Source organism: Pantherophis guttatus, chromosome 2 (genome assembly GCF_059756535.1).
Source record: "Pantherophis guttatus breed Tessera chromosome 2, ASM5975653v1, whole genome shotgun sequence".
Lineage (NCBI taxonomy): Eukaryota > Metazoa > Chordata > Lepidosauria > Squamata > Colubridae > Pantherophis > Pantherophis guttatus.
The window spans coordinates 102,038,418-102,262,039 of record NC_142064.1 but is presented as its reverse complement, the minus strand read 5'-3'; the positions used below and the strand labels follow the sequence as shown (position 1 = coordinate 102,262,039).

The following is a 223,622-nucleotide window of genomic DNA, read 5'->3' as shown; positions in this document are numbered from 1 at the left end:
CATCTGCCCACACTGCCAAAAATACCAAAACCTGGTTCAATGACCATGGGATTACTGTGCTTGATTGGCCAGCAAACTCGCCTGACCTGAATGCCCCATAGAGAATGTATGGGGCATTGCCAAGAGAAAGATGAGAGACATGAGACCGAACAATGCAGAAGAGCTGAAGGCCGCTATTGAAGCATCCTGGTCTTCCATAACACCTCAGCAGTGCCACAGGCTGATAGCATCCATGCCACACCGCATTGAGGCAGTAACTGATGCAAAAGGGGCCCAAACCAAGTACTGAGTACATATGCATGCTTATACTTTTCAGAGGTCCGATGTTGTTCTATGTACAATCTTTGTTTTATTGATTTCATGTAATATTCTAATTTTCTGAGATTGTGAATTTGGGATTTTCATGAACTGTAAGCCATAATCATCAAAATTATGACAAATCAAGGCTTGAACTATCTCGCTTTGCATGTAATGAGTCTATCTCATATATTAGTTTCACCTTTTAAGTTGCATTACTGAAATAAATGAACTTTTGCACGATATTCTAATTTTTCGAGTTTCATCTGTACACTACTCCCAACAGTTTCCTTTCTGATCTTACAAATGATGTTAACCATTCCTCTTTAAAACCTGACTTTCCTCCCAGACTGGCTGACCTTGAGAACGCTGGGTAGAATTGGATCTTGCTCAAATTTGAGTAGACAACTTCAGAAAACTACAAGACTGTAGGGAAGAGAGGGGAGTCATTATCTCCTTAGAAGCCAATGTGAATCCATTTTCCTGTTGCTGCTACGTGAACTATATGTAGTGATAACTCTATGCCACACTGGTGAGGACACATTTGGAATACTGTGTCCAGTTCAGTCACCCCATAAAAAAGAGATGATGAGGCCCTAGAAAGTGCTGAGAAGAGCAATAAGGATGCTAGGTGGTCTAGACCAGGGGTCTCCAACCTTGCAACTTTAAGACATGGACTTCAGCTTTGCTGGCTGAGGAACTCTGGGAGTTGAAGTCCACAAGTCTTAAAGTTGCCAAGGTTGGAGACCCCTGGTCTAGACTTAAATTCTATGAAGAACGAGTAAAGGGAACTAGGTATGTTTAGCTTAACAAAGAAGACTAAGGGGAGACGTGATAGCAAGACGGGCTGTCAATTTATTCTCCATAGCACCAGAGGATAAGGCAAGCAGTGGAAGCTTGTCAGGGAAATCCAACCTGGAAATATGGAGGAATATCCTGACAGAACTATTTAGTAGTGGAACAGTTTGCTTCCTGGAGTTGTGGCTGCTCCTTCACTTGAGATTTTCAATAAATTTGTCCAAAAGAGTGCGAGGATTCCTGCCTTGGGCAGGGGTTGGACTAGAAGACCTCCAAGGTCCCTTCCAACCCTCTTATCCTAGTCCAAGTAGTCACTGAGAGCCGAGCTTACCTTTTTAAACAGAAAAAAGGGGGGGGGAGGAAAAGACCTTCAGGATAAAATAGACTGCACCAAAAAAGTCAGTAAAGCAGTGGCAATTTTTTAAAAAATTACCCGTTCAGATCAGATAATAACATAAATCATACACTTCCGCTGCAGGGGAAATTGGAATGATTACAGTAGATAAAATGAAAAGGCTCTCTTTCTACTGGGTAGTGCTTAACCAACTCAATCTTCAGTACTAGTGGCTATAGGAAAATGACTTTCTCAACCAGCTGTTTCAAATAATGTAATCTGATGATATACCACAAGAGGGTAGTGTGGTGATAGAAAAAACTCCCAAGGAATATGGAATTATGGTATCTTGTGGGCTAAGGGGTGGGGTTTCTGTACTTTTGGAGCTGTAATACAAAAAGATAGGGAATCAGTGGGAAATCCACCAAATCAGTGGCTCTGCAGAGAAAATCAATGCTTTACATTTTTATTTTCAATATTTATAATCTGCCCCAATTCTAACAGAATCTGGGTGAGTACCAATATACAGGTAGTCCTCGATTTACAACCATAACTGAGCCCAACGTTTATGTTGCTAAGCAAAACAGTTGTTTAAGTGAGTTTTGCTTCATTTTATGGCTTTTCTAGCTACAGTTGTTAAATGAATCACTGCAAATTGTTGAGTTAGTAACACAGTTAAGTGAATCTGGTTTCACTGACTCTCCAAAAATATGGTAAAAAGGGATCACATGATTCCGGGACATTGCAATTGTCATAAATACATGCTAGTTGCCAAGTGACCGGATTTTGGTCTCGTGACCGTGGGGATGCTGCAATGGTCATAAGGATGAAAACAGTCATAAGTCAGTTTTTCAGCACCATTGTAACTTTGAACAGTCACTAAATGAATGGTTATAAATCGAGGAACTACCTGTAGCCTGAATATTGTTGCAAAGCATTTTTCTGATCCCTACATTCCCCTAGCCCATTTTAATCCAAGTATCTTTTGATTTTTCCTTGCCTTTCAAACTCATGCAGGAAACTAAATGGTTTCAGAATAAATACAGTGATCTTTTATTTTTAATATTACACATTACCTGGTATGTCTCAGGATTGCCTGAAATATAGCCTATATCAGGGGTGAAATGCTACCGGTTTGAGCCGGTTCACCTGAACCAGTAGTAAAAAAATGTAAAAAAAACCCTTCTGAACTGTTTTTTTTAACTTTTTGAAGCATTTTTAACTACTGGTTCCGGAGAAAAAAAAGTTCTGATGATCAGCTGAGCAAGGCAGGATCATCGGAACTTTTTTAAAAAACTTTTTTAAAGCATTTTTTTAACTACCTATTCGCCCGAACCGCTAGTAAAAAAAATGCTTTAAAAAGGTTTTAAAAAGGTTCCCAAGATCACAGCTGTGCTGCGCAATCATTTTTTAAATTTTTTTAAAGCATTTTTTTACTACCAGTTCAGGTGAATACTTTTAAAAAAGTTTTTTAAAAAAGGTTCCGATTATCACGCGGCACAGCTGTGATCTTGGGAACCTTTTTTTTACTTTTTTAAAGCATTTTTTACTACCTATTTGCCTGAACCAGTAGTAAAAAAATGCTTTAAAAAAGTTTTTAAAAAGGTTCCCAAGATCATGCACCACAGCTGATTTCACTTAACTTCCCAAGCCGCCTTTTGATGCATACTGCGCATGCGCACGCAACGTGTTTGGTGTGAACTGCGCATGCACACAAAACAGTATGTGCTTGGCGTGCAGCGCGCATGCACAGCCAGCAAATGGTAGTAAACAGGTTCAGATTTCACCACTGGCCTATATCCATATAACAATTCCACCTGGTGGTGAATGTATGCTGATTTCAGTTCACTAGTTCCATGTTCACTAGCTCCATGTTCACTAGCTCCATACATATCTGGAGGGGGAGGAAGAACAACCTTAAAAATCCAAAAAGTGGCAGACTTAGAAAGTGAAAGGCACAAATGTTTGTATTTAGCCAATGATAGATTTGTTACTTGTCTACGACCTCATACGGATCCCTCCCTGACTCACATACTTATCCAAGAGCCCTCATGGAATCTGTTTCAAATTCTAGTTAATGTTTATTTAGAAAATTTATATAGTCACCTACTTGCCCACAGTGACTCTAGGCAGTTTACAAACAATAAAAATACAATATATAAAAAAAATAAACAAAAACAATAACCACCCACCCATCCACTCTCAGCTGCAACACACAAGTCAAATAAGCCAGTTGATGGCTCCATCCCACTCTGAGTTCCCCAGGTCCACCGGCAAAACCAAATCTTCAGGGCCTTACAAAGGAGTGTCAAAATGGGGGGGTGGCAGTCTAATTTTTGAAGGGACGATATCCCAAAGAGAAAGATCCATCATGGAGTATGTCCTTCTTCTGGGTCCTACCTACCTACACGACCCGTAACATTCCTTGCCTCCCTGCTCTAGTGGGTTGGGTGGATATGACTGGCAAGAGATGGTCCCAAGCCATGAAGGACTTTAAAGGTGGCAAGTAGCACCTTGAATTGCACCCAGAAGCAAACTGGCAACCAATGCAGTTCCCGCAGGAGAGGTGATACATGTGCACACTGAGGTCTGCACAAAACCATGTAGGCTGCTGCATATTGAACAACCTGGAGCTTCCAGATGCTTTTCAAGGGTAGCCCCATGTAGCGGAATGAGTTGCAATAGTCAAGACAGGTGGTGACTAGGGCATGAATTACCATGAGTACGGAATTTTTGGTTTGGAAAGGGCATAACTAGTGCACAACCCACAGTTGCGCATAGGGCTCCTGGCCATGACTATATTAAAATCTATGCTATATTAAGATATATTAATATATTAAATAGATATATTGAGCAAGTGAAAGGAGGCACATACCAAACAAATATCTGGTTTATTTACAGAGTAAAGCAACCCAATCTATTATTTACAGAGTGTAATTGCCAAAAGGCTGGTGAATAAACAGATAGCTGTTGAGCTTGTGGTTCCCAGTTGTAAATGGAACATGGTCAGCTTTGATCTGATTAAGTTTCAAACAAACAGTAGGAAGAAACTGGATTAGAAAGCTTAAGCTTTGGAAGCAATGCTTATTGAAAAGCACTGTATTCAGCCTCTGGGTCCAATAAGTGGAATGGCCCAAAGCGAAAGTACATGGTTTGCCAGCTCCAGATCCATACTAAGCTTTGTACCACCTAGTAAGGGGTACATTATAGAAAATGGGAAGGACTAGGCCCTCTTAGGAGAGGTCTAGGGAATGCAAGCAGGTGTTTTAGTTTATAGACTAAAGAAGAAGGCACTTTCCACTTTCCACAGCCTCAAAAACAGCAGAGATCTACCTAGTAGTTGTGCTGAAAGATGGGGAAGTTTAGGAGGTAACGAAGGAATCAAGGCAATAAATTGGTGGCTGAGAACAATCTGCACAATTACAGTGGGTGCAAAATTTTACATGCAAATGAAATAAACATCTAAGAGGCCTACGATAATTTAAAATAATATATGAAAGGGACCAAGGGACAAGAGAGAATGAAGTGATGAAAGGAGAAAGTGCCAGCTGGGTTTTTCCATGCAATGACCAAAATGTGTTGGACAGCTCTCTACAATTCTGTAAACCTCTAGACAAAATTGTTATTAGCAAGGACAAATTGATCACTGCGAATGGAGCCAATGATGGTTACTTTTTCTTCAAAGAGCCTTTAGGTTTCTTTTCTTTCCCAGATGGCCATGGTTTTTGACCCTTCTCTTCCTTTTTCCCTTTCATGTTGTCTAAATTCTCATACAGGGTTGGTTCCTCCCTTTGCCTGTATAAGGAGAAAAAGAGCAAAAGATGACAAACAAGGTTCATAGATAATGTTGAATCATCATTGGGCTTATTATGTGCATGAGCCTCATGCGACTTTTCATACTCCTCTCCTTCTTGCTTTAAGGAAAAACATAGTTGCTTTCTGTTTATCAGATGACCCACAAGAAAGCAACAATTAAATATTGGCTTTCAATCCAGTTTGGCTTGGGATGTTGTTATTGTTGTGGTTTTTTTGCAACTCACATTTAATCAGTTTGCATAAATAGACCAAATATGATTTGATTTACATGAAAAAATAAGGAAGTTATTCACTAAGAAGAGTGGGTCGAGATGGGGTGGAAAGGAATAAATGAGAGTCTATAGATCCAGAGTGTGGCCTCAAATTATATTTGAACTATTCAAATTCTGAGAACATGTGGCAGCTTATTTAAATCCAGTTTTGTGCCCATTCAGTAGATAGCTGTACCTATTAGTCAAAGCGAGGTGCTTTCTGCTATTTTGAAATGTGATGGCTTCTTCATACATAGAGCAGGTTATGTAGCATTTTAAAAAATAACCTTTCAATGCAGCACATATATGGCACAAAGTCATATTATTGGACTGGACTTTGCACATCAATCATTTGCTTTCACATATACACAGGATCAAGTTTCAGAATTCTTTCAATTCATCAGATTGCCAAGTTGTTGTTAAAATAGCATCAGCAAAGAAGACGCTTCAAAGATGACCTGTTAAATACTTCATAGTCTTAGAGGTTCTGTTAACATTTAGCTGAAAGTGATTTTCCTGCAACTTTCATTAATCGGCTTTAATGAAATTAAATTTTAGAGCAACAAGTGACACGTAATCTCTATTGTGTGTGACAAGAAACATGATGTAGACTGCCATCATGACTCCCTTTCATTTTTTCCCCCCTCTAAGCTAAATCTTTCAACTTATCTCTTAGGACATTGTTTCTCAAGTTTTCATTCATATAGATATTTGTTTTCAATCATAGTACCCCCCAAAAAGAGAGAATGTTTTGAAGAGTGGTACACACACAACAAGTTTAGGATGTTGTTACGTATGTCACTGATAGAGACCAGGAAAATATCCATTATTTTCTTAATTTCTTCTATCCAGTTTAAATTCAACATTCCTGAACATTTTTTAAGACATGAAACTTGCATATAGTTTAGAGTTTGCTCCAGGAAAGAATGGTGTTAACTATCTAAAATCTACCACTTTCAGAACATTGGATTGTCTTCATAAATATCATTGCTTGCTTTGAACAAGCAAGTAAAATCTTACCTGGAAGATTTTCTAGAAATCTTTGGATGTGAAGTCTTCTGGGCAAGTGGGTAGGTGATATTCCCATACTCTGATTCATTTAGTCTTCCTTTCGGAGACTGCAGCAGGGAGAAAATGAGTAAAAGTAAAGCTAGAGCCGGTGTGTGTGAGGGAGTGTATTTGTTGTTCACTGAGCACTCTCTTACTGTATGGAAGGCAAGGAGCTGAAACTGCCAAATGTGAACAGAAGGAAGCTGAAGTCTCCCCGCACAACCAAAACAAACACCCGCTCTCCCACTATCCATTCTTCTTTTTCCATTCTCCAGTCTGTGAAGGAATTTGAAATCTCTCCTTTGCTGTGACTCAGACTGGCAAGTCTCTTGGTCAAGATCCACTGATTACTGCAGAGCTAGTGAAGATGACAAGGACTCAGCCAATGAGGATAAATCAGCTTGGTTCTCTAACAAGTGTCTCTAACGTGGCTGCTAGAAGATGAATGTGCCATAGCTATTGTCCCTTTGCTAGGGTACAATCTGCTTCTCTAGAGGAAAATACAATCACCACCCAAAGTAACAGAATGGCATTTGCATGCCTCCTTCAATCCACTACCTGCATAATGTCCCGCTTCTTTTTGGTGACCTCTATAAATTGGCATATGGCCATATAGATGAACTTGTACTGAGCTTCAGTCTGCACCATTCCTGAGCGCTGCGACCGGACCATTTGAATGGCCTTTGGAATATCTATGTCACAATCCAGTCCTGGGACACAATGAGAAAGAGAAAAGAGGAATAGGAAAACAGGTTAAAACATGCAGGACCCATTGGGTGTAGTGGTTAAGGTACTGGCCCAGAAACCAGGAGACGGGGACTTCTAGCACCACCTTAGACATGAAAACTGGCTAGATGATTTGGGGCCAGTCACTCACACTCCTGCTTCACAGAGTTGTTTTGGGGAAAATAGGAGGAAGTATGTTCGCAGGCCTTGAGTTACTTATGAAGTAATAAAGGTGGGATAAAAATCTAATAAATAAGTAAAATATTTACACAGAAGCACTACAGTAGTTTCTTCAGATGAAGTACACATGTTCAGAATTTCTAGGCTGTTTTTCTGAAGCATTTAAGGTAATTTGTAAACCACTAAATATGAAAGGATAAGTTTATTTAATAAAAGATTTAATTACTAATTAAGTCATAACAACAATCCAGCAACATTTAAACCCTTTTAAATCCCACTGATTATACTTGCAAAAATGACCTGTTTATGTTCATTACCAGATGTAAACAGGATTAAAGATACCTGTAGCAGCCTCCTTAAAGTCTGTAGAATTTCAACCTTGATAGACTAAATATTTACTTGATCAGGGTTTAAGTTTCAATGGATCTGTCCACATGCAGAGTTTGGCTCTAAATGCCTAGAAATGACAATCACCAGAAAGGTAGATGTAGCAACTTCCCTGTCATAGCTAATTAATGGTTTTTCTCTACTTCATCCTAATGTGCTCTGCACGTTAAGAGAGAGAAAAGAGAGAGGGAGGGAGGGGGGAGGGAAGGAGGGAGAGAGAGAGAGAGAGAGAGAGAGAGAGAGAGCCTTAAGTGATTCTTGGCTCTCCCTATATGGTGTTTCCTCCCTTTTTCTCATAGTATATCAAAGGTTTGCAGGTCACTAGTGGGAAGCACAAATGGAAGCTTCAGCCAATCCAAGGTCAGATACCCAAACTGGTCTCACCTTTAGTGGAAATCATATCCACAGTCATATCAATGACAATGATGGTCCCAGTGCGACCAATCCCAGCACTGTGGAAAAAAGAAGAAATGGGGATTATGGGCATTGGAGTGCATTCTGGGCACAAAATAGGCACATTTCAATATGATTATGTCACCAGAGAATTGCCAAAAGTTGGACTCGACTTAATGGATATCATTTATTTATTTATTTGTTCAACTTGTATGCCGCCTTTCTCCAAAGACTCAAGGCGGCTTGAGTCATCTTCGTCATCATCATTATCATCCTAATGACCCTACTCCTAACCTTAACATAGCTTTTAAAACTAATACTGTGCTTAACGTAGTTATTTTAAGTGGCATACAATTATATCTGTCATGGTGATGTCAGATATTTTACTTTTTTTTCCTTCTTAAAATCTGTTTTATTCATAAATTCTTCATGTTTTTTGTTAACATCTTCATCTTCTGTTTGTTGATCTTAAAACTGGCTAATGCACCAATGTTTAGTTTTCCCGTTAATCTTTCAATTCCATTAAAGGATTTGCCAAAACCAACATCAAATCATCTTCAAAACCCCTTAACTTTTAAGTCTCTTTTTAAATCTTTATTCCCACAATTCTCTTATCTTGTTTTATATTTAGCTCAGGAATTCTAGGAGTTGAAGTCCACAAGTCATAAAAGGACCATCATTCCCCACCCTTGCTTTAAGTCAGTGGTTCTCAACCTGTGGGTCGGGACCCCTTTGGGGGTCAAATGACCCTTTCACAGGGGTCGCCTAAGATCATCGGAAGACTTATTTTCGATGGTTTTAGGAATAATTTTATGGTTGGGGGTCACCACAACATGAGGAACTGTATTAAAGGGTCGCGGCATTAGGAAGGTTGAGAACCACTGCTTTAAGTATTCTTTTATAATTTTCTTCCAGAGAGATTTCATTCACTTTATACAAGTTAGAAAAACATTGATGAAATGCTTTTTGCTTGGCCACTCTGTCCATTAGTACAGTATCTCCCTCTTGGAGTTTCAATGTTATTCCATTTCTCTTTCTTTTACTAATTTATATGCCAACCATTTCCCTGATTTGTTTGCAAACTCAAAAGTTTTTTTGCTTTTCATTTTTATTCCAATTTCTCTTGCTATTAGCATAGATAACTATAATTGTAAAAGCTTAATTTGTTAGGATTTTTTTCCTAGACTTTTTAAAAATTCTTTTCTGTTTATCTCATCCAAAATAGTTTGTGTTTTCTTTTGCCTCTTTTTTTTGAATTCATTATTATGTTGTAAGAAATGACCTCTGATAAAAGGTTTTGCTTCCAGTGAAGGTACTTAAATCAGTTATCTTTGTTAAATTATTTTCACAAAATTATTTAATTTCTTTTTACAGTCCTCCACTATTGTTTCTTTCTGAACAACATTTACATCTGTCTCCAGCTTGGATGCTGGAGTAGAATGGAAGGGACCTTGGAGGTCTTCAAGTCCAGCCCCCTGCTCAAGTAGGAGACCCTAAACCATTTCAGACAAGTGACTGTCCAGTCTCTTCTTAAAACCTCCAGTGATTAACAGTTGAGACTCTAGAAAGAGCGCAGAGAAGAGCAACAAAGATGATTAGGGAACTGGAGGCTAAAACATATGATGAATGGTTGCAGGTACCAGGTATGTGCAGACTAATGAAGAGAAGGATTAGGGGTGACGTGATAGTAATGTTCAAATATTTGAGGGACTGTCACAGGGGGGGGTCAACTATTCTCCAAAGCACCTGGGGGCAAGACAAGAAGCAATGGATGGAAGCTTATCAAATAGAGATCTAACCTAGAACTAAGGAGAAATTTCCTGACAGTGAGAACAATTACTCAGTGGAACAGCTTGCATCCAGTTTGCTCCATCACTAGAGGTTTTAAAGAACAGCCATTTGTCTGAAATGGTATAGGCAGGTCTCCTGCTTGAGAAGGGGGTTGGTCTAGAAGGCCTCCAAGATCCCTTGCAATTCTGTTATTATGTCATTTATGATTTTGATGATTAGCCAAGATAGATTACAGAGAGAAGAGAGATATGTATGTTGTAGCTTTAGAGAAAGTGGTAAATTTATAATTATACTTGTAGCTGTTATAAAGATCTGAAGTCATTTCTTTGTATCTTTTTTCTTTATTTTTTCTTTTTATTTACTTTTTCCCTTTCTTGCACTTTTAGCTTTTTCTTTGATTTCTTTTTGCTTTACTTTTATTAGTTTGTATTGATTCGTATCATCTTTTTAGAAAAAGATAAAAACTTTTAAAAAGAAGATAATCTTTAAACATGGTCGGTTTTGCTGGATACCAGATAAATAAAATTCTCAGTAGCATGTAGAGTTTTCTTTGTGGTATATTTCACAATACGCCCTCATTAGCAGAAGATCACTCACCTGCAGTGCACTATGATGGGTCCAGCTCTTGGGACACTCTCCTGCATCCGATTGAGTTCATCAAGGAAGTTAAGAATCCCTCCAGGCTCACTGGGCACTCCATGGTCTGGCCAGCTCAGGTATTGGTAATGCCAGATGTCTCTCACAGCCTCACCCTAATAGAATAGAATAGAATAACAGAGTTGGAAGGGACCTTGGAGGTCTTCTAGTCCAACCCCCTGCTTAGGCAGGAAACCCGACACCAGTTCAGACTAATATATGAATACAAAACCACACCCTCATGTCTGCTGTTTTTCCTTCTATTCTATGCTGTTTCTGCTCTTCCGTCGTGCTTGCAGAAACTAATAAACACACCCACAAAGCTCCCGATATTGACAGTAGAAGATTAGTTTTCTTTTTCTGCCAGCCAGCCAGCCAGAAACTTCAGGAGGACAAAGAATGCTTCCCCTGCCCAAAGTCCCATTAAGGAACAGATGTTCCAGCCCTTGGTACATTTGGCCTCCATGCATTGGGCTTCGTAATGGCTTATTCATTGCCATTAACCATGGGTTCATCTAATATTGTATCTCAGATGTTGTACCAGGTTCTGTGTTAAAGCTTTGGACCAAAGAAAGTGCCAAAGAGCAAATAAATTAAAAAGGGTATCTTGAGATCCACTTTCCCAAAAAATCTGGCAGAATATTCCTGCAAAAGGACAGTGCTTGCAATCTTGATGAAGTTGTTCTAAAGTGTTCTGAATGAAGCACACTTTTTAAAAACAACACTAGAAGATGCAAGGAAGAGGAATAAATGTTTCTTCTCCTTCTTTTAAACACCCAGCTGGGATTTGTAACACTGAAAAATGGATCCTGTATTAAGTTGGAGGTGGAACCAAGGGGAAAAAATAATTTTCACCCTGCTACCTTGTATTGTTCACTTGCATGCACAGATCAATTTTGCTTCATTTTTTTTCCTGACTTTTAAAATAGTAGTTCTCTATTTTTCTGAAATGATATTCTTTATTTTCAAGGAAAATATTTAAACAGTTTTAAAAATATAGTTACAGGACTTTTCATCACAAATATCATGCAGCTCATTAAGTGTGAAATGTTGGGTTTTTGATGCTCCCTGAAACTATTGTTTTATTGCAGACATTTCATTACCTGGGTAGGTAATATCATTAATGAGAGAGGGAGAGGGTTTGCTGGTTCTTTATATACAGCAGGTTTCCTTCTTAACGGCTCCTTCATTAGAGTATTGTTTCTGATGGTTTCCTGCTTCTCTGGGTGTTGGCTGCTGGAGGGGATGTGTTCTAGCTTTGCTGGCTGGGGAATTCTGGGAGTTTATTTATTTATTTATTTATTGCGATTTATATGCCGCCTTTCTCCCTAGGGACTCAAGGCGGCTTACAAAATGACAACTTCAATACAAATCACAATACAATACAAAATTAAAATCAATAAACCAGTTAAAAAATGATTTAAAATTATACCAGTGTACCCCCAAACGGATCAGTTTAATTGGCGGAAGAGCCACGTCTTCAGCTCGCGGCGGAAGGAAAGAAGGTCGGGGGCTGTCCTGAGCTCAGTGGGCAATCCATTCCAGAGGGTCGGGGCTCCCACAGAGAACGCCCTCCCCCTGAGGGTCGTCAGCCGACATTGTTTGGCCGACGGCACCCTGAGGAGGCCGACTCTGTGAGAGCGCACGGCACGATGGGAGAACGGCTGGAGATGGTTCTGCAAGTACCTCAGGCCTAAGCCATGAAGGGCTGAAGTCCTCCAGGCTTAAAGTTGCCAAGGTTGGAAATCCCTGGTCTAGACTGAACTGCCATCCCTCTACCGTGTTGTCTCTCCCAGTTTGTGAGGTGAGAAATGCAAAACTCCACTTCTTTTCATTGCCTGTTTCTGCACTTACCCACACCTTTAGGTTAGCCCTGTCCACTTGATTTCCATCTGCTTCTTTATGCATCCAAATGAATCCACAAAATGAGCAGATTCAGTCAGCAATGTCTGAAGAACGCATGCTTTTTTTTAGACCTTTAAACTTTCATGTTCTCTTCCCTCTTCTCTTTAATATAATTCTCCAATGAGGAAAAGCAGGACCCTTGGGCCCAGTGATGCTGTTTGGAGTTCTACTCCCATTGTCCAACTGGACTAAAAGGAATGATGCCTCCCATCAGAACAGAGGGGTTTCTTTTTTCCCTTTGTGGCGGTGTTCTTTTTTATTGAAAAGTTACTAAGGTTGGGAGAGAGATGAGACATGGAAGTATTATTTTTCCTCCTCGGGAGTGACTGCATTACTTTCACATCCATCTCAGCATATGATATGGCAGTGGATGGCATCTTATGCTGTAGACTAGCGGTCACCAACTGGTGGTCCGCAGACCACTGGTGGTCTGTGAGAAAATTTTGGTGGTCCGCAGAAAAATTATTTGCATTTTTTATATTGCACTAAATCAGGGGTCCTCCAACTATGGCCCCTGGGACAGATACGTGCAATGAACATTTGTGTTACTGCAGAGAGACACCCCTCAGGGTCTTTGTGTGTGGGTCAGAGGGGGACAGAAATTCCGACTTGAGGTCTGCTTCGGCCTCCTGGTGCAGGACTTTGGGCGAAGGCTGGAGGGAAGCGAAGCTGGTGGCAAAGAGTCGGGGGGCCTTGTTCCAATGGGATTGCATCATGGCCTGAAACTGGCTGACCATCTCAGACCTCTGAGCCTCCAGGTGCCTGTACCTGGCCTTGCACTCCCGCAGGTCTTCCCTCTGCTTGGAAAGCCTATGCTCGTAGTCCTCAGTGAGGGCTTCTACTGAGCCTCCTTCTCAGTCAGATCCAATTTGAACTGAGCTGTTTTGCCAACTCTTTCTTGTGGTGTCTGCTTAGCTTCAATAACTGCTTCCTGTTGGGGCCCTAAGGAGCCCGGGCAGGGAGGCGAGGAGTGGCTGGGAGGGGAGGGGTGAGTAGAGTTGGACACACCCACCCAGTCACATGACCACCTAGCCACTCCCACCCAGCTGGTCATTAGGCAGATCATATTAGTGGTCCGTGGGATTTAAAATTATGAATTTAGTGGTCCCGAAGGTCCGAAAGGTTGATGACCCCTGCTGTAGACAAACTAATTCTGTCACTGGGGTTTGAAGCAGTGGTGAAATGCTACCAGTTCGCACTGGTTCAGGTGAACCGGTAGTGATAAAAACGCTACTGATAAAAAAGCTACCAGTTCCTCTGAACCGGTATTTCCAATGATCAGCTGTGCCACGCGATTTAAAATCACTAGAAAGCAGGAAATCCTGCTTTCTAGGGAATCTAAATCGTGTGGCACAGCTGATCCCCCCTTGCTGTTTTACTTACCTTCCCAAGCCTCCTTTTGGTGTGTAGTGTGCATGCACGCGCATGTGCGCTTGGTTTGCAGTGTGCATGCGCGGCCAGCGAACCAGTGGCAAACCAGTTCAGATTTCACCACTGGTTTGAAGAGAAAAAGGTGGCTTCCCAGGAGATGCTGCTTCTGCCCAAAATGAAGCCTTTTCATCCCCCAGTTGAGCTAAGAGTTCTTCCAGATGACCTATTAGGGATGTGGATATGGCTTCCTGTGCTATGTCTATGCTCTTCTGAGCTGCTGTCTACATTAGAATACACCATAACCAAAACCCTAGCAAATATTTGTCAGTATATTTGGCCCTTGCAAACAGGTGCGGGAGGGAAGGAAACAAACCTCTAGGAAAGATTGCACTGAGATGCCAAACACCATTGAGAATGAATGCTTTCAATCAATGGCTGGAAGGAGATCAAGCGGTGTCCATTCAGCCAAGATCTTTTGTGTGTAATCATCATCAAAAGGACTCCTATTCAGACTAGTTCAAAGGATGGACACACCAAACTTGGGGGAAAAAGAGTATTATACCTCTGTCTCCTTTTCATTTGTTAGTTCCCACTAAGGTTTGGAGTCAAAGTTGGATGCATGAGGAAAATATTCGAAGGCTTCAGGTACTCACATTATTGATTGGTGAAAGCCGAAGTTGTCGGAGTTTATAGTCTATCGCCTCACGATCTCCAATATTTTCCACAATATAAGGCCCATACTCTTTGCTGCTTCCTACTTCTGGCCAGTAGGGAACACATTTATTCTATTAGGAAACCAGAAAAAGATAAGGCAGAGGGACTGAAAGAGCACCATTGGAACGTTAGTTAAATTTAGACCTTCGTTAAAAGCAATTAAACAAGTTTACAGGTTTCTCCTTAAGTGCAACTTTGAAGCAATTTTTAGGGCAGCTGAAGTGATTTTAGTGGAAGTCCAATTCAATGTTAAGGGAAGAATTATGATGAAGCATATCTCTGTGCTGTTTGGTCCTCTCCCTGAATTTCTCTCATTGGTACAGATTGTTTATGCTGAGCTCATATCTTGGAGATTAGCAACCTCCCTCCCTCTCTCTCTCTCTCTCTCTCTCTCTCTCTCTCTCTCTCTCTCTCTCTCTCTCTCTCTCTCTCTCTCTCTCTCTTTCTCTATCTATCTGTCTTATCTATCTATCTATCTATCTATCTATCTATCTATCTATCTATCTATCCATCTATCAATCCATCGATCCAGCCATCCATCTCTTTCTATTTATCTTTCATCTATCTATTATCTATTTATCATCTGTCTGTCTGTCTACTTACCCGTCCTTTCTCCACCTCCCGAGTGGTCATCACAATGATGCGTGAATTTTCTTGCCATACCATCTGCCAGAAATCATTAATGGTGGCTTCCAGGCAACCTTGGCTGGCAATATAGGTTTTACTGCATTCCTCTGGACTGAACAGCTCATTCTGCCAAGAAATAAAGAGATGAGATTAAAAAAACCTCAAGAAATAAATTCCCACCCCTTCTTTTCTCCAGATATTACAGAGTAAACTAATCCTCACCTTGATGTAGTTGGCATTGATATAATCAGACCCAGGAATATTCACATCTCTGTCTTGAAGAATAACTCTGGAGTGGTCAACTGGAAGATAAGACAAGCAACGTCACTGAAGAATCACACAATTTGTGAAAGGGACTTTAGTAAATTTTCTAGATACAAATGGCAGGAGACAGTTTTTATTTCCTATGACCCATCTGAAGCACCTGAAAACACAATGCTGAAATTCTTATTTCCAAAATAGCACTGGCAAATACTCTGACCTCAATAACACTACTTAATTGGAATGCAAGGCTTTGTTATTCAGTTCCTCTACTTCTTTCTTTTTAAGGAGATTCTAACATCCTGCAGAAAAGACCAGAGGTAATGTGCCTTTCCTTCTCCATCCAGGGAAGGAGAGAGAATAGGGGAAAAAAGCCCTCAGCAGGCAGCCTGTGGCAGTGAGCAAAAAGAACAGCAGTTCAACAAAGCTGATATACCAAACATACCCATTGTAGCCACAGTACCCTGATGACTTCACAGCTGAAGGGATGGGGAGGAAAGGGGAGAACCATAGTCCTGGGAAGGAGAGACTGGCAGGAGTTACTCTCACGAGAAATAGGTTATTCACCAATGCCACGGAAGAAACCCAAAGAGCTTGAATTGCATTATTGCTCCTCCCTCTCTCGTTTTAGTCACATTCCATTACTTTCTCACATTTATCTTAACTTGTTAGTTTGTTTTAGATTTTAATATATAAAGGTAAAGGTTCCCCTCGCACATATGTGCTAGTTATTCCCGACTCTAGGGAGTGGTGCTCATCTCCATTTCAAAGCCGAAGAGCCAGCGCTGTCCAAAGACGTCTCCGTGGTCATGTGGCCGGCATGACTAAACACCAAAGTTGCACGGAACGCTGTTACCTTCCCACCAAAGGTGGTCTCTATTTTTCTACTTTCATTTTTTACGTGCTTTCCCTATTTTAATATATAGTCTTGTTTTAATCATTTAAAGGTATTTGCCAGTTTTATATTATTTTATTCTGATATGGAGCATTTTTTCATTCTCAAGTAAAATTTTATAAAAATAAATAAATAATTTTGCTAGTTGCTCAAACTGAAAAAGTTTTCCTTTAAATGTTTGGGCATCCAAACTGGAAGAAAATTAATTTGACTATCCATCAGGAGAAAAGTTAGTTCATAAGGCAATATATCTATGAAAGGTTGTGCAACATGCAATAAAGTGCTAACCAGACTTTTGCTTCCATGCTGTATATTTTTATGGATTTTTTTGTTTTGAAAAGCAGAGACAGACTTGTAATATTTCAACCGCAGAAGAAGTATTTACATCGTAGTTATCTGATTGTATTACATGCATAGGCTAAGCAAAGTTGAACACCAAACTCACAGGGCAAGATATTCTTATAGCGGTTCTTGATCTTATTTTCTGGTCTTTGACCCTCGTGTCGATCATACAAGTTCTTCGTTTCTTGTTTCTGCAGGCTCTGAAGGAAGAAATGAAGATAAGTTTTAGTAATGCAGCTGGCAGCTGAAGAAAAGAGGCACATCTATATTTTAAAAAGAGATGGGGAAAAATAAATCTTCAAATGTTTAAATTGTTCAATTAATGGATGTGTTGTATTTCACAATTACTATATGACTATTGATTACGTCCCTGTTGGCTAAGGCTACCTCACATCAAGAAAGTATGAGGACTGATGCTTTCTATGATAAAGAAATGAATTTCTGCTTGAGACATCATTGGTCTGAGTCCTATTTCTTAGGTATTCCGGGTAAGGAAATTCTGGCTTTCAGATGTTGCTGAATTACAGCTCCCAATAGCCATCTTCATTGGGGCTCTTAGAGGTTCCAGAAATAATGTATATATTTTGGGATTGCAGCATTGAATTCTGAGGCTAAAACATGAGGAATAGTTCACTGCAGAAAACTCTACTCACATCAAATTCCTCCCAGAAACCACCTTTGTTTGCCTCTTCTGCTTGACTCCTCCTTTTGAGCATTTCCACTCTGTTTTCAATGTCAGCTGCATTCACTCGAGTGGCATTGAAAGGCTTGGAGAGGGGGATGGGGGGATGAAATGAAGAAAGAAAAGGAAAAATGGAATGTTGAGACAGAGAGTAAGAGCACCAAGGTGCCCATGGATATTTCCCTTATCAATTTCACTAGTCACTGGTCAGATGCCTACTCCAACCTAATGTTGTTTATCTTTTCTTAAATTTATAAAACAAATAAATACTAAGAAACTTAGTATTAAGGTTATAGGGTTATAAGCAAAGCAGGTTATAGGCAAAGCATTAGCTTCTGCAATGAGTTATATTTCCAAGAATATCTCTGAAGCCTGCAGATGGTTTGTAACTTTCTTAGAAACTAAGTATGATCCATATTTGCAACCAACCCCCGAACTTTGTTTGCAAATGTGATAAATGTGCAGACAGACTAAGATTGCAAGGACCACTGGATAACAAAGGCAGATAAAGAGAGTTGCAGGGATCAATCACTTTTCCCAATCTGACTTTGGGAAAATGGACATTTTATAGTTGGACATACCATATGAATTTTGTTTCAAATTTGATAACAAAATACTTGGGGGAAATTGTAGGTTTATACCTTACATGTCACTCTAAGTATAATCTTAGTCATGTTTTATTGAATAAGTTACTATGAGCTCATAAATCCTACTAAACTATAAGCCACAATGACTGATTGTGTAGAACTTGCAAAACCAAAACCAAACTAATCACATAGTCATCTTATTTTTGTGCAAATCTAACTTATTTCTCTGTACAGGATGTTAAGACTAATTATTAAAGCAAAACTAGAGTCTGAGAAAAGCAGTTGATGAATGAAAAGTATCAAAGACATGAAGTTAAGATTTATGGATGTATCTGATGCTAAATTTCAGTAGTGGTTTAGAATTCATTAATTTACCTTGTATATGCGCACCTTATTAGCACAATTGGCTGTGTGATTATCATGAATAGATTGTCTTTAATTTGAGAATAATATTGTTGATACTAATAATATTACATTTACAGGTACACATAAATAATACAGTAAGCACACATAATACAGTACACAACGCACACATAATACATTACAGATACACCCACATAATACATGATAATGTCTGAATTTACATATCTATATCACCTTCTATAAACTGTATTGGACAACATAATGAAATTTACCTTTTGAACAATTCAGAGATAAGTCTGATAAGTAATAGTTTATTTACCTGTCTCAAATATACATAATATCCAGATGCCTCCTCAATTCCTGTCTTCTTAAAATGTTCCACTAAGTCAGTCAAACTGAGGAATCTTGCTGTACCCCCAATTGTGTACTGCCCTTTCTAGAAAAAATGAGAAAACAAAAAGCATTATTATTCCAGTCCCTCATATATGTAGGTGCCTTAGTGTCTATGTATACACACACTTAATCTTGTTCCTATATTTTATTTTTTACTGAGCTATTATCTTTTCAATCCTGTGGAAAGCTAATCATCACAACTTTAATTAAAGCAATTAAATATTTTATTCACATTTTATCTCTGTTTTTTTTTTAAAAAAAATTTGATTTATATGCCGCCCTTCTCCAGAGACTCAGGGCGGCTTACAATGTGCTCAGCAATAGCCTTCATCCTTTTGTATATTTATACAAAGTCAGCTTATTGCCCCCACAACTGGGTCCTCAATTTACCTACCTTAGAAAGGATGGAAGGCTGAGTCAACCTTGAGCCTTGGCGAGATTCGAACCTGCAGTAATTGCAGGCAGCTGGTCTTAATAACCAGCTTAATAACAAGGTGCCTTAGACCACTGTACTACCAAGGCTCTTTTATCAATCATGTGATCATCTCTTTATGCAAATGTATTTTTAGGCAAAATAGTGGATAATTAAAATGTTGGTCTCTTCTTAAGATTATGTTTTGTTTTATTGTATTGGGGAGGGGCTTCTGCAAAGCATTCCAAAGGGAAACCAAAGACTTGGTACAGCAGCTCCAAAGGGCATCCATCCAGGCAAAGGTAGCTGTGGATACATTATTGATAATCTCATAAATTCCATATAACCTCTGAACAATCATGTATGCCTTCTACAAGGCACAGCTACTTTAATATTTCCATTTTGAGGATGAGGTCTTTGCTCCTACAAATTGACTCTTCACAGAGTCCTTTTCAATGTTTTTAATAGCTCTTGAAGTTTCTGACTCCTCCCTTGTTCGTTCTTCTTTTGCGTGATTTTTAATGTTTTGTTGATGGGCACCTCTAGCAGGGCAAGCTCTTAAATATCCCTGTAAGATGAAACCACAGGGACACAAGTGGTAAAGTCCCTGCTTCTCCCATCCCTGCTACTAAGTAAAGCCTAATGTAGACTAATGAAGACCAATCCCTAAGCAAAGGGACAACTTCCTTCCCTTTGAGGCTAAATAAAAAGGGAAACCTCTTCATGGATTATTGCCTGAAGATGAAACTCAAATACTTTGGCCACCTAATGAGGAGGAAGGACTCACTGGAGAAGAGCCTAATGCTGGGAATGATTGAGGGCAAAAGAAGAAGGAGACGACAAAGAATGAGGTGGCTGGATGGAATCACTGAAGCAGAAGGCGTGAATTTAAATGGACTCCGGGCAGTGGTGGGATTCAAGTAATTTAAGAACCAGTTCTCTGCCCTAATGATTTCTTCCAACAACCGGGTTGCCAAACTGCTCAGAAAGTTAACAGCCGGTTCTCCTGAAGTGGTGCGAACTGGCTGAATCCCACCACTGACTCCGGGGGATGGTAGAGGACAGGAAGGCCTGGAGGAACGTTGTCCATGGGGTCACGATGGGTCGGACACGACTTCGTGACTAACAACAATAACAAAAAAGGGAAAAGACATCAGGAAGCTTTCATTCTTTGAATCGCCTCAGGAGCAGCAGTTAGCTGCTGGGAAGGAAAAGAAGGAATCCTAAACCCAGTACAGGCTGTGATGTGAAATTTTCCAGGGCCCATATATAATCTAACCCTGATTTCTACTATATGGGCAATGGATATTAGACTGAAGTACTAAGTGAGGGTTGCTTTTATATTGTGTGCTCAAGGCAAAGAGCCAGTTTCTTTCCAAGCTATTCTTCCTTAGGACCTAATTTTCATTCATATTGTTCCCTTGTTTATCCAATGTCTCCTGAGATTTAATCCAACCTAAACCAAATACACATCAATGTTTTCTTTTCTAGAAAACAATGCGCTTGTATTTTCCTAATAAATGCTTGATATTATTCAAAAGATTCATTTTTTGAGTTACACCAGAATTTTAAACTGATATAGTAGTATGATTCAGGAGACCTAGAGGATTGCAAGAATTGTTTATCCCTTTTTCTCCAGACACTACAGAAAAATAATAATGAAAGATTTCAGGATTCTTTCTTGTCTCCTGTGTTACTTAACATCTATATGAAACCACTAAGAAGGATTCTTTGCAAGTCTGGAGCTAGTTGTCATTATTAATATATCTAAGGGGCTGCCACAAAGAAGAGAGGTCATTCTATTTTTCAAAGCACCTGAAGGCAGGATAAGAAGCAATGGATGGAAACTAATCAAGGAGAGAACCAACCTAAAACTAAGGGGAAATTCCTGACAGTTAGAACAATTAATTAGTGGAGGGACTTGCCTCCAGAAGTTGTGGAAGCTCCATCACTGGAGGTTTTTAAGAAGAGATTGGACAGCCATTTGTTCGGAATGCTTGAGCAGGTGGTTGGACTAGAACAGGGGTGGGCAAATGTGGCTCTTTCACAACCTGTGGACTTCAACTCCCAGAATTCCTGAGCCAGCTGTCTCAGGCTGTCTCAGGAATTCTGGGAGTTGAAGTCCACAGGTTGTAAAAAAGCCGCATTTGCCCACCCCTGGACTAGAAGAAGTCCAAGACTCTGTCATTCTAATACTTAATTCCTTTTCTGTGATTTTGGGGGGTTATGTCTCCAGATTACAATGAACAGGGAATTTGACATACACAGGACTGAGGTGTTAATGATTCTAGGAGCTACATTTTAGAATCAGGGGGAAAATGCCTATTTTGGATTTCATTGCACTCATACTTAATGGCAGTCTGGGGAAACTTGAATATGCAAATGATATTGGACATCCCCACAAAATCAATTAACAATGAGCACTTTTTATCAGCTTGGCTGATAAATCAACGTGCCTCTCTACCTGGAGGTGAGAAACTAGGCTTCTAAATTCTCTAAGTAGAGATTAAGTATAATTAATGAACAGTTAAAATTATTACTTTCTCTTTAATAGTTGTCTCTTCTGGGACACTAAACATTGTATTTAGAGGGCTCTTAAGGGCAGATCCTCCCTAATAGTTCACAGAGTATATAGTAGATTGAGATAACAGGATCTTCAGTCTGGCAAGATTTCATCTGTAAGTGTTAAGTAATAACAATCTCAGCTTGGAAGAATGTCATTCTTGGTTTTGAGCCTGACAATAATGAAGTATTTCTAGAGAAGTGAAATCTCCAGGTTTCACCAGACATTTTAGACTTTTAACCTCTTTCTCAAGATCTCCAGATGAATAAGTAGAAACTCCGCTGTGGGGGCGGTATCAAAAAAAGAAGCCATGTTATGCTTAGGCTGTGAGGCTGACTGTGTACTGCAGAGTCAATGGCTTCCATCTGAGCACAGATGAACCCAGAGACACAGTCAAGCTCTTCTCTTGATCTATCAGAGATTAGTCTCTCCCTTGACTAAGGACATGTTACATTCCATCTCTACTTCATCAGATCCACATCTTGGTGCACATGATGCCACTCGTACCTCTGAGGTTCCAGCTCCTAAATCTCAAGAGACTTGACTACAGCTACCTTTGTCATCTACTATGGCCAAACAAGGTTCTTTTAGGAACTTGATTCCCTTTTTGTTTGAAGTGCAACTAACCTTTCATTGGTAAAGATACCGAACGTATGGATACAAATGTGAAATATTACAGATCAATTGATAATCAACTGTTAAGAGTCATGAAATTTCCAATTGGATTGTCATCTGGAACCACATAAGGTGAAAATGAGAAAATGATTTGTATATCATCTTACAGGTAATAAAGTCCTCTCTATCTCCTCCTTTACCTTCTCTCCCACCTTCTCACCTCACACATAATCTTGATATGGGTAACTTTGAGTCGTTCCTGGCTGTGGGCTCCAGTAACATCAGTCCTAGGTTTAGGCTGGTCAGTCAGGACAGACAGCACAAAATCACCAGGCTTGCTAAGGCTCTCACGCACTAAGAAAGTCCATGGTGCAGTCTTGGCTTGGAGTAAAGCCTCAGCTGCTGGACCAGAAAGATGTCCATGGTACCATCTGAGAAAGAAGAGGGGAGAAATAAATAACCAATTTGTAGAGTAGCTACAAAATAAAAGTGACTGGAATGTAATTAGACTAATGGAAAATTTGGATCATTACCAAGAAGGGACAGAGAGGAAAAACAATTATTAAAAAAGCTACATGAATCAGCATAAAGATATTAAGTTTTGTTTTTGCTTTATGTAAACAGTGAAACAAATCTAGCCATAATTCTTATTTGTACTGATTATTTTCCGCCCTGATAGGATAAACGTGCATGCATAGATTTTAAAATATTAATAAGGGCCAATTTTGTTTTTGTTCTATGTATGTTATTGTCTGCTTTACCATTTAGCATTCAGTAAATTCATCCTAACATTTTTTACTCAAATCTCAGTAAATTAAAAAAAATGAAAAACAGCCTGACTGTGAAAAAGCAGAAAAAAACTTTTATTACGGGAAAAGGAATCAAGACAGCAAGTGTTAAGGACATCATAAACTACGTGGAGAAAATAAAACAATGTGATTTACCCAAAGTTAATTTGTTAATGTAGGTAATATAGGTAATGGCAGGAAAATCAGCTCAGTTTAACAGTGAGGAAAAAGCTCTCTAATGGGATTTGCCACCATTTTGTACAGCAGTATAGCTAGACCTTGACTTGTAACCATAATTGAACCCAAAATTTCTATTACTAAGCAAGGCAATTGTTAAGTGAGTTTCACCCATTTTAACAACCCTTTTTGCCACAGTAGTTAAGCAAATCTCCGTAGTTGCCAATTAAATCATGTGGTCATTAAGTGAATCTGGCTTCCCCCTTATTGACTTTGCTTGTCAGAAGCCATCTGGAAAGGTTACAAATGGTGAACACATGATCCTGGGACTATGTACCTGTCATAAATACAGGCCACTTGCCAAGAGCCTGAATTTTGATTGTGTGACCACGGGGGATGCTGCAACAGATGTAAGTGTGAAAACTGGTCAGGAGCCCCTTTTTTCAGTACCGTTGTAACTTTTAATGGTCACTAAATGAATGGTTGTAAGTTGAGGACTACCAGTATTGTACCTCAGTATCTCAGTGTTTTTCAGAAACCTGGATCTAGAACTACCCAGATGGGCTACAAAAATTAATCAAAAACCTTAACAGAATTAAATCTTAATTTTTTAAAATAAAAGTTAAACTTTCAGTTGTAATAGTGAAAATTATTTCAAAGGCAGTAGCAAAAGGTACTAAGGCACAACTTTTTAAACATTTAGTCAGCATATAGGAAGCAATGTTCTAGCAATTTCCTACCCAATATCTCACTAGCTCTTAGCACAACAGTGTGAGATCAATCCCTTCCCTTGATGTGGATGAGCTGCTGATGCCAGCATTCCCAAAACCATGTTTACCAAGTCTACGCAAAAGTAACCAAGAAAACTTGTTCATACAAAACCTTGCCAGGTGAACAGGCAAGACTTTGCTCAATGAAATAACCCCACGAACGTATTTGGGGGGCAGGCAGCCAGGGTGTTCCATTCCCAAGTCAAATGTCCTCCATGTCTTCCTTTCCTGGGTCTCTGGAAATATCACAGGTGAAACTTATAATGGCATGGCTGTTAATCTCCTCTCAGTTATAAATTTAGTTATCATGACACAGTAGCTTGTGGGAGGAGTGGGAGGAGAAAATCCCAATGCAGGGGTGAAATGCTCCTGGTGATGGTGATGGGTGGTTCGGAGAACTGCTAGCAAAAATCCCTGCCCCCCCCACCCTGCCCAGCTGAGCCGTGCAATCATCAGAGGCTTTTTTTTTTTACTTTTAAAAGCATTTTTTCTACAACCTCTTCGGCCAAAAAAATGCTTTTAAAAGTAAAAAAAAAAAGCCTCTGATGATCTTGCGGCTCAGCTGGGATCGTCAGAGGCTTTTAAAAGCATTTTTTCTACAACCTCTTCGGCCGAAGAGGTTGTAGAAAAAAATGCTTTTAAAAGCTTCTGACGATCCTAGCTGAGCCGCAAGATCATCAGAGGCTTTTAAAAGCATTTTTTTCTGCAACCTCTTCAGTCAAAGAGGTTGTAGAAAAAAATGCTTTTAAAAGTAAAAAAAAAAGTTGGCCATGCTCACCCACTCACATTACCCCACCACCAAGCCATGCCCACGGAACCGGTAGTAACAAATTTTACATTTCACCACTGCCCCAATGTCACCTTGTTGTGTTCTTCTGCCTATACAGACGTGCTGCAAACAGAGTTTTATTACTTCATCTATGACATTAGATTTCCATTTGGTCAGTTACCAGAAGCTTTAGTTGGTCAGACCAAATCCTAAAATTTACAACCCTTTTTATATTTCCCGTAAGTTCATTTAGTGTTAACGCATACCCGACTGTAAATTACATAAACATTCCCTGAGCATGAAATGCATCTGTAAAATGAAAATGTTGGATCTTTCTCTGAAATTAAAGTGCTTAGGAATTTATTTAATGAGCCCCAATGAATTACACACCAACTTGGCACCAAAAAGAAAACAAATGTGAATTTTGTCATTCTGTTGCACACTCCATGATTAATAGGGCTTTTTCAGATGACATTGACCCTTTGGAATGAAGGGGAAAAAATCAAAATTCCTCTCAGTGAATCTTGTCTCAAGCCTGAATATACTATATTTTTTATTGTATGTATGTTTGTATATGTTAGCCCTATATTCCTTCAAAAATACATAGCAAAATAATTATTCCTTGTTAAAGAATTATATGTAGGAAATATAAAGAGTGTGAGGATTTTGTATCTATAGTTAGTAATTAGACTACATCAAAAGAGTAAATTTTTTGAACTTCAAAATTTGAACATTATTTTGAAATGAAATTAGAAGATTAATATTTATATACTGTAACTCCATTTCCACTGAGGCATTGTTTTGTTAAACACTTTTTGACTTTCTTGGCTTTCTTACTGCAAATCTATAAATTTGAATCAGTTGCCTCAAAGTGAATCAAAAGGTTACAAACCCAAAATCAGATTAAGATATAGCATCATTGATTGACAAAAAGATGAGGAAAAATCTTCTTATGGAGGGGACTTTTTTCTTGTATTACTGTACTTACACAAATTATGATAGTCCTTGATTTACAATTATAATGGAGACTGGCCATTTATCTGATTTTAAGACTTTTTTTTGTGGCAGTTATTAAGCAAACGCTGTGGTTGTTAAGCTGACCCATTGTTTACTATGGGACATTTTTGCTGAAAACCAAAAGCAAACAATGTATTTTCAGCAAAAATGTTGTAAATCATGATCATCAGGCCCTGGGACATTGCAAATGGCCATAAACGTAGCCCAGTTGCTGAATACCTGAAATGCAGTCATGTTACTAGGGGAGAAGAGAGGGGGAGATGGCTGTCAGAAGTTCAGAACCATGCCATAAGTACCTTTTGGAGTGTCTGTCATAACTTTGAATGGTCATTAAGCAATAGGTCATAAGTCAAGGACTATGTGTACCACTTATTAATTTATTACATTAATACATCACCCAATTCCATTACATCTCTAGGTGGTTTACAATTGAAAGTGATTTAAAACATTGCAATATAAACAATGCAGGAAGCAGATATCTGGGGAAATTGCAGAAATCCGTTTTATGCAGGAACCCTGATGGTGCAGTGGTTAGATGCAATATTACATGCTAACTCTGCCCACAACCTGAAGTTCAATCCTGATCAGCTCAAGGTTGACTCAGCCTTCCATCTTTCTGAGGTCAGTAAAATGAGGACCCAGATTGTTGGGGGCAATATGCTGACATTGTAAAAACAGCCCAGAGAAGGCTGTAAAGCACTATGGAATAGTGTATAAATCTAAGTGCTATTGCTATAAATCTCAAGGGGTCTACCACCCACTATGGCATGAGTCTTGGGGGGGAAACCCTGATTTTTAAGGCATTGCTTAAATAAGATCAGAGTGAAAGTGGTGTCATACATGGTAGCTAAACTGCTCATCAGTGCAAGATACAGAAATGACAGGATGCTTATTCTGAAAATCTACCCTGGTGGCCAACTGTTTAATTTAAAGTACTAATCTTTAAAGGCTGACATAAGATACAATGGAAAGGGCCATTTCTCTTGTTATGAACTAGTTGAGCTGTTCAGATGTGTAAGAGAAGCTAATTTGAAGATTCCTCTCCTCTTCTGGGCATATTTATCTGGCACATGAAAGAAGGATTTCTCCTAAGTTGCTCCCAAGCATTGTAATGTGCTGTTTGGGCTCACTTTCTTGGCATTCAGAAAATCTGTCAATGAAATCAAACAACTTTGCAATTCTGTACAAAAGCCTAAAGTAGTCTTTTTCCTGCTGATTCAGAAATTTAATATAAGTAACCATGTTCTCTCATCCTGGAAAAAGAAATGAAAGATGATATGTGGCATTGTAATGTGCCATTTGGGTTCACTTTCTTGGTATTTAGAAAATCTGTCAATGAAATCATACAACTTTGGACAGTCTTAGAGTTGAAGAAAGCTAGGGTTAAATTTGGGTGCTGAGTATGACCATCAAACAGACATGAACTTTATTCTTCTCCCACTTAAATGTGGGGTTAACAAGAGAACTTTCACCTCTACCTACTGATAAACATCATTCACAGTAGGCATTGGGGGAAGATTAAATACCTGCCCACCATGTTAGTGGCAGAAAAATATTTTAGTATTGGAAGAGAATAAATGTATCCATGTACATTAAAAGAAATGGAAAGAGGAAGTTATACATCCTTCAGTTCAGTTGTAAATCATCCTGCAAAATGATTTGTTACTACTGCTCATTGATATATGTCCGGTAGGTCAGAAACAGTAAATGCATCTCGGATTGGATATGTTCTAATATGTATCAATGCAAGCTAAAATTTGGTTCAGTTGTCTTTCATATAGAAGACCATTGACAGAGCAATATAAGCTTTCATATTTATTTTTGCCTATTATTTTACTTTTGTTTTTGGTTTATAAATAAATTAAATAATTGTATTCTTTGCTACAGCTTTAAGCTTTATGTTGTCCTGGGTAAGTACACACTGTTCATTTTTTTTATGATACACCAACTGGTACATAGAACCATAGAGCTGCAAAAAAAAAAAAAACCTGAATCAGCCAGAAGTACAGGTGTTCATGAAACACAGAAGTGACTTCTGTCACCGTATTAGAAAAATAATATTCTTAATTCATTTACTTATCCCCAAAGCAATCTCAACTAGTTTAAATAGGCTTTTGGTCACATTAAAAAAAAAAGTACTTCAGTACAGTGTGTTACCATATTCACCCACATTTAGTTACTTTCTGATTTACAGGTAGTTAATTGCCTGAGTGATTTCTTTCTGTAAAACACACACACACACACACAGAGTGAACTGTTGCTTTTGAACAAACTGGCTGTGCTGATTTAGCCAGCACATTAAAATCTGATGCTGATCTAAAAAAATATGTGACCCAGCATACAAGAACTCTGTACAGTCCTGTCTTAATTCACAGACCTAGCATCCATCATTAAAAGTAGACAGTTCATAATATGAAAATTAATTCCATACAGATAAAACATAATCTAAAATGCTAAAGAGAAAAAAAAACCAATAGCAGTATAAACTGAAGTAAAGCCAGGGAGCAGGGAAAGAACAGATGTAGAAAGTAAGAAGCATCAAATGAATCTCAGTTAAGAGGGCACATCTCAAATTCAGTCAGGACCAGGGCATCTGGGATAGTGTGGCAGTGAGAAGAAGGAGGAAGCTTTATGCGTGAGACATCCTGCTGGGGTCCCAACTGCAGTTGCATTAATACTTCACAGCCATAACTAGCCCAAGGCTCTCAACTGTGCATTCATGACCAAAATAAGAGTTGAATTTCTCAGATCAAAGCTCATACCTGCTATGTGGGACCTATGTTTGTCAGGTCAATGCTGAATTTTGCTGAGCCTTCAGCTGCGCTCTCTCTCTATATATAATGTTATTAATTTTATTTCTTAATAAAATTAAGTCACTTGGTGCCACCTAAAACCTGAAGCCATTCATTCCCCCGATTACAGAATTCCACCTAAAATTTCTTCATCTGGAAAAATACTTGCAAGAAAACAAATACTTTGTTTAATTTTACTTTGTTTTCTTGAAATAGCCTTCTAGGAGATGAGCTAAAATCTTGAAATGGGGTTTTCTCAACAGCATTTTTTTGAATCCATTATTGGTGTTTTATTTTTCTTCCAGATTTTAAATAATAGTAAGTCATTATTATTTAGCACAGTAAGGCATGCACTTTTCTGATTACATAAATAATATCACATTCTGATAAAGCTATTAAATGTAGCTTTTATTGTATTTTTTCCAAAACAAAATGTTAAAACTTGGAGGCAAAACAAAAAATTGCACAAAAATGTCTGTCTCCTGAATGGACCCTCTTCAATCAATACTGAAACTGTTTCCACAGATCATCTCAGACCCTGAAATTGTGGAACTCACAAGAGTAATGGGGCAGTCTCATTTGTCTAATTGCTAATTGTCTAATTCTCTATATTAAGATCCCTTTCTTTATCTTATACATGGAGCATATTTTTACTTCAGCAATTGCACTTGTTGTGCTAGAGAGGTACTATTTTATATGACCTATCAAATAAGGCCTATTTCACGTATTGTGTGTCTTATTCTCAATTTGCGTAAGAGAATCTTACATCATTAATTTTTAAATTGCACAATGCATTTTACAAAGTAATTTGTCAACTGCCAACACATATCTTGATTAATTAGATATCAAATATACTAATGAAACATTTGCTTTTAATCTTTTAGTTGTGGTGTATTATTACAATAGAGAATGAAAAACAGATTTCAATATACTTTCTTGATTGTTCTAAAGTAACTGCTCCCCAGTTTAAATTATATTGTTGTTGTTATTATTATCATGCAATTATTCCACTCTTTTCAAAGACCCTATAAGAAATGTTGAAATCTATAAATAAAGACATAGTTAAATACTGTTCTTAAACTGTTATCCCAACTGTGGTCATTTCTGCAGCATGTTGACCTGGAAAGGCTCGAGATGCTTCAGTCAGTCCACAATATGACATCTACAATTTTACAGGCTCTAAAAGATCAGGACTTTATAACTGCTCTTATTCATGACATATTGATTACCAGTTTGCTTATGTATATCGTCAAAGGTACTAAGCAACCTTCAATTTACTTAAAGATTAGCTGTTCCTGAAAAGCTCTGCCTATTCTGTATAAAAAGCTGGAAAGCTTCTATTCAAGCTAGTCTGATATCCATTCAAAGTGAATCTTCTTGATAACTGCTCACTTCTACTGCAGAAGACTTCCTCTGGTTCTTAACGTCACAGTGTCATCCAGTTTTATTTAGATCATTTTCTAATTGATTCTGAGTCCAACTTTTCTGGACTCGGGTTCAGCTGCTGCATATGTTATGTTTAATATTGGTTTTAAGGAACAGGTTTATTTTTAAATGCTGCTTTGAATTATTTTTGTTAGTAGTTTTGAATATTTTCAGCTGATATCACTAAGCTGCAGTATGATATGAGTAACAGCATTTATGTAAGCTACAGCATTTTAATGGCTGCTATTTTATTCTGGCATGATTCTTATACAATGATGAAATCAGTTTTGATTTCTAAATACAGAGTCCTTGGGCTGGATCAGAGCAGGAAGCAAAACAATCTGAGCCAAGGCAAAATGCAGGAGTCATGAAATTGGGAGAGGTTCTCAGAGAGGTTATGTTTACTAGCTTAAACTACTGGAATATGACAAACTAGAGTCACATTGTAATGTTTGCCACTTTCTGAGGAAAAAGTAATTGTTATGGGTGGAGATTTACAATTAACATTTTGAGTTTACATCCATTATTTTAATTAACTTTCCAAAGAAACAGTAGAGCAAGTCAGTGATTATCATATTGTTTAAATTTTTCACTTCTACAGTTAGGAGATGGAGTGTATTCTTATATATTATAGGTATCTATAGTATTAAGTATTAAGTATTAAGAGAATAGTTCCTCATAGCCTGCCTATTTACGTATTTGTTCTTCATTTGTTTGTATTCTGCCTTTATTATTTTACAAATAACTCAGGTTGGTGAACATATCCAACATACCTTCCTCCTCTTATTTTCCCCACTAAACCAAACTGGCTCTCAAATTATGCTATTATAAGAAAATCATATCATTAGCAGATTGACAGATTAGATCAATCCTTTATAGATTTATTAATAACCCTGGTAGCCTAACCAGAGTTTGATAAATGGTCATTTAATGCACTCATCAAGCTACACATTCAACTCACTGGTCTGTAGTTCATGTACGCCTGATTAGGGTCAAATTAAATAAATTTTGTTGAAGAGAATAATACAATAAATGCAATCACTAAAGTTTTTATTAGTGATTAGTTAATTTTAGAGATCACACTGCTTTTGTTTTAGAATCTTTTCTTTAAAATAAGAGGAGGGAATCTGTGCTCTTGCAGAAGAGGCTAAACTACATGTCCCAGCAACCTCAACCAGCAATGAGGAGGGAAAATGGAAGGTATATTTTGACAACTACCTCCATTCCAAAAGATGTTCCAAAATTTAGGACGGCTGGGTGGCAAATGAACAAAGCTATCATTTGCTAAGTGAGCCTCTTTCCCTCTCAGAGAGGAAAGAGTTAAGCTCAGTGGACCAAGCTGAGGGGAAGCCACGTGATGGAAAATCTTGGGTGGTTGGTGGGGAGGGAGGCTGAGTTTTCGTAAGAGCCTGGAGGACAGAACTTTCCAACCGCAAGGGAGGAAGCAGCAGGCTCCCTGGCCAACTGCTGCCTTTGGATGTGAGCAGGCCTGCACGCAGAGACCTAGAGAGGATAAATAGACTGATTCTTTTCAAGGGAACAGCAGTTTGCTCTGGAACAGGACAAACCCAGCTCTGTCTCATGAATGGCTTAACATACCATAGAACACAGAATCACAGGGCTGGAACTGTCCATGACCAACATGAACAAAAGCCGCCCATTTTAATACAATTTCCAGATGAGTGGCAGTAAGAAAACAAAGAGTCATAGGGCATCATAATGACAAACACATTTCCACAAAAGTTATGCCATCATAAGGCTTACAAGCATGCAACAAAAGAAGAAACATGAAATAAACCTGCGAAAATAAAAAGTTTGACCCTGGACAAATGATTTGCTTGATTACCTGCTTCTTATCGACACCACAATCTTTGCATCTTAACAATGTGCCAAAAATAACAAATCAGTGAAACAAAAGAAACCTGGTTTCTAAATATAAGTCACATCAAAATTGAAACTTCATCACATGACAAAATGTAGTATGTGCTCTATAACCTACTGTCTTAGGGAATCTCTCAGTTTAAGAAAGCTTGAAAAGTAAAAGGGGAACAATGCTGAGAGGAAAGTTAATCATTCATTAGATCCTATACTAAAAGAAGAAAGGACATATAAGCATACATTATATAGGTCACAGGGGTCTCCAACCTTGGCAATTTTAAGACTTGTGGACTTCAACTCCCAGAATTCCTCAACCAGTAAAGCTGGCTGAGGAATTCTGGGAGTTGAAGTCCACAAGTCTTAAAATTGCCAAGGTTGGAGACCCCTGATATAGGACACATTTATTTATATACTTCTAAATAAAGGTTAGCTTTTTTCAGGTGTTATTGAAAGGAACTACACTGTACCTCCATTCAGAAATACTCAGGATCTGTGGAGTCTTTCCACTTGAGTGAATATCTTGATTTTCCCGAGCCCTCCTGACATGGACAAAAAGCAGGCACTGAGAGAAGTCCTGCCCCACAGAAGTCCATAAGGAAGACCAGGGAAAGCATACTGGACTAGGACTCCTCCCTACATGAATAAAACCATCCTGTTTGTAAGAGGGCCTGAAGAGGTTTTCTACTTAAGCAATGGTGCAGTTCATTTGTAGGTGTGACTGAAATGAACGCACAGTGGTATGCCCTGATGGATATGGATATATATTATTTAAAGTATAATCTGTTGCTGGATAACTGGGACATAGACCTTTTTCGGATTGTGGAAGCTTCCAGAACAGATCCAGAGTCATTAATAATGAGGGAGAGTAGAGTTATATGGAAAATGAAGAAAAATAGCTGCAGCCAAAGATGACAGTATCAGAGAAAATTTTAGACAACCTTTTGGCTCAGCATCCCACAACTGTATGGCAACAAAAGCCAGGAATAAGAGGCCCTGATTGCCCACATAGGGCTAATTACTTTTTGGGACTCCATGTCTCTTTTCTTCTTTTCCTTTTGAGAATTCCCTTAAATTGCCCTGTTAGTTCATACTAATTTCTTCCTTTTTCTTTCCTTTTAATAAATCAACCATTTCCAGTATCTTTAAAATTCTCATTAGCATTTCTTCTTTATTATTTTTATATTTTTAATTTTTATTTAGAATTTCACTTCCTGAAGCTGTTTTTTGCAGGTACGTTTAAATTTTTTTAAAAAGAATCTCTGCACTATTTGTATGCATAATGGCTTATGCAGACGTAGTAACTTTTCCAGACAGTTCAATGCTATGCATTCCCTACTGAATATGCACCAGGGGTTATTTCTGCATAGAGAAGCAGCAATTATTTTATGAGCAATATTTAAGTGACCCATTCTTGCAAGATTCACCATATGCTTAGGCTTAAAATCTTTCAATCCAAAAACTGAATATCTCTATATTTCAAACTATGCAATAAATGATTGCTTTTTCTTCTCAGGAGTCTCAGGACAGTACTAGGTACAACTTGATATGGCCTTGTAAATATCTGCCACCTCTTCCTGGAGTCCATTAAACTTTTCAACTAAAAGGCAAATGCATGACTAGAATAGGGGATGCATACATGTGTGTGCATACACAGCCAGAGTGTTTGGCTTTATTTAACATCTTGTCTGAGAAAGACCTCCCTAAGAAGGTCTCATTCAAGCTGAGATGTAGATGTTAGTTCTTTTCATGATCTTAAATGTTGGCAGAATTTTTAACACTTTTTAATTATATTCTTACCTGCTTTGTGTTCTTTTTAAGTATAAATATAGAGAATAAAAGTATTTTAGACCAATAAGGGCTTGCTCGTCATACAAATTTTGGAGTAACACAATGTTCTTTCATGTGCTTCAGATAAATGAATCTTTGTAGAGTCAAAAGCATTTAGACTATCATCCAGAAAACCCTATAGGATCTAAGGAATCATGGAAGGAACCTAAGAGATCAAGTCCAGTCCCCACACACTGCAGCATTCACCATCCCTCCTAGATAACTATTCAGACAATAATTACACATAATGCACGATTATATCTACGGTATATAGATCCACAGCAGAGATATATATGTACAAATGATAAAAGACATAAATATAAAGTGTGAGCACCCCTCAACTGAGACTCAATGTGGAAAGGAATGTCAAGATGGGTATTCAGCTATAGGTAGAAGCAGGTGTGCTTTCCTCATACCTTTCTGTTGTGGGATCAGAGCAGTTGAGTGGGTACCTCAAGTCAATGATGGTTCCATCTTTATCTTGCAGGGATCCCTGCTGCTGTGTATAATATTCCACCAATTCTGATAAAGTAGCAAATTTCTCTCCTCCATAGAGATCATAATAATCTCCAGTATTCTGGATACGGATGTGAGTTACCTCATCACCAACCCTAAAAGAGAGAGGCAGAAGCTTCTCATCAGATGATCAGAAAGGGAAGAGCAAAAGAGAAATTATCTTCACTATTTCTCCTGGTAGGAATTCTAGACTGAAATAAGGGATCTCGAGGAATTGGATGGATTACTTGGTGTTTGCTCTCACCAGAGATTATCATCCACCCCACAACATATGAATTGAATATAAGTCTTTTATTCAAACTGGAGAATTAGGATTAGAATGAAGCTGGAACCAGTGATTGTATTTGTACCATGGAGTTTAGGATGCTGGGATTTGAGGTTGTTTTTATTTGAAGAGGGGAGGGTATTGACTTTCTTCAGTTTTTACTTCTGTTTTTGTAAGCCGCAGGAATTGTGACACATAAGAAGGGTGGCCATATTTATCTCTCAAATAAATAAATAAGACTGAATTTTGCAGAAAGCTAGCTAAAAAGATAGTACATTTGGCTCCCCGTGGCATTTCCTCAGCTGTCAATTCACCTGATTTTTCATGCTTTCTATGTTAAGACAGGCAGATGTAATGGCATTAGAAGTGGCACTGATATTGTTACTTACTTCAAAATGTTTAAGCAGGACTTATTATTCAGAGGATGGTTTATTGTATAAGATTAATACGCAAGTTAGTGGAAATTCCAATTTGAAAGAAAGGAAGAAATGAAGTTGCTTTACTTAAATGGAGGCCAGTTGAAAATTAACATGGGAGTCAGAAGCTGTGGAAGGAAGTCCCTGTGGGAAGGCTTGAACCCAGTCTTTCTGTTCCAATGTCTGATGACTTCCCCAAACCATGGACATTTTTTTAAAAGAGTACTGTACCACTAGCCTAGGGAGCTACTTGTTTTGTTTGGAGGTCTGTTCCCAGAAAAGTCAGTATTATGCCATCAGCAGATTTATTTCAGAGAAAGTTGTAGGGAGACTTAGTCTTTGAATTTACCACCAAGTCTCTCTTCCAACTCCACCCCCCCCAGCCCCTCAAAAAAGACAAAAGGCTTTGGGAAAAAACCCAGAAAAAGAATTCAACTTCAAGTTTGTGGAAAGTTATAAGTTTCACAACAGCCATCTTCACTTGCAGTCTCTCTATTCCTCCTTTTCTTTTTCCACTCTGGCCTTCAATTCCAATGTGTCTTGGGATTTTCTAGATATTATTTATTATTATTCATTTAAATGAATCATAGCAGCCCTCTCCCATAGACTTTTAACGATTAACCATGGGAACCATCTTATTATGATATGGCCTCCATTTATTACAGAGGGGAAAATATTTCGGTATATACCGACATGGTATACTTTTAGAGAATAAAGATTGAAAAGGTGGAAGATAATGTGTGTCTCAAGGGGAACAATAGAATATTATCAAAGGATTGGAAAAGGGAGGGGGGCAATTACCTGACCGAAAGGGAAAAGTCCCCCTTGTTCTTCCGGCTGGGCCGAGCCAGAAAGCTGCCATGAATTCCTCGTGCTTTGAGTAAGGCCTCAGCATCTATGCCACTCAGGTCACGATGAAACCACCTGCTTGGTGGAAGGAAGAGAGAAAAGTAAAAAAGAAGGACATCATAAGTGGAGGGATACGGGGTATACTGTGTAGGTGTGATCCTACATAGAGCTCATAAGACAGATGCCTCCCCTATCTACCACAATTCAGAAAGTAGACATTGGTTTTCCTTCCCTCTCTCCCCTGCCCCAACAGCACTGACTCCCACTAGAATGTTCATAATTTAGAATTAACAACAAATAAATGAGACTCAACCAGTACAGATCAACCAAAGTAGACTGACCCTTCAGTTCATCTGGAACACAGCGCTTTCAGATGCAGTCAGTTTGCACGTTCAATGCTTGGCCATTAAGCATTGTTTGTTTGTTTATTAAATTATTTATTCATTCAATTTCTATAGCTGCCCAATTCAACCAAATGACTCCAGACAGCTTACAATTCTAAAATTCTAAAACAATTTCAACAATTTAAAAGACATGAAAACAATAAAAACAGCCATAAAATATAGTGGCAAGTAATCAAATCATCTCTATGGAGAGAGACAGGGTCATCAACTTTCTAACTGAGCAGAAGGGAAACACATCTGTAGCTAGTGAAGCTGTTCCTCCACTAATAACAAGTAGTAGAAGAAGCTCTACTTGCTACATTTCTGCTAGATCCTAAAGATTCAGCAGCAGTTGCTAGTTAGGCAGTGATGCTTGAAGACGTAGCCTCTACTCCCAAATCCATACAGCCAGAGGCAACACAATGATCTGTTCCAGCAACTGTCTCCTATACTGTCTCTTATGTATCACACACATGCTCCCAGAGAAATTGTCCCTCCCAGTTCAAGGAAAAGTTTCAAGACCTGCTTAGAAAGAAAACATTAACCTGTAATAGTCAATCCTAAATTTTTCCTTACCTCATTATTTCCCAGGTGACCAGTGGCAGAATCAAAAAATCCAGTTAAGAAAACAATTGAAAAATTAACTGAAGACGTTTCTTTTACAACGAGAATAAAAGCAAATGAGTGTTTGATGTCTCAATCAGACTTTCCAGATGTGAATTCTCCTTTTTTGACTCTACCCATCTACCTTATGCGTGTCTGCTGCCCATCACACATTCATAGACTGCTCCATGATCAGTCCGTGTTGGTAGGTATGGGCAAAAAGAACTGAGGCAAACAGGCAGTTCCAAGTTGCTGAGCACTAATACAGGAACAGGAAGCATATTTAACATCGTTGTTCTTCACTGCAAGTTGCAATGTGTGCACTTCTGCTTCTGCTTTTGGGTCCTTTTTCTCCTTCTGTCCTATCTTCCCTGCTCACAACTATTTCTGTCTTTCTTCCTTTTGGGGGGGAGGGAGAAAGAATTCACAATAAATGAGTGTGCGACAGTCCATTTAAGTATCACTACAGGAGAATCAAGACCAGTACTAAATGCAACATAATTAAAGGCAATTATATCCCAAGAGTATGTAATCAATAAATATAAAAGACTTTGGGGAATTCAAGCCTGCAACAGTGAAAAAAAGCTTTAAACATTTCAGGTTCTATTTTCTTTATGTTACTGTGTACTTCTTGCTTCCATTGGAAATCTCTTTACCAAACTGCATTATTTTTCCTCATTCAACCGAATGAGGTAGAATTCATAGAAAGGTTCCCACAAAGACGCAGCCTATAGCTATATCATGCAACAGTAATACCTTTTCCCACAATCAAGAAACTGTCTACTAGATCTGGTCCAATTTAAGTTCAGCAAAGGTGTTTTTCCCTTGATATTAATATAAAATATCATTTTGTTAGACCATCTCCTTCTTTCCATTTGGGTACTTGAATGCTCACAGCTCCTTGTTTCATGACAGAAGAAAGTTTTAATTGCTTATTTCTTCACAAAGAAGAAATGTTTTTCTGTAAAAATGAAACAAAAGTAAAAGGGAAAAAATAAATTTGCTTTTTTGAACCTCCTTGCCTAGAAGGGAGCTGCCTAGAATAAGACTTTGAGCCAAATATCCAGCAATTTTAATATATCTTTAGGCAAGGTCTTGATTGCACAACTTAAGTAAATACTAAATAATGAACTCCACTTGAAGCTGTAGAATAAAATTCATACATAGAAAAAGAGGGAAAAGCATGCTCTTATAAAAAAACCTGTCCACAGTATACCATAAAACTCAAATACAGGATTTGCAAATATTAAAATTTTATTTTAAGGTGTGCATACATGTGTTTTGGTTATGCCAACCACTTTCACATAATTTGCCTGCTTTCTGGTTACATAGACTCTTCAATATGGACAGTTTTTTAAAAAGGAGGAAATAATGTTGCTAGAATAAGATGACATGTTAAAATAGTTAATCCTTTTTTTTACTATTATTGTTTTCATCTGAAGACTTAAAAATATTTTTGTTGAACATCAAAGCCTGGGGATTGTACTTTAAACTTTGATCCTAACAGAGATAATATTTAACTCCACTAGCAGATATTTTTGGCAGTGATAATAAAGCAGCGCAAATTCTGATGGCTAACTGCAAGATATAATAACTCCATAGTGTGCAGCTGCTTTTCTGATTTGTGTTTATGCTAATGGCAGCTTGTGTGAGTCTGGTCCTGATCATGATGATCACATACAGGTGAAGGAAGCTTAAATTCTTAGTCCAGTCATTTGTTTTTCAAATTGACCTAGAGATGTTTTCTTTAAAGATTCCATTAATGGCTGTAGATATAAAAAAAACTATATCAAAGAGTGGGAGGTTTGGTTTCCTGTCCCCACCCTATGTGCTGTAGATCCCCTCCACACATTTACACAAATGAAAATAATAATCAGTCGTGCAACTGCTGACTAAATACATAGCAAAGCTTGTTGATTATCTAATCCCCCCCACCCCACACCTCATCTCCCAGTGGCATTCCCAGGATTTCTTGCATTGCTCTTGGGAAAGCGGGGAATGCAATGCTCTCAGCCATGGATTCTAGCAGAGCTCTAAAATACTGCAACAAGTGCTTGTGGATCGCACTTTTTTTTTTTTACCAAAACAAAATATTTGGATCAGCCCAGGTCAAACCATTGCAGGAAACCTAGGGAGGAGCTGTATGTTCCCTGCCTTAGCCCTGCATTGCTCTTTTGCAGAGTGACACTTGATTGGGAAATTTGGAGAGGGAAAGAGGGGGAAGAAGAGTTTAGTTCATTTGCTACTCTTACATTTGTCTTTCCCCAGCTGAAATTTAACACTCAATGGTAAAGATAAAACAAGAATGGAAAGGACTGCATGGCACTGCATATGATTATTACTCCAGTTGGCTGTGGCAGCACTGGAAAGCTCCAACATAATACAAGGTCTTTCCTAGCTTTTCATTGAACTAAAGACAGGATTTTCCAGTGTTTGGGGCCTGAGACTTCTAAGCGCACTGGCAAAAAGGACTACGGTGTGAGTTTTCCCACTCAGAGAAGATGGCTGCCTATAAACCGGTTACCACAATGCTCTTTACCACATTACACCCACTGAGGATGCTCAGCTCACTATCAACAAGTGAACATTCACCTGGCAAAAGCAGAGAGCCCACAGCACTAGGCTTGATTTTCTAGGAAGCTTCTGAGGGCCTTTAGGTTCCAGAGAATTTTCGGAACTAAAAACATTGCCAGAGATTGGTGCTTTGCTCAACAGTGTCTTTAAATAAATTAGTGTTTTGATGTAAAGAATGAAGCAGGTTCTCTTGGCAGGCATCAAGAGATGCTGCTCTGCATTTTCAGCTATCAGGTAGGGAAAGCCATCTGAAAGCAACTCTGACTAAGCCCATCTGACCTTCAAGATGCAGTTCTTCAAAATTTCTGTATCCCTTCACACATTCTGTCTCCTGTGGAAAAATCTATTCTTCAGCTTGCCTAGGGCCAAAAGAACAGGGACTGCTGGGTAAGACATACCTACATGATGGAGTCTTGCCTAAGGAAGCCTGGTAAGACAAGGTAGCAGTGGATTTTCTGGAAGGAAGGAAAACAAGAGAGAACAGACAGCAGATGCAAGGATCCATAGACGAATATGCAAATCATTCTGTAACTATTTATTATTTATCTTGGTGCTTTTAAAAGTTAACAATATTACAATCAATTGATTTGGTTGCCTTATAAATGAAAACATTGAAAGTGCTATTAGATTAAGTTACACACATCTTAGTCTTTGATATCTTGACTATACTACTAAACAGCATTGTTATGACGGTTTCTACATTTAATTACATCACAAAATGTCCCTATTCTTCTAAAACATCAAGATACAATAAACCCATTTTAGTTACACTTAATCTTCACCTTTATCACCATTCTTTTAATTGACTTTTTAATATTACTAATTAATTATTTCCTAATAGTTCCTTTTACAGTGCAGTCCTTTTAAATAATGAATGAAACTACTGGTAAAAATCAGCTTTATATCCTGAAATTGTCCTGATCACATTGCCAGCCCCATCATTCTGTACTTATGCTGATGCAAAATTAAGCCTTCATGCATTCAGTGGGCTTACCTCCAGAAAGGTAGTCCGTATCATTTATATTAGTATTAACTACAACAGCTGGCCTACTATATTGCAATGCCACTAGCTATTAAGGGGAAAATGAACACCTACATTTGCCCATTTGCGTGTCAACACCAGTTGGAGAAAGAACTGTGTACATCCTTAGTTCTTGCTAACTACAGACATGATAAAAACAGAAGCCCATATTGAACAAACCTTCACTGCTGCGTTCTTATTACACTGAAGCAGAAGAGGCCGAGACCTGAAAGTTACCTGGCGGAGCGAGAAGTCTCTGCCTTAGTGAAAAGGTGTGGTGGAAGGAAGCTGGATTCAAAAAGCTGCTCCCAATACAAAAGACTTCATTCTTTCCCCTGCTAAATGTCTCCCTGAGCTGGAGTTAATAAACACCCAGGAGGTTACAGGGAGAGGAAGAGGCTGAACCTGAGACAAGCAGCAGGTAACCAAGGGAGGGGCCGTTTGCTGTCTCCGCCCCATTGACCTATTGGGAGGCCCTCCCTGGGTAGATCTGAGAAGCTGGAAAAAAACCCGTTCATCCCTGAGCCAGTTGCGAAGAACTAGGTGGCTTTGCCCTCCTCAAAACAGCAGCTTTGACACTTTTTAAACTCTTCTGACTTTCACTGTTTTCACTTCATTGTAGATGTACTCATGTATTTATAAACTCATCTACTAACTTTGGCTCACTAACTTACTTACAATAGGAAGTAAGTTTCTTTCCATTAAACTATTTTTTGTCTCTTGGCATATAGGAATGTGTCCAGAGCTGTATTGCCTTCTTAAACTATAGGCAGAATGGCATTCTTTTTCTACTTAATTATAATTGTGTGCAGTCTTCTGAGCAGAGTCTTCTGAGCAGTTATGAATCCATCTTCTTTTGTACTCTAAGGTTAGAGAAACAACCTTCGTTCTACGAAAAGCATACAGAATACTTTTTAAAATACTTTGAATGGAATTTTTACTGTTATTCCTCACCATTTCACAGGACCAAGCACTTAATGCTATCCTAAATGCAGTCAGCAATGTCTGTTCTCTTAGTTTTCAATTTAGAGAGATGTTGGAAAAAGCTCAATAGAGCCCTCTAGCAATGTGAGCCGCCTAGTGCAGACAAAAATGATATACTGTAGATACTCAGGGATAAACCCATCCATGGATAAGCCAAACCAAATTTGGGAGTGCATTTTTGAACCAAAATCTCTCAGTTTATTGGTTGGTATATACAGTAATTGGAATTATGGATTAATAATTAGGGATTATCTGTAGCATTGCTCAGAACTTTTTTAGGTAACAGACAACACAGTGCAATTTCTTATGATGAGTGGATATCCCAAATTTAATGCCCCCCAATCTCATGAAGTTTTGTGGTTCACAAGTTTGGGCTACTTCAGGAGATTCAACTATTTAATTAAAACAAAAAAAGGCACCATCCTAGATGATGTATTGCTAACGTTTCGGCTCATAACAGAGTTCTCAATTTTCTAAGTAAATGAAATTTTTGTTACGATTGAATGAGTAGTTATGATCGGCCACTCCTCTCTCCCTCAGTCTTGCTCCACAGAAGCCTATCCTATCCTATCCCACTTCTCCCCCTTAGTCTTGCCCCACAGAAGCCTATCCTACCTTATCCCCCTTCTCTCCCTCAGGCTTGCCCCACAGAAGCCTCCCCTATCCTATCCTCTTCTCTCCCTTAGCCTTGCCCCACAGAAGCCTCCCCTATCATATCCCCTGCTTGCTGCTATGAAAGTAAAACTGAAACTCCTCTCCTCTGCTTGTGTTTTGCATTTGGAACATATTTCTTTTCAGGTGAGGAGGGGGAGTAGAACTCCTTAGCATCAGAGCATATTAATAATAATATAGGAAATACTAATGCTCTGATGGTCGTTTTGAAAAATCCTTTCTTAGTGAGCAGCTAGAAGCCAAGAGGAACATATGTGGCAAATTTCATGTTTGTAGGCTTTACGGTTCTGGAGATTTTGTGATGATACATGAGTGGTATTTCGCTTTTATATATATGGATTCACTATGAATTTAGACATCATGAGAAAACATAATCTGACTGTGGTTTTCATTCCACCTTCCATGTTTTATGACTATTTATTTATTTATTTATTGGTTTGATTTATATGCCGCCCTTTTCCGGAGACTCAGGGCGGCTTACAATGCGTTAAGCAATAGCCTTCATACTTTTGTATATACCTGCTTAGTAAGGCTTTTTGCCCCCCCCCCCCCACTAAGCGGTGTTCTATTTTATACAAAGTCAGCTTATTGCCCCCACAAACCGGGTCCTCATTTTACCTACCTCAAAAGGATGGAAGGCTGAGTCAACCTTGAGCCTGGTGAGATTTGAACTTGCAGTAATTGCAGGCAGCTGGTGTTACTTAACAGTGCTTTAGTCTGCTGCGCTACCAAGGTTCTTGATGTGTGACTAAAATTTGTTTATTTATAAACTCACCCAATTGTGGCTTATTGAATAAATTGTGGCTAAACAATATCAATTATATAGTAATTATTACCAGGTTGGACAGTTTTAGAAGGGATCTGAGCAATCAGGGATATCTAACTACATAGGGCCCAAAAAAGTCAAATTGTGACAGTGCACTAAAGCTGCATCTTTTCTACACACATGACAGCACCCCCCCCCCCAAAGGTAGGGCTTCAATTGCACAGTTGCAGCCACCATCCTGGCACTCCCACTCAATGAACATGAACAGTGACTATTCTCTCTAAGCAACATCCCTCTCAGAACGCTGGCTGGGGAATTCTGGGAGAGAAGCCTAAGCATCTTAAAGTTGCCAAGGCTGAGAACATTGTTTTTAAAATTGTCAGTAGGGACAGTGATACTGTTATCCTCCAGCATCTGGTTGGTTGATTGTATAAGACAATTAAGCCAACCATTACAGTGGTGATGGGTTTTTATTTTGCTCACTCTCTGGAGTCGGGGGTGGGTGGGTGGGGTGTTTCTTAGTCTGCTTAGGTCAATGGCTGTGGTAAATGTAATCCTCTCCATTGTCTTTTTCTCAGTGTGAATACACCTTCACTGGCTACCCAGCCCTTCTTCACCTGCATTTTTACATGTGAATGTTTAATGATGCAATAACAAGCATCCCTGGCTGCCCTATTGTCTACTCATCCAGCAAGGTTAGTATCATCTTGGCAGTGAAAATGAGTCTCCAATCCTGTGATCTCAAGATTATGGCTACTTCCAAGCATTTGCTTCAGCAGTAGCTGATGCAGCTGTATTTTATTTATTTATTATTTATTAATTTAATTTGTATACCGCCCTTCTCCCAGAAGGGACTCAGGGCGGTGAACAGCCAAAATTAAAAATACATACAATACAAAAGTTAAGATAATTAAGAAGAATTAAATCATTGGCTTCCCAATTTAAAACCCCCAAGTCTATAAAATTTTAAAAATCCCAATTAAGAACCATTTAGGCTAGGCCAGCTTGGTGAAATAAATAAATCTTCAGGGCCTTACGGAAGGTCCGGAGGTCCGGGATCAGTCGTATTCCAGGAGGCAGCTCATTCCACAGGGCGGGTGCCCCCACAGAGAAGGCTCTCCCCCTGGGGGCTGCCAGCCGACATTGCCTGACCGACGGCACCCTGAGGAGGCCCTCTCTGTGAGAGCGTATTGGCCGGTGGGAGGTTATCAGTAGCAGCAGGCGGTCTCGCAAATATCCTGGCCCTAAGCCATGGAGCGCTTTAAAGATGAGAACCAATACCTTAAAGCGCACCCGGAAGACCACTGGGAGCCAATGCAGCTCGCTCGCAGGAGAGGTGTTACATGGGAGCGCCACGTCGCTCCCATAATTACCCACGCGGCCGCATTCTGCACCAGCTGGAGCCTCTGGGTGCTCCTCAAGGGGAGCCCCATGTAGAGAGCGTTGCAGTAGTCCAGGCGTGACGTGACGAGGGCATGAGTGACCGTGCACAAGGACTCCCGATCCAGAAAGGGGCGCAACTGGCGTATAAAGAAATAGTGTTATACAAAGATCTTTTTTTGGTCCCTTGGATTCAATGTTGACTCCTAGCAACTGCCTGGACTAGCCCCTTTAATTTTCTTGACAAGATTTCAGAAGTAGTATGCTGTTGCCTTCTTCCCAGGGATAAGAAAGAATGAATGGCCCACCTGTTTTCATGGTTTAGGTGGGACTACCACCATGGTCACCCAGAGTTTCTAGCCTGGTGCCTTATTATTTATTGCAATTAAAATATCTCTGTTCAGGGTACAAACCCCAGCAAAGCAGCTTATTATTAAAAACAAAACAAAAATGAAAAAGAGGTAATTTCAAAATTCTTTCTCCAGAACAACTGCTGACCAATTGACTCTCTGAGAGAGACCCATCTGAAACAAATTCAGTTACTCTTTCCTCCTCCCTCCCTCCCCCTTTCAAACTTTCTACTTATAGACCAAGGTATTGATTGGGTTTATTAATTTTTTAAATCCTACCTTTATTACTTTATAAGTAAGTTAAGGCAGCAAACATATAATACTTCCTCCTCCTCTTTCCCCCTCAAGAACAGCCCTGAAGAGAGTTGGGCTGAGCGAGTGACTAGCCCCAAGACACCCAGCCAGATTTCATGCCTAAGGCAGGGCTAGAACACAGAATCTGCTGGTTTCTAGGCCACCACCTTCACCACAACACCAGACTTGCTCTCTGTTCTTTCCTCCTGGAGCTCAAGGTGATTACAGAACATTACTTCTTCTGATGATTACTTTATAAAAAAAAAAACTGTGAGAGGTGGGCATGAGAGTACACTTACCAATAAATTTGCAAAGAGAAATTGTTAGCCTGTGTTTTTTACAGAAGATTTTTTAAAATTTTCTACCTGCCCAGCCTGGCAATTAGCTTTCTAACTAGAATGATAAAATGTTTAAATAAAATGCTACTATGAAATACGAGTGAATAGACTTAAGATCCGACATTCATTCAAATATATTTTAGTAAGCAGAACTTGAAAAAGCTGGCACAGAAACTGAGTCAGAAATATGACGGGGCATATTTACAAGAAGTTTTTATTCATAAGCACAAAAAAATATTAAGGACTATAGAAAAAAGTCAAAACACCTCTTCCATGATAACGAAAGAAAACAATGCCCAAGTTCCAGCCAAGTTAAGACTGATGTGGAAACAAAAAAAATAATACAGATCCCACCACAGGCTGCCTGCTTCATGATGTGGCAACTGCACCTCCTGCCCCAGCTCCATGGGGAGGTAGAGTCATTGGAGGCAGAAACATAGACTTCAGCTTCCCAGACATGCTTGCAATTTCAGGATCCTGAGACTCGTATGATTTTATTAATCTGGCAAACTTTAAGACTCCTAGAAAAGGAAAAAAAAACAGTATTGTTAAGACAATTCTTATACCATACCGCTTCTCTGTGGACTGTGTAATACAATCCAGGATGGGTAACTTTCTTCAAGAGCTACATTAATTTTCCCTATCATGGATATATTATCTTTTTCATTCATGAAAAGAAAAAATGGAAACGCTTTCTTCCCCTTTTGCTACTAATTTTCTTGACTTGATCATGGAGAGTCCAGTGCAGGGAGGAAATTCAAAATTTTTCCCTACTGGTTCTGTGGGCGTGGCTTAGAGGGCATGGCAGGGGAAGGATACTACAAAATACCTCCCCACTCTAGGGGTGGTATTTGCCAGTTCTCCGAACTACTCAAAATTTCCGCTACCGGTTCTCCAGAACATATCAGAACCTGCTGAATTTCAACCCTGGTCCAGGGGTACAAAAAAATGAGTCTGTGGTGTGTGTGTGTATGTATGTATGTATTTGTATACAACCCAGAGTCTCTCTCTGAGAGAGATGAGCAGGTTCTAAATTTGATAAATATAAATAAAGGTTCCCTTCCCTGGCTCAGATCATTGGGTGTGCTAGATAACCAACCAGGCACAACAGCTAAATCAGCCTCTCCCTGCTGCTGCCAATTAATTCAGTCACGAACTTACCTTCCCCATCATTACTGAAACCATAAGCTTTGATCACATCCTGTTGTATCTGGGTAGCCACAGGAAGCAGGAACTGAAGCATCTTCCCCATGTCATTGCAGGCATTGTCCCTGGCTTCCTCCAGGCGCTGAGCATTTTCCGGAGATCCAAATGCCTTGATCACTTCCGCCAAAACCACTAAAAAGGAAAAAAAATGTTGTACTGTATTACAATTCCCACCAGTTGAAGTCTGTGAACCTTTGTAAAAGCAGCTTGTTTCTCTCCCTAAGAAGTACAATACTTGAATTGTATTTGAATGAAATTGCCTTTGCATTTCATTCTCCTTTGAGCAAACAGTCAACTTGAGACAGCCAGGGATGGTCTAAAGCAGTGTTCAAACTTAGGAACTTTTAAGATATTTGGACTTCAACTTCCAGAATTCCCCAGACAGGATGCTGATTGGGGAATTCTGGGAGTTGGAGTCCACCTACCTTACAGGTCATTTTCTCCTTGAAGCATGTGCTAAGCATCCAGCTAGCATCCTGCCCCTATTGTGCCAATATCACAGTACAGTATTAAGGACAAGCATTGCTGGGGAATCTAGAAGATGCTCTAGATCTGTGATGGCGAACCTATGGCATGCGGAGCCATCTCTGCAGGCACACGAGCCGTCGCCCTAGGTCAGCTCCACCGCGCATACGCCTCCCACTGGCCAGCTGATTTTGGGGGATCTGCCCTGCATGCGGAAGATGTGTGAGCATGTGCAGGGGGTCGCACACACATGCGCGGGGGCAGGGGTGTGTAGCGTGCCCCTCCTGCGCCCCATTTTTGGCCCCAGGAGGCTTCAGGGAGGCCTACTAGGTCCAAAACAGGCCGCAGGGGCTGCAGCGCGCCTTCCCTGCCCCATTTTGGGCCTAGCAGGCCTCCCTGAAGCCTCCTGGGACCAAAAACAGGGCGGGGGGGTGTCACACACACTTGTGCAGGGGGGAGGGGGAGTGTGGGGGGTCATGCGCATATTCACAGGGGGGCAGGGCATGGGGGCATTGCATTATGGGTGTGGACACACACGTGTGCAAAAGTTAGCCATCACTGCTATAGATTATTGGGAGGAAATTGGCCATAATGTGGTTCACAGAAAATACCTTGTGGGGTGGGCCAAAATGATGAAGACATTAAAAAAAGTTCTGTTTTCACTTTTCTAAAAAAAAAAAAACCTAACTATTTTCAAAAATGTGCAGCTAAAGAGATAATGTATCCTTCCATCATCCTCCTTAAGTCTTAAAACAAGACTTTAATCCGTCCTGTCCAGGCCTAGCAACAAGGTCAATTGTTACATGCAAATAATAATAGGTTGAGTATTCTAAGCTTCACTATGAAGCTCAGAGTCACTATGCAAGATAGACAGCTATATAAATGTGAGAGCGATGGAAAGACAAATTTATAAAAGATCTTTAGGACCAAAAATCCTGGTTGATTGTTCACTAAAAATACTCTCCTTTAATTCAAGCAGAAACAGTTATCTCACAAACTCGTTTTTGAAAGGAAGAAAAAAGGTTCTATAATTCCTTTGGAAAAATGTAGCTGGCAATCAGCTATTTCTCAGACTGTAGGCAGAACTCCAGGATGTGGGTCCTGGAGGATCACAATTTTTAAAAACCTGATTACAGGCAGAGGAAGAGCTCAAGACTCTGATCCTCTCTTTCTCTGCACAAGCCACACAGGGGGGAGTTGTGCTACTCAAAACTAGAACCCCTGATTTCTAGATTTAAACCTTAAGTATTGAAATGGCCTATATCTCTTGCCCAACTTCCAATGAAATCATTCCCTTTTATTGTCACGCAAATCTCCTTTGACAGTATGATGGACCCCCACGATCTACTGTGGATCCCATTCCTAAGAGGTCCGTAAAGGGGGCTTGCACAAGCGCACCAGCGTGTTCACCGTCCGTCCTACTGTCCCCCTTTATTTGTATTCATTTCCCTCGTTCATGTTCACGTCCATGTTTATATTCATCCTGTACATGTCTGACAAACTAATAAATAAGTAAACAAAAAAACCCCACAAATAAATAAATTTTCCATCCGCCTCCTTAGCTTGCCTGCTGTATTTCTGATTGGCAGGGCCCTCTTCTCTCTTGCCGTTTGACCGGGACCAGGATGCAGCGCCCCCCCCCCCCGAGCACCGAGGCAGAAAGGACAGAGGCAGAAAAACCTGGGCCAGAGGTTTTGGGGGGGCGGGGCGGAGTGTGGGGGGGGGGGAAGGAGACGGTGTTTTGGAGGAGAACAAAGCTCTGTCGCCAGGCAGGAAAGCCCCCCCTGCTGTTGCATCACCAGGTCTCCCTGCAGCCCCTTTGCATGCTCACGTTCCCTCGAAACCTGCTCCGAGTTGCCGCCTCACCTTTGGCCTGCTCCGCACTTAAGGAAACCGGCGGGGCCTGAGCCGAAGCAGCCGGGGGGCGCTGCAGACTTGACATGCGGTGAGCCGATGTTGCGGGGAAAGAGAAGCAGAGGCTTTAACGGCGGGACGGGCGGCGCCCTCCTTTCGCGCTGCCGGCTGGCAAGTGCTGCTGCTCCAGCGGAGGCCGGCAGAGAGAGGCACCCCCTCCTCCTCCTCCTCCTCCTCCTCCTCCTCGCCCTTGTCTTGCAAAGAGACTCGGCAGCCCTCCAGGACCCTCCTCTCCTAGGCTTAGGAACCCGCCTCTCCGCTTTCCCATTTCCGGGCTGCAAAGCAGACGGGAGGCCGACGCGCTCGGCTTTGCTGTCTCCACTCGCCGAAGGAAGCTCGGCTCCTACGGCTGGATCCGAACAGGAGATGGTCGGCTGGTTGGCCTTTCTTGGGCTGTATTTACACACAACACACTGCATTATCATCTCGTGGGCTCTGTGGAAGTAATCCGGTTGCTCGAGTTTGCATAAAATAAGCCACTTCCCTTTAGTCTGGTTATTGCGAAAACACCCCCGAATAAACGGGTGGGCTGTAGCATTGTAATGGATTATAAATTAGGAAATTCTTTGTACGCGTTATTCATAAAATTACGTTTAGGACTCCTGGTAGTTTGTTTTTTTTTTTAAACGGAGGCAAATTGCATTAGGCCTATTATGCAAGGCTATTGTACAGATAATTAAACTGCTACACCAAAAATAATTACTTCTGCTTTGACCTCATCAATATTGCAGCTTCCAAGTCGTCACCTTCGAGTCGAGATCGACACTTCCGTCCCTTTTCTTGGCATCAATCGGAAGCGGCTGCCCACGAGAGCGTTAACCTACTTCCCCTTCTACGGCACTGCAATTCCGAGCAGATCCACCGTCCACGTAACAACGAAGCGCAGCCCTTTCGCGCTGCCTAGGAAACCGAACAGATCGCCAACAGCTCCTTTGGAAAGCAGACTCAAATTCTTTACGGGGGCCCAGCCGGGACAAAGAAAAGCTGACAGCAAAAAGCACTTCGCAGCCTTTTAATTTCTTACATAGATACATATCTTACTTTGACGAAATTTGGGAGGCTCTCCGCCACAGCAGAAAGCCTTCTAGACAAATACAAAAAGAGCTGAAGTCACTGAGATGGAAGGGCGCGCGGCATTCACCCACGGAGAATAGAACACGTTTCAGGTGTTGGTGAATAAAATATGAATGCGCATTCTATCCCATCGCTGGCAGTATAAAAGCAATTATATAAAAAAAGAAGGCCCCACCGTATTTCCTGCGGGAATTATGTATTTATTCCTTAAAATTTAAGCTTTGGGCACGGTAAAAGCCGTATGCTAAAGAGATCGCTTTTTATTGGCCAGAGTTTTAAGACCGCGCCCTGCCAATGACGAAACGGGGGGGGGGAAGCGAGAGCCGGAAAAGGGGTTCCGAACTTTGAAACGGCCGGAAGGAGTTGCAGTTCGGCTTTTCCCGTGAGGAAGCCGAGCTGCTCCGGCCATATCGTTCCCCTTTTTTGGTGTCTTAAGTCAAGCGAAGCGGAGAAAGGATGGGAAAACAGCGAAATCATTTTTGGGGATCTAGGTTGAGGTTTTTGAATGGGCTCTTCACGCTAGGGAATTTCTATACAAGTATGCTGTAGTGTGTGCAGTTTTATATACACGCCCCGTTTCTTCAGTGTCTAATCCTCTAAGCCCGAGGACCTGCCCTATGAAGGCAGGTGGCACAAAGTATCAGGTTGATTTCATGCCATCTCTTGCTTTGCCCAGAGATGCCTTTATCAGTTTGCCACTTGTGGGCAATTGTGCCCACTCGCAGTTGCATACTTACTCCACTTGAAGGACCTTTGACATATTCTCCTAGCTCAGGCCTGCTAATAAAGCGCGTCTTTAAACTAGGGAGGAAGTACATCTTCAACAAAAGCTACTTGCATTCCAAAGAATGTGATTCGGGCCAAGCATCTTAAAGACATTCTGAGATTAAAGGTAATTAAGTATGGCCTCATCCCTTTAATCTCGTGCCCTTTTTCTCTGCTAGCAGCCGAGAAAATGTCCAGTGCCACTGTCTTTCCCCAATTCTTGCTGATTTTTCATTACCAACTTAAAGACCATGCTAAAGTGATCAGTAATTCACAAATCTCATTGTTGGGGATATGGTTGTTAAAAGGTACTATTGGGGGAAGAGGGGAGCTAGTAATTCCTATTTATCATTTCTGGTGCTTCATTCCGTCACCAGGGCAAGGATTTTTCTACATGATGGAAGAGTGTCCCATCCACATAAATCAATGCTCAGGATGCCATGAACAGGAGCCCACAAGTCAAACCTGCGTACAGCTGACCAAGTCATGCTCTCATATGTGCATTTCTCTACTATACAGACTGAAGAGAATGAATCCTTGATAAACTCACAAGGTGTTGCAATTATCCAAGGTGCTAATTTCAATAACTCCATGCAATTGCCAACACAAGGACCCTACGGAGCTGCAAAAATAGTGGGAAAAGATATTATATTCCACTCCAGCAGAGAATAATAAATCCTGTTTTCAAGGTATCTTTTTTCATTTCCCTGCTTTGCAATAAACTAGCAGGGAATGTAATTTTAAAATCTTGATTACTTGATAATAATAGCCCCATGGCATGCAGAAAAAGCAAACATTAAAACATTTTGGAAGGCTTTTTTTTTTTTTTGGCTACTTGGCTGGTTTTGTTCTTTAAGAGCTGCATTTATATATAAATTAGTTGTGTGTGTGTGTTCGCGCGCGTGCATCTGCACACCCATGTGTGTGCTGGGTGGAACTGGTTGTGTAGGGAGATTCTTCTCCCATAATTGACTTTCTTTTAATGTTCTTATGTAAATATATATATATGAGGACAGATCAAGATATACAACTGTGGAATTAAGACACACACATGGGGAGATCAAGGATTCACAAATTGCTACGCAAAACTGCCACGTCTAACGGGATGTGCATGAGTACATCGACTGGAATGGGTGAAGGGAAAAGGAGCAGTTGCCATCAGAGACAATTTCAACCATGCTTTGCACTGTGTGGCCATATTAATCTCCCTCACTAATGAAATGAGAGGGAAACACACTGCTGTTGTTCCACAGTATTTTCCAGAATCATCAAAGTTCCCTCAAGGCATGGATAAAAAGGCAGCTGCTCTCTTGAAACCATCTTGTGGTGCTATGCACCTCTTAACTTGGCCCAGTCTTTCAAGGGTTGAAGAGGAACGTGATAATGCCTTCTTGAAAGTCTGACAATGCAATGTTCCTCAAAACCATCTAGTTGTCAAGGTACAAAAAAGGGAGGCCCCATTTAGCCCCATTATGCTTTTAGTGACATCCACCTTAGGGCTAGAGAGTGGTGGTGGAGGGACATGGCAGGGAGAAAAGGAATGCATGATAATTCATACCTTTTCTTACTGAAACAAGGGAATGTCGAGCCATTTGTCCAAAATCCTTTTTTGATCTTTCATATTTTCCCTTGTACTAACCCTTCTCCCTCCCACCACAGTTGTTTGGATTTGTTGAATGATTTAGGAAATTGTGTCACTAGGTAGCTTCTCCCTCATCCAGAGTTTGATGAGTTGATTTTCCTCTCCAAGAAGAAGTAGCAACAAAGGATAATGACATCATTGTGGGGAATGGGGTCCATTTAAAGGGGCTTGTCACTTTCTTTTTTCAGGTGACTGTAAAAACAAGAAAGGAGGGAGGGAAAAGAGTGAACACAACATCATTAAGTTATATAGTTAAAAAATAAATCTCTACGTAATATAATGGACTATGTAATAATGGTGTTGAGAAAACAATAAATGACAAACCCACAAAAACAAAAAAGGTTTGCTTGCAAAGCAAATTAAATAACAGATAAACTATTCTGATCCTAAGATAGTATTCCCATAAATACCTGGATGAACAGGCATATCTTCAACTGTGGCCTGAAATAAGATAGTGTAAAAATCAGTCCAATACCTATTGGGGGAGAGTTAGTTGCCATCCATTCTACCAGCCTTAGTTGTGCCCCAAACCTGCAACTTTTAGTTCTTTCTTCTTCCTGCAGCAGCAACTGCCATAGAAAATAAAACAGTCTTGGCCTCACAAGTATTGGGAGGGCCCTTAAAGGAAAGGGAAAGACTGATAGTCATTTGGAGTCAGTCCTTGTCAATTTAATTTCTGGTTGGTTGGTTTTCTTTACCCCTGAAAAGATTCTCAGAGTAGCTTACAAACTACAGTTGCAATAAGTGTAAAATCATTAAAATACTACAATATTTCAATTGATGAATTTACCCCCTGATAAAGCCCTGAAGTTAGCTTACAAAACAAATCCAAATAAAAACCTAAATAGCATAACAATAATAAAGCAACAAAAGAAAACAAATTGAAATAGCTACAAGGTGTTTTTTTAAAGAAACTTAAATACTTTTGAGAACGTCTTTGTTGCCCAAAAGGCAGCAATAAAATATTAGAATAGGGGTGAAGAACCAGTGGCTCCCCAGATATTCTGAACTACAGAAACCAGCATTCTTCATTATTAACTGTGATGGCAGATACGTTGGAAACTGTAGTTCAGCGGCAAAGTTCCCCATCTCTACACCTGCCCAAAAATGACGTTCCAACATAACTGGAACATCTGGCAGTCATCTAACCTCTGCAAACAGATATATGAAGAAAGAGTTCAAAAGATGATCTTCACCAAATGTTAGGTGAGTATAAGACAAATGTACTCTTCTATATCTGTCTTCTCCCTTCCGGTGCTTTCCAGAAACATTGAACTATATGATCAAAGACTGCCTAGGAATTGTGCCCAACATAACTGGTGGGCACAAGTTAAAGCTTTGAAAGTCAGATCAGCTTCCTGAATGGTGCTAGGAAACAATCTAAAAGCCACTGCAGCTCTGTTAACACTAGCTCAATATCATCATGGAAATCAGAATCGGTTTTCAATTCCATGATTACAGTCCACATTCAATGAAGTTACTATTTACTTCTCATATTGTGCAATGGATTGCCTTCTTTTTGAGAAGAAGCAGAGCACAGCTTTACAAACCGATTCTGAATAATAACCACCAACCAATCAACCAATGCAAGTATCTACTGAGAAAGAAATATCATAATGCAACAATATTCCAGATTTCTATTTTTCAAAAGTTCTCTTGCAGCAAATTCACATGAATTCATCTGCCAAGAAATAACAGCACTTTGCAGATAATCATAAAGAATGTCTAGGTTACTTGCGTAATAAGGGTCATTTTTCATGCAATAATAAGATATGGAAACTTTGGATAGGAGATAATATTCTAGCTCTCTTTCAGAGAAGCTTCTTCACTATTACCAGTCTGATCAAGGAGAACCAAATAAGTTTCCAGGAATCTTTTACATTCAAAATTTTATCTCTCTCCAAATTAAGGCAAAGATAGGAAGTTGTATTTAAAACCACTTTCTGAATTACCAATTCCTGGTCTGAACTGACTATTTTCACCCTGTGAAAAGCAACATAATGTGTGCACATCTTAAAATGCTAGTTTACCTGTAGTAATCCTCTTGTGTGGGAAGTGGCACCCCATGCAGAGGGTGATGGGCATGCAACCACTGCTGCTGTTCCAGGGCCAAGCGCTGCAGCTCTGCTGACTGTGCATGCATGGCTTGGAGCTGGTGTGCTGCAGACATTGGGGCAGACAGAGAGCCAGGCAGGTCTCTGTAGGGGGCAGCTGCAGACAAAAGCAGAAAAGACAACAATAAATTGCGACTGGTTCCAACATGGACCCAATTCAGGGGTCGTGGGATCATTGCTTAGCAAAACACAATATAAAGAAGAATTGCAGATTTCTTTACCTTCCATAGGGCAAAGAAGAATAAATGTCAGTATTGGATAATTTTCACAAAGAAAAGACACATGTAGAAGTTTTCTTTTGTGTATCACTCCAAGGCAAAAGATGCTCTGCTGTTCTCTTTGCAGTTGAGCCTATTTTTTATCTTTCCTCAAGTCTACATCTAGATTCCAGTCCGGACCTGGAGAATATCCTTCTTGAATATTGCTCACCAGTCCTACACCATAGGCTCACAATTTTAAATGCATTTATTTCATTATTTTAATAAATATTTGAATGTTAATACAGGTGAAAAACCAGTTCTGCTGTCAGTTAGCTTTCCATTTGTGAATCAGCATAAGTTTACAACAACTTAATTCTTGGAAAGTAATTTGGGGAAAATACTACCTACTTTTCTCTTGTATTTCTAGACATCAACTCAGTTTATTTATGGAATTACCTGCCTCTGATTATTTCTGCCTGTCCCATCAGATCTGACAAGGCAGGCACAGTCTATCCCTTCAGTTAAACAATATTATTTACTGAGAATTAGGAAACCTCCGTTCTGTTCTTGGCATCTGTCTTATGGATCAGACAACCCCCCCCCCCGTCCCCCGAAATGCACACTCCTGACTCCCTGCCCCATTTCTGGAAATCCTTAAAGATCTGGATTTTTCTAAGGCACTAAGACGTGAGACCTTAAGAGTAGAGCTCAATATCTATAGTAGGATTGGATAATCATTTTTAGGAGACTCTACTTTGTTGTTTATTTCTTGCTTCTGTTTTGTGTACTGAGCTGTATAATCTGTTTAAAAATAAACAGGTAGCAGACTTATTTTAAAAGTCAGATAATTCATGAAGAATATATCTGAGAACACCAGTCCTAAGGTATTCCTCCTTATCATTCCTTCTGTTCCAGATTTGGGCACCCACCCATTTTCTCAATCCATTCTCTCTACTGCTATTCCTGTTGATCAAAAGGTTGGCAGTTCAGTGGTTCGAATCCCTAGTGCCGTGTAACAGGGTGAGCTCCCGTTACTTGTCCCAGCTTCTGCCAACCTAGCAGTTCGAAAGCACGTAAAAAAATGCAAGTAGAAAAAATAGGGACCACATTTGGTGGGAACAACTAGCACATATGTGTGAGGGGAACCTTTACCTTTATTCCTTTCCCCCACCCAACGTTTCTAGATGCCTTTCTGTTTTGGTTGATGTCATATTTTCCCCACTCCTTAAAGTTCTTACCAAAAAGCTGGTGGCGCAGCACTTCGTTTTCATGGAGTGGGTGAGGCAGAAGTGGATTAGGTATAGTGCCCGCTGGGTAGGGTATTCTGGTGAGATGTGACCCAGAAGCCAGTGGATCAATAAGGGGGTGAACAGAGGCAGAAGCTGCAGAGGAGAGATTAGTTTTTAGGTACACAAGGAAGAATGGGGGGAACAATACTACATACTGTATGTGTAGGATATAAGGAATTTGAATACACTTTAGCCTAGTTCCTTGTATTCGGATTAATTATATTTAGTATTATATAACATCCTTTCTGTAATCTTACAATATAGTATGAAAATACAGTTTTCTATATAAAAGGCCAATTCAAAAAGAACAGTGGCTTACCTTGCAGTCAGACAATTCAAGCTTGAGGTAAGGCCAGTCTTTTGTTTGTGCAAATACTCATATTAATACTTATATGTAAATATTCAACAGCTTACCTCATTTGCTTATTGATTTAGATGTAGCATATAGTCCTAATCCTGATTTCATCAAAAGTAGAAAAGGATGGAAGGTAGAGGGAGGGAGGGAGGAAGGAAGGGGAAGGCAGGGACCTTGAAAGCTTTCTTGAGGTACTCAGAATTCAGTTTTAGTTATCAATCTTAGGTTACAAATACAGAGATCATAATTAATTCACTGACATTTCTGAGTGATAGGTCTAACACAGTTGCTGAGACTTAATTCTCACTGACATAAGCAAACTTGCAGCTGAACTCTTAAGAAGAAAAAGTGTTACATGACTAAAAGACCCTCCACCCAGCAACATTTAATGTAAGCTGAAAATGAGCACATCAAGGAGAATGGTTGAAACCCAGAGTTCTCCCTGCCATATTAGTTTTCCCTTGCACACGAATCCCGTGTTCAGTCTTTCTACTGAAAGTGTCCAATCAGGTGAGGTTCCAAAGACATTCTAGTGATAATTCAACCGTTCCAAAGAGACATTTGAAATCTACTTCCAGACCATGCTGGAGGCTAAGGAATCTTACCTGCATGGATAGCGTCCTGTTGGTGGAGATGGAGGTGGGAGTGGATGTGGGAGTGCTGGTGATGATGGGGGGTCACGTTGAGCATCTGCAGCCGAGCCAAAGGGTCGTTGCTCAGAGCAGCCACTCTTTCAGCATGCTGTCGTTCAGCTGCTAATCGCTCAGCATAAGACATGTCAGGGCGCAAAGCCGGGCCAGCCGCCAGGGCTAGCCGTTCTCGCTCCAGATGGCCCAGCCCTGGATGGAAGGGAAAAGCAGGGTGGAGGCCTGGACCTGCCTGGAGAGCCAGCCCACCATGCCTTGGGAAAGGATCCATTGCAGCACTGGGCACGGCATGGAGCTGCTCCAACTCGGCTGGTTTAACTTCAAAGCCAGGCTTAAGACGCTCACGCAGGTCACGATCCCTGAGATCTCGTTCACGGGCTTCCCGTTCTCGCAATTCTCTCTCCCGCGTGGCTGGGTCGCTGCTGTAGATGGCTGGCACATTGTAACCAAGCAATCCTGGATCAACTGCACCCAACGGGACATAGAAGGGGTGATTCCGGTTGCTCGGAGACATGACATGAGGCCGGGCATACTCGCTGAGGGTGCGAAGGGCTGGCGTGTCAGGACCCAGATATGGTGGGACAGTCGCTACAGCGCTGCCTTGCTCAAAAGATGGGCGATGAGGAACAGGGCCAAGAGATGGACAATCTACTGCTCGGCCCTCTTGGGCAACTTTCTGCAAGAGAAGTGTAGGTCATTTAGCGAGACGTGTTCTGCCTGCCAAGGATATTTTGTGATATGTGTCAGCGCATCTACCTTCTGACAAACTTGGCAGTTAATAAACATGGGTTGCATACTCAACTCTAACTGGCAGCAGCTCTTTGAAAACCTCTGGCAGGGATATATCTGATTCTGCAATTCTATTATCCTTTCAGAGGGGAAGCCAAGAATCAAAGGAGGAGTTTCTGCATGTAGTTGGCATTTACTTACCACGCTTCGTTCCAGTTCCCTTTCTTTCTCCCTTTCCCGTTCTTTCTCTCGCTCCCGTTCTCTTTCTCGCTCTTTCTCTTCCCTGGCCTTCTGTTCAGCCTCTCTCCGCACTTTCTCAACAAGATCAGCTCGTTTCTTGGCCAGTTTAGAGCCATCCAGGGGCACAAAGTAGAGATCAGTCCGTGAACAAGAATTAAAGCCACGATCCAGATGTTTGTTGAACCTGGGTGAGAAAGAAACCTGAATATCTCAGCCTCCATATGAACTCATCCTTGGTAAACTCAAATTCTTCAAGAAAAACAGTACAAGATTATTTGATCTGCAAGAATTACAAACATTAGGCCAAATGACACAACAATTTTAATTTTGCATTGCTTATTCTACTTCTATTCCTTGTGAGCGGCACAGTGGCCTAGAGGTGAAAACACTCGCCTCTCACTTGGAAGGTTGAGAGTTCAATCCTAGGCACCAGATGTTTCTCTATCAGGACGCAAAGAGAAAATATCTGCTGCGAATTCTGTGTAGGCATCAGGAAGGGCATCCGGCCATAAACATTCAGCTCCATTCAGTTGCCCCAACTCCACCCCGATAAAAGGGATTAAAGGGTCGTTAAAAGAAAAATTCTGCTTCTGTTTCTTGAATAGAGAGGTAAAATGCAGAAGCCATACAAAGCACTATGGCTTAGAAGAGTCCATCAGAAGTTCTTTTTCAACAGCAATTCTAATTTTTGAGATTTTAATAAGCTGTCATATGCAAAGCTTTTAGAAATGGGTGATGTATGAATCAATTGATTAAATATACATAGCCATGGGGCAATGGAGGAACTCTGTCCCTATAGGAATATTCCAAGCCCACTTGCTGACTTTTCGGGTTTTATTAAAGAAACCTTCTACATCATCATTCTCTTCTGCTGAATTCTGCAAATTCAATTGGTCAAAGAAGGAATTCCTTGCTCCCAACCCCTTGATCTCCCTTCCCCACCCTCTCCATTTCCTTGTGTTCCTTACCTGGCTGATTGGCTGGCATGACTTGGGACATCCACCACTTTGGGAGCTGGGGAAGGACTCCGTATTGGAGGCATTGGGCTATCAGGGGGCTCAAATTCCTCTGAAGGCTCTTGCTTGATTTGTGCAGCACTGAGTGGCAGGGGAGGCAAGGGTGGGGCAGGGGCAGCCATACTTCCAGAGGCAGGAGGGACAATGGGGGCTGGTGAGGAGGCCTTGTAGCCACCCGCTGCCGGAGAAGAGCTTAATCTGTATCCTGGGGGCGTGGCTACACGGAAGGAAGATGCCGAGGATGCAGGAGGAGAGCCTGGCTTGTATGGGGCTGGCGGCTGGAAAGTAGGAGATGGAGAAGCCGTGCGCTTCCCATAAGGGGCTGTCGTTGGGGCTCCAACTGGAGGCGATGCTGTCTTATACGGAGCTGTAGAAGAAGAGGCCATTGTGGTTATGACAGTGGAGAGGGTAACTGAAGCAGAAGTGACAGGGGGTCCAGCCCCATGGGCAGGTGAAGGGGGAGGGGGAGGAGGAAAGGCATAGGTGGCTGTGCTCTGCCCTTGAGGGTGGCTACAGAGTCCAGAGTATGTCCCCTGGGATGAGGAAGAGGAAGAGGAGGAGGAAGAAGAGGAGGAAGAGGAGGAGGAAGAGGAAGAAGAAGATGCAGAAGGAGCCTGACTGTATGTAGCATGGCTATGGGGTGGATAGAGGCGTAGCCCATAGGCAGCATGAGGAGGGTGATGTGGACCTGGTTCTAACGGGTGGGAATAACTACTAGATGTCTGGGGTGTGGCAACTGCTGCTGGAGAGAGACCAGCACCATTGCTGTGGTTGTGATGGTGCTGCTGCTGCTGCTGCTGCTGCTGCTGCTGCTGGTGATGAGTGGACTGACCAGGAAAGGAGGCAGGAGGATGAGAGTTAGTGTTCCCTAGTGGGCGGCTGTAGGGTGGTGGGCCTTGACTCCATACAGGCTGGGAAGGCATGGAGGGCTGAGTGTACTTGGGCGGCTGGCTGGATACAGAGAGGCTGCTGGGTGGTGGAAAGGAGTGGCCATATGATGAACTGTAACTGGGTAATGCCTGGGAAGGGGGAGGAAGGGGATACTGAGCAGAAGAGCTGGGGGGTGGGGGAGGAGGGGGGGCATAGGGATAACGAGAAGGGACGGGTGACTTATCCTGCCCTATTGCATGGGGCGATGAAAGATGTCCACTTAATGCTTGCCCCACCAACCCTGGTGAGCTGGAGGTCACAGTCATGTTATTTAGAGGGCGCAGAGCTGGAGGCGGAGGCAGATTGGCTAGCACGTGTGGGAAAGTCGCAGCAGCAGAAGGAATTATTGATGGGGAATTGTTTGGAGGCGTCTTCTGAGGAGGCAAGCCACCTGCCACAGAGGCTAGTGAAATAGGAGTAGTTGGAGGTGGGTTGTGCTTAGTACCGAGGGACTGCTCACGCACGCTTGGTGTTGGAATCCCCACTCCTGCACTCACAACTTTGGGTCCCAGTTGGACCACATTAGCATTGGGGTACAGAGAAGCATGCATTGTGCAGGACGAAGAGGACGAAGAAGAGGGGGAGGAGGATGAGTTGGTGGAAGGAGTGGGAACTGGCGGGGCTTGGCCCTGCGCCTGGAAAATCCTTGAGGCCTGGGTTTCAATTTGAGATTGGTAGCCACTTGGGGGCCCCTGAGGATGAACCTCCCCTGATAAGCTGAAGTTGGATTCTGGGGGACGTGCAAGGCCCTCTGGCAGGGGAGCTGGTGAGGGGCTCTGGGGAAAGAGTGGGGGGTGATGATAAGAGCGGGCGGGTCCTTGTGAAAGCACAGATGAGGAATCAGAATCATTCTCCACACTGCCAGGGCTGTAGACACTGGGAGAGGTGCTTCGATTATCTTGGTCAATGTCTCGTGGATCACTGCTTGTCTCATCGTTGAAGCTATGGCCATCTAGGCTGTCCACGTCTGAAGGAGATTGTGGCCTTGGCAGCTCCTAGGATTTAAGAAAAACAATGAATACTCAGCAGACACTCTTTCAGGGATATTAAAAGAGACCTTGCCAGGTAAACTGTGGAGCTATGTTAAAAGAAGAATTGCAGTTTGGTATTGGAAATGTTGCCTCATTTGTGTGTGAATAATCAGCTATCTTAACAAGCAATGGAAAATACAACCACAACTGTCAGATATCATGATAGAGCAGAGGTGAATTCTTAATAGATTAATAGATTTGGAAGGGACCTTCTAGTCCCTTCCACAGCTCAACCCCCTTCTCAAGTAGAAAACCCTCACCATTTCAGACAAATAGCCATCCAATTTCTTCTTTAAAACTTCCAGTGATGGAGCATCCACAACTTCTGGAAGTAAATTGTTTCACTGATTACCAGTAATTGTTCTGTCAGGAAATTTCTCCTTTGTTCTAGGTTGGTTCTTGGCTACATGAGTTTAGGAAAACAATAATTCTGAGGATGTTTGGAGCTGAGCCATCTTAAGGAAGAAAAGTTGTAGGAAAAACCTACTTCTGTTTTAGTTTTCTTTGCAGCATTGGTATCCTCTCCTTCACTCTCTGAAATCTCCTCTGATCGACTTTGCTTGCTTCCTTTAGGTGCCATTGATTCCTCCACACGACCTTTCTGCAAGACAAATGGACAGGGGAAGGGACATATTGCAGAGCAAAAAAAAGTAAATATCATTTATTCAAAGTATACATGTTAAATGTTCTGTTTAGCTACAGAAAATGTAATATTATTCACAAGCAAGCAAGGTTAATTGAAACTATTTCCTGTATTGGTCACATAGGCGATTCCATTATCGCACAAATAATGTAGTGGCCGAGAAAGTATCAGACTGCTAAGCACCCAATTTAGGGCAGATTTAGGGCAGATTAGGACAACTGATGGTGGAGGTTATGTAGGTTAACAAATAAACAATATTTGCCTTAAAGAGGCAGGACCTTCAAACTCTAATAAAAGTTTTTGCAAACAGCTGAAAATTCTACCTTGGTAGTTTGTCGTGATTTCTCAGCTTTGCCATCACTGCTGGAAGTACTGACACCACCAGGAGACGCTCGACCCCGGGTTCTGAGCTCCTCTCGGGGCCCCGGAGTCTCCTTCTTTCGACCACTCCGCATTGACATCTTTTGAGAAAACACACAATTATTTATTTCAGGTTTTTACATCTCCTTCCAATTCTTTCCTGTCTCCTGGCTTGAACTTTTGTTTCTTCTCAGTTTGGATTTTCATTATGTGTAAGGCTATTAAAAATATCTCAGTATGCTAAATATTAAGTTTACTAAGGTATTGTTTGCATTTATTTATGTTTATTGTTTTGTTGTCTTGTTTTTTTATGTCTGTGTGTTGTCTTCTTTTTTATAAATGTAAATAAAGATTATTTTTTTAAAAAAAATATCTCAGTATCTGGATTCATCAATCTCATTGTCTATAATGATTTTGTCTTTACAGGTATTTGTCTAAAGTATTGCTTGCCGGGTGAGGCAAGTGAAAGACTTCAGATTAAGCATTTTTAATAGCAAAATACTGTACATTTCATGTAGTATACATTTAAAATAAAAATAACAATGGAATTTTGTAGCTCCGGGTGTATTAAAAATTGCAAACTGTCTTACAAACAACCACTTCTTCTCTTTACATTCTTTCTACTCCATTCAGTGTAGGAGAACAATTTTGTGTCATACATTTTTTTTCCTCTGCCTTAGTGAAATACAACAAGTGATCTGCTAAATTAAGTATGGATGATTACCATCCATGTACAGTTATTTCCTGGTTATGCTGTCTTTGTAAAACTGCAAAACCAGTATGTTAGGTACTTAGTACCACAACTGATAGGCTTGGAAGTTTAAGTTGTATAGGTTAGTTTAAAGTAACAAAAAGGACAAATTATCTTAGATCAGGGGTGTCAAATTCAAGGCCCAGGGGCTGGATCCGGGCCACGGGGTACTTAGATCTGGCCCACGGGGCCACCCTAGAAACAGCAAAGGACCAGCCTGCAGTCCTTCTGTCAGTGAAAATGGGCTCCCGAGCTCCGTTTTCGGCTGCCGCAGCCTCCTACAACCCTCTGCCAGTGAAAATGGAGCTCGCGAGGGCGGCGTGTGCCACAGGCACCAACAGGAGTGATGTCGAGATGGCCACACCCGCCCTGGCTATCCCCCCACCCCCCGAGGTCAAACACAACCCTGATATGGCCCTCAATGAAATCGAGTTTGACAACCCTGTCTTAGATTGTCAATTTTAATCAGATTTAAATTGTTGATTATTATTAAAGGTCTGGTTTTGATCCTGTGTGGTTCATGAAACTTGCTCATGGCAGAAAAACTTTCCTATTCCTGCTCTTCTACCTTGCAGAATCTAACAATACCTGTCTATGAATGTTCTAGGTCACAGGTGTCAAACCCACCATGTCACGTTGCCATCACATGACATTTCACGACATTTTTCCCCTTCGTGGAGCTGGGGTGGACATGGCCTGCATGTGACGCATCCAGCCCATGGGCCACCAGTTTAACACCCCTGTTCTAGGTGTACCATAAGGGAGGTCCTCAAACCTGGCCAATCCATTAATTCCACAATTTTTGGCTGAATTTTTGGCAGTCAAGAGATCAAATGGCAAGATTTTCAAAAATATTTGAGGATGATTAAAGCATCCATTCATCAATTGGTGGAAGCCAATGTTTGTTAATTGAATAGACGTGGTAGAAATTTAAGGACATATTACTTTCATTTTGAGGGTAATTTTGGTTCAGGTTTATTAATACAAGATGAAAGGAATAAGAATTTTTTTTTAAAAAATATTTCCCTCTAGGAGTGATTAATAATTCTTTTTATGGAATAGCTAAGTAACATTACTTTATACTGAACTTTGTGGAGTGTGTCTTTCGTTATATTAAATTTGCCGTTATTGTAGAACTTCAAAGATGAATTATTACTTAAATCAAAATTTTGTAACTACAGTATAAATAAAATAGTAGTTTTATTTTCTTACTACTTTTCTATTGCTATTCTCAAGATGACAGAGTCAGGACACTTTAATATTTATTTCCATCTGAACTCCATAAATAACTCAGAATCAAATATAAATATATTAATCCACAAAACCTTGAAACTTTTCTTCACTTGGAAAAACTCATGCACTATGTTTTCATGACAGAACCACAGCAATCCACACCCCAGCCCCTCTACTCTATCAGATACAGGTAGTCCTTGATTTATAACAGTTCATTTAATGACCATTCAAAGTTACAATGGCACTGAAAAAAGTGACTTATGACCGTTTTTCACATGACTGTTGCAGCGTCCCCATGGTCACATGATTAAAATTCAGATGCTTGGAACTGATTCATATTTATGACGGTTGCAGTGTTCTGGGGTCATGTGATCACCTTTTGCCACCTTCTGACATGCAAAGTCAATGGGGAAGCCAGATTCACGTAACAACTGTGTTACTAACTTAACAACTACAGTGATTTACTTAACAACTGTGGCAAGAAAGGTCATATCATGGGGGCAAAATTCACTTAACTGTCTCACTAAGCAACAAAAATTGTGAGCTCATTTGTGGTCGTTAAGTCGAGGACTACCTGTACTCATGAATGAAATGTTCACACTTCAATAGCTCCCCTATTATTTAAATTTAGGAATCACAAGACATTCCTAAAGATTGCCAACACTTCTATACAGATAGTCCTCAACTTACGACTACAATTGAGACCAAAATTTATATTGCTATGTGAAAAATTTGTTGAGTGAAGTCATTTTACGACTTTTCTTGCCACATTTGTTAAATGAATCACTGCAGTTGTTAAATTAGTAACATGGTTGTTAAGTGAATCGGGTTTCCCCACTGACTTTGCTTCTTAGAAATTTGCAAAAGGGATTACATGACCCTGGGACACTGTAACCGTCATAAATATGAATCAGTTGTCTAGCATCCAAATGTAAATCATGTGACTATGGGGATGTTGTAGTGGTCATAAATGTGAAAAATGGTTGTAAATTACTTTTTTAATGCTGTTGTAACTTCAAGTGGTCACTAAGCAAACTGTTGTAAGTCGAGGACTATCTGTATAATGCTTCTGTTGTTTTCTAAATGTATTCTCCCTCAGTGTTGACAGCAGCAGCTACCTGGTCTAACACCAGGTTCTTTTATTTTCTTAATAAAATTAAGCTCTTTTTATTCTTTTTATTCTTATTGTATATTCTTATTTTTATTTCATCCTACTTACAGAATCTTTATTCTGTCGAGTCTTCATTCTTTTGGGTGTAGGGTCCCCATTCTCCTTCGTCCGGGTGGATGAAAACATTAACTTTTGTACCTTTTCCCACTCCGCTATTCCTTGAGGGACTGAGGTAAGAGCCTCAAAGAATTGCACTCCTCAGAAAAAATAATCAGCAAGAAACTTTATCCAGGTATGCAATGAGTTCCTGGCAATTTCTAAAACAGAATTTGGAGAAAAAGATAAAAAGTTAGAAAATGTTATATGAATTAGAGCTAAAGGTTTTCTTTAAATAAAACTATTTAAAACTTAAAAGTGCATGTTAGATGGCATACTAAAGGTTCTCTCTGAAAAATCACCAATTTACATATTTCTACAATAATGGAGAAAAACCAGAAAATTATTTATTTAGAATTCATTTTCTCCAGAACTGATAACATTATTAATGGCTTAAAATACCGAGAGATGCTGACACTTTAATTATGATTGTTTCTGCATGTTTATTTTGCAGCTTTTACTATAATAGCTATTTGCGGTCTAATTATATTGTCTTGTTCAATATCATTCTGAATATAGAATTTCAATACAAAGTAGTTTTAACATTTGTTTAATCCATGTTACATACAACCTTGTAAATTCCTAAATAACCTTGACTCCATCAACAGACACCATGTTAGTGCTTTGACAGAGAAAATAGAACATGGAATGTAAGAACCATATGGTCGGAAGAGATCTTGGAGTCTTTCAGTCCAATCCACTGCTCAAACAGAAGATCCTATATCAATCCAGACAAACAACTTTCCAATCTCTTCTTGAAAACCTCCAGTGATGGAGGATCTACAACTCCGAAGGCAAGCTATTCCACTGCTTAATTGTTCTCACTATCAGGAAATTTCTCCTTAGTTCTAGGTTGGAACTCTAGGTTGGAACTCTCTTTAATGATCTTCCACCCGTTACTCCTGCCCTAGATTAGATTGACCTCCTCTTCTCTGTGACAGTCCCTCAACTACTGGACAACTGCTATCACCCCTTGTCCTTCTCTCTGTTAGACTAAACATACCTAGTTCCCTTAGCCATTTGTCATATGGTTTAGCCTGGGACCCCTTATTATCTTTGTTGCTCTTCTCTGCACTCTTTCTAAGGTCTCAACATCTTTTTCATATCATCCAGACCAGAACTGGATACAAGTGTGGCCTCACTAGTGCAATATAAATATTAATCTGGTTACAACTTTATGGACATTCAAATTGTCCACATGTATCTCAAAAAAAGAAATGAAGCTTTTGTAACCATTTGCAGGATCTCGGCTTGCACAAACTACGGCCTTTCATGCCTCTTTTCAGCCTCTTTTATCTAATCTTTCATGCCTCTTTCAGCCTCTTTTATTTAATCTTATTTTAATCTCTTAATCTGAGATTAATTTAATCAGTTAAGCACCATTTTGCGTGGCATATTACTTATGAGAAGTGCTGCCTATGTGGCTTGGATCAAGTCCACCTATAGCAATGAAGCTATTTAAAGTGAGGCTTGTGTTCACATGGCTTAAGTTGATCCAGGTATTACTTCACACCTTCAGCTTTCTTGGCAACAATGACAGTGCTCTAATAATGTTGTATTACTGAATGAAGAATTGTGGGACATTTGGACCTATTTTTGAAACTTCAGTTGACCTTATATTAGTCAGTTACCTCAATATTTTTACTGTCAGCCAAAGAGTATCGGCTAGTGAGGACTAGAATATAGGCTTTTTCCACAGTGGCCCCTGCTCTGTGGAACATCCTCCCTTCAGAGATTAGAATGGCCCCAAACCTATTAGCCTTTCATAAGGCATTAACATCCTAGCTATGTTGCTGGGATGCTGAATGTGTCAAGGGCCCCATTTCCTGGCTATATTGTTAACTGGCTAAGTATCTCAGCTGTTATATATATTTATTTTGGATGTTCCTATTGTTTGTATTGTTTCAAAATGTTTTTAGTATTTTGATTGTAACATATTTTTTGAATTGTAAGCCACCCAGAGTCATTGACTAAGATAGGGGGAGGGAGGGAGGGAGGGAGGGAGGGAGGGAGAGAGAGAGAGAGAGATTAGATAGATAGATAGATAGATAGATATAGATAGATAGATAGATAGATAGATAGATAGAAAGAAAGAAAGAAAGAAAGAAAGAAAGAAAGAAAGAAAGAAAGAAAAAGAGAGAGAGAGAGTTGGGCTTTCTTTCCCAGTGCCAATGTAGTTTGTGCTGGGATTTCATGCGACTTGGAAAATATCAAATTTAGCCGTTTAACTATGAGATCATGCACAAAAGAAAGAAGATTTACAGTACCCAAGTGGAAACTCTATTCTCTTTGAGGATGCATAATTTATATATTTGACTAAAATTGACTTTTCCTACTTGGTACAACAGCTTAAAAATCTGCATTTTTACAATGACAAAGAAAATAAGCTAAAGAAGGAAGTAACTACGAGTGGAAAAACACATAAAACTCTATCTAATTAGATTTTGTTGAGGTTGAAGACTAAAGGATCAAGACCAAGGTTTCTACTTTTGGTTTTTAAAGGAGGCTTGAATGAAGACAGAGGTAATATAAAACTGTCCAGGATGTAATTTCTAAGCACAAAAAGACTCAGAAATTAGGATGTTTGTGCAAGACAATGATAATACTTATATAGAGGTTGATTGTTTTCCAACAAAGTCTTGAATATAACAAGTTCAATTAGGTATACATTGTAACCTATTTGTAAAAGAGTAATAGTGTCAACAAAGGATAGCTAAAATGGAGAAAATATGGAATGGGAAATTCTGAAAACAAATGCTAATATTATAGAGAAACCACAATTCTGCTGAACTCTGTAGATGCAGGGCAAAATTCTAGTAACATTAACCCCTATGGAAGCAATAATTTTATTAGGCCAATGGAAATTTCACACAAAGTGGCAAGCTTTCAACTGGCAATATATTTTTCCTGGCACAATGTTAAAAGTCCAGATAACAGTCATATCAGATGAAAAATCTGTAGTTTAAAACCACATATTATATTCAATATTTCTTCAAGCAATCCAATAATTACTCTATATCATAAAATACAGATTAAAATACAGAATTTATGGACCTAATTACTGACTCTTGTATTCTCGTGTGAATTTTGGAACAGACATTTCTATCTCCCTCTTTTTTAAAAAAAATCTGATAACACAATTAAGGAAACAGAGGGCTCATCAGTAGAATCCTGAAAATTATTATTTTTTGGGAAGAAATCATTTTAAAAGTGGAATATTGCTCATTTAAGTATGAAACTTTTATTATTGAGCCTCAATATTTACAAACTAAGAGATCTGCAAATAACCCAATAGAAAAGGGTATTATACAATAAGAAATTCTCCTGTACAAGGCTCACTGGAATCAAACAAGCACAATAGTTCTCCTTTTAATATAGCTTGCACCAAAAAAATTCCAACTGAACTGAACACACAAGCATGTTCTAATATCAACTGCCTGAAAAAAGTCCTAGGAGATTTAAAATAGAAGGATAGCACAAATTTATTCCATTAAAAATTAATCTGATGGTGCTATCCTATGCCCACTTTTTAATTTACTATTTCTAGCCTATCTGTCTTCTCACACGGCCCTTTGAAGGAAACACCACCAAACTCAATTACATTTAAGTAAACATGTATAGGCCTATGCATTAAGAATGATTCACTTACACCAGGCAAAACATTAAGAGATGAAAATAAATACAGACTGTACACAACAGCATGCTACCTGTAGCACTCAGTGAAAAAATGTGGACAGCTAAGCATTTCATGCTCTTTCCCACTCCAAACTTTCTTTTTTCAGACTAAAATATGCACCCTCAAAAATTCAACACAAGATTAGAACAAAGCAAGAAAGATGGCATAAGGTTTCATTTCTGATGTTAATTTTATTTCGTATAACTTAAAAAACACATTTTCATCCTAACATGTTCTATTTGTTTAAGCTTTCCAGTCAAATTCTCTTGTTAATTTTTTCATATGGAGTATTATACTACTGTGTAAAATTGTAGGCACTTGTATATACTTATGTAGGAACCTTTGTTTCTAAACAGTATCTCAGTAATAATGATGCATGCTAGAATATATGCAAATACTGGGCTGGTGTGCTCTCCTGCCTTTGAAATGCTTCTCCATGTTATGCAACACCATTTCAGTGCAAACGTGGTTGGCATGGCAGAAAAAAATAAGCATTAACATATGATAGTCTTCTAACTTTAGTAGCCATAATGTAGAATATCCCCGAAACAAGATTTATCTGTGCCACAAATTCATTTGGAAGGTTATTTATGACAAGGAATGGATATGATAATAGTGATCTATCTTTGAGATAGTACCAATCTGTCAGGATTATAAAGACAGTATACAGTAAGTAAAAACTCTGAGCGCTCTAAACCAGTACAGACAGTCCTCAATTTACCACATTTCATTTAGTGACTAAAGTTACAACGGGATGGAAAAAAGTGTCTTATGACAGCATCCTATGGTCACATGATCAAAATTCAGATGCTTGGCAACTGATTCATATTTATGATGGATGTGGTGTCTTAGGGTCATGTGATTAGCTTTCTGATTTCATGTGACTTTCTGACAAACAAAGTCAATGGGGAAGTCAGATTCACTTAACAACCGTGTTACTAACAATTGCAATGGTTCACTTAACAACAGTGGCAAAAAAAATGGTAAATGGGGCACAACTCACTTAACAAATGTTTTACTTATCAACGTAAATTTTGAGCTCAACTGTGGTCGTAAGTCGAGGACTATGTGTAAAATCTTTATCAAGTCAAATTCAACTTCCAGGAATGTCCAAAGTAATTTTCCTTGCAATAATCTGAAATGGAATTTTTATTTTTATTTTTTTACTGCCAAGATAATCTATGAATTTAAGGTTTCCTGGTGATCTCCTGTTCAAGTACTAGCCATGTCTAATCCTGCTTTGAAATTGGCCAAGATAGTTTGAAAAGAATATTAATATTTTATTATTTTAGTAATAATTTCTAATTGTCAAACTTCTCTTATTCTGTAAGTCCTATTTTAACGCTAAATATCAAAACTGCTTCAGTATTAGTTCTAGATACACTTCAATGCTTTAAATCCATGAAAACTAATCTGAATTGAATTTTACCTTTTAATAGCAAATTCATTATAGTTGTAATTACATGCCTGAAGTCCCAAGAATCCCTGACATTACTGATACAAGACAATATTAGTGTCTCAGGGTTAAATTGTGGGATCCTTGGTGTTGTCTGTGTTTGGTTGCTTATCTGCAGATGTTTCATTATCAAACTAGGTAACATCATCAGTGCTAGCAGTGAATTATAATGAAATATCTGCAAGAAAAATGGTCCAGGAAACCTTTACAACAGGAACAGAAAACTATTTCAAGACAATGTGCCTAGGATTTATGCCTCCACGATTATGGGATACCACTGCAGAAATTCTCTGGTGGACATAGGTTAGGGCAGGCATCATGAGCCATAGAAACCAGAATGTGTATAAGGAGCCAACACAGATCAGATAGCACAGATGGGTTTCATATCACAATTCAATACAGAGTCATTACATTAGAGTAGCTGATTAAATATAATCAATATGGAAACAGTTAATATAGTAGGATTTGAAGGCTTAATTTGAAAACATGTAGTTGCTGCCTTCACACTTGTGTTAATCCAAACATGTCATTTTAAATATCCATACAGGATGTTATAGCACTGCTATCCATATGTACAATATGTGTACTTTCTGAGACCAAAATTGCAGGACAATGACAGAGCTGAGTTTATAAATGTGAACCACCATATTTTCTTGAAAGCAAGGGCGGTATTATTGCAAAATTGGGGTCCAATAGTGAAAATATTTTTTTTGCTGGAAACAAAGAGTTGTGGGCAGTGGTGAAATCCTCCGCGGTTTGTCATCAGTTCGGAGCCCGTGCATGCAGGTGCATGCCAAACGCACGCTGCATGGGCGCACATGCACAGTGAGTGCCAAACGCACGCATGTGCATGTGGTGTGCACCAAATGCATGCTGCGCATGTGCACATACACAGTGTGCACCAAACGCACACTTTGTGTGGAAAAAGGACGCTTAACAAGGTAAGTAGAACAGCGAGGGGAGGGAAACAGCTATGCTGCGCTATTTAGATTCGCTAGAAAGCAGGATTTCCTGCTTTCTAGTGAATATAAATCACGCGGCACAGCTGATGTCGGAAATACCAGTTCGGATCAACCAGTAGCTGTTTTTTTTACTACCGGTTCACTGAACAGGTAGCTTTTATCATTACCAGTTCGCCAAACCGGCAGCTTTTATCACTACCACTTCGCCTGAACTGGTGCAAACCGGTAGGATTTCACCACTGGTTGTGGGGAAGCTAAACTACACGTCTCCATTTGTTCTAGTATGGAGACAAACTGATTCTTATTTGGGGGTGGTTTGCCTAAAGACATACTGGGCTTAGCAAAAAGATTTGGGACAATGAAGGTACCGGATAACCAAGATCAAAATGGCACCCTTTGTGACCCAACAAATCACTTTGCCATATTTTGGACTCTAGTTCCCATACTTGCAGACAAGCAGCAGAAAAAGCCACATTCAGTTTAGTGGTTCTCTAGCGGTTAGAGAAGTCCTCACTAAACTGAAAGCCAAGAGCTCTGGAGAAGAACTGGTTATTAAAATTATTCTCAGGGTAAGGTATTTGGTGTTTGATAAAGGGAGATCCCATGCAGTCCATCATGAAGTACAATTTCTGGATTCTTATATTTTCTTCGTGCCATTCAATCCCAAAGATTAACAAAACATTTTCAAGGGTCTGCAGGATTGGCCACACTCTGACTAGACAGTTTGAATATGTGTAAAGGTAATTTCTAGATTATTTTAGGAATGGAAATTCAAATACAGTGTTCATTCATCCTAAACTTAAGTCTAAATTATTTAGTTCAGTGTACCTTTTCCACATAGAGTAAAATACATACTATCTAAATGATTTATATTTCTTTCACCTCAAGAATTATACCAACCTCCTCTTGTATTTAGCTCTGTTCCAATTTCCTCTGCATTTTTTGCTTAAAATTTGTTTATTATATATTTCAAAGTCTATCTGAAATAAACTGAAATTCCAATTATTGTCTGTGTCATGATGTTCATTGGGTGACCTTGAGGAAGTAACTGTTCTCCTTAATCTACATTACATGATCGTTTAGAGAATAAAATTACATATTTGGCTTTCAGCTCAATATGTAATAAGTAATGTTACTACATCAGTTTTATACCTAATTTATAAATTGTATGCAATACTATTTTTAGAATGGCTTTCAGACTGTTAATTTAAATACTACTGGTATGATTTTCATATTGTTTTATGGGATGTCTTAAGAGTTCCAAGGGGTCTTTTAAGATAAAATATTAAGAAGAAATAAATAATAATGCCACAATAATACCCCTTTTCCTTCCAAATAGCATCATGCCATACATAATAAAGATACTTAGAAGAAAAAATTACAAATCTGAGGCAAAAGCATTTCTTTAGCAATTAAAAAAAATAGAGAACACTAAAAAACATCACTAGTCTTAAAATCTAAAGCAAAATAAATATTATTATTTATATAATTATTTCTAAGTCAACTGTTGTGGAATTCTTTTCCCAAAACGAAATGAACCTCTGAAATAATCAGAAATGAATTGGAATAATCAGAATAAAATAATAATATGCTAGTGGCCAATATGTATTGAAAAGTCTCCTGGGGCCTCCATTAAGTTTTGCCTTGTCTGGAATAATTTTTCTTGTGTTAATGTTTTTAAATACAGGGGTACCTTGAATGCTAAAAACATTATGACTCGATGGAAGTCTCAGATGATGATTAGCATTTTTTAGCAATGAAGTATTTTTTAATTAAGGCATTAACATTTTTAGATATAATGCTGCTGCACATTTAAGACTGCATTATAGTAAAAGCATAACTTTCATATGCACTAGGAAACAAAAAAAATGTGTGACTCACTTTATTGCGATATTCAGTTTATTGGGGTGGGTTGGAACCAAACACACAATATCTATAACAGTAACAGAATTGGAAGGAACTTTGGAGGTCATCTAGTCTAACCCCCTGCTCACGCAGGAGACCTGTACTAGAGATTCGAACAGCCAACCTTTCTGATCGACAAGCTCAGTGTCTTAGCCACTGAGCCACCTAATCATCTCTGAGGCATGCCTGTATTAAACCAGAGCATTCACTGCCTACCCTGAATAAGGACAATAATATTCTTAGTCTGATATTCATAATATAAAGTCTTCACTTATATATGGCACTGATTTACCTGCAGTCGTTTATTCTAGGGCCTCAGATAAGTAGGTTCCTTATTCCAGATTGTGTCCCACTGTTTAAACTACTACAAAGATAGACTGACTGAGCTGTAATATACATAAAACACAGTTTGACACAAATGTGGCAGTGCTCTTCCTACAATAGCCAAGTGTGCTGAGATCTGTCTTACTAATTCAAATTTCATGGCTGAGCATAAATAAAAAAAACCTCTCCCTATTTACGATCCTGTAATCCTTTAATTTGGGGTAGAGTCTGGGCGACTGGATGGAGCTGAACATTTGGTGGTCACAAAGAAAAAATACCTGCTGCAAACTCTGTGTGGCATCAGGAAGGGCTGAGCATAAATGGCACCTCAAAATCCTTCAACCTATTTGGGGACAATTAAAAGCAACATTTCAGCAAATGTCACTAGGAGAGAGAGAAATTATCCAACAAAGTAGGACCTAACTGCAAAAAACTTTTTTTCACTGTCTTCTGTCAACTATTTGGTATTCTTGATCTTCCACTATTTCTTCAGAACTTGTGTTTTTCTTGGATGAAGAGGGGGAGTGGCCAACAGTCACACAAATAAAATAAAATATTTATAGGAAATTCAGCAAACTTGCCTTTTTTCTAGACACTAAGAAAAAGAAACTTTTTTTACACTTTTCTCCCCAAATCAATAACCCTGCAGGAGTAGGGTAGGCTGACAACATACAACTCACTCAAAAGCATCAAGTTAGTTTTCATGGTTAAGGAATCTCTGAGGTACCCGCTCAACAATTTTATGATTATCCAACACTAACTTCTATAAACATTTCAGTTCATTTATACAGAAAACGTTCTTCAAGAAGTATGCTATGGCATACTTCTAAACATGCATACTTCCAAAATTGCTACAAAATCAAGGCACACTCTTCTTCATTCTTATTTCTTAAAGTGCTTTTGGAGCACCAATGAACAATAGAAACTACTCAGTGACAAGACATATGGGAGGGAAAAAAATCTTTATTCATGAAGAACCTGAAATGAAGAAAAAATCCAGTTGGTCATCTTATCAAAGCCTTTGTTCTGCAGAGAAATATTCGAGCACAGCCAACATTTCTGTTCTTGAATAAACCTCAGAAAGGAAACCGTAAGCAACTGCTTGATAACCCTAGTTTTCTTACTCTAAATCAGAAAATCCAATATAAAATGTAGATCATCATATATAGCAGTGGATAAACTATGTTTGGCATATCACAAATTGTTAGACCATTTCAGATAAAACAGACCGCAATCCATTCAATTGCTATTGCTGCACAATGTTTTGAGATTTTTCTTCCCATTGGTGGCTCTATGATCTCACTACCCAAGAGCACCTCTAGTGGTATCAGAAGGGATCATAAGAGGCAACCAATGAAAAGGAAACCAATCCAACCCTGTGCTGTTTGGAGGAAATTTCCTTAAATAAAAAATTGGGATCAACCAGGATCCATCTAAGTCATTTGCATATACAGAGCAGAAAATCCTTACAGTAGTCTCTTTCAATAACACTATCTCTTGCACTTTCTCTTGGAAGATCTCTTGCACATATCCCACTGAAAGAGCACAGTAAAATTCTTATTTTGGATCCAAAATTCACTTATCTTTACCTTTACTTCACAACATGTCTACAGTTTAGCTTAGTTTCACCCCTTTGGTAGTTGTTCCCAATTGTGAAAAGTCTAATTTCTCTTAGTCCTTTATTCCAGTTTGTTTACTCCTCTGTCATATAACATCAACACAGCAATAAATCCATACACTTATATCCCTCAATTCTATGAGGAACCACTGAAATTCCAAGGATCCAGACCACCATTAAGGAAGGGTAAAGAGATTTACTTTGGGAGATTAAGTTCAAACTATTATCAAAGAGCACCAAACAATCCATAATTATTATATTTTTATTCACTAATATTCAGTAATGAGCATCATTTGGATTTCCTGCTTAAAACACCAAAACATATTTTGTTAATTCTATTTCTTCCCTTGTTTTCCTTTAATTTTTCCCAAATCCCTGTTTTTTCTCTCTACTATTCTCTAAATTTTACTGTAACATGGAAGTTTTTATCAGAAAGGCAGAAGAGCAACAAGAAAATACATAAAGAGAAACAGATCATAAAGCAGATTTGACCACCATGCACAATGCATTCTATCTAGACATACTTACACATAGCAAAAATGATACAATATACAACCATTTTAAAGACGGACATACCAACTGACAGATATAACCTAGTAGATTTACTCTCCAGATTACCCCACTCAGGTTTGTTAAAAGTATTCTTATTTTATCTGGCAAATGAAGGAGCTCAAGGAACCAGGGGTGGAGACACTGACTTCTTCTGAAGCAATGTGGATTCTTCCTTGTGGTTTTGTGGAGGTGACCTTTCTAAAAGTCAGTAGACAATGGGAATCATCACATCAGTCTACCCAGGATGGTACTTTTTGGTTGTATAGTTTATTAAAGAAAAGTATAGACTCAGAGCCAGGAAACTTGGAGTTCAAATTTAACCTCAGCCATTCATTCATTCATGAAACAATCTTTACCTTTTAATGTAATAGGCAATTTAAAATTAAACTGGCCTGCTTCTCTGGGCTGCAACTAAACATGCTATATAATACGCTAAGTAATCATGCTAAGTATTCAGAGTTGAGAAGACATCTGCTAGGCTTTTGAAAGACATATGAAAAGGAAAGAAACAGTTAAAAAAATAGCTTGAGAGAGAAGTGGATACACTTTGATTCTAGTCAGTGTCTCTTCTATGAAACAAGAAACCTTTCTGGAAGAGAGACTGAGAGGCCACCCAACCCTCATTCAAAGGAAACCTCCTTCTTAGAGAATATGCATTGGGTCACTTCTATTTCATCTTCATCTATTTCATATTTCTCTTCAAGTTCCATGAAGCCTGTGAGATTTGTAAGCTATCAGACCTCCCTTTTCTCCTGCCATCTATGAATGGGGCTGTTAGACCAAAATCTTTAGAAAAGGTATTCTAAGGGTCAGATTCCTGGTCCTACGGAACTACATGGCCTCCAAGAGCACTGAGGGCTTCAGACATCTGACACGTTTATAGCACCGAGCAGGTTCTACAGAGCCAGGAGTTTCTCTTGACTGTTCTAGTAAACAGATGGAAGGTGACTTGTTTTGTGAGGCCCACGATAGGTTGGGGTGGACTTGTTCTGCAGGGCTCCCTAGAGTTGGCCACCTCTGTTTTAGGAAGCTGTTCTTCTCGGATTTTCCAAGATCTCCCGTGTCTTCCGCAGAGCGCTCTATGTGGACAAGGAGGTCGTATTTCTCCCAGATACAGGGAGAGATTTGCGCGAGTGTCGCCGTGCGAATGCCTTTATAGGACGACCTGAAGAGGGTCAAACCTTCTCACCGGTGCGTCGTTTTAACTAAGCCCACTTCATCCAGCTTTCTGACAGCCCCCTTGCCTTCTTCTGGCTCCCCTTCACCTAATCCTCGTACAGAGATGGAGAACAGATCTCCGTCCCTCCCCCCCGCCCCCCCTCGAGCAGAGAATGGATACCGAGCAGGCGAAGGAGAAGACACTAGGAGTTGCACTTACCGGGCTCCGGAAGGGAGATCGAATGAAGGGAGGAATGAAGAAGAAGAAGTGGAGGAGAGACTCAGAGAGCCAGCTGTGGCAACCAGCAACTCCTCCTTCTTTTCCTCCTCCTCCTCTTCCTTCTTCTCCCCGGGACTTCAAAGATCGGGGAGCGGGAAAAGAGAACCGCGCTCCAAGCGGTGTCTGTCAGGCGGCGTCCCCCCAGTGCCCCCGGGTTCAGGCGCCGCCGCCCGTGCCTGTGCGCTCGCCCATCGCAGCGCCCTCCCGCCGCCTGCCGCCTTGGCCGCCTCCCATTTCCGAAGAGCTCAGGACGCACAAGCGGCCCCCACCCCTCTCCTCCCCCGCCTCTCTCCTGCCAACAACGCCCCCCGCGCAAGAGCGCATCGATTACACCGGGCGACGGCGCTGGCCAGAATATCTTGGCTCTTTAAAGGAAAATGGTGGGGAGGCCACAGAAACCCGGACACATTATACAACGCCTTTCAGAAGGCGAAGGGGAGGGGGGGGGACTGTTGGTGAACAAGGCGGCCTAAAGGCACGGCGGAGCAATGGAGGCGAAAGGAAAAATGAACCCTCCCCGCCGCCCCAGGCCATCGCCTCCACGGAATTCTCCTCGCGCACGGTGCTGTAGCGGGTGTGTTTTGCAGGCCCCGTTGTAATTCGCACGTATTTACTTGGGAATCGCCTCCCTTCCTGTTAATGTATTTATCACCAAATCTCTCGAGGCTGTGTAAAAATCGGAGCTGCGCGAGCTCTCGCCCCCTAGACCTTCTCTTTCCAATAATAATGGTTGTTTTTGTTATCGCCCCCTCTTCTCCGGTGCAGTCGCCGAAATCGGGGAGGCGGGTATTTAAAGAGAATCTACGTAGGCCCTTAAAATGTCTGAGAACAAGAAAGGACTGGCAAGGAACGCAAGCTAAAAATGGGGGAAGAATATTAATTCGTCTACGGCGAGTTTCAGCCACTCGGAAAATGCTGCGGTCTGGACGGAGGTCCCTGTCTTCCTCGCCAGCCCCTACCACTTCGCTCTCCCCTTTCTCTTTCCAGCTTTCCTCCAATTTCTTCTCCCCTCCCAATCCCCAGTACAAAGGAATGGGAGATGCCTGGAGCTTTTTTTGGCAAGGCAAGACTCAGGAGCAACAGAATCTGGGAGGAAAAAATTAAAAAAGGGAAGAGACGGATTGGATCCCGTAGGAACTGGATTCATGAGCAAATTCGTGATTTTTAAAAAAACTCCGGGCAAAGAGAGGAAACAACGAACAACGTAGCCTTTGTTGAAATAACTATGGCTGGCACAAAAGTGTGAAGAGACTGGATACCTTGAACTAATTCAGCTACTAATTTAGAATGCATTTTTGTATCTCCTTTGATCCCAGTAACTATTAAGACTTGATGGTAATAGTTCTTAAATGTGCCAAAAGAGTGTGGACAGTTTTACACTGGCAAGCACTTCCACAGGCACATTTAATTAACTTGCTTTCAGCATTAGTTGACTTCGTTACCTTAAGTGAAAATTAAACTTTCTTTTCCCCCTGAGTTTTTGGGATTACAATCACTTCCTCTTGTTCCTTGCAAAAAGTATACTATCTGAAAACAAATGGATGCTTTCATGAAAGAAAGGCCCAACTACCTCCATCTTCACCTCTTCTTGGGGCAGCATTTCCCAAACCTGGCTGTTTTTTCCCTGTGCAAAGAGACTCATTGGAGCAGAAATGGATTCCTCTATTCTGTGGCAAAATTCTGCTAATCAGAGACATGGATATTTCATGAGGAAGTCAGCATCACAGGAAAGAATGGTCATCTGTAGCAGTAATCCTACTTATGTATCAACATGGTTTTAGTTATTATATCAGATTTATGGTCAATGCCTGTAAGAAAGTTTTGATTTAATAATTTACAATGTCCGTTAGTGTGGAGTAAGAGAAAAATAATTACATTTACAAAGAACTGGCACTAGTTGGTCCGCTGTTCTGATTCTTTAATTCATAAAGTCTGAATTAAGAAATTTGTCCCCATCCTTCAGCCATTTCAGTCAATTACATGGCACTTCAAGTGCAGGCACAACTCTAGGTGACTCGGAACTGTAAATAATTACAATTAAAACAATAAAGCTCTCCCCCAATGATAATAAAAATCAAATTAGTAAACATCTACATTAGTAACAACAACATGACCATTTAGTATTGTATATATATAACATTACAAGCAATGAGTTCTACACAGTAAATATCAATAATGATCACATTTCACTTGACAGCCATAAAAAAAGAGCTAGCAGGGGAAAGTGATATTTTTGACAAGGTGAATGATAAAAAGAAGTAGCTGTGAAAAATATTTTCAGGAGGAGGATTTGGCACAACAAATAATTAATAAATATAACATTTATTTTCCAAAAACATGACCACCTATAAAAGTCAGCATAAGAAGGTAGAAGTTTTCTTAAGTATGGCATAACGAATGCAATTAATTAAGGGGAAATGGGTTATATTTTAGGTTATAATTAGTGAAGAAGGGACATAAAACATGACATTAATGGAAAACCAGCGAATCTTAAGGCTGTCAACTAGATTGAAAAAAATCCTTGTTCTTTTGGGGAAGAAAAACCTGGACCTTCATTAGAACTTCAAAGAACAACCATAGTGTTTCCAATTTAAACTGGAAAGGGAGTCGGTTTCTGGCACTTGTTGCTTGCTATTTCTATCACCACTGACAGCACTACAGGTTTTCCATTTTTTCTATTGACAAGGAATTTAGCATGGCTATAACTTTTAATAGTTTTACTACTGTTCTTATTTTCTGGAACTCAAATAAGTGCTACATATATCTCTCAGTGATCTTGGGATCAGTATCATGTGGCTGTAGTTCCTATGGCTATTGATGCAGAACACTGCAGATACCTACCATATGTCATCTTTGTCATTTTGCCTTCTATTCCATTCTGGCCCTGGCAACATTAAGTGCCATGATGTTGTTATTATAGATGGGCTAATAATAATAGCATGTTCTCTATTGGCTATCCTCCTCCTTCAGGATTCTGCCACCATCAGGCCAGAAAGGGAGTGCCAAAAGCAGTGACATTCTCTTGCAATATTAATCAAGAATGGAGCTTCTTCATTTTACTTCCTCTGTTTCAGCCTGTGCCCCCATGCCTGCATCTATCAGCTCAACTATTTGTGAATATTGGTTTACCCTCTTTCAGAAGAATGCCACTCATATTCAGAAATGGTCTGATTGATATATTATTGTCACAGAGTAGTTTGTGAGGAGCATATGGACAGCCACCTCCTTCTGCTTTATGTTCTATCTTAGCACCTTTCACCAACAGACAACTTGACAGGAGACTAGACAAGCTGTTCCTAAGACCCCTGTAGTTGTCTTACTGAGAACCAACTTATATCAGGACAGTGGTTGGTGGTTGATCTTTTCCACCAGCAAGCAAACTTGGTGGGCAGGAGAAAAATGCCAGGGCCTTTCCTTGGTCCACATTAAGTAAGGACAGTATTTGTCAGCCTCACTACTATGGCAAAATAATGCTATTTTTACAATAGCCCTGGGAATAAGAATTAAATCCCATTTCACAAATAAGAGAATTAAGGCTGATACTACCTGTCATGCACATTTGTACCTTACTTGCACCTAAAAACAAGACAAACATGCTCTACGAAGTCCCTTTTTTCTGCCATGTGCCCATGAGATGCTATCTTCATCTCACTCCCCAACTTGTATATAAATTCTCATTAGCTGTTCCAGCATTAAACTGGTAGTTCCCCCTCAAACTGGCAGCAAGCCACAATACTTCCAAGGTGTGCAAAATCTGATGCAGTTTGTTGTTAGCAACCGAGCTCCGATCAGCCAAGTCAAAACATATTCCCTCCCCTCCAGTCCTTGGGTTATAATGTTTTGGAAGTTGGACGGTCTGTCTCTCAGAGCCCATATTTCAGTTGTCCAGTGGATCTCAGTAGGTAACAGGTTGGAAAGCAATGATGTCTCTCACTGTATCCATTACTTCCTGTACCTCAGGATCAGCTTACCTCTCAGCCCGAGTAGTGCAGGTTGGGAAGAACCACTCTTCCATGAATAACCTATTATACTAGGCAGGCCAAACACTGTAGTTTTATTTGAAAGTGCTGCACAAATGTTCAAAATGAATTCTGAGTCATGTAAATCAAATATTGTGATGTATACATATATTAATATGTGTTTACAATCTATCTCAATCCATAAATTTTATAACTGCTAAATTATGAACAGTGGTTGTAGTGTAGGTGGTAAACTAAAACCCTTTCCCCATAGCTCAGTTAAAATGCTATTTACCTGTACTTGATCTGGCAGAATCTGTTCTCTTTGTAAAATGTCCTATCCGCTTCTCATCTTATTCTGCCCTTATTCTGCTCTATCTTTGCTTGCCATTGGAGAAAATCCTGATATGGATATGCAGTCCGTTTTAAGTAAAACTATTCCCTAAATCCTCAGCCTTTACCCCTGTTCACTTTGCTGAATATCACTAGCTGACAGGAAACCATCTCCCAACCTCAGCACTTTTGACATACGGCTAGTATTTTCTGTAACTCTCTAGTGATAATCTGGAATTTTGCAGCCCAAATTTGCTAGCCCCATTCAAACGGGCTATACATATAGAAAAATGAAATGGTAGAATCTCAGTTTGAGATAGTGGATTGTGTTCCAACTGAGATAGCATTGCAATTATTGAATGCTATTGCAGTTAACCAATATAATCAAAGAGATATTTTGGGAAGTAAAATAAATGACATATCCCAGGAAAAACAACTTGCTTTTTGCTTTCCTTTGTGAAATTTACTTAATATGTTATTACAATTTGAATGGATGCAATTGAAACTTCAAAATTCAGCCATTTCAGAATGATGTACATTTAGCTAGAGATAAAATGGAAATAGTTGTATCTATTTGTACCATTGTAATTTTTCACATATACAGTATATTTATATTATATGTATATAATATATACATAATCATTATTTCCATGCAAGAAATGCGCTTTAAATTCCTCTCATATTCTTGTAGGGTAGTATTTGTCCTGTTGCAATTTACATTAAACTGGATCATAATAAAGCATAGTAGGTTGCAACCTAGTATGGAAACTATTTTGTATCATTTATATCACTATCTGAGTCCATGCATCCTAAGATTTCTGATGGTCAAAAGGTCCACAGTCTCTTCTCCTCTACTTAAAACCTAAAATTAAATATATGTTAGGTACAAAACTGCTTGTCAAACCCCATATAGGGCTTTTCATGATTATCTCTTTTAGACAACAGATGTACAATTGTTAGTTATTTGTTGTGCCAAATTGTAACATCCTCCTCCAGAAAGAAATTCTGATAGCTATTTTTTTCTTGTCATTCACCTTTAATACATAAGTGGTTTTGACACTGCCTTTTTCAGGAATGTTTTCTCAATTTCCCAATGTAATTGATAGCTTTCAGATTTGCTGGTCATCCAAGGACTAATCAGATCTGACACCCCTTAGCTTTTCCAAGATCAGCTGAGGTCAGCAAGGTGGAATACCTGCTGTGACACAGTAAGAATATCAACCAATCAAAATATAGGACACCAAATATAGTACCTACTCCAGAATGGGGGCTTAGGAAGTGTAGTGCAAGTAACCTGTAAAAAAGTGCATGTGATGGTTAATAACAACCTTAGTACAGTACATGATCTTAATTTATTTTATGGATACTGTGATTTTTGCAGATGAGATTTTGTAGCCCTATTTCAAGTATTGAAAGCAATGAGAATACACTCAATCCAGGGCTATGGAGAAGTATTTCACCTTGAAGAAGCACACTACAGGACTTCCACCAGTTGAAAAGCATCACCGAGACACATAATTCTGCTTCAATCAGTCAAGTTTTCTCAGGATCAGTAGTTTCTGCACACCAAATGCATACAAGTACCTGCTGGCAAGTGAAATGGTTGTTCACTCATTAGAAGAAGGCACCAATTGATACAGCAAAGAAGTGCTCTGCTTGAATGTTTTCAAAGGACGCATCTTTTCCAAGAATTGTATGGTTGTACTGCTTTTCATAACCTAGTATTACATGAATAATATTGAACATTATGGTAGACTGCATTCCCTAAAAAATGTTGAAGCCAACTTGTTGGAGTATGTAGAGGTAGAACTTCACACTGTTACTCTTTTTCAAATCTCAAGTATTTGTTTATCATACAAATTTGTATGGCCAACATACAGAGTTTACTCTGGGCAGCAGCCTTACAACATCAAAAAGTATTTTTGATTTGAATTTAAATAATACTCTCCCTGCGCTCATATACTTTCTCAGAAATATATTTCACAGAAATGCATGAACCTGAAGATTTTTCCAAAGATGGTTACACTGTTCTAGACAAAAAACTCCCATCAATCTGAGGGATGCTCTGAGGGAGCTGCCTTGTCATGCATTTCTTCTATCCTTGAGTTAGCTGAAAAGCATACTCACATAAATTACATAGCATCAACAGCCAAATTCTACTGTACCCCGACAAGTCTTGAGGATAACCCTGTCCTTACATCTTAAATGGGGAGTTTCCCTTCATGTTTTTATTATTGTTGTTCACTTACCTCCCATTGAGTATCACCTGTCAGCAGGAAAATCAACTCAAAACCTTTTTAACACATTGTGGAGTCAGCTGGGTTAAACTGGTGCTCTGGAGAGAGGGTTTAAACCATTATTGAAGTCCGGAAATAGTATGTGTCTGCGGCCAATCAACCAGGGTCTTTTTAAACGTTGCTGAAGGAACATTAGACCCATTTGCTTAGTGTGCTAATGTCTTCTGGAAGAATGTTAAATATATATCCAAAAAAAAATCCCAATATACAGATTTGCAGAGGGACATAGAATGAAGTGAAAGAATTTGGGGATCTGTCTCTCTTTTCATTCTACAACTATTTTCCGTGCATGTGACTTCTAGGTTGGGCTATTTTTGCACAAGGTATTACAACTCTTTCAGAAGATCACTAGGCATGGTTCAGAAATAGATCAGTTGCAGTAATTGGTTGAAAAGTAGAGGGATCATTAGAAGTAGCAGATGTGCTACCTCTGATTTGAACCTTGGCTGTGGCTCTGACCTGGGCTAAAAGAAACAGGCAGAATTCTAATTAGAATTAAGCTCAACACTCATATTTCCCAAATCAGAACTGCTACAAGGGAATGGCAGTGTTTGTAGCAAGTAGCCACAGTTGGCAGCACCCAAAAATAGTCCATGGAGTTCACAAAATGATGTTGCCCTAGGCCAAATGGCCTCTTCCCACCAAATAAAATCAATAGAAAATATGGCCACATGATACCCCACCATCACCCGCATTGGCACAGACCATGGAAAATCTGCAATGCCCTCATCTAAGATAGAACCAGCAACAAACAACTAGCAGAATGTAGCATTCTTTCCTGTTTTAAATTGATTGAAATGTTAGCCTTAAAAATAAAGTCAGGTCTTGTATTTTTTCCAAATGCCATTACACAATCTGATGATACTAAGGCTATCATATCTGAGCTGCAAAAATCTGAACATTCAATAAATGGCTTCAAAGAGATATAGAAATTTTTACCTCCATTCTGTGGTCATCTAGATGACTGAAGTCTATGTATAGTAGTGCTACTTAAGACAAGTTGGAGGTTACAAAGGAAGGCACGGAAAGTACTTGGATACCTGTGTGTTTAATGTGCTTGAAAGAATTACAGAGAATATCTAGTCAACAAATTGCCCTTGCTTACAATCTTGTCAATAGATGGATTTGAATTGGGATAGATCACTATCAGATCAATGTTGGCTCCCTGTTTGTAAATCGGATGGGGATGAAAAACAAAGAACTAGGCTTGTGCCTACCCAAAATGAACCAGTTCCCAACTACAGATAGGGATTTTCAGCCAATTGTTTAGCTACCATTCAAAGTTACGACACTGCTGAAAAAAGTGGTTTATAACCAATTCTCATACTTATGACAATTGCAGCATCCCTGTGGTCATCTAATTGCAATTTAAGCATTTGGTAAGCGACAGATATTTATGATGGTTCAGCCACATGATTCCCATTTGCAAATTTCCCAGCTGCCTTCTGGAAAGCAAAGTCAATGGGGAAACAGGCAGGAGGTTGCAAATCATGATCAGGTGATACTTAATGAAGGTTGTAAAATTAGGTGTGGACATGTGAGGTCTCACAATGATCATGCTGCTTAACAACAAATGTTCTGGTCCCAGCTGTGGTAATAAGTCAAGAACTGAGGTAGTCCTTGATTTATGACAAGTGAGCCCTAAATTTTTGTTGCTAGGCGAGACTGTTGTTAAATGAGTTTTGCCCCATTTTACCAATTGTTAAGTTATTAACATGCAGTTGACACTGCAGTTGTTAGATTAGTAGGATGGCTGTTAAGTGAATCTAGCTTCCCCCTTAGCTTTGCTTGTTAGAAGATCAAAAAAGATACTGGTAATTATATAACCTCAGGAAACTGCAGCCATCATAAATATGAACCAGTTGCCAAGCATCCAAATTTGAAATTAAATATGAAAAATACTCATAATTTTTTTTCAGTGCCATTCTAACTTCAAATGGTCACTAAATGAACTGTTGTAAGTCTACCTGTATCTGTAATAGCTAACATGCATGTAATAAATGAATTACATGTAAAGCATACAACATAGTTTAAAAAGGTTGTGCTTCTCTTTCAGTGGAGCGTTACTCCAATAGAATATAAGCCTAGGTATGAGTAACACTTACTGTGTGTTCAGTGTATGTTTAGTAAGTATGCCACTATTTGCATCTTCACTTTAGGTTAGGATTTAGCAACTGTGATTTCCTTTGCCATATCTTTCCTTCTGTAACACATCTCCTAGCCACTGCCCAAATCTGCCCTGGTAACTGCTTTTCTCTACCGTTGTTCTCGTGTCATCCCTAGCTCACAGATGAGGCAAATAAAAGTTTCCCAGTTTTCAAATAGTGTTTTCCACTTATCCCAACATAATCTTGGCCACTGATATAATTTGGCTTCACTTAACAGTATAGCTGCTGATACAGTCAAGGTTGGGATCAGCCCAGTTATTGCCACTTTAGGATCAATTGGCCTGCTCTGGTTGCTGGAACTGCCCTTCCAGAATTACCTGGCATGGGCTGCAGGAGAAACCTACACTCCGCGTCCATTGTGGCATCGGATTGCATAAATCTAATCAAAATGAAATTAAACTTAATTTCAATTGTATCTTTTAGATCTTACATGCTCTTTTTATAAAAAAAACAAATTTAAACTCTTTTGAGAGAGCCTTCACACCTGTGTTTAAAGAACAGGACTACATCTGTGCTGCAGAGAAGGTTCATTTAAAAAGTCTGGTTTTGCCATATGTGTGTTGCAAGTTCTGTCACCATTGCAGGTATATTTCAATTTTTTTGCTGCACCTGCCAACAAGGGGATTTACCAGCTGGCATGTTTACTTTTTTCATAATTTTAAGGAAAGTTGGGCAGTACCATTTTACATATTCTATTCTGCGCCAAGGGCTACAGCCACAAATTCAGATCTGAACTCCTTGATTATTTGTCACTTGCAGCACGAGGCAAAGATGGAGTTTTGCTTGTTGTGTTAACTTTGTGCTTCACTCTGCAATAGAAAAGTGCTTTATCCATGCTCAGAAATCGACCGACTGTTTATAGACATGGCGGAGTTGTATTGAATGGGAGCATTGAAGCTGCTTCCTACTGCTCCACCCATCTGGTTAGTTGGGCAACTTCATAGTGGCTCAATATATACTTGCACAACCACATACTTCTGTCCATGTTACATACATAGATTGCTTGGTGGTCAGGCAGGAGGGGAAACAAAGTCAAGGAAACCAAACTTTCCTTAACCTGGCCTGCAACATATTCATAAGGACAGCATCCTTCACAGGTCCCACTATTTTTGTATCTTAGGCCCTATGTAGCACAGGAGGCAGCACAATTTATGCAGAAATACTTTTCTGCTAGCTCAAAGATGATGGACAGCATATTATCATGGCGATAGATAGGCACTAAGTGGCTCCATTTTGCCCCTAATGTCAACTATAGAAACAAAAGGACATTGAAGTGTAGAATAAAGTATGTGATACCCAAATTAAAAATATTAGAAGAACAAGTTGTTCTCAAATCCCTTCTTTAAATGAAAGATATGGCCAAGATTTATGTGTAACTTCATTTTGGGGATGCATAAAAACAAATACACGTGAATTGATTTTTAGCTGCAGTCTACCCACAGCAATGCTTCAAGTACTGATGTGAGTCATGTTGGAGTCAACTTTCTTTTCAGGGGAGAGAGTGCCCCCTACTGAGTCACCTGCTCCACAGCCTGCCATCCTGCACATGTTCTCCCCATGGCTCCCATCTAATCGCTTAGTTGTACAGCACCTTCCATGCAAACAGGTCAGGACTCCATGCCTGGTCTTTGGTTTAACCAGCCTGCGACTAATCAACATGCAGAGCCTTGCCTGAAGGATTACACAAACTGCACACACTTCAATTGCTTTCTCTCTCCACTCCCCCCCCTTACTTTGCTTCTCTCCATCTTTCCCTCCTGGAGCCTGTCCCATCCCCCCTTTTTTCCTGGTTACCAAGCAACGGCACAAAGGGAAAGAACTAGTGTGGAGGCCAAGAGAGGGCCCTGAGCCCTTGCAAGAATGGAAGAGAATGTAATATAACCCAATTGGAGCCTCCTCCAGCAAAGCAAGCACAGAATTTTTGAGAGCAGAACCTATTGAAAGTTGAAATGTGGAAGGGGGGGGTCTGTTGGGGAAAGAAGAACACCCAGTAATCATGTTACACAAAGGGCAGCCAGGCCAAGTAGCCTAAATTCTGTAGCAGAAAATAACAAGAAGTAGCACCTACTAAATTAGAATGAAAGTAACATAGGTGACAGCACAAAAGCTTGGTTTATGGAATGGTGGCTGGCCATGCATTTTAGCTTGTGATTGAAAACTCTGGTGTATGTCTTCTGTGTAATTCTTTCCCCCTTAGAACAGCGGTAACCATTGCCACGTTGAATTTATATGTGGAGGGGTGGGGGAGTTATCTTCAGTAAAATCACTTAGTCATGCTCCAGCATTGCACATTTTTTTTAATTTCATCCCACTCTATCTGAGATCCTTTAACAAGAAATGCATAATATAATACTACTTATTAACCCAAGCACATCTGAACATGTACAGGGTGCATTTACTCATCACTGAATAAACTATCAACATGCTAACATTAATGAGAAGATCCTTTTATAATTGGATGCCATGATTCTTTTTTCTAGGATTACAAACTACAGAAATATACTACATAGATGCAATGTTTGAAAGCGAACAGAATAATTCTGCTTTGAACTTTGTGGAGCCATATCTTCTCTCCTTCAAGCCTGGGCCAAACACAGTAAATTATCAGAGGTACCACAGATATTTCCTACAAGAAAACAGACAAAAGTTGCAGGGTCTTCTGTTGTTTACTTCAGGTTCTCATAACTAAGGCTTACTAAATCTTGATGCAATTTAAATGCAGACTTTATGCCCACTCCCCCAGAAACTTCTTCCACATAAATCTCAGTGAAATCAATGGGAGTTTTAAAACTAATGAATATATCTGTAGAACATCCTGGGCATCATCCCAATATAAAATTTATCTTTGCCACAATCAGTTCCAATATGATATCTCAGTCTCATGTGAAGTTTTGCTGTAGTGTGAATGTTGCCGTGCATGAGTGAATACTCTTGCTCTTTTGGTGGTAGATACAATATTGCCAGATACTTTTAAAATTATATTATTAAAACTCTATACATATTATTTAAATGTTAGCTGAAAGTAAGGGGCTGATTCATTTCTACTCTTTCTTTTAATAACATTGGGTGGTTACCCAAGCACTGCACAGCTGAGTAAAAAGCCAGCCATCTTGGTCTCGCTCATGAGCTTAAAAAATAAAAATAAAAGTTTATAAACTGGGTCTGGAAAGGCGTTGCCAATGATAACATACTATTCTGTTATTGCTCTTCTATGCAGCCATGCTCTATATCTGTTTTGTAAAAACAACTGGATGTTTTGGCTAGAAGAATATATACTGTAGCATTTTCCCAGAAACAAGTGAGAGCTGGCAATAAGCTGCTGCAGTGAAAGTGTTAACTTGAGAAAAAAGGGCTACATTTTGCAAAAGCAACAATCATTATGAGGCTGGTGGGGAGAGGATTTAAGAAGTCCAGTCTCAGAAAGAGACTAGGATGTTCCCATATGATAAGCTCTATAAGCACTGGTAGTTATGACTACTTGTGGACATTCTGTGTTCCTAGATGATGCTTTCATGGTACTCTGCTCATTCACAGAGTTTAAAGGGTGAGGAAGGATTCAAGTTATTTTGTCTTCTGCCCATAACCATGATGGCAAACCTATGGCACACATGCCGCAGGTGGCATGCACAGCCCTCCCTGTGGGCACGCGAGCCATCGCCCCAGCTCCGTTCCACCACACATGTGTGCATCTCCCGCCAGCCAGCTGATTTTTGGGTCTCTGCTGCGCATGTGCAAGGCGCATGCGAGAGATGCACGTGCATGCACAGGGGCAGCATGGAGGTCACGTGTGCATGTGCAGGCGGTGCATGAGCGGGGGGTCATGCGCGCATTGCATTATGGGTTAGAACTACAGAGAGGCCTACAAGGCCCAAAACGTGGCGCGGGGGGAGCGCAGGGGGTCATGGGGGTGTCACACACACACTGCATTATGGGTGCGGCCACACGGGCGCTTTCGGCATGCAACAACAAAGTTAGCCATCACTGGCCTATAACTATTACTCTAAGTCTTCCTACTGTTTTTATTCTTTCTTTTGCACTGGTATCCCCCATCCATTTATTAGGAAAAGATGGAATAGCTAAACAACATACTTTGCTGTTGGGACCCACCCTTCATTTCCATATGCTCTATCTCATGTTAATCAGTGAAACAAAGTGGTTCCATTTGGACTTTTGGGTTAAAGCTCCAAAAGAGGATAGAAACACCTCACACCCTATGCATGTGAGGAACGTGTGTAAAAGGAAGTTCATAAAGCCCCACAGAGTAGCTTTGTCCCCGTCACCACACCAGGTGGCCACATACCCTGCTGTCTCTACAGTTTTGCATAAAGGCCAACATATGTAGAAAATCATCTACAGAGAGGGTGGTACAGAATTTCTCAAGGGAAGAGAAAGCAGAAAGATATGCCTGACAAACATGTTGATGCCAGAAACTAATGTCATAACTCTCTAAATGTGAGCTTACATTGTATTGATGTCCACCCTACTTCTCCATTTTCTGCTTCTGTTGGGAAAATAGTGCTATCCCTCAACTCTTAATATTTCATATTTGAGAAACTATGACTCCCTGTTAAAAATTATATTCATCCATCAGAAGAAAGTAGTCACATTATGAGCTTCAAAAGGAGACTTCTAGTCACTGAACCCTGTTGTCCCTTTTTGTTGTTGTTGTTAGTTGCGAAGTTGTGTCTGACCCATCACGACTCCATGGACAATGTTCCTCCAGGCCTTCCTGTCCTCTACCATCCCCCGGAGTCCATTTAAACTCACGCTGACTGCTTCAGTGACTCCATCCAGCCACCTTATTCTCTGCCATCCCTTTCTTCTTTTGCCCTCAATCAGTTTGTCCCTTTTAAAATTTTAAATTCTATGAATTGGGACCTTCATTTCTACTGAGGGAAAACAAGATCAGCCTGCGAGTAAAAAATACTACTCATGAGAAAGACTGAATAGAAGAAATTATCCCACTTATACTTATTAAATTATTGTATTTTTAATAATTAAATCAAGCAATTAAAATGTATAATAATTTAATTGTTGATGTATTAAATTAAAGCCAGGCATCAGTATCCACAGCAGTGGCAGTTTCAGATATAAAAGGCAAAATAAAAATCTCATCCAAAACAAAGCTTCACTATATTTGGTGGAAAAAAGAGCTGTTATTGTCATTTCCTTGATTTCAGCCCTCATTATCAATATACTGGAATGCCTAGTACCCATTTCATCATGGTTTAGAAAACTAGTATATAGGTAATCCTCAAGTTACCACCACAACTGAGCCCAAAATTTATGTTGCTAAGTGAAACATTTGTTAAGTGATTTTTATGCCATTTTACGCCATTTCTTGCCACAGTTGTTAAGTAAATCATTGCATTTGTTAATTTAGTAACATGGCTGTTAAGTGAATCTGGCTTCCCCATTGACTTCTCTTGTCCGAAGGTCACAAAAGGTGATCACATGACACTGGGACACAGCAACCACCATAAATATGAACCAGTTGCCAAGCATCTGAATTTTGATTACATGACCATGGGGATGCTGCAACGGTCGTGTGAAAAATGGTCATAAGTCACTTTTTTCAGTGCCGTTGTAACCTTGAACATCACTAAATGAACTGTTGTAAGTCAAGGACTACCTGTACTTACCAAGTTTAAAAGCAGGAGATCAAGACTGAACATGGGCAACAACAAAAAAAGACAATATCTAGAATAATCATTAGCACATTTTCATCCATATCCACTTCCCCATAAGCAGCTGACAATATACAAAGAAAAAAATAAAAATAAACAAGTTGCATTGTACATTTGGACTGGGCAAGCTTATAACTCCAATATTCTAAACACCTGCTTGATTCGAAGTTGATAAAACCTGGGGAAAAATCTTCATATTTCCAGAATGAAAATGTTTGAATAAACAAAAAGCAAAATGAAACAACCCTGGCCATTTATTTATTTATTTACAGCAATGGCAAGCAAGATAAAAAGCAAACAGGCACATTGACCAAATATAACAAAAGTAGTTTATCAGTTATAATATGAAATGTCAAGGCTTCAAAGAAAAAAAAGGGAGAAGTGATTAGATAAAATAAATATGACAAAACAAAACATAAAATAGAAATAAAGAGAAGTAACTGAAATAAAATGATTCTGTGTTGGGAGGAAGAGAAACTTTATTTCCTACCTTCGGATCAGAACGCCACTATCACCAATAGAGTTGCCACATTTTTATCTCCAGAGATTTCTGTAAGAAGGCATACATTTCTTAATCTTGGAGTTCTGACAATTTCAATTATTTAATTTAAAAAAAAAAGACTTTTAACTTTTTTAGGTGTATGACTGATAAAATGCTTTTGTTGTCTTTAGTCAATGCTTCTATGTTTTTATTTTGCTGATTGTTGATTACAAATGAAGAAATCCTCACTTACTTTTGCCTTAATGACCATTTGTTTAGTGACTGTTTGAAGTTATGACAGCACTGAAAAAGATGATTTATGACTGGTCCTCACACTTACAACCATTGCAGCATCTCCGCATTCACATCTGAGGCATTTGGCAACCATTGCACATTTATGAGTCATGGCTTCCCATGGTCATGTGATCACTATTTGCGACCTTACCAACAAAGCAAAGTCAAATGGGAAAGCTAACAGGAGCAGCAAGTTATGGTCACATGGTATCTTGCTTAATAAACATGAATGACTACACTTAATGACTACAACTGGAACTACCAGAACTGCCATTGCTAAATGGGACAGTCATGTGACATTTCGCTTAAAAATTAATTTGCTTAGCCAGAGGTGGTAGTTTAATTAGGATTATTAACTGAGGATAAAAATATAAGACTTTTACACTGCAATACCGGTAGTTACTCAGCCACAGCAGCAGAATCAACATAATATCAAATATATCACAAAGGGTCTGTCAATCAACAGGTGTCCAATAAAAAGCCAGCCACAAAGACCATGCCAGGAATAAAACGAGGCCTAGAACAAGTGTGCATAAAATCAAAATATTTTATCTTGAATTTGGAACAAAAACCGTTAGTTCTAGAATTGCTGCCAGGCTGTTTTGGGCCAGTCATAGTTTAGCAATACTAAATGCTGGACAGTTCCTTGAAGGGAATTATCAGCCCTTCAAGGTAGGCCAGGTCAAGAAACAAAACTGCAGGGATTCAATTTTATTTGAAATTTATTTGTTTTATTATTTTAGGGTATATAACAGAATCTTGAAAGCCTGTCCAAGTTTTCCTCTGTCCCATCTTATACTAAACAAAATCAAGGCAGGGTTGTTTTGAGTTTCTTTCTTATGGTTCCTTCTGTCTCTACATGGTACACTCTATTGTCCAAATCTCTCATATCTTCCCCCGTTTCAAATTCCTAGTTTACAAGAATATCTGGGAGTACCATATCTTGGACTAAAAATATTCCAGATGTTGTACGTTTATAATTATTTCCTCTCACCCCCTTCAGCAGTTCCTAAAATGCCCAGCCTCTCTGGACCACCCATCTCCATCTTTCCAGCAATTTTGATTTTTTTAACTACTGTCACTGACAGTGCAACGTATCCCAGTATCTCATTGCCCTAGCCCTGATTTCCCAGAGTATTCAGTTCCTCTCCCCTGCCTCCCCTCAGTTATAAATTTTCTTTTTTTTTTTACCCTGCATCCTCCACCCAAAATCATTTTTGCACACTTGATTCTATGCATGGACTAAAACAGTGAAACTTTCATGTTCTGAGTTGACCACAGCCCATCCAGAATTAGCTGTTTCATGCACAGAACTCTTTGTACATGGAACACCTTGCATATCCCTAAGTCCCAGCAATCTCTGACTTTAAGTCTACTCCAGTCAAGCACAATGACAGGAGAGCGCCATCAAGCATAACTGGTGCATGATGGCGCCAGCAACTGCCTGATTTTGCAGCACTTTCTACAGACATTATTTCTCTCTTTGGGGCCTCATTTCTCCAGCAACTCATGGGAGTATTCCTGTTTTGCTTTAAATGGGAAGGTTTTCTGCTGTTTGGTCCAATGGGCAGTTTTGTCCTATTTTTTCTCCAACCCTCTGCATCTCCCCTGGCCCTCTCTGCCTGATTTAACAAGGAAAACCAGGAGTATAAATCCTGCCTTCTCTTGCTGAAATGAACTGGGAAAGATAATTTAAATTGTAGAATAGAAAATAGGGGAAGGGAATCTTCTTTATTTGCCTCTAACAAAAAATAAATGTGATTTTTTAAAAAAACTGAATAACATTAAAGATGAAATGAGTTTTGGACAGAGAAGAGTTTTGACCATCTTTTGTACTTTATCAGATTCCTTCACAATCACAGGCAGTATTTTTTAATGGTAATTTTATTAAACATGACATTTATAATAAAAAACTAAGGCAAACTAAAATAAATTAAAGAAAAAACAAGAAAAAACAGTAGGTATAGAAAAAATAGAAAAGATGAAATAAGGATATAGTAAAAAAAAAAAAGAGAGAGAGAAGAAATATATAAAGACATTAACTTCCCCCTTCATCACCAATATAAACAATTTCAGTAATTTATCAATCTCACTTAAGATAGATAAATTATTGTCATTTTTTTTTTACTGTGAGCACATTGGCCCACATTAAAAATGAATTTCTGTTGCCTGCTCTCAAGAGAAAGTGTATATCTACCAAAACACATACATACAATATATACCTGCACCATACATACCAGTGGTGGGTTCCTCCCGGTTCCGCCGAGCCGGTAGCGGTGACGATATGACATCACCAAACTGGTTCTGCCGCCCCCCAGGAAGAGTCTGGCCTGATGATCACCGTCCAGTCCGGTGACTCCCGAGGCGGAGGGGCTTTCCGGGCTTGCCGATGGGCACGCCGGTCAGTCAGCGCTCAGGTGGGGGGACTGCAGGGCGATCAGAGCAGAGGGGAAGGGGAGGCCTCTGGTGACCGTCACCATAGAGTGGGAAGCATACTCCCAGAGCGACCGCTGCCCTGGCTGGGGTTTGGAAGCCGCACAGAGTTTGGGGGAGAGAAAGAAAGACTTCTGCTGCTTCTGCTGTTGGCTGCATACAAGGAAAGCAGCAGAAGCAGCAAAAGTCTTTCTTTCTCTCCCCCAAATTCTGCCTCTGTGGCTTCCAAACCCCAGCCAGGGCAGCGGCCGCTCTGGGAGTGTCCTTCCCACTCTATGGTGATGGCTGGAGCTGGACCCTGCAGGGAGAGCTGGCCCAAGCAGTGGCTTGCACACGAGTGCTGGTGGTGGCTGCTGGCGGCATTGGCTACGAGCTCAAGGACCTGGTGCTCACCGGCTTCGCCCACATTGATGTGGTGAGGCCTGGGAGGCACTCGCGCAGCTTGGTGCCTTCGGGCCGCTCACGTTCTACACACACACCCCATGGGAGGGAAGCGGCTTGATGGTGGCACGCGAAGGGAGCCTCTCTCTGCTGACTCCTGGCTGTGAGTGCGCAGGCTGCCCAGGGCCTCCTGCACCCCTGAAATAATAAGACCCTCCGGTAATAAGGCCAAGCCCTTATTTCAGGGTTCAAAAGAATATAAGATCCTGTCTTATTTTCGGGGAAACACCATATACACACACATTCTGAATACATAGTAGGAAGAGGAAACTAACACATTTGGCAGTCTACATAGAGGAAGATCAGCTAGACATAATGTGGCCCCTTCTTATGGTCTCCACAAAACCTCTGTGTGTGTGTGTGTGTGTGTGTGTGTGTGTGTGTGTGTGTGCGTGCTCACTCAGATGTTGCAACAAAAGCAACTTCTGAACACATAACTTCACAATTAAGCTTCCTTTAAGCACTTTAAAGATATGTCAGTTTTGCTCATGAAGAAAATGAATATGAATGTGGACTCTGGCTTTGCTTTCTGCATTGATCTCCATAAGAAGACAGTGACAGCAATGAAATGCCTCATAATCCATGAGGTTTAGTTTCCTATATACTGAAATCCCTGAGTTTTTTTTATTTCTAGCTATGTTGGAAAGCTTTACAGATAAAGTTTTTTTTGGAAAGCTTTACAGATACAGATTGTTGTAATAATCACATATAACATATACATGAAGATGTTTATTATGAAAACAACATAGTAGTGACAGAACTAATTCATTCAATACTGCTGTCCTATCTATGTAGAATTACTTAGTTTTAACATTCCTGAAAGAGAATTTAGCTGTTTATGAAGGAATTTTAAGATAATTCCACATGGTTGGTCCTAAAGATGCTTCCAGGCAAAGGGCTCTTACTTATGGAGTTATTCCTTCATTTCCTCATTGAAAATTGAAAATGGTAGGAAAGTGAAGTGGAGTTAAAAATGGAAGGCAATGATATCTGACCTGATGTAAAGTAGCAAGGCAATCTGGAATGGGAAAGAAGGCAGGGCAATTGCTTTTCTGGAAGCAGCCATAGATAGTGAAACTTTTGAAGTATTTTGCCCTTACTTCAGCATGGCATTGACTTTAAGCTATGGGATGAATGCCAAGGTAATTCAACGTTTACACAAAGAAAAGCACCCATGTAAATTAAAAAGGATTCCAAATGTTATTATCATACACTGATTTATTCTTCTACTGAAGCTCACTGAGAGAGGAAGGCATTCTGAAGGACATTGACAGCTCACCATTTCAATTAATCTCAAATTAGCTGCCTTAAAATTGAGATTTCATTTTGTGACCATTACTACATAACACTATAAACCCAACCCATGATTAATTTGAAGGCCTTGTCCTAAAATGTCCATCTTGTTCAAAATAATTCTGTCCATTCTGTCAGATGGTCAGTGAGGCTTTGCTTAATGTCTTGTCCCTCTCAAGTAAGAGAGGCATCAGTTAGATGTTTTCTATGGAACTGATTCTGATACTGTGGAATATGTTGCCTCTTGGAGATAAGCTCCCTTGTTGCTGATTTTAAAGGAGACTTAAATGAGATGGTCATACCAATAATAATTTAATTAATTTAATTTAATTAATTAAATTTACATGCCGCCCCTCTCCGAAGACTCAGGGCGGCTCACAATACATTTTAAAAAATAATTATAAAAAAACATTGAAAAATTAAAAACATTAAAAACATTAAAAACTCATTCACTCCATTCATGGCCAGATCTCGCCAGATCACAAGAGCGAGATCAAGGGCCCCAGGCCTGCCGGAAAAGCCAGGTCTTCACCGCTTTTCAGAAGGCCTATGGTGGGGATGGTCCGGACCTCAGGAGGTAACTGGTTCCAGAGAGCTGGGGCAGCCTCAGAGAAGTCCCTCCCCCGCGGGCCCGCCAGCCGGCATTGTTTAGCTGACGGGACCCGGAGGAGACCAACTCCGTGGGATCTTACCGGTCGCTGGGAGCTATGCGGCAGAAGGCAGTCTCGAAGATAATGGCAATGAGTGCACTGTTGGAAGACCTGAAGGACCGAGTTGGAGACAAATCCTCCCAGATAACATCTATGTAGTCACTAAAAGTTTACACCAACCTTAATCACCTGATGGTTCTGATGCCTAATGAGTGGGAGGGGGTCCTATTTAGTTAGCATTATGGTAATTATGCATCGTAGAGATCCTTTTATATGAAATTACTCTGCACATTGCTAGAATCATTAAATTAGGATATTTAATTTTTTAAAGTAATAATCTTTTAGAAAAGAAAATGAGTTGTGATGTCATTACACATTTCTCTGTACAATATTTAGTTTGTCCTTACATTAAGAATAGAAGTTATATTCCAATTACTTCATGTCAGCACCTATGATGATATGACCAAAAACTTAATTTTATACAAAAAGTAAACTTCATGACAAAAAGGCAAAACGTATCTATAATAGCATAATGAACTCCCTGATAAAAGCAGATTGAAATCTACTGTGACATGTCTAACAACAGAGTCAACAAAAAAATAGAAATTCATTAAAACACATGTATCATTCTGATGAGTTCTATTCTTGCCCATCATTAAAAAAATATATAAAGTATATATTTTCTTAGGTTACTTTCCAAGTTGCAACATAACCTTTTGAGATTAATAGTACATTTAGTGCATATTATTAAGAAATGTATAAGTTGAACTGGTAGAAAATAAGAAATTGAAAAAATGCCATAATCTGGCAAAAAATATCAAGAATCATGGTCACGTGACCACAGAATGCCATGACTGGCCGCAAATGTGACTATCAGGAAGGCAATAAAACCATTTATAATGGCCAGAGGGGTGCTTTATGGGCCATAAAGCACCCATTCCATGGTTGTCGTAAGTGTAAAAAGTCATTAAATTGAGGACTACCATAGCACATTTTAGAATTAAGACAAACCCGCAATGTGAGGTATACTTTGTCTCCAAATCAGCATATAATTCAGCGAGAAATGTTTCTGTGCAATGAAGGACAATCTTTAGCTCAAAGGTATTAATACAAGGGAGCATTCTGCTAGGATGTACATTTTACATTATTCAAAAGTAACCAATGTAACCTGGTCAGATATACACTGTCACCAATCAATTTATCAGCAGTCAAATGCTGTGAAAAAAATAATGTCCACTACATAGATTATCTAGTAAAATCATTATCTTCTCCAGCTAGAGGACATATATTGTATTCTACAATCACATTGCCAATGGGAAGTGACCTAGTTCAGCTAATAGGCACCTAATAATCTACAAGGACAATTCAGTTCAGCCCAAGCAATTTAAAACATGTTAAAATATTTGCGTTAGCAAATGTTCAGAATTTGGTTCTACAGTATTGAAAATCCTGATGCCAACTCCATTATTATTGATGGGATTGGCAACCCTTATACAGGAGTATGATCTTAAATATCTGTGTATTAATATCAGCACATCCATCAGTGTTTGTAACAGAATTACAGGTATTATTGGTGTCACATTAATATTATGCTGGCATAGCTTTTTCAAATCTCTGCTTCTGTGGGATCACTGTCACGTCCCTTAGCTGCTGCATGAACATGCCTTGGCAACCATTTTCATGCAACATATCTACACAATGTAGGCCTCATAAAGCTGCTGTAGCTAAGGCAGCTTATAGTCATCTTTATCTGTTCAGTTTTAAAATATCATTTTCCTTCCTTGACAAAATGTTTGCCATGGACAGTGCTAGCAGAATTAATCAACAGTGTTAATGCAATCAAAACCTAGGATCTGTCCACATTAGGCTACTGTGGCTATTGCTTATGTTCCTTCTGCTAGGTTCTACCATTCATCATTATTCCTCTCTGTGGTACTAGACAGACCATATAGCTGGCTTCCTCAGAGTGTCCCAATAGCATTTTCCAAATATTCTTCCAAATATTACCAGGGCTCCTTATTTACCTAGGTTTAAGCTATTCTGCTACCAATCAGAGCACTACTATGTAATTTTTTTTAACCACTTCTGCCACATGAAGATTTGCGTAGACTGGCTATTTAGGGTACATGTGTGTATGTATGCATGTTATCTTTAGTTTGGGATGGTGTGGTGGCAGAAACTATTGCTAAATGTCCTAACCATGGCCACTTACTGCCCACGTTGCTATTCTTTGCAGCACTAGTTGGAGACAGAGCATGCTTGTTATCAATCATTTCCCCACTTCATTGCACACATTCCTTCTGTATCTATAACATGTCAATCAAGCTATTTGTGGACTTGAGTTTGGTGCTCTTTCAAAAGAGCATCAGAATAGTATACTAACAGGTCATAGATGCAGAGCATCTCCATACCTGCAACCTGTTAATCAGTCACTTTTACAGGGGTTAAAACTGGTGAAAATATAGCTGTGCCCTGAGCTAATTGGTTACTAATTTCTTGCAGTGGCAAGTTTCCAATTAAAAAAGTACATGGGAAAGTAGCAAATTCTTTGACTTTAATGCTTTGTACCCAGATCATGAGATCTGGATGAATGCTCAAACATTTCAGACCTTTCATGTTTTCCTTTATTAATATTCTGTTTTCAACAAATAAAGGATGAAATGTTTCAGTCCTTTTAAGTTAGAGAAAAGCATAATTGGAGATAAGGAAACTATGTTTATCAAATTATGGCATAAATTATTTTCATTTCATTATAAAAGAATCTCCAATTAAACTGACTGACAATAAATACATTGTAGGACAATTTAAACAACAATTTTCACACACAATGCTTTATGTTAACATTTAGGAACTTTATCAACCGTACTTCCTTCCTTCATCCCATTCATTCATTCATTCATTCAATTTAAAATCTGTTTTTCAGTATAAAATCAACCCAGTTTGAGAGCAGCTTTAACTTCATATAACAGTGAAGCCAAATAAAATGTTTCAGATTAAAACCATAAAATAACACAACAATATCCAAATAAAGAGGTGGAACACAGTAACATAGGTGAAGTAAAATATTTGGAGAAAACAAATAGATTTTCAATTAATACTAAAAGTTTACAAAATTAGAAATCATATGCCATCCAGAGCTTTGGGGATTCAAGTGAATTCCCATCCATCCTTCTACCCTACTGCAATGGGAGTGGGGGGGAAAGTGTAGATCAATTTCTGGCTATGAAAATAGTATCAACTGGACCATGGTCTGAAATATAGTCTTGATAAAGTGTTGGCATGAGAAGGATTGAACCTCACAAGGACTAGATGTGTTCACAATGTGTTGGGCCAAAGCACGGCAAACTTGGTTAGGACTTAAATTGAATCTAAAATTTAAAAATTAAAATTAAAACCATGAAATAAGGTGTTGGAGACTACAAAAAGTATGAGTGTTGCTGAAATTGAGTCACTCAGATAAAATAAAAAAGATCATTAGATGATTATGACTATGGCCTTTATTGTCACAATACAAATGCTCAAGAGTATATGGGAAAGAACCATGGTAAAAGTGAACTCTTAATTTCTTCTTCTTCTATCTAATCATGTCCAATTCTTGGTGGCTGCCTGGACAAGTCCCTCTAATTTTGTCAGCAAAGGTTTTTCAAAAGTGGTTTGTCATTGTCGCCTTCCTAGGGCTTAGAGAAAGTAACTGGCCCTAGATCACCCAGCTGGCTTTGTACCTAAGATGGGACTAGGCCTCACAGCCTTCCAGTTCCTAGCCTGATATACATTCCGGCTCAAAAATCCATATAAAATTGGCAATGTTTTACAGAATATAAGTTGAACTACATGAAAGGACAAATATAAGCAATATTATTGGTGCCCACTATCACCTTCCAGCTTAGGACAAAATGTTTGCCTTCCTTTCGCAGAAGCAAGAAATAATAGTGAGGGGAAACTTAACTACCTACTGGGTAACAAGCTCTACATAATTCCTGATTTCTCTTATTGTTAATTTTCTCTTTAAGAGGGTACTGATAGTTATTGCTTGACTTACAACTATTCATTTAGCAACTGGTCAAAGTTCAAAGTTATAACAGCATTGAAATAAGTGACTTACAACCAATCTTTATATATATTGTAGCCATAAGTCAGCTGGGTGAGTTTGGGTCATTCATTCCCACTCAGCCCACCCCACCCCACCCCACAGGATAATTGTTGTGGGGGGAAAGGAAAAGGAAGATGTGCTGGATATGTTCATAGTCTTGAGTTATTTGTAAAAAATAATAAAGGCAGGCTAATGAATAAATAAAGAACTAGCAGTTGTGATTTAACATCTGGTAAAACCTGTTTGATAATGTAAGATTCAACAAAAGGGGCAGCACCAGGCTTGCCAACAACTTTCAAATTGCTAACTGGTATAGTAGCTGATGCAATCCAATAGCACCTAGTTGAAAACAAACTGTTTCCACCTGAACTGAAAGGAACTTCCAAACAGTAGAGGTACAAAAGATCAGCTCCTAACTGACAAAATGATTTTGGGTTTACTCTGGTTTTTCTTCAGATTGTATAACTGACAAAATGATTTTGGAAAACTGTATGAGAAGGATGGCCAACTTGAATATAGCTTGGATTGATTACAAGAAGGCATTTAACTTCCTGCCACAAGATTGCATAATCAAGTGCCTAGGAATAACAGGCATCAGTAGAAACATCAAAGCTTTGTGCAAATATCAATGGCACAATGGAAGACTCCATTGCTGGTCAACGGACTGTGAGAGGTTAATATCAAGAGAGGAATCTTTCAGGGAGACTCATTATCTCCACTACTGTTTATCATTGCAAATTCTTCTGTCAACCATACTGAAAACTCAGGCCATGGCTATCAAATGTCAAAATCCTCTTCCAAGCTATCCTACCTCCTTTACATAAATGATCTGAAACTCTATGGGAAAACACCATATGAAATAGAATCACTTCTCAGCCTGTCTGTATATACAGCCAAGAGATGCAATGGACTGGACACATGTGCCATCCTTACCATTAACAAGGGAAAATAGTGAAAACAGAAAGAATCAAGATGCCCTACGGAAATAATATCAAGAGCCTGGATAAAGAGACTGGATGAAGACTATAAACACCTAGGCATCCTTCAGGCTAACAACATCAAGCATACTGAAATCAAGAAGATTAGAAGTGAATACTTTATGAGAGTGAAGATCTTAAACTCTAAACTCAATGGAGAAAATACCATCAAAGCAATTAACATCTGGAATAGTGGACTGAATTCAAATAAAACTAAAAGCCATAGACATGATGACCATAAAATAAATCAATGAATCATGCTCTTCATCCAGGCAGCAATGTTGACAGACTCTACTTACCAAGGAAAATAGGTGGGCAAGGAATGTTGCAAGTGTACCAGACAGTTGAAGAAGAGAAAAGAGTATTGGAAGAATATCTGAAGGACAATGAAGAAGATGCACTGAAGCTAGTATACTATGAAGGCTTATTGAATACTAGAGGCTTCAAACTGGAAAGTACTGGAAAGCCGAAATGTTCTTGTATGAAATACTAAAGGAAGAATAGAAAAGAGACATGGTAAGAAAAAGCATTACATGATGAGTACATAAAAAACAAGGCAAAAGCAGATAATAAGATCTGTCAATGGCTAAGAGCAGGAAGGTTGAAGAAAGCAACAGAGGGGCTAATTCTGGTACACAACACCAAGCCTTAAGAACAAATGCATACAAAGCCAGAATTGAGAAGACAGCAACAGGCAGCAAATGTCACCTCTGCAAAGAAGCTGACGAAACAGTGGACCTCCTAGTTAGCTGCTGAAAGGTCACACAAACTTACTATAAAATGGCATGACCAAGTAGCAACAATGGCACAACGGAATATCTGCAAGAAATACCATTTGTCTGCCAGCAAGGATTGATGGAATCACAAAATAGCAAAGTAATAGAAAATGAAGGTAGAAAATGACCTTTTGATGTCATGTTCATAGCATTAACTTAACAATTTAACTTTAAATATTAATTTAATTAATGTAATGTTTAATTTATTTATAGACTGCTTTTATTATTTTTACAAATAACTCAGTTATAAAGTTATAGTTGTTATATTAGCATCTGTGAGGCCCTGAAAAAAAACATACATGGAATGACTTTAATCCACAGAAAAACTTGAGGCCCTTCAGATGTTTGGGCTATCATCCTTTACTCTAATTTATTGTACATTAACTGTGTAATAATGACTAAAACATTTAATTTATATATATTTTTCTATGTATGTGTGTTTGCATGTATGCATAAATACTTACACATCAGCAATGTTTGTAAAGTGGAATTAACATTAAAACCAGACGCCGCTAGATCTGGAGCAAATGATTGTAGAAAAATATAGGAATAATGTTAATTATTTAAAACTCTCCAGGTTACAGGAAGTGTCTAAAAGCCATACCTAAATATTTATCAATGCTGTTTTAAACAAGCTCTGAATAGTAATATGCATGCTATCAAAATTGCTTATGTCAGAATACCTGCATTAAAAATAGAACACATTCCTCTATAACCAGGATGCATTTCATCTTCCTGTTTACATACCATATGATAAATCTGCAGTTATTGAAGAAAATGACCCACTCAGGGACCTAATTCCAAATAAAAGTACTTTTAGTTTATCTGTACACATGCCAGACTGAGACACAATAGTTCTGAAGACATGCTGAAACAACTTTCAAAGAGACAATCTCATGATATATGCACATATATTAATACTGTCCCAGCGCTGACTGTGATCAAACAGCTTTTGCAGAGTTTGAGACAATCCAAAAGCTTCAAAAATTATAAAAAACTAAAACAGGATGAGCATCACATCACAAGTATAATTTCTCTTGCAGTATTCAAATCACTCCCAACCTTTCTCTTTCTCCTTCACATTTCCAAAGGCACCACAAAAATCTTTAGGAGATAAAAGAGTTTTCAAGAGGAAAAGCAGGGTCAGGGAGCACTTGCATTTTCTGGTACATGCAATTACCTCTTTTTTATTATTATTATTATTATTATTATCTGCTCTGATCAAGCAGAGCTAACAACATATTTATTTAGCCTTCTATAACAACCTACCAAACCTATTTAACCAAGGGGACAGCGAGAGAAGAGAAAATACTGTACAAGAGAAAATCTATTGATATTGCAGAAAATAATCTTATTTTGAACTACTTGGAATTGCCCCACATATCCCTTTGTTGCCTTTTGCTACTTACAAGAACCTCTGTTGCAAAAATAATTGCCTCCAAAACTGTTCTAAAAATTGTCACATATATCATACCACAACAGCAACAAGCATTATTTCCCCTTCAATCCTATGTATGGATTGTTTGGACTTGTTACCTCACCTCAGTTTAGTTTCTTTCAAAACGACAGCCATTTAGAAGTGCTTGAAACTGTTCAGATTTGGCCTAAGGCCCTAAATGCGGGCAATCCTCTCTAGGACAATATTCAAACCCACCCACCCCAGACGCCCCCCACCCCACCCTTGCTTTATTTTCAGGTTTGTCAATTACAAAGCAATCCATTTATTAACTCTTTCACCTTTTTTATTAGGTCACGTTTAAGATCTTGTGCTTACATGCCTCTGCCCTCTAGTGGAAGGTATAGGGTCCCTTGCTTTCTGCCACGACGTTTCCTCATTTCCTTACCTGTTGAACGGTTCACATTTTGAAGCGAGAAGACTGAGACAGAAATAAAATGGAGTTTTAGACAATGTTCTCTGAACTACAGCTCCCAGAATGCTCCTTGTTATTATCCTTTGTGACACCTTATAAAACAGAGCAGAATTGCCCACTGGGCAATATTAGTTCAAAAATGAGCCAATAACATCTTTGTGTCTGCAATTTCTTAGGGCTAAGGGCTGTCGTGGGGAGGGGGGGGCATGCCAAAACTTGGGTGGGGCAATGGCAAAGAAGTTAGCAGGAATTTAATTTAATTTCAACTTAATCATAGTTAAATTAAATACAGTTGGTATCATTACTCCCCACATATTTAATGATGTCTCTGTTCTGTCACATTATACCATACGATTTGGCAGCAATGTCTGGAAGATTTCTGAGGATTATGCTCAAGGATTTGCACTGAGAACAGGAGCTACAAGTTGGGCATCTGTGCCTGCCATAAATCCAGGTGACTTGAGAATCTGGGGTCTAGCGATGTGGAAAAATAAATAGGGCTGGGGATTACAGCACAATGAAAATGCCACACATCGTGACCGATAGTACTATGGGCTTTGCGCTGATTTTAAAGTGCAGAGAAATAAACATTTCATCCAACCCATTATACAAATTATAGAAAACATTGTTTTTGCTAGTGTCTTCTTAGTTCTCCACAGCTTCCCGAGCACTCATTTTTCTGAAACACTGTTACATTATTTTCTATATCCACTGAAATATAGATGATGGAGGCATGGAAGAGTAGAGCAGGAAACAGAAATTTTGACTATACAGGATTGAGGAAGATTAAGCAGATAAAACTCTGATATAGATTGATTTAAAAGCAACAAGATGTTTGTTCAGTGGATTTTAATAATTGAATTATAAATATACTCTGTAATTCAACCTTCCCAAAGACAGTATTTCAAATGGAAAGGTCTGTTATGTATAGAAAATGTGTTCAAAATATGCAGCTCATTTCAACACCAAAGAAAACCCTGCTGGCTCAGATTAAGGAAACATCAAATTTAACATTTGCTGACCATTCCAATGTTATGTATGTTGTCCAACTTTAGTGATTTACACATGCAACACTAATATTCTGAATATGGAATCTGAACACTTGCATCCAACACTCTTAGTGTACATAGCACCTAATTAGATAATTCTGATTTTCTGCACAGAATGTTGTTGATGGATCAGTATCAATATATATTCAAGGATGGAGAAGGCAACTGTAATGCAAAATTATTAATGTTTTTGAAGTATTTATTAGGCATTTTAAAGAAGGTATTAATAAAAGCCTCTTCTAGTAACATTGTCAATAGGGTTAATAAAATGTACTAGAATATGGTCAGCATTGTCTAAAAATTTAATAAGTAAGTTGCCCGTATCAATGATTCCTTTCTCAAAAAAAATTATCATAAAATATAATTTTAAAAAATATTTACAAAAGTAAAATTCAGCACTTACACAAAGAGATTAACAATAGAAAGACATATGAGATTATGTGTAAGATTAATTTAAGTATATATATAAATTTGTAATCTTGAAAAATCCAGTCATCTATAATCCATATAATCCATAATAAAACCAAAAGAATGTTTATTCAGACAAGAGTAATCCATTTGGAAATTATTATTAATATAGGTTGACTAGATTTGGTTAAATGACACTGTGTGATATTTTTTTCTCAAGGTGCAGTTTCCCATACAATACCTGAATGTCACAGATCCAATAAAAGATAATTTTTAATTCTTTGAAGTTTTGCAATATTATTTAACAACTAATAGTAAGAACTGTTTTTATTTTTTTATATCCTATTCCCATCTGTTTATACATTAGATAATGTAGCCAAGAAACCGACAGCAGGATTCATTGTGAAAGATTTGGAGGTAATTGTCCTAATCTTTTCAAATTCTTTCATCAAAGGACAAGGAATCAGAGATTGTAGCATTTCTCTGTATTTATAAACCTCCCTAAAGCATCTAGAAAATTACAATTTATATCCTGTAATTGTAATGAAATATAATGTTATCTATGGATAGCTTGATGGGTTTGTCTTCGATTCCACTTGGCCTTGACCTAAAGGGTTCATTCCATATTTCCCAGACTGTAATCCCGGAGCCTGGCTTCGCATCTTATTTGAACCTCTTCCCAGTTCCTGATCTTCATTTGCAAGTATTTGCAGATTTTCATTCCCTTCCTATATAGATGGTTCCAACCTTCCTTTCCATTCTGTTGTGGTGCTGGGACCCAAATTTTAGTTTCTGTGTGTTCAACTGCCTATTGTTCAATATATTGCCTATACTTCTGTTGGCAAAAAATAAGTAAGGTTCTTATCTATACTTTGGAGCAACAGTTTTCAAATCTGTAGTCAGTCTAGAAATAGAATATGTTCAACTCAACAAAGGCAGTTTTTTAAAAGAAGTGTCTTCTCACTAAAATATAATAAATGTGGCTTACCAATATCAGATCAAACACATTGGCTATTGGTCTTTTCTATTCCTTACGAATAATCATATCCACAAAAGTGACAGAATTGCAAGCTATTCTGGGTAAAAGAGATCTTGAAAAAATTGCAAGGCCAGCTTTGTTCCTAAGCAACAACTCTCGGTTTAAGAGTCTCTTGGAGAGAAGACATTTTGAGGAATCTTTCATTTATCTCTTTCTGCAGATTGCTTGGTAGTTGCTTAAAGATACATTAAAAGGGTCATACTGAATGATGCAGATTAACAAAATGTTTTCACAATTAATAATGCTTCTATTTTAAAAATTGAGTCAAATTAAAGTTAGTGTTGGGCAGAAAAGTTCTGCATATTTTTCTAGAATGATAAAAATTAAAATGTTTTCACGTTTAACAAAGCTATTTTAAAAATACATGTACAGCTAAATTAGATTTAACGTTGGGCAAAAAAGTTCTGCATATTTTCTACCAATTTTCATTCAATCTGATGGAAAACTTTCTTCAGAAATCAGTTCCAAGAAGAGAAATTGAGTGAAATGCTTATGCTGGAGTGTGTCTTCTTCCATTTATCAGATCATATCTCTGCAGGATGTGTCCTCTACTTCCCTCTGTGTGTAATCATCTGTCCAGCAGTTTGAGTTTCTCTAGCTTGATTCACTTTAGTTAATTCCATGGAGACAATATCACTGGAGATCTTCCCCAGGGCTCTTTCCAATTGGGACATATGGGCTTCCAAGGAATGGTAAGGCAACTTAAAGTGATTGCACCACCATATACCATACACCATCTGCCATTTCCAAAAATGAAGTTCAAAGCCACCAAGAAAAAATTGAAATATAATCTCAAATCCCTAAAGATGTTGAGAGCTCTGGAAGTACTAAAAAAAAGAGACCATTTCTTGGTTTCCTGGAGCCACCATCTTTTAAAATTATGGCCTGTTGTTAAGGTATTTTAAGGGAAGGACTAAAAATTTTAAATATATTTTAAGGCAAGGACATTCTGGATTTAATGCTGGATTTTGTCTTGGCTACAGTCAAAATAGCCATAATTTGTAATTCTGAAGGGCAGTATTGAAGTACACTCATAGAAATATTTAAAGCAAATTTGTGATCTGCTCCCAAACACTTTGCACTTGATTTGAGCTCTGGGCTTTTAGTGGCATTGAGTGATAAAGATCAATAGCTCAGAAATGGACTTTTTCTTTTAATAATTCCAATTCTCTCAACTTCCTTAGGCTATATTTATCCCTCAAGGTCTCAAGGCCTTGTGATATAAACCATATTATAAGAATTTAGCCTTACATAAGAACATAAGCAGGACCCAGCTGGATCAGCCCCCTGGCCCATCTAGTCCATCAATTTGTTATCAGAATGGTCAACCACATTCATAAGGAAGCCTACTAGTCTCCCAGCAGGAGGCCTAGTCATGATGCTATCAAGGCTGACGGTCACTGACCCCATAATTTCCATGAATTGGGCCCCTTTTTTTTAAAGCCAGGCAAGCTGATAGCCAGCACCACATCAGGACATCCTTTTCAGGATCTCTAGGGAAAACAATAATAGAATATTTTCTCTCTGGCTTAGTGAGAATTTTCACTTATTTGCCCTGCATATTTTGGCATTATTTTAGCAAGATCTACCTTTGAAGCACAGGTATAGACAGGTTCCCCTCATGAACAGCCTTCCTCAGCTGGTCCCACTAGCTCCACTTGTATTACCAACAAGCTCCAACTTGAATCTTTGTGTCTTGAGACTTCTGGAAACTGTCAGATCCCTTCTAGAGTATTTCCCCAATTTTTAGAGTATTTCCACTTCCCACAATAAATAACAGATATTCAAGCAGAGGCAGGACACTCAGGGTTGAAACAGAATTTAATTGAATTGAGGTTTTACTTGTTGGTTACTTTTTTCTAGATGTTGGGGTTTTTTTTCTTTTCTCTTTTTTCTTTTGTTGTTTGTTATTGGGTGAGGAGGGAGTTGAATGTGAAACCTCTGTGGCTTAAAGCAGAAATGATAGCAGAGCAAGAGGTAAATGGATGAAGAGGCAGAGAGTAAAATGTGACCAAACATCCAAGCAGCAATGAGAGGGAGAGAGATCTGAGCAAAGTGCTGATTGCAAGAACATGCCCACAATGCACTACCCACAGCACCCCATAAAACATGGCACACTAATCCAGTGTATCATACCAGACATCTTGCCCTTCACATTCAGAAAAAAATCCACAGCAATTCAATCTTTGGATCAATGAGCGCCTAACCCCAGATGCAGATTCATACGATCTACCAACCTACATGCACACACATACACACAATGCTAGTAATTAAATTGTATTTTCAGGCTGGTAAGAACATATATTCTCTCACTTGCTTTCTCTCTCTCTCTCTCTCTCTCTCTCTCCCTGTCACACATACAAATGGAGCAACCAGTTACTGACAATATGCAGCACACAGGTTTAAACACAACTCACAGGGATCAAAACATAGATGCTGATATTGCAAGGGACAAAAACACAAAAACACCATCTTGTATCAATAAGCAAATACAACCTGTACTCCAATTTAAGGACAATCTTCAAATGTGCAAAATACTGGCCAAACACCAGGGCAAACATGCTGACACCATTTTGTACTTGGGTATAACGATGACTCAAGCAGGTCTAAACAGCAGACACTGCGCAACACAGACAAAGCTGACTTGCGGCACTGCATCATGACAGGCAAAAGGAAGCGTCAGTCTTTGCATATCCTGGGCAATTCCAGTGAGTGGGTCTGAGAAGACCAGGAGCAGGAGAGTGTGGAACAAGGACGATGGAAGGTGTGATCTAATGGGCACTCAGAGTCTGTGCACTGAAATAGCAGGCATGGCCAGAGTATGCCAGGATGCATTTATAGGACACTTGGATTACGGAAGTTGTGCCCAGCAAAGCGAGCTTCATCACCAAGTTCTTCCTCAATCCTGTGGAATGCAGACAGATAGTTAATGGACTGTATTATGGATATTATGGGTATCGGCCACATCTGACGGCTGTTGCCAGGGGGACCTTTTGTCAGGTTCGCCTGATTCGCCAGTTGCGCCCCTTTCTTGATCTGGATTCCGTGTGCACAGTCACTCATGCCCTCGTCACCTCTCGCCTGGACTACTGCAACGCTCTCTACATGGGGCTCCCCTTGAGGAGCACCCGGAGGCTCCAACTGGTCCAGAATGCGACCGCGTGGGTAATTACGGGAGCTACATGGCACTCCTGCATAACACCGCTCCTGCGCGAGCTGCACTGGCTCCCAGTGGTCTTCCGGGTGCGCTTCAAAGTGTTGGTTACCACCTTTAAAGCGCTCCATGGCATAGGACCTAGTTATCTTCGAGACCGCCTTCTGCCACTGACGACCTCCCATCGACCCATGCGCTCCCACAGAGAGGGCCTCCTCGGGGTGCCATCAGCCAAGCAATGCAGGCTGGTGACCCCCAGGGGGAGGGCCTTCTCTGTGGGGGCTCCCACCCTCTGGAATCAACTGCCCCCAGAGATAAGGAGAATCCAAGACTTTCGTGCCTTCCGCCGTTCCCTTAAAACTTTCCTTTTTCAACAAGCCGGGCTGGCCTAACAAATCCTTTTAAATGATTTTAAATGTGTTTGTCTTTTTAAATTTTGGGCCAAATTGAGATATTTCCTTTTAATCTGTTCTTAATTTATGTATTATGTATTATGTATTTATGTGTTTTTACTTGGCTGTACACCGCCCTGAGTCCCTAGGGAGAAGGGCGGTATATAAATTTGAAGTAAAAATAAAAATAAAAATACTAGATATAATCCAAAAAAAGTTAATTTCACATGAAATTTAAGATCTGTGGAACCCAACGAAGGACAGTGTACTATAAAAGTACAGATTATGAACTGGAACCATTTTTTATTCAGCTCCTGTTTTTACATTCAAAGCTCTTAATGGCTCTTTATGAGGAAAATACAGTTTTGATGGGAAAATGGGTTGTATTTTTAAAAAATGTTTGCTTGTTGTTGCCACTAAATGATTCCAAAAATGAGGGCCTGGTGTACTGTGTCAAGGGAATATGGGGAAACAAGTAGCAACTAAGTTTGGTAGCTGTTTCACTGACTTTATAAAAAAGGCCACATTATGTGCTAGGGCAGGGGTGTTAAACTTGCGTCATCACGTCGTTACGTGATGTATCGCAACTTTCCCCCCCTTTGCTAAACGGGCGTGGCCAGCGCGTGATGTATCTAGCCCATGGGTGATCGTTCTTTCATATTGCTGCATTGTAGTGGAATATTTGCTCATTCCTCCATGCCACATTGCTACACATCAGTCACACTGGAGGTTTTTATAGCATGAACAGCTCATCTTAAGCATCCTGGCACAATATTTCAGTGTGGTTTAGCTATGGACTTTGGTTTAGTTATTCCAAAACACTGAATATGTTCTTTTTCATGCATTCTCTTGTTGACTTGTTAGTATATTTGATATCTCTGTCCTGCAGTGTTATCAGGCTTTCTACTACGGTATCACTTTCTGTGATGCTAAACATCTACTTTCATTTCGGCTTCAGATACTTTTCTCTGATACAAAGCAGAATCTATGTTTTCATCAGTGATAGCAACTAATTCGGGTTCGGAAGTAATAAAATTTTCAAACCACTACTGTTGCCATGCTTCATGATTGGTCCAAAGTTCTAAACTGAATAACAGAATAAAGAGTTGTAAAGGACCTTGGAGATCTTCTAGTGCAACCCTCTGTTCAGACAAGAAACCCTATACCATTCTGGACAAATGGCTCCAATCTAGTCTGAAAACCTCCAGTGATGGAGTACCCACAACTTCTGAAGACAAGCCGTTCCCCTGATTAATTGTTCTCAACATCAGGAAAAGTTGCCAGCTTGTAATAGAATATTCAGTTGCCACCAGATATACTGATAGCTTTGCTACTTAAAAAAGTTCCCCTTTAAACTCATCTGTCCATAGAACATGCCTCCACAAGCATCAATGCTCATAACAGGCAATGGGTTTTCAACCTTGCTCTGAGGCATCCATTGGGGGTTAAGATAAGCAAGAAAGCAGTTGTGGCATCACAGTCCAAGCTCCGTCTCTTTTGTTTGCATGTACAAAGGAGTGGGGTTTCAGTCACGATGTTGCAAGTGCCATCTTGCCTATTTTGATCCTCCAGTGGAGTCTGCTAATAATGCTATTCTTCAATGAAGCTGATTTTATCTGGGGTCTCTTTTGATGATGAACTTAAGAACAGTGGTTTTAGCTACAGTTAGACAGGTCTGCAGAATCTTGGCTATTTCTTGGTTTTATTTCGGACTCCGTATTTTGTGCTATGCTCTTAGTATGTTTTTGACAGAATAATTCTTGGGAACATTAATTATTGTTCCAAATCTTTATTTCATGACTATCAGTCTTTCTGCACCATGGCCTTAACCCCCCGGACTCTGGTTCATAAACTGGCTGTAAATGAACCTGGCTTAAAAATGTATTTCTGGGCTGTAACCTCTTCTTCTACTTTAGCCATGGTGTTCTGCCCAGATGCGGACTATGACTTCCTGTTGGTAGATTCTCCTGCTTCTTTATCCCCACTACCTGTGCCAGAAATGCAAGCTTTAACCACTTGCCTTTCCATGGGCTGGTCTTTAAGAGCATGATTTCCATTGACAAATCGCATTTTCCATAAAAAAAATGCGGTAAGAAGAGAAAAACAGATGTGCAGGATGTTTTGTTGGGTACTACCAGAAGACTTCCCTCTGGAGGCCCCTAAGAATTTGGCCTAGAAAAGCAATTGAAAGAGATTCCCTGCTGTTTCCATCATAAGCCTGCCTTCAGAATGACTTAGAAGAACTCAGTCTTTGTTCAGACACCTGAAAGACCTGCAACGTAAGGATCTCTACTCCTTATTCTCTTGGCTACTCTTTGTATTTGGCAGCTGTCTGTAGCAATCTAGAAACAACAGGATAAATCTGCTGTAGTGATGGCCTGAGCCAGTGGTGGGTTGCTACCAGTTCGCCCCAGATCGGGCAAACCGGTAACGGCGGTGGCGGGGAGGCTCCGCCCACCCACCCGGACGTCTCTGCGCATGCACAGAAGCTTCTGTGCATGCGCAGAAGCATTGCACGAGCATTCATGTGCTTATGACCAAACCGATAGCGGCTGACATTGAAACCCACTACTGGCCTGGGCCCAAGGCAAGGCCAGCATTATGTAGACAAAGGTAACATTGAGGATGCCAAGCTGTTTTGATGATGTTGTCAATCACCAGAGCACATGTATGCTCTAGTGCTGTGTCCGTGCTTGCATTGCTGTGCAGTAGCAACAGGATCCAATGAATCTCTAGCAACAAAAGTTCCCCTTTGTTATATTAGTCCAATCTAGTGGGACAGACCTTTACTGGAAGATGATGCAGGTTAATATTCCCATCTCCCCCAAACTCATTCACTCTCTTTTCTCACCCACAGACATATCCACTTTACTTCCCTCACATTTCTTACCTCATTAGCTGATTATATTTTGCCAGTCGCTCAGATCTACATGGAGCTCCGGTTTTTATCTGCAAAGGTCAATGTCAATTCAGTAATACTTTATGGAGATTCACACAAACATGTCAATTATAGACAAAGGCAGCCCACCAAGAGTAAACATTTTCTGTGCTTATCTGAGCTCTGTCATGATATCAAAGGTATATGAGATGAGGAATAAACCTAAAGTAAACTTTTTTTTGCTAACTGCACAATCTCTGCAAAAGTTTGCTTAAAAGGGGGGGGGAGGAGGAAAAGAGCCCATTCTCTTGTTACCAGAACCTTGCCTGTTTATTTTCCTCTGCTCCCATAACCTGCCCCAAACTTGTTAACTATCAAGCAGGAAGCAAATGGATCACACACACACACCCCAGAAGTTCGATGCCTAGAGGCTTGTCAGAAGAAATTGAGAGGTGGGAGCAACTCGATCTTCACTGCATAGTGTACTTAGCTGACATGTTTCTGTATTTCTTTAGAGGAAGATATTAAGGTTACTGGCACCAATCATAGAATAATAGAATAATGGATTTGGAAGGGGCTTAGAGGTCTTCCAGTCCAACTCCCTGCTATTCGAGGGAGACCCCAAGCTGACCCCAAGTCCATTTGCTGCCATGTTTCTGTTCTTTTCATTATCTATCGCTTTTCTGGAAAGCTCACCAGTGTCAAGCCTGGAAGCCATCTTTTGCATTAGGCCTTCAGACCTGCCACATTTACTACTGTGAGAAACTGGGACGGGGTATTGTATGGAACATGGGTGATATATAGTCATAATAACATTCCTTTCTCAGAAAGTCAAGGCCAACTTGCCCTTCACCTGGAAGTCTGGAACTGGGAGGCATCTCCAGTTGGGACGGTATTTTGATTGGGCCATGTGATGGACTTGTGGGTGTTGGGCATGGACTTGAACTTTTCTTTGGGTGGGAAAAACCTGGAAACTTTCAGATTCGGGTTTTCCCAGATGTGCCAATATGACATCTCTAATAAAATGTAACTTTGAGGAAATTCAAGCCTCGGAGTTTTCTTTCATTGGGGGTGTTACTTGAAACCTGACACCCAGGTTTCAAGACCCGAAGTACAGCCTCTTCATGGAACTGTTTGTTCTGTCCCAGTCTTTTACTTTACCCACATCATCATTCTTTTCTTCTGAACAAAAGGAAACCGTGTTTAAGATGCTAAATTAGGACTAAGAAGGACCAGATTCAAGCTTATACTCAGCCATGAAATCTCAGTGTATGACTTCAGGCTGATCACTTTCTGTCTCTGCTCAAGCTACCACACAGTGCTGTTGGTATGGAAAACATTGGAAGAAAGAATAAAAATTATCCCAGCTATTATGTCACAGCAATATGTTCCATATTTCATCTGATTTTGATCCCAGTTCTTCTGGGACTGTATTTAAGTATCCAATATTCCCATTTACACATATTGTCTTCTTGGTTATTAGAGTGACTGAAATTTTGTATCTGATTGATTGAAATGTCTACTCTTTTTTAACACTTTTGTACATTTTCCTCCCACAATGCTCATTTGTATCAGATACCAAATCAATTCTGTCTATTAAGATTCTGTCTCAAGAGTGGCAATATTCTAGCTGTTGCCTGTTTCTTCCCAAAAGGAGACAAAACATAATTTCCACTTGTTAGAACCTACCTGCCCAGTACAGAGTCCCACCACCAGGTCAGCAATGAAGGTGTCTTCAGTCTCCCCTGATCGATGACTCACCATCACCCCCCAGCCATTCTCTTGAGCCAGTTTACAACTGTAAGTGAATATAATAAACTTAGTGGATTTGCCTCCTGAAGATAATTATTGGAACTGTGAATGGGTACTTGATAGCACAGTGGCTGTTGGAGAATGGAGTGGCTTAAGACAACTCACGCTTGAATAGCTTCAGTGACCGATCCAATCTGGTTGACCTTAAGCAATAGACAGTTGCAGGCCTTCTCCTCAACCGCGTGTTCAATGCGTTTGGGGTTGGTCACTGTCAAGTCATCTCCCACTATCTGAATCCCTACATTAGCTGTGAACTTTGACCAGGCTTCCCAGTCATCCTGATCAAAAGGATCCTCAATGGATACCACTGCAAAAACAAAAGGAAATGAGAATATTACAATATGCCCCAGACTGCAAATAGAGGAAGTCTCAGTATCTTTAGCTTCAGTAGTGAGGCTTTGACCATATGTAGTCACTCACCTGGATAGTCCCGTACAAAGCTCTGATAGAGGTCACCCAGTTCATCAGCAGAGATGTAACGGCTGGGATCATCAGGGGATTTGAAGTCTAAGTCATATTTGCCATCTCTGTAGAACTCTGACGCAGCCACATCCATGCCAATCACAATCTTATCAGTATAACCAGCTTTCTCAATGGCTTCCTTGAGCAGCTCTAAAGCTGAAAGGCAGAAATGGAGGCAGGTTATTTAGGAAGGGAATATGTCTTTAAAGAATTTAGAACATCCCTTCTAAGTGAGATTTTCAAAGACTTCTCTTTCAAAGTACAGTACAGTATCTCTTAGTGCTGTAGTTTTTTTCCTCACCTTCACTGTTCTCCAGGATATTTGGGGCAAAGCCCCCTTCATCTCCTACATTGGTGGCATCTTTACCATACTTGTCTTTGATCACACTCTTGAGATTATGGTAGACTTCAGCACCGATGCGCATGGCATCCCGGAAGCTTTCAGCCCCAACAGGCAAGATCATAAACTCTTGCATGGCCAGTTTATTTCCAGCATGGGACCCTCCATTGATCACATTAAAAGCCTGGAAGAATTTAGCAACAAGAACAAGAAGAGGGGATCTTCAGTGATATATCTTAAAGCACCATACTAGAGTTGTAAATGATGGTCTGAAATTGTTTTAATCATAATGGCTTCTTTCATCTCTAAATATCCTACATATTGTGATTGAATAAAGAGACGAAGAACATTTTGTTAGAAGTATTTTGCTTTTACATAGAACTAAAATACCATGTTTATAATCCTAGCCCTAAAGATAAGCTTTGAAAGTTCCTACAGTATATTTAATATGGATATAAAACTAGCATGCATGCAAAGGACTATAAAGGTGTATGGTGTATTGGGGAAAATCCAATTCTTTTGGATCCTCGTTCAATCTGTTGTTACCTGACTCTCTGCTCCATACCTCAGTTTTATGGGTGTGAAATCAAGAAAACATCACCAGATTCTTACAGGGACTGGCAGAATGAGATCTGAATTTCCAGCCAGGTCAGCAATATGACGGTACAGGGGTACATCCTTTTCTGCAGCGGCAGCTTTGCAGACAGCCAAGGAAACACCCAGGATGGCATTAGCTCCAAATTTAGCTGTGAATTTTGCAAAATGGATTAGAATATAGCATAATCAGAGATTACAGCAAAAGATCTTTGACCCAAAGATTTTACCAGTACCAGGCAACTCCACAGTATCTGCTACTAATCTGGCCTGGGGTTCCCTGCATGGCTTTGATAGTAGCTTTTAATTTTGCCACAAAGTTTTCCATTGGGTTTCCCACCCAAGAGTAGTCTGCAAAAAGTAGCAGTTCATTTGTTTCGAGAGGAAAGCTAACATTCCCTCCTCCACTTTCCAGAGCTTTTTAGCTAGAGTCCATCCTTGGTGCGCTGGGTTTCCCCTCATATACATGAAATGTATTTTTGCTGGTCTCTCTTTGGCTGGTTGTTGCTGCTAAGGCCCATCCCATGTGAGTATGCTTATTTGTTCTAAACTACACAGAACATACCCATGTTTTCCCGAAAATAAGACCCTGTCTTATATTTTTTTTGAACCCCGAAATAAGCACTTGGCCTTATTTTCGGGGAGGTCTTATTATTTTGGGGTATGTGGAGGAAACTAGAGGAAATGGCGGGGACTGGCTGCACATGCGGTTAAATATTTTTTGGGAGGGCTTATTTTCAAGGGGGGGAGGTATTTTAGTGCATGCACTCAAAAGCCCAATTGGGCTTATTATCAGGGGATGTCTTACTTTAGGGGAAACAGGGTACATTCAATCAGTATTGATTTGGAGCCACTGTGTAGAATCTCCAAAGCCAATTCTGATAGGCCTTTGCATTTGATCCTGCCAAAATACATCCACTCCATGCACTACAAGGAAAACAATCCATAAGGAGGAGTCCAGCATCAAAAGGATGCACCCAAAACAAGAGAGAGAGGTCAGTTTAGCAGAACAGCTTTATACTGGTCTGCCCTGTTGCTTTAGTGGGATTGGTTATGTGTTTCTATCGACCTCATTTGGACATAAATTATTTACATTGTTCTTTGCAGAGAGAAGACTAGCAAGACAGTGGCAGTGCTTTGCAGCCTAAGTCTATCCCAAAGAAAGATGGGAAAGAATCAACAGATAGATTGCATTGTTTCCAGTGTTTGTGGAAAATGGGAGGGGCTATTCCCTTTTTGACTCATCTTTTTCTTTCTTATTTTAATCTGATCTTTTTTCACATTCTCATCATTTTTGTTTCAACTTTCATCATTTTACTTGAAAAATACCAGAAATTTCCCTTACAAATTCAAAATTTATATTGTGAAGAAGACTGGGGAGATTCATGTAGGAGTGCGAGATCAAGAAAAATGCAGAACAATTCTAGGTAGCTCTATTTAGAATTCAGCCTCATTCAATTCGATTGGAATTCTTCTTCCCATTAATTCTCTAACACGAGAAAGAATCTATTTTGGGACCAAGATTATATTCAGCATTGCGTGGCAGGGTGAGAGCTGCACACAGAAACTGCTATTGCCAGATAAGATGTGTAGTGTCAAACGGGAAAATGATGACGTCAAAGCAAACCCAAAATAGTATACAGTATATGTTTGTATTTAGGAAGCATAAAATAAGAAACAAAAATAAATGTTTTGCCTTCAACTGTAGACAACCTTAGCAACAAAGAATAGATTAATGTAGGAAGTGGCAAAGATAATAATAACACATTTGATGTAATTGTGTCATTTGGGACAAAGGGACTAGACAAGTATGCTTCAAATAAGTGTTGCTTTTTCATCTAGTTGCCTCCTTATATTTGTGATCTTGGCTCTGTTTATCATACCAATAAACAGATTTTTTTTCAGAACTGAAAATAAAGGAATTTAAGGAAGGGGTTTGTGTGTTGCTTTGCTTAAGCCCTACCCCCTTCTCTTGCATTCAGAATCTGGGTTTATTTGCTGGTCCCAATCCTTCGCCTGCTTTAATTGTTTGGATGTTTGTCAGTGTACTAGTCTCAATTTGCCTTCTTACTGGAGTGTAAGAATACAATGTGGAAGGAGTGGCTTTTGCGAGCTGTTTTAATAAAAACACAGTTCTCAATTAATCATGATTTTGTTCTCCTTTGACTTTTGAATGTGGATTGAAAGGAATACAACAGTACTGAGATTCCAAATTGCAGTTCCGTCACCCCACTCTTGCCCTACAGTTAGCTATTCAGTCTTAGTCCTACTGGATTGTGCTGCTCTTTTGCCCTCCCTTCATGACCTTTTAATGAAGAAAAAAGTTGGGTTTACATTTATTCTCTGTGCCGTCCAGTTCCAGCATGAGGTTGTCTATCTTCTCTTGCTCCACAACTGAAAAGGCCTGAGGAAAGAAAGATTTATCTCTTAAATAGAAGAAATCTGGATAAAACTACCTGGTAAACAACCTTTAATTTCACTGAAATTTAGTCCTGTACCACAGCACTTGATCGAACTTCATTGGGAAAAAAATCTTCTGTCTTTTGATAATACCTATGCCTTTATTTTATTGTCAATAAATAAAATGAGGGGAAAGGAAGGCTGATCACCATTTTCATGCTCCACATCTACAGAAATCGTTTGAATACAATCCATATTATCTCCGCTTCTCTCAGCTTGCAGAGGCAAAAATGAGGAGCAAAAATTACTACCCAGAACTGAATGTTATAGGTTCAGAAGCAAAAACCTTTTACCGGAAAGGAAGGAAGGAAGGAAGGAAGGAAGGAAGGAAGGAAGGAAGGAAGGAAGGAAGGAAGGGATTGGTGCTTCACTATTCACCAGAGTTATTGAAAGTAAAATGCAAAAAACTGTGTTTTCCTTACACGATCCAAAGCTCAGGAAGAGAAATGAAGCAATAGTTCCCTCTAATGGAGAAATGAAGTGTCTGTTTCTCAAAAACCAACCAAGCCAAGCCATCATACCCAATTTTGCAGTATTTCAATTATACCATCATCAAGCCAAAAATGAATCAGATTGTGTTTGCAGTGCTGTCGAAATCTGGCAAAGTCAGAAATTCAGAACTTATTTCAAACTGTTACAAAATCCTTGTATGGAAGTGCAAGGAGAGAGAGGGGGCAGGCGGGAGGGAGAACACACATAGAAACAAAATATGAGAAGATTAAGACTAAAGGGCAACTTACAGAGTTCACAAGAGCAGGAGCAATACTGCTGTTGATGTGATCCACTGCCTGCAGAACCCCTACAGACAGGGAAAAGATGCAGAGTCACACAGAGGCAGTAAAAAATAAATACAGAGAGATTGTGAGTCTGTCAGCTTTTCTGAGTCATTTCGGTTTGCAGAAATTTTACACCATAACATCTGCTGTTGTTGCTAGTTCAAAAGCAGGTGGCAGTCTATGTGTACACACAGACACACAAGTAGGCATAAACAACCAGGGTTCTCCAGAATTGTTCCATATTGTTTGGTAATTCCAGTTTTAATGCCCCTACCTTTGCCAAGGAATCGGGATTTATCATTGTCACGCAGTTCCAAAGCTTCGTAGATGCCAGTGGAGGCACCGCTTGGTACAGCTGCCCTGAACATTCCTGAGAAGAAATCAGAACATGGGAATCTTTCATAGAAATAATAGCTTAGATCAGATTCAGGGCTGTAGAAACTTGGCAACTTAAGACTTGTGGGAGAATTCTGGGAGTTGAAGTCCACAAGTCTTAAAGTTGCCAAGGTTGGATACCCCTGGTTTAGACCACCAAAGCAGTGAACTATCCCTTCTGGTTACACAGCTGCCTTCATTTTTTTTTAAAAAAGCAACTTTAAGTATATCATTATTGCTTAAAGACATGGTGAAACCATGTAGGCAGTATGATTGACCCAGTTATTCCATAAGAAATAGCTGTGCTTCAATTTTCCAAAGTTATGGCTACAGCTATATTACAAATGTAATTACTATACATTACATTAATACAATTGTAATGAAATTAATGCAATTATAGTTATTTAAACTATATAATTCAACATGTATCAAGCTATCTGTCTTTCTTTATAATGATTTGAGAATACCTTTCATAATATAACATTTATTTCATTTCATTTCATTTATTAAATTTTTATACCGCCCCTCTCCCGAAGGACTCGGGGCGATGAACAGCCAGGATTAAAAAACATACAGTATAAACATTAAAATACTTTAAAACATAATTAAATCTATATTGGCTTCCCCCAATTTAACAATTGAACTAATGTTCTGGCCTAAACTCTGTCCCAGGCAACATTTGCAAAGAATGTCTGTAAAGATGTCTCTATTTTTAAAAATATGCTAAAATAATATATTGCTTCTGCACCTATCTCATATAAAGGTTCGTAATCATTTCTTTAATAATTAATTCCAGAAAACTAATATGCCATTTTAGGCATCCCTATAAGTATTTAAGGTTCAGTGTGACCCTGGCTAGTAGATGCCTCAGAGATATTTTCTGAGAAGACGCAACTGAAAATAGTTCTTCCTCCCTGTGTGTCTTAGTCTTTTGGAGTCTTTGGAAATGGAATCTTATAAATTATCCAGCCAACAAATAGCTTTAGTCAATGGCCAAGCCTTTGATCATTTTTTCTTTCCTTTAAAATTCATTCCCACTTACAGACTTGATCTTTACTTATTTTTTATTTACTAAGTTTTTATAGCTTCCAATCTTCTACGTCATTTCTGTTCTTATGCAGACCTTTCACTTATTTGAAGAGCATTTTACTTTTTCTACTTTCTTTTTATATATCATTAACTTTTATTTATCATAGTTGGGAGGTGGCTAGAAAAATGAATGTGCTTGCTTGGCTGTTTACTGTCAACCCTGAAGATGACCTGGCCGAAGTCATCTTGGAGCTTCAGTGCTGCCACACTGGAGCGAGGGATAGGGAGGGGGATTAGAGATAGCTGGGGTTGTGTAGTCAAAATAAAATGCTTTCTCTTGGGAACCAAGGACGTTCTCACACCTGGCCAAAGGAAGGAGTGATGTCACCAGACCAGCAGACACTACCTTGATTGGGCCATGTGACTGATTGTTTGGGGCTGAGGGGAAAACTTTCACTTTTAATTAGGTGAAAACCAAGGGCCCCTTCAGAGTTGGTTTTCACCAGATATGTGCCAATATGATATTTCCAATAAAGCTGTTCTTTGAGGAATCCACCTGCCTCAGAGTTTTTGCATGCGATGTATCTATTACTTGGAACACTGACATATTTTGCTTCCTTTTCTCTGATTTTGGTATTCTATTTCTTCCTCATTTCAAAGTATAGGCTATGGTTTTTGTCACTACTGTTATTGTCTTTCTTTCCTTTCATTTGCTTTAATTTCTTTTAATCCAAGGTCTCTTTTATAGAAGACTTTGGTACTGTTCTAGATGGTGGTTCTAGAAGGCATATAATCTGGATATAATTACAGAATATAAATTAACATGTGGATTTTCTTCCCACTTGATTGCAAATTGATTCAAAGTGTTAACATTTTTGTGTGACTATAGATAACTATTCCAGGTGTTTCTGCTTCTTGTATTGATCTCCGGCTCAGGGATTGGCAATCTTTGATATTGTTGACACATCTGGAATTTATGGGCATTTTATGGGCACTGTCACAAAATGGCTGCTGTGGAGGGCTTATCCATTCACAAAATGGCTGCCTAGGTGACTATGGTTAGTCATAACACACTAATTTATCACAAGAGAAATGGATGAAATTACTACTTAAGGTTTATATCACTATACTGCTTACATTTGCTCTAAATAATCTCTGCTTCTCTTTCTCTGGATGAATGGTGGAACTTTATGTGATGGTTTTATGCCATATAGAGGCAGAAAATTTCATCAATTTACTTCTAAGGTTTGACACTATCACTGTTCTCATGCTCATGAACTTTGATCCCTGGAAGTATAAATAGTATCTTCCTACTTTTTTATGCTTTCCCATCACTTCCATCTTTTTGCCTTTTGATTACGAATTCTAAGAATCCTCCAACAGAAAGCATTCCCATTGGGCTTGAATAAAAACTAGAGTAGGCTCAATGTCTGTTGGCCAAGTCCGATGGGTACATGGGCAGGCCTGAGCATCAAAATTAGCATCTTGTCAAAGAAGAAATACTATGATTTCTTTTAGCTTCCAAGTATGAAAATCATGAATTTCAGATCAATTTCAGAGGTCTAAGTATGCATGTAAATGTAAGTTATTTTATCTTCTACTTCTTTTTGCTTCATGTCCTCCCACTATTGTTTCCTTTCCTTACTCTCTTGGCTCTAGTAATGGGAATTAATAAGTGAGCACAGCTAAAACTGAAATTGCTCAGATTCAATGTGAGGCATTTGATAGAGATGGGAGGAAAAAGGAAATACTGTTCAATTCTTCTGTCATTTAGGTTGGTAACACCTGACCTTTCCAGCTCACTTCCTTTCAGTAGAACAAATCCATTAGCTCAATGCATGGGCTGCAGAAAAAGATGCAAACTGCTTCTTCCTTGTCAGTTTTTTCTACCTTTTGAGGTATACAAATCCACCTCGACAGTTGGATTCCCACGAGAGTCTAGGATCTCCCGAGCACGAATCTCCTCAATGGACATTGTGGAAATGGGATTTCCTGGGGGAGAATAAAGATAGAAAGCCCAAGAAGAGAATGGAAGACAGAGTTAGCTTTGAAATTTTCACCTTATGATCTTTCACATCCCTGTTCCCATCAAAAGTCTCCTCAGTTAGAAATAGAATTTAAGTGTACAAACAGTGTAAAGAGTGTGAAGGATAAAATGGAGGTAGTTGGTAATGCCATAAAAGTCTTACATTGTGAATACAAGCGTGACATACAGCCCTGGCTCTTAAAAGTAGCTGGTGCAATTTTCTAAGGTGCATTTAGGCTGAAGGCGTATCTCACAATCTTGCAGCTGCTGTGCAGATGAGTCAGCCAGCCAGAGAAGAACACTCTCACTCCCCACCATCTGATTTTGGAAAAGCTACAGCAGGTCATTTGCTTTTCTGGTAATAAGACCCTCTCAGCCAGAAGTCTTTTCTTTAATTCTTCAATTTAAGGACTCCCTGGGAGAAAAATGCTCTCTGTTCTTCCTGTTCAGATGTTTCATGATTTTGTTCCTGGCATTGAACAGACACACTGTAGTTGCATCCTTGGGCGCAATGGCACATATGAAAGACTGTGTCTCTTTCCTGGTAGTCCAGGACTCGGGAGGGGCTCCTCCCTCTTAGGATAGGCAACCAAGGCTATGGCACAGATTTGTAGCATTATCTTTGGCTGGAGAAATTTTTTCAAAGAGAAAGACACTTTATATAGGTTTGGAAGTAGTTACACTTTTTTTGGAGGGGGGGGACTGCCTGTACCCTTAGGAGAAAAGTAGCAGTGCAAAGAGGCACTTCGGTTAATGTGCCCTATTTTTTTCTGCCTGGCTTCCAATGTCTTGTCTTTGTAATATGTGCACACCTGTTCTGTGGGCTGCAGTCTTACAACAAATTGCAGTCTCATAACAGCAAGGCAGAGGCCTGAACTCGCCAAATGGATCGGAATTTCTTATCGGAGATAAGGTGCTGCCTCGTCATTCACAGAGCCAGCCCTACTGCTGGCTATGGGAAAAGGCACTGTTTCATGGCAGTTCAATATCAAGAGACAAACAACTCGATGTCATTCGGCCTGCCTTGCACTTCTTAAATTACAGTAAACTTCTGCCATCAGCTGCAGTGGAGCAAGATGGAATTGTCAACTTTGAGAGCTTTGGTTTTTGCTATGGAAATGATGCAGGTACCATAATGGCATAGGAAAGAAGGAAGGAAGGAAGGAAGGAAGGAAGGAAGGAAGGAAGGAAGGAAGGAAGGAAGGAAGGAGAGATGTTCAATCTGTTTTTTCCTCAATTCCCTGTTGTGTTTCCTTCAGAGGGCATTTGCCTTTGCTTCTGACCATGGTTGTAAAGGTATTAATGTCTATTTTTCTGCTGGGTCCAAAAGCACTGACTTCATCTTGCTCCAGCTCCTGAAGCAAATTTAAGTTGTCTTTAGTGTTCATGGTGCTAATGTAGGATTTTATTCTGATATCTCCAAAAGTAGCCTCAAGTCTATGAATTCTGTTAGGTTTTGTCACTTTGGAGGGCAATCAGGTAACTGGTAGTAACAGATGTAAAAGTAGAATGGGGATTGACAATGGGGAAAGCACTTGCCATGGTGATATTCTGCTTGACATGAAGATGGATATTATTGGGTGGATAGTATTTTGACTCAAGGGCAGGAAAAGACCAGAGACCTAGCTGTCTGCCACAAATGGCTGATATCTACTTTATCACAGACTGTTTCCAGATATTATTCTGTTAGTAGAATGTGCTTTCTTCTACTTTTGTATCATCCCAAAAAGAGAATAGGCAGCTGAAAATGGGGAGGTTGGATTTGTTGAATTCAAGAATCAGAAGGCTTTAAAAATAATTTATTTCCTCCTGCTTTGGTCCCATTTCTATTCCCCTCCAATCCTACAACTTCCTTTAGAAAATGATGCTATAAATTTAGACCTGAATTCCTTAGATCACATACCAATTGGTTCTTAAGGTCTCATGCCATAGGCTGATACTATTGATAAGACACTTTCTACTTCTAACCCAAACTTGAAAAAGCACAATAAATTCTCCATAATGAGAAAATTTGCCTTCCAAAGTATTTCCCTTTGCTATCAAAGAAAGAAAAGTATGTTAAAACTGATGGCAAATGTATAATAGAACCCAAGCAAATTTGAAACTAGTTTAAAAGCTAATATGGCTGTGCTGTATCACATCTTCAACCTATCAAGTCCAGTTCTTTATTTTCTTGGTAGCCAGCTATATGCTTGTGGGAGGCCTCAGTGTAGGATGTGCATACAATAGTATCCTGCAGTTCATGTTCCCTAGTAGCTGAAGAATAGCTATTTGGCTACTGTGGTTTCTCCAAACAATTATGGAAATTGTATTTTGATGAAGTAGTTGCAGATTCTTTGTCAAAATTCCTTGTTCAATACAATGCAATTTTTATAAATGAAGTAACGATGAATGACTTGAAATATTTGGACTCTAGCAGTACACAAATGAAGGTGCATTGTACTGTATGAGGCATGACCAATGTATCAGAGGTGGCACTAGGCAAAAGTAATGACATTTATCATAGAGGATTAGAGATGGAAAATCCAGATTTGGACTTCATGGCAGAATCTATTCAGGATGGTCACCTGTACAAATCCTATTAAAATAAAGAGGAGCTATGCTAAGGAAAGTAGGACAGTTTACTACATAGAATTTGATTATGACTTTCCTATGAATTCTTTTATGGCTCAAATTGGACTCACCTTTTAGTACTGTTAATCCATCACAGGTTTGCTCCATTATATTAATAACTATGTTGTATGCTACTTGTGTGGCATAAAAGTAAATTTAAGTATAAATACATTTAGATGTAATTAAACTAAAAACCAGATTATTCTCAGCTCACCTCTGGCCAAAAAGAAATTTGAAATCTTCTGGTTCTCTGCAAGAAACTCCAGATCTCTGCAATTCTTGAAGATGGGTAGTTTCCCACTGATAAGTACCCCTACATTGGTCTCCCTTTTCATCTGGTAAACCACCCATCTTCAAGATGGATACCCAGCACTAGACAGTAGCAGGAGATCCGTACGTTTGGCTACCTCTCCATCTAAGCAGTTTTAAAGCCTTATGTGGAAATGTCCTTGCAAGACAAAACATTAATACTCTTCTATATCCTGTTTTATAGTTCTTTAATGGCATTAGTTTGAGTTTATACTGTGCACACTTCTTGATTGCAATGATGTGGAAGTAACAGTGGCCTTTCCCGATAATGCCATTATTGTGTAGTATCCAAAGTGGTTGTGTGTGGGTTACCATCATTTAACATGTGCTCTTTGCAAGGATTGAAATCTTCCCAGGCAATTCAAACCCTATACCACGAATGCAAATGTTATTCCTAAATTCTGAGATTGATCAGAACCAAACCTACATGTTTTGAACTGTTACTTTACAATTTAAGAATAAGAACAGTAAAGACTAGGGGGAAAAGTTGCTTTCTTAAATAAATTTTAACTACCTCTGAGGTCTGTGTGCATTTCTCCTTTTTTTCTGCATTCATAGAATAGACAAGATATTCACAAGCCTTGCCTCTGATGCAAACTAAATTCCGCCTGTCCCAGCATGTGCGGTTTTACTGGGGAGATGAAGAATATAACGACTTATTTTCAGTGGATGCATTTATTTGCTACGAAACACAGCTTCCTCCTTTAACCATTTCAGATTGCAATTTTAATTACACTTATTTGGAAGTAAGACATACTGAACTTAACTGTTTTTATACCTCAGTAGATCTATACACATTCCATTATTCTCTCAGCTCCTTGGAGGAGTCAAATGCAGCTAACATACATAAATATAGTAGGTACAAATAAATTACTAGTAGAGCTAAGCAACTCCTCAGGATTAGTGCCTTACTATAAATTTTTTTTTTATTTTTCCTTTCTGGATGTGTTCTTATTTTTAATTAAAAAGGCTCTTTACAACTCATGCTATTTACATTTTATCTGAACAACTTACATATTATAGATGCAAGACAGGTGTTTGACCAGAGATAGCAGTAATCACACAGAGGAGCTCTCATGCCTAAAACAGGCACACATTTATTGTAAAAACTACAATTCCTTCATGAATCTCAGAGTACCTCCCACATAATTCTTCCTCGGCTCCGATCCAGGTTTCACAGAGAGCTGGGCCTACTCTTATATCCCTATAAGATTGTGTTATGTGTCTTCTGACCATCTCTAATAGTCTGAATATAAAGATGTCAAGGATACAAATGAAGTGTTCAGAGAAAAAAAAAGTCAATTGCTTCATTAGCATGAAAGCAGGGTGTCTACCCATTCTTATCAAAAGCGCTGAAAGTGGGCAGATCCAGAAAAGAATGCAGAATTCAGCTTTCTTCCTTCCCAGTGAAATCTCCTTCCAATAGTTAGTTGATTTGCCTCCTTGCTCAACCATCCCCTTCTTGCCTGGTGCTAAAGTGTAAATTTTTAAAGCAATGACTATAATCTGAAAGGAAAATAAGTATGATGAAGCCATATTGCCCTTTAGTGTCATCAGGAAGATATTTATGGCCATTCCTCTACCTGCACCACAGTGATGCAGATGCCAGGCTACAGAGCAGTATGAAAGCCACAATAGGTCTAGCAAAGAGAGACCTATGAGACTGGGGATGAAGGCTGATCCAGAACGGACAAATGAAAAGACTAAGTATATAATATAAACTGTGGCAGAATTAAGTTTTCTGCTCTCCTATCCATTTTAATCCATAAAAATAGCAGTCACTTTGCAAGAAAAGACCTCAGGATCTTTAAGTGTCAGTCATTAGGGCTGGATTTTCTGGCCCCTGAAAGTATATACTGTATTCCCCTCCCACCCACCATTCTGACCTGTTATCCCAGGCTGTCACTCTGAGATGCAAGATTCAACTAGCTCAGAAGTTTTTCTGTTCATGTATCAGGAGATTATTTATTTCTTCTCTACATTCTGTCATGTATCGATTGGCATCCATATTGAGGATTCCATTAGTCTCAGCATTTCTTTGGCAGAGTCCAAAGTGTAAGCAACCTACAATTCTCCGTTCATTAGTCCTGTTGATACACTTGAGTCATTCCAGTACTGATTGAGGTTAGAACATTTTATTGGTTTGTATCTTCTGCTTTGACCCCATCCTTCAAAGACTCTTAGGTTCAGAAAACTAGATTTATTCAAGCTGCTTTCCTGACCCCCAGGCACATTGGTCCTCATTCTTCAGTTCCTTCCACCAGCGCTCTTTCCCATTCTCCCACACAAGTACTTTCCAAACCAGCAGTAAGAAAAATCAGAGGCACCAGGAGCAGTTTGGTTCTGAAAGGAGGTCAGGCTCAGATAAGCAGGGATAAGGATTGGCCAGGGAGGGGGAGAAGGAGATACAGTTGAGGAGCCCAAGAAAGCCACGGGAAGCTGTTTGAATGTTGTTATGTCTGCATGGTCTGCACCTCTAGGCTTTCAGATAAGGCATTGGTCGCACAAAACCCATCCACATCTTCATTTTCCCAGATGCCAGCAAAAAGATGGAAAACACACCATCATCGTAAATGGTGCAATAAGAGATTATCAGGCTGCCATTGCTTTCCTTTCAGGATCCCAAAGAGGAACCCAGATGTCCAATGTATTACTCTGTGTCAATCATAGTCGTGGTACAGTCTGCAGTGGCACCATCTACTTGCCTATAGCTGGTGATAATGGGAAAACTCAGCTTGATCCCAAGGGTGAAAAAGACTTGTCAGGTTCCCTGCACATCTCTGTTAAGGATGCATCACTTTTTTTGTCCCCAACTCAACTCCACAGTTCTGATCGGCTATCACAAACACAACATCCAGAGAGAGGAATTTGCAGCCACCAAAGGTGAGACAAAAAGCTCAGAAGGTCATGTGTTAGAAAGCTAACATGAAAAAAAATTCAGAATGGCAAAGACAATATTTGTAATGCTTAAGGGAGTAATCTTAAAGAGGTAATTGCTGAGAACCAGGGTTAAGTCACTGGGAGTGGGGAGACAAGGAAGATACGGGGATGGCACTTACCCTCCTAGTGCAGTGCTGCTAAGAGGAGTTAGATGGTAAGCTGAAAGATGCAGGACTTGAAGGGAAGCTTCTGTATCCTCTGAGCCAGTAGCTGGATGAGCAGCAACAGCAGCAGTGGTGGGATAGTGCCGCCCCTGATAGGGCCAGGATGGCAGCATGTGACCTAGAGCCGACGATGAGTCAGGATTTCTAGGGAGCTTTGCAAACAGCACGTAGAGGATGGAGCGACTCGGGAAGGGAGGGGGAGATAGTGCTGCAGAAATGGGATGCCAAAAGCAACATGCTTTGCCTTGCTTCACCAGACTCTTTTTTTATTGAAATGCTTCAATCACAACTTATTTGAAAGAACAGACAACCATCCACAAATGCTATCCACTATGGTTCCATCCAGGAACTATGCAATACTCTTCTGTTGTGACATGCCAAGATTAGTGCTAACTGGGTCAGAGCTGTACAACACATGGAAGAAGACTCTGGAAGGCAGCTTACAGCTCTTACTTCTTTCCGGGGACTAACATATACTTGTCACTCAGTCGTTAAGTCTTCTTGAGTGGCGTCTTCTGCTTCCTGAAAAATATGTGGAAAAAGAACAGGCTCAGAGTATTTCCAAATGAGGATCTTAGAATGGCAAAGCATCAGGCATACTCTAAGTATATAAGCTGCATCAGAAGCGAGTTATTTTCCATGACTATCATCATAATAGCCCAGATAATAGATAGGAACAACATAATCTTCAGAGACACTCTCCTTGGCAAATTCTGTTGGAAGTACCAAGAGTATCAGCTCCTATTAATCTGGATATTCCACTTCAAGGAGGCATCCCCAGTGAATTATTTGCCTTTTATTTTTGAATAATTCTAGGGCATATTGTGGATGCACAACAAACAATAAACAATGAAGTATCTTTATTTTATTTTAAGCAGGTATGATTTTATTCATTTATACCTCAGGGGTAAACATACTGTTGGAATAATGGAATAATCAAACTGTTTCCTACACATTTGTCTTAGTACAATTTCAAAGTTTTGTAAGATAGAGACATATATTACTGTATTTGATATTCAATTATGTAGTCTCTGCTGAAGAATCTCCTTGCACGTTTTATTTTGAGCTACTGTTTATCACCTTTATTGATTCTTTGTATTCAACCCACATCCTTGTATACTTCTGTAGTATCTTTACTTAGTAAGGCTCTCAATACCTTCTTTATAAATATTATATCCTCTGCTCAGTGTGGCTGCACCATACTTTTATAAAATGACATTATCAGTCATTTGTTTTTTCAGTGGTTTCCCAATATCTATTTGCTTCCTGTGCTTTTTTTTTTTTAAATGCACCTGTAAATATTCTGCTATACAGTATAGATAGCACCATCTGGTACTTCCTTTCAGTTCCGTAAATTCTGTTATGGAATGATTTATTCTGTTTTCCAAAGTTCCCTTTAGAGCTAGTGACATTGCAGAATCCAGAATTTTATCCATGCAACAACAGAATCTTTTGATTCCAGTATATTTGTATTTCCTTAAATTAGATGTTATTTTTCTCTTCCTGTGCCTCTGCCAACTTTGCATTTGTTTACAAATTTCCAAAGGAAAATCATAACAATATGCTGCATAAAAATATAACATATGCTGTAGAATTTTAAAGACCACTGTAAATAATTTATTATGAAATTAAGCTTTTGTGGGCTAGATCTCCTCCATCAAATGTAGGCTTTCAATTAAAATAGATTTGTATTGCAAAAAATTTATGCCATAATGGAATACTGTTAAGGATTAAGGAAATATAAAATGTAATATAGTTCATGAAAGCTATCCAGATGCACCATTCAAGACTAAACAACTACACAAAATAGTTTAACAATTCTGGCAAAGAACTTTATTATCTATATAAAATCCATCTCCCTCCAGTGTTCATAACATATTCTCCCTGTGCCACTCTTAATTATGATCCATATGTGACACCACTGTAGACTTAAAAGAAAAGCATCTAAGGCAATTGTAACAAAAGACAAAAGGGCTGGATCTTTTATATTTTGCATTCCTCTAATCAGAAAAATATATATTTTTCCTTGTCTCACTTCAAGCTCCTTCTCTCTCTCTCTTTCTTTCTGTAACTCCAACTCTTCTTCCTTTCGCCTTTGACGTATATCTGCAGCCTCATTGCGTTCTTCTTCCTCAAAGAAATCTTTATCAAGGCGCTCCAGGTTTGGGAGCAGGACCAGGGATTCTAGACGGTATTCCGACTCATCAGAACAAGGATTTTCTAACAAGACCAGGGCTCGTAACATGGGCAGCACTTGCAATTTTTCCAATTCCTGTACTTGTGCAATTGCATTTCCCCTGCAGAAATGGGAAAGAGAGATCTGCCTTACAAAATATCCCTATTGGGAAAATAATAATTTAAAGAAAGCAGTAATTTCAGAAGGAAATGGGAAGAATAAATGACCTATTTTAAAAAAACAAGTAGGAGTTTTTCTGAATTTAAAGTGTTTCCTTTGTCGGTCTACTTTACTTGTACAATCATTTACTTTTATAAGACATCTGGTGTCAGAATCTTCCCATTAAGCTATGGTCATAATAAGCTATTCTTGGCACAGGACATTTAAATTTAACTTATTAATATTAACAGTAAAAAAAACAATCACCACCTAGGACCAATTGGGATCAATAGGAATTAATGATTGTGAACTGCAACTGTTTAAAATACAAGTCAACACTATTCAGATAGAGTAAATGTCTTAGAAACTTTAAAAGTCTGTTGGCTGCTACTATTTATTTTCTACAAATCTAACATCTTTATATTAGGGTATCTTATATCAGATCCTACTAGTAAGCTATACTACTGTAGTATTATCTACGATCACTGAATAATCATTGTACTGATGTAATTATATTGAGAGCAAGCTTTATATTGCCTCACTGATGTTTGAGTGATGCTAGGAAGATGTTAGAAGTCACTAATGGGAACATGCTGTGATGATACTTTATGATGCAAAATAGGAGTTACTATAATTGCAAGTAAATCTGTTGATTTCCATTGAACAACAAATGTCATTCATTATTTTTATAATTGCTATATAATTCAGATGCCTCCTCTGTGCCCTTGCCTCATTTCCTACCTTGTTTGGGGGATGAGGGTGGGGCATATATAAAGTTCCCTCTTATTTTTTTATGCAAAATCCTGTGGGAATGAACGTGACTTACTGGTAAACTAGAATCCATTGTCCACACTTCATATCCAATAATTTAACTACAACCATGTAAGATTGCCCGTGTTGCTGTGATCTAATACAGTCAATAGGAGTAATGTTCTGGTACATTTTTAAAAAAAATTAAAGATTGATATTTATTAGGAAGATATGGTTTAAACATAACTTCTCATATTATTCTCTTTATATCCAAGGTATTTGATATTTGATACAGAAGCCCACACACCGTAGATTGAGGTACTGAAGAGATTTCATGTTGCTTGAGAAGCCATCCAACACTTCAATTAGATTGTCACGCAAGTGTAGAGTTGTGAGATGCTCCAGATTTTCCAAGTCCTCTAGATGACTAATAGAATTCTGAGCCTAAAAAAAGAGGAGGGTATGTAGGGTATGCAGTAGAGAACGGAATATCAGAGTTGAATCAAAAGTACATTCACCCAATCATGAGGAATAAGAGACCTTATAAACCAGTCATGTGTTTGCAATTAATTTTAGGGAAATCATTTTCCAAGCCTTATTTGGAAAAAACGAGAAAATTGAGGGACAGGTAGATTACCTGCATTCAATCTAAACTCTATAGATTCTATGGCTTCAGAATCAAGTCAGCATTTGCCTCTGTCTCCTATAAATCTTTTTGTTACATTTTGCCTGATTAAGAGTCAAGAATATTTTAACAGTTTGCATACTATTATGAACTCAAGTGTAATAAAGATATTGCCCTAAGATGAATAAATATGCACGAGCACAGTCACATTCTTGGCACATGATGTGTCACAAATTTGAGTCATCACTAATGTTCCCTCCCTTCTATATTCCCCAGTGATCAATTTTAACACTGGCATTTTGTTGTTATTGTTAATTTAATTTCACGATTATGCTGTTTCTTTCGTCAAGGAGCCCAGCATGATTTCTGTCCTCCCACTCTTTTTTTTCCTTGCTATAACACTGTTAGACTGCTGAGAATATAGTTGCTTCATTCAGTGGGCTTTATGGGAGCTAGAATGGGAATCTGAACCCAGATCTGTGGAGTTCTTTATAAAATCATTACAGTCCATCAACAGAGTTTGGAGTCAAGCTTGGGAAACTGTGCACTAACATTGGGCTGTAATTCTACATGTTAATGATTGAAATCATATCCACTCTGAAATACAAAAGATCAGACTATGCAATTTAACACATCTTCTGTTTAACTATATTACCCTGCCACAATCAGGCATAAACTTGTCTTTGAAGCTGCTATATGTATTGGAAGGAAAACTTGGAAAAAATTATTTTAACAAGGCAAAAACGGGAAGATTTTCATTTACATGCTCTATCTTTCACATCATCAGAGTTTCTCGGGCTTCTCTGTAGCCTCTATAACTACATTACTCTATAGTATAATTATGTATACAATTACCATGTCTAGTTTGATATATAGTGAAAAGGATGTTTGAGGACAAGTTCCCTTACCAGGTACAGGTTTTTGAGTTTGGGCAAGAAGATTCCAGCTGTAGACTTTAGACTGTTTCCTCGCAACTCCACTGTGTGCAGTTTTGACAGGATATTTGGATTCAGTTCTGATAGTACCTCAATTGCATTGCCTAGATATGAGAACAATAGGCAGTGATAATTAATTTGTCCAGGATTCCTTTTCTGCAAAACATAAAGGGAGACGTTTCTCTCTAGATTCAGGGGAATCCTTGAGTGTATACCACTCACCTCTCAGGTTAAGGCTGGCCAAACGTGGGTGGCAAATGCCATTAGAGTCCTTGATGTGGTTGTTGGCAAAGCTTGCAATCTGCAAGTAGGGCAACTCTTCTATACTGGCACTGAATAACCGATTATTATCTACTTTCAGCCATAGCAAATGTCTGAGAAATGCCAATGGAGAGAGGTCACGGAGCAAGTTGTCTGACAAGTCTACATACCGTAGATGGATGAAATTATGGATGAATGTGATATCTGTCAGTTCCCTGTCACAAAATGAGGAAAATTACATTATTCCCCAATTATCAGTTTTCCAGTGCCTTCCCTAAATATTTCTATTCCATCAAGAACTGGAATAACAGTTTATGGAGAGGAGACAAAATTCTTAGAAAAGTAAGATATATATATCTGTGCACTTACTTTTCTCTGACTTCTAATTTCACAAAGGCGTGTGCAAGGCCATTGCCAGTTTTACATAAAAGTGAGAGGCCTTCCTTCATCATCTCCTCATTGAGAGAGGTTGAAACTTGGGGCTGTGGGGGAAAAAGCACAGCCAAGAAAAGATACAAGATACAAGAAAACATCAAGTCACAGCAATCCGTTTGTATTTGAAGAGTGAATGCTGAGGCAATATTTTTCTCACACATTTCCTTCTACACTTTGCATGCCTTCCTTTGTGTGTATGTGGTTGATGTCTTCTTCACTACAGCAGACTAGCTGGGGAATGGGGAAGAGAGATATAAAAAATTCAGGGTAGAGATGAGTGAACTAAACTATGGGTTGTAAGCTGACAATTTTATTTAAAATCAGCATCCATTATCTCACTCAGAGATGTACATACATTTACTTTATTTCTAAAAAGGTTAACCTGTTCACTGTTTCTTCTTTTTTGTCAGGAATTTTTTGTTTTACACATTTTTAAAACAGAAGCTGCTTTAGAAAGGGAACTTGTGGTATCTTTTGCAAAAAAGCATCTCACATAGGCTATGTTGAAAGCTACATTAAGTTCTTTTAAATTGCACTGACTTTGATGGGCAGAGAAAACATTTTCCAGTTTTAATGTAATTTCGATAACTGCCTGGATAACTGCCTGGATTGAGGTGCTGTATAAATTCCATGAATGAATAAAGGAATTGTGTTTTATACAATCAGATCCAGAAATATTGGGACATCGACACAATTCTAACATCTTTGGCTCTATACACCACCACAATGGAGTTGGAATGAAACAGACACAATGTGCGTTAACTGCAGACTGTCAGCTTTAATTTGAGGGTATGTACATCCAACTCAGGTGAACGGTGTAGGACTTACAGCAGTTTGTATATGTGCCTCCCACTTGTTAAGGGACCAAAAGTAATGGGACAATTGGCTACTCAGCTGTTCCATGGCCAGGTGTGTGATATTCCCTCATTATTTATTTATTTATTATTCAAACTTCTATACCGCCCTTCTCCTTTCGGACTCAGGGCGGTGAACAGCCAAAATAAAAACATTTATACATAACATTGCAATTAAAAATAGATTTAAAATAATTAATAAATTTGGCCCATAATTTAAAACTTGTCAATTTAAAATCAGTATCAAAATTTTAAAACCCCAATTACAATTAAAAATTACCCCAATTACAATGTGCAGATAAAAGGCCCAGAGTTCATTTCAAGTGTGCTATTTGCATTTGGAATCTGTTGCTGTCAACTCTCAAGATGAGATCCAAAGAGCTGTCACTATCAGTGAAGCAAGCCATCATTAGGCTGAAGAAACAAAACAAACCCATCAGAGAGATAGCAAGAACATTAGGCATGGCCAAAACAACTGTTTGAAACATTCTCAAAAAGAAGGAATGCACTGGTGAGCTCAGCAACACCAAAAGACCTGGGAGACCACGGAAAACAAGTGTGGTGGATGACCGAAGAATTCTTTCCCTGGTGAAGAAAACACCCTTCACAACAGTTGGCCAGATCAAAAACACTCTCCAGAAGGTAGGTGTATGTGTGTCAAAGTCAACAATCAAGAGAAGACTTCACCAGAATGAATACAGAGGGTTCACCACAAGATGTAAACCATTGGTGAGTTTCAAAAACAGGAAGGCCAGATTAGAATTTGCCAAACAACATCTAACAAAGCCTTCACAGTTCTGGAACAAGATCCTATGGACAGATGAGACCAAGATCAACTTGTACCAGAGTGATGGGAAGAGAAGAGTATGGAGAAGGAAAGGAATTGCTCATGATCCTAAGCATACCACCTCATCAGTGAAGCATGGTGGTGGTAGTGTCATGGCGTGGGCATGTATGGCTGCCAATGGAACTGGTTCTCTTGTATTTATTGATGATGTCACTGCTGACAAAAGCAGCAGGATGAATTCTGAAGTGTTTTGGGCAATATTATCTGCTCACATTCAGCCAAATGCTGCAGAACTCATTGGATGGCACTTTATAGTGCAGATGGACAATGACCCAAAGCATACTGCAAAAGCAACCAAAGAGTTTTTGAAGGGACAGAAGTGGAATGTTATGCAATGGCCAAGTCAATCACCTGACCTGAATCCCATTGAGCATGCATTTCACTTGCTGAAGACAAAACTGAAGGGAAAATGCCCCAAGAACAAGCAGGAACTGAAGACAATTGCAGTAGAGGCCTGGCAGAGCATCACCAGGGATGAAACCCAGTGTCTGGTGATGTCTATGCGTTCCAGACTTCAGGCTGTGATTGACTGCAAAGGATTTGCAACCAAGTATTAAGAAGGGAAAGTTTGATTTATGATTATTATTCTGTCCCATTACTTTTGGTCCCTTAACAAGTGGGAGGCACATATGCAAACTGCTGTAAGTCCTACCCCGTTCACCTGAGTTGGATGTACATACCCTCAAATTAAAGCTGACAGTCTGCAGTTAACGCACATTGTATTTGTTTCATTCCAACTCCATTGTGGTGGTGTATAGAGCCAAAGTTGTTAGAATTGTGTCGATGTCCCAATATTTCTGGACCTGACTGTATATTTTTGAAAAAAATACAATAAATATTAACATGCTTTACCTCTTCCTCCTCTTCATCTCCTTCCCCTTCCCCTTCCACCTCCACCTCCCTTTCTTCTTTCTTTTCTTCAACTTCTTCTTCAGTATCATTTTCATCATCAGGTTCCTCATCTGACATTTTCCAGAGTTAATGCTTTCAGGCTATAAATAACAAAGATTGTAAGTGATTTCTAGCAACTGGCCAGAATCTTATTTCAGTTGAATATGAACAAACTTGGTGTCAGTATTGATGAGAAGGGCAAAATGTTCTCATTTGAGGATACCATTACAGGAGGTGGGAGGGAAATGCTTTTAGGAAAGGTCCTATATTTCAGCTGGTCTTTTAGCATAGTGTCCTTTTGAAGACCTTTTAAAACATCTTCCAGGCACAGCTGTCATGTGGACTAGAATCTTATCTTGGTCAGAAGCCTCAGAAAAATCTGTTAGAGCCCAACAAGAGGGTTGAAGTGACAATTTTGAGGCCAACTAGGACATAGTAAGGCAGATAGATTTAAAAAAATTAAACAAGGACTTCACGGGGCATGTTTCAAATAGTCTGACAGCAAAAGACAAACTGAAGCCCTTGCACCCATCTGCTCTCCCTAAAAGGGAGAAAACCGTCAGATGCACATTATTACGTACCGTGGGCAGAAGCTGCACCGGTTGAAATTCTCTCTATTGCTGTTGCCCACCTTTTGTGCCTTTAGCGTCCCTATTATCGTGAAAACCAAGGCAACCACCCCTGGCCCTTTAGCTCCACCTTCTGACCAATTCGGGTTCCTTCAACTCTCTAAACAGTTACTACGGTACTATCCATTCCGAGTTGCTGACCCGGTGCAAGACTTAGCCGCTCAATGTGGATTACTTGGTTGCTAGGGCAACTGTCACCAGGAGGCGGGCACTGTCACCGCGGACGCCTTTACTTCTCCGACAGCCGCCGAATGACTGCCAGGTTTTTCGACAGTGCGAAGGCGGCCACAGGCAAAGGCTGGCTGGAAGAAAGCGCGGGAGAAGCGGATTGGATGAGAGCCGCGAGATTTGCATAAAGCGTCCTAGGGGCGCCTCCGAAGCTGTGTTCCTCAAGCTTGGCGTTTGGAGAATTCTGAGAATTGAAATCCACAAAAGTTGAGAAACCCTCCTCCAAGGAGTCAGAAGAAGGGAAGCAGAGCCAGGTCGACAGTAAATGATGGGATGCAAAAGGCAAGAAATAACAGGAGGTCCACGCTGTCACTTTGCACATAAGAGCCTGGATAACCATTTGTCTGAATTGGTATAGGGTCCCCTGCTCGAGCAGGGGGTTGGTCTAGAAGACCTCCAAGGTTCTCTTATCATTCTGTGTTCTATGTTCTTCATTCAGGGTACAGTACAGTAATCTTTTTTCACATGTACAGTGCTTATTTATCTATCACTGTTCTGTACCACCTTTTGTCAAATGTATTAAGTGATGCTAACATGTTATCTCGTATGAATGCTGTCACTGTATTTATTCTGCCGGTCTTTCAATCCTCTGCGCCTTCCCTATTTTATTTCCCTCTGACTTCTATAACTTCTTGGCTGCCTGGCTAACTAGCTTATAGGTGCATGACAAATAAGGTTCATGAGGATCCATTCCATCTCCCCTCATCAATGGAGGCTTATGTGGTAATAAATTGGGGTGCCGTTGAGCGAATATACTAAGCTGTAGTGACCGATTCATCCACACTGCCACGGGTTTACACTAAAGGCTGAACTAGCATAGCAAATCAATTGAACAAGCCAAAGAGTCATAGCATTCCAAGTTGCTTTTACCGCCGCATGGACTTTTGTCAGGCTTTTAACTCATTTTAGTATTGCTTTTAATGAATTCTGCTTAACTTTTTATTCTGCATTTATTTTAATGCAGAATATTACCTGGAACGCTTAGATGAATCAAGTAAATAACCTCATTAGACTAATCTAACATGCCTGTCATTTGGCAAAAGTGTCCTGTATTAGGAGTAAATTAAATAAAGAACTTAATTAGATACAGAAGGTTGGGTGAGGAAGGAGGCTGTGTGTCCTATGAATGTATAATACACATGTTGGGCTACAAATCCTCAGTGTTATTGGTTCTTGATTTCAGCTTGCAGAGGATTTGGTGCAGAACAGAGCGTATTGCCATCAGTTGAATGAAGCAGCTCTTCTTGCCCAATCTCTAAAATTGCTAATTAAATTGCAAGTGATTGGGGAACTATGTCCCCAGCATAAACCAAACTTTTGCTTTGCTCCTTCTATAGCAGTTAAGGCTATAGTGAGTGAACACTGATATAGTGAAATCATTGAAATGGGCAGGTGAAGAAATTATGGTGTCACAATTCTTCACCTGCCCATTTCAATGATTTCATTTCATTTGGACCAGGCAAGGTCGACCTTCCTAATAGAAACATGCTTTTCTGGCAAAAATGTTGCTATTTCTTGGTTATCTATCATCAAAAATAGGAAGTATGATTTCTGGGGAGAGTGGATAGTCTGGAGACTGAAAACACTAGTCTGGTGATGGCAGATGGCACCAACGACCGTGGTGTCCACTTCTATATTTTGGGGACTCTTCTACTCAATTATCATAAGGCAGGGGTGTCAAACTCAAGGCCACGGGCTGGATCCACCCTGTGGGGTACTTAGATCTGGCCCGCAGGGCCGCTCTGAAAACAGCAAAGGACTGGCCCGTGGTGCCTCTGCCAGTGAATGGAGGTCGGAAGGGTTGCGTGCGACATTCCCAGGCTCTGTTTTTGGCCGTGACAGCCTCCTGCACTTCTCTGCCAGCGAAAACGGAGGTCTCTGAGCTCCGTTTTCGCTGGCAGAGGGCTACAGGAGGCCATCATGTTAAGGATTCTGTTGGACCATTCCCAAAATATATGTTAGGAGCCTGAGTGGCGCAGCAGACTAATGCTACTATTAAAAGGTAGTATTTAGCTTCCAGCTGCCTGCAATTACTGCAAGTTCAATTCTCACCAGGCTCAAGGTTGACTCAACCTTCCATCCTTTCTAAGGTAGGTAAAATGAGGAGCCGGTTTGTGGGAGCAATAAGCTGACTTTGTATAAAAATATACAAAAGTATGAAGGCTATTGCTTAACGCCTTGTAAGCCGTCCTGAGTCTCCGGAGAAGGGCGGCATATAAATCAAAAAACAAAAAAACAAAACAAAAAGAGGAACATCAAAAGAAAGTGGGAAATAAAAAGGCTGTTCTATAAAGTCACATAGAATGTTTTGAAACCACTTGCCACCTATTATGCAGGGTGTGACCGCACTATTTAGTCCTGAGGGATTATCAAAATTTAATCAGTTATGCATAAAGATTGTTAACACACGCACAGTCACTCAAGCACTCGTCACCTCTCGTCTGGACTATTGTAACGCTCTCTACATGGGGCTCTCCTTGGGGTACACCCGGTGGCTCCAACTGGTGCAGAATGCGGCCGCGTGGGGGATTATGGGAGCGACGGGGCGCTCCCATGTGACTCCTCTCCTGCGCGAGCTGCATTGGCTTCCGGTGGACTTCCGGGTGCGCTTCAGGGTGTTGGTGATCACCTTTAAAGCGCTCCATGGCTTAGGGCCACGGTACTTACGGGACCGCCTTCTGCCACCAATAGTCTCCCACCGGCCAGTTCACTCCCACAGAGAGGGCCTCCTCAGGGTGCCGTCGTCCAGACAATGTCGGCTGGCGACCCCCAGGAGGAGAGCCTTCTCTGTGGTGGCACCTACCCTTTGGAACAATCTACCCCCAGAGATACGAGTGATCTCCGACCTCCGGACTTTTCGTCGGGCCCTAAAAACTTATTTTTTTCAGTTAGCCGGTCTGTCTTGATTTTATGGTTGGTTTTAAAATTTGATACGGATTTTAAATTGATAAATTTTTAAACTATGGGCCAAATTTATCTAATTATTTTAAATCTATTTTTAATTGTACTTTATGTATAAATGTTTTTTATTTTGGCTGTTCACCGCCCTGAGTTCGAAAGGAGAAGGGCGGTATAGAAGTTCGAATAATAAATAAATAAATAAAAATAACACAAGAAGTATTCTGGACAGGTCTACTATGATCACCGATAGGATTGCATTGGATTTTAAGATTAAGTCTGAGCTCACTTATTACATCAGAATGTAGTTGGCTTGTTTCTGGTTTATTTTATCGTGGTAGCTTTTATACTAGTTTGCATATATTTTGTGATTTAGTATCTTGTGTAAGATGGGTTTCTTCTTCTTTGGAGAATAATTTCATACTTTTAAAAATGTTTGTAAAAGTTTTTGTTCTTATCAGTTACTGTACACGAGGCACTAGCTTTATTTCAGACTTAATAAATTCCAGTAAATTAAAAAAATGAGAATTATCTCCTTCTCCCTGGAAAAAGCTAGGATCCTGAACAATCTCTTTTGTCAAGACTTTCATATCCCATCTCAGTATGTTCTTTGTCCCCACTTACTGTGAGCATGTTCTCAGTTGGGAAACAGTCAACTCCAATTCTTTTATGAACTTTGCCCTTGATGGCCACTATGTAATATTGTCTGAAGTCCAAAGTCACATGTCCTTATCTGCGCATGCTACCATTATAATAGGATTGATCAAACTAAATATTTGCTGACATAATTCAATTTCTTCCCTGTAATTGGATTAAGTTATGCAATGTGCTGAATAAAGTGGTATTTATAAAATGACATTATCAGTTTAATATTTGACTTTGGGGTTTCTAGAAACCACACCATTTCTCTTATGTGTGAACATATTAAGAAATCAGGCTACAACTATTTTTAATATGCTGTAGCAAAGGCCACAAGGCTTTTGCTCTATTTCTTTCTGTGATGTGACTGTTAATAGAGAAGATCCTTGGCCCAAAAAAATGCTATTTACCTGATTTATAGTTCCAGAATTTAAATATTTATATAGTGATGTTCATCTTAAATTCTATGCAGTGTAGATAAAAAGCCTAATTCAAACACCTGCCTGATTCATGTATTATTTTTGATCTAGCAATGGTTTTTGAATACCCAAGATGATTTGTTACAGATCGTTAGATAAATACTGATCTAGATGTGTGCATTTGTTCCATGTCCAGATCAAGGATATGGTAATATTAGAAACTCCTGGTGCCACTTGGACTCGGGCTGGGCTGTCATCCTGTTGCATTCTTTGGACATACTTTGGCTCTTGCCCCAGATCTGTTGAATAGACTACAATGTGGTTTGCATCTCACTGTGGTTTAATTCATCAGAGAACAGCCTGTTGTGATGCTGGATTTGTTTGAGGAAGTTGTCAGTTAAAGCATCTGTCAGTTCAGTTTGTTGGATTCAAATGACTCCATTAATATAATGCCAAAAGGATCAAACCCGCTGCATGTTTTGTTTTTTAAGTTGACATAATCAAGAGGTCAAATCTGAATCTGTACACCCAGTGATTAAGCCCCACTGAGATCAATATGACTTGCATATATGATTCCAATATACAAAATACTGTATATAAGAGCTAAATTGAAGAAATCAGGTTTTCAAATGTGGCAAGAAAAACACTGATCTAAACAGAGAAGCATCAAAAACAGCTTTATCCAAATTCAGTGACTGAATATAATGTATTTTCACCTTGATAAAATTTGTACAAGGCAAGTTGATTTCAAAGTGCAGTTGCTGTAATAGATGCTCTCTCCTACCAGTATAGTTCAACAGACTTTTGTTGAAAATAGAGAAAAGTGAAGTGGTTTATAGATTTGAGAAAAGAATAAGGACTAAACCAGGGACCAAAGGGATTTTTGTAATATAGAGGGAGATTGGATAACACGTTAATTTCTGTTGCAAAGTCAGAAGTCATGTTTTAATTTTTGTTCTCTTATTTTCTTTTTAAATCTTTATTCTTACATAATAAACTGCATTTTGTTTAAAAAACTATTTAATAAAAATTAATGAGACAAATTTGGTTCAGAAATCAATGGGACTTCCAGCAATTGAGGATGTTTTGATGCTCAAATTATTTTTGCAAAAACATAGGAGCTACTTGAAGATGTTGATAGAAAATAGTCTGAAATTTCTACTTAACCATAATCTAAAATTAGTTGATAGCTTTCTTAGAAACAATCCAAATTTTTTTTGGTGGGGGCTCTCAAGAACTCTGGCTAATTAAAAATAAAAACAAAACTATAGTTTTAGATTGCTGAAATGATTAATTTCTAATTTTAGCAGTAGAAGATGTTACTCATGTTTCTATCCTAAAGTGAAACATGTTCCGGTAATTCACTGTAGGCTTTTTGCAACCGATTCTGCCTGCTAGAAAAAAAGGGACAATGCTCCAGGATACCATTCCTGTCATCTGCATCTTAAGCTATTCTACAAGTTTTCAAATGTATGCGGGGAGAGCAAGGGGTACGTGATGGTATGTGAGAATGACCCTGGGAAACGGGAGGAAGAGCCACAGCCTAGATATCTGCTAGGCAAACGCTACCGCAGAAAGAAAAGGGGTAGGAAGCAAGGAGGTGAAAAGTGCTTTAAGACTTACAAGATGTTGTTACTTTAACCCTACAATAAATATGTTAGTACTCATGGTTTGTACTTCTTTTCAGACTACCTCAAAGGACAACACTCTCACATTGCCTACGACCATTCTGCCTAAAATACTGATTAGTTTTGAGTGTCATATACAATTATTTGGAAATTAAGACACATAATTTGGAACGTGAATCTCAGTAAAAGCAAAATAAAAAAACTCCAACCTCACATTTCCTTCATTAATCCACATTTTACCTCTAACAAAAGTTCTCTCACCAGGGACAGAATAAATGAAGGTCTGCAGTAGACTTCTCCAAGCTATACTTTTTGCCCCTTTTAAAACTCTTAAAACTTGGAATAATTAAAATGGCTTATTTATTTGCCATGCCTGCTTTTAATAATAAAAAATAGCCCATTCTATCTGTGGTCATAACTGGTTGTATCTGGTTGTTGATGTATCCCTACTACCAACCAACTGAATATGGCCTAATGATATATACCTGTAAACCTGTATGTATATCCACAACGAATTACTTACTTTGGATATCTTCTCAGTATAACCCATTTTCTTAAAATAGCTTTGCATTTTCCTATAAGCATATGCATATCATTTATGTTGAGTTCCAATTCCTAGCTCACTGGAAAAGAACCAGCAGTGGTAAGGAATGAAAATTCAGTGATGTTTTCTCTAAAAATGTCTTATGTATGGCAAAATCTTTTGAGATGTTTTTCCCTCAAACAGCAACAATAATTGCTAGACACTACTTTCCATTTGTTTATTTCTAGTTACCAATGGCCTAGGAGACACGGAAGGAATATACAACTTACAGGCAAGTACAAGCCACTAGGCACTGAGTCCAAATTAGGTGAACCATAAGGTGAATGCCTTCCTTAACAAGGCAGATGACCCTCTAGAGCAGAAGTTTGAAGTGGAAAGAAAACAGGCCTCCTAGTTTACAGGGCCTGAAGACCAAGGCAGGAAGCCCCTCTCACAAGTAGAGAGGCAGCAAATGAAGTATTGCTTTTATGAAGGAACACAATATTCATATATTGGCATCCACGTTTAGCAGCAGAGGTGAATGATAAAGGTGGGAAAAGGGTTTGAAGGTGAGGCCATTTCACTTGAGTGCAAGTGTATCTTTACAGTATTTCTCTTCCAACTAGGTTGGTTCTCCCTCCAGCTTTTTTATTTCAGATTCTATAGAGAAGGTTTCACTGTTTTGCATTGATGATGTTTACAAATTCAGGCTTCAGGGAAGCCCCACCAACAAGGAAGCCATCTACATCATGTTGGGAAGCCAATTCTTTGCAGTTGGCACCAGTAACTGAACCTGGAAAGAATAAAATTTCATTTAGAAAAAGAAAAGAAATCCAGAAAGTAGAATACAACAAGTAAAAACAGAAAATGCAAGGTGTTTCATCATTATTATTTTTTAAAGATAATGCTCCTAACAAATCCCCATGCAAAGCTTTGGGAAAGATAGAATGTATAGTTTAATCAGATGAGCTTAGGTAATAGGCATGTGGTGGAGTACAATCTGAAAGATATAAAGACAATCCTCAAATTACAATGACAATTGGGACTAAGATTGCCCCAATAGCTAAACAATGCAATAAAAAAGCCCATTACATGACTGCATCACTTAGTGATGACAATCCTGGCTGCTGTCGTAACCTCAAGACATGGAAGTCATTAAGTGGGAAGTGGTGGGATGCCACCAGGGGTGGGGTGGGGGCTGGGGAAGACCTGGAGGCTTGGTGCAGGCTGCATGAGAGTTGGGGAAGGAGGATGTTATGGTGTGGTGTGTATATATAGAAGCTGAAGGCACAAGTTCATGTGAGCGTGGAGAGACCAAGGGAAGGAGGTTGAAAGCACGACTGATACTGAGAGGAGGGTGTGGGTCCATATAAGTGCAGGGAAGCCAGGGGAAAGAGGGTGTGGGTTGATGTGAGTGCAGAGAGACCAAGGGATGTAGTGTGTGGCACAGTTCACATTTCACAGGAAGGCAGGGGAGAGGACTTACCACAGTGACTTGCAACCTTCCCTCCTGGCTTCCCTATTGACTTTGCTTGTGGGAAGCTAGCAGGTAAGGTCACAAAAGGTGAGCATATTGCTGCAGGATATCAAAACCGTCATAAGTGCAAGATGATTGCCAAGCACCTGAATTGCAATAATGTGAGCACAGGAGCAGTGCAATAGCCAGAACTTTTGAGGACCAGTAATAATTTTTGTTCATTCAGCACTGTCCCAACTTTGAATGGCTGCTGAACAAGTAGTTGTTGATAAGTGAGGACTACTTGTACTGCAATGCAGTTTAGAAGTTGCCCATGAAGATCATCTAGAAGCTTCATCTGATCCACAATGCAATGGCACATGCAGCTCCAAAATTCACCTGTACTATAAACCCCACTGGTTCTCACATTCTGAATGCAATCAAGGTGTTGGTTATCACTGTTAAAGTCCTGAATGGCACAGGGCCAGGTTGTCTCTCTCTGAAGGTATATGCCCATCCCACCAGATCCAACAGGATGGGCATGCTTCAGGTCCTCTCTACCCAATGATATCATCTGGTAGGATCTATTCTGCCTAGGAGGCAGGTCTAGTTTTCCACTAGCATTGTGTGAAGACATGAACTGAACCCAGCGCAGGCACAGTTGGTGTAAGGCTGTTATTTATGTTTAAATAGCCATCCATTTCACAAAAAGCAACTCTGGATAGCATATTATGGTGTTTGGTTAGAACTTTTATTATTATTATGGTGTTTGGTTAGAGCTTGATGACTTTTTAGGAGGGAGAGTATTTCTTAATTATATTTTATGGGTTTAGTTGTTAGTCACACAGCATTACATTGTATAGCCTAGGCAGTCAAATCAATCTTTTAAATAAATAAATCTTTATCAGAAACCTATTCAGTATGATTGGCAGGCTTTGTAATTTACTTAAGAGGACTGAACACCCTGATTCCCCCCCACAAAGTTTGGGGAGAGTCACATTAATCTGAAACAAAATTGTTTTAACAAATACCAAAGAGATGCTCTGCTTGTCTGAATGAGAAGCATTTCTTCCAAATGGTGTGGATGGGGTTATCATCCATCTGGCCAGAATATCATTAAGTATACTCCCAATGCATGGGTTTATGGTTTACAAAGATGAAGTCAAATATCAATGATCTATTACACAGAAACTAAAAACTGGGAGCTTGCTATGCATTCAAGGAGACAAACTACAACAGCAGTTTTATGCAAAGATGAGAACAGATTCTACTTACCTCCATAGATGATTCGAGTTGACTGTGCAACAGCTTCAGAAACATGGGTCTTCAGCCAGTTCCTCAGCTTGTCATGAACTTCCTGGGCCTGCAAGAGGAAGTAGGTTTAAAAAAAGTGGGCATTTAAGAAGTTGTATTGCCATGTAGCAGACATCTTGAAGTGAAGATAAGAAATGCTATTCACTTGCGGAGTCTCTAAAAAAAGACCAAGGTTTGAAAACAGGACGTCCCCAGTCACATTCATACCTGCTGGGGAGTTGCAGTTTTACCAGTTCCAATGGCCCAAACTGGCTCATAGGCAAGAACCACTTTACTCCAGTCCTTCACATTGTCTGGGAAAAACAAAGCAAATAAATTGTATTTATTTTATGTTTATTTTATTTATTTTCGTCAAGCATATATTAGATAACAGATATAAGTATAAACATAATTATGAATACATGAAATAGATATGAAAAAAAGGAAACATTAGGGCAGGGACAGTTGTCTAACTTGTCTAAGCCCAAAATTTCAACTCTGGTGGCATAAGGTATTCTATTGAGGGTAGAGGAATGGAGAGCTGTTCTCGTGAAATATCTCTGGACTCTCTCAATTGTATTAATGTCCAATATGCAGTGCGGGTTCCAGACAGATGAGCTGTATTCGAGAATTGGTCTAGCAAATGTTTTGTATGCTCTAATTAGTAGTACAATATTGTCAGAGAAGAAGCTATGCAAGATTAGGTTAACAACTTTTAATGCTTTTTTGGCAATGCTGTTACAGTGGGCTCGGGCACTTAGATCATTAGAAATGAGTACTCCAAGGTCCTTTACGGAGTGAGGGTCGTCTACAAGGTCGTATCCACCCAGCTTGTATTTTGTGTTTCGATTTTTTTTTTGCCAATGTGTATGACAGAGCATTTGTTAGTTGAGATTTGGAGCTGCCAATTGTTTGACCGTTCTGACAGATATTCAAGGTCTTGTTATTTAAAGACCAGGAAAAATCCCACATGGCAAAGAGGGGAAGAATAGTCAGCTGGTCGTCTGAAGGTGTCTTGCAGCTTCCCTCCATGCATTTCCGTGGTTAGCCAACAAAGGCTGAAAACAAGTGATGCAAATGAAAACACTCAAGGACAGTTACCCTAAGTAATGAAAAATCAGTCATAGCAATGACCCTTTTAACTCTGGAGCCCTTGTTTTTTACAATGGACATTAGTATATCCAGCAGCTAACACAAGCGACACATTCAGATTTGCCTAAAAGACCTGTTAACTATGATGTAAGACTTTCTGAGCATGAATTATGGCATTTTATGCCTAATCTAGAATTACTGTCTGATTGCTTTAACAGCAATAAATGGTGTTTTACTAGTATAATCTCCCTAGTTGATGGGATCTTAATTTAAAAAAAAAAACAAACCAAGAGACTTTTGCTATTTTGAAGATGTCAGGAAGGATGGAGGAGAGGAGAAACTCCTTCCCTAGAGTTCCCCCATGGTCTCTTACCAGCAATGGCCTTGGTCTGCTCGAATACCACCTTCTCTGTGATACCAGCCTCTCGCTCATCAAGTTTCTCTCCAATGCAAGCAATGACTCCAAGCCCTTCAGACAAGGCATGGGCCACCTTCTGTCCAATGAGCTGAAAAGAAGCAGAAACAATGTAAAAAAAACGTATACAAGCTTGGTGCATATCCTGGTACATACCCTGGGTATAAAAAGTCCAGTGTCTGTCATAGATGGCAGTGAAGAGGGAAAAGAAACTCAAAGAGGCAAATCACTCACCTCATTTGATTCACCAAAGACATGCCTTCTCTCAGAGTGTCCTAAGATCACCCAGGTGACACCAACATCTTTTATCATAGCTGGGCTGGAAACAGAGGAAACATTGTAGAAAATGACCTTTTAGCACACTGCTAGCTAAAACATGTGGCTTTGCTCAGCCTGAGAATTCTGGCAACATACCTGATTTCTCCTGTAAAAGCTCCTTTAGGTAACTTGTAACAATTCTGTGCAGCCACCCCAATCTTGGCATCAAGTTTCTGACGGGCAAAGTCAAGGTAGATGGAAGGGGCACCACAAACCACCTCTGGAGCAAGAAAAAGAACATCATGTGGGATAAAGCAGAAACTTAAAATGCCCTTTCAATTGCAGACTTACCATTCATTCATTTGCATTCAAATCATCTATTCAGTTACGACATTCATAGGATACATGTGAGCCCAAAATCTCATCCCTTAATAGCCCTTGGCCTTTATAACTGATGTAACCTTATGGCTATGTCGTAAAGCATCATCTGCACTTAATGCTTTGATCTTACTACTCAAATCAAAGATGGGTAAACTCAACATATTTTTAATTGCATATATTTGTCTAAAGGTAATCAGTTGTGATGAAATGTAGTAAGGAGGTAGATTCTGAGGAGGGAGAATGCATTCCAGAGAAGCAACAACTTCGTTCAGATAATTTCTGAGAAAGAGGGTAAAGACATACCCTCCCTAATGGTTCCCTAAGTTAGGCTTCATGTGAGTAATAGTTTGTTTTAGCTGGGCATTATTCTGTCTACAGATATGGAACAATAAAGAAATTTTCCTGGATGATTCATTACATGTCTTTCTTGATTTTTGGGTCTGACAACTATCAAGAGATTGGAGCCAGCACAGGCACCCCCACCAGGAGCACATTGGAAGAGTTATATCTATATCTTGTGCATACCTGCTGCTCAAATATTCTACACATTTCTCTTACCAGAGCTCACTGTTACAGTCTAGAAACAGCAGAGGTGCTTTCATGTAGCCTTTCATACCAGCCTGGCCTATTGTTGTAGTGGCTTGGTTTGAAGAAGTTAAGAGGTGATATTCATCAGAACATAAAAACAAATACCATCTGCTGATACCTGCTTATAATCTGCTATTACAATATACAGTCTGAGCAAATAAAACGTTGCATGCACTCTACTATGCAAGAAGTCACTACTAAGTACCTTTGTTTTTGTCTCCCTAAAAATTTCACATTAACTATTTTAGGCAGACAGAATCACAAGTATTTAATAGTGAAGAATTATAGTAACTCTTTTGTTCTGTATGGTTCTGCTTGCCAGCTCTATTCTACCATAGATACATAAGCTTCATTTATTTGTCATTTTTTGCAGAAAAAAGCCACAGACAAGTGAAAGACAGCAGGAAGTTAAATGAATCCTTGTACTAGGGATGGGAAAACATTTCATTCTATTTAAGATCCTGAGAGATAATCATCAATTAAAACAGTTACCACTTAGGTGGATGAGCAAATAGTCTGCAGCTGCATACCTTTGTATGTACCATGCAATTATAAAGTTGGAAGAAAACTTAGTGAAAGAGAGGAGGTAAAAAAAAAAAAAGCTAAGCCCATGAGTTATGCCTAGCCCCAGTAGCTTCTTACAATAGTGAACTATAACCTCATAGTTAAAATAGGCCTGTCTTTATGTCTTATATTTTAGGAAAAATAATTTGAGAGGTAAGTACCAGTACTTGTGTTTCAGTGAATTTTTTCTATGTGTACTCCCTGAGTTTTTTTTTAAAACCAGGCTGAAAAATCATAGGAAAGAGACAAAACATTATTGTGATATTCTATTCAATACAGATTAGTAATGTAGACCAGGAGATGCAGAACCATTTAAATGTAGTTTACCCAACTAATCAAGCAAGCAGCACAATATAGAAGGGGTATTAATAGAATTAGTATCTGGGTCAATAAATTGTATCTCTTATACTTCATCCCCTCTCCTGACCTTTAGCAGGCAATAGGGATAAAGTTTCCAATTCCAAGTACAGTAGCTGGTATTTTTAGGCACTACTCTAACACCTATATTTAGGAATCTTTCTCCTCCAGAGCCTTTGACATTTCCTTCGAATATCACTTCCGAAACTGCACTCCTTTCTCAATCCACCTTGCCCTTTCTGATTTGATAGAGCTAGCAGAGAACTTGCCAGAAGAGTCTGGTTCTGTCCGATACTTTCTCTCAAGTCCTTGCTACCAGAGGAATTTTTACTGGGTTATGCAAATAGCATTAAAAGGCATTTTTTTACTGTTCAGAGCAACATGCCAGGATGCTATCTTCCTATAAAGAATGGGTTCTAGTATTAAAAGGCACCAGATGTATCATCCTCTTTGGCCGCTCTGCACGACTCTTGTTAAAACAGCTGGCCAACCTGTTTCCCTTAGTATCACTTAAAAGACTGTTAAGATTCACTTACAAGGAAGAAGTGAAGGTTCATAAGCAAACTGATTTGTCAATCCCTATATTACTGCTTCATTTTCAAAGAGAGCAGATGGGAGTCTTTAAACATGAACATGACTGTGATTTCAGCAAAGCTGTAGCTGCAAATAGGCGTAGTCATCATAGGACTGCCAATTCAGGAAGATTAATATTCTAAACTGGATCCTTGAAATGTTATCATGGATTATTTATGTTATTCATAAATTTAAGGGTCTAACTTATATAGCTTTATTAGCTTAGCTAAATTTCTCTCTCATATTTGGTCTTGAATTTTATAATCCAGCTGCATGTGCAGGTAAAAATATATAAACAGCACAAAGCCATAGCTCACCAGGATCTGCAGAGCCCGATTTTGTGCAACAAGGAACAAAAGGTAGCAATATAACTTATACTATGATTCACAGTTTTTTCATAGAGTTGTTTCGTGAGATTGACAGGAATATAAATCGAACAGCTCCTCCCCCCCCTCAGCCAGAATCTGCATTGCTCAACAGCCCTCAATTCAGTTTTATAAAGCTCCGCGGCCAGACAGCCTCGGAGGTACGTGCAGGCGGCCACACAAGCAGGAGGAGGAGGAGGAGGAGGGGCGCTATATTTAGGCGCGGCCACGGCGGGCACCTCCTCCGCGAGGCGAGGGATGCTCTGCAATAGCCCGCCAGAAAGAAAACGCCGCTTCCCCGGCCGACTGGAAGGAGGGGGCGGGGGGAGAGACAGGCAGGGGCTCTTGGGGTTAGGCGCGGCTCCTTTCCCACGCCCAGGAAACCCACCCGAGGCCCGCTGCCCATAGGCTTGAAATTGGGGGAACAGCGGCGGGATGCAAGCGAAGGAAACGGGGCCGCTCTTGCAAGGCGCCTCCTTCAGGCAGAGCTCACGGTCCTTTCCCCGCAGAGACAAAGACAGCAGCAGCGCCTCCTTTTCCCAGGCAGTCAATCCTCCTTACCGGTCTCTGCAGGGACCTTCGCCTCGTTGAGAGTGTGGATGAGCTCCGCAAGGCTTTTCTTGTCGCCATTCATCTTCCAATTCCCGCCCACGAAGAATTTCCTCGGTGCCATGATGGGGGTGCCTGGGCCGTCCGCTCGGGAGCTTCGAAGGAGACGAGAAGGTCAAAGAGCGCAGCGGCAGCGGGGCCCCCCTCTCTCCGGGCGCCTTTTATAGAAACCCGGGAAAGCCCGCCCCCAACCGGCGACGTTGCGCAAGAGCGCGCTCCCACGATTGGCTTATCGCTTGGCCAGTCAAAATGGAAGGCGGAGACTGTTTTTTCCGCTTGTGGCGTAATCGCGAGAGTTCTGGTTTGTGGCTGAAGAAGCCAGGCTGAAAGCGGGAAGAGTTCCTGTGTTGGAACTAATGGCCTGTTCGTTGTACCAGTTAAACTCTGAGCCGACAGTATTACATATTTTATCATCCGGCCCTGAGGTGGAAATCGCCTGGAACCAGAGCACGTGCAGCTCAAAGCCCTACCTGTTAGGGATAAAAGATGCAAACGGGGTTGGACTAGATGACCTCCAAGGTCCCTTCCAACTCTATTACTGTTAGTGTTACATTGGTTCACCCAACCCAACCAAATTCAGCATTCCCCCCCTTCCACCCTCTGAATCTGGCATATATAATTCAGCTGTTCTGGAAAAATTTGCTGAATTTCATAGATAGTATACAATGAGATAAAAGAAGCAGATTTCATTTATATGGTTTTGACTTATCACTAGCTATCATTATTGTATAAAGAGAAATGCAGTATTCATTACTCGTGCCCTGTGTCCCACACGTGCATGCATATACCATTGTGAAGCATGCAGTACTTCTAAAACAGGCTTTTTTGGAACTTTTAGAGAGGGAGAAAAATTCTCATCTCTGACATTGGATATTTGGTGGGGAAAAGCTGTTGAGGAATCAGGAATTTCATTCTTCTCTGATGGGACAATGACCAGAATGAAATTTGCTGAGTTCATACTTCATATAGGAAAAAAATAAAAAGTTGAAGATGGATTCAGTTACACTTGATTTTTCCATTTGACTATTTTACAGATGCTCGCTCTCTTTGGAAATGTTATATTTCTGGGATTACATGGCCACATGCAAAATATGGTAGGAGGAAAATCCAGATTCTGATTTTTCACAGCATCGCTTCCTCTTTTTTGCACATATAAATGTTTTTTTAATTATTGGGTAAGGAGTAGAATAGGCTCTTCATATACATAATTGCATGCCAAATCAAATAGTATGTTTCAACTGACTCCCTAAGTAATTGATAACACCTCGGAATAGGACACTTGGTTCAACAGAAAAACTTTCTGCAAATGTATACTTATTTATGTGCAGTTATTTACAGATTCAAAATAAGCAGTGAATATGATGGATGCAAAATTTGTGACATTCAGTACTTTTAATTTCCTCACTCTCCCGGGTCAGATAAATTTGGTATCTTTTTTTAAAAAAATAGAAGTAATAAGATAGTACCCAATTATGAGCTGCAGAGAGAATGCACAAGGTAACAGTAGAAAAATCAGGCAAGGAAGTGCCATGGCAAGACCAGACCCTGCATGGGATGTACCAAACCATTGACAGATAGCTGAAGTGGGTGACATTGTGAAATCGTACCAGACCAGAGCCTAGGAATGGCTGGACTAAAAGACAGGACTGAGGCACTGATTATAGCAGCATAAGAACAGGCACGAAGCACCAGATCCATAAAAACAGAAAACTATCACGCTAGATAGGACCCAAGGTGCAGACTGTGCAGAAAGGCCTTAGAAACAGTCCAACACAAAGTGGCAGGGTGTAAGGTGCAGGCAGGAATAGCATATTCTGAACTGCACAACTAAACGGCTGGCATTGTGTACAAGAGCATATGCACAGTGCATGGGTTAGAGTCTCCCATGTCCAGATGGAAGATTCCTCAGAAGATTATGGAGAATAAGAGGGCTAGGATCCTGTGGGATTTCCAGATCCAGATGGACAGGAGGTACTATCCAGTCAACCAGATATTGTGGTAATAAGACTACTACATTTATCATGACCAGTGGTGGTGATAAATGTAGTGGTACCAAGCAACAGCAACATCAGGAAGGAGTAGTATGAGAAGCTGGAGAAGTACCAGGGCCTGGAGGAGGAACTAGAGAGGACATGGAAAGTAAAGGCGAAAGTGATCCCAATGGTGGTAGGAGCACTTGGGGCTGGAACTTCTAAGCTGGTAGAGTGGTTCCAAAAGATCCCAGGAAGACATCAGTGTTCTCTGTCCAGAAGAGCAGTGCTGGGAACAGCTAAGATATTGTGCACAACCCTCGAACTCCAAGGCATCTAACAGAGAACTCAAGATTGAAGAAGACACATACCACCCATGGGGTGAGGAGTCATTTATTTATATATCAAAACTAGCTGAGCAAGAAGTGGCTGCTGAAGGCAATATATATCAACAATGAGGGCTCAATTTCTTTCCTAACCCCACGTAGAGGGGGAAAAGCCAGATCTTCAAGGTTTTCCTATAAAGAACATTCCAAAGCTCATCTCTCTTTTCTATAACCATTTTGTTGATCTGAAAGTATGTTTTAAATGCAAGGAAATCAAGATCAAAAAGCTGGGGTAGAGACTTTTAGCTGGTTACAGAAACATTTGGAAATTTCTCAATTTTTAAACAAAAACTTATTAAGATATGCCCCTGCAACAACTGTAATGAAAATTGGGCAATATGGTTGCTTTCATAATGCTTTAGCTTACATTTCATCCCGTTCTGAAGGAAAAATAAATTTAGTGAAGCGTGGGAGTTTTTATGCTAACCTATGGGAGAATGAGGTGTAAGATGTGTGGCTTAAACATGTGTCATCATCCAGTAAAGCCCATATGCTTTGTTCTATCATAAAGCTCCAAAATACTGTACATGCCAATTTTATCCCATTTTGCTAAAACAAAGATAAAACCTCTGTGTAGTTCCACTTCAACATAGTACAAAGGTTCAACTTAATATATTTCCTAATCTGGGGACCTTTATCTGTTTATAAAGAACAGCTTCTGCTTTCCCTGAGCCAATCCAGCAAATATTCTAATGGCTTTTTACTTTAATTTTTTTGCCAAATTGGTTATGTATCCTCAGGACAGGGCTGTCAAGTGGACTAGACCAATCTTAGTGGATTTGATCCTTAGTATTTAGGTAGAGATGCTCGACCGCTTTTGTGCAGACCACCAAATCTGGACTTTTCAATGGCACATCTGTAACATTCACTAAAATGCTGGGGACAGGCACAGTTACTAAGATCATTGTAACATAGTTCCTATTTTTCCTTTGTCTCACTTTAAGAATTACAATTGTATTAACAATTTGGATTTTTTTTCCCCGTGAAGACTTCATTTAAGACTTTTGAATATAGTCCTGGGACCTTGGTTTTTGCACTTTGTTTAAAGGAATTTGTTTAAAACCCCTGCAGTGAAAAGAATTTTTGCATTTACTATTGATCCACTTGTAGTTTGTATATAACCTTAAAAGCAAAAGGTAGGCAGTTTAGTAATACGTAGATCTAATATAACATTTTCAGGCAACAATGGGACCTTCCAAAGGATCGATTCTTATTTCTGTTGGAGGAGGAAACTAGAATGAGCAAGAAGGGGATATACTAAAAATGTTAGTATGGCAACTTGGAGTTACCGAATGATGCTCTACTAAAACCCATCATGCATTATATTCTTGCTAACAAACACAGTCAGGTCCTTTCAGAATGCTACCGTTCTGAAGGGGAGGGCGGAGGCTTATGGGTTGAAGGCTTTGCATATTTTCGCTTTTGCTGTAACTGCTTGGAAATTAGGGAGGGGGAATGGGCCATCTGGACAGATTCTCCCTCTCAGCCAGTTCCAGCCTGTTACCCAAGGCCACGGTGTCCCGAGGGTGACCTGTTATCACCATCCTGCCTCGGAGTTGTCATAGCACCAGCATCACACTGGCTATACTGGTGGATATGGGGCACTGAGTGAGGGTTGAACAGGAGGGAAATTAGCTTAACGCTTCACACGGGAACCTTAAGACTCCGCCTGACTTCTCTGCAATCACTTTCTCTCAGTAAAAGTTCCTTTTGAAATGCCAGTTGTTTCAAGAGACATACTTTCCTGAGAAGATAGTTGAGGCACGTCCTCACACACATTCTTCCCAGCAAAACAATGGTCCGGGAATGATATAGTTAAATTGTTTATAACAAAGACCAGAATAGACTGGAAGCAATATGAACAGTCCACTTTTGAAGGAGGGTAAAAGGTTTTTATTTGATCCTGTGTGTTTTTGGCATTTCAGAGGCACATGAGTAACAGGAACTACTTTATGTCCAGATTATTCCTGAATGGTTTTCAGGCAGGTGAGGAAACCCATCCCATCTAGTATGTAAAGCCACATGTAAACTGCTTCCTCTCATGCCCACCATTCTCTAAACTGCCCTAGAGTATTATAGCTATACCAAGAAGAAACCATGTGCATGGATGAGCCTTGGATGACTGGTTCAGTTAGATGATATTTTTCTTCTTGCTTTTACACAGAGGTTCAAATCCACCCAAGCCCCCCAACCCTCCATCAGTGTCCACAGGGGCAGCAGACTCCAGCTTTCATGTGAAGGAATCCCATCTCTGGGGCTGCAGCAGTGGTATACGAACACCTAAGGATGGAGAGTTGTCCCTCTTCTTCATATTCATCTCTAGAATTTCCCATCCTCCCATCATCAGTCGATTCTTGCTGCAAACCCTGAAGTAGAATATCCTAGCTGGGAATCCTCTGGTAAAAGTAGATGTACCCAAGATCTTTGGGGGGCTTCTCTGAGGCACAAACTTTCTGGTCATTATAGATCACCCACCTGGGAGAGAGGGGAAAGTAAGAGAAAACAAGGCAAGAATCCTATATTGTAATTCTGTTAGAGGGTGAGAATAGTGTATATAGAATTCTTCAATCTCAATTGTAATTAATTGTTTTTAATCACTTAAGGTTGCAAAATTATCCTTTTTCATAGGTAAAATTTGCTAAAATCCTAAAGAGTTGAACTAAAAACGTGCTTTGTATCCAGTCTCTTTCAAACAAATGTGGAAAAAATTATATCAAATATATATATTAAAATTTTTTAACCTATTTGAAACAAAGAAACAAAAAATACTAAAATAAAGTTGTATTTTGCCTTTACACAATTTATGTTCTCTTGTTGTGAAATTCTGTTTTAAAAGCAAGCCACAGAAATAGCCCTTATTGGAAATCTCAGAAGCCCATTTGTTTCTCTTAGTGACAGATGGAGGTATTTCTCTGTCTTCAATCATCTATTCTACTGCAAAAGATGGAATGATAACACTGCTAAATAACACACCTTCCTGGATCCCCTCATCCTCATTCTTTTCTTACCTATTATCCTTCTTGATATGACAGACATAATGACCACACATAGTGGATGTGCCCATGTGACTGATGAAAGCAAAAAGCTGGTACTCTGAAGGAATAAAAGGCAGAGTTATGAATACATTGATAATGTAAAAAATATACATGAGAATTACGGAAAAAAAATATTTGCTCCCCGAGAAATGGTTGCATAAATATACATGCCCAACCAACATAAGGATATCAGACAAAGATATGATTAATGCCTTCCTTCCAAGAATGGGTAGCAAGAAGGCAATAATCGTCTTTTTAGCTTATCCTACAATGTATCATGGAACCCAAACACTGAAGGTGTTATCTTAGATTGTGAGCTGAGAAAAACATTAAATGGAACACTTAGACAACTGAAATATTGGACAAGAGTTCTTAAAAAGAGCTAGAAAATTAAATTTAAGCTATTCAACTACCAAGCTCCCCCCACCCATTCCGAGCTTACTTCCATGTCCATCCCGAACTTTCGGTCCCACAGGGATGGATTCAGATATAGACTCTGCAGCTGAACGCCCCTCTGAGATGTCCATGGCAGCTTCTGCATCTAGATCATCAATATGGCTGAAGATCCAGTCCACAGCTCGCTCAAGGCTATTATTCTAAAGATGAGATGGTAGGAAAAAATCAAGCCAGGAGCCCCATTGCCATTTTTCTAAAGCCTAATCATTCTCTCTTGACGCACCGTAGCTTTTAGTGCTTTCATAGCTTGATCCCGGGAAAAGCCCATAGAGACAATGGTTGCCACACTATCTTCAGATGGGGGATCTGGGCAGGTGATGGTAGAACCAGGCCCACTGGATCCCGGAAGTACTAGAGGGTTTGCAAAATCTAAAGGAGAGAAAAAAAATGCATACTGTCTCGTCTCCATTTTTTTCTTTCTCAAGATATTGCCATCCTTTTTCTTCTTTTCTTAGTGATTTATTTCTATTCTATTACAGTTTCAAAGAAGGAAAATAAATTATACTGATACAAATAAAGATTATATATAGAAAATATAGTAAAAAAGGAAGAGAAAAATATAATCAATAAAATGCAGATAGGTAACAAATACACCTTGAATAATCATCAAATCTAAAATATCTAGCTGATATATTCTAATACATAATTAACCATTTAAGAGTGCTATAGACATTTTATATCCAGTTTCTAGTCAATTCATATTAAGTTCTAAACGTATTTGATTAGCACAATTAAATCAAGAGAAAAAACCTACAAATAATAAATATATTGAAAAATATTATAAATAATATACAAACTATTGATATGTCAAACTGAAATATGGACTTTACATGGCACAATTCCAAATAAAATTGTACATTAAATTTACTTTTTTTTAGATATTGAAGAATATTCCCAGTTTAATTAATCATTTTGACACATAGAGGGGATCAGATCTTCTGCATTAAAGATTCTTGCAGTTTTTATCATATCTAATACCATTCCAGTGTATTTTGAGCAAAATATAATTTAGTGAAATTTAATACAGAAATGGGATTACAATTTTCAAAATATGACCCATTCTGTAATGAATTAATTATCAGTACTGCTGTGCTCTGCAACATCACAACTACTTGTGGAAGAAAGATGCAATCTGTTCATTGTAAGTCAAGCATTTCAGGGAAAAGGAATTACTCATTTTAGCAATCATGACTGGACTATTGTACCAACAATAAAATACATCAGTTCTACCTATTCTTCAAGGTAAACTTAACTTTTTTTTCCCATTTAAACTCCTACTGTTCCATCTCTTAACTGTATTCAAATCCTGTGTCCATTTAATAATAATCTTTGATTTGTCTGAGTTCTGAATTGTACTTCTCTCATAGATTATAAATTGTGTCCTAAGATACTATCACTTTGATAGGAATTAGATAGGGTTTGAACATGGGCTTCCATTTTGTTAACATACCTGGATCATCCATGTGGGACATGACCCAGTTCATTGCTGCCTCAGCCCCACTGTTTCCTGTATAATATACAGCCTTGCGGCAGGCGTCCATTGGAAAACCCATCTCCACTAATTGAGTAATCACAGACTCATCCAACATGGGAGCTGCAATAGGGAAAAAAACATTCAAAATATCCTCAAACAACACCACTTTTGATTAATCCCTTATGTGATCCTTGTTCTGCATGTTCTTATTACACATTTTCCAAATTTAATACCAATGCTGTATCCTTGGTTTTCTAATCATGGATTTGGTCACATCTCTGGATGAAACAAATCAGTTACAAAAAGTGCAGCCATGCCCTCAATTCTAGATGAACTTACCGTACAAATCAATCTTGCTTCTTATTTATAATGTAGTATTATGATAACAGATGTCAATATGACTTGAATTGAGTAGACAAATGGAAACAAATATATAAATAAATAAATAACACACTAGTAGGGTTCATTTGTGTCCCCTCAGATCACAAGGTTTCAGCTTGATCAGATGTTCTGGAACCTTCTGAATTCTATTAGCCTCATATAATAGCACCAATCAGAGAAAATGAAACAGAAATATGGCTCATGGTATTAACATTTCACTGACAGGATTTGGGAGCCTCTGTCTTAATTAAATTTTAAATGATATAAATAGAGAGGCATCAGCAGCAGATACTCAAGGGATACAATTGATGAGTTTTCATTTTTAACCTCTCATCACTAAAATCTTGATTCAACAGCTGTTGTGGTGAAAATATTCACAGGCACAGAACATAAAGGTTATTCTGTAGTAAGATGAGAGAATAACAGGCTAAGCCAGGAGGAGGAAAGGCACCAAGGCAGATAACAGAACACAGAAGGGAAAGAGGGCGGGAGAGGGGGAGAAAAGGAGAAGATGGGTGAGTGAGTGATGCTCAAGGGAGAGAAGAGAGGAGAACAGAGAAGAGTCACTAACATGTTGGAGAGGAGAAGTGAGGGGAGCAGAAGGAGTCGTCGTCCTCGTTGCCATAGAAACCCAGGCTACCTTTGGGCTCATCTGGTGTCACCAGTGGGGGGGCTATATCAGGCATCTCCTCCTCCTCAGGCTGCAGTCCTGTCCCATGAAGTGCAGAGATGTCCAGTTCTTCAGGCATTTCAATGGAAACATCTGATAATACAAGCAATACAAAAAGAAATACTGGAAGCATATCTGGAACTGCATCCAATCCAAGAGGAACTGGTAAAAAGAACTGTGTTTATTAAAGATCACTATCTATGGACATGACAGAACGAAGTCAGGACATATTCTAACAAATGCTGTAAACAATCAACCTTCCAGCTACCTTAGGCAAGTGTCTTATATTTATCTCATAGCCTCAACAGTCCCTATTTGCTTCTGCAGATAATATTGCCAGTCAGACAATGTAATTTTGAAGATAACTGACTAGCACTTAAAACCCTCACAAGCACTTTATATCCAGTATAGCGCTGGATGCCAAAAGCTTGAATTAGCAGCAAATACACCAGAATCTAAAACATAAATGATTTATCAATAATATTCTTACCAAGTTTTTTGGGTACCCAATCTAGGCCAAAAGTGAATTTCTTGATCTGGATCACTAAATAATCTGGAAAGGAGGCAAACCTGGTTGTTCTGAAAAGAGAAAACAATATAGTATTGACGCAGTTTTTTTCAACAGTTCAGGAAAAAGCCCAATAGAAAATGAATCTTCCTCAAGAAATGTTCCAAGACATAGCTAGTAACTGCTTGTAAACATTCCACTCTTTGTTTGCTATAATTCATGGAATACTGTATATGCATCTTTGTACCAGATAAGAACAGCTACATGTGTAGCAAAGTGCAAGAGCAATGTAAATGAACATGGATGACTGAGATATCCCCAAAAAATGAAAGCTGCACTGATGAAACTAGAGATGAGAGTTTCTCATCTTTGTGACTAAAGACATAAATGATCACATTCTATTGACCAAGTTCTTGAATGAGAACTAGGGTACTGTTGAGTGTTTCATTTTTACTGAACTACAGATCAATACCACAGTTCCAGCTTTATCTAATTTATATAGCTATCCATCTCACCAAAAACGGCTCTGGTGGCATACAACAAAGCTAAAAGCAATATACAATGACAGGAGCTTGGCCAAGTAGGATCCAAGGTGTAAAGTTACATTAATTGCTCCAAATCTTAAAACATTAAGTAAGCTTGCAATAATACTAAGCTTGCAATCATATACTGGTGAAAGAGGTTATAAAACACTTGTAATGTATAAGGGTAGATCCAGTGGTGAAATGTAAAATTTGTTACTACCAGTTCTGTGGGTGTGGCTTGGTGGGGTAATGTGACTGGGTGGGTGTGGCCAACTTTTTTTTTCTTTTAAAAGCATTTTTTTCTACAGCAAGAGATTGTAGATAAAATGCTTTTAAAAGCCTCTGACAATCCCAGCTGAGCCGCGCAATCATCTGAGGCTTTTTTTTTTTTACTTTTAAAAGCACTTTTTTGGCAGAAGGTTGTAGAAAAAATGTTTTTAAAAGTAAAAAAAAAATGATTTCGCGGCTCAGCTGGGCATGGGGGTGGGGGGTGTCATTGTAGGGATTTTTGCTATCGGTTGTCTGAACCACCTGCAGCCATTGCTACCGGATCAGGTGATCTGGTCCGAACCAGGAACATTTCACCTCTGGGTAGATCTTGACTTATGATCACAACTGAGCCCAAAATTTTTGTTGCTAAATAAGACAGTTAAGTCAGTTGTGTCCCATTTATGACCTTTCTTGCCACAGTTGTTAAGTGAATCACAGCAATTAATAACACAATTCTTAAGTGAATCTGGCATCCCCATTTACTTTGTTCATCAGAAGGTTGTAAAAGGTAAATTATATAACCCTGGGACACTGCAACCATCATAAATACATGCCAGTTGCCAAGTGTCCAAATTCTGATCATGTGACCATAGAAGTGCTGCAACAATCCTAAAAAAAACTGTCATTAATCATAATTTTTTTCAGTGCTGTTGTAACTTTGAACAATTATAAGTGATTGTAAGTCAAGGACTACCTGTACACCAGAATAATTACTGATACAATGAAGTTGGATCTCATTTGAAAACACCCTTTAGAATATCCAGTTTAGGGGGGTCCTATCGATTTTGAATGCCACCTGAGATGTTTTGCTTTCGTGGAGTACATTTTCAATTGGTTGGAAAAGGCCAATTCTTATAGGATGGTTGCACAAAGCATTCTGTACTTAGAATAGTCTAGGCTCCATATGGCTGCTTCATACATTCTGAAGCATGGAACAAAAACCCCATGTTCTAAACTTTTGTCTAAAGTTTGGATCTAAACAAAACATTTTTTTAATATTATTTTGGGTTCACTCATTCAGATTTTAAAATATTCTCTTATTCAAGAAGTCCTGAAAAGTGCATTGGGCAATAAAAAGTAGACATGGGTTTCATCCTTGATGCCACCAGATACAGCTTGGCGAAAGAAACAGTAGAAATGGAATATAAACTTATATTCAGATTAAGTAGAACCATTTTGAGCATAACTGATGCCTCCCTGGTAACCAAACTTCGTTACCATTTTAAATAGATTTGCAAACATTTTGTCCATTTTTTTCAGGCAGCCTTGCAGATATAAAATTAGAGTTTAAAAGGTGCCAACTACATAAACATTACTATGCTTCTTGTTGAGCTGTGTAACTAGCTTGCCAAGTGTAAATTTCTGGAGTGTGAATGCTTCAAACCAGGAGTCAAGAACTTAAGCTGTTTCTAAAGCTATGCTGAACTGATTTTGTTAAAATTTTGTGAAGTTCAATATTCTGTGGCTATTTAAGCACAAAAAGTATGCTGCCTCTTGCTTCCACTGTTTGCTATAATTTTATATTCCTTTGACCAACTTTTTTATAGATTGTGTGACTGCATATTCAGCATGGACCACCACCCTTATTATTTTTGTGGCGTTACAGTGAAAATTAAAGGGATGGAGTAAGTGAAACATTCTGTGCTTGTCATGTTCCAATTGGGAGTATCAGAATGACATAGGAGTCCAATGTTAAGTGGCAGCCCATGAGGTAGTTTTAGTTTACTGCATGGGTTTTTACCTCAGTGGTTGCTATATGCTTTATAAATTAGCTTTTATTTTGTATGGCATGTTTATCAGTTGTTATCCACATAGCAAGGAGGGTAGCCATGTAAATTGAATAAAACAAATAATCAAACCAATAAATTAAAAGTGACTGGATCAATTCTACCCAATCAGATTTTAAAACGGACCTTATTTTCTTGTACACCCAATCGTGCCTCCTAGTGAACCCATCTCCTGCCTCTTTCCACTCACTTGAGTGCCACAGACTTGGCCTGCAAGGCTGTGCTCCAGAAGTCATCCACTTGTTCTGGGGCTCCATAGGCCTCAAGACAGGAAGTGAAAGGTACCTTGGCACGAACCAATTCAGGCAGTGGCTGCTTTTCTTCTTCTGCCTGTCGCTTCTTTTCTTCATATTCTAGCAATTCATCTGAAAAGGAAAGCAAGGGGGAAAATGGTTTACTCCTTCAGAAGTCGCTTGCAGAAAGAATGTTGATATACAATATCAAGTAGCTGTGTGCTGGGTTGTACATCATGAAAAGGAGCATGGCAAGCCATTCTCTCCAAAAGTCCATTGCTGACAAAATGCTACTTATTTGTTAGCTACCCTTCCTGTGGAATTGATGAGGCCTACATGTGCAAGGACATATTAACAATGCTGCAGGAAGCTATAGTTCAAATATATTCTTGAAATGAGCTACATGATGGGGAGTCTTTGAGGGAAAGACTGGTGAACTGTCTCCACATGAGCAGAGATGATGAGCATGGCAAAGATTGAAAAACTGAGAATACCAGTTCTACTCAGCCTCTCTGGATAAGGAGAGGATGGGGGATTATCTGTAGGTGTTCTGGATGGCTGTTCTTTGTGAACAGTCTCCTGTGGATTTGAGCACCAGGAGGTGAAGGGAATGTCCATCATGCTCACAGCTGCAATAGAGCGTTTGAAAGGACACTGGATTACCTGATCTAATTTTCTAATCACTTTTGGAAATTGTCTATTTATTACCTTAAGGCTTTTGGAGACAAGCCTGAAAAAGACACCTGATTTATTTATTTATTTTTATTTATTTGTTTAAATTTCTATACCGCCCTTCTCCAATGTAGGACTCAGGGCGGTGAACAGCCAAAGTAAAAACAAGACATACATACAAAACATACAAAATCTAAAATCTGTTTAAAATAATTAAATAATTTTGGCCGTAATTAAAACATTCCAATTTAAAATTCGTTTAAAATTTGACTCAAGCCAGCCCAGCTAGTTGAAATAAATGGGTTTTTAGGGCCCGACGAAAAATCCGGAGGTCTGTTATTGTACGTAGCTCTGGGGGGAGGTTGTTCCAGAGGGTGGGCGCCGCCACAGAGAAGGCTCTCCCCCTGGGGGTCGCCAGCCGACATTGTCTGGCGGACGGCACCCTGAGGAGGCCCACTCTGTGGGAGCGTACTGGCCGGTGGGAGGCTATTGGTGGCAGAAGGCGGTCTCGTAAGTACCCCGGCCCTAAGCCATGGAGCGCTTTAAAGGTGGTCACCAACACCTTTATGAATTTACTTTCATATTTGAATGAAAGAAAAATTAAATACAAGCTTAAGAATGTAAAGAACTGAAAATAAATGGAAAAAGATTTTGACCAAGAAAGTTATAAACAAATTAAGGGTTCAGATGAATTTGGAGTCTTAAGACTTTTATTACAAGTTTTGGAATAATTATATAAATAAACAATGACATCTGTTGTCATGGAGAGACTATGCCCAAAAGATGTTAACAAACATAACAGATGACAAATAAATTTTGCCTGATGTGGAAATATCAGGACTAAAAATCCTGGATAATAAAAAACAGAGTGGATTATAAAACAGAGAAGGTAACTAAAGTGTAAACATAAATGACAAACCTAAAGAATGACTTGGAATAGGTTGAAACTTTGAAAATTAAAGTGGAAAGGTAAACCAAGAAAATGACCTGGATAAAATCTTTCAAATGTGTTTATTATTATTATTTTGTATTAAATTTATACACTGCCTATCTTTCTGATAAAGTGACTCTTTATAATCTTATAGACCATAAAAAGATAAATATAAAAGTAGTTAAAATTTAAAACTATGCAAATTAAAATTTTTAAAACTATGCAAAAAACAAGGAACCAAGAGATGGATGATTCAGGGATGAAGTGTAGAAGCAAAAGGAAGAAATATAAAGTTAGTTTGTTTGATCAGGGTTAAAATGCGACACATATTGATAAAGCTTTAGCAACCCTTTAGACTTTTTGCTGACAATATGATTGAAAAGCCAATGATTTATGGATTTGCATATAGATAAGGGATCTGTTATGGGGAAGAAGAGATACAGTATTTGTAAATTTATGCAGGTGAAGAGATATTAAGTGTGTTTATGCCTGTGATGAAGATAAGAAATCATTTATTTAAATATTTCTTTGCTTTTTCTTTATCTTTTTTCTTCTTTTTCATTTCTTGCACTTTTTATTTGTTCTTTCCATTTCTTTCTTGGAATTTAGTTTTATTTGCTTTTACTCTTGTAATTAAAATTTTCAATTAAAACATTATAAAGTATGTGCTACCCAATCAGAAGATGTAATCATGGGACAACTGTCTAGTTCAAATATTGCACCAAAACGTGACTAATTAATTATCATTTATTGATTAAATCACAATGGTTGGGTTTCCATAATAAGTTAAGTCATAAAGAAATAGACCATATTATAAATTAATCTAATAATTTAACCTACTAATAAAAGCAATTCCAGCTTTAATATAGAGCAAGAGAAAAGGAATGGCTGCTATGGTTGTCAACTATGTTTTGTAGTGAATGGAAAAGAGGATCAATACATTTAGACCTTCATTTCTACAAGGTCTTAACACTTCACTAAACAAAAGAATTTTAAGAAATAGTTTATAAAGGACGGTTTATCAATGGTTTATAAAGGTTCTCCCACCTTTGTTCAGGGCTGCTTCCATAGGTACTGGCAGCTGCATAATGTAATCCACACGTTGGGTGTATTTCACTTTCTCTGTGGCCAAGCACTTGAGTTTCTCTTCCACTAAGAAGCGAAAGACCTCATTTGGGTTTTCAGAACTACGGCAGTTCCTCTGGGGAAGAAAAATATTTAACAAGGAGTGAAAAACAGGAGGAGAAGCAAAAATATAACAACCCACACATGTATGATGCAGCAGGTTAAAATATACTATATAAACGAGGCTATTTCAAAATTAGAAAAAATATACCTTCTATCTTTCATTTATTTTGGTTATATTCCATCTTCTCCAGGAGTTCAAGTGATATACAATGTACTTCCTTCTCTAATTTCATACTAAATCCTATTACTATTTATCACTAACCTACATAAAAAAAATGGCTAAGTCATTTAAAAAAAATAGAAACAAAATTAAGAGTGATTTCTATAGGCTATTGGCACAAACAACAACAAAATGTATCTCAACAAAGAAAAAAATGACAAAAGACAAACTTCAACTTTGTCCATGAACACAACAAAAATAGATAATAGTTTTGGGCTACTGGTTTAAGACTTAATTCAGGTTAACAGGCCACATTTGGGGGCACTTGATGTAGCTAAAAAAAATCAAAATAAACGGTTTTAAGTAGGAGTGTATGTTGGCAACTTCCAAGTCTAACAGGATTATGTAGAATACACTGTACTGTTTGTATGATTACACATTTTGAGCATTTACCTGGTGATTTTCCTGAACAAAATACAATGCACAGGAAACATACATGGATAGCAACATGCTGATGAATTCTAATTTTTTGCAGCATTGTCTCTTAATCTACTCTCAACTAGCTTCAATCAACAGTAGGAAGCAACTCTTGTATTGGCTAAAGTCCTTTTCAACTTGCCATACTTGGGTAAGTTTTTTAAAAAATAATTACAAACATTTGAATACTGGAAAACTCATGAACAAAGTAGAACATCTGATACAGACATTCTAACCTTGGAAAATATCCAAGCTTGGTATGGAGCCAACATTTCTCCACTGCTGCATATCTCAAGGGAAAAGAAGCAGTAAAATGCAAACTGCTTTCCAAGGTAACTTGTCTGTGAACGTCAAGCTTTTCACTAAGGAACCCTATTGATTTACACACTACCTTGTCCTAAGACCCCTTCATTCTACTCACAACACACAATTTAGAGATGCATTCCAGAATAAAATACACTGTGGAATGGCTGTGCTTTTTTGGCATATTTCACCATTCAAAATTATCTTTCCTGAACCCCAGAGGGGATGCTAAAGCAGGCTTGCTAAAGCAGGCTTGTAGATAAACAAGCCACATTTGATTTAATTAGCAACATTGGTAACAGCTTTCATGTCGATTATGTGGTGGAGTATTAGTCTTGTGTACATTTCCTCATGCTTTCAGGTCATCAGCACAAATACTGTCCTATTCTCATTCTGAAGACAATACCCATAATGAAACCCTTGACTCTTAAAATTGCTACCTCCACCATGTTAATGAAGTGCAGGAAGAATTCTTGAGCATCTTGCTGCCGATTAGTAGAAAATTCTGGATGACCTTTGCCAACAAGAGATTTGAACATACGCGGGGCAATGCCATCTTGAATACCCTGCAAAGACAGAAGAGTTCAAATGAGTCTGTAAAAGGAGCCCTGGTGGCACAGCAGACTAAAGCACTGTTATTAATATCAGCTGCCTGCAATTACTGCAAGTTCAAATCTTGCCAGGCTCAAGGTTGACTCAGCCTTCCATCCTTTCTAAGGTAGGTAAAATGAGGACCCAGATTGTGGGGGCAATAAACTGACTTTGTATAAAATATACAAAATATGAAGGCTATTGCTTAACGCATTGTAAGCTGCCTTGAGTCTCCGGAGAAGGGCAGCATATAAATCAAATCAAATAAATAAATAAATGAAATTTCCCCTTCCCTAGGTAAGTGTTAGCCACAGTTAACATCACTTTCCATCCTCAAGGACAATTAACTTCTCAGCCCTACCTTCTGGTCCAACTGTTGTTCTCCACATGAAAGAGCAGGTTTGGAATATTCCCCAGAGAGAAGCCCATGGCCAAGCTTAGCTCTGGAAAAGCAGGTAAATGTAAATTAATCCTAAGAAGAACAAGATGGGACTAAGAACACTGCAGTCCACTAAAGTTGCAGAGAGCTCCCCAGTTTACCCAAACAACTATTTTCCATGCCTCAAACAATTTCCAAAGAATCTTAAGCAATATGGTAATCAGTACAATTTGAAAACAAGCCTCACTCAGCTCATTTTATTTTAAAGAAACACAGATTATCAAAAAAATTCAGGTTTCATTTTGGCAGCCAAAGTTCTAAAATTTCATGATTCTATGGAACATGTGGAACATCTAACGAGCTTGTTATTGTTAAGTAATGTTTTCCATTTTGCTTACAGAGAAGTCAAAACATAGATTAAGAGTTTTATATAATCAGTCTTACTGGAGTGAATTTTGTAGAGTTATATCCACGCAGAAAAATATGCTTAAGATAAATAAGCAAAAGCATGTTGTTTTTTAAAAAATGCATAACAATATTTCATTTTGAGTTATAATTTACAGAATATTTTTATTTTCAGCATAATCAACTTTCCTCTACACACATTTCTGGATTCAGATTATTGTACAATTTGAATAGTTTAACATTAAATAATGGCACTATGCTAAATCATGCCAGCTTTTCCTTGGGGTTTGCTGAATAAACTCCAATGGCTAGTGCATAAGGAAGAGTATCATTTACAAATCCTAATGACTTTCTTTATACAACATATTAATGCAAAACCAAAAAACATAATTGTTTAGGTTCAGGATTGGTTCCCCTATGAGTTGGGATGGTAAGAAACTGTTTTGGTTCTGGTTTCTCAAACCCATTTTGAATTAGAAATATACCATAATCCTCTTTTCTAAATCTTACACTACAGGTCACAAAAAGAACTTTCAAGGGAACACATGCCCACCAAAATTATATTGAGGAAATATTATTTGCAAAAATGGATATATTACATAAAAACCTGTAATAGATAAGAAAATAGGTCTTTCTGTGCGCTTTTTTAAAAAAAATTCAAATTGACAGAGAAACAACATGGACTGGAAAAAATGAGAACTGAGCAAAATCCAATTGACAGATGTTTCTCTCTATAGTCCCATCTGTTAGAGAACATCATTAATATAGAAATGGAAGCTCAACCCTTTTAGTACATTACTTACACCTGGGTGCTGAAGTCTTGTGTAGGATCTGTAGGAGCACTTTGGAATATTTTCTCTAGTTTGTCTACATACCTATGAAGAAATTAAAAAAAAACAATTTGGCAACAAAATTGTTGGAAAGGTCAATTCAGAGTCTGGGATCCAAATAACATCAGTTGCGGTTTACAGAAACATATACTGAGGACCCAGAAAAGTATAACAAAATCGCTCTCTTGGCTTAATGAAGGGTTTCTTATGTTTGCTGTATTTATGCACCAAATCAAGGAATCACTTCATCAATATCATTTTTCTTTGGTTTTGGCATGTCTGTCTTAAAGTAATGTGGGACACAATAAAAGCACTATCAGTTTTAAGCTGCATGGAGATACTATTTTAAAAACCAAGGAAGCGAAACAGGCCTCAAGTTGGCTACAAAAAATATCTTCAAATTTGTACTTAATTACTATTATACAATTCTACTTCAATTGGGAATATCTGATCTTGGCAAACAAATGGTTTATCTTGACATTCTGAGGCACGGAAGACACTCCTTGTTATCAATTGCTATGCACAAGTGGCTTCTATTTAGACTACTAGAAAGAAACTGAGTATTTCTTCTGCAGATAGGAACAATAGAGACCTACTTACTTTCGTTGGAAGTCTGGTATGCTGAACAACACCTGCACTACCGAGTTGAGATAGCAACTGTTTCCAAGGTTACGGATACCCGTAAAGCCAGGGCCATACAGTGGTTTCAGCTGCACCCCAGACTCCTGAATCAACTCCCACTCTCCAATCCGCTGGTTCATATCAATCTCTAGCTCTGTCATTGTCTTGTCTGTCTGCATAGAGAAGAGATATAGAAAATAATCTGAAACTGTGCCAGAACTTTGAAATAATTTCTTAGTAGAAAGATTCAAAAAGGACAATAAATAATGATTACGAATCTAAATGCTTTCTACATTACGTCCTACTTGGAAATTCACATTGCTTAATAAAGAATCTAGAATTTATGATACAGAAGGAAATAGTTAATAGAAGCCGATGAAATCACCTCCATCGATAATATTGCTTGGAGATAACAGAACCATTCCAGTTCCATAAATTACCATGAGGTTCTTTCAGCATTTACCACAGCTAGCATTCATTCTATCATCTCTTCTCACCTTTTGCATTTTAAGCATATCAATCCCAAAATGTGCCAGGTGCTCAGCCAGATTGGGGTCTAGAACCATGTCATCCTCATCGTAAGAGTAGACATCTACAGATGAAGGGAACAATGGCAGAAATCAATCAACATCTCGCAACCAGTGTTTCAGACTCTTTACATCACTAGCAATTTCACTTTTGCTAAATCCCATAACATTTACCCAAGAACCAAAATGGCATTTTGCCGGAAAAAGACAGAAGTGCCAAGAATCTAGTCCTGCAACCTTCCCACATTTAACCTTAGGGATTACTTTTTGTTGTTTGAAAAACTATAGTATTAAATGTTAATTGATAAAAGTAGAAATGAAGTATCTTCAGTTTAAACAACTTTTGATGTTTACATACATGCTGACAGATTTAACTACCTCATCCTGCCTATCATTATAAGCTTTAACATATAGTTTACAAAAAATAAGTTGACAATAGTTGTTTATAAATAGTTGTCAGATAATATAAAATTAGATGTTCCAAAATATAGGGAGGTATGGAATAAAAAATTGGATAGTCTGGTACACAAATAACAAACAGAGTATTATTTGGGTACCTAGATTTCCAATAGCTATAGATTTAAAATTACAAATAATGCAAAAATATTATTTTAATTCTGGATACTTTTTTAAGGAAGATGCTGGTGGGTTTAGCTAATTGCTGGCATTGACCCCACTCAAAATATACTGTTTGTATAGTAAGATTAAAAAATATATACAATTCTTTTCTTGAATATATTTGGAGTAAATATAAAGTTCTTCCACTGAAATTAATTCAATTATTGCATTCAAATTTTATGTTCCTTTAATCATAAAATGTTTGACTTGTCAGCTTCAAAATCATACTTCACATCAACAATCTATAACTAAGACGCAGTTCATAGTTATATGTTGTAAGTTTTTCAAGTTCAGTCAAGTCTCTCAGTGTTCTTCCTGATTTTTGCAATTATTTTAATACTACGCTTCACATTTCAAGATACTGAAACCAAACGGGTAAACTTGACTATTATAAAGAAAGAGCTTAAAATGTCCTTGACATTTAAACTCCTGATGTTTTCTTCTTGACATATTTTTATTGCTGATGGTTCTAGTACCAATAAAAATAGAGACGGGGAAAGAAGGCACTCTTTTCTTGACCCCTTCAGTATAGAAATTGTTGTAATAGAAATCCATTTACTATTATGCTGGCCTTAGATATTTATCAATATGCTGTATTGAAATAAATACTTATTGGTAACATTCAGAAGGTGTTTGATATTATCTCTCATGTATCTCTGCTCATTCTCTTTCAATTATACAAATGTCTGAAAATCTCACCACTCTTTCTACTGTTGAAAGTCTTGATCTGAAGATATTTAAAAAACAGCCACATATATCAGATTACATGCTTAATTTTTTATTTTATTTTTAAATGAACTGACTTAACCGTTAGTAATAGCATTCATACTGAAAGTTAGGTTTTGTATTTTTATTTACACGCGCACACGCGCACACAAACACATATATATACACATATAATATACATGTTTTCGTAGATTTTCACGGGTAGAGGTATGCAAGTTTTGGTGTATTCGGGTCTTTTCCCGTGTAGGATTGAGCATCTTCAGATGTGGATCAGCTAACTTGCAAAATTCATTTATTGCTTTCCGGTTCACAAGAACCTGGGTTTGTCACATTTAGCAAAGCAGCTACCCTAACAAGCCTACTGCTCCCAAGAAAATACAACTATGTAGGCCTACTGTTCCTTCCTGAGAAGCAAACAGGAGATCGAAATTAGAGTGAGAGATGAGTAATATTTATTTATTTATTTATTTATTTATTTATTTATTTATTTTCATATTTCTATGCCGTCCACTCTCCGAGGACTCTGGGCGGTTTACACCAAAGACAGTATACTAAATAGCATAATGCCCCCAACAATCTGGGTCCTCATTTTACCCACCTCGGAAGGATGGAAGGCTGAGTCAACCTTGAGCCGGTGAGATTTGATCCGCTGATCTGCTGAACTAGCAGTCAGCTGAAATAGCTGCAGTACTGCACCCTAACCACTGCACCACCTCGGCTCAATATGAATTGGATAAGACTGAACTTGAGCCTAGGTGGCCAGGTTGTATTATTCTCCCTCCTCTTTCCAGACTCTATGACCACAGTGCTAGCTGAATAGAAAGGAATGAATCCCTCAGTGTAAGATGGGAACAGAAATTCAGCAATTCTTTGATTGGGAATCTTAAACTATTCAAAAGCTGCATCTGCAAGTAGATTCTGTCTTACCAGCTCCATCAGGAGTGATGGTTCCCAACTTTACAGCCAAGGGGTAACCAGTTTCTCTATAATGTTCTACAGCATGGTTGTTGCCTCCACTGCCATCAAAGTAACGCCGTCCACACAAGATGGAGCCATCTGTCATGTTGAGCCACAGGTTCTCCCGCATGTCACACTTGCTGCATTTCCAGCCACTGTCAATACAAGCAATTAGGCAGTATAATTGCCTCAATCAGTACAATTCTCTCAATCCTGCACTGAACAATTCTCAAGCCTGACTCCATTTTGTTAAACTTCCCAGATTTCATTCTACATCTTCTGTTAAGTGAACATAAGATTTTAGTTTACATGCTTCTATTAAAATCTGGAAGGAAAGTGTAGTAAGTTATGAAGGAGCTCCATGTTTGGAAAAGCAAAAGGAACACCATCAACTCACCAAGGAGGGATACGGATACCATTCTGGAGCTGCTGAAGAGAAAAGGCATGCCTGGACACACGCCGAACCTCCCCATCCCAAGCCTGTACCTCCTGTTTACGGGAAGCAGAATCTGCTGTCAGAATAGCTTCAATTGCACTAGAAATCTGGAATGCCAAAAGAGAAAAGGAGAGTCAGACTTCCAAATCCCTCCTAAAATATCTACTATCAACAGAGATCTGAAGTCTTACATACTATTTTAACTAAAAAAAATTCCCCATACATCCAAGGCTGATGCATCATGTCAACTCTACCTCTAGTGCAAAGCCAATCAGACCATGTGATTTTTCCCCTCCTGGATGAATCGCAGTGCTTACCCTGTCCTTCACCATATCTGGCAGACCCTCTAGTCCATCCTGAGGGATATCCAAATGCTCTGGTAAAATAACTATTTTGACATGTTCATCATATTCATATTTCTCTTCTGGGAGATCAAATCCCCCTTCTACACCTATCAAAACAGATATGCAACAGTAGCAGTTGAGAAGTGTAAGAAGCAACATCATAAACTCTGGGTGCTGTGAAATCTTATGTCAACTCTCAAAACAACTCTAGCTGAAGCCATATTTTTTCTTTGCTTAGTTTCTAAGTTGCCGTGCATATGAGGGGGAGGGGGCTTTGAAGAATGTAGAATGTTTTCCTTTACAGTGCCAGACATAACAGTGATAAGGCTCATGAGAACCAAGGTCAGCTCAACGTGCCCTAACAATGGCAGGAGGGAGTGATGAGAAGTTCATCACCTGCTTAGTTGGTTAACATGATCTGTAACACAAGGGTGGGTGGACAATATCTATTTTTTATTTGTACCAAAGCACGGGAAATATTCAGAGTTGGTTTCACATTTGAATCTGTCAATATGATGTACCCAATAAAATGGATCTTTGGGAAAAACCACAGGCTCAGAGTCTTGAATTGATTGGGCCATTACTCGGAACCATGACATCTTAATTAAACAAGATGCCAAATGATGCAAGCTTTGAGTAAGCTTACAGAAAAAACATAAGAGGGAACATGAACTCAAATCTTCTGACAGTCTTAAAACTAAAGTCTATTCATGTTCTCTCCCATCAAGGTTTTCTCACATAGTATAATAGAAGAGTAGGTTTAGATTTTTACCAATAGCTAGACGGGTTGGTTTCTTCCGGGGAGGATCACCAGCACTGGAATTATTTTCTTCTTTCTACAGAAGAACCAGAAGAGAGTTAATTAGCAAGCCAGCCATTCCAAATGTCCAGACTCTTGGGCAGCAAGAAATCACACAGCAGCATCAATTGTAACCATCTTTCTTCCTCTGCTCTGAAATTTAAATAAGCAAGTTCTGCACAAGGCAAAAAAGTTGCCCTTCTTACCAATCTGCGTATTTTCTTAAGATGTAAATAGACTCGCTGGCCTGTTTTTTCATAATGTTTTGTCACATACTGCTTTCCAAAGCCCAGGAATGTGTTCATACAGATATATATTCCTCCATCTGACTCCTACAGAATAAAGAAAGACATGACTTCAACAGGAAGGGAGCTCAGCCAATCCCAGAATACCAAATTTTTAAGGCTGTGTATAAAATGTTGTAGCCCAAGTAAATTACTCAAATACATAATTTCATTAATACAATTTACAAAAATCCCTCCTTATAAATATTTTTCCAAATTCTATCAGGCACTGAAATTTCCCTCAGAGAATCTTGTATTAGTGAGATCTCTTCCTTCCAAAAGCTTAGTAGTTTAAGATAAAAAATACACAAATATACGTTTGCAGTCATGAAGTCTAGAAACTTGCATTTCATTTTTTTCTAGTTGTTTTGGCTGTGGTCACATATGGATTTATTTGGATGTTCAGAATAGCAGGAAGAATTCCTTGGTGCTGTCACCCACAAATGACCAAACCTATTCTCAGCAATGGGGATGAAGCAGTTTGTTGCAATGATCTTTAGTGGTCCCTTATCAATAGGACACTATAAAATTATTTCATATGAAGATAGATTCATTGAAAATTATCATCCATTTATTAACCTCTTTATGTGGCTCCCAGATTATAATTGTGCATCAATGTTATTGCAGTCACACCAGATGAACTGCTCTTAAAGTTCTATGCTCCAGAAACTAAATGACTACAATAATTCAGTTCACAGATCTTGTTTGGCTACTCTAGATTCCCATGATATTCATACAACAGTAGTGCCTATTTTAGCAGAAGAAAGCCTCAAGCATTTATATTCACATTTCTGCATCATTTTGCCATCTACAGAAAATATGGGGAAACTATGGTCCTTCAAACATTGCTGAACCGAAACTCCCAGAATATATCCTTACTGACTATGATGTTAGTGTGGTTGTTTTAGTGTAGTACTAGTGTCTGAAGGGCACAAGTCCCCTATTGCAATGTAGAGAAAACACCTGAACCTGAATGCAAAACTTCTGACATTTCAATTTGGTTTGTGTAAAATATGTCCAGAATACAGAATATGTGGATTTCTTCCACCTCAACTGAATAAACATTTTTATATGGCTATTGGCTTTTACTGGATGTTCGTGCAGTCTATAGAGCAACAATATGACTGTTCAAGAGTTAACAGCAGGGGAAAGGAATACAATTCTGAACAAAATAGTTCAGAAAATTCGGAACATTTTCTGTTTTTTTCTCAGCAATTGGACACCCTTACAAATTAGACATTGATCTTCAATCATTCCTCTTATGAAATCCATGTGGAATCCACAAGCATTTTTAAAAAATAAACAGCATGAGGCACTGCCATAGATTTTTATTAAAACACATATGGGAGGATGGGAATGACAAGACAATAAGTGAGCCTGATAGACAGCAAGGAAAATGTCCACAAGCATCACACTACCTATGAGAGTGCTAAACAGAGCTACAGTACACAATAACGTCAGTTAAAAATATTCTTTAAGAGTATTCTATAAGAATACTCTTATCTTACTCGTTTCTATAAGAGCACAGACCTAGTCCCTCAAAAGAGGTGATTAACTGTTTAATATGATAGTTATACAAGAAGCACTCCAAATGATAAGCAGCATCCTATCATTTGTAAGAAATTACATGAAATAATTCTTTCTTACACAATTATCCCAGATAATTATTAATTGTTAACAAATATTGTTCATTGCCGTTTTGAAGGTTGCAGATATGACTAATAAAAGGAGCGCTGCTATTGCAGGGATGTCAAAACATGCTCTTGCAGAACAATATTCTTCTATTCCTAACTAGCAACTCATTAGCCTTGTTGCATATACTGTATATTAGGAGAAATTTGTAAGTGTCCCATATAAATTGTGAATGTTCACAAAATGCAGCCTTTCTCTCTGATACGATAAGCCCACAAGAGAAAAATGATCACCCTGTTTCAAAAGAAAAAAAAAAGGAAATAAATAATGATACTCTTTAAAATTATTATTTGGAAAGGAAATTCAACAGATCCTGATAGCAGGGGTCTAATTTATACTGAACTCTGAGAAGGGTAACCCCCCCCCCGCCCCGCCCAACAAAATAGGATGCTTTTGCATTCTTCATATCCAGAAGAAAAAGGCAACTGTCTTCAGAAACGGCAGAGGATTTAGGGGAACGGCATAGCAGGATAAATGAATCAGTAAATCAAGCAAACATTTATGAATCTTTCTGTGAACCTCCCTTAAAACTCGCTTGTAGCCTAACCAGGCTTGCTTGATTCACTCTGGGAGAAAGGCGTGGCTGCCCAGAAGGTTTCTCTCCCAGTCAAGGGGACCCCAGCTACAGACATTAGCACCTCCCATAACAATGGGAGCGATTCCCACATACGCCTTGGAAGAAACTGGATGAGGAACTCATCCCACAGTGCGAAATGGGAAAGAGAGAAGAGCAACCCGGGTGATGGAGAGCTACCTAGATGGTACAGAGCCCATGTGTCTGATTCAAAAACCAAAAGGGCTGACACGTCCCTTCCACCAAAGGTCTCTGGGATTAGCAGTTCCTGAGCGGAAGGTCTGGCACTAAAACTAATGGGAGAGGGACTTCGTTTCCCATCATGCCCCGCGAGGCATGCCTAGATAGTTCCAGAGACTTCAGTAGTGCGGCGGGGCTCAATCTTTCACTCTTACTGGCAGCCAGGCAACTAAGACTACAGTGCCCGGCATGCCACACGAGGCTCTCGTCTTGTTCTACTTAAGCTGCTCTATCGTGGGGGTAGTAAAGCAGCTCAGTATCCAGCAGACCCCACGGCTGGCCATACGGTCCGGTGAATAAGATGACCATGACAGCAACGCCCCACCTCAGAGATGAGATCTCGAGGAACTACAATCCCCAGAAAGCCAAGTAGTTTCCGAAAGAACGATTTGGCCGCTGAAACTCTTGGGATTTGTAGTATTCGCTTGGTTCCTTATGGGGGATTTGAAGTGGATGCCGTTCCCTGGTAAAATACAAGTCCCGTGAGGCCTTGCGCGGGTCATATTACCTTCCCCGCCCGGTATGTCGGAGCCTGTGAAGACAACAGAATCCCCACCAGATCCCGTCTTTTTCACATGAGAGCTTACCGGAGTGTCGAAAGAGAAGGCGCACTCATCCTTATGGACGCGGTCCCCGGCCTTGGGCACCCGGATAGACGGTAGCACAGAAAGTAGTGCCTCACTCAGCTCCGCCATGACAGCTGCTTTCTCCAACACCGCCCACAGCGAACACCTACCAATCAGAAGACAACATACGCTAAGCTTCTCCAGCCAATGAATGGCGGCACAAAGGGAAGTGGGCGTGTACTCCGTAAACCCTCAGGGACGCAATATATTTTTGTTTGATTTGTCCTTCAAATGCCTATTTTTCAAACGGACATCCATTATAGCCAATCAGGATTGCAGATAAACGTTCTACAAATGGAAACGTTGGTTATGTTCTTAGCTCCGCCCCGATGTTATTAGTCTTCAAAATGAGAAATTGGGAGATGGGTATTTGTCTAAACTAGCCAATGAGGTAACGCCGGTGGGTTTAGCCTTCCAATAGATTGACGGCATTCTAGTCCAATAAAACAACAGATAGAAGAGTTAAAATTATTTTCCAGCCAATTGCAAGAGGACAGGGAGGCAGAAAGGTAGAAAAGGGGATGTCGCGTTTTCAAATGAGCAGGAAAAAAGAGTCGTCTGAGCGATTGGCAGCCATTCGCTCCAATCAGAGCTGTCGCAGAGAGGCTGGTGGGAGGAAAGCGGGAGATTCGAATACAAGTCTAGTGGGCCCAAGCGAGCCTGAGCTTGGGCGACCGAGTCCTACAAAAGCGAAGAGGGTGCTTTGGGGTGGGTGGGGGAATGTGAGCTTGCGCTGAATTGGAAGACGGAGGGCAGGTTGATCAGACGAATTTATGGCCGCTCCTTCTCTCGGAGGTAGAAGAGAGTTTGGGTTGCTGCAATAGGGGCTTCAGCTGCGTCTTCTTGTCTTTTTCCTTGGATTGTAAGGTTGATTGTTGTTTTGCAGGATTCCTGCGTTCCCAAACAGTTGTCATGGGGGCTTCTGAGAGTTTCCCAGCTACGCCCACCTGCACACCTTTGCTGAATAAGCACCTGAAACATGTCAATGACCCAAGGTCACCTACTGCTGGGATCCTGAGAACACCCATTGAGGTACTTGGAAGCCTGTCTTTCAGAACAAAGGATTTGCTTTTCCATCTTACCTTCCCTTTATATCTGCTGTTTTAACTTCGTTCGCTTTTCTCTGCTTTTAGGTAGAAAGTTCCCCCAAAGACAACACACAATTTCCAAAACAAGGGGAGTTGGTAGCCAAAAGCCAGCATGAGAACTGGGATCCTCGTTCCCCAACGCCAGGAATTTCACGGACTCCTCTAAAAGATGTGTTAGCTGGTAAGTAGGGATATATTTCTGGCCCAATCTTCTTTTAAATCAGAACTGCTATGTGGAAAGTCTCGCACTTTCCTAGGCTGGCTGGCTGGCTTTAATTTATATGCCAAAAGGACTGTGGGAGTGCTAATGGTTCATTACAAATGAGACAGGACTATTCTTTTGTTTTATTTGAAGCTGTTGATTCTCTGCTGTTCCAATAAATGTGCTGATGAGTCTACTTTTCAGTTGATAGTTGATCCTATATCTCAGCTATCTTAATGTAACTTACCAAACTTTAAACTGGGCTAGAAACCAAAAGATAAGTTCTAGACATCCCTTAGGTATGAAGCAGGGGTGGGTTCCACTTACCTTTACTACCGGTTCGCAGCAGGAGCTCACACGCTTCTGCGCATGCACAGATCACCCATGATGATGTCTTGGCGGGTGGGCAGAGCCTCCCACCAGTTTTGCTATCGGTTCTATAGATCTGGACCGAACCGGGAGCAACCCACCACTGGTATGAAGGCTGGCTATGTGACTTTGGGGCAGTCTCTCTTATCAGCTGAATCCACTTCATAGGGTTATTGTTACGGGAGTATTAGGTATTTATCCTGCATTGAGTTGTCCAAAATAAAGGGAGAGAATAAAAATCTAACAATTTTAGTGTAGTGTGATGTATGAATCCAGTGGTATGGTTTGTGAATTAATGAGTTGGGAAAACTAAGAATATTGAAATAGTTAAATTAACCAGTGATAAAGCATTTTGCATGGACGCATTTGTTAATATTCACCCTAAATAATCCCTCCAGTTTATTTATTCAATTGAAGTCACCCACTCAAGTCTATGTGGCTCTAGGTGGCTTACAATAAAACCAAAGCAGCTGGCATTACCTAACTAATCATCTGCACAGTTTGGAGACAGGCTTTAACCCACACCTAGGGCCCCAAAACAAGTTCTCAAGGCCCTTCTGTAGATTAATATCAAGTCCAAAAACCAAGAATGGCAGATTGAGGTTCTTCTAAGCAGTTTCTTACCACACAAGACAGAAATCTTGCCCAAACTTAAAGCAAAGTATTTGCATCATTAAACATATACTCTTAAAAACTACTAAGGAAGAAATAGTTTTAACACTTTCTCCCATGCAGACTACCAAGACTTCGCTGTCTTTTGCTCCTTTGGAATACACTCCCTCCTTCCTGGGAATCACAGTCAAATACTTAGGAAAGGCCAATAAGGGATGGGGCAAATCTAATCTCAGGGTGGGTGATGTTCTAAAGGGCTGGTGCCATAACAGAAAAAGTTTTCCTGGGCCTCGACAGTTTGTAACCAATAGTACTTAAAACATGTCTTTCCCGTCTTTGGGTAGGACAGGGAGAAACAACTGGGGAGAGATAAGTAACCCTATCCTAAGCCATGAAGGGCTTTAAAAGTGATAGGCAACCCCTTGAATTGTACCTGAAAGCCAATGCTCATGAAGTAATGGTGTCACATGTGCTGTGTAATTGGCATCAGTAATTGTCCACGTTTCTGCTTTCTGCATCACTTGGAGCTTCCAATACTCTTCAAGGGTAGCACCCTGTAAAGCGCATTGCAGTAATTCAGGCATGAAGGCATGAGTGACCATGAGCAAGGCTGCCCTTTCCAGGAACTGGAACATATGACCCACAAATGCTACCTGCTTTTTGAGCAGGAGCTGTGGATCCAGGAGGATACCCAAATTTTACGCTAGGCAAGGCCTCCTTACGCGGAATCCAAGAGGTCCAAAATCCCAAAACCATTCAGTCTTGCTTGGGTTGAGCTGAAGTTTGTTGCACCACACCCAGGCCTCCCCCCTAGTCTCCAGATGCAGAGACAGATCTTCAGGTGGCCTAGGGGGGAGACATATGGCAGACAGTATACTGATGATACCAACCCCAAAATTTTAGAGGGGAGATGTTAATCAAGATAAGAGAGTGTATTGAGCCCTATGGCATTTTACAAAGAAGAGACTGCTAGTGGGATTTCACACATACCCTGTACATCAACACTGATTGGAATTGACTCTGGAGGGAGGAGACAATACTATGCTCTCCGATATCCAACTCCTGAATCTGGTCCAAAAGGATACTAAGATCAATGAAATTGAAAGTCTCTGACAGATCAAGAAGAGCAAGGATGGCTGCTTCATTTCCATCTTGCTCCCATCAGAAGTGATCCAAGAGTGTGATCAATGTCATCTTGATTGGTTAATTATGACTAAGATCAGCCTTCTATATGATCTTGACATCACAGAGCAAGAAGGATGGGTGCTTGCTAGGGTGCTTATTGGGAGTGAAGTTCTCATGTTAATGGGCTTGTATTCTATGTGTGAGACTGGATTCTACTTCTGACTTTCTATATTTGGAACAAGAGGGGTGGGGGATACTCAGCTTCTTTCTTCAGTGATTGTACAGAAGGAAAAGATTTGCCAAAGTAGTGGGAGAAGATTATGTGCACAATTTTAACAGCCACTACCGTCTTATACATATGCCCCGACATCTTAGGGCTGAGTTATGCACCATTTAAGGCAGTGCTTATAGAAGGTTCTTGGCAGGCAGAGGGTATTATTCTAGTCTTTGAAATTTCCTTTTGTACTGTTGTATACATTTTTAATTCTGGAATTTGATTTCTGTCCAGATACCATAAACTACCCAGTGAAGTTGTTTTGTGAAAACTTTATGGGAGAAAATAGAGAGGAAGAACTACCTCAAGAGGAATCTCGGCATGAAGATAAAAAATCTGAATTCACCTTTGGAATGGAGGAGAGGACTGCAAGGAGCACAGTTTCTTCTGGGGAAATTTTCCTAGAGGATTCTCAGCAAGCAGAAGAAGGGGAAAATGAGCAGTTGTTTTCCATGGTTTCTGTTGCAGCTGCAACAAAACCAGTACGGTCTGCCCGCATCATTCACCCTACAGGTGAGATTAATTGTCCAAAGCTGTTCAACAGCTCCATCACTCCTCTAACAGTGATCTTCTGAGTGAAGCAAGTCAATTTGATCAGTATTATTTCTGTCTACATAGATGTTTATTTGTGTTATTGTCTTGCCAATCTAAGCTGCTAATTCTCATGAATCTGGTACCCAGCTGCATTATACAAGACACCTTCAGTCCCCAAGAAACTGGAACCTATGTTGGCTAACTTTATAGTAGTCTACTTCAGCAGCCACTGTGAGAAGGTCAACTTAAACTGAGACTGTGCTGCAACTAAGGAAGAAAAAGGAATGTAGTGTAGTTATATTGTTAACTATGCTAGCAAAATTCACATAAACGAATTCTTTTACTACATAAGGATAACAAAGGTGAGAGGTATTATGGTTCTTGAGCTTCTGTTCTGAAAAATAAGAAACATTGTGATGAATTTTCACACTCTTCTCTTCCTTTCTAATCCCCAGGAAGCAAGTCAGTAAAACGCAGAATCGGTAACAAAATGCTGGCAATGCCAACTGATACTGGACGTTCCCCACTTAGTATCCTTCATGGTGACAATTCTCCAATTTCCCTTGCTTCTCATCAGGTAACAATATGTGGGCAGATGGTTGATGTTATTCCACTAACCCAAATCTCTGCTTTGTTTAAAGTACTTTTAGCTAGTTACCATTTTTTCCTGAAAAACAAAACATTTGGAAAAGTGGTAGACGCAAATCCAGTATAAGCAGGATGGGGTGCTTCGTACTTTTCTTGTTGTTTTTCTCTTTGCTTTATTGCTAGCACCTTTTAGAGAATTATTTTCAACACTGGTTTTCTTCAGGTATGAACAAACTTTTCAAATCAAGAGCTACATTGAGATTTATAGAATATTAAAGCAACAGCGGGCAAAAGAGTAGACTTGCTCAGAATAAATTAGGTTTGTTTTTTTTTTCATTTAGAATTAATTTATTTCCTAGCTTTGTAGGAAATTTTCTAGCCTTTCCAACTTACCTAATCTTCCCTTTACAATAAATGGCAATCAATGAAAATACTCTTCTGCTCATAAGTTTCTTGAACTATGTAATTGACTTTGTCAGAGAGTTCTTTACTTTTTCCAATCAATCTTCATATGTTTTAAACAAAATTAAACCACATCTTTAGTGTACAATAAAATCTCTCATGTCGACAAACATGTCAGGTTGTTGATAAAAGATGTATATGTACATGTTTTTATACATGTATTATTTATTTGTACCCTGAGAAACATTTATGTTGCATGGCGGTAATTTAAAAGTTGGAACAATTGCCTCTTCCAATGGGTGGCAGCCCAAAATCAAGTTTCATGTATTCAGTGAAGCCAACTCATGACTTTCCTCTCTGCATTGTGCAGAGATTTGAGTAAATCAAGTTAATCATACTGTATGAATACAAAACCTGGATTCCATCAAATAGAACAGTCAAATATATTAGCATTTCTTCAACCCAACAAGATTTTTTTTTCCAGAGTAAAAGGACTTCATCAGTGACAGATAATCAAAAAGAACCAAAGGATGGAAACTTAAGCTCTGGGCCAAACTTTCCAGCAGAGAGCTGTGGTTGGGATCCCATGAATAAGGAGAATCGACGGTGTCGTTGGGTGGAAAATTAGCTTCAGATGCTCTGTGGATTGCCGTTCTTTAATATGAAGGTTTGATGGCTCAAGTATGAAGACGAAGTAGCATGATTTTTATTTTTTGCTTCTTGCCCATTTCCCTCTTACTTCTTTTCTCGTCTTTGGTTTTCATATTTAGATTCCATAATGTATAGATTCTTCTGTGTAACTACTATTTTTAAAACATGTTGTCTGAAATGTCTGTGTTTGGAAAATAAACTTCACTTTAGAATGAGATTCTGGTTCCCGGCTGCATTATTTTAAAACTTTTGCCATAGTTGGAAAAAAATACCCCTGGAGTACATCTGTTAGAGTGGGGCTAAAACTGTTCTTCGCAGAAGCTAATGTTGGATGTGGAATCCATAGACTTCAACATGGCTGGCTGAGGAATTCTGGGAGTTGAAGTCCACAAGTCTTAAAATTGCCAAACTTGGAGAACCCTGGTAGAAGAACAGAATGTGGGGATGTGAGAAAATGTGGAAACTGCTAGCTGACATGCCTCACAGACCAAAGTGAGGAATTAGTGGACAAGTATCCTATTTGCCTTCAGTTTCTGGGTAGTAGAATAAATAGTACCCTTTTGTTACTTGGAGTTACGGGAGCCAGAGCAATATGGAATATTCTCTGGCTCCTGTGATATCAATATACAGGGCAATCATGAGAGAGGGGGCAGAGCTTGTGTTTAAGTTGTAACATTTAAATGCAACACAAGCAGTCCTCGGCTTACTATCTTTCTTTTTTTGCTTTAATTTATATGCCGCCCTTCTCTGGAGACTCAGGGCGGCTTACAATGCGTTAAGCAACAGCCTTCATACTTTTGTATATTTATACAAAGTCAGCTTATTGCCCCCACAATCTGGGTCCTCATTTCACCTACCTTGAAAGGATGGAAGGCTGAGTCAACCTTGAGCCTGGTGAGATTCGAACTTGCAGTAATTGCAAGCAGCAGATGTTAATAACAGTGCTTCAGTCCACTGTACTACAGGCTCTTTTAATGACAGTTCAAAGTTACAATACCCTCAGAAAAAGTGACTTACATCCAGTTCTCAAAGTTACAACCATTGCACCACCCCTGAGTCACATGATTGCAATTTGGGCACTTAGCTCTCATTTGTGATGGTTGTAGCATCTTGCAGTCAGTGATCAGAGTTTGCCTTCCCAATGTCAGCTTCTGACATGCAGAGTCAGTTGGGGAAGCCATGTTTACTTAATGATGCATTGATTCAGTTAACAACCATGGTAAAAATGATTGTAATATCAGTCTGGTCACATGATGATTTACTTAGCAATTACATTGCTTAATGACTGAAATTCCAGTCTCAATTGTGATCATAAGTTGAGGACTACCTGTATAATGAAGCAAAGACAGGATATATATCTTTCAAGTATCTTAAAGAAGTGAATGTATTTTTAATGCTTCCTTTAACCTTTCCAAACGAAAGCCTAGATCTTTGGGGGCAGGTTTGTGTATTTATTGCTTTTCTGAGACAATGACATGATCTTGCATCCTGCAATGTATAAAAAGCTGAGACGTCAGTAACTTCTGAATACCAAAGACACTGCCCGATCATCTCAAGTTCTCTGAACAAATGCTGTATTTTCATTTAGACTAAGGGATAAGCTTTCGATTCATGCTTAAGAGAACCAGGAAACAGTTCTTCAATTCTTACCTAAAGACACAAAAAAATGGTGATTTTAGGCAAATCACTCACTTTCTTAGCCCATTGCAAAAGCAGTGATGTAATTGAGCTGTCTTGCAATATTGTTTTTGGTTGAGATAACATGCAAGCAGGAATAGAGAATTAGAGAAGCATATCTTAGGGTAAGTGAAAGCTAAGATTTCACATGTATAAACAGTTTTGATGTAAAACACAAATAAAAAATTTACCCAAAATCAAGCTTAATTTAGTATCTTTATAGGCATACATAAATGCAATTTTCCTGGTAAAATATATGGATGTTAATTTTTGTTTCAATTTCTCAATTTAGATGGTGTTGAATGACTTACTGAAGTCATTAAGGCTACTAAATCATGTGAAAACTTAATTGCTACTTTGGTGGGGATTGATGGTTCTGTGATGAAGAGAAATAGGGTAAGATCTGTGAGATATTCACATATATTAGGCCATAATTTTAAATTACACTGTGATTTACAGAACACAACTACTGGGTTAACATAGACTAAAACAGTAATAATATAACATAACACCCAGACTAGAAGTGTGATGCTAGAGCAAGGGTGTCAAACTCGCTGTGTCACGTTGCTGTCATGTGACGTATCATGACTTTTTTTCCCTTTGCGGAACTGGGGTGGGCGTGGCCTGCACATTTGGCCCGTGGGCCGCTAGTTTGATACTCCTTTGTGGGAATCTATAAATGAAACCCATAAATTAAATATTTTTTTTTTAAAAAAAGAATGGCCAAACTTACAGATTAATCGATCATGAGATTTAAATGTTTTTCATTTTATCAGGTGTGAGTATCAGATCTCATAAAATTTGGCCATATTATTAAAAATTAAGAAATAGTTTTGTTTCAAATGCTAATGTGAAAGATTGCTTGGAAATGTTGATGATCATGTCATAGAATGTTCTGTGAATCCATTCTATTGGTTTCAGGCTATAACCATTAAAGATGAATAGTTCTGTTTCAAAGGAAACTAAACTGGTGTCTCTAGAACTTCTTACTGCCCAGAGAAAAGCAAGTACCTTAAGATATATCTTCATTTGCTCTTAAAATGATCTGATTCTCTAATGCCATGCCATGGTAATATATGAGAGAGATTGTGAGAAGGCAGAATTGTGAGAAGTAACAGGAAGAAAGACATAAGAGCCAACAGATGGAGATAAGATCCAACAGATGCTAGAATCTCAGTTTGGTCCAGGCTGCAAAAAGCTGAGGAAGAAAAGTCAAAATGTTCAAAGAAATTGATCTCAATGGATTTACTTATCAATGACAGGAGGAGGTTCCTATTGCAGTTTCTAAGGTTCTGTATTTTATCCCTAATTACAATACCGTGTTAATAATGCAATACAATACAAAGCTTAATGGTATAATTGTTTTGAATCTTCTGAACAATTCTGTCTGAGCCTGAGCTCCAGAACATGGCCTCAAATAATGCAACTTGAGCCAGTCTATCCAATGTTTCAGTTTTATTTTGCCTGGGCTATAAAACAACTTTATAATAATTACATCATGAAGCAGTGACTTGGAGGAGCTTAAAGGATGCCGAAATGCTAAGTGCAAGATACGGAATTAAGTGGAATGGGAAAAATACCTATACACAGATAATCAATAAGATTACATTAAGCATTCCTGGCTCCAGTGCTCAAAACAGGAGCAACCAACTCCTTCCCAGGCAATGTGTAGAGTAAAACAATGAGCTAATATATTTCTCAAAGAGAAAAGTGAATAAAGTTCATTGCAGAATACTTGCTGTGATAAACCACTTGAAGACACGTCCAAGGACAAACTATAACTGGATGTGTCTGAAGTCTGTGGTAGTCATAACATGGAAAATCAGAAGTTGAGGGATGGGAAATAAGGGATTCGTTTAGAAATTTCTTGAGGGTCTCTAATTTGGGCAGAGTGAGTAGGAACTGCTACCTTGCTGATGTCACACCTGGAGGCAGTCACAGAAATGGACCCCTGAGTTTGGGGAAGGTTTCAAAGAGTATCAGAAGAATTGACCTGTGTGGGTTCTTTTCCTGAGCTTCCCCTTAGGGAGGTAAGTGTAGTATGAACCAATATCTGCATAGAATAAAAATGTCAACTGTGGTACTCAAAGGTACATCTGAAAAAGCCTCTCCAAATTCACTCTTCTTTTCAAACAGCATCTTCAGTTCCAGACTTTCAGGAAACTGTCCCAAGAGCCAGTTGCTGCAGCCATGCCATCTGCAGTTACTCCCAAACAGCTCACCCTATTATCGTGTCCAGACAGAAGGCCTGTGGGTTTAAATAATAATGGTTCATGATCTACTATGATGATTAAGGTGGATAATTTAATGTTTAAAACACAGTATTAAAACACCCTAAGAACCACAATATTAAAGACAAGACCCACAGTTTTTGGAGAGGCACTGAATTTGGAGGAAAATTATTTTGCCTAAACTCAGCAAATCTCTGAGCAGAGTTCCAAATTTTGGGAAGCACAGGTAGCCCTCACTTGTCATTCACCTCCCCTCTGATGGCACAGTTATCTAGAGGAAAGGTTCCATTCAGACAAGGAATGTATGAAGAGAATCCATCTGCAGTGGAGTATAACTCATCTTTCATTCTTGATAAGTGAGAGAGGAACAAAATGCAACCTATATGCCAGCACCCTCCAGCAACCAACAGATTGGGTAGAACTGAGCTGTGCTATTCACAGCTTGAAGATTAAAGAGTGATCAGGAAAAAGGAACACTTTCATGTTGGAATAAAGGAAACTGACATTTGATTTTGCTCAGTCTCCCATTCTTCTAATTTTAGATTATATTAGGTCATGATTTTTTTTTTTTAAAAAAAAGTCTGTTCCCAAATGGATATACATTACTCCATGCACATTTTTCTGTGAATGTAAAAAAAGTGAGAGGAAAACCATCAGAACTGTAGCCTTGACTCACCCACACGCTCTGCTTTCAGACTATCCCAGATATTGCAATTAAAATCATCATATCCGGCCAGGAGGAGGCGCCCGCTACGGGAGAAAGCGACTGAGGTAATTCCACACATAATGGTCTCATGAGCAAAGCTGATGAGCTCTTGATCTGCCCGAAGGTCAAAGAGGCGACAGGAGGCATCATCTGAACCAGTGCAAATGGCTTCCCCACTGGGGAAGAACTAGGGAGAGAGGGGGAGGGGGAGAGAGGGAGAGAGAGAGAAAGAAAGAGAGAGATCATTTGCTTCTGTTGTCTTCTGCAGGTTATTCTGCCCTAATCTTTGACATTTTTTCAGGTTCCAGCTCACTTCCACCCTCAGTTCCAGGAAGGGCTTCAGAAACTTACTGAAATGGCATTGATATCTGAGTCATGTCCTATAAATGTCTGGCGACAAGCTGCTTCTCGGATGTCCCACAGCTTGGCACTGGCATCACAGGCTCCTGAAATAAAAAGCTTGAAGTCCGGAGAGACTGCCAGGCTCATGCAGTCCCCAGTGTGTCCTATGAATGTGCTCTTCTCCTGCCCTGTCTCAATATCCCACAGAATGCTGTAAGAGGAGGAAGAAGTTGCTTAGGCTGTACTGAGTAGCTATTTTGATCCCCTTCCTATTTGGTACAGGCTTGGAATACTTACAGATCTAGGCAGCTGTATTCAAAAATAATCTAACAATAAAATTGCTATAAACTCAGGGGGAATAATATATAAAGCAGGATATTCATTCATTCATTCATTTGTATCCTGCTTTTATTATTTTTACAAATAACTCAAGATGGCAAACATATCCAGCATATCTTCCCCCTTCTATTTTTCCCACATTTAAATATGTAAACAGCCTCCTAATTGCAAAAAGGTCCTCTCGTTATGCAATTTGGTCATTTTGATCTAAAGTTAGATTCAGCCAAAGATCTCTCAATCACTTCTTCCCCATTGGAAGACCAACCAGAGCTGACCTCTTGGACCCGACAGACAGTGCCAAATGGGTGTTGGCAGAATGGAAGCTAGCAGAGTTAAACATTCTTCACCAGGTTTTCCTCTTTATGCAGCAAAATTCAGCAGACTTTTTTCACAAATGGGGCTTAAATTGGGGGTCTATTCTTGGCGGATCCCCTAGAAAGGGATGATATAAAAAGGAAGTAGCAGTGGCAGAGTTTGTGGTCAGAGTTGAACGAAAACAGCTATGCCCTTGATCCCTTAGGATCAAATAGAGATGACATCATGCAATGAGTATGCAAACAACACTTAAAAAGAAAAAGAAATCAGCAGCTAGAATACCCTTTAAAGGAAGAATATGGGTGAGGCAAGGAAGTGCCACCAGCAGAGTCTTAACATTTTGGAACAAACATTGATATTTGGTCCTCCCTTAGATTTCTCTAATCCACACTGGCTGCCTCATCCTGGTTGAGAATTATGGGAGTAGAGCACATCTGAAGACCTCCAATTTGGGAGAAGGGTGGAATAGGTGAGGCAGGGGTGTCAGGTGGCCCACAGGCTGGATGCATCACGCACAGACCATACCCACCCCAGCTCTGCGAATGGGAAAAACATTGCAAAACGTCACATGATGGCAACATGACACAGCAAGTTTGACACCCTTGGGTTAGAGTATTAAACCTAGATTTAAGGCACAGTAGCAGTTAGCTGAGTTAGGCAATAAAAATAAAATATAGGTAGGAGCCCTGGTGGCACAGTGGTTAGAGTGTAGTATTATAAGCAAACTTTGCCAACTGCCTGGAGTTCAATCCTGACGGGGCTCAACCTTCCATTCCGAGGTGAGCCTTTGATTCAACCTTCCATTCCAAGGTCAGTAAAATGAGGATACAGATAGTTGAGGGCAATACGCTGACATTATAAACTGTACAAAAAGTGCACTGTGGGACAGTATATAAGTCTAAGTAGTTGTAGAAACTCAGGGGAAGCCAGGGGAAAAGGCTCCAGGGCTGCCACTAAATGACATTGCTATTGTTAAATAAATAAGGATACTCATATGGTTGCTTGCTGGCCAGTTCATACACCGTAGACAGAAATACTCACCAAGTGGTGTCCCCAGAGCTAGTTACAATATTATTGTCATCCAGGAATCGGCAGCAGGAGAGGTAGCCTGCAGAGCAGGAGTAAGAGAAGAGGAATATTGTTGAAGGGAACAAAGAGGCTAAGACTTATACAGGACACATTTTATTATCTTTTCTAGAGATATTTAGTTTTTTGTCAACAGAAGCTGAATTTTGCAGCACACAGTAATTATGTGGCTCAAAAAATTAGAATTTTTCATTCTATGAAATTATACTATTTGTATTTAAATAATTTTTTTTAGCCTGCTTCTGCTAGTCATATGGAACCATCAGACACCTTACCTAGCAGTCTCTGCTTTCTGAGATGTTAATTCAGATGTAAGTCACTATCCATAAGCTTGCAACCAACTTTTGATTGTTGGAGCAACAATGTATAAATTCTAAAAAAAAAATTATTCCTCATCTGGAGGGCTACAAAAGATGCTTGTTTTAAATGGAAGTTGTAGAGTTTCTCATCCATTCCTGTTGCAAAATTATATTTTGCTTTGCTTTTTTCCAATGGATTGTAGCTACAGCTTTGCCAAGACTTAGAGCAAAAGATCACCTGAATGAGCTGCAAGCTCCCTGTTCACTTTCACACTTCCTTCACGACTCTTGAGGTTATAGATGGAGCAGATATTGTCAAGACCTCCACAGGCCACAAAATTCCCTGATGGAGCGTAGGCACAAGTCATGACCCAAGAAGACTTGAGAGGGATGGCATGAACCTGCAATTAAAGAGTAGGACAGAAATCCACTATTAGCTTCTTCATCAGAGGTGAGAAAAGCAACAGCTATAGTAGGAATAGTCTAGAACAGGGGTGTCAAACTCGATTTCATTGAGAGCTGGATCAGCATTATAGTTGTCCTCTAGGGGCCAAGGGGGGAGGAGGGGCATGGTCGGGGCAGCCGACTGGGCATGGCCTGGGGGCGTGGCCAGTTTGAAATCACTCACGTGGGTGGTGCCTATGGGAACCGGGTGGGGTTGGGGAGGGAATCCAGGGGTCTCTGGTTGGAGGGGAAGTGGGCGGGAGGCTCATCCCGTGGGATAAGGTGAGGTGAGGCAACGGGCAGGGCAGCTACATCCGGAAACTGTTGGCCATTGCACGCTTGCCGCCCTATGTGTGCAGGATGGATGGTTTCCTGCTGTAGCCGCAGCCTGCCGACCCCTTAGGTCATGCATGCTGTGGCTCTGGAGCCCACTGTCATCACCGGGCTGGCTGTCCATGCAGACCACTGGACGCGGTTACTCCGTCCCACTGTCTGTTTTGGCTTGCAGTTAGAGAGCAGGTCGCCACTGGTCATCTTCTCAGCCCCCTCACAGGTCTTGCTCTTGCCCTTGCCCTTCTCCTCACGCACCTGATGCACCATGGCCCTGCTGTAGGCTGCTGCCACTGCTGCTCAGCAGAGCTGCCCAACCCGAAGGAGGCGAAGCAGCCAGCTAGAAAGGCCAAGTAGAGGTATAGGGTACGCCCAGGCCCAGCAGGCAAAAGATGGCCACTGCGAGTGGGGAAAACCAAATCCCCATTGGCACCATGGCCGCCCAGGTCCAGCAGAGATGGGGGGGAGGCATGAAATCCCGTCTGAGCCTGGGTGGCCATGGCACCAATGGAGTTCCGGATTAACCCGCTCATAGTGGCCTTCTTTTGTCTGCTGGGCCTGGACGTGCTCTACCACCTCTACTCGGCTTTTCTAGCTGGCTGCTTCACCTCCTTTGGGCTGTTCGACCTGGTGCTCCAGGCGGTGATGACAGCAGCCTAATGGACTTGCATGAGCTGCTGGCAGCCTCGGTGGTGGCAGCAGCCCACAGCGGTGCCAAGGTACATTGGGTGCATGAGGGGAATGTGCTCCATGCGTGGGCCAAGGGCAAGACCTGCGAGGGGGCCGAGGAGATGACCAGCAGTGACCTGCTCTCCAACTGCAAGCCATAACAGATGGGACAGAATAGGTGGGCCAATGGCAGCAGTAGCCAGAGGCAGAGGTGTATGTCCAGCCTGCTGGATGTGCTGGGCAGCCACCTGCTCTGTCCCAGGGATGGAGTAGGTGTGTTCTGTGGTCTGCCTCCCCCGCAACTCTGCCTGTTGCCGGTGCTATGCCTGCTTTTTGGAGGGCCAGCTGTGGAGCCCCTGCTGCCAGACACCTCCCCCCTGTGCACACATACCTGAAAGGCCGGTAAGCACGACTATCCTGGAAACAGTAAGGGGCCGGCCCATATCGTTTCGCTTGGCCCGGCCCACCCCATTCTGGCAGGCAGCGGGTCTGCCTCCTGTGCGCACTCACACCTGCCGAGATGATGTGCACCGGGCCTGCGCATACATGCACCCGCTGCCTCCTGCGCTCAAGCACCCCCACCGGAATGGGATGGGATGGGCTGAAGCAATACAGGCCGGTCCCTTACCATTTCCAGGATGGCCCACAGGCCTTGAGTTTGAAACCCCTGGTCTAGAAAGTAATCTCAGAGGCAAAATGCTAGCAGTCACTTTTCATTTCTAGCATTGCTTGCTAACAGATTGTGGACATATCATCTATTTGCTTAAGTATCTCCTACCTTGTTGGTTGTATAAGTATCCCATACAATTAGTTTTCCATCTTGTGAAGCACTGACCAGAAGTCTATAAGTGAAGAAAGGTGTTATCATTGGGATCAATTGGGATCTGAAGGTTAAAGTGCATCAAGTCCACCTCTCCACCACCCAACCTTACATAATGCACCTTCAAGGTGATTTTGTTCTCCATCTTATAGCAAAGTATTCATAGCCAAGGGATGGGAGGGTAGAAGTGTGTGTGGGGGGGGGGAGGGATTACATGTATGGTTCAGAATACAAAATTATTCATTTTGCTGCTATTTCTATTGTATGATAACCAATTTACATTTACAGTATATACTTCATGAAATGTACCATGTATATTTTATTCACAGATAGAAAGGAACTTATTATAGAGTCATTGGTACTTTCTAAACTAGTTGTTTGTTTGCAGATATTTCATTACCCAACTAAGTAACATCATTACTGTGTTTTCCCAAAAATAAGACGCAGTCTTATTTTCTTTTGGGCCCCAAAATAAGCACTAGGGCTTATTATCAGGGAAACATGATTTCAGGGTGATCAGCCCGGCTTGGTGCCTTACCCCCTGGTGCGCACACAAGATCCAGAAAGTGCTTGGAGACCAATAATATCCGGCGGGAACTGCGGCCCACCAGTCCCTTGGTCAATGAACTCTGGGGATGCACAAAGTGGAAGGCACAGAGCAGAAGGCAGGCAATCCCAATGCATGCAGAAGGCAGGGGATCTTAGCATACTGCTCAGTCTGCAGACAAGCCAAGAGATGTGAAGACGAGCTTCCCGCAGCCAGCCGCCACCACACAGCTTTCCCATGGCCTGTGCAGTGCATCTGGATTGCTTGCCTTCCCCTTGCTTCTGCTTCTGTCTGCTGCCAGTGTCACCACACAAAGATGAGCCTCTTGTGGCCAGCTGCTGCTTCGACTCACCGCCACTTGGCTTTTCCACAGCCCTTGTGGCATGTCCAGATCACTTGCCTCCCCCTGCACCTCGGCTTTGGCCTGCTGCTTGCACAGGTATTCAACTCACCTGTGCTGCGTAGGCTGTAGCTGCTGCCAGATACCATCAGCCCACAAGTGCTCACTGCCTCCTATGCTGGCCATGCCCACCCCTCTTCATTAAGGCTTAATTTTGGGGGTAGGGCTTATATTAGGCACAGGTGTGTAAATTGGGCTAGGGCTTATTTTTGGGGTAGGTCCTATTTTTGGGAAAACATGGTAGTTTGGTAATGAAATGCCTACTAGCAAACAACCAAGCTCTGAGAGCACCAAGTACTCCACAGTTCAACCCTGAGTTATATATATTCTCTTCTATTAGAAACTTACTTGATGATCTTAGGCTCATCATTATCTCTCATTCTAATAAATATTTCAGGTTGTTGGATGATTCAAATGATGGAAAAGGGCAGCAGGGGTAACCAACTTTGCAAGGGGAGGGCTGATCTCTTTGGAATGAACTCTTCGGTGATTCCACAGGCAAATGGACTGGGTAGTGAGTGACAATGGTGGGAGAAGTTAGGATATGCCAATTCACACAATTTTGTTATCTTATATTTTTTGTTCTCCCTCCCATATTCCTCAAACAAGACTAATTAAAGATGACTGGAAGAAAGAAGATTTAACTAGTCCTTACATTGAGATGGTCAAGATTACTGTTTTTCTATTACTGAACAGTGATCTTGATGAAAAGGGGAGAACTTTCGTTCCTGCAGATGGACATCTATATTCCTGCTCATTGTTGCCTATTATTTTTCTGAGCAGGGCAGCCAGAAAATTGCATGGGGAATCTTCATGGTTTCCATAGAATGTGAAAAGGTAGACAAAAGAAAAATGAGATATGCTATCTTGAGTTCCTTGCAGGAAAATTAAGGTAAAAATGCAGTTAATTAATTTATTTACTATTTTGGTTGGAGATAAGTAGAATTAAAGACTTTATGAAAGGCATGAGTTGTCCCCAAAATCCAAAGTGTTCAAATTGAAAATTGAAAAAAGCAGACAACAGCAATCCTCTCCTTCTCTGAATAGCACAGATAATAAGAGCCTTTGGTCAGCTAATTTGTTTGAGTAACTGGGCTGGGTCACTCGGAAGGGACTCAATGGAATAAGATAGAAAGGAAAAATACCACCTGTCTTTTTCTCATATACTAGTGTTTCTCAGCCTTGGCAATTTTAAGATGTGTGGACTTCAACTTCATACATCTTAAATTTGTCAAGGCTAAGAAACACTGCTATATACCATTACTTACTTGGAATCTGTGGACCAGTGACAAGCATAGATCTTGGCCAGATGTCCACGCAAAGTTCTCCGTGTCCGCAGCTGTATGCGCCCAACCACTTCCATGTCAGCAACAAGCTATACAGGGAAGAAGAAATTTAGCTCCTATTCCAAAAGGTTTTCACTAATGGGCTGTATCAAGTCAGTTGCTGAACCTGCAGTTCTCTTGAATTTGTGTTAGACTTACCCATTCAGGAAAACTTGTTTTAAACAGAGTAATGTACTGTTAGCATTTCCTACCTGAGCAAGTGTAGTATCAGCACAAGCTTTTCGAGCTTCCTGAAAGAGAAAAGGCAAGAGATGACATTTTGATACCCCCAGCATTTCTAACCTCTATCCCAGGGGTGTGAAACTCAAGGTACTTAGATCTGGCCCACGGGGCTGGCCTGGAAATACCAAAGGACTGGCCTGTGGTGCCTCTGCTAGCAAAAATGGGGCACGGGGGAACATGTGCAGCCCCCCCCCATGCCCTGTTTTTGGCCTGGACAGCCTCCTGCAAAATCTTGCAGCAACCACAATTCCCTCACTAACCTGCTTTCCAGCTCCATTCTCCGTCATGCAAAAGAAGACCGTGGGACTACCAGTAAAGAAAAAGTTCAATCAGACCTTCTAACTTTGCGAGATCTTTTTTCCTCCGAGAAGTTGGAAGGTCTGATTGCACTTTTCTTTAACTGGTAGTCTCATGGTCTTCTTTTGTTGGCCTGCACACAAGAGAACGTGGAAAGCAGGTTAGTGAGGGAATTGTGGTTGCTCTAATTGTGGGGTGAGGATTTTGCATTATGATTCCTCTGGGGTAGAATGGGAGTGAGGATTTTGCACTAACACTAACCCTAACTGTAAAAGTCAGTCTACATTTAGTCTACATCTTTGGGGATATTTTGGGGATATTTCTTCATAACCAAACCAAAGTGTATTTTCTGTGCAGTCACATCCCTTGCTTGCTGGATCTGGATGTCACAAAGCAAATCCCACATTTTGTAATTAACCCCGGCACCCTGTTTTGGCTGGCAGGGTGTTGCAGGAGGCAGAGTGCTGTCATGCCCCCTCTGGCAATGCCCCCTGGCCATGCCCCCGCAGCCCTCCAAGGTCAAACACAACCATGATGCTGCCCTCAATAAAATCGAGTTTGACACCCCTACTCTATCCTTTATGAAGCTGTTTCAAACTAATCTGTGACCATTTTCATTTATCTCAGCCTTTAAGGGAAAAGAACACCCTTCACTTAGTCAGAACTCAGGGTTATTTTTCCCTTCCAGCTGACCAATAGAAGAGTGGAAAGAACGTCATGCAACTGGTGACTTGGAGTAACAAATTCCCTCAACCCAAATCCCTACCAAAACAAAATACAATTGTTTTCTCCCCACCCCCATGTTTTTCAGTATTGTATACATATACTGACGTGCATTTATTTGGTGGTTTGCAAATAAGACTTGAGAAGCACTGAAATGCTCCCACAGCTTCCTAGCTGTTTGGCCATCATTCCTTTGCCTTTTAAAAGTCCATGTGAATTGTTAAAGTTAAATGAGAGCATATGGCAATTGTATTGCTGTGCACATGTCCCAGTAATCATGACAATAGTTGCATATGGCTACCTTGGCTAGAAGAGGATAAGTTCTAAACTACATATTGTAGGAATAGGCCAGCAGCACGAACGGTGTCCTGGGTACAAGGAGAGAATAATGACTTATGCCAGAGAGCTAAAGAGTGGGATGAAACAATATTCCTGAGAGTGAGAATATGGCCTGTCTGTAGTAATTTGTAAAAAAAGTATCATTTTGTTGTGATTTCAAATAAGCTGCAAAAAAGTCAAAAAAATCAAGTCTGCTCCCAAAAAAGAAATCAAAGATCACAATCAATCCCAAATAGGTGGGAGGGGGGAGCATTGACTGAATTTTCTTTGGAATGAAAAATATAGCAAAGAACACTTCCCAAATTGTGGCCCCTGTATCATGAAATTGCCCTTCAATAACCAACATTTCAATTTTCTTTGAAAAACAATAGATAACAATCCACTTGTTGCCAAACTGTGTACCAGTATTTATTCACCACTTTTCTTCCTAAGTAGGTAAAATGAGTTATTTTCACAACAGCCCTGTGATGAAGATTAGGCAAAGAAAATGTAATTGGATCAAAGTCTTGAATTAACTTCTGGATTTTTCACACAACTGTTGCAGCCTCCCCATATTCATGTGATCAAAATTCAGATGCTTGGCAACTGACTCATATTTATGACAGTTATGGCAGTGTCTCTGCATCGTGTGATCATGTTCTGTGACCTTCTGACAAGCAAAGTCAAGCAAAGGGGAGCCAGATTCGCTTAACAACTGTGTTACTAACTTAATAACTTCAGTGATTCACAACTGTGGCAGAAAAGGTCGTAAAGTGAGGCAGTGTGTATGCTCTTTATTTTCTCAGATCCACCCAGTCTTTCTTTCTTTAGTTTCATTTCTCTCTCTCTCTCTGTGTGTGTATGCCTGGGTGGAAGGGTAAATTGGCACAATAAATCACTAGTTTGCAACAAGCCCCACTTTTGTTTTCTAAGGAGCCCATTTCGGCCCAGAGACAGTCTACGATATAGTGGAAACACGATAGCATTTTGTTTTGCAATGTGAAAGTTTTATATTCTATTTATTTAGTTATTAGATTTTTATCCTGCTTTTATTACTTTATAAATAACCCAAGGCAGTGAACATACCTAATACTCCTTCCTTTTTCTGTTTCCCCCACAATAATCCTGTGAGGTGGATTGGGCTGAGAGAGAATCATGCAGCAGGCTTTCATGTCTAAAGTGGGGCCAGAACTCCAGTTCTAGCCCCACTGTCAGTCTCCTGTTTTCTAGGTCAGCACCTTCACTACTAGAGCAAACTGGCTAAAAATAAATAAAAATAAGAGCAACCTGATGAGCCACAGCAGGGAGGCTGGGAGGCCCCAAGGGCATCTTCAGGAATATGGTGCTTACAGGTTTAATCTCATGCACCACTGACAACTGAGCATTATCTGAGTTATAATCTTTAAAACAATTGTGTGAGATACCATCTTCAGTGTTGCAGATAGGGAGCTGAGGCTGAGGAGGTTGCTCATGATTTTATAGATGAAATATGAATGGGGGTTTCATACTTCAGCCTTTATCCTCACTTAAAGTGGTGGAAAACGGTCCCATCTCAGCCATTTCCCTCTTGTTCTCAGCATTACCTCAATCTGCTTCTTCAGCTGCTCAGCTTCCTGCTTCATCTGCTCTATTTCACCCATCGTGACAGACTAATTTTCAGCTTTCACTTGGAGTCCCCTGGGTCCTGTGGAGATCAAAGGGGAAAGAGGAAAAACCCTAAGACTGAAATCTTGAGGTTTTTTAAAATAGCAATAGCAATCACAATTAGACTTATATACTACTCCATAGTGCTTTACAGCACACTCTAAGTAATTTACAGAGTCAGCATATTGCCTCCGAGTTCTCATTTTACTGACTTTAGAAAGATGGAAGGCTGAGTCAACCTTGAGCCTGTCAGGATCAAACTCCAGGATGTGAGCAGTGAATTAGCCTGCAATACTCATTTTAACCACTGCACCACCAGGGCTTCTTTTTTTAAAAAATGTTTACAAGTTCTCCAATAATTTAGGTCTTGGGAATCAACAGAACTCCCTGATATAATAGAAGGCATAAAAAAATAGAAGGTCACACCAAGCCTTCCTATAGTTCTGGGTAAAAGCAAGTCAGCAAATCAGTAGAAGAAGTTAACTTAGTCAAATTTGACTCCAATAAATGTTATTTTGCCACCACTTCTTATTATGCATACTTGGGTATGTAAGAAAGCAGGATGGGTCCTTGCACACATAATAGGATTGTAAGTGAGTCATGTATTTCTAGGGACAAAAAAAGGGACTTCATATGGAAAGCCATAAAATATTCTATGTATCTGCTCTGGGGTGTGTTTTTTTCACTTAAACATGAAACCAACTCAACAAACTGATATTTATAGTTGCAAAGTCTAAAAAAATCTGCAATATTTTAGTCAGTCCAGTTAATATTTCTTCATGTTTGCATGTTAGCCTTCAGCCACATCATTCCTTAAGTTTTCCCTCAATTGTCTATCCTGCTGCTTCCAGCTACAACCTGCTGTTGATGTGCTAGTATTTTGTAATTGATTCCTGCTGCTGTGACATCAATGGGAATGTCATCTGGGGGGCAGGTCTCCATGCTGGGAAAGAAGTCCAACTGCCAGTTTTTGAAGACTGAGCTTCTGAGTAGTTGGCAACTCTACTTTTACTTGAATAACTAACTCATTGTCTACAGTATAGACAATCTTGAAGTTGAATTTGAAGATTTCAGTTTACTTTTGTCCTCATCCACTATTTTGCCCACGGGTTGACCAAAGAAGACCAAGTTGTTTAATTTCAGCTATGCTATGAAATTAGAGTTGTTAGCAGCATCCAAAACTTTGTTAAGCCAAACAGTGCCATATGAAAGTTTAAAATAAATTATATACATATTACACACACACACACACACACATATAATGAGACAACAAATGTAATCTTTGGTACCTTGTTACTTTCAATGTGAAAATAATCTGCTGTTTAAATGCTGTTTAAATCATTTTTTAAAATATTTAAAACATTTTAATAATTGATCAAGGTTGAAGCTTACTAAATAGCAAAAGCAGAATGATTAAGGCTATAATTCTGTCCAATACATGGTTAGAGGGAAAAAGTCTGACTGAGATTTACTTTTAGGTAGATCGAGAGAATTTGATTATATTTCAGAAGCCTGGATGCAGTATGGAAATTATCTGAATGCATCACATTGTGGACAGAAAGTCATCATTCATTGTTTTCTCCAGTCTTCCATTCTTTTTAATTTCAGGTTCCTTGGAATTTCCCCTCTGGGTCTCATTTCATTTCATTTCATTTCAAGGTGGTCTCTGAGTGATTTGCATTTAACCTGATGATTACAGGGAAGATGGTTGGACTCATGCTATCTAAATGTTTCAGCAAGGAGGTAAGTTAGAGAAGACAAGACGTGGACAAAGACATCTGATCATTTGGAGAACTCCAACCCTGCATTGAAAGACTGTATTTCTTGTTGGCACTGAGCTTTTCCCTGAGTGTGAGCAGTTACAGAATCAGAGTGGTCCATTTTTCTGTGGAGGAGATTTAATCTGAATGCACTATTATAGATACAGGTTTTGTCCCACAAGGCAAGATAAGATTTTGAAAGAAAGATTTTTTTAAAAAAATCTACAGTATAAAAAAAATATTCCTGTTTTTGTTCAGATCCTCCAACCTGATTAGATGCCTGTAGAGGAGTGGCCTCCTACCTTTCAGGCACCAGGGACCAGTTCCATGGAGAGAGGTTTTTCCATGGACCAGAGGGGGCGTGGTTTCTCATGCTGCCTGCATCCCGCGGATGGGGCTTGGTTTGTTTGTGCAACCCAGTTACTGTCATGCCATGGACCGGTGCTGGTCCACAGAATGGGTGTTGAGGACCCCTGCTATAGAGAACTTTATATTTAAAAAAACCAAAAACCCATAGATAGCTTTTTGTAAGCTGATGCCCTCATATGTGTTGACTACAGGTCCCATGATTATAAGTCAGCATGGGATGATAGAAGATAATAATGAGAATTTTAGTTCAGCTGCCATAATACCCTGATATCCTGACATGTATACTTCATTCCTGAGTCACCAAGCCAGTGAAGATCAAAGAAAAACTTACAATCCTTGATAGAAGATGATATTCATAAATATTGGATCTGCATATAAATATCAGATTCTCTTCTGTGGGAGAGACAATAATTCATAGTGTATTTCAGGTTTATTCTGAACTGTCTGTCAGGAACTTTTAAAAAAGAGCTTGTTTTATTTCAGCTATTGTTTTCCTAAACAAACCGATCATCTAGTGCTTGATTTTCATTTGTTTTCAGGGCACTGGGAGATGTAAACCATCCCCTCGCTAGCACTTCTGTCTCATGTGTTCTGCTAGCTTCACCAGTTCTCCAATGTTTTTCACAGCCCACTTCAACTCTTAAGGCTGATTAATATTTTCCTAGGAAACTAGTCAGTTGTATTCCCTATCTTAAGCTCTTTTTTGTTCATGTTGTTTTTCCTGGAAATCATTGTCAATAAAATACTATAAGGACCCGAGTAAATGACTTACACTGTGCCCTGGAAAACATGAATTAGAATTAGAAATGAATTAGAAATGTCTATGCTTTGAAAAAGGTGAAGACACTCACCCTTTTGGCACCTTATATTTTAGTACAAATCTAAATGGATTTTGTACGCAATCTACTAATCTACTGTACATAAAGGTAAATTGCAGAAGTGGAGACAGAAAAATCCTAGCAGACGTAAATATGCATCAGAGAAATAACTGTATTGTGAGAAGAAGCCAATTCTTACTTCCCTCCAGATGGACCATCTTTCCAGCTCCCTTAATTGTTTGCCCTTTGAACTCTCCATCTCAATATTTCAGATGCCTTCTGTTCTGTGTTCTTCAGGATGAGTTAGGCATACTTGGAAATATCACTGCCAAATTCTCTTTCCACTACATCAAAGTGCAGGCTTTCTACTTATAATATAATATAATGGATAGGCTAGGCTAGGCTAGGCTAGGCTAGGCTAGGCTTGAATAGAATAGAATAGAATAGAATAGAATAGAATAGAATAGAATAGAATAGAATAGAATAGAATAGAATAATAGAATAGAATAGGAATAGTAAAACAACTAATGGAAGAAAAGATGGGCAAAAGGTTACAGATACTTTACCCCATAATGAACTAAAACACTTTTTTAACCCATAGATGCCATGGACATACTGAATTTTCCAGATATGATTATGACTGTGGAATCTTACACGGTCATCCAAAACTCCCCCCAGAATTTCATACAGTCACCAAAGTTTTGCAAAAGCCACACTACCTCTCAATTATGTCACCTTCTCTTTGATTTCTGCAATGAGCAGCTCATTAGCAAAATCAATCAGCCCAGTGAGAATGAGTCGTGCAGCAAGATCCTTTGGTGGATCATTGCCAATGGAAGGTTAACATGATGCTCATCAATCTCTCTCAAAGTGGTTTGCTAGCTGTTTTCTGCAGTTTTGAGGAACTTGCTGGAAATTAAGGAATGCAGTCAACTTCTCAAGCGGAGATGCAATGGATAGAGCAACACAGCAAAAAGAACTTCCCTCCTTCTACTGCAGAAAGAACAGAACCTGATTTCCAGCAGTCAGCAGCTGGGAGATGTGGGTGTTTGCAATAAATTGACAAACTGAGAAATGAATATGTTTATGTGATGGAGGTGCAGGTATGGAGGTCCAGTTAAGGAGTTATATCTCAACCATCACAATAGGAATTATATGTGCTGTACAATGGCCCTGTTTCAAAAGGGATTGACATTTGTTGAGAGAATATTTGGAGGGCGTAATCACATGAATAAATCAGAAGACGGCCTTCCTTGTCAGATTTCTCTACTTGAGGCAGAATTTGTGGGTGTGGGTGTGTCTTGCCCCGAAAAGGCCTTTCTTAGTTGTGGCACACCAGCCAGTTAGGGGATTCTTCTGGAAACTCTTCTGGAAAAAATCCACAGAACCAAGTTTTATTTTAAATATCCAAGATTTAGATTTAATGTTACAGATAGTTTTTAATTGTTTAGATCTTGGTTTCTGTTAATCTTTGTGTTTTATGAAAATTCTCTTTTTATATTATTTCTTTATGTATCCTTTGTTGCCTTTAGAAAGTATGTGTTATGACTGACTTCATTTACATTCCTTCTTCAGTAACATAAAGATTAATGTCAACAATAGAAAGTCTTCATTTCTTGCCATTTCCCATTTTCTTGCCTTCTTCGGGCCTTAGCTCTTCTGCCTGACAGAGTTAATCCTTTTGCAGTAGAAAGGCTTGGAGATCCATTTTCATCTGCAACATTTGGCAAGGTTTTGCTCATAGGGGCTCATCTGAATTCTCATACTGTTCTGGAGAAAAATAATTCAAGATGTTCTGTTCTTGGAAACTGGTTGAAGTATATTAGGGAGCACAAAACGCCTCTTGTACATTTTAATAGTGGGAGAAGCAGTGTGAAAGGAAGTAATTAAAAAAAGTGGCTGTGTATGTTGAAAATATATCCTAAGCAAAGTTGTAAAAAAGTAGAGATGGTCTCTTCTGCTGTACATCTAATGCAACAGAACGGTTGGATATTTCTTTGACTGGGCAAAAGTTTGTCTTGTCCTTACCTCTTTTCTATACCACCTTTGAGAACTTAGAATCATAGGGCTGGTAGGGACCTTGGAGATTTTCTAGTCTAACCTCCTGCTGAAGGCAGGAGATCTTATATTATCCTGGTCAAATGGTGGTCCAGTCTATTTTTGAAAACTTCCAGTGATGGAGCACCCACAACTCTGGGAGGCAAGCTATTCCATTGAGTAATTGTTCTCACTATCAGAAAATTTATCCTTATTTCTAGGTTGGGCCTCTCTTTAAACAAGCTTTCATCCATCACTTATTTTTTTGTATCTTTTTTAAATTGTGCTGACCAGAACTGTATGCAATATTTCAAGTGTAGCTTTGCTTTCCTCCTGTTCCTGCTCTGCTTTGTTTTAAGACTTGATCTGAATCATGACCCAACTTATCTGGCTTGAGATCTGGCTTGAGATTTTGCTGTACTCCAACTAGTACAATCTACCTGCTGGTCCTTCCCTTTTCTTTGATATGTTTAGCAATTTACAAGACCAGAATATAGGAGAGTGCTCAATATAGATGTTCCCTCCATCATACATGTTACATAAATACTATGAAAATATTCCAGCTCTATAACTACAAATGCTGTCTTGAGATTCTGGAGGAAGCAAGGGATACAAGTATAACAAACAAACAAATGAATACATAAACAGCTTAGAAAAGTGGGTTTTGGGGGAATATGGGAAGAGATTTCATGTTTCTCCATTGTCAGTGCAACATTGCACTGTATCCAAATGTATAAGCTGTGAACTGGAAAGCCCTTGGTGCAGATATTACCATTATTGTGGAAGAAGATGAACTTTAATATGCTGCTCTTTCCTAGCCACAGACTTCCAATTTTAGTGAGGATTACTGGAATAATAATGCAGGTACTAAGCAGCATTGTTTTACTGTTGTATTTATTTTAGAGAGATATGTATTGCAATCAATATTAAGGCTGCTAGCCTAAATGAACCTACTCAGAAGTAAGGTCTCTACAGTAATAGAGCTTATTTGCAACCAAAATGTATTGGAGCAATAGTTTAATTGGCCAATAGCTACGTCTTTTCAGATGAATGTAGCTTTATGTTTTCCTAACTTGATGTTTCTTAGATTCTCTTTCTCTCTTTTTCTCCTTCCTCTTCTGTTTTTAAGCCTGAATATTTCTTTGCAGAAGCAGCTATGCTCACCTGGTGGAAGAGTTGTTGAACTGTCAGGAGAATCCTAGGTTGGGACGCAGGGTCACTTCTAAGAAAGGATAGGAAGAGCTAAATATAGCAGAAGAGTACAGAAGAGCTTAGACTCAGGTCTCTAGGAGAACCTTTAAATCTCTCCAAGGGACCAATTGTTCCCACCTTAGGACACGAAGCCACAGTGAGGGATAAGAATAACTTTCCATTTCCCTACCAGCTTTGTCTCTTTTCTAACCCACAGCTACACAAAGTGAATGCTGGCCTTTAAATGTAGAGATGCCTTTTGAGTATAGCTGGGTGGACATACAAGAAGAAAATTGCTCATCAAGCAGGTTTCAGGGCAGAGAGACAGTAATTCTCTGTCCAATCAAGTATCTGTAATAGTAATAGTAATCTGTAATAGACTGACACCTAGGACCATTTATAATAACGGTAAAATACAATGCCTTAAACTTATCCAAGTTTAGTGGACATCCACATTTGATAAAATCTGAACAGAACAGTATTATAATGCCTATGTTGGGACTGATTATAAATCCTAAAATAGCTAAAGCTTTATGGTATGTATCACATAATTCTCATTCAAAGAGGCAAAACTTGAAAAGAGAAAGGGAGGGAGAATAAAACAAAATAGTAACGCAATCTGCAATACCTGGAAACAGTTTTATAACAACACTTTCTAAATTTACTTTATTGTAGCAGCTTCTAATACATCCCTTTTTTGTTGCTTAAATCTGAATGGTAATTTTAAGCAAGTCAAAGCTTACTCATCATATTAAAACATTAATAGGCTTAGATCGTTTGGGATGGATGTTTTCTTCCAGAGCAACAAAGTTGCCTGCACTTTTTGGGCTATTACATTGGACAACACATAATAGTTGGACTTTAGTCAGGGAAATATTTCAGGGTTTCATATGCCTCTCTCTTTAATCAAAAGAATTGAAAGCATTGAATCTTTCCTCTACACCGCTAGGTGCAACATATATAAGTCCCTTGCATCTGTTTGGCTGAAAGATTTCTGGTTGAAATTCTCTTAGAGCACTTCCTGGCTGAACAGTGATGGGAATACAGGTGTCCACAAAATAATTACCCATTTATCTAGGGGAAACACCTCGAAAACAAAGCAGTAAGACCCTTGACTGGTCTTTATTGCCTGTTCTGTCGGAAAAAGCAATCATCTACCAGCTGCTGCAGTGTATTTTGCTGTTTATCAGTGGACTTCCAAGGGACTTGAATAACTTTTTCTAAATACAAATACTCCTCAGGTTTTCATTGAAGAGTGGTAAGAAAAACAGGGTCAGATCCTTCTTATTCTACCTGTATGTTCCCTTATTCCTAAACTGGGAATTTATTTGATATCACATTATCCTCCTTTATGTTTCCTTTTATTGGATCTGATAACAGATAAAGACAAGGGTAGAAACATTAAGAAATTATTTTGGGGTGTGTGATTCTTAACCTCATGTATGGTAGAAGGACTTTTAGACAGATGCAAAGGATACTCACTAATTGAAATGATTGTCTTCTGGGGTAAAAAAAAAAAGAGCAATATCAGGGGGATACATAATAGATAACCTAAACTCCTCCACTATTAATTCATTCAACAACCCATTTTCTCCCTCTTGAGGGAGACCTTTTTTGTGAGGTCCATGCTAAACAATTGAAAACAGAAAAGGAAAAACATGGAAAAATGGAAGATTAAAGAGGACTTGGAAGTCCATATAATTTTTGGGCAGCTAGTAATTGATCACCGTGGTGACTTCCTATAAAACTGGATAGATTAACCACCTCTTGCCAAAAAGGATGCAAAAAATTACCCTTATCTATTTTCTGTCCTGCAGCTCTTCTTTCAAAACCCCTTCTCTCCAAAAGAATGAGAACACAAAACATACTGTGCAGGTGTGTCTATAATTTCCTATTTGATGGATACACTCAAGGCACATGTACTAAAGATTTTGTGATGGGAACCAAGTTCTGAGATGTGGTCATTTCTGCCCTGAAGAGCATTAATCTATCTGCCTCTGAGATCCTGCTTTATGCTGGAAGTGTATTTCCTGCATACTAGTACAAATGGATGGAAAAACATCTATAATATCACTTTACTAGAGTCTTTAACTTACAGCCTTAATGGCTCAGGAAATTGGTTCATGGTTGAACATTGAAGCATCACCTTTAAAAAGGCATATTTCCCCATTCACAGTCTCTATAGTTTTGAAATTAACATGTGAAGGTGGCTCTGAGAAAGGCCATGATTCTAACAAAATGGCCTATTGTTAATCTTCTCAAGTTAAGTCTTTCTTTTCAGGCAGATATCCAGTAGCCTTTTTTTTTTTTTTACACATTCCAAGGCATATACTCAGCAACCTTATTTACACTCCAAGTCAGAAAGAGAAGCCAAAGAGTGCCAATTCTCAAGAACATAGAGAAAAGAGAGCATCACAGCAGTCTTACCGTAATGTAAGGGGTGGCTTCTTGGAAGAGGGGGAAAGCCGATCCCTCTGGGCAGGAGACCCAGGTTACACAGCTAGTTCCCTTCAGCTGTTCCTCCACTAGCCGTCAGTCTACACACTTGATGCCTCTCGCTCACAGTGTCTCATCCTCATCCTGGATAGATCTCCCTGGGGGAGCTGGGACACTGTAGGGCAAGGGGTGGGAACAACTCCATGAGCAGCATCAGGCAAATTAAATCAGACACCAGTGAGTTGGGTAAATCGGATTGAGACTTAATGCAAAGCAGGTGGATAGGGAGAGGATAGATGATAATGTGCTTTGTTTAAAGGGAAAAAGAAAACAAGAGAGGCTGATATAATTGATTTCTGTTGCATTAATATTGCACTGATACAGCTAAAATAATCCAGAGAGGAGAACATATGTGCAGTTTTGAATGGGTCTAGAAAAGGATTGTGAAAGCAAAGGCAGGCAGCTGCAAGACTTCCTCTCATGCACCTGGGTAGGAGTAAAAATGGGATCTCACTTTCTTGGGTAGCGATTCTGAAATTTTTTTATCTGTTACCAGAAGAAGAAGGTGGGCTGGCAAAAGCATTTTGGCAGTGGTATGCTCTGGGATGCTGCTGTAGGATTATCTTGGCCTCAATCTCTTTTAATCTCACCCACAGCTTTGGCCCAAGCCTGAGATAAATACCTTTTAACGGATTGCATCTGACGTCAGGAAGCCATCAATCTAATCAGCTGGGCCACTTTTGGGCCAGAGGTAGCCACCACAATGCTACAAGGCCAGGTTCTCTCACATGTACCTATATCCTGACAAAGAAACTGGCCATTTTCCTTCCTGTTAGAAAGGGTATACACATCTGATTCTATAAGTGGCCCTGAATGGACAGGAATGGGTGGGGAGAATTACAGTAGATAATACTGCAAATGGAATGGAAATCTCATTTTGTTGTCTTTCCTTCTCTGTCCTTCTCCCAAGACGGGATCACAATAACATCAAGGATTTATAGAGCTCGTTTCAAGTATTCCAGAATCTCATCACCTTCATTTCAGCAATATCAAGTCCTTTAGAAAATTCAGACTGAAATGAATCTTCTTCTTGACTCACTCTCAACATGAGGGGGGGCTTGGTGTTCTCTGAGCTTCTGTTTCATTACCCAAATTAGGTAATATCAGTGCTATCACTCCCAGCAGCAACTGTATGTAAGAAAAGTCATACATTCACAATAAGTCCACCTTGGGGAAAAAAGCTAAAGCTTATTACATTAAAAGCACCTGTTTAACATTCCCACTCAAGAAATATGTTGCTGTCTAGCACTTGGTAGACCAGTCATGAAGCACTTGGAAAAGATATTCAAATGCCATGATATGTGTATATCTACAAAGATCCAAATTGTGTAAGCCACGGTATTCCCTGTGATACTTTATGGAAGTGAAAGTTGGGCTTTGAAGAGACAAGATAGGAAGAGTATTGATGGTTTTGAACAGGGCGGGGGGGAGGAGACATTGGAAAAAGACTCCTGAGAATATCATGGACAGATAAGAAAGCAAACTAAAGGATCACTGAACCAACCAATCCAGAACTGTCACTCAAGCCACAAATGACCAGGCTCTATTTATGTGTCGATTTACCTGGTTTATTTATCGAATTATCCTCTTTCAGAGACTTTATGTGATGACAGCAAAAATAATAGCACTCCTCTGATGCAACAAACAGAATTGTATGAGGGGAAAACCAGACTTATTCCCTCTTTTTAGATAATTTTATTAAACAACTTCTTCTTCCTAGTGTTATTAGCACAATATGACAGGGTCTGCTTGTCGGCAAAGCCATCTCTATTTGGCTCGGTCCAGGGCATCTTCAGGGGTGATGCCCACACATTTCATGTACTCCTTAATGCGATTCATCCATCGTTTCTTGGGTCTGCCATGGGATCTCCAGCCAACAGGGTCCAGACGCATGGCTGTCCTCACCATCTAAGTCTTCCTTCCCCTGGCTTTGCTATGGTTGGTGTGACTCCCAGTCAACATTGGATGTCATCATTCATAGTGTGGTTGAATCGCCTTAGTCCAAGACACCATCAGAGCGCTCACGTTTTCATCATGTGTAGAGCCTGCTCATGCTTTGCCATCATGTTTAATTTTAATTTAATTTAATTTAATTAAGCTTATTAAAATATAAAATATAAAATACAAATGAAAATGAAAATAATAAAAAAAATGGGGGAGGGAAAAAAGGAAAGAAAGAAGTGCAAGATAAAGAAAGAAAAAACTTTGACTTCCAACTCTTTTTAGCACAGTAGAATAATAACACTAGAGCTCGACCTTTTACTTTTACATAATATGCACTAGCCATTTCTATAACAAAAAAGTTATCTAATTAGCAAAACCCAATGTCAATGTTTCATTTTTTTTCCATCTCAAGCAAAAAATCCAGAAGCAATTTCTCAACAGAAAAAAGTTAGATGAATTCTTTTCTTGATAAGAGCAATTAATTTATCTCCGCTAGTTCCATCAATTTTTCCAGCCATTCATCCATCATGGGAATTAAAGTATCTTTCCATTTTTTTTGTACATAAAGAATTATTGCTACTGTCAATATATATAAAAGCAAGCTTCCAGACTTTTTTTTCCAAGTTCTTTGTCCATTAAGCCTAAAAGAAAAGTCTCTGGTTTAATTTTTATATTCACTTTAAGATTCTTCTATATTAAAATATGAATCCTATCTTGTATTTCTTTAGGTGGCACAGTGGTTACCATGCAGTACTGCAGGCTACTTCTGCTAACTGCCAGCTGACTGCAATTTGGCAGTTCAAATCTCACCAGGCTCAAGGCTGATTCAGCCTTCCATCCATCCGAGGTCGGTAAAATGAGGACCCAGATTGTTGGGGACAATATGCTGACTCTGTAAGCTGCTTAGAGAGGGCTGTAAAGCACTGTGAAGTGGTATATAAATCTAAAGGCTATTGCTATCATGTCCATCAAAGATGGCAAAAATGTCCTTCTTTATATTTACTTTTCCAACATAAATTTGAAATACTTTTGTATATGTCTGACAATTTATCAGGTGTTAAATACCCATGGTACATATTTTATATAAAATTATTTTAGATCATAATTTAATATAAATTGTAAACCCTTCATCTATGTGAAGACAGGGTTATTCTCATGCACCCTACTTTATCATGCTCTCTCTGGCTTGGTTCCACCACCAGCTTATGTGTTCAAAGGGAAATCTGAAGTAAGCAATCTGCTTGGTTTCCCTAAGCCTTACATGCCATTTAGAATTGCACTTCTTTAGACTAAAGTAAGAATATTTCCTTCTAAGAATTAAAGGATATATAACCATCAGGAATATATTACAATCCTCCTTCAGACTTCTAATTTCTTATAAAGCATGGTTTTTTTAAAGTTACTTAAAAAGTTACACAACTCGGCATATATAAGCTTCATACACATTTCCAAAAATTGTTTTTCTTTTTTTTAAAAAATAGGATGTTCAGATTAATATCATCTCCTCATTGTTCCCCACACACACCTGCCCAATCATTGTTACTAATTTTTCAGGGTAGATAAGAAGACACATATTTACAAACTAGCATATTTTCCTAAGAGTGGAAAGTCTTTTGTGAAGTAACTGGAATCACCTTCCCTTCACCTAGACCTAAGTCTTCCAAGGACTGGGTCAAATCCTATCTTTGATACAGTTTCTTCTGTCCCTCTTGGCTTCTATTGGGTTACAATATAATCCCATCATTAGATGCTAATCCTGGCCCCACCCGCGGGAACAGTAGATTCTGTTTATCCCACTCTGGACTCAATCCAGAAGTTCTTGTCTTTCCTTCTGTTTAAGTGGCTGATCCAATATAGGTACAGACTATGAAAGACTGAATAATTCCTGGCAGGAGTTTTTGTTTGTTTGTTTTACTAAAAAGCAAATGTGATTATCTGCAACTCTCTCTCTATTCTCACTCAGTTTGTACTAATTTTTCAGGGAAGGAAAAGGTTATTTGTTGGTTTATTCTTCTTTAGGCTTTTGATTTTTTTTTTTTTATGCAACAGCAATGCATGTGTCTCACCCCCCACTTTTTTTTTTACAGTATTCTGTTGTTCAGAATGGCAACACATTCATCAATTTGGGTTTGCTGGCTTCACCCAGGCACAAAAATACCATATGCATAAAGGAGATTGAGTTGCGATATATGAAGCTGTAATGTGTGTAATTCCGTGAGTTCATTTGGGAAGGAAATTGTCAGTAAAAAATGCAAATTTCATTAGCAATAATAATGTGTAAGGTCGACTACATTACCAGTCATTTATTTGAGAAATAATTTGAACAACTACATCTGCAGCTCATATTCAGTCTAATCTCCCCATCTCTAGTGCTGCTGGGGGATTATTCTAGAAAAGCATTTTATTTTATCTGTTATTATACATTCAATGCAGGATATTGTTATGTACTGTATGAAAACTTGCCATAGAGAGGAAGATAAGAATTTGATTGCTACAGGAGGAGCCTAAATTCTTTTAAGCAAAAATGCTCTTTTCATTTGTTTGTGTTAATGTTGCCTGTTGCAGTGAAATTTCCTCACACACCAGGGACTCCTGCTGTTGTGTTCTGAGCATGCTCAAGAGAATTGGCCCCTGTTGGGATCCTTTGTAACGTTGGATGTTCCTATTGGTTAAGCCATCTGACAGTTGGTATAAAAAGAGCTGTCAGGCTGAGTTCGAGGTTCTTCGTATTGTACTTCTTCTGAATTGTGTTAGAGCTGTAGCTGTGAGGTAAATAAATACTTACCGTTATAATCCACCTCTGTAATTCATCGTCTGCTCGAGAACACACCACTGGCGACGAAGGTGGGATGTTGAATCTGCCAAATTAACAATAGTAGGTGTGAGTTGAGCCTGAGGTAAACTGACAGCCTGAGGTGAGGAGAGGCGTGAGTCTTAAGACGCAATGATAATGGCATCCTCACAGACATTTCCTCCGTTCAATCCGGCTACTGAGACTTGGGAGGCATATGTGGCCCGTTTTGACTGGTTTTTTATTGCAAACGACTACACGAACTTGTCTGCCGAGCGCAAACACGCATATTTCCTCAGTTTCTGTGGGGCTGAAATGTTCGATACCGCTATGACGTTGATGGCCCCTCAATCCATACATGCTGGAACGTGGGAGGCTTTTATGAATAAATTGAAATGCCATTACACCCCTGCGCCTTCTAGGATTGCCCACAGACAGCAGTTCTACCATAGGGATCAAGCCCCTGGGGAGACAATAAACCAATATGTCGCCGTGTTAAGGAAGCTTGCGCGCCATTGCGAGTTCGTGAACCTGGATGACTATCTCTTAGACAGGCTAGTGAGCGGAGTGAGAGATCAGAACCTTAAAAGGCGTTTAATTGTGAACCATGAACTGACGTTCCAAATGGCGCTTGACGAGGCCTGCGCGGCAGAATTGGCTAATCTATCAATTGCGGATCTGCCCCGGGGACAAAGCCCACCCAAGCCGAATAGGGAAGCTTTATTAGTGAATGAGACAAGTGAGGGCGGCCTATCCGACTCAGATGGCGAGCTCTGTCTGCAGAGTACATGAGGTGAGAGTTAAAATGTCTGTGGCTAAGTCACTGAGAGGAGCAGTCACTGAGTGTTATAGTTGCGGAGGGGACCATCTACGTGCCTCGTGCAGGTTTAAAGACGCTGTCTGCCGCCGCTGTGGCCGGCAAGGCCACATAGCAAGAGCCTGCCGGTCTGCGCAGCCGCAGTCGAGAGTGAGGGTTCCTAGTAACCAGGAAGGACAACGGCGATTCTGCCCGACGACAGAGCGCAGCCGCGATGCCCGGAGCTTCTCCACAGTCCATATGGTCATTCCAGATGAAGGGCTCATTAAAAATAAAATCCACCTCACTGTGTACATCGAAGGAAGGCCGTGCCACATGAAGGTGGACACAGGGTCAGCCACCTCCATCATATCCTGGGCCACCATAAAACGTCTTGTTCCGAAGATTTCAAAAAGGAGGCTAGACCCTTGCAATGTGATTCTGCAAGATTACCAAGGGGGGGCAATTCCCGTGGTGGGCTCTGGTTCTTTCAGGGTTCGTTTTAAGGGATTTGCTGGATATTTATCATTGGTGGTTGTGGATGGGCCACTACCAAGCCTCCTAGGGCTTAATTGGTTCGATGCCTTAGGTCTCACAGTTCAGGGCGTAAATGCCATTAGGTCTACTGAACTTGACGAATTATGTAAGGAATTCCCAGGGGTATTTGATGACCAGTTGGGAAAATGCTTACTCAGTTAATTCATGACCCCACTCACACAGGTGGACACACTCTGGACTTAGTTTTTGTCTCTGGTCAGTGGTTGAGTGGCCTTGATATAGGCGATATAGCCATCGAACCCCTGTCATGGTCTGACCACTCGCTCCTTCGACTGGACTTTCTAACCGCTGCACCCCACCGCAGGGAGGCAGGACTGACCAAGTGGTTCCGCCCCAGGCGCCTGATGGACCCTGATAGGTTCCAGATGGAGCTTGGGCCATTTCCTGAGACTCTGGCTCATGACTCGGCTGAAGACCTGGTGGCCGCCTGGGATAGTGCGGGGTTGCTTCTCTATCCTGGTCCTGTTAGACCTCTCAGTGGCTTTTGATACCATCGACCATGGTATCATGTTGCACTGGTTGGAGGGGTTGGTGGGGGGGGCACCGTTTTGCGGTGGTTCTCCTCCTACCTCTCTGACCGGTCGCAATCTGTGTTGACAGGGGGGCAGCGATTGACCCCGAGGCACCTTGCTTGTGGAGTGCCACAAGGGTCGGTCCTCTCGCCCCTTCTGTTCAACATTTATGTAAAGCCACTGGGTGAGATCATCCGTGGCTACGGGGTGGAGTTCCATCAGTACGATGATGATACCCAGCTGTACATCTCCACCCCAGGCTACCCCAACGATGCCCTTGAAGTGATGTCCCAGTGCCTGGAGGCCATGCGGGCCTGGATGGGGAGAAACAGGCTCCGACTCAACCCCTCCAAGACCAAGTGGCTGTGGCTTCCGGCGTCCCGATATAGCCAGCTGACGCCATCACTGGCTATTGGGGGCGAATCACTCGCCCCCACAAAGAGGGCTTGTAACTTGGGCGTCCTCCTGGACGCACGGCTGTCTTTAGAAGATCATTTGATGGCCGTGGCCAGGGGGGCTTTTTATCAGGTTCGCCTGATATGCCAGTTACGCCCCTTTCTAGATCAGGACTCCCTACGCACAGTCACTCAGGCACTCGTCACTTCCCACCTGGACTACTGCAATGCTCTCTACATGGGGCTCCCCCTGGGGTGCACCTGGAGGCTCCAGTTGGTCCAGAATGCGGCCACATGGGGGATTATGGGGGCGACGGGGCGCTCCCATGTGACACCTCTCCTGCGCGAGCTGCACTGGCTCCCAGTGGTCTTCCGGGTGCGCTTCAAGGTGTTAATGACCACCTTTAAAGCACTCCATGGCTTAGGGCCGGGGTATTTACGAGACCGCCTTCTGCCACCAATAGCCTCCCACTGGCCAGTACGCTCGCACAGAGTGGGCCTCCTCAGGGTGCCGTCCTCCAGACAATGTCGGCTGGCGACCCCCAGGGGGAGAGCCTGCTCTGTGGTGGCGCCCACCCTCTGGAACAACCTCCCCCCAGAGATACGTACAATAACAGACCTCCGGATTTTTTGTCGGGCCCTGAAAACTTATTTATTTCAACTAGCTGGGCTGGCTTGAGTTAAATTTTAAACTGATTTTAAATTGGGTTGTTTTTAAATTAAGGCCAAAAATATTTAATCATTTTAAACTGTTTTTTAAATTTTGTATGTTCTGTTTTTTACTCTGGCTGTTCACCGCCCTGAGTCTTATTGGAGAAGGGTGGTATAGAAATGGAAATAAATAAATAAATAAATAAATAAATAAATAAATAAATAAATAAATAAATAAAATATACAGGCACCCCTGTTTCTTTTAGTTTGGATCCCCAGGTCCAACCACGAAAACTAAAACCACGCCGTGTTCCCTTGGCGTTGCGTCCAAAGGTGGACGCAGAATTGGACAAACTCATTGCACAGGGGGTCCTAGAACCTGTTGATTACGCCCCCTGGGAGACCCCAACCGTCATCGCCATTAAGGCGGATGGTTCAATCCGAATCTGTACAGACTACCGGGCTACTATTAATCAGGCATTGTTGTCACATGCTTATCCCGTTCCGGTAGTGCAGCATTTGCTACATTCCTTGGGAAGCGGGTCAGTCTTTGCCAAGTTAGATTTAGCACAGGCATACCAGCAGTTGCCTGTGGATGATGAGACGGCCACTGCACAGACCATTGTCACGCATCAGGGAGCCTTCCGATGCCACCGCTTGCAATTTGGCATGAGCGTAGCCCCGGGAATTTTCCAAAGTTTGATGGAGAGGCTCCTCCATGGAATTCCCGGAGTGCTACCATATTTTGACGATGTGCTGGTCTCTGCAACCAGCACATCTCAGCTGATGGACCGCCTTCGTTGTGTCCTGTCCAAATTTAGGAGTGTAGGACTCAAAGTTAAGAAGTCTAAGTGTAGCACTGCTGTACCTCAAGTTGAATTTTTGGGGTTCTTAATCGATAGCAAAGGAATTCATCCTACGGAAGCGAAAACTAAAGCTATCCTGGACGCTCCCGTTCCTACGTGCAAATCTGAACTTCAAGCCTTCCTCGGCCTTTTAAACTTTTATGCTGTTTTTCTACCCCATAAGGCATCCATGGCAGAGCCCCTCCACCGGCTATTGGACCGGGGTGCTCCATGGACCGCGAAAGCCGCTGCTGCCTTTCGAGTGGTCAAACAATTGCTTGTGTCAAATTCTGTTCTAACTCAGTATTGTGAAAATCTTCCACTTATTCTAGCTTGTGATGCCTCCCCGTATGGGGTCGGCGCTGTCCTTAGCCACAGGTTTCCGAATGGGTCTGAAGCCCCTGTGACATTTTTTTCCCGTACCTTGGCTCCCGCTGAACGGAATTACTCACAACTGGACAAGGAGGCTTTGGCACTTGTGGCGGGGGTAAAGCGTTTTCATTACTACCTTTATGGTCACCCGTTTACCTTAGCTACGGACCATCAGCCTTTACTAGGTTTGCTTGTGGGTGATCGACAAACCCCCCAAATCCTGTCCCCCAGGTTTACCCGTTGGTCCATTTTTTTGGCTGCTTACCAATATACACTTACCTACATGCCTGAGAAACATCTGGCCCATGCAGACGCTCTGAGTCGTTGCCCCGTGACCACCTTCTTATGTGACCCAGCACCTGCTTCGGCTGTGTTTTTGATTGACAGTTCTTCTTTTGCCTTAACTGCTGCTGACATTGCCCGCCACTCCGCTCGTGTCCCTGAACTCTCTCAAGTCCTGGACTGGGTTAAAAGGGGGTGGTCTTCAGGGAAATTGGGGTCCCTCTGGCAACCGTATGTTTCCAGGAAACTGGAATTATCAGCCCAAGGGGTTGTTTACTCTGGAGTCACCGGGTGGTGGTCCCACAGCCACTTCGAAAGACCGTCCTTGTCTCGCTACACGCCGGTCACCCCGGTATTGTCCGGATGAAAGCTATGGGAAGGAGTGACGTCTGATGGCCCGGCCTAGATAAAAGCATCACAGATTGGGTGGCCTCTTGTCAGCGTTGTCAGGAGTCACGACCACTGCTATGGTCGTGGATGCTATGTTTTGAGCATGCACAAGATGGCGGCCACATGGTGAAATGCTGCGCTTAGATGGAGGGTATTTTGGGACCCTAGGGGACACCGCAGGGGCGCTCGTTCATCAGCAACCCTGTTTGGTTGGATGGGCCCGGGGCGAGGGTTTTGAGATCTTCCCCGCCCCTGGGTGTTTCCACAGTCAGAAACGGCAATGGAGAGCTGAAGCCATGCCGCATCTGACGCTGCCGAGAGCAGAGGTATGGTGGCTTATCGGCGGCGGTGGCGGCGGCGGCGGCGGTGATTTCGGTTGGTGGAGCTCTGGGTGAGTTTTTGGGACCTCCCTCGCCCCTGGACATGCCTAGAGCCGGTGGCATTTGGTGGAGAGCTGTGGCTGTGCTGCCCCGACGTTTTTTGACGCTGCCGAAAATGAGGGTATGGTGGTTAGTTCGGCAGTGGCTCGTCGGAAGCAGCAGCGTCGATGATGAAGGAGAAGGTGGAAGTGTGGCAGTGAGGTGGCGAGTGGCAGGCAGTCCGCTGAATTTCCATCTGCCCCACTCAGAGACTTCCCGGCAGCCCCTTGGAACCGGGAATGGTGGTTTGGACATCAGCGGGGGTGGTGAGGCCGGCCCTGATATTAAACTGGGCTGTGGCACACCCCACTGAAGTACTGGACACTGTTTTTTCATCTCCATTGCCGGCGGAAGGGGCTTGCTGGGGGGTGAGAACTGAGAGGGCATAAGCGGTCTGCTGAGTCCGGAGATGAGAGACTCCTTCCCGGAAGACCTGTGATGGCTGCAGAGGACCTGGAGGTTCCCTATGGCATCTAATGGGGGCTGGGGCTCGGAAGCAGGTTGTTATCCCGGAAGAATCTGAGGAAGATAGGGTTGGTGGGCGACGGAGGGGTTTTTCCCCCGTTGTACGCATACCAACCTTCTTCCTCCTTCCCCCTCCTGGGACTTTGTCTGCCAAATAAAGGGCTTGTTATCCGCCCTGACTGAAGGAGTCCGCCCTCTTCTCCACCCCGTTTCCCTCCTTCCCCTTCCCTTCTTTTTTCCCTTTCATCGGGACTTACTAGGATACGATCTGGAGCATAAGACTTTGCCAAGGATTTCCGTCTTTGCCCCTGGCGTGACTCACGGACTGACTGACTGATAAACTATCTCCCTCTGACCATGGGTCAGTTAATTGATGCAACTGCTGTGGGGTTCTTTATTACATCAGGACTTTCACCACTGGGAGAAGTACTTTTCGATCTATGACCCTTCGAGGGTCCCGCCGTGAGAGGGCGGACTGGACACTGTTCCCATTGGCTGAAATTGTCAGAACCCTCCTACTGTCGTGGGAGGACAGTAGAGATACCAATGGTACATCAATGAACAATATGGCCCCATGATACATCTTGAGACCCCTGATTAAGTTCCCTTCCTCCATCGCTGCACTTGGAGAGGTACATGACTGCGGATCTTCTTGCGCTGCGAGATTCCCCCCTCTCGCAGATGTGGCCCTCATCGTTATCGAGGGCCCACCTCAATGACGGGCTTTGGGACCCAGAGAGGTGGCATGTGAAAACTAGGGGGTTGAGGGCTTTTTTATCAAATTTTTTAGTTAAATTTTTAAGGGTCTCAGGGAGGGTGAGGGTCAAATTAGAACTCAGGTTGTGGGTTTGGGGTAGATATGGCGGGAGAAGGGGGCCATATCGTGTTAGAGGAGCGCGCACTCGCTGTTTACGAGCGATGGCGTGCTCCGGCCCCCAAAGCTCCACCCGTCTCCCAGGTTGCATAGACCCTCAGGGCCTGGGCCTTCGGCTGATGCTGTGCAATGCCAGGTCCATAGTAAATAAAGCCCCCCTCATTTGTGATCTTATTCAGGAGGGGGGTGCAGACCTGGCAGGTGTTACGGAGACCTGGTTGGGCCAGGAGGGGGGGTTCCCCTCATTGAAATGTGCCCTCCAGGTTTCCTTGCCTTCCATCAGCCGAGGTCACAGGGGAGGGGCGGGGGGTAGCGGTTATCATTAAGGAAGGTCTGAAACCGAGGGAGGCCACTGTCCCTCAGACGACCGGCTGTGAATCCCTCCTTGTGAAATGGGGCCACGGGGTTCAGATGGGTTTGCTGATCACGTACCTGGCTCCCTGCCACGTGGCAGCAGCCCTGCCCGAGCTACTCAACGTCATCGCCGTGGTGGCGGTTGATACTCCCAGGCTTATGGTCATGGGGGATTTCAACCTACCGTCCGTGGACAAGGCGTCTGAGGTGGCTCGGGAGTTCATGGCTTCCATGACAGCTATGGACCTGACCCAGTTAATTCATGGCCCTACCCACACGGGGGGAAACACGCTGGATCTGGTTTTTGTCTTTGGACAGTGGTTGAGTGATCTCGAGATAGGGGATATAGTCACCGAGCCCTTGTCATGGTCTGATCACTCTCTCCTTCGTCTCGACCTTCGAACCGCTACACCCTGCCGCAGGGAGGCGGAGCCGGTAAGATGGTTCCGCCCCAGGTGCCTGATGGAACCTGACAGGTTCCAGATGGAGCTTGGGCCATTCCCTGGGGCTCTGGCACACGCCTCGACTGGAGACCTAGTGGCCACCTGGGATAGGGCGGCCGCTGGAGCTCTGGACCGGATCGTGCCTTTGCGGCCTCTGACCTGGCGCCGATCTCATTTAGCTCCTTGGTTCACTGAGGAGCTGAGGGAGTTGAAGCGCCAGAAAAGATGCCTAGAGAGTAGTTGGAGGGCCAGTCATTCTGAATCTGACCGGACACTGGTAAGATCTCATATTAGGAATTACCTAGTGGTGATAAAAGCAGAGAAATGTAGCTACTTTGCTGCTCTTATTGCATCATCAGATAATCGCCTGGCCACCCTGTTTAGGGTGACCTGCTCCCTGCTCCACCAGGAAGTGCGGGAGGACCCCTTGGAGGGTAGAGCCGAGGATTTTGTTCAATATCTGTATGACAAAATCACTCAGATTCGGGAAGATCTGGACTCCGACTGGGTAGTCTCAGGGGGAGGGACTGGGGCAGGTCTTGAGAATGTTATCTGGGATGAGTTTGATCCTGTGACCCCTGAGGACGTGGACAGGATTCTGGGTAGACTGAACGCGACCACTTGTTTACTGGACCCGTGTCCCTCCTGGTTAGTGCTGGCTTCTCGGGAGGTGACACGAGGCTGGTTCCAGGGGATTATAAATACTTCGTTGGGTGAGGGTGTCTTTCCTGCCGCCTTGAAAGAGGTGGTGGTGAGGCCTCTCCTCAAGAAGCCTTCCCTGGACCCGGCAATGTTGGTAAATTATCATCCGGTCTCCAACCTTCGTTTTGTGGCGAAGGTTGTTGAGAGTGTGGTCGCGCAACAGCTCCCCCAGCACCTGGATGAAACGACGTATCTGGATCCGTTCCAGTCGGGCTTCAGGCCCGGGCACAGCACGGAAACGGCATTGGTTGCATTGGTTGATGATCTCTGGAGGGCTTGGGACAGGGGGTGCTCCTCTGTCCTTGTCCTGTTAGATCTCTCAGCGGCTTTTGATACCATCGACCATAGTATCATGCTGCACCAGTTGGAAGAGTTAGGGGTGGGAGGCACTGTGTTGTGGTGGTTCTCCTCCTTTCTCTCTGACCGGTCGCAGTCTGTGTTGACAGGGGGACAGAGGTCGACCCCGAGGCCCCTCATAGGTGGAGTGCCGCAAGGGTCGGTCCTCTTGCCTCTCCTGTTCAACATTTATGTGAAGCCGCTGGGCAAGATCATCCGTGGTTTCGGGGTGGAGTACCATCAGTACGCTGACGACACCCAGCTGTACATCTCCACCCCGGATCACCCCAACAATGCCCTTGAAGTGATGTCCCGGTGCCTGGAGGCCGTATGGATCTGGATGGGGAGGAACAGGCTCAGGCTCAACCCATCCAAGACCGAGTGGCTGTGGTTTCCGATGTCCCGATATAGTCAGTTGATGCCATCACTGACTATTGGGGGCAAATCATTGGCCCCCACGGAGAGGGCTCGCAACTTGGGCGTCCTCCTGGATTCACGGCTGTCTTTAGAAGAGCACTTGATGGCCGTGACCGGGAGGATTTTTTATCAGGTTCGCCTGATTCGCCAGTTGCATCCCTTTCTGGATCGGGACTCGTTACGCATGGTCACTCATGCCCTCGTCACCTCCTGCCTGGACTATTGTAATTCTCTCTACATGGGGCTCCTCTTGAGGAGCACCTGGAGGCTCCAACTGGCGCAGAGTGCGGCTGCGCGGGTGGTAATGGGAGCATCATGGCGCTCCCATGTGACACCTCTCCTGCGCGAGCTGCACTGGCTCCCAGTGGTCTTCCAGGTGCGCTTCAAGGTTTTGGTTACCACCTTTAAAGCACTCCATGGCTTAGGACCTGGTTATCTACAGGACCGCCTACTACCACCAATAGCCTCCCACCGGCTAGTACGCTCTCATAGAGAGGGACTCCTCCGGGTGCCGTCAGCCAAACAGTGTCGGCTGGTGACCCCTAGGGGGAGAGCCTTCTCTGTGGGGGCACCTACCATCTGGAATGAGCTCCCCCCAGAGATACGGAGGATCCCGGATCTGCGCACCTTCCGCTGCGCTGTGAAGACCTTTTTATTCCATCAAGCGGGCTTGGCCTAATCTCCTCCCTCTTTTAATATGTAAATTTTAATCTGTTTTTAAATTATTGGAGTGTTTTAATTTGTCCGGGCCAAAATGATTTAATTTGATTTTATCTGGTTTTTAAATTTTTTGTATTTATGTATTTTATTGTTTGGCTGTTCACCGCCCTGAGTCCTTCGGGAGTAGGGCGGTATACAAATCAAATAAACTAAAGTAAACTAACTGCCCCCTAAAGAAAAAGCCCGTGAGTGGGAGGAGCCTATGGGTCCGTGGTCCCGCATACATTTAGATTTTGCTGGCCCTTTCCATGGGCAGATGTTCTTAGTGGTCGTAGATGCGTATTCAAAATGGGTGGAATTGGTGCTAATACACTCCACCACATCCGACGCTGTCATAAGGGTTTTGCGCGCACTTTTTGCCACACATGGGTTGCCCGACCTTCTGGTGTCGGATAATGGTCCTCAACTGATGGCATCAGTGTTCGAGCTGTTCCTGGCAAGGCTGGGCATTCGGCATTGCCTCATCTCGCCTTACCACCCAGCGACTAATGGCCTTGCGGAAAGGGTTGTTCGCTCAGCAAAGGACACGCTTGGCCGTATGGACCCGGGTGCGTGACCGGAGCGTTTGGTTGAGTATATGATAGTGCAGCACATGACACTCTGCCCGGTCACGAACCGGAGCCCCGCAGAGTTACTTATGGGCCGGCGTTTACAGACCGTTTTGGATCGTTTGCATCCTCTATATGCCCCTAGTAAACCTCTGGACTCCCATAGTACAACCAGACCCTTCGGGGTGGGGGATTCAGTTTATGCCAGGAATTATGGGGGTTCCCCGTTGTGGATTCCCGGACGGGTGATAGATGTAACCGGGCTGTGTTCTTATAAAATAGATATGGGTCAAGGTAGAGTCTGGCGTCGGCACCAGGATCAAATCAGGGCTAGGAAGGTGCCGCCTACCGAGCTTAGTGAACAGACGGACAGGGGTATGGATAGGGTTGAGCCGGGGTTTGGGGACACCCATTCTCCCGATCGGAATAACGAACCGTGCAATCCAACACCTACCAGTAGCAGAGGGACAGTTCAAGAATACTCACCCAGGATACAGGAAGACAGTCCAGGGCCGGCGCATGTTGATCCAGTTGAAGATCGGTCTGTGGAAAGTCCTAGGGGTAGGAATGTCCCTGTCCAGCCAGAACACTTGCCTAGGACGAGCCCGAGGCGCTCAGGGCGTCTCCAACATCGACCCGCATACCTCGAGGATTATGCATGCACCATTCCAGGGGAAAGGGGTGTTGTGTTCTGAGCATGCTCAAGAGAATTGGCCACTGTTGGGATCCTTTGTAACGTTGGATGTTCCTATTGGTTAAGCCGTCTGACAGTTGGTATGAAAAGAGCTGTCAGGCTGAGTTCGAGGTTCTTCGTATTGTACTTCTTCTGAATTGTGTTAGAGCTGTAGCTGTGAGGTAAATAAATACTTACCGTTATAATCCACCTCTGTAATTCATCGTCTGCTCGAGAACACACCACCTGCATAAGCCTCTATGGTGTCCACCAGTTTATTCACCAACCTGGCATCTGTATTCCTACCTTTGGAGCCTGATAGTTTAC

The 223,622-nt window shown here is 40.1% G+C and overlaps 9 protein-coding genes and 1 non-coding gene across 32 annotated transcripts; 1 reads left to right on the top strand and 9 right to left on the bottom strand.

Annotated features, from left to right (window-relative positions):
• Positions 1–4,303: 4,303 nt before the first annotated feature.
• On the bottom strand, positions 4,304–40,919 carry PTPN6 (protein tyrosine phosphatase non-receptor type 6). Of its 8 annotated transcripts, none has more exons than XM_034411007.3 (17): positions 40,697–40,919; positions 39,837–39,893; positions 36,838–37,263; positions 35,831–35,953; positions 34,249–34,443; positions 22,610–22,820; positions 18,726–18,842; positions 17,428–17,541; positions 16,878–16,974; positions 15,499–15,578; positions 15,253–15,402; positions 14,589–14,720; positions 10,621–10,775; positions 8,224–8,291; positions 7,105–7,256; positions 6,517–6,614; positions 4,304–5,224 (listed from the first exon to the last, which is right to left on the bottom strand). In XM_034411007.3, exons 3-17 carry the CDS (start codon positions 36,840–36,842, stop codon positions 5,098–5,100), a joined length of 1,824 nt encoding a protein of 607 aa, XP_034266898.1. In that variant the 5' UTR covers positions 36,843–37,263; positions 39,837–39,893; positions 40,697–40,919; the 3' UTR covers positions 4,304–5,097. The 8 variants fall into 8 exon arrangements, with proteins under 8 accessions (XP_034266898.1, XP_087742629.1, XP_034266895.1 ...); XM_087886503.1 differs by having other exon boundaries at positions 39,841–39,893; XM_034411004.3 differs by having other exon boundaries at positions 35,831–35,956; positions 39,841–39,893; positions 40,697–40,917.
• A 4,520-nt stretch (positions 40,920–45,439) lies between these two features.
• On the bottom strand, positions 45,440–51,050 carry C2H12orf57 (chromosome 2 C12orf57 homolog). Of its 2 annotated transcripts, none has more exons than XM_034411000.3 (3): positions 48,781–51,050; positions 46,405–46,581; positions 45,440–45,764 (listed from the first exon to the last, which is right to left on the bottom strand). In XM_034411000.3, exons 1-3 carry the CDS (start codon positions 48,854–48,856, stop codon positions 45,613–45,615), a joined length of 405 nt encoding a protein of 134 aa, XP_034266891.1. In that variant the 5' UTR covers positions 48,857–51,050; the 3' UTR covers positions 45,440–45,612. The 2 variants fall into 2 exon arrangements, with proteins under 2 accessions (XP_034266891.1, XP_034266892.1); XM_034411001.2 differs by lacking the exon at positions 48,781–51,050 and adding an exon at positions 48,446–48,479.
• ATN1 (atrophin 1) lies at positions 49,827–104,850 on the bottom strand. Of its 13 annotated transcripts, none has more exons than XM_087886493.1 (13): positions 104,769–104,836; positions 91,980–92,039; positions 73,716–73,780; positions 65,067–65,275; positions 61,827–61,964; positions 61,348–61,461; positions 58,852–60,824; positions 57,845–58,067; positions 56,873–57,590; positions 55,862–56,005; positions 54,340–54,520; positions 52,785–52,878; positions 49,827–52,501 (listed from the first exon to the last, which is right to left on the bottom strand). In XM_087886493.1, the coding sequence occupies exons 4-12, from the start codon at positions 65,142–65,144 to the stop codon at positions 52,824–52,826; spliced, it is 3,624 nt and encodes a 1,207-aa protein (XP_087742619.1). In that variant the 5' UTR covers positions 65,145–65,275; positions 73,716–73,780; positions 91,980–92,039; positions 104,769–104,836; the 3' UTR covers positions 49,827–52,501; positions 52,785–52,823. The 13 variants fall into 13 exon arrangements, with proteins under 13 accessions (XP_087742619.1, XP_087742620.1, XP_087742621.1 ...); XM_087886494.1 differs by lacking the exon at positions 104,769–104,836 and adding an exon at positions 104,466–104,558; XM_087886495.1 differs by lacking the exon at positions 73,716–73,780 and having other exon boundaries at positions 104,769–104,850.
• On the bottom strand, positions 49,884–49,944 carry LOC117662052 (U7 small nuclear RNA). Its single transcript, XR_004590264.1, has one exon. It is a non-coding gene; the product is annotated as a U7 small nuclear RNA (small nuclear RNA).
• A 4,244-nt stretch (positions 104,851–109,094) lies between the features above and the next one.
• On the bottom strand, positions 109,095–129,752 carry ENO2 (enolase 2). The gene is made up of 12 exons (XM_034410992.3): positions 129,571–129,752; positions 123,454–123,555; positions 120,434–120,529; positions 120,124–120,182; positions 119,258–119,327; positions 116,942–117,075; positions 116,291–116,513; positions 115,948–116,145; positions 115,633–115,834; positions 115,405–115,513; positions 113,728–113,786; positions 109,095–110,196 (listed from the first exon to the last, which is right to left on the bottom strand). The coding sequence occupies exons 2-12, from the start codon at positions 123,536–123,538 to the stop codon at positions 110,127–110,129; spliced, it is 1,305 nt and encodes a 434-aa protein (XP_034266883.2). The 5' UTR covers positions 123,539–123,555; positions 129,571–129,752; the 3' UTR covers positions 109,095–110,126.
• Positions 129,753–129,860: 108 nt separating this feature from the next.
• On the bottom strand, positions 129,861–138,454 carry LRRC23 (leucine rich repeat containing 23). Its single transcript, XM_034410993.3, has 8 exons — positions 138,130–138,454; positions 137,510–137,649; positions 134,891–135,003; positions 134,483–134,736; positions 134,234–134,364; positions 133,008–133,144; positions 131,651–131,912; positions 129,861–130,137 (listed from the first exon to the last, which is right to left on the bottom strand). Exons 2-8 carry the CDS (start codon positions 137,624–137,626, stop codon positions 130,096–130,098), a joined length of 1,056 nt encoding a protein of 351 aa, XP_034266884.1. The 5' UTR covers positions 137,627–137,649; positions 138,130–138,454; the 3' UTR covers positions 129,861–130,095.
• Positions 138,455–144,736: 6,282 nt separating this feature from the next.
• On the bottom strand, positions 144,737–152,724 carry TPI1 (triosephosphate isomerase 1). The gene is made up of 7 exons (XM_034410989.3): positions 152,416–152,724; positions 149,183–149,306; positions 149,003–149,087; positions 148,727–148,859; positions 147,490–147,575; positions 147,244–147,331; positions 144,737–145,305 (listed from the first exon to the last, which is right to left on the bottom strand). Exons 1-7 carry the CDS (start codon positions 152,525–152,527, stop codon positions 145,187–145,189), a joined length of 747 nt encoding a protein of 248 aa, XP_034266880.1. The 5' UTR covers positions 152,528–152,724; the 3' UTR covers positions 144,737–145,186.
• A 3,965-nt stretch (positions 152,725–156,689) lies between these two features.
• Positions 156,690–178,901, bottom strand: USP5 (ubiquitin specific peptidase 5). 2 transcript variants are annotated; one of them, XM_034410986.3, is made up of 20 exons: positions 178,499–178,901; positions 175,328–175,453; positions 175,095–175,158; positions 174,296–174,429; positions 173,940–174,085; positions 173,513–173,697; positions 171,212–171,306; positions 170,694–170,887; positions 170,067–170,138; positions 168,841–168,922; positions 168,329–168,454; positions 166,808–166,961; positions 164,115–164,289; positions 161,326–161,414; positions 160,737–160,928; positions 159,761–159,904; positions 158,534–158,679; positions 158,297–158,450; positions 157,828–157,912; positions 156,690–157,294 (listed from the first exon to the last, which is right to left on the bottom strand). In XM_034410986.3, the coding sequence occupies exons 1-20, from the start codon at positions 178,604–178,606 to the stop codon at positions 157,201–157,203; spliced, it is 2,565 nt and encodes an 854-aa protein (XP_034266877.1). In that variant the 5' UTR covers positions 178,607–178,901; the 3' UTR covers positions 156,690–157,200. The 2 variants fall into 2 exon arrangements, with proteins under 2 accessions (XP_034266877.1, XP_034266878.1); XM_034410987.3 differs by having other exon boundaries at positions 160,806–160,928.
• CDCA3 (cell division cycle associated 3) lies at positions 178,670–184,599 on the top strand. 2 transcript variants are annotated; one of them, XM_087886491.1, is made up of 6 exons: positions 178,670–178,750; positions 179,405–179,569; positions 179,671–179,806; positions 182,442–182,720; positions 183,197–183,318; positions 184,216–184,591. In XM_087886491.1, the coding sequence occupies exons 1-6, from the start codon at positions 178,685–178,687 to the stop codon at positions 184,357–184,359; spliced, it is 912 nt and encodes a 303-aa protein (XP_087742617.1). In that variant the 5' UTR covers positions 178,670–178,684; the 3' UTR covers positions 184,360–184,591. The 2 variants fall into 2 exon arrangements, with proteins under 2 accessions (XP_087742617.1, XP_034266879.1); XM_034410988.3 differs by lacking the exon at positions 178,670–178,750 and adding an exon at positions 179,033–179,332 and having other exon boundaries at positions 179,424–179,569; positions 184,216–184,599.
• Positions 184,600–187,499: 2,900 nt separating this feature from the next.
• GNB3 (G protein subunit beta 3) lies at positions 187,500–207,917 on the bottom strand. Its single transcript, XM_034410985.3, has 10 exons — positions 207,740–207,917; positions 199,077–199,177; positions 196,125–196,163; positions 195,856–195,962; positions 193,599–193,662; positions 191,616–191,778; positions 191,034–191,100; positions 189,348–189,549; positions 188,967–189,183; positions 187,500–188,307 (listed from the first exon to the last, which is right to left on the bottom strand). Exons 2-10 carry the CDS (start codon positions 199,131–199,133, stop codon positions 188,201–188,203), a joined length of 1,023 nt encoding a protein of 340 aa, XP_034266876.1. The 5' UTR covers positions 199,134–199,177; positions 207,740–207,917; the 3' UTR covers positions 187,500–188,200.
• Between the last annotated feature and the right edge of the window lie 15,705 nt (positions 207,918–223,622).

What these genes read in the sequence shown, in the direction of transcription:
- USP5 (XM_034410986.3), bottom strand. Translation starts at nt 178,606, where the DNA reads ATGGCGGAGCTGAGTGAGGCACTACTTTCTGTGCTACCGTCTATCCGG. An exon ending in TTAAGAAAATACGCAGATTG is followed by an intron (nt 175,159 to 175,327) that starts GTAAGAAGGGCA and finishes GTTCTTCTGTAG; the next exon opens with AAAGAAGAAAATAATTCCAG. An exon ending in CAGATATGGTGAAGGACAGG is followed by an intron (nt 174,086 to 174,295) that starts GTAAGCACTGCG and finishes TTGGCATTCCAG; the next exon opens with ATTTCTAGTGCAATTGAAGC.
- PTPN6 (XM_034411004.3), bottom strand. An exon ending in GTTTCTGGGAGGAATTTGAT is followed by an intron (nt 16,975 to 17,427) that starts GTGAGTAGAGTT and finishes TTCTTCCTTCAG; the next exon opens with AGCCTGCAGAAACAAGAAAC. An exon ending in AGAAGCGGGACATTATGCAG is followed by an intron (nt 6,615 to 7,104) that starts GTAGTGGATTGA and finishes TCCCTGCTGCAG; the next exon opens with TCTCCGAAAGGAAGACTAAA.
- ATN1 (XM_087886495.1), bottom strand. Translation starts at nt 65,144, where the DNA reads ATGTTTTCATCCACCCGGACGAAGGAGAATGGGGACCCTACACCCAAA. An exon ending in CTCGACAGAATAAAGATTCT is followed by an intron (nt 61,965 to 65,066) that starts GTAAGTAGGATG and finishes TTTTCTCAAAAG; the next exon opens with ATGTCAATGCGGAGTGGTCG. An exon ending in ACAGGACGCTATCCATGCAG is followed by an intron (nt 56,006 to 56,872) that starts GTAAGATTCCTT and finishes TCTCCTCTGCAG; the next exon opens with CTTCTGCCTCTGTTCACCCC.
- TPI1 (XM_034410989.3), bottom strand. Translation starts at nt 152,527, where the DNA reads ATGGCACCGAGGAAATTCTTCGTGGGCGGGAATTGGAAGATGAATGGC. An exon ending in GAAGGTCCCTGCAGAGACCG is followed by an intron (nt 149,307 to 152,415) that starts GTAAGGAGGATT and finishes TTCTTGCTCCAG; the next exon opens with AGGTGGTTTGTGGTGCCCCT. An exon ending in TCTTTGGTGAATCAAATGAG is followed by an intron (nt 148,860 to 149,002) that starts GTGAGTGATTTG and finishes GCTTCTTTTCAG; the next exon opens with CTCATTGGACAGAAGGTGGC.
- CDCA3 (XM_087886491.1), top strand. Translation starts at nt 178,685, where the DNA reads ATGAATGGCGGCACAAAGGGAAGTGGGCGTGTACTCCGTAAACCCTCA. An exon ending in CAGGGACGCAATATATTTTT is followed by an intron (nt 178,751 to 179,404) that starts GTTTGATTTGTC and finishes TTGGATTGTAAG; the next exon opens with GTTGATTGTTGTTTTGCAGG. An exon ending in TCTAAAAGATGTGTTAGCTG is followed by an intron (nt 179,807 to 182,441) that starts GTAAGTAGGGAT and finishes ATTTCTGTCCAG; the next exon opens with ATACCATAAACTACCCAGTG.
- LRRC23 (XM_034410993.3), bottom strand. Translation starts at nt 137,626, where the DNA reads ATGTCAGATGAGGAACCTGATGATGAAAATGATACTGAAGAAGAAGTT. An exon ending in GGCCAGCCTTAACCTGAGAG is followed by an intron (nt 134,365 to 134,482) that starts GTGAGTGGTATA and finishes TCTCATATCTAG; the next exon opens with GCAATGCAATTGAGGTACTA. An exon ending in CTTCAGTACCTCAATCTACG is followed by an intron (nt 131,913 to 133,007) that starts GTGTGTGGGCTT and finishes CCATTTCTGCAG; the next exon opens with GGGAAATGCAATTGCACAAG.
- ENO2 (XM_034410992.3), bottom strand. Translation starts at nt 123,538, where the DNA reads ATGTCCATTGAGGAGATTCGTGCTCGGGAGATCCTAGACTCTCGTGGG. An exon ending in ATCTCATTCTGCCAGTCCCT is followed by an intron (nt 116,514 to 116,941) that starts GTAAGAATCTGG and finishes AAATTCTTCCAG; the next exon opens with GCTTTTAATGTGATCAATGG. An exon ending in CTTTGTACGGGACTATCCAG is followed by an intron (nt 115,835 to 115,947) that starts GTGAGTGACTAC and finishes TTGTTTTTGCAG; the next exon opens with TGGTATCCATTGAGGATCCT.
- C2H12orf57 (XM_034411000.3), bottom strand. Translation starts at nt 48,856, where the DNA reads ATGTCAAGTCTGCAGCGCCCCCCGGCTGCTTCGGCTCAGGCCCCGCCG. An exon ending in AAGTGCGGAGCAGGCCAAAG is followed by an intron (nt 46,582 to 48,780) that starts GTGAGGCGGCAA and finishes TTTCCTTTTTAG; the next exon opens with TGGTTTTGGCGGAAGTGATC. An exon ending in TTTCAGTAATGATGGGGAAG is followed by an intron (nt 45,765 to 46,404) that starts GTAAGTTCGTGA and finishes TTCCTTTTCTAG; the next exon opens with GAGTCTTAAAGTTTGCCAGA.
- GNB3 (XM_034410985.3), bottom strand. Translation starts at nt 199,133, where the DNA reads ATGGGTGAAATAGAGCAGATGAAGCAGGAAGCTGAGCAGCTGAAGAAG. An exon ending in AGCTGAAGAAGCAGATTGAG is followed by an intron (nt 196,164 to 199,076) that starts GTAATGCTGAGA and finishes TTTCTCTTTCAG; the next exon opens with GAAGCTCGAAAAGCTTGTGC. An exon ending in ATACTTATACAACCAACAAG is followed by an intron (nt 191,779 to 193,598) that starts GTAGGAGATACT and finishes CTTTAATTGCAG; the next exon opens with GTTCATGCCATCCCTCTCAA.